Consider the following 288,358-nt stretch of genomic DNA (forward strand, 5'->3'; position numbering starts at 1 on the left):
TGACTCTCACAAACGTCTGAGCAAAAGAACACAGATATAGTCACAAAAAAGAAATTATTGTGTGAGTCCATTTACATAAACTTCAAAACCAGACAAAATTATCCTATGACTTCTAAGAAGCCAGAAAAGTAGTTCAAATTCTGAGAGGAGTGGCATGACTTAAAGTGGGCAAGAAAAAGACTCCCGGGCTCCTGATAATTGATCTGTTTCTTGATTTGGATGCTGGTTAACTGGGTAAATTCACTTTGTGAAAATTCATCAAGGTATATATTTATGATCAGTTCAGTTGTTGAGCATTGACCTATGAACCAGGAGGTCATGGTTTGATTCCAGGTCAGGGCACATGTTCGGGTTGCAGGTATAGTGAGGGGCGGGAGTGCAGGGGGTGCAGGAGTTAACCAGTCAATGATTCTTTCTCATCATTGATGTTTTCTCTTCTCTCTTCCCCTCTCTTCCTCTCTAAAATCAATAAAAATATAAATTAAAAGTAAAAACACTACCACCACCACCACCTTGCTTAACCCATATCTCCTTTGACTATTATCTATATACTAGAGGCCCAGTGCATGAAAATTCATGCACTGGAGGAGGCTCCCTCAGCCCAGCCTGCCCCCTCCCACAGTCTGGGAGCCCCTCAGAGGAGGGAGGCATCCCAGAAGTCAGGAGAAGACAAAGCCCCATCACACCTCTGCTGCTGCTACTGCCGGCTGTGCAAGCCTCAGCTGGCCCTGGTTACCTGAGCCTCAGGCAGCCCTGGGCAGCTGGAGATGCTGAGGGAACTGAGGGCTCTGGAGGCAGACACGTGGGGTGGCCAGGCCCACCTTGGGGCCCTTGCCATGCCTGCCGCCCTAGTGGGGTTGAGGAGACTGGGTGCCTTCTCTGAGGGCAGGGAAGTCAATTAGCATAGTCCCTCCTTATGGCTGTGGGCACTGCCATCTTTGTCAATTAGCATAAGGGTCAATTAGCATATTCCCTCTTTTTTATATAGGATTATAACGCTAGGGGCCTGGTGCATGAATTCATATACACATGGGGTCCCTCAGGATGGCCTGCAGGGATCGGGCTGAAACCTGCAGTTCAACACTGCCTGCAACTCCTGCCTTTCACTCCTGCTCATCCCAGCCCCACTGCACCTGCCATGAGCTCAAGCTCGCACTGCTGCAGCGGTGCTCACCAGCTGTGAGCCCTGTGTCTGATGCCCTCCCAAGGGGAGTGGCCTGATGGATTGAGCTGAAACCAGCTCTCTGACATCCTCCAAGGGGTCCCAGATTGTGAGAGGGTGCAAGCCAGGCTGAGAGACCCCACCAGTGCATGATCAGGGCCAGAGAAGGACCATGGGAAGGCCCAAGGGCTGTCTGGCCCTATCTCGTCCAGTCCTGATTGGCTGGATCCCAGCACAAACTAAACTACCAGTCAAAGCGTCTGCCCTCTGGTGGTCAGTGCACATCATAGCAACTGGTCAACCAGTTGACTGTCTGCCCCCTGGTGGTCAGTGCACATCATAGCAAGTGGTTGAATGGCCTTAGCATTTCATTAGTATATTATGCTTTGATTGGTTGAACAGTTGATCTGTCACCAGACGACTGGACACTTAGCATATTAGGCTTTTATTATATAGGATCAAAAATTTGTAATAATGAAAGTTTCAACCCCTGCCTTCCATTTTTTTTTCCCTTTATCCATTGCAATTTCATTTACTTCTCCACCATTCACCTGAATGTGTTTTGCCAAATTTCTAAAATAGCCTGTGTTGCTAATCTAATGAACCTTTAATTCTCCCCTTATTGATTTCCCAGAATTATTTGCTCCTCTTGAACATTCCTACCATTTGGAAAAGCTCTCTTCCTTAGGCATTTATGACCTACTGGCTTCTGATTTTCCACCTAACTTCTCTGGCACTCATTGTGAACTTCATTATTGCTATTCATGTTTAAAATGTTCCCTTGAGCCAGATGCATCTTTTGAAGTAGAGCTGTATATATAACTGCTGTGCATCATTTTCACTTCGATGTCTCACAAGTATTGAAGTCAACCAAGCTTAACATCTCCCTCCTTAATGTTGTTCATCTTCCATACTCCTTGTTTCAGTAAATAGCATTAGCTATTACCCAAGCCTGAAACCCATAATTTATAATTATTGGAATAAAATGCAGATGAATAGTTGTGGATGTGGCTTCAGCTTCTAGCATCATGGTGGGCTAGATATTGTGGGAAAACATGCTGCTGCAGAACAACTAGATCTTTAGTTAAAAAAAAAATTTTTTTAGCCTGGCTAGTGTTGCTCAGTGGTTGAGTCTTGGCCCATGAACCAGAACATCACAGTTTGATTCTTGATCAGGGCACATGTCTGGGTTGCAGGCTCAATCCCCAGTAGGGGGCATACTGGAGGCAGCTGATCAATATTTCTATCTCTGTGCCTCTCCCTTCCTCTCTCTAAAATCGATAAAAATATATATATTTTTTAACCATTTAAAATTTCTTTTTGGCTCTCAGGAATTAGAAAAATAATTTTTAAAAAAACCCTCTTTACACCAAATAAAGAGAACTAAATTTTGAGCAGAAACTAGAGCAAGGCTCTGTATGCAAACTGAAGAGATTGGATTGTGAAAACAGCAACAGCAGCTGTGTGAGGAGGTGAATGATATACTCCTGCATTTTGGGGACACCTTTAAAAGGGTTAAAGTGGCTGCAGGTTGCAAACACTCCTGGGCACATAGCAGAAGGAGATGTAAATCATCTTTGGAAGAAAGTGTACTCAATTTCAGCAATTAGAATTTCCACATACTATGATCAAGAAAATATGGATTTATAATCTGTGATCACCAAGTATACAAAGAGGTAAGCCACCATGAGTGAGAGAGGTAAAATATAACACAACTTATTTACATGTTGGGGTTATTAGATAGTGTACAGACTAACTAAGAAATGCTTGAAGAAATATGCCTGGTATGGCTCAGTGGTTGCATCGACCTATGAATCAGGAGGGTATATTGTGGGCTTGTAGGAGGAAGCCAATCAATGATTCTCTCTCATCATTGATGTTTCTATCACTCTCTTCCTCTCCTTTCCTCTCTGAAATCAATATATATATATATATATATATATATATATATATATATATATATATACACACACACACACACACACACACACACAGAGCAGTGTTTCCCAACCTTCTCTCATGATGAGAATCACCTGGTGGAGTTGTTAAAACACAGATTCCTGAATCCCAACTAAGAAGTGCTAAACTAGGATTTTTGAGAACATATAGGTAAAATTGCATACCTAACTTAGTGCTCTGTATATAACATCTGTCTTAGAGCACTAGTTAAGTATACAATTTTACCTATATGTTCCCAAAAATCCTAGTTTAGCACTTCTTAGTTGGGATTCAGGAATCTGTGTTTTAACAACTCCACCAGGTGATTCTCATCATGAGAGAAGGTTGGGAAACACTGCACTAGAGGCTGGTGTATGAAATTCATGCACGGATAGGTCCCTAGGCCTGGCCAGTAATCAGTGACGATCAGGGCCTTCTGGCTGCCGTCCAGGGCCTTCCTTCTCTGGCTCCCAGCTGCTGGTTGGGGCCTGCCTTCATTCTGCACCATCCCCTGGGGGTCAGCACATGTCATAGCAAGCAATCAAATGCTCTGTCTCCCGATTGAACTCTCAAGGGAACACTTTGCATATTAGCCTTTTATATATATATAGATATATTTTTAAAAAGAAATGTTTGAAGACATAAAGCACAGAACCACAAAAATGGCAAGCAATAAGAAACTATAATAATAAAAGTGTGATATGCTAATTAGACAGGACGTACTTCTGAATGTCCTTCTGGATAAAACTGGGACTGTGAGGGAAGCCTGGGTCCCAGGTGCCAGAGGGAAGCTGGTGCCAGCAGCCAGGAAAAGAAAGGCCTACTCTTGCATGAATTTTGTGCATCTGGCCTCTAGTCAGGAATAACAGGAAAGATCTGCATAACTATAAAATGGCAATTCTAAAAATAAAAATAGAAATAACAAAGAAAGGTAGGAGTTTAAAACAGATAAAATATAGTAAAAAATAAATGGGAACATTTGGCTGAAGTACTTACTCAGCATGTAGTACAGAGAGGCAAGCAAATGAAAAGTATGAAAGCAACCAAGAGATATGGAGAACAGAAGAAGAAACTGAAACATTTATTCTGAACCCTAAGAGAATAGAGAGAACTGAGGAAAAGAAGTAATTGAAGAGATAATGATAAAACATTTTCCAGAAGTAATCACAAATATAAATTTATTTTTCCAAATACAATAAAAGTAAACCAGGTATAGATACAACATAGTGAAACTGTAGATCAGCAAAGACACAAAGACTCCAAAAGAAGTCAGAGGAAAATAATAGATCATCCATAAAAGTACAAGATTTTTAAAGAAGGAAAATGATATAAAACATTTTCAGATAGACAAAAATAGAGTTTATCACCAAGAGACCAACAATAAATTAATTTATAAAGATTTACTTTAGGAAGCAGGAAAAGATCATAGAATAATGGTTTGTGATATGAGAAGGAATAATCTCTATATATAAAAGCCTAAGCAACTGGAATGACCGGTCACTATGACACACACTGACCACCAGGGGGCAGATGCTCAACACAGGAGCTGCCCCTGGTGGTCAATGTACTCCCACAGCCAACCTCCCCCAGCTAGCCAACCTCCCACAGTCCCTCCGCTGGCCCCCAGGCTGGGATGGCGAACCAGGGTTGAGTGGCAGCAGACATGGCCCCCTTTCCTAGCGGCCAACCTGATTGGCCTGCCACCTGCCCACCACAGTGGTAGTGCGGTGGCAGGGGAAGGAAGAGGAGGTGAGATGGGGAACCACGTGGTAGCAGAGCACTGACAAGGGCAGCAGCGGCAGCCAGTGTCCATTCCTTCCACACCCAGCCCGGCGACCTTTGCTTCCTCTCCGGCCCAACCCTAATCGCTGGCCAGGCCTAGGGACCCCACCCATGCATGAATTTTATGCACCAGGCCTCTAGTAAGTAAATAAAATAGCAAATGTATGTATATAAATACATATAAGCAAACGTGTGTGAAATAATAACCTGGAGCGAGGTGACAAGATTTAAAATGTTCTGAGGTTCTTGGATTATATGAAGTGAAAGTTTAAGATAAAGCTTTGTTTTATCAAATACGCATGGTAAAATTTCAAGGCTAACACTAAAAGAATAGATAATGAACATGCAAATTTCACATAAAGGAAAAATTAAAGAATAGATTACTTGTTAATGAAAGAGCTAAAATCCAGCTATATGAAGTTTACAACAGACATCTAAAAATCTAAGCACAAGGAAAGGGAGGAGAGGAAAGGGAGAGACAGAGAGAGAGAAAGAAAGAGAGGGGTTAGAGGGATAGTAGAGTGAAGACAGGGGAAAAGAAAGAGAAAAAATATATCAGATAAATATCAATAAAAAGAGAAATGGTAGTTACCTTAAATTTTCACAAGATAGATTTTAAAACAAAAAGCAGTATTGGTGATAAAGAGAGACACTAATTAACATATCAGAAAGAAAATAACTTTAACTTATATACCTAATTAATAGTCTCAAATTATAAAAAGGAAATATTCAGAGTTTCAAGTAAAATGGGCAAATCCAGAATTAAAGGTACTCTTTGTTCTTTACTGTAAAAAAAAAAAAGTGAATAAAAGTAAGTGAATACAAAAATGGCAATTAATATTTATCTATCAACAATTGAATTTAAAAAACAAAATAAATGAACAAGCAGAACAGAAACAGACTCACAGATACAGAGAACATTTTGATAGTTGCTAGATAGTAGGAGGGTTGGGGGATGGGTGAAAAAAGTGAAGGGATTAAAAAGTACAAGTAGGTGTTAACAGAATATTTATGGGAATGTACAACACAGGGAATCCTATATAATAAAAGGATAATATGCAAATTGACCCTAATGGTGGAATGACCAGGAACGACTGGTCACTATCACGCACCAGGGGCAGACACTCAACGCAGGAGGTGCCCCCTGGTGGTCAGTGCGCTTCCACAGGGGGAGCGCCACTCAGCTAGAAGCCAGCTCAGGGCTGGCCAACACAGCAGCAGTGAGGGAGCTTCTCCCACCTCCACAGCAATGCTAAGGATGTTCTTGCAGGGATCAGGCCCAAGCCATCAGTTGGACATACCCTGAGGGCTCCTGGGCTGCCAAAGGGATGTCTGATTGCCAGCTTAGACCCAATCCCCTGGGGAGAGGGCCTGAGCTGACAGGTGGATATCATATCCTCCAAGGGGTTCCAGACTGTGAGAGGGTGCAGGCTGGGCTGAGGGACACCCCCAAGTGCACACATTTTTGTGCACCAGGCCCCTAGTATAATCAATAATCTATACTAATAAAAGTGGACCAGACATCTTCTGGACATCCAACTTCCTTCCAAAGCCACAGTGGTGGGAGCTGAGGCAGAGGCAGTTAGGGGTGATCAGACCGGCAGGGGAGCAAGCAATTAAGGGCAAGATCAGGCTGACACGGGGGAGCAGTTAGGGGGCAATCAGACCAGCAAAGGAGGGCAGTTGGAGGCAATCAGGTCGGTGGAAGGGAGGGAGGGTAGGTGGGGGGGGGTAGTGATCAGGCCAGCAGGGGAGCGATTAGGGGTGGTGATCAGGCCAGCAGGGGAACGATTAGGGGTGATTAGGCAGGCAGAGGCAGGGGTGATCAGGCAAGCAGGTAGGCAAGCAGTTAGGAATCATTGGTCCCAGATTGTGAAAGAGATGTCAGACAGTCAGGCATCCCCTGAGGGGTCCCAGATTGGAGAGGGTGCAGGCCAAGCTGAGAGACATGCCCCCTCATGCATGAATTTTGTGCACCTGGCTGCTAGTCTTACCTAATAATAGACAAACATGTAAATTGACCATACCTCTGCTATGCCACCAACCAATCAGGAGTGATATGCAAATTAACCCAACAAAGATAGCGGTTAATTTTCATACAAAGACACTGAGTGACGGGGGGGCGGGGGGGATGCTTGCACCATTGCCATGGCGACAATGCAAGCATTGCCCCACTCCTTTGGACAGCATGGGAAGGCAGGGATGGAGTGGAAAGAGGTGGCTCCCAGAGTGGAAAGAGGCGGCTCCAGGGCCTGAGCAGAAAGGGGCTGGGCTGGAGTGGAAAGGGGGTGCCAGCAGCCAGAGAAAGGAAAGCCCATTCTAGCACGAATCTTCATGAATCTTCATGCATCGGGCTTCTAGTATTCTAATAACTATGTATGGTATCAGATGGGTCTGAGATGTACTGGGATGATCACTTAATAAGTTATGTAATGTTTAACCACTGGGGTATACACCTGAAATTAATATAATAATGTATGTCAACTGTAATTGAAAAAGAAGAAAAAGCCCTAGCCAGTTTGGCTCAATGGACATAGCGTTGGCCCCATGGACTGAAGGGTCCTGGGTTTGATTCTGGTCAAGGGCCCGTACCTTGGTTGCAAGCTCCATCTCTGGTAGGGACCATTGGGAGGCAATCAATCAGTGTTTCTCTTTCACATCAATGTCTGTCTCTCTTCCCCCTCCCTTCCACTCTCTCTAAAAACAATGGAAATATATCCTTGGGTGAAGATTAACAAAGAAAAAAAAAAGGAAAAATATGAGGCAATACATTCACAAAATAAAATTTATATTGCTTATGGGATTAATGGTAACTTTTCTCCATTTCTATACTTTTTCTTGATGTGAACATTTTTACAATAATTTTTTTTTTTTCAAAAATCAAGCATGGAGGTGAAAAGTGTCGTTAGTTGAGAGCTTAGTTAATTATGGATTTAATATATTTGGGGTAATTATCAATATATGCAATAGTTTAGTTCCTACCCCAATGTTTATCAGTTTGAATACATTTTAACAAGTTAACTTCTTATTTCTTTATATTTTACTAAAATGTCAATGATTTACTCTTGAACTTAAATGGCTCAAGCATCTTTGACTGATACATTATATACATTAAAGAATCTGATTAGCCACACATAGCTTTTGTTTTCACAAATAAGAATAAAATTTCACAAATAACAAATAAGATTAAAAATTTTTGAAGAGAATGCACAATAATGCAACCCAAGTTTAAATATGTTCCTAGCATATTACTGATTGTTAAAGGTTACATCATTCTGGTAACTGTATCTGCTCCACCAGCCATTGCTATTATCACTTTAAAAGAAGTGAGAAAGATGCTCCAACTGGTTTGGCTCAGTGGATAAAGCATTGGCTTGTAGACTGAAGGGTTCCAGGTTCAATTCTGGGGGCGTGCAGGAGGCAGCTGGTTGATGTTTCTCTCTCATGGATGTTTCTTACTCTATCCTCTCCCTTCCTCTCTGTAAAAAAATCAATATAAAATGTATTTTTTTTAAATAAAATAAATGAGAAAGACACAAATTGGTAATGCTTGCTTCTCATATTAATACTCCCTTGAACTTAATTTTTATTGCAATTCCTAAAACTTGGTGTTTTATCTCTACTTAAACCTTTTGAAACATGTTGTGATAATCAATAATTGTTTGAAATAAGAACAGATATTTGTATACAAATAGAAAATAAGGCAACATGTTAAGAAGTAGGTTCCAACGAATATAGGCACAGGATTACTTTATCAGAGACTGTTTGAATGTATCATCTAAAATATAAACTGTAAAACCTAGTTAGTTTACTATACAGAATATATTTTTCATAGTTGTTTAACTTTTACTATATATAGTTCTGGGAAAATAAAACACTATTGGAAAAGTAATACAGTAATTTTAGAATGTGATCTTACATTTTGGTGAAAAATGTAGAAAAATTATAGAAATTCTAAATTCTTACGGATCTTTTTCCCCAATAGATGTGTTTTATTTTATTTTTTAAAAATATATTCCATTGATTTTTTTACAGAGAAGAAGGGAGGATAGTATTAGAAACATGGATGAGAGACAAACATCGACCAGCTGCCTCTGCACACCCCCTTCTGGGGATGTGCCCGTAACAAGGTACATGCCTTGACCGGAATCAAACCTGGGACCCTTGAATCCGCAGGCCGAAGCTCTATCCACTGAGCCAAACCAGTTGGGGCACAATAGATGTGTTTTAGAATATTTGAGATTTGAACATCTAGAATATTCAGTTGGTCTAATTTATTTCTGTTTAAAGACAATAAAAGAACCAAAATGAAATTCAATTATTTCTCTTTGACATAACAAGATAATAGTCTGAGATTAATAAATAAAACTCAATTTATATATATATATATATATATATATATATATATATATATATACTTTTTTATATATATATATGTATATATATATATAAATTGATTTTTTACAGAGAGAAAGGGAGAGGGACAGAGAGCCAGAAACATTGATGAGAAACATCGACCAGCTGTCTCCTGCACCCCTCCCACTGGGGATGTGCCCATAACCAGGGTACATGCCCTTGACTGGAATCAAACCTAGGACCCTTCAATCTGTGCAGGATGATGCTCTATCCACTGAGCAAACCGGTTAGGGCTCAATATATATATATATATATATATATATATATATATATATATATATATATATATATATATTTTTTTTTTTTTTTTTAATGGTCTCTTATTATTTTAATCCTCAACTGAGATATTTTTCCCATTGACTTTTAGAGAGTAGAAGGGAGGGAGGAAGAGGAGAGAGCAACTTGCTCCTGAGAAAGACACATGTAGGGAGTTGGGGGATGGAGAGATGAACCTGCAATCCAAATACATGCTTCTGACAAGGTAACCCCAGATTCTTCAGTCCCCAGACCAATGCTATAAACACGGAGCATCCGGCCACGGCTCAATATATATATTTTAAACTATCATTTTATTATCTTCTTTCCTTTCATTATCAGTGTTTACTATTTAAATTTATTGAATTATAACACGAATACCAAAAACACAAACCATAACTGTACAGGTTGATCAAATCTCACAAAATGACAATATCCATGTCATCAGCACACTGTAACATAAACTTTTAAGGTAACAAATTGCTAAAATTGAAGGATTAAAGCCATCAATAACTACAAAAAGGTAAAAAGCAAAGAATGAGTAAGAAACTAAATCAGGTAGGAGGCACACTTGCAAAGATGAAAGTTTTGGGCACACTTTTTATACCAAATCATCTGAACATCCAGTGTGCCAATCTGACAGGTTCCTGATTTGGGGGTGAGGTGGGTCTATTGTGTGTCTCCGCTCCCCACCCCTCTAACCCCCCGCATTTCAAAGCATACAGCAGAAAAAAATGAGACTTCAGAATCATTAGATTGCTTAGCAACGTTTTTTCTTCTTTCCTGAGCTACCTCAGTGTAATCTGGTCACACATTGTGACTTTACCCCATAACTTTAAAATTGAAAATCAGCTTTTCGACGTTTTAAATGCTCTTCTTCCTTCTCTTGATAGGCAGATCACTGTTGTTCACTTAAAATTGAAACTGTAGGACATCGCTTCAATTCCTTGTCTAGATTCACAGGGGCTCTACCCACCTTGTAAATTTAAAAAGAAGAAAAAAATAGTCATTTTCAGGGTTGGGTCCCAAAATTGTTTTACCCTTCGAGAGAAAATATATATATTTTCGTGTTCGTTACTGTGTTCGTTCAGTGAGCCCTTCCTTGTTTTTGTTTTTTTTATTTTTTATTTTCAGCGATTTCTTCGACCCACCAATAACTTTCCCAATTAACAAAAAAATAGTTTACATAGGTCGCGATTTGTTCGGAATTTACAGGCAGTGTAGCCACACGTGATAAGCATTATTCAGGGGGAAGGGAGTTTTCCAGTCAAAGAATGCGCAGAATGCGAGGAACAATGAAAGATCCACCAAACCCAGGGACGTTCCCACCGGCCACCCACGCCGGCCCGGGCGGGAGTCCCCGCGGATGCTGAGGTGACCGTGGGCGACTGTCACCAGCCCCCCCTCCACACACACACACACACACACACACACACACACACACACACACACACCCCACACGCGGTAACCGCTCCGCATCCCGTCACCAGGACAACCTGCAACCCGACAACCTGCAACCCGACACCGAGGCTCAACACTCCACTTCCCGCACACCGGGCGCAGGAGGCGCATCACAGCGTGGCCGCGGGATTCCGTGGCGTCCCGGGCGCCGTCTCCTAGGCACCCAACGCGACGGGGAAGACGCCGTCTCGGCGGCCCGAGCCCGAGGCCGAGCCCCCAGCGCCGCGCTGCGCCGCGCCGGTTCCTCGCCACCGGCACGTGGCGGCCGTGATTGTCCCCGAGCGGTATCCCTCCGCGCCCCCGCCTCAGTCTCCCTCTCCCTTCGCGGGACCCTCCGATCGGGGCGTGGCGGAAGGATCGCACGCACGCGCGCACGTCCGTCCGTGGCCGCGGGGAAGGGGCGCGCCGCGGTGAGGACCAGCCGCCGCCTCGGGCCCAGCCGCTCAGCCTCCCGGCGCCGGTTAGTCACCCCGCGGTGCGGGCGGCACGGGCGGCGCGCTTCTCGCCCGGCCCCTCGCCGCCGTCCCCGCGACCTCCCACCGCAGTTCCCGGGGAGGGGGGCGGTCGGTGCCTGCGCAGAGCCGCCTCCTCCCGCCCCCGCCCCGCCTCCCCCTCCCCCCGCGCCCGCCGCCGCCGCCGCCGCCGCCGCCGCCGCCGCCGCTGCCGCTGCGCCTGCTGCTCCTCGCCGTCCCCGCTGCAGTGCGAAGGGATCGAAGATGGCCGGTTGGCAGAGCTACGTGGATAACCTGATGTGCGATGGCTGCTGCCAGGAGGCCGCCATTGTCGGCTACTGCGACGCCAAATACGTGTGGGCAGCCACGGCCGGGGGCGTCTTCCAGAGCATTACGGTGAGGACCGGCGGCGGCGCGGGTCCGCCCCGGACTGAGCGGGCGGGCGGCCGAGGGGGCGTGCAGGCCGCGCCGGCAGGTGTGGAGGCGCCGGCGCCCAGGAGCGGCCGCCGGGCTGGCGGAGGCCGAGGTCGGGGACTAGCGGGCTTCGGCGTCTGGCGGGGGCGGCGGCCCGGCTCCCGGCTTCCCGGCGCGGGTCCGGTGAAGCTGGGGGAGGGGCCGCACCAGCTGGGCCGGGAGGGGCGCCATCCCCCTTGTGCGCCCCCGGGAACCTGGGAGCGGGAGGCTGGCTCCCTGTGTCCCGGGTGGGAGCCGGGCCCGGCGGGGGCCCCCGGGCAGCCCCCTGGCTCCGCGGACCGCGCGCCCCGCGCCGCGGGATGTGGGAGGCTGCGGCTGCTGGGCCCCCGGGATCCTCGCGGCGACTTTGCGTAGGTTTGCGGGTGTCCAGGCCTCTGGGGTTGGGAGACATGTACACCGACGACGTAGGTGGATTCGTGAATCCCGACTTCAGCCCCGGCTCTATAGGATTTTTTTTTTTTTTTAATTCTCCAAGATGGCGAACTGCCATTGATTTCTCTCCTCCTATGGAGAGTCATCGATTTACCTTTATTCCCAATTATGCAACACAGCCCTAAAAAGGGGGATGCTTTAACGGGGTTTTCAGTAATCTGCCAACACCAAGGGGACACATCAGATCTCCTAGTCTCTTTCGTAATGGTAGTGAGGAACTAATGCAGATTTATGCTTCACGGTGCCTGGTTTTGTGACTTGATGGTTTTGACTTGGTTGACACATGTGTCGGGAATAACTGTCACTAAGCCTCCAGTGCTGCTTTTTTATTGTTTCGCCTCCTTCTGCACAAGGCTCTTTCTAAAATTGTGACTATCATATCAGTGAGACCATGCCCTTAGTTTCTTGGCCTCACTCTCCCTTCCCATCAAACGCTAAAATTCCTGCCCCCTGTTAAAGGTGCTAAGTAATTATTCTCATACTAGTTAACATGGTTTCAGACTTAATTGTGTAGAACTCAGTCCTTGATGCTAGTACTTTAAGTTCACCCATTGCAGCGAACTACAATTCTTACAGAGAATTGGCATCTGGTGATCAACTTTTTCTGCAGTCTTTTTGATTTTTTGTGTGAGTTACCGCTGCCTGACTGGGAAGATTGCAGGAGTGTGCTTGGAAATGGCTGGGGCCTGCTATGACTCTGCAGTTCTGATGGGGGCGACGCCTTCCTTATTCATGGAATGTTAGCGTGCACATTTCCTCCTTTCCGGTTCTAGTGACTACCTCAGTTTCTTTCCAAATCCCTCACCGTTTTCTGGGGAGGGGGGGGGGGGGGCGTGTGTGTGTGTGTGTGTCTGTGTGTGTGTGTGTGTGTGTGTTTACCATTGCTTACTGCTGTGCTACCGACAGAATCTATCTTTTTTTTTTTTTTGCATTTGCATTTGCATTTGCCGGAATAAAAACTGATTACTGAGCTGGGAGGGGAAGGGAAGTTAGAAAGAGTAGTAGCTAGAAAAATAGGAGGGAAATATGAATTTGGGAATGCACTGAGCTTCACTGTTTGAAGTTCGTACTTGTGGGAGATGTCAAGCTATTTGAAGTGAACAGATCTGCTATTAAGCATGGACTTTAGGTTTTATTTCAGGAAACTTTCAAGCAACCTTAAATTTGATGCAACATGACTGACGGTAATGTGACTGAGTATGATAGACAAGCTGTTGCTGAAAGTTTATAGGGTGAATCAAGATTCTTTTCATAGACTGGTCTTTAGTTAGTATACTACACTGTGAACTTGGAAAATCTAATATAAAACATGTAGTCATGTGGCATTAAACTATTCTTTAGAAAAGACTAAAACTTGATTTTATATTAGTGAAATGTGGATGTCTTGTACTGATAGTAAAAACTTGGCACACAGTCTTTCCTGTTATATTGAGGCCTGAAAAGAATTAACTAATTTCATGTGTGTTTTTTCTTTTTCTTTTTCTTTTTCTGTTTTTTTTTTTTTTTTTTTTTTTTTTTTTTTTTTTTTTGGGGGGGGGGGTGGGGAACAGCCAGTAGAAATAGATATGATTGTAGGAAAAGATCGGGAAGGTTTCTTTACCAACGGTTTGACTCTTGGTGCAAAGAAGTGCTCAGTGATCAGAGACAGTCTGTATGTGGATGGTGACTGCACAATGGACATCCGGACAAAGAGTCAAGGTGGGGAGCCAACATACAACGTTGCAGTGGGCAGAGCTGGCAGAGGTAAGCAAGGCACTCTTTTGTTAAAAGTTGCATGCCACATTAGAGTTTATTAAACAGTTTCTTTAATATTTGAATAAAAGAGTTAGTCCATAATGGCTATTAAGGTGGTTTTTGTGAACTGCTCAGCACTGAAGGGAGGCACTGCTTTAAATTTACTTACTTTACAGCAGCTGCACATACAGTCTAGCCTCTGAGATCCTGACTTTATTCTAAAATAAAATATTCATACCAACTCTCCAGTTTCATCTTAAGTAAACTGAAAATCCAAATTTGTCTCAAACTGCTTGACATGTTCATTGATAATCTGTAACCAGATTGCTAAACTGATTGGTTACTTTCGTCCCTTTGAGTCTTTGACCTTTGGATCACTTCCTTTTCTTTCTTGATCACATTTCAATCATTCATTGCTCAGCATAAAAATGAAAAATTAACATTGATTCATTTTTCTATTAAAAACATGGCAGGGAAGAAAGAAATAATTAAAATAAAGGTTTTGGATTAAGTTGTCCCTTTACTAAAATGTTTTCAAAGACTAAATGAGATTGTGATTTAAATAGGAGAAGTAGAAAATTATATTTTGTTTATATATTTGACCCAAAAATTCTGGTGTTTCCTGACTATTGTCAACACTGGAGAAAATAAGTCTGTCTACTTTTTCAAAACTTTTAAAATTGGGGTTTATTATGGCATCTGACTGATTTACAAGTGTATTTAAATGTATTGACCTGTGTAAATATTTTGTAAATAAAAAGGGCTTGTGTAGTCTCATACAGCAAACTTGGCACTTCTAAGTAACAAAGATCCACCGTGTGAAGGAACTTGAAACTCCTCTGAGCTGTAATTTACTGAAATGTTCCTACTCCCTGTGATCATCCTAACGGTTACTCTTATTCTGATGTGAGTTGATGTTTATGATTATTGCTCTATAAAAAAATTAGGTGATCCTAGCCAATTTGGCTCAGTTGGATAGAGTGTCGGCCTGCGGACTGAAGGTTCCCGGGTTCGATTCTAATGAAGGGCACATGCCTAGGTTGTAGGCTCAATCCCTAGTAGAGGGTGTGCAGGAGGAAGCCAATCAGTGATTCTTTCTCATCATTGATGTTTCTGTCTTTTCTCCCTTCCTCTCTGAAATAAGTCAATAAAAATATATAAAAAGGAAGAAAATTAGGTAACTGAAATAATAATATATAATATATATATTTTTTTTTCAGTTTTAGCTGAACTCAGATAACTTTTAAAAAGCATCAACCATGTGACATAAAACTGGAATGAGATTTTCATACCATATAGTACTGCTGACATCTAGTGGCTGTGATTGTAAAATCAGACATATATTTTGGGAATTAAAATCTTTGAACCTTATCATAGAAGAATCTGTTGTTGGAAATAGTAACCTATTTCAAGATTTTAGACTCAAAAACAAAGCTAGAACAGTGAGGATATCAGTAAGCATACACCTTAAATACCTTTAATTTTTCCTTTTCTGAATAGCACTGGAAATACTATTTAAAATTTGGTCTGGTTTTCCTCTGGAGGTAATAAACACATTTAACCTCACTGGTAAGACTTAATAGTTTGTACTTAAATTAAGCTTGTTAAATTGGGAAAATTTTGTAAAATAATCACCCAAATTTTTTTCCAATTTTTTTTTTTTTTTTTTTTTTTTGGAAGGCTAGTCTAATATATTTGTCATACTAACCAGCAGTTTTTTGCCTTGGAATGGAAGATAAATGATCACACTCCTTTTTTCCCTAGCTAGTGTGAAGTTATTTTTATAGAGCGCTGCAGCTGCATTGATTGGACTTCCAAAAAGCAGTTAATAGTTTTTAGCATATAACTAGTTTGAAAGTTCTCCTTTTTGGAGATCTAGTTGACTTCAGTGCTTGACAGTTCATGGAAAACTAACTTAATGTTAACTTATTAAGTAGGGTTCTGTCTGCTAAAACTTATGTGACTTTCTTGATTAACACTTCTTTTGAAACACTTTTCTTCTTTCTCTTTCAGTCTTGGTCTTTGTAATGGGAAAAGAAGGGGTCCATGGAGGCGGATTGAATAAGAAGGCATACTCAATGGCAAAATACTTGAGAGACTCTGGGTTCTAGCTGCTAGGCAGACTGTTAAGTATTAGGGGAAAATTGCTCTTAAACTTTCCTAGCTGTAAGCTCGAGTCTTAATTCTGGAAATTTTATTAGCAATGCAGGGTGATGGGGTATGAACCTTGGTCTCCTTTGTATCCCTCTGTTAGTGGGGAAAGGTATCTTTCTTTCTGCCCTCCCCCCTTAAATAATTCTGTTCACTTTGTTTTGTTTCCTTGTGTACTCCAGCATTGGTTATAGTCATGGGAAAGGAAGGTGTCCACGGAGGCACACTTAACAAGAAAGCATATGAACTCGCTTTATACCTGAGGCGGTCTGATGTGTAAGCAGCCTCTCCCCAACTACCTAGCAACTGTCTTCATCACCACCCCAATTATGGTTACAGTGCTGCCAGACTATATGGTAGCTAATTTTTATTTACCTATTTTTTAATGTCATGATTCCTATTTGCCCAATGGATTATTTGTATGTTAACCACTGTATGTAATCAACCCTTACCTGGCAACATAATTGCAGCACAACAATGATTTGCATGATACCTTGAAATTTGGGGGGAAGGGGCATGCCAAGTTGGGCATCACTTTGTTTTAGCAGTTAATGGAATATTGATTACTAAAATAAGTTAATATAAGCAAGGTGCCAGTGTACAATCTCTATTTTGATCAATGTCTTTTCAGCACTTTGAGCATTTACTTAGCTCATTTAGTCTTCCTTTTGTAGCGCATGGTTGGGAGGGAAAAGTGTGCATGCATCTTTCCTTCACTCGTCTTTTTTCACCCTCTCCCTTTGCACATAAGTTGTTTGGTTTGCTTCCATCTTATTTTATGCAGTGCCTGGTTTATTTAACCAATTAGTAATCCCGTTTGTTGATGAACTATTGAGAGCTGCAGTAGTTTGCTTTCAGTATTGTTGTTGCACCGGAGTAGACAAACTTTTTTCATAGTGTCTACAGGACATACTAAGAGTGCAACTGCAAAACAAGAGCAAAAGGCACTTCCTCCCATGACCTCACAATAAACATACTGATTGAATCCCCAGGGATATTCCATCATTGCAATAGCTCAGATTTTTGTTCTTATCTTTCTCTTTGCACACCAGCTCTACTCTTTAGTAAAATTGTAAAAGGCTGCCATTATGGACATTAGGTGTCCCAGCATAACCATCTGGAGTGTGTCCAGTTTGTTCTTCATAGGACCAATTTTTATTTGCAGCTTAAATTTTTATATGAAGTTGCATTATTGTGGACTTGGCTGTCTTGTGATGAATTTTTTTCAAATGTATTCTGTGCCATACTATTGTTAAAATGAACTGTTGCTATTGTGAGATGGATTTTAACTGACCTATAAAAGGTTTCTTTTGAATGGCACTACTTTAGGGACATTCTAGTATTTGCTTCCATTGTTTGGGCCTTGTGGATAATGTACAGATTTAAAAACAAATCTTGTTGCTGATTTGTCCATTTCTTTCCCTGCACTTTGTTACATCTGGGATACAGTCTAACTCATCTGATTTAATATGCATTTTAAAAAATGCCATAACTATTAAACACCTTGTTTACAGACAGATGAAATAAATTTATTCCAACCAAATACTCTAGACTCATGTTGTTTATATAAATTGTTGGCTTACTGTTACATTTGATTTTTGACACAATGGTAATATACCTGATAGGTCAAAAGATGCTATAAGCATATAATCTTTTTTAAAGATTCAGTTGATGGCCTATTCCACTTCCTGTAGTATTTATTATAAATAAAATAAAATGGGTACCAGGAATTTATTTTTAATGGTCTTTGACCTATTAAAACGGTTTTCGTTATCTCAGGCTCATCTTCAGGCTTATGAGAAAAAAAATAAATGTATCCACTAGAAATTAATACTTTTCTTTGGTTGATGGTCTCTAAATGGGAAATCTAGTGAGCAGTAAGGACCCTAGTACCAACAAGGGTTTCTGCATTGTGGATTCTTCTGTATTGTGAATTCTTCTGTGTTGAGCTGTTTTAAGACTTCTTTAGATTTGGAGGCAGTGTCGGTAGACTGCAGTGAGCCCAATGGATCTCTCACATAAGAGAAGACATTCCTTAGGCAGCTTATAAAATAATTGGGATGTTCTTGACATTTCTGGCTTTGGTTTGACATGTTCACTATAGCTATATAAGTCATGTTTAATCCCAGAGGTCAGAAGGTCTCTGAGATATATTGAAGTTTATTAAATATGTTAGTTTAATGCTATTTAGATAAATCATCACTATGAACTATCAAACAGAAGCTCAGAGCAGGTTCAAAAGTTGGTGAGTCTAAGTTAAGGTGACCAGACGTCTCGCTTTTTAACAATTTGTCCCGCGGCTTTTTAAAAAAGTCCTGATTTTTTTTGGAATCTTTCTTTCCAAAAATCGGGAGTTTTTTAGAACGCCGCGGGATGCTGGACAAATTGTTAAAAATCGGATGTCTGGTCGCCTTAGTCTAAGTGGAACTGGGAGATGGTTATAATGCAGATTTTGGGCTCTAGAGTTCTACTCTGTAGATGGAGATTATGCATAAACCCAAGAAGATCCTTTAGAACAATTGCCAGGTCAATCTGAATCACTTCAAGTGGCCTGTGTGCTACCTTTTGAGAAACAGTGGCTTAGTGAAGAAGAATTAATCTCTTTGCCTTATTTGAATATACTGTGTATAATTTAAGTTTTTTCTTTGAAGGGTTGTCAAGCAAGAGTTCTGAATTTGATTGTACACTCAGAGATTACAAGTTTAGAAGATAGGGATTTGGGCCTACTTTGGTAGTTGGGTGGGCATACCTTAGAAATTGTAAAACAAAAACAAAAACCTAAACTTCCTGACCCATTAAGATCTCTGTTAGGAACAAAAGGTGGGTCAAATGAAAATTTTGTGATTGGGTTGCAATGATTTGATATTTTATGGTAATATACATTCACATTTGAGTTGTAAAGAATTGGGGTGATTAGAAAGAGCAATTGTGAAACGCTTAATGAATGAACCTGTAAGTTAGGTGAGGGTGTGTGTGTTGGGGGGATGTGTAGGTGAGGAGAAGACAGTAGTGGGCATCTGTATCATTAAAAAAGTAAATAATGAAACTAAATATTGGCCTCCTATGCACAATTTCATTAGAAAAACACTTCTGAAAATGTGCATGTATCTTTGCTTTGTACTTAGTTGTAGAAATTTAACCTAAGGAAATGGAGCTATATAAATTGATATGCCAGAATATCCATCACATAGCATTACTTACTAGTGTAGTGCTAAACTTGGAAAGCTATACAATTTAACTTTCAGGGATATGGTCTATATAAATGACTGTCCAGAGGATAAGCCAGTCATTGAACAATGACACAAGAAAATGCTCACCAATGAATGTTAAGTAATAATGAGGATATAAACATGTTACAGTATAAGTACATACAGAATATAATATAGATTTATTTTACATAAGTATTTCTGAATATCAAATTTGTCTCGGGTATGTTTTCAGGTGAATATCCTTTTGTAATCAAAAAATTTTAAGAAGGTATTGAACAAAAATTGGATTTTTATTTAGTGTTCTATTTAAAAAAAATTGTGTATACTGTGAAGACATAATAAAAGATTTAAAGTGAATAGTAAAACTAGTAATTTAATTAAGACAATAGATTTTATAACCAAAAGTAAGTTTGGAGTATTTAAAAAAAGTAATTTTTAACTTAGAAAATCTCCTAACTTAAATTTAAAGGAACTAGGTCCTTTGATCTGGACTGTAGATTAAAAACTGAGAGAAAAAAGTATCTATAATAATACACATTACAGTGACTTAACTTTTCCCGTTTTTTTTTTAAAAAAAGTATTTAATAACTATAAAAGCTATTATTTATTGTGTGTTTATGTGCCAAAGACGGAATTCAATGTTTTATCCTTACACCCTACCTTCCGTTAAATGAAATTATTCAAATGACCAAATTCCAAAGCTCTGCTGTTCTAGTAAACTAATGTTCTATTTCTCATGCCTGTGTTTTATTATTTAAAAAGGAGGTAATTCTGCTGAAACTGGTTTGGTTCAATGGATAGAGTATCGGCTTGGGGACTGAAAGGTCCCGGGTTCGATTCCGGTCAAGGGCATGTACCTTGGTTGCGGGCATATCCCCAGTAAGGGGTGTGCAAGAGGCAGCTGATCAATGACTCTCATCGATGTTTCTAACTCTCTACCTCTCTCCCTTCCTCTCTGTACAAAATCAATGAAATATATTTTAAAAAATATATAAATAAAAAAATAAAAAGGAGGTAATTCAAGTTTTTCTTTGCATAAGCAGGAATATTTTTTTTAATTATAAGAACTTTTCTATTCAGAAAGTGAAATTCCCTCAAAAGTGTTATATTTCTTTTTAAATGTGTTATTTTTCTTTTTATAGCAAAGGCTCATGTACCTTGTATAGTTATTATTTTCTAATGTGCTTTTGTTCACTAACAATTTCCCATGTCCATGAAGATGTATCAGGATAATTCTTTAAAAAAAAAAAAAAAAAAGATAATTTATCCTTTTGAGGCTGTGTAGCAGTCTACTGTAAGGTTATACCATAATTACAACAGGGTACCAAAATGTCCAGTTGTTGGAATGATTTTGACAGCAGTTATTTTGGGGGGAATTACCTAACTGCTTTAGTTAGTTACCTTGTATAAAATTCTAAGGTGTGTTTATCAGATCTAAATTACCGTAATCATTATACCTTTATAGCACTGTATATAAAAATGAGGCTAATGTAGGTAATATTACAGTACACAAAGTTCTTAAAGTGGAAAATGTGTTTATTAACATTCAAACCCCCTTCATACAAGGCTATATAAAAGTTCTTAGCATTTTGATTATATATGTCTATGTTTTCTATGTAGTTACAATGAAGTATAATTTAGCTTTTCATAATAAATTGTTTACATTCATTATTCTGTTAAACATAAGCAATTATTTTCAAATCCAATACTTGATCAATTTCCTCTATACATAGCTTAGCAGGACTAATCAGCATAGATGCTCTTTATTGAGAGGTATATGATCTGCATGTTAACAGTTGCTGAAGTTTGGTATTTTTGTACATTTCTTTTTTGCTTCAATCACAACATAAAACCCTTAAGGATATGAAATTCTGTAAATTAAGTCCAGTGACGTATTACTTTAGCTGATGAATCAAATTTATATGTAACACTATATAGTATTAAAAACCTTAAAACTTGAAATCTGCACCAGTATAGACTGTTTCAGAATAAGACTACATGGGAAGAGAAAGGAAAAAATTAACTGAGTTTTTATATCAATGGGAGGAAAAATGCTAAATTGCCTTGTTGCCTCTCCCTAATGATGGCAATTGGGGGTAATACCAGAAAAAACATTCCGACTCAACAACTTTAGGTAGCTTTATGGAGATAGGAGCTGGCTTAGCTAATACTAAGTGGCCACAGCACTGACTTTGTGTGCAAAGCACAAAATTTGCATACTGTGATCTAGATCTTAATTGCAAACTATACTGAGAATTTTTTTTTTTCATGTTTTGGTTATATTTCATTCCAAAATACAAGTTGATTTGATGCTTGAGTTACAGTACCAGTCTGTTGTTACTTGTTAGTAAAACGAAGTATACTCCTGCAGATAAATACTAGATTAAAAAAAGAACAACTTTCAGTAAGATTAAACTGTAGAATACTAAAAAAATTAGTTATTGCTACAGAAATCTGTGAAGGGAGCAAAAAAATCAAATTATATACCTAAATAAACATTTCAAAGGGAAATAACCCAATCATCCTCTGATTGGGTCAAACTGTATTTGCTATGTTGTAATCCCGTTCATTAGACTGCAGCTGGACCACAACACTATGTTCGTTAATTTCATTTTCTGCATCACTACTATCAGTTTCTTCATTGTCATCTTCCTCATAGTCTGAAGATTCTGTTATGTTTTGATGTGAGCGGGATTCCGACAGAGCCCCAAATGACTGAGTGCTGACAGAAGCCAAAGGTCTGAGTAAAGGGGTATGCTCTGACACCTCGTTTTCTTCTTGACTGCTGTCTGTGTCAGAGTCTGAATCACCTTCAGAAGAAACGACTTTTTGCTTGCAGACTGGACAGGTTTTTTTGGTTTTAGTTAGCCAAGGGTCTACACACTTGCAATGATAAGCTGTTGAAATAAAATACACATCTTTAGCAAGTACACTGTGGTTGTGAACATTTTTAACTTTTTACCATGTTTATCCATGTTATTCTGATCTATATGCATCATGTAGGGACAAAAGAAGTAAAAGCTTGTAAATTTTTATAATGAGATATTACTGGGTAGTACAGGGCCTGGCTTATGGTGTGCTAATAACTATTTTTCTGCCTTCTAAATATTGAACCTAAATATAAATTTACTATGTCAATTCAAAGCAATATGTAATTATTCATACCATGGGAACAGGGAAGGATTCTGAGCTTATCTCCATCTTCATATTCATCCAAACAAATGGCACATACATCATATTCATCTCCTATGACAAAAAATAGTAAATAACACTTATTAAAAAATGTAGAGAAGTATTCTTAACTTTTTATGTTAGGTCTTCCTCAGTTATTTTTAAGTGATACCTTTGGTTTTCTGTCAAGTCAAGGACCTGCTTCAACTTCAGGAAACTGAAGTTTTAATGTAAATAATTAACCTTTTACCTAAAATAAGAAATTAAAAGATGTTACATTTGTTTACCTTGATTACCTTTGTAAAAGTTTTATAAAATAATTTCATTAGTGTTTTATATGACTGCAATTGCTAGTTCTGAAATATTTTATGCCACAAAATTTTGTGCTTTTAAGTAAAAGTGGAAACATTGGAACATAATTTAAAATAAATATATATAGTAGTGAATAAAAACACATTTGGAATGAGACACACATTGAGCTTCAAATCTTTGTTCCAACATTTGCCAGTTCTGTGTTGTGTAATAAGTTACTTAGCCTTTGACATCCAGTTCTTTTATCTGGGCAAAGATTCCATCTACCATGTAGGGTTGTGAGGATGAAATGAGATAATGCAATAAAAGGCCAGCACATAGGCATTCGCTAAGTGGTGTTTATCAATCACAGCCCTTTTAAATTTCTTATTGAACTTACCACCTTTAAATCATGAACATTTATTAATTCATAGCCTTTCTGGAATTTAAGTGTAGTAAGTTTTTAAGGGGCTGGAAGTCTTACATCATATGGCATATACAGTCTTGAATCAATAGTGGCTTTTGTGTAGTGACAGTACTTTCAACTCAGCATTTCCTATAAACGAATATGGTAAGTAAACACAAAATATTCAGGGGATATTTATTTACAACAGTTAAATTCAGTGTCCATCTCACATATATTAGGAAAAAAGTCTGTGTCTGGACAGCAGATCCGGATGAGCATGACACACAATTCCACTGACATCCTTCAGTCATTTAAAATGACACATTCAGCCCTAACCAGTTTGGCTCAGGTGACAGTGTCAGCCTGCAAACTAAAGGGTCCCAGGTTCGATTTTGGTCAAGGGCATGAACCTTGGTTGCGGGCACATCCCCAGTTGAGGGTGTGCAGGTGATCAACGTTGCTTTTTTTTCTTTTTCTTTTTGTATATTTTATTGATTTTTTTTTTTTTTTTTTTTTTTTTTTTACAGAGAAGAAGGGGGGGAGAGAGAAACATTGATGAGAAACATCGATCAGCTGCCTCCTGCACACTCCCTACTGGGTATGTGCCTGCAACCAAGGTATATGTCCTTGACCGGAATTTAACCTGGAACCCTTGAGTCCGCAGGCCGACACTCTTATCTATGATCAATGTTTCTAACTTTCTATCCCTCTCCTTTCCTCTCTGTAAAAATATCAATAAAATATATTTTTTAAAATAAATGACACATTCAGGAGGAGTCATAGACAGTTTCAATGAAAATTACTGATTTTTGTTCAGTATCAGATACATCCGATAACAAATACTAATACTAGTACAAGGTTCTTCTGTTAAAACCTATGTGTGGTTTTTGGTGAGACTGATTATACCCATCTCAAACTATTAAAAAATTAAAGGACTTTAATGTTTCTATATTTAATTATATAGTTGATCCATTTACATGGACTTCGAGGACATTTTTAATACATTAAACAATTCAGTTATGACTGATTTCTCATACAAATCAAGCTTTTAGACTTACAACTTTTGATAATGTCCATTGAAAAGAGATAGCTGATACAACTGAACAGGAACAGACTGATCTAAGGCTCTAAGACTTGCATTAAGGTAGGGAGATTAGCTTGCATTATCTAGGTGGGCCCAGTGTAATCACAGGGTCCCTAAAAGTGCAAGAGGGAAGCAGAAAAGGTCAGAATCAGAGAAATCTATGGATGAATGATTAGGAAGAATGCAGTGTTGTTGGCTTTGAAGATGGAGGGGAGGAGGGTCACAAAATAATATGATGGCCTCTACAAGCTGGAAAAGGCAGGGAAATTGATTCTCCCCTAGAGTCCCAGAAAAAAAATGTAACAACTATGCTAACACCTTGATTTTAGCCCAGAGAGACCTGTGTCGCACTTCTAACCTACAGACAATAAACCTGTGTTGTTTTAAGCCACTAAGTTTGTGGTAATTTGTTACTACAGCAATAGGAAAGGAATACAGGGACACAGTATTTTGGTTAGTCTTAAATGGAGTTGAGACTTTAGAGAGACTGAATCCTTGGAATTATTCCAAGTGATGGGTTTATAGTGCTCTCCCTTCCTAGCCATAGCACTATTTTGAAGATGACAGGTCAAGATTCAAAGGTGTCGTTTTTGGTCATGGACCAAAGTGAAGCCTAGTGCTCTGGAGAGAAATAACTCCGATGACCTTGGATGATGAAGTGGTAAAATACAAGTTACAATTCCTGGATTCCCATCCTGATCATGTTATGTATTTATGTATTCTTGTGCAAGATGCTTACCATCTATATATTTCAGCATTCTCAAAGAAAAACATTTTAACATATCTATGTTTTAGGACTGTTGTGGATTAAAAGTGATAATGCAAGTAGAGTACTTTACATAGTGTTTGTTGGTGCATATACAGCCTCTTAACCAATCTCCACCTGATGAAACTGGCCCAATGGACATGCTGGCATGACATGATACTCGGAAGGCTGTGGCTAGGAGGTTGCTCTCTAATAGCCCCAGCAGATGAACTGTATGTTTGCAAGGAATGAGCAGCATGGCCTTTGAACCCTGAACTGGTTTGTGGTATTAGGATAATTATGTGATTTAATTAAATATTCAATAGCCCTTGAACTGTGACTATAAATATGGTTTTATATGAAAACTAGGTTAATTGTATTAAGAATACTGTTAATACAGCTAAAATTTAATTGAATTAGGTATAGGTGAGAAATCTAAAAAAAAAAATGGACAAGCATCTATACTAATTAAAGAGTAATGTGCTAATTAGACCAGGAGACCTTCTAGATGTTCTTCTGAACAAAGCCACAAATGGAAAAGGAATGAAGATTGTTTCATTCCTATCTCCCATGGTTTCACATTTTTATAAACCTATCAGGGTGCTACAAATTAGCGGCTAAGTTCTACAACTTTATCTGTCAAACATTTCTAATATATACTGATGATGAAATGATAGTGTATACAAAGTAAGGAAACAAATGACTCCACTGAAAGAAAGAGCATAATATGTTGGCAACTTTTGAGTGTGTTGGTGGTAATTCATTAATTGAGAGTAAGAATAAAAATGATTGTCTTAGAGACCATAAATAAATCTATATAACAAACTTAAAATCCAAGCCCTAAACATTGACATCAGCATTGACCGAATTCCATTTTGGGTAATTTAAAAAAATAAATAACTTTTCCCTGTATTCAAAACAGTTGTTCTATATTAGTCTTTATTGGTTTTAACTTGGATGAATTATGCAGATAAACTATCCAAGAATTTACTGAATAGAGAACTAAACAGATTCAACTACTTGTCATTATCATGAAAAATCAAAGTTAAAGGAATTTTTAAGTGGTAAATACTATCAGGCCTCAAGTACTTACAAGTAAAAAGCGTTTTCTTGTATTAAGTCCTAAAGGTTTCATGTTCTTTTTCATTATTTCTTTTCAGGCCACTAGAATATTGGTGTACACTCTTCCACAGCCCACTTCAACAACTGCAGATTTATATGCATTCTTAATACTTGTGTGTTCTAATGTAGTAATTATTTTTCTTTTCCTTCATTTAAATGTGTTTAAACAAAAACCTTGAGCAGCCTCGGGTACACTTGGGGTTTAAAGTGGAGGCATCAGCAAAACCGGTTTGGCTCAGTGGATAGAGCGTTGGCCTGCGGACTGAAAGGTCCCAGGTTCGATTCCGGTCAAGGGCATGTACCTTGGTTACGGGCACATCCCTAGTATGGTGTGTGCAAGAAGCAGCTGATCAATGTTTCTATCTCATCGATGTTTCTAACTCTCTATCCCTATCTGTAAAAAATCAATAAAATATATTTTAAAAAATATTTAAAAAAAATAAAATGGAGGCATTAGGCCTACATTACTTTGGCATAAAGCAGAATTTCTTCTAGATGACTAGATTGGGGTGTCATTACAACTCTCAATAAAAAAATTGTGTGTGTGTTTATGTGTGATGGTTTGCACATGAACATAGAATTGGAGACCATTTAATATTTTTTAAGGTATTCCTTTGCCCGAACGTTACACTTGTTTTGTTTGTATGAATGTTTCTTGGAAACTAAAAATAATGTAATTATTCAAAAATAAATAAAGCTATATATATAGCTTTTAGAAAACAATCATACTATTATCACATGTAGCAAAACACTAATTTCATAATATCATCCAATACCCAAGACATATTCAAATTTCCTCAGTTTGTCTTAAACCTGTATTTTTAAAGATAAATTTCCTCTATTGTCTCAAACATGTCTTTTTACAGATGATTTATTCAAACTAGTATCCAGACATTGCATCTGATGTTTATAATGTTTGGGTGATGATTTGTAAATCTCTTAATTTAACAAGTCTTGCCCCCTTTGTATACTGTGAAAGAAACTGGATGACTTGTCCTGTAATGGTATTTACATTTTGGATGTGGTGATTGCACACATGATTGTTTTTTAAGATGGCTATGGCACTACATTAATCATTCCATATTCAGACCAAAACTTCTACTGGTTCAATAGTACCTTTAGGCAAATAGGGAAAAAGCAATATTTCTTCAAAGCACTTTATTGCTATCTGCCAAAAAATAATTATCACAAATACAAAAATTTCTGATGAAGAAGAATGGATGCTAACTTCCCAGAGTTATGCAAAGTACAATGTGTGATTGTATATTGCCACCTTAATTCAGAATCCCACAAGTAAGAAAAAGTAGGTGGGATTCCTTTTTGGTAAACTGAATTACTTCAGTCCTTAAACTGGAAAGGTATAAAGAACATCAGTTTTCAACATTATCATTATCCTCAGTGGTGAGCCTAACAGGCTTTTCATACCTTAAGACTAGCCCCAAGCATCTTGACTAAGGAAAACAAACAAAACAAAACGTTCAGGCAAAGGAATAACTTGTAAAAAAATTAAAATGGTCTCCAATTCTATGTTCATGTGCAAACCATTTTGATTTTATCCTTTCTATAGATATGATAAAAAGTTTGACTTTTTCAGACAGTACAACTATCAAAATGTGTTTATCTTGCCACTTTTAACAGGAAATCCATCCATTAATGATTGATTCTAAATTTCTCATATTTGGCATACAATGGAATAGTTACAGGTATGCTGAGGAGAAAGTTTTATTCTGTCGAATCATTTGTGAAAATTAAAAACTATTATCAATGGATACAAAGGAAAATATTTTAACAAAGGTTTGAACTCTGACAGCTAATGGTTTAAGTAATATTTTTAGGACCAGCATAACTGAACTTAAATGGTTTGTGATGTAACTACAATTTGGAGCAACAAGCAAATATCTGAGTTCTTACTAAGTGCCATGCTAAGTATGAATGTTTCTTGGAAACGAAAAATAATGTAATTATAAAAAAAAATCTTTTAAGATGTAGGCTAATAATAATTTTTAATATGTGAGACCTATCTCATTTTATGTAATAGGAATTCGCATAAAGATACAGGTTTCCTTTGATATATATTCACTATTGCATCCCCAATGTTTAGGTAGAACAGTATGTCTAGAACACAGCAAGTTCCCAATATCTATTTACTAATGCATGAACAGATATTTAAATCTGAAATTTACTGTATAAGCTAACATATAAGTTACTTAAGGATGGTATATTTAGAAAATATTTTTAAAGCAGTCTGTATAAATCAGTAATATTAATGAATAATTTTGTTCATACTAAAATACTAAATGAAGATCTTAGGCAAGGCAGGTGGATGTGATCAGACATAAAACTTTCTAAGGATTCTGGATTGACATGGCAATTTGTAAAGTAACAGGAATTCTCATATACCTCTTATGGGATGGTAAACTGATATAAACACTTTGGAGATCAACTTAGCACAGTGCAGTAAATTTGATGATACACATACTTTATGACTTACCCTGTTTCCCAAAAAATAAGACAGTGTCTTATATTAATTTTTTCTCTCAAAGTTGCGCTAGGTCTTATTTTCAGGGGATGTCGTCTTTCCATGCGCTAGGTCTTATTTTGGGAGGATGTCTTATTTTTGGGGAAACATGGTAGTAGTTTCGCTCCTAGGTAAACAAGTGATCTAGAGAAACACACACATATAACCAAGGTGGTATGAAGAAGTAATAGTAGAAGGGTGCGGGAAAAGGCAGACTTCAATCCTATACTCACAAGGAAAAAGCTGAAAAAACTGAAAATAGATCTACTGAAGGTATGAGTTCTCAGAGAAAACCGCTGACCCCCAAATTGGGCTAATTGGCTGATATAATCACAATTTACTGGAGCAAAAACCTCTCCAGGACCCAGCCCCAGGGTAGAAAACTATAAACTATACCTGATAAATAGCTGGAGCTAAGGTGGACATGTTTGAGAGTTAAAAACTTTATAGAGTTAAAAACTTTATAGGACATGTTTGAGAGTTAAAAACTTTATAAGCAGTGATTACAGCTTTAGTCTGCACATCCAAGAACCTCAGGTTCAATTCCAAGTCAAGGGCACGTACCTGGGTTGCAGGTTCCATCCCTGCTCCAGTTGGGATGTGTGCAGAAGGCAACCAACAATTGTGTGTCTCACATGGATGTTTCTCTCTCTCACTTTCTCTCCCTCCCTTTACTCTCCAAAGAAAAAAGAAAAAGTCAATGGGAAAAAATGTCCTCAGGTGAGGATTAACAACAAAAACACTCTACATGAGGTTTTCTCAGCTTGTTAAGAACTTAGAAAGTGGCCATTCTGTTTTAATGAATAAAAAGATTACAAACTGAAAAATCAACAATTCTTCCTAGATCCATCAGAGAAGTGAACTTACCTGGCAAACTATTGCTCTGGAAATTGGATTTACAAATAGGAAGAGAAGATCACAACTTATCAGAGCAGAAACTCCCTGAGTAGAAACTTGCATGGAACCCAGTACCAGAGTAGGAGAACCTGAATAATAGTGATGAACTGCCAATGGTTCAGTTTGTACAAGTCTGAGAGTTTAAAATTCCAGGGGAGCCTGGACATTTTTGTGAGTTGACCTTGTGGAGCTCTATCAGGTTCTTATAGTGAATACTGGAAAGAAAAAAATATCCCCTTGAGCCCAGCCAGTGTGGCTCAGTGGTTGAGCCCTGACATATGAAGTAGGAGGTCAGTTTGATTCCCAGTCAGCACACATGCCTGGGTTGCAGCCTCAATTCCAGTAGGGGACTTGAAGGAGACAGCTGGCCAGTGATTCTAACTCATCATTATGATGTTTCTATCTCTCTTGCCCTCTCTCTTCCTCTCTAAAATAAAATAATAAAAAAAAATATATATTTTAAAGTACAATGCTTAATTTTTAAATATATTTTATTGATTTTTTTTTTTTTTTACAGAGAGGAAGGGAGAGGGATAGAAAGTTAGAAACATCGACCAGCTGCCTCCTTCACACCCCCTATCAGAGATGTGCCTGCAACCAATGTACATGCCCTTGACCGGAACTGAACCCAGGGCCTTTCAGTCCACAGACTGACGCTCTATCCACTGAGCCAAACCGGTTTCAGCATCAGAAAATATTTTTTAAAATCCTTTGAGCAGAAACCGGTTTGGCTCAGTGGATAGAGCGTCGTCAGCTTGCAGACTGAAAGGTCCCATGTTTAATTCTGGTCAAGGGCATGTACCTTGGTTGCGGGTACATCCCCAGCAGGGAGTGTGCAAGAGGCAGTTGATCGATGATTCTCTCTCGTCAATGTTTCTAACTCTCTATCCCTCTCTCTTCCTCTCTGTAAAGAATCAATAAAATATATATGTATTTTAAAAACCCTTTGAGCTTCTGGTGGGGGGCAAAGGGAAAATGGCCATTTTGAAATAGACCAGAAAATTCTGTTGCCCTCAAGAGAAAACTAACCAGATAATAAACTACCAGGTTTTTGTTTTTAATCAGAGTCTGACACGGAAAAACTCAACTCTAGCCTTCCCACCCTCATTACCTTTACATCACACCACTAAACTATTTACTAGAGTCCCTTTCACTCAAAAGGCAAAAGAACCAATTTGAAGAGACATAGCAAACATCACAACTAAACTCAAGATATGGGAGGGATATAGGAATTATCAGACCATGCACACTTAACAAAACACTTAATAGAAATGAAGAAGCCTTTGATGGGGTCAGTAAACTGCACACTGCTGAAGAAAGGGTCTGGGCTTCAGAATATATCATTAAAAACCTATAAAACTGAACAGAAGACTAGAAAACAAATCAGAGAACTGGAGGACAACTTTAAAAAAATAGTGCAGCATATGCATAATGGAATACCAGAATGAGAAGGAGCAGAAGCAACATTTGAAGCAAGGATGGTTGAGAATTTCTTCATGTGAATGCAAAACAGCAAATAAATTCAGGAAGATCATACAAAAAAGATAAATGTCAAAAAACACTGCACTAGGCATATCATATTCAAAGTGCAAAAAAATCAGACAAGTAATCTTTAAGAGCCAGAGTTTTTTTAAATCTTACCTATACAGGACAGAAATAATTACCCCTAATTTTCCTCAGAAATCATTCAAGCAAGATTGTGAAGGGAAATAGACACTGAGTGGTCAGATTATTATCTCTGAACGCATAAAAACATGGCCACTCAGAGTGTGTATGTATTGTATTATATATATAATTTATATTAGAGGCCCAGTGCATGAATTCGTGCATGGGTTAGCCAGCCTGGCCAGGAGGGGACATGGGCAGTTGAGTGACCTGCCTGCTGGTCGAACTCCTGGTCAAGGGGACAATTTGCATTTAGCCTTTTATTATATAGGATATACACTGAGTGGCCAGATTATTTTGCATTCAGAGATCATAATAATATGGCCATTCAGTGTATAAGGTGTTAGGGGTGGAAACCACCTATCTAGAATTCTGTACCCTGCAAAACTGTCCTTCATAAGTGAAGAGTGATAAAAGATGGCGGCAGAGTAGGTGGATGTTACACTCACCTCTTCCCAGGACCAACCAAGGATTTACAGAAAAAGCCACATTAAGACTGGTAGGAAGAATGGTTATACAAAGGGGGCCGGCCCATGGACAACACCTGAGATTCAGGAGGGATATCTCAGTTGCAAAACACTGAGGAGTATGAGTTCCCAATCCCAAACTGGGCTCCCCAACCCAGAGAATCAGACTTGGGAAGAGGCACCCACATAACACCCACAGAAAATCTGGGGATTCTGTCCTCCATGGAGAAGGGACAATGCACAAAATCTCTTGCAGCCACTCACCCTGGGCTCTTGATGGAGGGAGGGTGAAGCAGAATAGAGACAAGTAAGGAGACACTTGGGTATGTGGCTCTGGGAAGAATACTGAAGGGACAGCTTCCAGGACTTATGTGCTGAGTCACTCTGCCACACTGCAGATGCCATCTTTTTTGGATGGATCATGCCCCTCCATATAGAATCAACATGGGGAATGCAATAGTCCCTACCTCCTGACTCCTGTTGTCCCTCCCACTCTGTAGGAGCCCTGTTGAAAAGTTACAGCTGCCTGGGTTGGGATGTAGAAGTCTGGGCAGACTCAGGAAATATCACAGAAACTACCGTACAATAAGCATATTGTATTGTATGGCTCTGGGGTAGGGTTATTCCTCCCATGTTCCCAGGGGCCTGACTGGAGTTTTTAGCAAATGGGAGATTTACTGTCCCCAAACTCCAAGGCTCCTGGCAACTCTATCCAACTCCTGGTGGCTCTGCTCTCAGGTCTGGGCAGAATCTGGGACAAACTGAGTTGTGTGGTTCTGGGGCTGGGGCCACATCCCACAACTTTCCCTAAGCCCGATTATAGAAACAAACACAAAAGGGCAGCCAAAATGGGAAGACAAAGAAACACGGCCCAAATGAAGGAACAGGAGAAATCTTTGAAAAAGATTTCCCCATCATGGGAGATCCACTAGCCTCATCATCTCGACTCCTGGTGGCTGTATCCTGCTGAAATCAATACCTGGCAGAATCTAAGACAAGAGTAGTGTGGCTCTAGAACAGGAGCTTTTTCTCTTACAAGCCCAAGTGGTGGAAGAACCCTCCCTTCACACGACCAAATCCTGGTCTGTTTATACCTGATAAACTCAGGCAGCTGGAGGTAGATCTTCAGGGTGCCTTGGGGCTTCTGCCGACATTTCCTGGGCCCAGTGATGGTAAAAGCCAGCCTTAGTGCACAGCTTGATTTTCGCCATGAAGACCTAGGTCTAGCAGAGACTATCACAAAATGTAGATCGCTTTATAGCTTCAAATAGGTTGCTAGGGCCAGTCACAGATAGTGTCTGATATTGACCAGCCCCAAAATCCCTACCAAGAGGCCCAAGACCAAAAACATAGAGTGGCCACCTTCAGACAATATCAGAGCAGGATCCGATTAGCTTCACCAGTGGCATATACACAGGGAGATCTGGGCACATATCAGACCCCCTGAGACACAGGTTAGCACCTGCACAACAGTTTGTACACTGTGTTCAGGATTGATCCTCACAGTCAGCCTGCCTGAGGGTCGACTCCATGCATGAATGGGCCAATAGTAATCAAGGCTTGATTACAAGAGGAGGGCCCACATAACCCACATCAGGGACATTCACGGAGCACCCAGCTCAGGTGATCAAGGAGACTGTACCACTGGGTCCCCTGGGATACCTACTACAGAAGGCCACCATACCAAAACTGGGAGTCAGCATATCTACCTAATATATACAAACAAACAAAAGGACAACCAAAATGGGGAGACAAAGAAACATGCCCAAATGAACAGGAGAAATCTTTTCAAAAGATCTACATGAAATGGAGGCAGGCAATTTACCAGATACTCTAAACTTCAAAACAATGGTTATAAGGATGCTCAAGGAGCTTAGAACTACAACAGCATGAAAAAGAACATAAAAGCCATAAAAAGAAACAGAAATTTAAAAAAAAATCTGAAATGAACACACTGAAGGAATAAATAGCAGTTCGGATGAAGCAGAAGATTGAATCATCAATACGAAAGACAAGGCAACAGAAAACACAAAATTAGATCAATAAAATGAAAAAAGAATTTTACAAAAATGAGGATAGTTTAAGGGACCTTTGAAACAACATGAAGAGTAACAATATACGCATCATAGGGGTAATAGAAGGAAAAGAGAAAGCAAAGGATCAAGGACCTATTTAAGAAATGAATGAAAACTTCCCTAATCTGGTAAAAGAAAAAACACACAAGTCCAGGAAGTGCAGAGTCCCAAACAAGATGAACCCAAAGAAGCCCATACCAAGACACATCATAATAATATGGCAAAGGTAAAATTCAAAGAGAGTATCTTAAAAACAGCAAGAGACAGCTGAAACCAGTTTGGCTCAGTGGTAGAGCATTGGGTCTGCGGACTGAAGGGTCCCAGGTTCGATTCCGGGCACATCCCCAGCAGGGGGTGTGCAAGAGGCAGCTGGTCGATGTTTCTCTCTCACTGACGTTTCTAGCTCTATCTCTCTCCCTTCCTCTCTGTAAAAAATCAATAAAATAAAATAAAAAATAAATTAAAAAACAAAAAACAAAAACACAGGTAGCTACTTACAAAGGAGCCCCCATTAGACTGTCTACTGATTTGTCAACAGAAACATTTCAGTCCAGAAGAGATGAATATGAAATACTCAAAATCATGAAAAGCAAGGACCTACAACCAAGACTACTTTAACCAGCAAGGCTATCATTTAAAATTGAAGGAAAAATAAAAAGCTTTTCAGACAAGTAAAAGCTTAATTAGTTTTAAAAGAAATGTTAAAGGGACTTCTTTAAAAAGAAGAAAAAGTAAACAGAAACATAGTTAAAAGAGTAAAATAGAAATAAATACATACCTAACAATAATTCTAAAGGTAAATGGTTAAAATGCTCCTATCAAAAGACATAGTGTAGCTGAATGGATAAGAAAAGAAGAAGTAGCCCTAACCGGTTTGGCTCAGTGGATAAAGCATCGGCCTGCGGACTCAAGGGTCCCAGGTTCAATTCTGGTCAAGGGGTCAAGGGCATGTACCTTGGTTGCAGCACATCCCCAATAGGAGGTGTGCAGGTGTGCAGGAGGCAGCTGATTGAGGTTTCTCTCTCATCAATGTTTCTACCTTTCTATCTCTTTCTCTTCCTCTCTGTAAAAAAATCAATAAAATGTTAAAAAGAAAGAAAGACAAGAAGTACATACTGGGTACCCCCCCAAAATGTATACACACTTTGTAGGTTCTATTACATTTTATTTTAAAATGAAATGTATTTTAATAAACACTGCCTTTATAATTATTTAAAGTATATGTGCATTTTTGGGACACGTTGTATATACTGTATAAAAGGACCCAACTCAGAATGAAAGATACACCAACTAAAAGTAAAGAGATGAAAAAAAAATTTCATGAAAATAGAAAGGAACAAAGAGCTGGGATAGCAATATTTACTTCTCACAAAACAGACTTTAAAACAAAGTCTATAGTGTAAGAGATAAAGAATGACACTACATAATGATAAAAGGAGCAATCCATCAGGAGGATGTAACCCTTGTAAACACAAACATTTATGCATACAACATAAGAGCATCTAAATAAAAAGCAAATCTTTTACATAAAGGGAGACAGACAGTAATAAAGTCATTTTAGCACCTCATAGTCATCAGTGGATAGACATTCTAGACTGAAAATCAACAAGGAGATGGTGGCCTTAAATGACTCACTAAATGAGATGAATTTAATTAACAACTTCAGAGCATCAGAATATACATGCTTTTCAAGAGCACATGGACCAAATTCTAGTATACAAAACAAGTCTCAATAAATTTAAGAAGACTGAGATCATATGAAACATTTTCTCTGACCATAATGGTATGAAACTAGAAATCAATCACAAGAAAGAAAAAAAAATGAAAAACACACAAAGTCATGGAGGATAAAAAACAGCTTACTAAACAAGAAATGGTTTAACAATGGTTTAACAATGAGGTCAAGGAAGAAATCAAAAGAAATCTTGAAACAAAAATGAGAAAGAAAAAAAACCCACTAATCTATGAGACACAATGAAAGCAGCACTAAGGAAAATTCATAGGATTACAGACCAACCTCAAGAAACCAAAAATCTCAAATAAGCTAAAGTTATATTTATAGGAGCTGAAAAAAAGAACAAAGTTCAAACTTAGTAAAAAAAAAAAAAAAAAAAAAAAAAAAAAAAATGGAAATAATAAAGATCAGAACAGAAATGAATGACACAGAAAACTATATATATAATAAGCCAGAGACCGTAACGTCCATAATGACTGGTCACTATGATGCCCACTGTGGACAGTGAACTGGCTGATCAGGGGTGGGGCTGGCTGGCCAACCTTCTGAGGCCCTCCCCCCAGCTAGCCATCTTCCCGATGGGCCCCCACCACCCTAATCAGCCCACAGCACCTCCCCCCTGCTGGCTCCACCTCTGATCAACCCCCCAACCCCAATGGGGGGGCGAGGTCAGCCCGCCCACCTCTTGCAGTTCTTCTCCCCACTTGGTCCCACCCCAGATTGGCCCCCCAACCCCAATCAAGGGCAGGATGCGATGGCCAATCATCCATAGCCCCTTTCCCCAGCTGGCCCGGGCCTGATCAGGCCCTGATTGTGGTGGGATGGCCGGCCAACCTCTAAGCTCTCTTCCTCCTGAAAGGCCCAGCCCCGGTCTGCCCTGATTGGGGCCAGACCGGCCGGTCCCCACCCATGCACAAATTCATGCACCTGGCTTCTAAAATTATATTTATTTACACACACACTAAAGACCTAGTGCACAAAATTCAAAATTCATGCATGCAGCCCAGCCTGCACCCTCTCTAACCTGGGAACCCTCAAGGGATGTCTGACTGCCTATCAGAATCCAGGACTGCTGGCTCTCAACCGCTCACCTGCCTGCCTGCAGATACCCCTAACTACTACTGCCTACCAGCATGATCACCCCCTAACCACTCCCCTGCAGACCTAGACTCCCCCCGCAAGTGCCCACCCCTGCAGGCCTGGTCACCCCTAACTGCGCTCCCCTCCTGGCCTGGTTGCCCCAACTGCCCTCCCTTGCAATCCTGGTCACTCCCAATTGCCCTCCCCTGCTGGCCTGATCACCCACATTGCCCTCCCCTACCGGCCATCTTGTGTCCACATGAGGGCAGCCATCTTGTGTGTTGTAGTGATGGTAAATTTGCATATTACTCTTTTATTCAATAGGATTCTCATATATACATACATATATATACATATATACTGTGTATGTGAGTGTGTGTATATGTGATACAAGAACTCTATGAAATCAAGAGCTAGTTCTTTGAGAAGAAAAAACAAAATTGACAAAATTTTAACCAGACTTATCGAGAAAAAAGACAGAGGACCCAAATAAATAAAAACAGAAATGAAAGAGGTAAAGTAGTAACAACTAACACCAAAGAAATACAAAGGACTGTAAGAACATATTATGAACAACTATATGCCAACAAGTTGGATAATCTGGACTAAAGGGATAAATTCCTAGAAACTTACAATCTTCCAAAATTGAATCAAGAAAAATCAGAAACCTGAATAGACATATAACAGCTAATGAAATTGAAGCAGAAATAAATTAACAAAAATCCTGGAGCATATGGATTCACAGGTGACTTTCCCCCCAAACATTCAAAGAACTAACATATATCCTCTTCCAAGAAATTCAAGAGGAAGGAAGACTCCCAAGCTCTTTTTACAAAGCCAGCATTATTACAAAACCAGATAAAGACACTACAAAGAAAGAAAATTATAGGACAATATCCCTGATGAACATAGATGCTAAAGCACTCAACAACATATTAACAAACTCAATGCAGCAATATATTTAAAAAAAAAAAAAGTCATACACTATGAGCAAGTAGGATTTATTCAGGGGATGCAAGTTTGGTACAAAATCATCAAATGAATAAGCAGGATACTTCACATAAACAATATGAAGGGTCAAAATCACACCATATCAATAGTTGCAGAAAAAGCATTTGATAAAATCTAGCACTCATTTATGATAAAAACTATTAAGCCAAGCATGTAAAACTTGAGACCCAGAGGCTGCATGCAGTCCACAATGAATATTTTTGCGGCTCAGCCAATACAACTCTATATAAGAAACATTTTTATAAAAATTTTACAACTTGATTTTTATAATAACCTGTTATACATAGTTATTAATCATGAATTACAATGTTTGCTTATTAATTTGTGCAGTTATTCAGTGTCTGGTAAGTTAATGTTCAAGAAAAAATATTAATTTTTATTAAAATATTATTTTATGTTAATAATTACTCATTTATTTCAGCCCTTTGTATTCAGCATGTCTCTTATCGAAATAAACCTACATTTCTATGAAAATGGAAGCTTTTGTTTTCTTGTGGCCCACATAAATTTAAATCTTGTTTATTTGGCCCATGTTAGCCTTTGAGTTTGATATGCTTGTTCTAAGCATAGTGGGAAGAGGGAGTATACCTCAATGTAAAAAAGTCCACATATGTCAAACCCATAGCCAACATTATATTCAATGGGCATTTCACTTAAGATCAGGAACAAGACAAGGGTGTTCACTTTCACCACTCTTGTTCAACCTAGTACTGGAAGTCCTAGCCACAGCAATCAGACATCCTATATAATAAAGAGGTAGTATGCAAATTGACCATCACTCCAACACATAAGATGGCTGCCCCCATGTGGTCAAATATGGCTGTCCCCATGTAGACACAAGATGGCCATAGATGGTCAGCAGGGGAGGGCAGTTGTGGGCAATCAAACTAGCAGGGGAGGGTAGTTGGGGGCAATCTGACCTGCATGGGAGGGCAGTTGGGGGTAACTTCGCCAGCAGGAAAAGGCAGTTAGGGGTGACCAGGCTGGCAAGGGAAGTAAGTTAGGGGTGACGAGGCCAGCAGGGGAGGGCAGTTAGGGGCGACCAGGGTTTCAAGGGAGGGTAGTTAGAGGTGACCAGGCTGGCAGGGAAGGGCAATTAGGGGCAATCGGTCTGGCAGGGGAGCAGTTAAGTGTCAGTTAGGCTGGCAGGAGAGTGGTTAGGGGGTGATCAGGCTGGCAGGCAGAAACAGGTTAGGGGAAATTGGCAGGCAGGCGAGTGGTTGGGAGTCAGCAGTATTGGATTGTGAAAAGGCTGTCCGAGATTGAAGAGGGTGCAGGGTGGGCTGAGGGACAACCCCCACTCCCCTCGTGCAGAGGGCCTCTAGTGAATAAATAAAAGACATCCCAGTTGGAAAGAGAGAAGTATAACTGTCATTATTTGCAGGTGACATGATACTATATAGAGAGAACTCTAAAGATTCCACCAAAAAATTACTAGAATTGATAAATTCAGTTAAGTAACAGGATACAAAATAAATAACCAGAAATCAGTTGCATTTTTATACACTAATAATCTAAGAAGGGAAACTAAGAAAACAATCCCATTTATAAATGAATGGAAAAAAACATATCTAGAAATAAATTTAACCAAGGATACAAGACCTGTATTCGGAAAATTATAAGACACTGAAGAAGATACAAATAAATGGATGCATATACCATGTTCATAGATAGAAAAAGTTAACATTAAAATTTCCATAATATCTGAAACAATCTATAGATTCAACACAATTCCTATCAAGATATCAATGGTGTATTACACAAAAGTAGAAGAAATATTTTAAAAATTTATATGGCCGAAACCAGTTTGGCTCAGTGGATACAGCATTGGCCTGCAGACTGAAGGGTCCCAGGGTCGATTCCAGTCAAGGGCATATGTCTTGGTTGCGGGCACATCCCCAGTAGGGGTGTGCAGGAGGCAGCTGGTCAGATGTTTCTCTCTCATCGATGTTTCTGGCTTTCTATCCCTCTCTCTTCCTCTCTGTAAAAACTCAATAAAATATATTTTATAAAAAATTAAATGGAACTACAAAAGATCCTGAATAGCAACAACCATCTTGAGAAAGAACAACAAAATTGGAAGAATCACACTGCCTGATATCAAACTATACTGCAAGGCCATAGTAATCAAAACAGAATGGTGCTGGCATAAAAACAGACATATACAGTTCACTGAAACAGAAAAGAGAGCCCAGAAATAAACCTATGCCTTTATGGTCAATACTATTAGACAAAAGAAAGAAAAACACACAATAGCATAAAGATGGTCTATTCAATAAATGGTGTTGGGAAAACTGGGTAGAAACGTAAAAAAAAAGTGAAACTAGACCACCTTCTTACACAATACACAAGAATAAACTAAAAATGTATTGAAAACTTAAATGTTAAACTCAAAACTATGTAACTCCCAGAAGAAACATAGGTAATAAAATCTTGGACATTTATCATAGCCATATTTTTTTTTCCTGATATATCTCCTTGGACAAGAGAAACAAAAGAAAAAATAAGCATATTGGACTACATCACACTATAAAGTTTTTGCACAGCAAAGGAAACCATCAATGAAGTGAAAAGACATTCCACTGAATCAGAGAATATATTAATCAATGATACAGCAAATAAGGGTTTAATATCCAAAATTTATAAAGAACTTATAAAACTCAACAATAGCCCAGCCAGCATGGCTCAGTGGTTTAACGTCAACCTCTGAACCAGGAGACTGTGGTTCAATTTTTGGTCAGGGCACATGCCCCAGTTAGGGGCTCCCAATGTGGGGCATGCAGGAGGATCAATTATCCCCTCTCATCTTCGATGTTTCTGTCTCTCCCTTCCTCTCTTGAAATGTATGTAAAAATATATAAAAACAAGCAAACTAGCTAAAAGCTCAATACCAAAAAAGGCACCAATCCAATTCTCCAAAATAGCTAAAGAACTTACACAATTTACCAGAAAGAAGATGATCCAATAAAAAAAAAAAAAAGGGCAGCCAGCACCGGTTTGGCTCACTGGATAGAGCATCGGCCTGCAGACTGAAAGGTCCCGGGTTCGATTCCGGTTGCGGGCACATCCCCAGTAGGGGGTGTGCAAGAGACAGCTGGTCGATGATTCTCTCTCATCGATGATTCTAACTCTCTATCCCTCTCTCTTCCTCTCTGTGAAAAATCAATAAAATATATTTTTTAAAAATGGGCAAAGGATCTAAATAGACACTTCTCCAAAGTGGGCATACAGATGGCTAAGAGACATGTGAAAAAATGTCCAAAATCACTGATCATCAGAGAAATAAAATTACAATGACAATGAGATATCACCTCACACCTGTCAGAATGTCTACCATCAACAAATCAACAAATGATAAGTGCTGGTAAGGATGTGGAGAAAAAGGAACCCTTGTGTACTGCTGGTGGGAATGCAGATTCGTGTAATTACTGTGGGAAGCAGTATGGACTTACCTCAAATTAAAAATTGAACTGCTTTATGACCCAATGATACCTTTCTGGGCACCCCTATGTTCACTACAGCATTATTCACAGCAGCCAAGATCTGTAAGCAATCCAAGTGCTTATCAATAGATGAGTGGATCAAAAAGCTGTAGTATGCCCAGCTGGTATAGTTTGAGCATCGACACATGAATCAGGAGATCAAGGTTAGATTCTTGGTCAGGGCATATGTCCAGGTTGCGGGCTTAATCCCCAGTGGGGGGCATGCAGAAGGCAGCCAATTAATGATTCTCTCTCATCACTGATGTTTCTATTCCCCCCCTTCTTCTCTAAAATTATATATCAAGCTGTGGCACATTTACACAATGTACTACTCAGCTGTACAAGGGGGGGGGGGGGGGGCAAGGAGAGACAGAGAGAGAGAGAGAGAGAGAGAGAGAGAGAGAGAGAGAGAGAGAGAGAGAGAATGAGAACATACCTTTGTGATAGTTGGAGGGACCTGAAGAGCATTATGCTAAGTGAAATAAGCCAGTCAGAGTAAGACAAGTATCATATTATTTCACACATACATGGAATCTAATGAAGAAAATAAACTAACAAAATAGAAATAGACTTATAGCATTGGTTCTCAACCATTCTATTGCCGCGACCCTTTAATACAGTTCCTCATGTTGTGGTGACCCCCAACCATAAAATTTATGGTTGTAAAACAATTTTATGGTTGGGGGTCACCACAACATGAGGAACTGTATTAAAGGGTTGCAGCATTAGAAAGGTTTAAAACCACTGACTTATAGATACACAGAATAGACTGATGGATTTCAGAGGGGAGTTGGGTTGAGAGGTTGAGTGAAAAAAGTGAAGGGAGAAAGGAAAAAAAAGAAAAACCTCATAGACTCAGACAACAATATGGTAATTATCAGAGGAAAAGGGGTAGTTAAAGAAGGAAAAGGGGGGAATAAATGATGATGGAAGAGAACTTTATCTGGAATGGTAAACACAAAATAGAATATACAGATGATGTGTTACAGAATTATGTACCTAAAACCTGTATAATTTTATTAACCGATATTAACCCAATAAATTCAATTAATTTTTTTTTAAATTGAAGGAGAGAAGTAATGTCAGCAAGATGGCAGAAATGGACACTCAAGTTTATCTCAATAGACTTAACAATAACAAACAGATGAAATATCTCTGTGAGAAATTTAAAAAGCAGTTAAAAAGTTCCTGCACTCCAGGCATGGGCGAAACCAACAGTATAAAAGCATGGTAAGAAAATTCATGACATGGTCCACTCCCTTACACCACAGGCCCTTTCCCCTGCCATGGTACTATCTTCTACCTGAGGATGACAAGGTACAGAATATATGTCTAAGATCAGAAGTTTATAGGAGCTGACCAAAAGAATGGTGCCTGTCTTGCTATATCTAAATATTGACAAGAATGGGATGCAAGGTTAGGGATCCCTGAAAACAAAGATAGCTGATCAACCATGCACTAAAATTTGTAGTACCATAGATACACTGGGTACTAAACAAGAGAGGCTGTAATATCATAATGGACACCAGAGCAAGCTCTGAATTCCTTCAGAAAGAAAATTACATCCAAAAGCCCAAAAAGAATGCATACCCAGAAAAGGCTTGGGAGATTTCCAAATCTCTTCCTATGCTGAGTCGAGAAAGTCCTACATGTTGGAAACCAAACTGCAAAGTCTTAGAGAGATGAATGATTCTTCAAATGCAAAATTCTAACAAGAAAAAAAATGAGATACATAAAAAAAAAAAAATAGGGGGGAGAATCCAAGATGGCTGCTCGGGTAGGCAACTAGCCGCAGCCGCACACAACAATTTCAATAAAATACAACTAAAATATAAAATGGACATTACCCAGAACTACAGGAAAGTCGACTGACTGGAAATCCTACAACAAGAAGCAAGGAGAAAACCAGAAGGAAGTGCGGAGGAGCTGTAAAAGCCTAAGGTACAGAGACACGCGGCGCGCGGAGAGGACAGAGCCGGAAAGGAGGAAGGCCGAGTGCCTGGCTGGCGTTCCCAAGCGGGAAGGAGAGAAAAGCTCCGACTGTGCTGGGCCCAGCTCCAACTGCTCTGAACCCCAATTCTAGGCCAGACCCTGGGGACCCAGGCTCACCCATAGGGAGCTGGGCTGTAAGGCAGAACACCAGGGAACGGCGAGAGGAGGTCCCGGAGGCGTACACAGTGCCTGCAGAGAAGGGCAGGCCGGCTGTGCCGCGGGATTGCCCTGACGGGAAGGAGACAGGGGCTCCAGACTGCTCTGAACGCCACCTCCAACTCCACTTCCAACTGAACTGAACCCCAATACCGGACTCATTGGGGGAGAGCATAGACAGTTTGGCAGGAGGCGAAAATCGAGGGCACTTTTCTCTCAGAGGCGCTTGCAACAAGTACTGAAGGACCCTGAGTCTCAGGAGTCGCATAGGGCGGGGCTGACGGAAGCCAAGGCTGTAGGCTCCACCCTGAAACCCCGCCCCATCAGCAAAGCTGCCTGTGAAAATGCCTAAACCAAATAGATCACAAACGAAAGAAATGGAGGACAAAAAGCGACTGGATATAGAGTTCAAAACCACACTTATAAGGTTTTTCAAGAGTCTCCTAGAAAAGGCCGATAAAATAAATGAGACCTATGAGGATATGAAAAGGGGTCAATAAGAAATGATAAGGGATCAACAAGAAATAAAGAATACATTGTCTGAAATAAAAAATATTTTACAGAGTCCTAAAAACAGAATAGAAGATCGTAAGAATCAAGTCAAAGATTTGGAACATAAAGAGCCAGAAGACACTCCTCTGCAGAAGCTAGAAGGCAAGAGAATCCAGAAAATTGAAGATGATGTAAGAAACCTCTGGGACAACTTCAAACGATCCAACATCAGAATTATGGGGGTCCCAGAAGATGAAAGAGAGCAAGATATCAAAAACATACTGAAAGAAATAGTGACAGAAAACTTCCCCCACCTGGTGAAAGAATTGGACTTACAAGTCCAGGAAGCACATAGAACTCCAAATAAAAGGAATCCAAAGAGGACCACACCAAGACAAATCATAATTAAGATTCCAAGAGCAAAAGACAAAGAGAGAATATTAAAAGCAGCAAGAGCTAAGCAGGTAGTTACCTATAAAGGAACACCTATATGATTGTCAGCTGATTTCTCAACAGAAACCATGCATGCCAGACGGGAATGGCAAGAAATATTCAAGGTGATGAATAGTAAGAACCTACAGCCAAAGATAATCTATCCAGCAAAGCTATCACTCAGATTCGAAGGTCAGATAAAGAGCTTCACTAATAAAAAAAAGCTAAAGGAGTTCATCACCACCAAACCAGAATTATATGAATTGCTGAAGGGGGTTCTTTCAGAAGAGAAAGTAAATAAAGATAAAAATTATGAACAACAAATACGTAACTATCAACAAGTGAATCTAAAGACCAAGGAAACTAAAAAAAAAAAAAAATCTGATGAACAATATTAACTGTTGAATATAATAGAATCAGAAGTATGGAAGGGGAGTGAACTGATGATTCTTGGGGAAAAGGGGAGAGGGAGATGTGGGAAGAGACTGAACATAAATTGTGCACCTATGGATGAGGACAATGGGGGGTGGGGAAAGGACAGAGGGTGGGGTGAGAAGGGGAGGAAAGGAACATTTGTAATAATCTGAACAATAAAAATTTATTAAAAAAAAAAATAGAATCGTGACCCACTTAGGGAACAAATTACACTCCAGAAACCAAACCTAAAGAAACAGAAATATGTGAATTGCCAAAATTAAAAAATACTTTCAAGAAAAGAGAATCCAAGATGGCTGTACAGGTAAACACCTAACTGCAGCCGCACACAAAATTTTCAATAAAATACAACTAAAATATAAAATGGACATTACTCAGAACTACAGGAAAGTCGACTGACTGGAAATTCTACAACAAGAAGGAAAGAGAAAACCAGAAGGAAAATCAGAGGAGCTGTAAAAGCGTAAGGTACAGAGACACGATGCGCGCGTGGAGGACGGAGCCGGAGAGGAGGGGGAGGCTGAATGCCTGGCTGGCGTTCCCTAGCGGGAAGGAGATAAAAGCTCCGGACTGTGCTGAACCCCAGTTCCAACTGCTCTGAACCCCACTTCTAGGCCATACCCCGGGGACCCAGGCTCCTACAGAGATAGACTGGGCTGTGAGGCAGAATAGCAGGGGAGCGGCAATAGGCAGAGCCCCCGGAGGCACGCACATTTCTCGTAGAGGACTAACTGTTGATTCTGCTGCTAGATTGCCCTAGCAGGAAGGAGACAAAAGCTCCGGACTGTGCTGAGCCCCAGTTCTAGGCCACACCCCGGGGACCCAGGCTCATACAGAGGGAGCTGGGCTGTATGGCGGAAACCCGGGGAAGCAGAGAAAGGAGGTCCCGGAGGCGCGCACATTGCGCACAGAGAACGGACGGTTGGCTGTGCTGCGGGATTGCCCTGGCGGGAAAGAGACAAGCTCCAGACTGCTCTGAACTGCACTTCCAACCCCATTTCCAACTGAACTGAACCCCAGTTCCGGGCTCATTGGGGGAGAGCCTAGACTGTTTGGTAGCAGGTGAAACTCGAGGGCACCTTTCTCTCAGAAGTGCTTGCAACGAGTACTGAAGGACCCTGAGGAATACTGAGACTCAGGAGCCTCATAGGGCATGGCTGACGGAAGCCAAGGCTGTAGGCTCCACCCTGAAACTCAGCCCCATCCAAGCTGAACACAGAGACTTTTAAGGCTACCAACTCAGGAAAGCTGAGAAAATGCCAAGAAAACGAAATAGATCACAAACGAAAGAAATGGACAAAAAGAGTCTAGATATAGAGTTCAAAACCACACTTATAAGGTTTTTAAGAATTTCTTAGAAAAGGTCGATAAGACCTATGAGGATATGAAAAGGGATCAACTAGAAATAATAAGGAATCAACAAGAAATAATAAGGGATCAACAAGAAATAAAGAATACATTGTCTGAAATAAAAAATATTTTACAGAGTCCTAAAAACAGAATGGAAGATTGCAAGAATCAAGTCAAAGATTTGGGACATAAAGAGCCAGAAGACACTCCTCCGCAGAAGGAAGAAGGCAAGAGAATCCAGAAAGTTGAAAACATGAGCAATATTGATAAACCATTAGGTATAATAACTACAAAACGAGAAGACTCATAGCTAAAATTATAAATGCAAAAGATATCACAACTGATGTCACAAAAATAAGGATTATATGAGATTTCTAAGGCCCGGCCTGTGTGGCTTAGTGTTTGAGTATTGACCTATGGTTCAATTTCTGGTCAGGGCAAGCGCCCAGGTTGTGGGCTCCCTTCCTCTCTGAAATCATTTTTTTTTTTATTAAAAAAAGAGACTTCTAGAAACAATTATATGCCAATCAATTAGATAACTGAGAAATATGGGTAAATCCCTAGAATCGTAAAAGCTACCAAGACTAAGTTATTAAGAAAAACTGAACAAACCTATAACTTGTGAAGAGACTGAAATAGCAATAAAAAAAACCTCCCAACAAAGAAAAATCCAGGCCAAATGGCTTAACTGGTAAATTATATCAAAATAGAGGCCCAGTGCATGAATTCATGCACAGGTGGGGTCAGGCTGGCCGGGCCCTGATCATGGCATTTCAGGGCTAGGCCTGTCAGGAGGAGGAGTCAGTGAGAGGTTGGCTGGCCGGCCCACCCTGATTGGCTTGATCAGGCTGGGCCCGCTGGCTCTGCCTCCGATTGGTGGTGGTGGTGGGGTTAGACTAGGGTGTGGAGGTGGCTATGAGGAAAGCAGAGGGCCAATTGGGTGGTGGGGGTGGGGTTATCATGGGGAGGGGCTTTGAGCAAATGGGGTGGAAGGCCAATCAGGGGCGGGCTTGGTAGGGGGGGCAGGGTGAAAGGCCAATGGGGTAGGGGGCCTATTGGAAGCCAGCAGCCAGGGGTAGTTGGCTGGCCAGGCCCAACCCTAATTGGTGTGGGGGGCCGATTGGAGGTGGGGCCAGCAAGGGGGTGAGGCAGTAGGTGGTTGGCCAGCTGGCCCTATTCCTAAATAAAATGAGGGGCCAATTGGGGGTGGAGCTGGCTGGGGGGAGGGGCTGCAGGAGGTTGGCTGGCCCCACCCTCTATCAAGGTGGGGGGGGGGGCTGACCAGGGGTTGGGCCAGCACAGGGGAGGGGCTTTGAGCCAATGGGGTGGAAGGCCGATCAGGGGCGGGGCTTGGTAGGGGGGGCAGGGTGAAAGGCCAATCAGGGAGAGGGGATGCTGAAGGTTGGCTGGCCAGCCCTGCCCCCTGTTAGGGCTAGGGGGGCAATTGGAGGCAGGACCGGCGAGGGTGAGGGGCTGTGGGCTGATCAAGGTAAGACAAGCTTATTGGGGGCGGGGCCAGCTAGGGGGAAGGGCCGTGAGTTGGCCAGCTGCCCCAACCTAGATCAGAGTGGGAGAGGCTGATCAGGTGCAGGGTTGGCCAGAGGGAGGAGCCACAGGAAGTTGGTTGGCTAGCTCCGCCCTTGATCAGGGTAGGAGAGGCTTAACAGGGGCGGGTCTGGCTGGGAGGAGGGACCATGGAAGGTTGGCCTGCCAGCCTCACTCCTGATTGGACCAGTTCACTGGCCGCAGTGGACATCATAGCAACCGATTGTTCTGGTCATTATGGCATTCCTGTTGCTGGCTTTTTATATATATTGACTAGAGGTCCAGTGCACCTTCTCCAATCTGGAATCCCTCAGGGGATGTCTGACTGCCAGCTTAGGCCCAATCCTGCAGGATACACCCCTGCCAGCCTGATCATCCCTACCTTGCCCCCCTGCCAGCCTGATTCCCCCAAATGCCCTCCCCTGCCAGCCAATTGCTTCCAACTGCCCTCCGTTGATGGCCTGATCGCCCCCAATTGTCCTCTGTTGCCGGCCTGATCTCCCCTTAACTGCTCTCCCCTGCCGGCTTGATCACATCCTAACTGCTTGCTCCCCTGCACCAGCCTGATCTCTCCCCTAACTGCTTGTTCCCCTGTACTGGCCTGGTCGCCCCCTAACTGCTTGCTCCCTTGCGGCAGCCTGATCTCGCCTGATTGTATCCCTAACTGCCTGTTCCCCCATGCCAGCCTGGTCACCCCCTAAATGCTTGCTCCCCTGTTGCCTGATAGCCCTCTGCCTCTGCCCCTGCCTCTGCCTCTGCCCCTGCCCCTGCCACAGTGGCTTTGTGCCGAGGAAGTGGGACATCCAGTAGATGTCCAGTCAGCCTGGTCTAAAAAGCATATTACCCTTTTATTAGTATAAATACTCAAAGAAGAATCAATACCACTGTGTCTGAAACTTTTCTAAAGAATCAAATAGGGCCCTAACCGGTTTGGCTCAGTGGATAGAGTGTCGGCCTGTGGACTGAAGGGTCCTAGGTTCGATTCCAGTCAAAGGCATGTACCTTGATTGCAGGCACGTCCCCAGTAGGGGGTGTGCAGGAGGCAACTGATCGATGTTTCTCCCTCATCAATGTTTCTAACTATCTATCTCTCTCCCTTCTTCTCTGTAAAAAATCAATAAAATATATATATATATATATATATAATCAAATAGGAAGAAATATACTCCCAAAGTCATTCAATGAAGCCAGCATTACCCTGACATCAAAAGAATGAGATTGGACCCATATATAAACATTAACTCAAAATAGATTAAATATCTAAAGGGGAACAGCTTTAGGTCACTGGATTGGCAGTGATATCTTGGATATGACACCAAAAGCATAGACAGCAAAATAAAGAGTAGGCAAAATAAAAACCTAACTATTATACCAAACTTCAAACTTCTGTATGTCAAGGGAAATAAGAGTGAAAAGGCAACCTATGAATGAAAGAAAATAACTGCAAATCTAATAAGGAATTAATATCCAAAATATATATATGGAATTTTACAACTCAACAATTAAAACCTAGGTAAAGAACTTGAATAGATGTTTCTCCAAAGAAAATATACAAAAGCACACAATATTCAGGCCCTAGCTGATATGGGTCAATGGATAGAGCATCGGCCTGAAGACTAAAGGGTCCTGGTTTGACTTCAGTCAAAGGCATGTACCTCAGTTGCATGCTTGATCCCAGTCCTGTTCTCACATCTATGTTTCTCTGTTTCTCCCCCTCCCTTCCACTCTCTAAAAAATAAAAAATAAATTAATGGAGCTAAGCTGGCATGGCACAGTGGTTGAATGTCAATCTATAAACCAGGAGATCACAATTTGATTCCCAGTCAGGGCATATGCCTGGGTTGTGGGGTCAATTCCCAATTTGTGGGGTTTTTATCTCTTTCTCCCTCTCACTTCCTCTGAAATCAGTGAAGAAAATATTTTAAAAAATCAATAGAAAAATATCCTTGGGTGAGGATTAACAAAAAAAAAAAAAAAAAAAGATACTCAATATCACTAATCATTAGGAAAATGTAAATATCCCCTCATATCAATCAGGATGGTTACTTTATAAAAGAACAGAAAATAAGTGTCAGCAGGAATTGAAGAAGTTGGAGCCCTCACACACAGTTGATGGAAATGTAAAATGGTGCAGTCATTATGGAAAACAGTAAATAAGTTTCTAAAATATTTAAGAATAGAATTATTAGATCATCTACCAATTTCACTTCTGGGTATATATTCAAATGAATTCAAAGCAGGGTTTTGAAGAGAAATTTAGAGACCCATATTCATAGTGGCATTATTCATAATAGCAAAAGGTGGAAGTAACTCAAATGTCCATCAAAAGACACATAATTAATGAAAACATAGTATATACACATAATGGAAAATTATACAACTTTTAAAAAGAAAATTCTGTTATATACTATAACATGAATGAACCTGAAGGAGATTATACTAAGCAAAATAAGCCAGTCACAAAAGGACAAATATTGTATGATTCCACACATATTAACACATTGTGGATGGATCACAAGAATTCTCACTTCATATTACACACTGTTTTATAAAGTATCATACTTTTAAAAGATATTAGCTTGTAAGAACATGTAATAAATAACTTCAAAATACAATGGATATTTAATTTGAAAGCGTGCCTTTAACATTTACATAAAACGTTTTTGTACTTGTTCAATAGAAACTTATCTGGCCACTGGGTAAAGCTAGCAATAAAACTACTGGTCTGCAATGTGTTAAATATCTAAAATATTCTAAAGTATAGAAATGTAAGACAGGAGAGAAAATGAAATAAAATGAAGTGTTCAATTGAAACCACAAAATGCAAAAAAGAATGGAAGACAAAAATAGGAACAACGGAGGAGGGTAGGTAGAAGGGTAGTTTATATGGACTGGCAGGAACAAGAGAATGGGGAGTTTTTGTTTATTGGGCACACATTTTTGTTTGGGAAGATGAAAAAGTTCTGGAGCTGGATGGTGGTGGTGATTGCAGAACATGTTAATGTACTTAATGTCACTGAACTGCATTTAAAAATGGTTAAAATGGTCAATTTTATGTTATGTATATTTTAACTAGAAAATCCTATCTAATAAAAGAGTACCGGTAATATGCAGATTGACCATCACTCCAACACACAAGATGGCTGCCCCCATGTGGTCAAAGATCCTGCCCCCCATGTGAACACAAGATGGCCAGCAGGGAAGGTCAGTTGAGAGGGACCAGGCATGCAAGCGAGGGCAGTTGGGGGCGATCAAGCCTGCAGGGGAGTAAAGTTGGGGGGGGGAAGACCACCCAGGCCTTCAGGAGAGAGCAGGTGGGGGGGGGGGGAGTGTGTGACCAGCCTGCAGGGGAGGGGAATTAGGGGTGACCAGGCCTGCAAGGGAGGGAAATTGAGGGCTGGCAGGAGAGCAGTTAGACATCAGTCAGGCTGGCTGGGGAGTGGTTAGGGGGTGATCAGCAGTTAGGGACAATCAGGAAGGCAGGCAGGCGAGCAACTGGGAGCTAGCAGTCCTGGCTTGTGAGAGGGATTTCCGACTGCCCATTTAGGCCCAATCCTGGTAGGATCTAGAGATTCTAGACAGCCTGGTAGGATCAGGCCTAAATGGGCAGTCGGATATTTCTTTGTCTATTCCCACAACCCCCACCCCAGAGTTGTGGTATGTGGTGAATAAGTTCTTTACTAACTTATAACTAATTAAAGTATCTGAAGGACACTTACCCCCATGCACACACCCCATGCATGAATTTCATGCACTGGGCCTCTAGTATATAATAATTGTGGGTATATGTTTGGAGGTGGGGTGGCCTTGACAAGTTGATTTTAAATTTTACATGGAAATGCCTAATTTGCGTGTCATCCTTGAGCAGCGGCCATGCTAATCTTCTCTATATCATTCCAATTTTAGTATATACTAGAGGCCCGGTGCACGAAATTCTTGCATGGGTGGGTGGGGGGCCTCAGCCCAGCCTGCACCCTCCCCAATCTGGGACCCCTTGAGGGATGTGAGACTGCCTACCAGGCTGTCTTGAATCTCTAGATCCTACCAGGATCAGGCGTAAACAGCAGTCAGACATCCCTTTCACAATCCAGAACATCCCTCTCACAATATCTGATGGTCTTAGGCTCAACCACTAGCAGAGTCGCCTAAGACCATTGGAAAACACAGATATTTACATTATGATTCTTAACAGTAGCAAAATTACAGTTATGAAGTAGCAAGGAAAATAATTTTATGGTTGGGGGTCACCACAACATGAGGAACTGTATTAAAGTGTCATGGCATTAGAAAGGTTGAGAACCACTGGGATTGCCCAATATATAATTGGTATTTTTTTGTCAATCTAATATTCATTTTCTTGGCAATCTCATCTGCTCTCATGATTTAAATACATCTTTATACCAATATTTTCAGTTCAGACACCTCTCTTAAACTCCAGGCTCATTTATAATGTCTAGTAGACATCTGAAATTCCATGTCCAAAATTATTTTGTACATTTTTCCCCAAAACCTGCTCCACCATTTATTAACCACCTTATTTCTCTATAAGGTAATTTTATCCTTCCTGATGCTGAGACCAAAAAATTTGGAGTCATCCTTGTTTCCTCTCCCAACATCAGTAAATCCATTGTACTCCATCTGCTAAATATAACCAGAATTTAAGATTTTTTCAGCTCCTCAACTGCTACCCATAGTTCAAGCCACATTCATATCTCACTTGGATTACTACAGGAGACTCCTATCTGGTCTCTCTGCTTATACCCTTGAACCCTTTACACACTATTCTTAACAAAGCAGCAGAAAGATCCTTTTAAGGTTTAATTTGGATCTCATTTTTCCTATTTGAAATTCTTCAGTGGTTACTCATCTTACTCAGAAGAAAAGCCAACTACTTCTGGTCTATGAACAACTTTTACTTCATCTTCATTGTGTGATAACAGTGCAGTGCGTTTTTATAAATGTCTCTTTCTTTTAACATATGCTTTTTCCTATGTTTTGTTGTTAAATTTTCTATTTTTCATAAAATAATAGTTGTTATAAGTGGGATGTTTTTAAAACATTTTATTAATTAAAACATAAAAACTGGTAGAACTAAGTTTCAATGACTTTTTCTCTGTTTCTCCTTTCTACTCTCTATACATTTTCTTTGCTGAATTAAAAAAACAGAACATTTGTACTGGTATATTAAATTGAAAAGTTTGGGAACTGCTAGCCAAAAGGATTTAACAAGCACATACCTGCACTGAAAGCCCACTAAAGCATAGGTAGGAGAAGCTACATTGGTTAGAGTATTAGACCCACACCCCTCTTCAGCTCTGCCGATACTTGGCTGTGTGACATTAGTTTTTTTGACCCTCCAGTTCTTCATCTATAATATCCATTATAGTATCCATTTCATAGAAATCTGAAAATTAAATGAGATGATACATTTAAAACATAATGACACCCAATAGCTACCTATGTATTTAGTTAATGCAGTGTTAATGCAATGGTGTATGGTCGGAGAGAAGTGGGAAGGAGGTCAGTGGGATCAGGCTACCATAGCAAAGAGAAGGATTTTATCCACTGATGTTTAGAACTACTAGCACATGATGATAAAAAAAAAAAAGCATTTGGTACGGTTCAGTATTGCTTTTAAGTTCTCTTCAATGAACCCTACTTGCCTTCATGAAGATGTACCACAGCAAAAAGAACATCTCCCACATCCACTCATTCATTATTAACTGAGAGTTAGGCACAGTGTATGGCAAAGACTCAAAAGGTAGTATTAAGAGTATGGTCACCATGTACTCTTAAATAAACTAAGGGTAATGATTTAGAAAATAAAAATATTCACCTTTTTTGAATTTATGTATAGGGAGTTTCTTAAGTTGATCTTTATGAAGTCTGTTTCTTCTAGCTCTATGTCTATCCTGGAAAAATTTTGTGATCTAAAAATAAAAGGGAAGATAAGGCATCAGATATTAAACATGCAAATAGAAAATGGCCATTAACATATCAAATATCTTTTTTTTAAATAAGTCTTTATTGCTCAGATTATTACAATAACAAATATCTTTTAAGTTTCTGATTAGCTGCTGAAAGTAAATTCAATTTACTTAAACCCTAATGGCAATATTAATTAAAGCATTAAACTGTATTAGTGATTAATTACCCCATTAAATTGTCCTTTGAATTTTTATTCATTGTCCTAAATTATCTTTAATTTTCTCTAACAAAAACATTATAAATAACATATGTTTTTTTGAAAACATACTAATGGTAAACTATAGGTTACAAAGAAGATCAAAAGAATGGGAGAGTTGAAATTCCTATAATTATAAACTAAAAAAAATTTCAAAAATACAGAACACCCCTATTACAAATATTCAGATATGCTAGATAACATACAAATATTTTTAACTGTAAATTAATATGTTTGCAAGAATAAAAATAAAAAAAAAACTCACAGGACTAGAACCAAATGCTAAAAGCAACATCCATAAAAGAAAATGTTGGCAAATTTAACTACATCAATGTGAAGGAATTCTATCCTCAACACTGTTAAAAGACAAAAGACAAGGCAGTCTAGGGGGGAATATTAGCAAACTGTATATCTGGTAAGGGATTTAAATCCAGAATATAAAAAGAACTAAAACTCAATAAGAAAACAAGCAACCCATTAGGGGAAAAAAATGAGCACAATATTTGAATAAACACTTCATCATAGAAGATTTAAAGATAGCATATAATCACTTAAAGAGATGCTCAACATGGGGGGGCCAATGATAAGATATGTTCACATATAATACCTTAATAAAAAAAAAGAAAAAAAAAGAGATGCTCAACAAATTACTCAATAGGAAACTAAATTCAAATCACAAATACCCTATGCACCTATTAGAATGACTAAAATTAGACTGACTAAACCAAGCATTGGCAATGAAGCAGAGAGACTTGCACTCTGGTACACAATGGTAGAACTGTAAAATGGTACCACCACATTGAACATAGTTTGGCTATTTTTCATAAATTTAAACAGACATTTACTATTTAACCCAATCATCCCACTCCTACTTATATACACACAAATAGCATATATCCACATGACAATTTGAATACAAAAGTCCATGTCCAAATGTTCATGTCAGCTTTATTTGTAAGAACCAAAAATTATGAACAACCCAAATATCCATCAATAGTAAATAGATAAACAAAATTGTAGTATATCCATACAATGAAAGAAAGTCAGCTATAAAAGAAATGAATAATCAATGTACTCAATAACATATGAATCTCACAATAATTCTGAAAGAATGCAGACACAAAAGATTAATAATTTATTATTCCATGTATATAAAATTATAGAAAATCTATAGTGACCAAAAGCAGATCTGTAGTTGTCTAAGGTTGGAGGTGAGTAGGACATGAAATTGAAAGATGTTACAGGGAGGGATTACAAAGGAACATGAGAAAACTTTTTGAACTGATCAATAAATTTTGCTAGTGGTGGTGGCTTCACAGATATACATATGTCAAAACTTGCCAAATCATAAATTTAAATATGTGAGGTTTATTATATGTCAATCATACATCAGTAATTGTTTTTTTAAAAAAAGTAACAGTGACTACTGTTAATGTAAGCTTTCAAACCAATATCAGAAACAGAGAGATGAGAGAGAGAATGAGAATAAATAAAGGTTGGTAACCCAAATTTACAGAGAAGAAAAAAAAAAAAAAAACAGAAGAAAAAGTAAACAATAGAAATTAGTCCAATAATATATAATATTAATATATGATTATATATTATTCATAAAAATGTAAATGGATAAGTTCACCAGTGTTTTAAAAGAGTGAATCATATTTAAAGAAAAAGTGACAACTATATACTATTAACTCATTAAGACAAAAATAAAGGTAGAGATTAAAGATGGCAGCAGAGTAAGTGAAGATAGCACAGATATGCTCTCTGGAACACACAGGAATGACAACTAAAATACAGAAAAACTTCCTGAATAATCAATGAAGACTCACAGGAGAAAAAACTGATACCTGAGAACCAAAAGTGGAGGTCACATAGAGACTGGTTGGAAGGGTGGAGGGGCAAAAAGTCTGGCTAGGCACCTACAGACAACAACTAAAGTCCCAGAGAGATATCTCAGCTATGAGGGCTTGCCACTGAGAACTCTGGGATATAATCCCCAAGCTGGGCCCCCAAGCAGAGAGTACCATAACTGAGAAGGGTACCCACATAACATCTGGTTATGAAAAGCAGTGGGTTGCTGTCTACCAAGGAATGACAGAGGAAAATTCAGATACCCTCTTAAAGGACCAATGCACTATGTTCCCTGTGGAGCCACTCACCTTGTGCTCTGGCAGAGGGAAATCGGAGTGGATTGAAGCAGTGTGAGCAGAAGCCAGGCACACCAGTTTCCTGAGCTAAGTCATTCCCTCATGCAGCCTGGGGAAATGACAGTTGACCCACCCTATTGTAAAACATTTTTCCCTGAAGCCAATTAAGAGACTAAAACTAACAATTAGCCTCCAGGAAGAAGCAACTGCCCCAGCCAGGTGGAAAGAAAACCTCCCACCACATCTGAGGATGATTGCCTGAGGGCAATTCAAGATGGAATCCTATCAGTTTGTAGGCGGAGTGGGTCTCTGGAGAATTTTATTCCTTGCCTGATCTAATTAGTCAGAAACAGCATTTTGACAATGTCCTGCACTAAAGATTGAGAGGCATCAGGAGCTACTTAATACACAGTCACAAACACAAACAGGCAGCCAAAATGAGGAGACAAAAAAACAACCCCCAAATGAAAGAACAAGAGAATTTGCTAGAAGAAGAGATAAATGAAGCTGAGATAAGAAATTTATTTGAAACGGAGTTCAGAGTAATGATGGTAAAGATGCTCAAAAGCATTTAAAAAAAAAGATATATTAACTATGAAAAAAGAAGAGTCAGAAATAAAGAATGACATAACACAAATAAAGAACACATTGGAGGTAATATACAACAGATTAGGGGAAGCTAAGGATCAAGTCAGTAAATTAGAAGACAAGGTTGAAAAAAAATCACTCAATCAGAGAACCAAAAATGAAAAACAATTAAAAAACAGAAGTTCAAACAAACAAACAACAAAAACAACAAAACAAAACAAAAACACAAACACAAAAAAAAACAGAAGGACAGCTTAAGGGACCTGTGGGACAATGTGAAAATATTAGAATAGCAAGTGTGCCAGAAGAGGGAGAAAGGGATAAAAGGCTAGAGAACGTGTTTGAAGAAATAATGGCAGAAAACTTCTCTACCCCAGAGAAGAAAAAAGTCACACAGTTCAGGAGGCACAGAGAACCCCTAGCAAGAAGAATGCAAGCAGACCCACACCCAGACACATCATAATTAAAATGCCAAAAGTTAAAGAATAAGAGAGGACCTTAAAGTTAGCAAGAGAAAAGCAAACTGTTACCCACAAAGGAGCTCCCATAAGGCCGACACCTGATTTCTCATCAGATACTCTACAGGCCAGAAAGGAATGGCATAAAGTACTCAGGTTATGGAAAGCAAGGATCTGAGACTAAGATTACTATATCAAGCAAGGCTATCATTCAAAATAGATGGTCAAATAAAGAGCTTTCCAGACAAAAAATAAAAAATAAAAAAAAATAAAAAAAGCTAAAGGAGTACATCACCAGCAAGTGAGTATTACAAGAAATGCTAAAGGGACTACTATAATTAGAAAAAAGAAAAAAAAAAGAGAGAGAGAAACCTAGACATACAGATTAAAATGCCAATAATACATAAGTACCTGTCAATAATAACCCTAAATGTAAATGGATTAATGCTCCAATCGAATGGCAAAGTAACTGAATGGATACAAAAACATGATCCAACTATATGCTGTCTACAAGAGACCCACCTCAGAACTAAAGATTCACACAAGATGAGAGTGAAGGGATGGGGGGAAATTTTCCATGCAAATGAAAAAGAAATAAAAGCTGGTGTAGCAATACTCATTTCTGACAAATAGACTTCAAAATGAAGGCCATCACAAGAGACAGGTCACTACATATTAATAAAGGAATCAATTCGACAAGAGGCTATAACTGTGGTAAACATAAATGCACCCAATATAGGTGCATCTAAATAAATAAACTTTTAGAGGACTTTAAGGAAGAGATAGACAACAATACAGTCATAGTAGGAGACTTTAACATCCTGCAGACTTCACTGGACAGATCTTCCAGACAAAAATTAACAAGGAAACAGTGACGCTAAAGGCCACACTAGATCAGATGGATTTAATTGACATTTATAGAACATTTTACCCCAAAGCAACAGAATATGCATTCTTCTCAAGTGCACAATGGATCATTCACAAAGATAGACTACATGTTAGGACACAAACAACTCTCTGTAAGTTCAAGAAGGTCGTTCAGCTTTCTGGTCTAATTAGCATATTATGCTTTTATTATTATAGATTCCACTATAATTAGCATATTATGCTTATTTATTATTATAGATTATATAGGATATCAATATTGTAAATAAATTTTGCCACTATATTTGATAGCAGACAAAAGATGTAATTTCTTAGAAATATAATTTAATATGAAGAAGGAGACAACCAGAAAATCAAGATGGTGGCCTAGGTAAGCACCTAAGCTGTCCCCTCCCACAACAATTTCAAAACAACAACTAAAAGACAGAACGGACATCATCCAAAACAACAGGAAAGTTGGCTGAGTGAGTGGAAAAATCTACAACTAGAAAGGAGAGAGGCTCAAGGATCAGGGGAGCTGCAAAGCGCTGAGGTAGGGAGACATGCACACAGAGAGGAAGGGCGGCTGAGTGCCTGGCTGACGGAAGCCCCCACCTGCACTGAACCCCAGTTCTGACTGCATTGAACCCCAACCCCGGCCAAAACCCCGTGGACCCAGGCTCATACGGGTAGAGTCTGGACTATAGAGAAAGGCACCCGGAGACTCAGAGACTGGGAGACTCGGGGGAGCCAGGAGCCGCAGTGGGCAGGGTCTAGAGGCGCTCATGCATGTGCGAGTTGAGTGTGCGCAGACAGGTCTGACTGCAGAAATTGCCGCAGCTTCTTCATAGCAGAGGGAGTCAGAAGCTCCTGACTGCACTGGGATTAAAAATATTAGACAGAGCCGAAACCGGTTTGGCTCAGTGGTAGAGCATCGGTCTGCGGACTGAAAGGTCCCAGGTTCGATTCTGGTCAAGGGCATGTACGTTGGCTGCGGGCACATCCCCGGGATGTGCAGGAGGTGGCTGGTCGAAGTTTCTCTTTCATTGAGACGTTTCTGGCTCTCTCTCTCCCTTCCTCTCTGTAAAAAATCAATAAAATATATTTTTTTAAAAAAATATTAGACAGAGACCCAACCCAATTCCTGGCAAGCCCCTGGGGTACCCATGCTCTTTTAGGGGGGATCTGGACTGTCAGGCGGAAACTCAGGGGAGCCGTGCAAGGCAGAGGTCTGAAGTGCACACACAAGGGCAGGACTGACTGGAAGCCAAGACTGTTGACTCAGCCCTGAGACTCCACCCCATCCAAGCTGAGCACAGAGGCTTTTGCAATTTTGCAAGTCTGGTCCTATAAGGCTATCTCCAGAACACTATAAGGCTGTCTCCAATACCGAAGATATCCTGGTGTAGACACAGCTGATACTCACATCCAATTGGCCAGGAGGTCAATTCCTCCCACTGATACCAACAATAAAGACTTAACTACAACAAGACTGTACACACAGCCCACAAAGGGGAGCACCAAGAGTGTCTACCTCAGGTAACTGGGGAGACTGACCCACCGGGCCATATAGGACACCAACATACAAAGCCACCCTACTGACTCAGGGAAGCAGTGAAAATGCCGAGACAAGGAAACAGATCACAAACGAAAGAAATGGAGGACAACAAAAGACTGGATATAGAGTTCAAAAGCATGGTTATAAGGTTTTCAAGAATTTCCTAGAAAAGGTCGATAAATTTAATGAGACCCTCGAGAATATGAAAAAGGACCAACTAAAAATTAAACATACACTGACAGAAATAAAAAATATTATACAGAGCCCTAAGAGCAGACTAGAGAAATGCAAGAATCAAGTCAAAGATTTGGAATACAAAGAAGCAAAGGACACTCCTCTGGAGAAGAAGAGAAGAAAATCCAAAAGGTTGAAGATAGTGTAAGGAGCCTCTGGGACAACTTCAAGTGTACCAACATCAGAATTATGGGGGTACCAGAAGAAGAGAGAGAGATACTGAAAACCTATTTGAAGAAATAATGTCAGAAAACTTCCCCCACCTGGTGAAAGAAATAGACTTATAAGTCTAGGAAGCACATAGAACCCTAAACAAAAGGAATCCAAAAAGCACCACACCGAGACACTTCATAATTAAAATGCCAAGGGCAAAATACAAAGAGAGAATCTTACAAGCAGCAAGAGAAAAACAGTGAGTTACCTATAAGGGAGCACTCATACAATTGTCAGCTGATTTTTCAACAGAAACTATGCAGGCCAGATTGGAGTGGCAAGAGATATTTAAAGTGATGAATAGCAAGAACCTACAACCAAGATTACTCTACCCAGCAAAGTTATCATTCAGAATTGAAGGGCAGAAAAAGAGCTTTACAGATAAGAAAAAGCTAAAGGAGTTCATCACCACTAGACCAGTATTATATAAAATGCTGAAAGGTATTCTTTAAGAAGAGGAAGAAGAAGAAAAAAAGATAAAAATTTTGATCAACAAATACATATATATATATCAACAAGTGAATCTAAAAATCAAGTGAACTAAAAATCTGAGGAACAGAATAAACTGGTGAATATAATAGAATCAGGGGCAAAGAAAAGGATAATTATCAGGGTATGGGGGGTACAGGAAGAGAATGGATTAAAATCATACACCTATGGATGAAGACAATGGGGGGGGTAAATAAGGGCAGAAAGTAGGGTGGGAACCAGGTGGAAGGGAGCTATGGGGGGGAGGGGGGGGGAGAAACAATTGTAATAATCTGAGCAGTAAAGATTTATTAAATTAAAAATAAAAAATAAGTAGACAACCATCTAAATGTCCAGGTAACTACGAAAAAGGTCAGAGTAGAGTCTAGATGATTTTATTGGCAACATTCACAAAAAAATCAAGTAACAGATCATTCCAATTTCAGAAAAATTTACTTTAGAAAATGGAAAATAAGAGAAAGCTTTAATTTTATAGGGTTAATTTTAAGTCCAGTTATTTTTATGTTATTTAAAACACAGTAAAATATACATAAAATTTACTATTCCATCCATTTTTAAGTGTACAGTTCTATGGCATTAAGTATACTTAAACTGTGCTACAATCACCACTATCCATCCATAAAACTATTTTCATCTTGCAAAACTAAAACTCTTATATCAATTAAACATTAATTCCCCATTCTCCCCTTCCTATAGCTCCCAGGAACTACCATTCTACTTTCGGTCTGTGAATCTGACTACCTAGGTACCATATATAGAATCATACAATATTTGTCCCCTTGTTACTGGCTTATACTCTTGGCATAATGACCTTTAGGTTCATCCATGTTGTAGCATGGGTCAGAATTTCCTTCCTTAAGAATGAATAATATTCCATTGTATGGACATACCACATTTTGTTTATTCACCCATTGATGAACACTCGGATTGCCTATTGAACATAGTTTCAACTCCTAACTTTGAATTCTTTTGGATATATTTCCAAAAGTGGAATTGCTGGATCATAAGATAATGTATATTTAAATTTTTGAAGAATTGCTGTAGTGGCTATTCAATTTAACATTCCTATCAACAGTACTCAAGGGATTGTCTAGTTCTGATGCCAAGATTCTTCTAGCTTGATAAAACTAAAACTTTATCTTACTAAGACATTCCCATGGCTAATGTTTTATTTAGGGTTTTTACATCTATGTACAAATGTAAAACTGACTAACCCATATTAGAAATGTGAATAATTGAAATGCAAAAACAAAATTTACATATCATGATCAAATTGTTTATCCCAAAAATACAGGATTTTTAAAATTTATAAAACACATTCATATAATCCAACTTAACACCTTGCTGACTGGCTATTTTAAGCCAGAACTCACCCATGCACCAGCTACTTTTCCATACTTGAATATTAAATGAAAGTATCTAAATAAACTTAAATGTACTTATTTTGTCACATCTTACATTTATATTACTATATGTCAAAATTAAACATATTGCATATATTTTAATATTTTTAATACTATATTCTTTTTAATATTTTTTAGTGTGATATATAACATGTATCTATATGCATTGATACTAAACAAGTTTGACATACACATCGTATTTTACTATTCTTTCCAATAACATACTTTACACACCCTAGTGGAATATTTTTACTATTGATTACTGTTTTTTTAAAAAACAAAAAACAAAAAACATGACTTTTTAATTTTCCTGATAATCTGGAGGGTAAATCTTTATTTGAAAATAGTCTAGAGTACTCTTTTTACAAATCTACATTGCTTTCACATCTTAAAATTACTTACATTAATGTAAGTGGAAAAAACAAATTAACTTGTGACCAGTCAGCAAGGTGTTAATAAAGAAAAAAAACCAATGATTATTACAACAGACAGGAGACATAATTCAGCACCCATTCATTATTTTCTTAAAAGGCAAATAAAATTTTGGTTTATTTCTAATCCTTACAATGCGTTTTTTTCATGTTTTGCCAGAAAATAAAATGCAATGTTAACAGAAGGTATAACAGTCATCCTTTTTTGTTCCTGAGTTTCAAGAGAAGGTTTCTAATAATTTACCATTTAGTGATGTTTATTTACAGTTTTTAATCAATAATCTTTATTAGTTTTAGATATGTACTTCTATTCCCAGTTTACCAAGAGTATTTTTTATCTGCTGTTGTTCTAACATTCTATACTTGTTTCTACACTGAAAACCTAACAGAATCAATAAACTCAAATTATCAGAATAGTAGAATTCAGTAAGTTTACAGATATAAAATTACTGTATTAAAATCAATAATGGCCATTGTCCAAATCACAGTTTCTAAGTAAAACTCTTCAATAAAAGAAACTAAGCCTCCTTGGATAAATGTCTGATTCTAGGGTTGGGATAAGAAAAAGGTAAGATGTGCCGAAACCGGTTTGGCTCAGTGGATACAGCATCGGCCTGTGAACTGAAAGGTCCCAGGTTCATTCCAGTCAAGGGCATATATACTTTGGTTGCGGGCACATCCCCAGTACGGGGGATGCAGGAGGCAACTGATCAGTGTTTCTAACTCACTATCCCTCTCCCTTCCTTTCTGTAAAAAATCAATAAAATATATTTTGTTTAAAAAAGAAAAAAAGGTAAGATGAGCCTTAAGCTTCTTATAGTATTAGACAGTAAAGAAACACATATATAATATATATAAAAGTATATATATACTATATATATAATATATATAAAAGTATATATATACTATATATATAATATATATAAAAGTATATATACTATATATATACTGTGTGTGTGTGTATATATATATATATATATATATATATATATATATATATATATATATATAAAAGGGGGGGTCAAATCAAAGGCACACAGAAGTAAGCCTAACACAGTTCCCAATGGCCAAAGCTCAAATAATTTACACAAAATAAATAATATAGTATTTTAATCAAAGTGTAAAATAAACATACATGAGTACTTATTAATGTAAATGAGTGAATAAATAAATAAATAACTCAAAAGAGACAGATCTTCCTTACAAAAGAATTCTAAATAATACTAGTACATGTAGATACACCCTATTATCCTCATAAAATGAAGCCTAATTCCTGCCCCTTTCCACCATTAGGGTTGGGGTACTCTTTGTGCCTCATTTCCAAAGGAAGAACAGAATAAAGAGAAAAATAATAACTTTATATTGGAGAAACCTAGGAAACATAAATAAAAATATTTCTATTATTTTTTTACAAAGTAGGTTGCAGGTATCAGTATACTTCCCCCAAATTACTTCACCATGATATCATCACTTAGAATTTAATTTTTCTAAAAAAATTCTCTTTTCTTTTGAGGTAAAATTTACATACAATGAAATGCACAAAATTTAACTGTATAATTTGGTGAATTAGGCATTAATACAACCCAAACTTCTCTCGAGAATCAGAACATGACTCACAGGCCAAAAAGTCCTTCATAGGTGTCCCAGTAAATCCCTCGCCCCTACCTAACCCTCCAGAAGCAATCACTGTTCTAATTTTTTCTACTCAAATTATCTTTCCTTTTCCAGAACAAGTTATACAAATAGACTCACAATATATACTTTTTAAAGCAAGGCTTCTATTACTCAATATAATGTTTTTTAGACCATCTATACTATTTTTTAAAAAGCACATAAGAAATAAATTTACCTACCATGAAAATGACAATCAAGATGAGACAGATGCCCACTATGATAAGGAAGGGAATTAGGTAGTATTCCAGAGGAAGACTAAATTCTGGAACTAAGATAATGTGGCCCCTGGAAAAAAAAGAGAATTAATACATTAGAAATATTAAGAGTTGCCAAATTATAATGTTAAAACCAAGGAAGGTATTTTTTTTAAAGCATTTGGATATTACAATTGCTGAACACATCTCATTTTCTAATATATAATTTCCAATAATTTAAGGAATGATTTTTTTCATTTTTAAATCTATTTCACACATTTGGTCAAAACAATGTCAATATAATTAAAAGAAGCTTTTAGACTGGGTAGGGGAAATCAGCCAATCAATATTTACTGTTTTCCATCCTAAAAACATGTTACTTACTGAATTTAGTATGAATATTTTACATGCAAAATCAGCATTAAAATAATGGTAATATCTCAGGTAGTATATTCCAAACAAACTACTGTCCTATGGAGAAACTGAAGCCATCAATGGTAAATATACACTCATTTCTCCCTATATGCTTTTGTGAATTTGTTACATCAGAGGCAAATGATACAACCCTGTACTCTACATTATCTGTGAGATATGGAATGGAAAACTGGTAAAGGAATTCAAAGGAGTTTTAGCTTCCTCTCTGTTCTCTATCTTCTTCACTGCATACATAACTGGAGGTGGGGAAGTGGGTGTAGGAAGAGACAACACAACTTCATGAATATGTATGTTGTCAGGGGAAAGGTGGAGAATGCACATAACTTATATCCCTTTTCACCCTTGTTATCAACATGTGGGTAGTTACTGTAATAATTACTATTATAAAAATTAGTAAGTACTCATGAAATAAAACTGATGAAAGTTGGCATACTATTTGTGTTGTGTGAGCAAATTTTGCACAACACCAAAATCCTGCTCTAGAAAATATCCTCAGTCTATGCACTTAATAGTAGTATGACTGATTTCTTCATTGTATTCCTGTGCTACTCGGATAACACGGTGCCAGCTACACTATTTTGTTACCTGCTGCTGGGTGATTTTTATAGGTAGTGAAGCCAGGTACTTCATAACTCAAGGTTTAAATGCAAAAGAAAAATTCTCAATTTGATTTAAAAAAAAAAATAAGATTCACTTTTCCCACCATATAGAGAGATGCTTAGGACACTCACATCCAAGACATTCTATCAAGCTTCACCAGAAATAAAAACAAACAGGAGATAATATCAGGAATTTCTCCCAATAATCTAAATATTCTCCAAAAACTACTAAGACTGCTAGAATAAAAATAACTTTTTATTTCAATCAATTCCAACAGAATCCGGATGACAAAATAATGATATGCATTTTTTATGTCTGTACATAAAATACTGACGTGACTGATGGGGTCAGCAGTGTAAAAAAGAGAAAAGCAGAGACTGAGCCGCTCTATTTGATACCATCTATTTCGCATGAGATCAGCTCTGTAAGTAGTGTCATTGTTCTTGGCAAAAGACCTGTGGAACCACCCAAGCCAAAGCTGAGATGTGGTGACAGCAGTGCCACTATTAGGTTCAAGAGCCTGTCCATGAGGTGATGATCCTGGGCATACCTCCCTACCCCCCACCCCCCACTACCACCACCACCAAGCTGCTATAAATTAACACCATTAGGGTCTAGAAACCAGACTACTGCATATCCTAAATTCAACCCATCACAGCATCTAAATATATCAGCAATAGCAAAGCTTACATTTCTTATATTCTGTTATTTCTTCTTTAATATTAATAATTACAGCCTAAATTAGATAAACATTGTTCTATGAGACAAGTCCCAGAGTTGCTCAGAAATGAATGGAACTGGTAGGTAACAAGAAGTAAGCTTGCCGAAACTGGTTTGGCTAAAAGGATAGAGCGTTGGCCTGCGGACTGAAAGGTCCCAGGTTCGATTCCGGTCAAGGGCATGTACCTTGGTTGCGGGCACATCCCCAGTATGGGGTGTGCAAGAGGCAGCTGATTGATGTCTCTCTCTCATCGATGTTTCTAACTCTCTATCACTCTCTTTCTGTAAAAAATGAATAAAACATATTTAAAAAAAAAAAAAAAGAAGAAGAAGAAGTAAGCTAAATGAACAAAAGCAGGAAGACCCAATGAACAAGAAATTCAGAAACTATACTGGAAAGTTCCCATGTGTGTAACCACAGAAACAAAATAGATCCCAGAATTTTCTAATGTTAACATTATAGGCCTGTGCTCTAAATCTAATGTTCTATAAACATGTCCTGTTAATGCTTGTCTGTTATATCGCAAAAAATTTTAGTTTACTATCAAGATATATTGTAAGAAGAGATTAAAAATGACAGTGAAGTAAGTGGATGCTACACTGACACACTTCCAGGACCAAATCAGAATTACAACAAAAATACAAAAAAAATCCTGAATAATCAACTGAAGACTAGCTGGAGAGAATATTGATAACCAAGGATGAAAAATGGAGATCACATAGAGACTGATAGGAAGGACAGAGGTGCAAAAGGGTGGCCAGGCTACCACAGACAGCAATTAAAGTTCAGGAGAGATATCTCAGCTGTGGGGGTTGGCCACTGAGAACTCTGGGATGTAATCCCCAAGTGTGGGGCCCCCAGCAGAGAGGGCCAGAACTGAGAAAGTGCTGACATAATTCTGGCTATGAAAAGCAGCAGGGTTGTTGCCTGACAGGGAGAAATGGCTGGAAGGCAGGCACCCTCTTAAAAGGCAACATACAAAATTCCATGTACAGCCATTCACCTTGTGCTCTAACAAAGGGAGGGCAGAATGGATACGGGCTGTGTGAGCAGAAGCCAGGGTTGGGGCTCTGGGGTTAGAGCTCAAAAGACAGACACCCCAGTTCCTGTGCTGAGACATTCCCTCATACTCTGAAGATCATCTTTCTGAGGCAGACATTTGCTATACAGGTGGTTTTAGCCTAGGACAGTGGTCAGCAAACTCATTAGTCACCAGAGCCAACTATCAGCAGTACACAATTGAAATTTCTTTTGAGAGCCAAATTTTTTAAACTTAAACTTCTTCTAACACCACTTCTTCAAATTGGACTTGCCCAGGCCATAGTATTTTGTGGGAGAGACAGACTCAAGGGGCCAAGGAGCTGCATGTGGCTCAGGAGCCGCAGTTTGCCGACCCTGGGCCTATGGGAAGAAAATTGACCCACCCTATTTAAAAATAAATTGCCCCACAATGTGTTAACAAAGCCCATTAAGAGACAAGAGATAACAATTAGCCTCTAGGCAGAAGAAACTGCCCCACCCTGTTTGAAAAAACGCTAGCCACACCTGTGGATGTGTGCTTCAGGGCAACTCAAGATGGAATCCAGTCTATAGACAGAGGCAGTTTCTGGAGGCTTTGATTTCTTGCCTGATCTAATTAGTCAGAAATAGAACTCTACCCAGCAAAGCTATCACTCAGAATCAAAGGCCAGATAAAGAGCTTCACAAATAAAAAAAAGCTAAAGGAGTTCATTACCACCAAACCAAAATTATATGAATTGCTGAAAGGGGTTCTTTAGGAAGAGGAAGAAGATATAGATAAAAATTATGATCAACAAATACGTAACTATCAACAAGTGAAACTAAAAGCCAAGGGGATTAAAAAACCTGATGAACAATATTAACTAGTGAAAATAATAGAATCAGAGGTATGGAAGGGGAGTGAACTGATGATTCTCAGGGAAAAGGGGAGTGGGGGGTGCGGGAAGAAATTGAACAAAAACTGTGCGCCTATGGATGAGGACAATGGGGGGTGGGGAAAGGGCAGAAGGTGGGGTGGGAACCTGGTGGAGGGGAGCAATGGAGGGGGAAAAAATGAGGAACATTTGTAATAATATAAATAAAGATTTATTAAAAAAAAAAAAAAGAAGAAGAAGAAGAAAAAAAGAAAAGAAAAGAAAGAGAGAAACAGAATTTGAGATTGCACTGCACTAAATAGTGAGAGGCATAGAAGATTGACCTGATAGTAACAAACCCAAACAGGCAGCCAAAATTAGGAAACAAACAAACAAACAAAAAAACTAATGAAAGAAAAAAGAATTCTCCAGAAAAAGAGATAAATGAAATGGAGATAAGAAATTTATCTGATATAAAATTCAGAATAATGTTAGTAAAGATGCCCAACAGCATGAGAAAAGATAATACCCTGTTTTCCCGAAAATAAGACAGTGTCTTATATTATTTTTTTCTCCCAAAGTTGTGCTAGGCCTTATTTTCAGGGGATGTCTTTTCTTTCCATGCGCTAGGTCTTATTTTCGGAGGATGTCTTATTTTCGGGGAAACCCGGTAGTAACTGTGAAAAAAGTACAGTCAGAAATAAAGGATGAAATAGCACTAATAAACACTCTGGAGGGAATACATAGAATATTAGAGGAAGTTGAGAATCAGATCAGTGAGTTAGAGGACAGAGTAGAAAAAAAAATCACTCAATCAGAGAATCAAAAAGAAAAAAAAAATTAAAAAACAGAAGGACAGCTTAAGGGAAATGTAACAATATTCACAAATTAGATGTGCCAAAAGAGGTAGAAAAAGAAAAAATGGATAGAGAATTTGTTTGAAGAAATAATGGTAGAAAACTTCCCTAACCCCATGGGAAAAAAAGGGGGAGGGGGGAGGGAGGAGGAGGAGGAGGAGGAGAAGGAGGAGGAGGAGGAGGAGAAGGAGGAGGAGGAAGAGGAGGAGGAGGAGATGATGAAGAAAAAAGGCATACAAGTTCAAAAGGCACAGTGAACCCCAAAAATTAAAGACAAAGAGAGTATCTTAAAGGCAGCAAGAGAAAAGCAAACCGTTATCTACAAAGACACTCCCAAAAGGCTGACAACTGACTTCTCATAAGAAACCCTACAGGTCAGAATGGAATGGCATGAAGTACTCAAGGTAATAGAAAGCAAGGATCTGAAACTAAGATTACTATATCCAACTAGGCTCTCATTCAGAATAGATAATGAAATAAAAAGGTTCTCACAAAAGAAAGAAAAAGGATAAAGGAGAACATCACCAGCAAGCCAGCAATACAAGAAATGCAAATGCTAAAGGGATGGCTATAATGAAAAAAAGAAACAAAGAGAAAAACATAGGCATATAGAATTAAAATGGCAATATATAAGTATCAATAATAATTATATTGTAAATGTAAATGGATTAAATGCTCCAATCAAAAGACATAGGGTAGCTGAATGGATACAAAGTCGACCCAACTATATGCTGTCTACAAGAAACCCGCCTCACAACTAAAGACTCATACAGGATGAGAGTGAAATACATGGGAAAAAAAAGTTTCCAAGCAAATGGAAAAGAAAGAGAAACTGGGGTAGCATACTCACATCGGACAAAATAGACTTCAAAATGAAGGTCATCAAAAGGGACAACAAAGGTCACTATATAATACTAAAGGAATAGATCCAACTAGAGGTAATAACCCTGGTAAAATATATGCACCCAATATAGGAGCACATAAATATATAAAAAGAAATTCTAGAGGACTTTAAGAGAGATCAACAACAATCCTTAACACCCTACAAACTTCACTGGAAAGATCTTACAGACAAAATATTAATAAGGAAACAGTAACTCTAAAGGACAAATGGATTTAACTGACATTTATAGAACATTTCACCCCAAAGTGCAGAATATACATTCTTCTCAAGTGCACAAAGATCATTCACAAAGATAGACCACATGTTAGGAACCAAAAAAGTCTCTGCAAGTACAAGAAAACTGAAATTGTTAAGCATCTTCTCAGATCACAGTGGAAAGAAATTGGAAATCAAATACAGTACAAACACCCCCAAAACATTCAAACACATGGAGGCAAATATAATGTTATTATAAAACTAGAGGCCCAATGCATGAAGATTCAGGCAAAAATGGGCCTTCCTTCCCCTGGATGCTGGCACCGCCTTCACTCTGGCTCAGAGCCATCTATCCACTCTGGCCCTGAGTTGCCTTTCTGCTCCAGCACGAAGCTGCCTTTCTACCTTCCCATGCTGCCCAGAGGCCTGGAGTGGCTGGGGTGGTGCAGAATGCCTGCATCATCGCCATCATCAACTATGAAGTTGTCCTACCTGCCCCTGGCCATTCGGCACCTGCGTATGCAAATTAACCCACCATCTTTGTTGGATTAATCTGCTTAATCACTCCTGATTGGCTGGTAGGCATTGCGAAGGTACGGTCAATTAGCATGTTACTGTCTTATTAGATAGATGAATGGGTAAACAATGAGATTAAGAAAGAAATCAAAAACTTCCTGGAAACCAATGAAAATGAACACACAACCTAAAACCTCTGGGACCCAAGAAAAGCAGTTCTGAGAGGGAAGTTCATAGCACTACAGGCCTACCTCAAAAAAAAAAAACAAGAAAATTTAATACAGTGTTTCCCTGAAAATAAAACATCCTCCGAAAATAAGACCTACTTACAGGTTTCCTTCTGAGTGAAATATTAGGTCTAGTAATAATTAATGTCGTTTTCTAATACTTTTTTTAAATCGAATTTATTTAAACAATACAACAAAATTTAATCAACAATATAGCTGCCGTTGTTTTCTACTACTTGTGTCCAACACTCAGTAAGCATTTTAATCCCTCTGTTGTAAAATTCTTGTGATTTTGATGCAAAAAATTCGGTCAATGCATTTTTGAGGCATTCTTCATTATTAAATTTTTTTCCAAGAAGAAAGTTTTGCAAAGAACAAAACAAATGGTAATCGGAAGGGGCAATATCAGGAGAATATGCAGGTTGAGGGAGAACTTCCCATTCCAACTGGCGCAGTTTTTCAGCAGTGATTCTTGCAGTATGCTGTCGTGCGTTATCGTGGTGAAGAATTACGCCCTTCCGATTAATCAGCGCGGGTTCTTTTTCTCTTAAAGCTTGGGCTAACCTTTCCAATTGGGCACTATACACTGCACTTGTAATGGTTTGGTTAGATGGTAAAAGTTCATAATGAAGAATTCCTTTAAAATTCCACCAAACACACAACATCACTTTTTTCGCATGCAAGTCAGGTTTTGGCGTGGGCTGCGGAGTCTCATTTTTGTCCAACCATTGAGGCCGCCTTTTCAAATTAACATACAGCACCCATTCTTCATCTCTGGTAACAATTTGCTCTAAAAACGGCAAACGGTTTTGACGAGAGAGGAGCGAACTGCAAATTGTGACTCTTGGATTACCGTTGTTGTCGGTCAACTCATGAGGAACCCATTTTCCAAACTTTTGGACTTTGCCAAGTGCACGCAATTGATTGGAAATTGTTTTTTGTGAACAATTTAAAGTTGTCACAAGCTCTTGTTGGGTAATTTGAGGATTTTGCACCAAAAGAGCTTGAAGAGCTTCTTGATCAAAATTGGACACAAGCCCTCGACCACTCTTGTCATCTAACGAAAAATTTCCCTCGCAAAATTTCTCAAACCAACGCTGGCATTTTCTGGCGCTAACTGCATCTTGACCAAGAGCACTACAGATGTTTTTTGCAGCCTCACTTGCTTTTCTTCCTAATTGGAACTCATAAAGCATGCAGTGCCGAATATGCTCTTCATCCGCCATCTTCTTAGCCCTAGTTTTGAAACAAAAACCAAACCAAACACAAACTTTTTCAAGCAAAACTTGTTAATTGCACATCACACGTTCTGTAGATACCACGTGTTTGAAGGTTATGTCAATACAAGTCAACGCCAAGCAAGATTTTAAACAAATGTTGAAAAACGACATTAATTATTACTAGACCCGATATAAGGCATCCCTCCGAAAATAAGGCCCCCGAGGCTCTGTCTCAGAATGAAAATTAATTAACCATAAATTGATCGCTAAGGCTATCCCGACTGGCTTCTAACAACCAGTGAAATTACACGGAGTCCTGACGTCACTGCTGTGTGGAGGCGGAGCAGAGTGAGTGGTGAGCTCGGGGCGGGAGAGAGGAGGAGACTTTCACAGATGCCTGCAGAAGAACAGGAGGATTAGAGCGGATGGGAAGCAGCAAAGGTGGTGAGTGCTGGTCTGTCTCTGGTGACACTACCTGATGCTCACAGCTGCCCTCATGATGACTAAAGGTTCTCAGTTAGTGGCAGACCCTGCTCCAGCCCAGATCCAGGCCCCAACAAGCCCAATGACAGTCCCCAGGCAGGCCCCAGGGGGTAAATGTCTGATAAAGGGGTTGGGAGGATGTCTGGTGAAGGTGTTCAGTGGCAAAGGGGTGGGGGCAGGGGGATCACTTAAAATGACACAGGAGGATCAGAGGGGGCAATCAAAATGACACAGGAGGATCAAAAGGGGTTACTAAAATGGTAATCCCCCCTCTGATTCTCCTGTGCCATTTTGATTCCCCCCTCTAATCCCCCCTGTGTCATTTTAAGTGATCCCCCTCCCCCCACCTTGATATCTAAATTCCTTTTTTATCCCTACAAATGAACGCAAAAAGAAAAAGCTACTCCATGGAGTACAAGAAAGGAGTCATGGAAGACTCTTGGGGCCAAAATCTTACTGCTTTCTGCAAAGAGAAGATGCTTAGTATCTGATTGGTCCAAAAATGGCGAGCAGAGTATGGTAACCTCACTGATCAAGTGGACAAGGGAAATGCTAAAAAGTGCAAGTGTGGATCAGGTCGGCAACCATTATTTTCCGAGCTGGTAGACCTGATCTGTGAATGGGTTGTTGACAGGAGAGCAAAGGCTTTGGTTGTGAATACGGCTCAGATTCAAGAATTTGCCCTTGCAATCGCCAAGACCGGTTTGGCTCAATGGATAGAGCGTCGGCTTGGGGACTGAAGGTCCCGGGTTCGATTCCGGTCAAGGGCATGTACCTTGGTTGCGGGCATATCCCCAGTGGGGGGTGTGCAAGAGGCAGCCGATCGATGACTCTCTCTCATCGATGTTTCTAACTCTCTATCTCTCTCCCTTCCTCTCTGTACAAAATCAATAAAATAAATTTAAAAAAAAAAAAAGGGAAAGATTTAAAAAAAAAAAAAAAAAAAAAAGAATTTGCCCTTGCAATGGCACCACAGTTTGACATAGCCCCCAAAGACTTCAAAGCATCACAACACTGGCTGGATAATTTTCTTCAGCAAAGTGAACTGTCTTGAAGATCTACCAGTACAGCCGAAACCGGTTTGGCTCAGTGGTAGAGTGTCGGTCCCAAGTTCGATTCCGGTCAGGGGCATATACATTGGTTGCAGGCACATCCCTGGTAGGGGGTGTGCAAGAGGCAGCTGGTCGATGTTTCTCTCTCATCGACGTTTCTAGCTCTCTATCTCTCTCCCTTCCTCTCTGTGAAAAATCAATAAAATATATATTTAAAAAAATAATAAAAAAGATGTACCAGTACAACATTGTTTAGGTTGGAGGATACTCAAGTTATTAAGCGAGCAGTTGCATTCAAGTCCTTTATTGATGATGCTGACTTCTCTAAATACAATCTTTCCAACATGATTGCTATGGATGAAACTGCAGTGTTTATGGGCCAATCATCTCAAACAACAATTGAACAGCGGGGTGCCTCCTTAGTGTATATTCCCTCCACTGCTTATGAAAGTGCATGTGTTTCCTGTATTTTGGCAATTCGTATGGATGGCACTAAAATCCCACCTTTAATCATTCTAAGGGCAAGAAGGAAAAGATTGAACGTGTTTTGGGCTTTTTTATTCTTGAAACTGAAAAAGCCTGGGCCACACAAGCAGTTATAAGGAAGTGGGTCAATTTAATGCTGCTGGTTGTTATGTGAGGGAGCCAAAGAGGTCTGCTAGTCTGGGATGCAGCCAGCACTCACCACACTAAAGACATGAAGACATTTCTTCACAAAAGAAAAATAGATCAGATAATGATTCCCGCAGGAATGACAGCCTATCTCCAGACTCTTGATATTGCAATAAGCAAGTGATTCAAAGACAATTTGCGCATGGAAATTAATGACTACATTGAAAATAGAATGGAGAGAAATCAGCGTGGAAACTTTGTGAAACCTAAACTGCAAGAAGTTGTGACTTGGGTGAAGAATTCATGGGAGAAAATCACTGACAGTTGCATTGCAAATGCACTGCGAGCAGGCTACCTTGACAAGAAGTACGCATTTAAAGACAGTGCTATTGCTAAACATGAGAGATTTGGTCCACTGATTTTGAAAGAAATGGAGTCACAAGAAATTCAACAGGAAATTCAGGAATTGGATTGTTATGATGATGTTCCAGAAGATGATGACATGATTGTCATTGAATAAATGAGTAAATTCTTGATACTGTAGGATTCACAGTTTGTCTGGTTTGTGTTGACAACTACTGTACTACTGTACCGCATACAGGTAATAAATTTCCTTTATTTTCATTTAACAATAAATGTGTACCGTATTCTTCTTCATGGAAAAATAAGACATACCCTGAAAATAAGACCTAGCGCATCTTTGGGAGCAAAAATTAATATAAGACACTGTCTTATTTTGGGGGAAACAGGGTAGTAAACTATTTAACCCTACAACTTAAAGAGAACAACAAGAAAAGCCCAGAGTCAGTAGAAGGAAGGATATAATAAAGAGCATAAATAAATGACACAGAGACTAAAAAGGAAAAAAAAAAAATCAATGAAACCAAGAGCTGATTCTTTGAAAAGATAAACCAGATTGATGAACTGTTAGCCAGACTAGTAAAGAAACAAAAAATACCCAAATAAATAAAATCAGAAACAAATGCAATAAAGTAACTACTGACACCACAGAAATACAGAGGATTTAATAAAATACTATGAACAACTATATACCCACAAACTGGACAATGTGAATCAAATGGACAAATTCCTAGGAAAATACAATTTTCAAAACTGAATCAAGAAGAAAACTTAAATAGGCCAATAACAACTGATGAAATTGAAACAGTAATAAAAGAACTCCCAACAAACAAAACCCAGGTCCAGGTGGCTTCACATGGGAGTTTTACCAAACATTCAAAGAAGTACTAACACCTATACTCCTCAAACTATATAAAAAGTTCTAGGAGGAAAGAATACTTCCAAGCTGTTTTTATGAGGCCAGCATTATCCTAACTCCAAAAACAAATAAAAACACTACAAAGAAAGAGACTTACAGGGCAATATCCCTGATAAACATAGACACTAAAATCCTTAACAAAATATTTGCAAATGAGATCAAACAATATATTAAAAAGATCATATCCCATGACCCTGTTGGATTTATTCCAGGAATGCAAGGCTGATACAATATTTGCAAATCAATAGATGTGATACATCACATAAACAAACTGCAAGACAAAAATCACATGATCATATCAATAGAAGCAGAAAAAGCATTCGACAAAATCCAACACCATTTTTGATAAAAATTTTCAGCAAAGTGGAACAGAGGGAGCATATCTCAACACGATATATATGACAGACAGCCAACATCATACTGAAAGAACAAAAACTACCATAATACCATTTCCCCAAAGAACAGGAACACAACAGAGATGTCCACTTCCCCCATCTTGTTCAACATAGTACTGGAAGTCCTAGCCAGAACGACCAGAGAAAAAGAAATAGAGGACATCAAAATTGGAAAGGAGGAAGTACAAGTCTCATTATTCACAGATGACATGATATTGTAAATAGAAAACCCTAAAGACTCCACCAAAAAAATTACTAGATTTAATTTGGCAATGTAGCAGGATACAAAATCAACACCCCAAAATCAATGTCTTTTTTATACAACAACTAAGGCCCAGTGCACAAATTTGTGCATGGGTGGGGTCCACTGGCCTGGCCCCAATCGAGGTGAATCAGGGCTGGGCCTGTCAGAAGGAGATGGCAAGTGGTTGGCTGGCCAGCACACCCTGATCAGGGCTGATCAGGGCCAAGCCAGTTGAGGGGAGGGGCCACAGCCGATTGGCCAGTGGGCCCTGTCCGCTGATTGGGGTTGAGGGGCCTACTGGGGGGAGGGGTCAGCCATGGGAAGGACCTATGTGTAGTGTGCCAGCCAGTGCCACCCCTGAATGGGGTAGGGGGTGCTGATCAGGGGCCAGCAGCCTGGGGGAGGGGCAGTGGTTGGCCTCTGGCCCTGCCAGCCCTGCCCCTAATCAGGGTTGGGAGACTGATCTGGGGTGGGGCCAGGCAGGGGAGGGCCTGCAGGCCAATCAACGTGGTGGGGGCCCATTTAGGGAGGGCCTGCTAGGGGAAAGGGCTTCAGGAGGATGGCTGCCAGCCCAACTCCTATTGGGGTGGGAGGGGCATTCATGGGCAGGGCCTGAAAGGGTGAGAGGCTGCAGGCCAACCAGGGTGGTGGGACCCATCGGGGGGCAGGTCCGGGGGGGGGGGGGGGCCTACAGAAGGTTGGCCGGCTGGCCCTATCCCCTATTGGGGTGGGGAGATCAGGGGTGGGCTGGTCAGGGGGAAGGGCTGCAAACCTATGGTGGTGGGTAAGGAGGTGGGGTGTTTGGCCGGCTGGCCCTGTCCTTGATCAGGGTGAGAGAATCCAGTAGTGGCCAGAACTTATTAAAAGATACTTTTGCGAACAGTAATTGGGAAGAATGGCTAAAGAGCAGGTTTGAGCAGAGGAATAAGTAAATTTGCAATGCTGGCCAGGGATCAGCCTCAGCTAACCACATAAAGAGCTCTTGGGTCAATGGGGAAAAAGGGAGACATATGTACCTGATTGGGCTGGTTCGCTGGCCACAGTGAGCATCATAGTGACCAGTTGTTACAGCGTTACAGTCACTGGTTTTTTTATATATGTAGATTAGAGGCCCAGTGCACAAAATTCGTGAACTAAAGGGTGGTCCCTCAGCCTGGTCTACCCCTTCTCACAGTCCAGGAGCCCTCAGGGGATGTCCTACTGATGGCATAGGCCACAGTCTGGCCTCCCTCTGTGGGAGGTGACCGGCTAATCAGGGGAAGGCACTGCCCCCATCACTCCCTCACTGTAGCTGCCTCTGGCTTCCCTTTGCTGGAGGCGACCCTGTGATTAGGGGAAGGCGATGCCCCCATATCACATTCTGCTGCTGCCACTGCCAGCCGCAAGGCTGCCTGAGCCTCACCCGGCTCTGCAGCTTGCCTGAACCTTGCCCGGCTCTCATTGCCTGAGCCTCAGCCCTCACAGTGGCCAGCCCTGGGCAAGCGTCAGCAGCCATCTCCCGTGAGTTTCCCTGTGCTTAACCAATCAGGTGCACTCATCTAGTGATGGGCAGACTGCATCTTCCAGGGTTCTCCTGGCTGCAGGGGAGAGTGCAGGTCTCCCTCCGGCCCTGGGTCACTAGGTCTGGCTGCTAGAGGAAATTCCCTACATTGGTTGCCCGGACACCTGGAAACCTCCACTGGTTCCCGACCCTGACCCAAGTGGCATTGAAGGCCTATGGAGGCAGCTTGTGAGTATTAGGAACCGCATTACCGGAGGCCAAGGTGGGGTGTGGCCAGGCTGGGAGCTCTTAGCTGTGGAGCTGGGACTTTCTCTCACCTGCCTTCACTGCTGGGCTGTCCCTCACTCACCTGCCTTCACTGCTGGGCTGTCCCTCACTCACCTGCCTTCATTGCTGGGCTGTCCCTCGCTCACCTGCCTTCGTTGCTTAGCTTTCCCTCACCCTCACTCACATGCCTTCGATACTGGGTTGTCCCTCACCCTCACTCAGCTGTCTTCGCTGCTGGGCTGTCCCTCGCCCTCACCTGCCTTTGCTGCTGGGCTGTCCCTCAGTCACCTGTCTTCGCTGCTGGGTTGTCCCTCACCCTATCTAGAGTACACCAGATGTCCAAGGCCACTCCGAGAATGGGAATCTTAAAGTATTCAAGGCTAAGATAGAATACGCAGGTGCAAGGACACAGTAATCTCAAGTTATACTGCACAAGCATGCCCTTCTATAACCCAAATGATTGATGTCACCATTTGGCAGAAAGCCTCTTTTGTCTAAGTAGCACTAAAGTACGTTACAGAGACTACTATAGTGAGTGAGCTTAGATGTGCCTACTATGAGAGGCTGTGGGTCCATAGGCAGCAAGCAGCTGCTCAGATAATGGCTGTAGGTAGAGAGGCTACTGCTATGTAGAAAAGATGTATTGTTAACTAGCCAGTGTAAGGCTGCAAACTGTATGGGACCTTACTTTGAAGAACTATTTGTCTAATGGCTCGTTTGTTAGCAATGCCTACATGGTCACTAGCTTCTACAATAAAGACTTTCTTATCTACCCACAATTTCTCATGGCTTCTCCATCTACCAGCCAGTGTCTAAGGAGGTCCAGCCCCAGGCAGAGGGACTTGGACCCAAAAAAATTGGCATATTAGGACAGGATCAGGAGCTGTGCTTCCAACAATGGCACAGCAAGCAGAGAATATAGGAGGAAATGATACAGTGAGCAGGGTTTAAGAAGGAAGGTGTTCTAACAATGGAACCAAAAAAGACACTGGATAGCTGCAGTAATCTTAGTTGGAGGAGTCATAATACCAGATATCAAGCTACATTACAAAGCCACTGTAATCAAAACAGCCTGTAACTAGCACAAGAACAGGCATATATATCAATGGAACAGAACATCCCAGAAAACAATCCAAACCGTTACACTCAATTAATATCTGACAAAGGAGGCACAGTAAAGCCATCCTTCCTAGTAACAGATTTCCAGGCAAGGACCTGTGATCAGCCCAACTGATGGGCACTCTTGGTATTGCAGATGACTACTTGCTTGAACTTGCCCCTTTCAAACAAAGCTCACAAACTCCTCACCAACAACCTACAATCCCTACTAGACAGGCCCACTACCCTGTTTCCCCGAAAATAAGACAGTGTCTTCTATTAATTTTTTCTCCCAAAGTTGCACTAGGTCTTATTTTCAGGGGATGTCTTATCTTTCCATGCGCTAGGTCTTATTTTCGGAGAAACACTGTACTCAGTTGTGTCTACACTTGTGGCACACCCTATTCTGCTGCCAGCACAGTGCTCCGTCTTGCTGAAGAATGCTGAGATGGCACAAAAGCAATTTAATTTTGCCAGCATTTACTGAATGTGCTGTCATAGTTCCTGATGCTAGGGGGAAAATTATGAAAATTTAGAGTCTATAAATATGAGAGAGAAGATGGAGAGTTTAGAGTCAAAAAGAACAGGGTCCTTTATTCTCACCCCAGATTTTCAAAAGAGAAAATAAGTCCATGAAGACAAAATGATTTCCTAAAAGCCATACCCCAACAATATCCCCAATACATCTTGCTACTCACTAGGATCAAAGGTAACTCTTTCCAGTGCCCACAATTACCAAAAGTTGTGTGTCATCCAATATATTATCTATCCTACTAAAAAGTTACTAGATGAGTTTAATTTTTTTAAAAAGACCAAAATAAACAAAGGACATCAATCTATAAAAATGTTCTCTATGAATAAAGAAATGTTAATTTAACAAATAAATTTTCTTATCATGATGATAACTAATCAAAAAGATAGATAATATATATTATTGGCAAAGGTTGAAGAAAACACTGGCTTTACTAAAATTTTGGTGGAAACATAACTGTTTCACACTTTTTGGAAGGCAATAAGATAATTATTAAGTTGTAATACTCCAGCAATTGCACTTGCAGGTGCTTTTGATGAATACACAGTTGAACAATTGCACATGATGTATGATGAAGGATGTTGTCATAGCACTCTTTAGAACAGACAAAATTGGCTGCCTAGCTGGTGTGGCTCACTGGTTGAGCATCAACCAATGAACTAGGAAGTCACAGGATCAGGAGCTGTGCTTCCAGGTCAGGGCACATGCCTAGGGTTGCAGGCTCCATCCCCAGTTGGGGGTGTGTAGCAGGCAGCCAATCAATGATTCTGTTTCTCCCTCTCCTGTCCTCTTTCTGAAATCAGTAAGGACATACTTTAAAAAAGACATGAAATTGAGTAACATCTGCACACAGGGGTAACAGTGGGGAAAGAAAATGAGAAAAGGATAGAAAACCTGTTTGAAGAAATAATAACAGAAAACTTAACTAACCTGGTGAAGAAAGAAAGCCACACAATTTCAGGAAGTGTAGAGGGTACCAGTAAAGATGAACCCAAAAAGACCACTTTGAGACACACCATAATTAAAATGGGAAACGATAACGACAGAGAAAAAATCTTAAGGGCAGCAAGAGAGAGGCAGTCAGTGACCTACAAGGGAGCTTCCATAAGGCCATTAGCTGATTTCTCAACAGAAACACTATAGGCCAGAAGGGAATGTCAAGAAATATTTAAAGCAATGAAAAGGGTCTAAAACCAAGACTACTCTATCCAGCAAGGCTATCATTCAAAATTGAAAGTAAAATATAAAGAGCTTCCAAGACAAAAAAGGCAAAAGGAGTTTATCACCACCAAACCTGCAATGCAAGAAATGTGAAAGGGACTGCAGTAAGAAGAAAGAGAGGAACATAGCCATAATGAATAAAATTGGCAATAAATAAGTACATATCAATAATAACCTTTAATGTAAAATTAATTATATGCTCCAATCAAAAGACATAGAGAGAGCTAAATGAATAAGAAAACATAACCCATAGATATATTATCTACAAGAGACCACCTCAGAACAAAATATTCACACGGGATGAAAATCAAGGGATAGAAATAACTTTTCCATGAGAATAAAAACAAAACAAAAAAGAAAAAAAGCAGGTGTGACAATATTTATATCTGACAAAACAGACTTCAAGGCAAAGGGCATAACAGGAGGTGAAGAAGGCTACTACATAATATTAAAGGGATAGATCCAAAAAGAAGATATAAACCTGGTAAATATTTATGCACCCAATATAGTAGCATATAAATTAAATAAAATAAAAAAACTTTTAGAGGGCTTTAAGGGAGGCATCAACAGCAATACAGTCATAGTAGGGGACTTTTAACACACCATGAACATCACTGGATAGTCAGTCTTTTTTTTTTAAATATTTTTAAAACATATTTTATTGATTTTTTACAGAGAGGAAGAGAGAGGGATAGAGAGGTAGAAACATCGATGAGACAGAATCATCTATCAGCTACCTCCTGCACACCCCATACTGGGGATGTGCCCGCAATCAAGGTACATGCCCTTGACCGGAATCGAACCTGGGACCTTTCAGTCCACAGGCCAAAGCTCTATCCACTGAGCCAAACCGGTTCCGGCAGGATAGTCAGTCTTACAGTAAAAACATCAACAAGGAAACAGTGACCTTCAATAACACATTAGATCAGATGAAGTGAATTCATATTTACAAAACATTTTACCCAAAGTTGCAGAAAATACATCCTTCCCAAGTACACATGGGATATTTACCAAGAAAGACCACATATTAGGACACAAACTAAGTCTCTACAAATTCAAGAAGATTGAAATCATATCAACCAACTTCTCGGATCACAATGACATGAAACTAGAAATTAACTACAATAAAAACATTAAAAACATTCAAACACATGGAAGCTAAATAGCATATTAAACAATGAATGGATGGGTTACTAATGACATCAAATAAGAACTTCCTGGAAACAAACAAAAATGAACTCAAAATCTATGGGACATAGCAAAAGCAGCCTGGAGAGAAAAATTCATAGCATTCAAGCCTACCTCAAGAAACAATAAAAAGCTCTAATAGGCCGAAACCGGTGTGGCTCAGTGGTAGAGCGTTGGTCTGGGGACTGAAAGGTCCCAGGTTCGATTCCGGTCAGGGGCATATACATTGGCTGCAGGCACATCCCCTGTAGGGGGTGTGCAAGAGGCAGCTGGTTGATGTTTCTCTCTCATTGACATTTCTAACTCTCTATCTCTCTCCCTTCCTCTCTGTAAAAAATCGATAAAATATATTTTTAATAAAAAGCTCTAACAGACTATCTAAACTTACAACTAAAAGAATTAGAAAGAAAACAACAAGAAAAGGCCAACATAAGTAGAAGGTGAGAAATAATAAAGAGCAGAGCATAAATGAGTGGCATAGACTTAAAAAAATACAAAACAAAACAAAAAAAATATATCAATGAAACCAACAGCTTGCTCTTTGAAAAGGTAAACAAGACTGATGAACCTTTAGCCAGACTCATCAAGAAACAAAGAGAGAGGGCTCAAATAAATAAAATCAGAAATGAAAGAGGCACAGTTACAACTAATACCAGAGAAAAACAAAATATTGTAAAAAGACACTAGTAACATCTATTTGCCAACAAATTGGACAACCTGGGGGGGGGAAAGGACAAATTTCTGGAAAGATACAGTCTTCCCAAAATCAATCAGGAGGAGAAAAACAAAAACAGAAAACCTGGATAGACCAATAAAATAATTAAATTGAAACAGTAATTAAAAACACTCCCTTGTAGCTCTGGTCCAGACAGCTTCACAGTGGAGTTTTACCAAACATTCAAAGAATTAACACCTACCCTCCTCAAACTATTTCATAACATTCAAGAGGAAGGAAGGAAGACTTCCAAGATCTTTTTACCAGGCCAACATTATCCTAATTCCAAAATTAGATAAGGACACTACAAAGAAAGTGAATTACAGGCCAATATCCCTGATGAACATAGATGCTAAAATCCTCAACAAAATATTACAAATTGAATCCAGCAATACATAAAAGAGATCATACCCAATGACAAAGTGGGATTTATTCCAGGGAAGCCAAGCTGGTATAATATCCATAAATCAATAAATGTGATACATCATATGAACAAAATGAAGGATAAAAATTACATGATCAATAGACACAGAAAAAGCATTAGAAAAATAACAGCCCACATTTTTTATAAAAACTCTCAGCAAAGTGAGAATAGAGGAAATATATCTCCATAGAATAAAGGCTATATTTAACAAACCTATAGTAAATATCATACTCAATGGGCAAAGACTAAAACCATTTCCCCATAAGAACAGGAAGACAGGAAAGTCCACTTTCAATGCTCTTATTCAACATGGAACTGGAAGCCCTAGCCATAGGAATGAGACAAGAAGAAAGAATAAAAGGTATTCAAATCATAAAGGAGGAAGTCAAACTCTCATTATTTACAGAATACATAATATTGTACAAAGAAAGATTCCACAAAAAGACTGCCATATTAAAATGAATTTGGCAAAGTGGCAAGATATAAAATTAACATTCAGAAATCTATGGCATTTTTATACACCAATAATAAACTTCCAGAAAGAGAAACTAAGAAAATAATCAAATTTATGTTGCTACAGCAAAAAAGGTACCTAGAAGTAAAATTATCCATGGAGGTTAGAGACCTGTACTCAAAAAAACTATAAAACATTGAAAAAGAAACAGAGGAAGATACAAGCAAGTAGAACCATAAATCATGTTCATCAATTGGAATAATTAACATCATTAAAAATGTCCATATTTCCCAAATAATTCTATAGATTCAATGCAATCTCTGTTAAAATTCTCAAAATGAAAAGAAAATCCACTATATGGCAACGATAAATCTGATAAGGGGTTAATTTCAAAAATACATATAAAGAATTCATACCACTTAACAAAAGGAAGACAAACAATCCAATTAAAAAATAGCAATGGATCTGAATAGACACTTCTCTAAAGAGGATATACAGATGACCAAGAGATATATATTAAAAAAAAAAAAAAGCTCACATCACTAATCATCAGAGATATGCAAATTAAAACTACAATGAGGTATCATCTCAAACAAGCCACAATGGCTATCATCAATAAATCAACAAATAGCAAATGATGGATAGGGTGTGGGGAAAAGGGAACCCTAGTATACTGCTGGTGAGAATGCAAACTGATACAGCCACTTGGGGAAACATTATGGAGTTTCCTTAAAAAATTAAAAGTGAGCCAAAACCGGTTTGGCTCAGTGGTAGAGCGTCGGTCTGCGGACTGAGGAGTCCCAGGTTCGATTCCGGTCAGGGGCATGTACGTTGGTTGCGGGCACATCCCCGGTGGGGGGTGTGCAAGAGGCAGCTGGTCGATGTTTCTCTCTCATCGACGTTTCTAGCTTTATATCTCTCTCCCTTCCTCTCTGTAAAAAATCAATAAAATATATATTTTTTTAAAAATTAAAAGTGAAGCTGTGTTTAACTCAGAAATCCCACTTCAGGGAGTGTATCCTAAGAATCCAGAAACACCAATCAGAAAGAAATATGCACCTCTATCTTCATAGCAGAGTTGCTTACAATAGCAAAGATCTGGAAACAACCTGAATGCCCATCAGTAGATGAAGTGGATATAAAAGCTGTGGTACATTTACAATACATAATGGAATGCTATACAGCAGTAGAAAAAAGAAAAAAAAAAGGATCTCTTACCCTTTGAGACAGCATGGATGAACAAGGAGACTGTCATGCTAAGCGAAATAAACCAGTCAAAGACAAATATCACATGATCTCACTTATATGTGGAATATAATGAGCAAAATAAACTGACAAAATAGGTCCAGAGATAAGAATGCATGGAACAGACTGTCAGATTTCATAAGGAGTGGAGGATGGAAGGCAGGAAGAGATTAACAAAAGAATTTACATGAATAGCTCATGGACACGGACAATAGTGTGGTGAAGGCCTAAGGTTGGGGAGGGGACCAAGTGGAGGGGAGAAAATGGAGGCAAATGGGGCATATCTGTAATACTGTCAATAATAAATGTAAATTAAAAAACAAACAAACAACATAATTTGACTTTACATCCTTATTATGATACACCTTAAGCACAGAAAGAACTTTTTTATAAATGTTAAAGTAGTGTTGGTATTGTTCTTCTGAGTCTGTTTGTGTGTATTATGTAATTTAAAGAGAATATAAATAACTATATTGGTGTCTTCAAGCACAGAAAAATAAAATGCAGATATAAGATCCAGAAAGTAAAGTAAAAATCCTATAGCCCTGAAATTAAATTGGAAATAACAGTATGCATTCATGATTTATTTTATCTTCAAAAACATAGATGGCCCTTTCCAGGTGGCTCAGTGGATTAGAGCGTCATCCAGTACACCAAAGGCTGTGAGTTCGATTCCCAGTCAAGTGTTATCACAGGGGTTTTGATGCCTGGTCTAGGTACATAGGGGAGGCAACCAATTTATATTTCTTTCTCTTTCTCTCTTCTCTTCTCTTCTCTTCTCTCTTCTCTTCTCTTCTCTTCTCTTCTCTTCTCTTCTCTTCTCTTCTCTTCTCTTCTCTTCTCTTCTTTCCCTCTCTCTCTCTCTCTCTTTCTCTCTCTCCAAAATCAATAAAAGATATATCCTTGGATGAGAGTTAAAAACAAAACAAATTAAAAAAACATATATATTCCCTAGCTCTGTCCACTGAAAATCTCTAGAAATAATGACAAATCAAGAAACAATGATAATTAAATTCCACATATAAAATGAGACCATGTGATATTTGTCTTATGGTATTTCTCTAAATACCATAACCAATTAAAAGCAACCAGACCTTAAAGAAATGACTGGCTCCAGGTTAGGGGAATGAAAAGAACAAGACAGACCTGGAAGATCTTATTATACACCAAAAACAAGGAGCAATCAAAAGCTCCTATATTACCATCAAAACAATCAGGATTAAAATTGAAGAAGGCTAAAATGGGTCACTATGAAATCAATCAAGATAATAATTATAATGGACTGAAGCATATGAAATAGGTTTTAACTCATAAGTTCACAATGATACTTTAAATATATATTAACCATCGTCTCTGGAAAATACCAACAAACCAAGTCATTCTGAAAAACAGTAAAGGAAAAAAATCAAGTGGTTATCCTATCTTTCCTAAACAGATTATACACCAAGGGAATCAAATATTTGATAATAGTTCTCTTTTTAAATTATTTATTGATATGTGAGAGAGAGAAACGTCCATTTGTTGTTCCACTTAAGTATCATTGGTTGATTCTTATATGTGCCCTGACTGGGGATCAAACTCACAAGCCTAGCATAGCAGGACAATGCTCTAACCAACTGAGTTCCCTAGAGGGGATGATATAAGTCCACTTAGGGAAGGATTTTAACTAATAAACAAAGAAAGAATTATAAAATTAAATTACTTGCACCACAAAGACAGAACCAATTTTGTGTCTCTTGGTGGAAATGATACCATACATAAAGTAGTCTTGCCTTACCAATTCTCCGAGTCCCCAAAAACCCTTGAATTGGAACAAATCTAGAGTCCTAATTAGCAGTTTATAGGAAAAATAAGTAAGAAAGAAATACTCAATAGGATACCCAAGATTAAATCAGAAAAGTCCAGACTACAGTAAAATTCACAGGGCAAAAAAAACAACAACAACGTAATACATAAGAACCAATGCAGTGGATGGACATTATTTGGAATATTAACAATATTTTTAAAAATAAGATTTCAAACAGCTGAGAAAATATAAAGAAAGAAATATGTTTTGATATTTATTATCATTTATTTTTTATAAAAGATATAATAATGATAATGTGGCTATATTTTTTATATAACCTTATCATCTAGTAATATATTCTGAGTTATTTATAGTTGAAATGGTATCTGGAACTTGCTTCAAAATAATCATTGTTTGGGAATCTGAGAGATGCAAATCAAAATGACAATAAGGTACCATCTCACACCTGTCAGAATGGCTATCATCAACAAATCAACAAATGACAAGTGCTGGAGAGATATAAAGAAAAAGGAACTCTCCTGCACTGCAGGTGGGAATGCAGACTGGTGCAGCCACTGTAAACAGTGTGGTTTTCTCAAAAAAACTAAAAATGGAACTCCCATTTGACCCAGTAATGCCACTTCTAGGAATATGTCCCAAAAAACTAGAAACACCAATCACAAAAGATATATGCAACCCTATGTTCATAGCAGCACAATTTACAATAGCTAAGATTTGAAAACAGCCTAAGTGCCCATCAGCAAATGAGTGGATTAAAAAACAGTGGTACATCTACACAATAGAATATTAAGCTGTTATATAAAGGAAGGAACTCCTACCATTTGCAACAGCATGGATGGATCTGGAGAGCATTATGCTGAGCAAAATAAGTCAGTCAGAGAAAGATAAATATCACATGATCTCACTCATTTGTGGAATATAATGAACAACATATGAACTGATGAATAAAAACAGATCCAGAGACAGAGAAGCATCAATCAGACCATCAAACCTCTGAGAGAAGGCAGGGGAGGGTGAGGGTAAGAGGGAGAGATCAAAGGACTTGTTTGCATGCATATAAGCATAAGCAATGAACACAGACACTAGTGGGGTGAGAGCATGAGTGGGAGGGGAGAACATTGGGAGATAAGAACTCATATGTAATACTATAGTCAATAAAGAAAATGATTTTTAAAAAATGTATACCTAAGGAGAAACCAAGATGGTGCCATAGGTAATCACCTATACTTGTGGCCTCTCAAAACCACATCAAAAACACAACTAAACGGTAGGACAACTACCACCGAGAACAGTGGGAAAGCTGGCTGAGAGGAAGTCCCACAACTAGAGAGGTGAAGAAAGTGCACTGAGACTTGTAAGAGGTACATAAGCACAGAAGGTGCTGGCACCTGGATGTGCTCTTCTTTAAACCAGGAGGGTGATACAAGCTACCAATTGCTGTGAACTCCAGTACCAGGTGAGACTCTGGGGTACCCAGACACATACGGGGAAAAACTGGACTGTCTGGCAATGGCGGCTTACTCTTAAAGGTGTTCGCAGCAATCATTGTTCCTGCACCAGGCACAGGACGTGGAGAACCAGGGACTTCTCAGGTTCAGGACAGCCATTGCTGTTTACTCCGCCCTGCTGATTCCCAGAGACCCTGCCTCACCCAATTTTCAACCCCACCCAAGTTGTGCGCATGGGCTTTTGGGCTTAAACTGCAGCTGGGTTAGAGAGCCCCAGAGATTCCAAAAGAAGGCCCACTGCCTGGCAGCAGCAGCAGTGGCCTTGCTTCACAGCTAGGCCTCTTCTGGGCACTTCCAAACCCCATACAAAGAGGAATCTGCAGATGTCTCTGTAGTTTCTGCTGGGTGGCCCCAGACAGTGGCTGACCTTGCACCTTCTTGGAGATCCAAGAGCCAGTATACCCAGTGGTCAGAGTGAGACCATACCAGATTACAAATCTTCACATCCATGAGAGAAACACTCAAGGGGCAGACTCAGTGAGCACCAAAGCCCTACTGAAGCAAGTCCTGCCCCATAAAGGTGTCTCCTGTGCAACAGGTCTTCCAGTATAGACACAGCTGGTCACCATAGTCACTGGCCAGGAGGTCAATTCCTCCCGATGATACCAATAGCAATCAAGGGTTAACTACAAGACTGTGCAAACCACCCACAAAGGGGTGCAACAAGAGCGTCCACCTCAGGTGACTGGGAAGGCTAAGACACTGGGCCCTATAGGACACCAACCACACAAGGCCACTCTAACAACACAAGGAGGTTTAGCAGCTACCCAGTACATAGAAACAAACAGAGAAGCAGTCAAAATGTGGAAACAAAGAAACAAGTCACAAATGAAAGAAATGGATGAAAGCAAAATACTGAATATAGAGTTCAAAACTACAGTTATAAGGTTACTCAAGAATCTTCTAGAAACCTCAGAGAAATTTAGTGAGATCCTCAAGAATACGAAAAAGGACCAATCAGAAATTAAGCATACACTGACTGAAATAAAGAATAATATACAGAGATCCAACAGCAAACTAGAGAATCCCAAGAATCAAGTCAAAGATTTAAAATATGAAGAAGCAAAAAACACCCAACCAGAAAAGAAATAAGAATCCAAATCTATGAAGATAGTGTAAGGAGCCTCTGGGACAACTTCAAGCATGCTAACATCTGAATTATGGGGGTGCCAGAAGAGAGAGAGAATGATATTGAAAACCTATTTGAAGAAATGACAGATAACTTCCCCTACCTGTTGAAAGAAATACTTACAAGTCTAGGAAGTGCAGAGAATCCCAAACAAGAGGAATCTAAAAAGGACCACACCCAGACACATCACAATTAAAATGACAAGGGTAAAAGACAAAGAGAAGATCCTAAAAGCAGCAAGAGAAAAACAATTGTAGAGGGTCCTCTGGGAATTAATGTCAGCTGAACTCAAGGCAGAACCACGCCCTGGGAACATGTTTCCCCAAAATGTGGGAGACTGTTATCAGTACTGATTTCTTATCTTTATCTATGTGCTTGCAATGAGGACCTTGACTTACCCAGGTCTTGATATGCTAAATCCTAGGAATAAGGGAATGAATAGGATCTGGACTCCTTTGATTCTAAGCTTTTCAGGGAAACCTCCTTTAATTCTAAGCTTTTGATTCTAACCAAAACTCCTTTGATTCTAAGCTTTTCAGGGAAACCTCCCTTTACCCTTTTGGAAATAAATAAATGCGCTGTGTTGACTGTGGTGGGCGTTGACTGTCTCTCCATCAGAGTGACAGCCCCCCACCCAGGTCCCACCTTGAATCTATTTCTGCCTTTTTATCTCTTTTTTTCTTTAATTTCTTAATCCCCAGCTCCTCCACTCAGAAACCTGTCGTTTTCCATGCGGGTCGCGGAAAACAGAGAAACAGCCCCCACAGTTAGTTACCTACAAGGGAGCACCCATACAACTGTCAGCTGATTTTTCAACAGAAACTATGCATGCCAGATGGGAGCGGCAAGAAATATACAAAGTGATGAATAGCAAGAACCTACAACCTAGCAAAGCTATCATTCAGAATTGAAGGTCAGATAAAGAGCTTCACAGACAAGAAAAAAAGGAGTTCATCACCACCAAACCAGAGCTATATGAAATGCTGAAGGGTACTCTCTAAGAAGAGGAAGAAAAAGGTAAAGATAAAAATTATGATCAACAAATACATATCTATCAATAAGTGAATCTAAAAATCAAGTGAATAAAAAATCTGAAGAACAGAATAAATTTGTGAATATAATAGAATCAGGGGCATAGAAAGGGAGTGGACAGACAATTCTCTGAGGGAAGGGGGTGTGGAGGGTGCGGAAAGAGACTGGACAAAAATCTTACACTTATGGATGAGGACAATGGTGGGGAGTAAGGGCATGGGGGGGGGGGAAACTACGTGGAAAGGAGCTATTGGGGGGAAAAGAGAAACTACTATAATAATCTGAACAATAAAGATTTATTAAAAAAAAATGTATACTAAAAAAATACCAACATGATATGGGGAAGAAACGAAGGTGAGCAGTCCAAATGAAATTGGCCATGAATTGATAATTTTTAAAATGTATGATAGAAAAAGGAACCCTCGTGCACTGCTGATGGGAATGCAGACTGGTGCAACCACTGTGGAGAACAGTGTGGAGTTTCCTCAAAAAACTGAAAATGGAACTCCCATTTGACCCAGTAATCCCACTCCTAGGAATACATCCCAAGAAACTAGAAACACCAATCAGAAAGGATATATGCACCCCTATGTTCATAGCAGCACAATCTACAATAGCCAGAATTTGGAAACAGCCTAGGTGCCCGTCAGCAGATGATTGGATCAAAAAACTTTGGTACATCTACAGACACAATGGAATACTATGCTGCCATAAAAAAGAAGGAATTCTCATCATTTGCAGCAACCAGGATGGAATTGGAGAATATCATGCTAAGTGAAATAAGCCAATCAATGAAAGAGAAACACCACATGACCTCACTCATTTATGGATAATAAAGAACATTATAAACTGATGAACCAAAAGATAGATATAGAGACAGTAAAGCAACAAGCAGACTGTCAAATTACAGTGGGGAGGGGAGGGAGATCTGGGGGAGATAATAGATCAACCGAAGGACTTGTATACATGCATATAAGTACAACCAATGGACATAAAACTCTGGGGAGGGAGGGTATGTATGGGAAGGAGGGAGGGGGGCAAAAAAAAATTAATAAAATATATTTAAAAAAATAAAATAAAATAAAATACAAGAGAGAAAAAAATAAAATAAAATGCATGATAAAATTATAGTCATCTATTTTTAAACATGTTTGAAAGCTATTGTAACAAAGTGGGTAAGTAGGTAGGTATGAAGTCACGCTGGGAAATGTATGGGGCAGATCTAATATGTTCAGGTCTTTAGTCCTTTGAACACAATTCTGAAACCTAAAAAAACTTTAAAAATAATGTCTGCAATTAATTTAATAGGCAATCTAAACTGAATTGACATAAGATACACATTCACTGCAAATATACGGGGTGGGCAAAAACAGGTTTACAATTGTGAATATGCAAAACACAGTTTATTCTAGTGTTATTAATTTATTCGTATTTTTCCATATGAAAAAACTGTAAACCTACTTTTATCCACCCCTTTATATAAATGTGATTATGGGATATTCCCTCAAATGTTATTTGGAATGTTACTTAACTGATTTAAAAAGTATCTATTGCCCTAACCGGTTTGGCTCAGTGGATAGAGTGTCGGCCTGCAGACTGAAAGGTCTCAGGTTCGATTCCAGTCAAGGGCATGTACTTTGGTTGCAGGCACATCCTCAGTGGGAGGTGTGCAAGAAGCAGCTGATCGATGTTTCTCTCTCATCGATATTTCTAACTCTCTATCCCTCCTCTCTTCCTTCCTCTCTGTAAAAAATCAAGAAAATATATATTTTTTAAAAAACAACAGTAGCTATTGTTAGAGAATAGCAACATAGGAAATTTCATTTAAATATACTTTATATTTCTGAATTGTTCCATAACTTAACAGCATGTATGTTTTAATTTTTAATTTAAAATTGAATTATTTTAGCCCTGGATGGTTAAAGCATCGGCCCGTGTCATGGGTTTGATTCCTGATTAAAAGCAAGGATCGATCTCTGGCTCCAGTTGGGGCATATGTGGGAGGCAACCAAGCAATGTGTCTCCACCAGATTGATGTCTCTCTGTCTATTTTCCTCACTCCCTCCCTTCCACTCTAGAAACCAGTAGAGCCCTAGCTGGTTTATCCTCAGTGGATAGAGCATAGGCTTGTAGAACAAAGGTTCAATTCCAGCCAAGGGCACATGACCAAGTTGCGGGCTCAATTACCAGTAGGGGACGTGCAGGAGGTAGCTGATCAATAATTCTCATCATTGATGTTTGTTTCTATCTCTCTCTCCTTCTCCCTTCCTCTCCGAAATAAAAATATATTAAAATTAGTTTTAAAAAATAGAAACCAGTAGAAAAATATACTCAGGTAAAGATTAACAACAAAAAAAAAGTATGATTTTATAACTAAAAACAAGACTCTAAAATACATATTAAAATATACAGATTTTTTCTAAATGGCACAGCAATATTGAGGTAAAAGCAAATATTAATTCTCCCCCTCCATTAACTACACAAGCTAGGCTGACACAATAGCATCTTTTTTTTTTTTTAATTATTTTTATTCATTTCAGAGAGGAAGGAAGAGGGAGAGATAGAAACATTAATAATAATAATAGGCTGCCTTCTGCATGCCCCCTACTATGGATTGAGCCCACAACCCAGGCATGTGTCCTGTCTGGGAATTAAACCATGACCTCCTGGTCTATAGGTCCATGCTCAACCACTGTGCCACACCACGCAGTCAATAGTATCTTGACTATTTTTAATACAATATCCAAAATTACATTCCCTAATTTAATAAAGACATTCAGAGAATAAGTAAACCGTATTTTAAATATCAAAACTAAATAAGGTAAATGGCCAAAGTAGTAAACAGAAAGTTGCTGTTATGCATTTTCAAACTCAAATATTCATGGATTTATTCCCCCTAAATAATTATAATTAAATTTCATTGTGCCAGTTTCCTCTTTTGGCAAATGGAGATAATAAGAGTTACAATAACCTCTAGAGTGTTTTTATGAGGATTAAATGGATAACAAATGTAAAAGTTTCATGAGTGCCTGGCACTTGCTAAATACTCAATAAATATTATTGCCTTTATTATTAATGTTGTTATTGTTCCTCTTAGAAGCTTACTCCGGCCCACTGCATTTGAGGATCTGTGTCAGGGAAGAAGCTCTGAAGTGTTAGCTATATTAGTTGAGAAAGCTATGCCTTAAGTGATTTGGGGAACTTCCACACAGACGTTTTTATTCCAAATTAAACTTTTCAAACTTTCAAACAAAGTTTTTATCTCCGAAAAAGTTACTTAATACACTGTGTTTTGGATTCTGTGTTTATAAAATAAAAAACTATAATAAAATACAAATATGTCTTAATGAAAACTGTCATATAAATGTTCATCACATTGTTTCTAAATACCAAGTTTCATTAAACCATAAAAACAGTTATATCTTTTTAGCAAACTAGTGCCTTAATCTCTCTAGCATGAAGGTATTTTCAATATGTAGCCATATAGAGGAAATAGTACAACTTATAAGTATTAAAATCATAATGACTTAGAGATAATTTAGCACAATAGAGCATTCTAAAATATAACTTTGATTACAGTTAATATTATCTAATATCTACATTATTATTTTTTATATCCATTACTTACCCTCTTTCAAATGTAAATTCATCTTTCAGGGAATTAGCTGATGATTCACCAATAAAGACAGATGGTATATCAATTTTCTTTAGCACACCGACTGTACAAAACAATAATAAAATTATTCTTAAAAGCTTATACTTAATGTACAATCAACCTAATTTTCTTCCAGCATATGCAACTGGAAACAATCAACTCAAATTATATATTGGTTGATTCTCCCAATAATAGATTTATACCATCATCAAAGTGGCTGAGAAATACTACATTTAAGTAATGAAAGCTAACATTTTGCTTATATGCATTATATACTATCTCAATAGTCCTGAAAATGAAATACAATTTTTTAAAATATATTTTATTGATTTTCTACAGAAAGGAAGGGAGAGGGATAGTCAGAAACATTGATAAGAGAGAATCATCTATCAGCTGCCTCTTGCACACCCCCTACTGGGGATGTCCCCGCAACCAAGGCAGATGCCCTTGACGGGAATCGAATCTGGGACCTTTCAGTCCGCAGGCGAATGCTCTATCCATTGAGCCAAACCGGTTTCGGCGAAATATAATTATTTTTAATATTTCCATTTGATTTATCTTTTATAGACATAATTAGCTATTAGAAAAGGAAGAACTTAAGTTTTCTTTCCACACTTAATTCCTGAATGAAAAAGTGAAAAAACTTTTTTACATACCATTCCCAGGAGAGGTGCAAGCCTAAGAATGTAAGAAAAGACCACTTCACACCAGTCTGAAAAAATGACAGCACAGCACACATACACTTTCCAAAGTGAAAGGATGGCAGGAATTGAGAAAGGCATAGGACAGGGAAGCTGGGTAAATTTCTACTTCCTCCAAATCCTAGACTTCATGGTAAATATTTGTGTTTTGGTTGCTGTCCTAAGAAATTTGACCCTATACCTATATTACAAAACTAAAATCAAATGCCAAAAGAAAAGAAATTACCCATTACTCAGGAAGAGAAATAACACAATCCCCTTAATGTTACCATAGAAAAAGCAGCCTTATTTGTACCTGTGAGTTAATTTAACAGATTTGGCTTTAGACAAAGCCCACTTGTTTTCTTTTGTAATATTTTTCCCAATAACTCTGTTCTATATTTCTTTAAAAAATTCATACTCATTATTTTTAAAGGCAGGGAGAACATAAGAAGAAAACAGAACACAGCCATAATCCTTTCCACTCAAAGACAAAGGTTTTATTTGATAAATCTTTGGGGGTTTTTTGTTTGTTTTGTTTTGTTTTGTTTATAGATTTTAGAGGGAGGGAGAGGGAATCATCAATGTGAAAAACATCGATTGGCTGCCTCTTGCATGTGCCCACTGAGGATCGAACCCACAACTTAGGTATGTGTCCTGATCAGGAATTGAACCCTTTGATGCATAGGATAACACTCCAACCAACTGAGCCACCCTACCAGGGCACTTTTCTTTTCACAAATACATGTAATTATGTAGCCACCACCACAATGAAAATATAGAATGTTCTATCACCCCTCCAAATAATTCCTTTGTGCCCCCAACCTCAGCAACCAATGCCTCCAACTTCAGCAACCACTAATGTGTTTTTCTTTAATTCTAATAAAGACATATTTTAATGTTTTAAACTCTCGGTATCTCTTGGTAGGACACATTTTTTACTTCCAGATTGGTTTAAGAAAATACAATCATTCATTCCCACTCATTTTCTCTCCTCTCTATTTTTCTCTTCTTTCTTTCCCTATCACACTTTCACTTACACACACACACACACACACACACACACACACACACACCATATAAGCCCCAGGAAGGCAGGAACCAATCTAGTAAGTAAAGAAATATTTAATCACTATTTTTACATCAATGGGAATAGAATTTTATTGTTACACCAACAGGATCATATAATAATGGGGCATAGTGTACGCTTTTCTTTCACTCAGTGATAAACTTCAGAGATCCTGTCATGTCAATGAAGATCTACCCCATTGTTTTAATAGCTGGAGAGGTACTGATATAATCATATACACTTTAATGAAAGTATTTTCTAGCTAGCTAAGAGATCTTCCTCTATCACACAGTTGACAATTTAATTTATTTGATAATTAAAACCTGAAATTATATATCCTTTGTAAAAGGAATGTTTTACTCTTTTATTAAGATACTCTGATACACTCAAAGAGAAACTTTTGGGTTGTAACTACTGGCTTATAATTATTGCAAGTAACATAACATCTTTGATTTATACCTAAAGAGATGTTAAAAGCTTCTCATTTTAGTTAGAAGATTAAGAAGAGGGACAATGATGTATGCAAATATGAAAAGCCATATTGGAGACTCTGCAACACTATCTACTAAAAACATGTTCTAGTTCACAAAATATTTTTAGAAACACTAAATTTTAATTCTGATCCACAAAATAATTCCATGAAGTACACACAGCCAAATAGTATTATTATGATATCATAGACAAATCATACTTTACATGGCCAGCCCTAACTCTCCAGATTCTCATATCCAATTGCCTATTTGATATGTTTACTTGATTGCATAACAGATGTTTCAAATTTATTATTTTCAATTGGTATTCTCATGTTTCTATTTTACTCCCAGTCTTTCTCATTTCCATAAATAGCAAACCCATTCACCTACTTTCTCAGAGTAAATATCTTGGGAGTCATCCTTGACTCTTCCCTTTCCTTTATTCCTTATAACAAAACGAGTCCATAATTCTATCACTTCTCTACACAATCACTGCCAACACTCCAGGTCATGATCACCTCTTCCTTGCTGCTGCAGCAACATTCTAACTCACATCTGCTGACACTCTTGCCCATCTTTTCCATGCAGTCTATTCCCAAAAAGAATCGCAACCAAAGTGATCATTTAAAAATATGGCAGGTCACCTCACATTTCTATATAAAACCCATATAAAACAAATTCCAAAGTCCTACAGGATCTGGCCACTGGCTCCTGCTCTAACCTCATCCCAGACCACTCTCTCTGACCCTTGCTCAATTCCAGCCACTGCCATACCTTGAAACACCAAATCTGCTCTATCTTCCAGCTTTCTGTTTGCTGTTCCCTTTCCTTGAAAAACTCCTCCCCAAGCACTCACTTTAGACTTGTGCTTAAATGTCAAAGCCTCATACATAGAAGTCTTCTCTGTCCTCCCTTCATCCCTGTCACTTTATATCCCTTTAGCCAAACATGTTTTTCTTCATAGTACCTGTTACTACTTGACATATAGCATATCTCTTTGTGTCCTCTCTCCCACCCTAGAATGTAATAATAATAGTAATAGTAGCAATAATAATAATAACAATAATACCTAAATAACCATTAAATTATTACTAAGAACCAGATAGTCTTTTAAATATTTTATGTCATAATTCATTAAATCCTCACAACAACCTAATGAGTTAATATTATTATTCCCATTTACAGATCAGAAAAGTGAGGCACAGATATGTTAGGTAACGTACCAATAGTCCAATCACACAAATAGTAAGTGGTAAAGCTGGAATTCAAACTCTGGCAGGCAATCCCCAGAAACCACACCCTTAACTACTGCATTCTGCTACTTCAAAGAAAGGTATGAGAGCAGAGCCTTAAACTGTGTTAACCCCTGCTGTAGTCATGGTACCTAAAACAGTGCTTGAATCAGTATATGCTGCCAAAAAAATATTTGCTGAAAGAAGAAAGCAATGAAAATAGAAGAAACAAACACAAGACATATTGATAACTTGTCCTGGTTACATAGTTAGGCATTTACACAACCTTGACTCAAACTTGAGGCTCTTGACTCCTAATGTAGGTTCTTCCCACTCTGCCATGGCATGGATTTTCTCATATTCCTGCCCTCATATAAGCTTTCCAATCTTGTCAGGTCAAATAAAATTTAAAAGTATTCATACTTTTATAGATGAAAATAAAGGACTTAATATGGTTAATTAACTTTCCTAAGGGTGCAGGTAAATAAAATCTCTTCATCAAGTCCTCTATTTCCCAAGCAGTGGTTGTCAAATTTTTGTAAAATGCTAGAGCCTCTTAAAGGTACTTCATGCATTCTATCACTATTATGATAATTTAATTAGCTAGAAGATTAAAATAATATTTTAAAAGATATGCCCAGCCAGTGTGGCTCAGTAGTTGAGCAGCAACCCATGAAAGAAGAGGTCACCAGATGAATCCTGGTCAGGGCACATCCCCAGGTTGCAAGCTCCATCCCTAGTAGGGACATGGAGAAGGCAGCCAATGAATGTTTTACCCTAATTGTTGTTCTCTCTGACCCTTTCCCTTTCTCTCTCTAAAAGTAATAAAAACATATTTTAAAAAATAATAATTTAAAATATGAAGAAATTAACTAAGGAACTCATTCCTAGATTGTTTCTTTTTTTTTTTTATATATTGTAAGTTTGCCTCAGATTATATTAGGAGTAAGAAGAAAAAGAGTTCTACTCAAACAACAAAAATACTATCTTATGTTATAAAAATATTTTTTTAGGTCAAGGAATTCAAAATATTTCCTATTGAATATTTAGTTATTTAAAATCCTAAATACATTCCAATAAAGTATGTCAGTCTACAGCAGTGTGTGTGTGTGTGTGTGTGTGGGGGGGGGGGGGGGGGGGAGTGCCTCCCCCACATCATCAAACAATTCAACTGAACTCAAGTCTGATGTTATATAGTCAGAGACAGCATCAAATTCTACAGGTTTAGTCTCACAAGACAAGACACCCACCTTTCAGAAGCCAACTGCAAATCCACATTATCACCTGTGCTTCTAACTGACTATAGACTACAAGTACCACCACCCCTTCCCCTTGAGTCCAGTTAATTTGCTATAGCAGATCACAAAACTCAGAGAAATAGTTTACTTTCTGAATTACCAGTTTATTATGAAAGACTATAACTCAGGAACAGACCAATAGAAGAGATATACATGGCAAGTATATGTTAAGGGGCACAGAACTTCCAGGCCCCTATCCAAGCACACAACTCTACCAGCACCTCTACCTATTCACCAACCCAAAGCTTTCCAAACCTGTCCTCTTGGTTTTTTTATGAAAGCTTTTGCTGGAAGCTATCCATTGTCAACAGGGGACTTGGAAGACTGATGGACCTTGAGCTTTAGCAAGGGCTAAAAGCTATGCACTGATTGTTCTATTGAAACAATGGTGGCTCAAACAATTTCCTGACCTAAAAATCTCAAAGTAAATCTTTACTAATATTTACTGACCTTTAAGATAGTCTGTCTGATACCAGATTGCCTGCCTGGCTAAGGGCAAGATGTGTATTCTAAAATTGAATAAAAGCTAACAGGGTTTGATCCACAATGAAGCCTTTCCACTAGAGAAGGGTTTTCTGCCTGGTCCCCCCCACTGCCTTCTGAATTCATATTTCTTGTCTAGTGTGTTCGTTTGTGTACAGCCCCTTTTCCAAATTCTGAACTCTACCCACAAAAGGATGCAACATTCACAGGCTTTATTACATAGGCAAGCTTGATAAAATAATTAGCCATTGACAATCCATTCAATCTTAAGCCCCTCTCCGCTCCTTGAAGGTCAGGAGAGGAACACTCTTCACACATGATTGGTACTCTTGGCAACCAGCCCCAATCCTAAGATGGGGTCCAATAATCATTTCATCAACATAACAAAAGACATCTTTTATCACTCTCACTAAATTAAATGGAAGTGCACAACTTTCTGATTGAAGCCAGTTGTTTCATTAAAATTGGCTCATTTTCCTTACAAGCTAATATTCATTACAGAGTAAGGGAGGATATTCCCATTTTAAATGAAAAGCTAGCACTGGCTGGTGTGGCTCAGATGGCTAAGTAAAATCTCATGTACTAAACGGTTGTCCCTTGTATTCCTGGTCAGGGCACATGCCCAGGTTGCTAGCTCTATCCCAGGTAGGAGGTATGCAGGAGGCTACCTATCAAGGTTTCATTCTCACATTGATATTTATCTTTCTCTCCTCTTCCTTCCCCTCTCTCTAAAAATCAATTAAAAATCTAAATAAATAAATAGCTATAGGCATGTCAATGTATGTTAAGTGGCTAATAACCAAAGTGTATTTAAGAAAGCACAAATATGTGGCTTTGAAATTCCACAAGAATACATTAGCCCCATAGCCTAAATTTGAATCTTGTGAATCTCTTAATAAATCAGAAAAAATTCTTTTATGGTATCCTTAACTCGGCATGCTTATCTCTACTTAAAGTTTTGGTTTTCCTTTTGTTTCTACCAACATATTAACATATCTTCTAAAATGAAATAAATTGGTTAAAAAAATAAACAAAACTGTTTGGAAAAGAATAAGTCAAGTCCATTTCTATTGTGAATAAAATTGTCCCAACAGTATTAAATATTGGGACTCACAATTGTGATAGAAAAGAAATTCTGCTTTAAAAAAAAAAAAATGAGAGAAGAATTTTGTTAAGTTTTACAAAAGATCTGTCAAACAGGAGAGAAGAAAAGTGATACCTGTACTTACTGTCGTTGGATCCCATGCTAATGAGCTCATCAGAATCAACATTGTGAACTATGGCTGCTTTGTATCCTGCTCTCTGTGCATTTAAAACCTGCAAGTCAGAAAACAGTAATGATATGAAGAAGAATGTGACAAAGCACTAAGTCCCTCAGCTTTGATAAACATAGTCAACAATTCTATACCATATTCTGGGGCTTCTTTTATCTTTAAAGATAAAAGCATGATATGCTAATTAGACTGGACAGCTGAATGATTCTGGACATCATTCTTGATGTCCTTCCGGATAAGCCATGACGGCAGGGGCCGAGGCAGAGGTAGTTAGGGGTGATCAGGCAGGCAGATAGAGTGGTTAGGGGCGATCAGGCAGGCAAGTAAAGTGGTTAGGGGCAACCAGGCAGGCATGCAGAGTGGTTAGGGGTGATCAGGCAGGCAGAGTGGTTAAGGGCAATTAGACAGGCAGGTGAGTGTTAAGGGGCAATCAGGCAGGCAGAATGGTTAGGGGCAATTAGGCAGGCAGGTGAGTGTTATGGGCAATCAGGCAGGCAGGTAAGTGATTAGGAGTTAGCAGTCCTGGATTGGGAGGGGGTACAGGCCAGGCTGAGGGACCCGCCTTCCCCGTACATGAATTTCATGCACCAGACTTCCAGTGTATTTATAACAGATCTCAAGTGTATTCTTGAAACACAAATAAATGTTCTACATTGATTATCAAGGACTTATTTAGATATCTTTTTCATTTCACTCAGGGTGTTAAGTAAAATAAGAAGCAAATAAAAGATAGGAATACAAGCTAAAATACTAAAATGATCCAAAGCAATAAACTCATCCAGCTCTAAAAAGATAAAGATTTACTGTGATCAAGCTGGGGTCATTGGCCCTTGGGAACTCAAACCTGCCGCCAACACTTTTAGTGGGATAAACTTGAGCAAATTATTTTTCTGCCTTATTTCTCAGTTTGCCCAATTTTAAAATGAGAATGACAATAATATTTTTCTTATGTAAAATATTAAAATGGTGAATAGAATAGTATGGCCAAGCCATACCATGAAGACAGAAGAGAATCAGTCTAGAGATTGACACTGACAACGCCTTGCCATACTAGAAGACAGGAGCTGTGCGTCGCTGAAGGATGCCCAGGACCAAACCAGAGAGGGTCGGACTACATCAACACCATTTGTCAACCAACCAGATCTGAAATACCATGGCTGACATGTACACATAAGGAACTGTTTGACATTGAAATTGGTACTCAAAAGAACTGTTGGCCCAGAAAGGAACTCACTACAGACTGATTCATTTTCCTCTCAGCATAACCATTATAGCTTGTCTCAGTTTCGGTCCTTAAAAGGAATTCCTTGTATCACATGATCTAACACATCTAAGGGAAATAATGAACAACATAAATTGATGAACAGAAACAGACCTGGAGACAGAGAAGCAGTGATCAAACTCAGTGGGAAGGTAGGGGAGGGTGGGGGCAAAGGGGAGAGATCAAACAAAGGACTTGTGTGCATGCATATAAACCTAACCAGTGGTCATGGACAACAGGGAGTGGGCATAAGTAGGGAGGAATTTGGGATGGGAATGGGGGAATGAAAACAATTATGTGATACCATAATCAATAAAGAAATTTTTAAAAAATAAAAAAAATTTAAAATTTTTAAAAAGAATACTATGGCTAACACATAGAAGTAAGTCATATAAAAGCTATTTTTATTAGCTTCATCATCAACCATGTTCTTTAAAATTCATTTCTAAAACTTTGAAAAAATTAAAAATAATCCAGCCTAAAGTTGCTTGCTTTGATTCTATCTAGCTATTTAATCTTTCCTAAAGCTAGTCTTTAAAAGAGAAACTTTTGCATTATAAGAATATCGCTAGATATGTGACAAAATTATCTTACCTGAAAGATCTAAAAAGTAACCAAACATATTACTATACTTCACTTAAAATAACATTGTCTTGAATATAATAAACCCAAACCTAAGCTACTTAGTATATAACCTTTGGACCATTGATTAAAAAAAAAAAAAAAGATAAAAATTGGGTATTCAATATACATAAACATATACACAAACAGAAATCATATATATATATAACATAAAATTTTAAAACTTTGAAAGCTATATATATATATATATATAGTCCTGTGTACTTAACATGGTAGGAAACTTTTAAAATATATCATCTTATGATCACTATATAGTGATTAGTCTCTCAAAATGTTTCTTTATAGTACTTAGGTCTACTATTGGTTCAGTTTTAGCTATCAGCATTATAATGATTCAAAACTCTACTGTAATTCGCGGAGGACGGTTTGGCTCAGTGGATAGAGGGTTGGCCTGCGGACTGAAAGGTCCCAGGTTCGATTCCGGTCAAGGGCATGTACCTTGGTTGCGGGCACATCCCCAGTAGGGGGTGTGCAGGAGGCAGCTGATCGATGATTCTCTCTCCTCGATGTTTCTGGCTCTCTATCCCTCTCTCTTCCTCTCTGTAAAAAATCAATAAAATATATTAAAAAAAAAAAAAAAAAAAAAACTCTACTGTAATTCAATAACAATAAAACCTGAATCAAATTCCAAAGAGTAAGGCAATGCTCAAAGAATCAGGTTCCCAAGAGTAAAGGAAAAGCCAGCCAAGTATAGACAGAATCTGGATTTTAATGCTAGGTAAGGAGTGAGGCTCATGGACTCAACCCCAATCAGGAAGGTTGGCTTTGCACAGGTAAAATTCTCTTCTACAATTATAATCCTTGACTTCTCTAAAACTACACATACAAATTGGGTTTCTGAAAGAGACAATAATGTGGATTAATCAGAATAAATTTATCCTATCACTGAGAAAAACTAAACTGTCAAAATAAGAGTTCCTAAAAAATTAATATTGTTCATTTTTACAGCTTCTATTACATCTATGAAATAGCCAGATGCAGAGTAGGAACTCATTAAATATTACTTGAATGAATAAATGTATAAAGTATGTGCTCAAAGGTCTAGCTAACATTATAATAATAGAGGTCTATGTACAAACACTGGAACAAGAATGGGCCTTCCTTCCCCTGGCTGCTGGCACTACCTATGCTTCAGCCAGAGCCGCCTTTCTACCTTCACTCTGGCCTGGAGCCACTTTTCCGCCTTCCCATGTTGCCCAGAGGCCCAGAGTGACAACAACGCAGTGAATACAGGACTTAAATATAAGACGGGAAACCATAAAAATACTGGAGCCATCCACAGGCAGCAAAATCTCAGACATATGCCAAAAGAACTTCTTCACTAATACTGGCCCTAGAGCAATGGAAACTAAAGAGAAAATAAACAAATGGGACTACATCAAAATAAAAAGCTTTTTTTACAGCAAAAGAAACCATCAACAAAACAAGAGAACATATTTGCAAATCTTATCACTGATAAAGGTTTAATCTCTAACATCTACAGACAATTTATACAACTTAATAAAAGGAAGATAAATGACCAAATTAAAAAATGGGCAATGGATCTAAATAGAATCTTCTCAAAAGACAGAAAGAAGGCCAAGAGGCACATGAAAACATGTTCAAAGTCACTAATTATCCAAGAGATGCAAATCAAAACAACAATGCGGTACCATCTCACACCTGTCTGAATGGCTATCATCAACAAATCAGCAAAGGACAAGTGCTGGCGAGGATGCGGAGAAAAAGGAACCCTCATGCACTGTGGTGGGAATGCAGACTGGTGCAACTACTATGGAGAACAGTATGGAGTTTCCTCAAAAAACTGAAAATGGAACTCCCATTTGACCCAGTAATCCCACTCCAAGGAATATATCCCAAGAAACTAGAAATACCAATCAGAAAGGATATATGCACCCCTATGTTCATAGCAGCACAATCTAGGATTTGGAAACAGCCTAGGTGCCCATCAGCAGATGATTGGATCAAAAAACTTTGGTACATCTAAACAATGGAACATTATGCTACCATAAAAAGAAGGAATAATTATCATTTGTAGCAACCTGGATGGAATTGGAGAACATCATGCTGAGTGAAATAAGCCAGTCAATGAAAGAAAAACACCACATGATCTCACTCATTTGTGGATAATAAAGAACATTATAAACTGATGAACAAAAAGATAGATACAGAAGACAGTAAAGAAACAGACTGTGAAATTACAGCAGGGAGGGTAGGGAGATATGGGGGGAGATAAGAGATCAACTGAAGGACTTGTATGCATGCATATAAGCAAAACCAATGGACGAAAAATTCTGGGGACAGAAGGCATGTATGGGAGTGGGGGAAGGGATTGGTAAGGTATGTACACATATAATACCTTAATAACTGCCCTTCCCTGCTGGCTTGGTCACCCCCAACTGCCCTCCCTGCAGGCCTGGTCACTCTGAACTGCCCTCCCCTGCTGGCCTAATCCCCAAAAACTGCCCTCTCTTGCTAGCCTGGTCACCCCCAACTTCCCTCCCCTGTAGGCCTCGTCTCCCCCCTCCCCACCCAACTGCCCTCCCCTGATGGCCATCTTGTGGTGGCCATCTTGTGTCCATATGGGGGTGGCCATCTTATGTGTTGGAGTGATGATCAATTTGCATAGTGCCTCTTTATTATATAGGATTGCTTTAATAAGTTTACTGTGGAGGTGTTATTTCTTTCATGAGTAGAGACAAAATTCAGGCATAGTCCAAAAACAGATTTGTAAAAACAGTATTAAAAGTATCATAAAACCACATCTCTAGAGTAGCACTAATGATAGTGAGGGAAGTTCTATGACAAACTGTATTTCACTATCTGAAATGCCAGCTTAATCCACTCTGGGGAGACAAATTTTGTTCAGGTAACAGAATCAGCTTTATTACACTGAGAAATCCCAATGACAACAGATACAGATATAGGTGTAGCAGAAGGGTAAAGACATAAAATTAAAGGTTAAGATTTCCATTCCTAGATTAGATCAAGCAAGATTCAACTATTCAACAATAGTTCAAAGACACAACAACCACGTGGAAATTCTTAGAACAATAGTAATTATTTATATCCTAGTCAATTTGTTTGCTTTCAATCTTACTAAAACTGTGAATCATGAAACCGATGGTGGCTTCCTCTTTGTACTGGCTGCTAAAAGGTTAGAATACATTCTGTAGCAAATGAATGGCTTACATAAACTTGCTCCTGTATTTTTGCCTTTACTATCTCATTTTCCTTTTGTCCTCACTTTTTTCATTTTTAAACCTGAATGAATTATGTAAACTTACTTAAATCCTTTCTGAAACAAGTGTGTACTTAAGATACTAATTAAGCAAACAGAAACAAAAAATTAAAAAGCAAACATTACCTTTATATCAAAATTACAATCAAGTCTTCTAATTAACACGATGAAAGTGCCAGATGAATTGTCTTTTAGAGGTGGAGGCACTATGGGTTCACAGGCATTCTCTGGTTTTGAGTTAATCAAAAAACCCTGAAAAAGAATTGGTAGTTAATTTTTTTCTCTGTTAAACAAACAAACAAACAAAAAATTCAACTTGTTTCTAAAAACATGTTTTGAATTTGTTTCATGTGTTTTGCATTATGCTAGATGAATTATCTGGCAATACAATAGTTCCTATCCCCCAACTGCTCATAATCCCAGAACTTTTAAGTAATGTTTGGTTTCATAAGCATTTAGATTTTTTAAGTAAATTCTGTTTTTGCTATTAATATTTTTTTAAATGTCACGAAAAAGCCCATTACCTCAAGACAAATATTTTTAGCATCTTGGTATATTTCAAAACAATTATTGGCATTTCTAAAACAAGCAAATACTTTTTTCAAATTAACTTTTTGTATAGTCTCAATCATTTATTGATTTATGTAAAATTAACTCAAATTTATTTTATGTTATCAAACAATGAAAATGCACAGAATTTCTAGAAATTTATGGAAACACTAGCCTCAATTAGCAGACATATGTAGAAAAATGGCCCCTGCTACATTTTTAATAGCAAGAACTTGAAAACATGCACATCAATAAGGCAGGCATTTAAAAATTATAATATATTCACACAACAAAAAATAATGAAGTCATTAAAAAGGATGAGGTAAATCTATATACATTAAATAGGAAAGACGTCCACAAGATAATTAACTTGAAAAGAAAATAGCAAGTTGCTTTCCCAGAACTACAAGAAGGTTTAACATCAGAAAATGTATTAAAAAGTAACATTGTTGCCGAAGCCGGTTTGGCTCAGTGGTAGAGCGTTGGTCTGTGGACTGAAAGGTCCCAAGTTCGATTTCGGTCAAGGGCATGTACATTGGTTGCGGGCACATCCCCGGTAGGAGGTGTGCAAGAGGCAGCAGGCCGATGTTTCTCTCTCATCGACGTTTCTAGCTCTCTATCTCTCTCCCTTCCTCTCTGTTAAAAATCAATAAAATATATTTTTTTTAAAAAGTAACATTGTTATAATAAATATGTTATTAATATTAAATGTTACATTATATGTATATTAATAAACGTTTGATACATAGAAATGTTATATTAATAGGTTAAAACAGAAAAACCAAATGTCTATGTCAATAGATATAAAACACTGAATAAATGCATAAAAATTATCAAATTCATTAAATCCACTTATAAAAAGAAATGAGGCAATTAAGCCTATAACACATTGCTTGAATTAAAATCTCTATGGTCTAGCAGTCACACCAACCATCCTATTCCACAGAATTTGGTAATTCCTCCTGCCTTGGTTAGCTTGTGCTAGGGAATGCTTTTGCACATTTCAGGAATAAAACGTAGCATACCTTTATTTACTCATGGAATAGTTGCCCTTCTTGATTCCATAAAGCACTTGGTTTTTGCTAGAATTGTGGTTATCATTCCAATGAATATTTAGTTCACTCATGTTAAATTTACATCCTTTTCTGCACCTTTATGCACACAAACTTTTTGCTATAATGCCAAATCACATAGTACATGCAGTTCTTTTCAAAATACTTGTAAAGCAATTAAAATGAATCTGTACTATTAAGACATATAACTAAACTAAAGTGAAGAACATGAGCAGCTACTGCCAAATTCCCTGGTGATGACAGGTCCATCATGACTGCCACCTGATGGATATTAATTGAAAGACTTCCCAATGTCAGAGATGTAAAACATGGGTAAGAAAATGTGGGGGTTTTTTAACCCTCCTCTAAGGATATGTTGGTTTTTATATTGTTTCAGAGGGAGAAAAGGAGGAAGAAAAGGGGAGGGTGGGAAGAGAGAGAGAGAGAGAGAGAGAGAGAGAGAGAGAGAGAGAGAGAGAGAGAGAGAGAAACACCCATGTGAGAAAGTTGCCTCCCACTGATGCCCTGACTGAGGATACAACCCGAAACCTAGGTATGTGTCCGGACCAGAAATCAAACCCATAACCTTTTGGTGTAAAAGGTCAACATTCCAACCAATTAAGCTATTGGGCCAGGGCTGAAATGCATCTTAGAATAAATTTATGATATGTACAGACAAAAAAAAAAAGGGGGGGGGGGGCGCGGGGGCGCTACAAGTGTAACTTTAATAAGGTCTTTGCTTTTGCCCAAGTGTGACTCAATGGTTAAGTGTACACCCATGTACCAGGAGGTCGCAGGTGTGATTCTGGTCAGGGCACATGCCCAGGTTGCAGGTTCAATTCCCAGTGGGGGGGGTGGGTGGAGGGGTGCAGAAGGCAGCCTATTAATGTTGATGCTTCGATGTTTCTATCTCTCCCTCTTCCTTCCTCTTCCTCAAATCTATAAAGATTTTTTTTTCTTAAAAAAAAGGTATTTGCTTTAAATCATTTCTATACTGTTGAATGTGTTATGACAAGCATGTATTATTTTTTAATTTTATTATTTTTTAATCCTCAAGAATATGTTTTTACTTATTTATTTATTTATTTATTTACTTGTTTATTTATTTTTGTTTTATAGAAAGAGAGGAAGGAAGAGAGAGAAACATCTATATTAAAGGGAAGCATCGATCAGCCACTTCATGTATGCACACTGGCCAGGGAACAAATCCACAACCTAGATATGTGCCCTGAGCAGGAATTGAACCCACAACCTTTTGGTGTATGGGATAGTGCTCCAACCAACTGAGCCACCCAGTCAGGGCAGCATGTATTATTTTCAAACCTAAAATTTATAAAAATACACATATGCTAAAAGTACAAAAAACTACTAGCATTAGTGAAAAATTGAATTCTTAAAAAACTCTTAAATTATTAAACATATCTTTCCTGATGATTGTGCTAAAAAAAAAAAAAGAATAACTTCCTAAAATAGTTCCTATTCTCCCCTCAGAGGTGAGTCACTTAAAACTAATGCAAATTTACTTTCTTTGATCCATGAAGTCTCTGAGGTAGGGTAATAATGAGTTCTGCCAATTAATTGGCAGAAGTTCTTTACTAGTAAATAGGAGTGGCCAAGAAAATGCTGCCTGAAGCCAGGTCCACATGTCTAGAGTCACCCTCTAGGGCCAATCCCTTTTAAAAGGATGCTTGCTCCACAATTAAGAACCCTCCTCATCTCTGTCTTCTGAAGGGGGTCCTTTATGCCAATACATAGGAAACCCAAGAAAACTACCAATGCCTAGGATACTCAGAAACTGGATGCCCGCTTTTCTTCTCTTTGCTATTGTAATTCTGTGATGATTAAACAAGATTCTGGACAAAAACAGTGCGTGTATAGTGGCACCTCAATTATCATCAAATGCATAATGCAGTAAATTTACAGTATATTAATATGTTGACTTTTATAAAGCTTTTATGACTATACATAAAGCAAAGTGCACAAAATATAATTTTTCAGCTTGATGCATTTTCTGACATACCTGTATCAGGACATAAAACATGAACAGCACTCCAGAAGTTCCCTTCATCCTCCCTGCCATTCATTCACTGCTCCCCAACCCAATCTCTCTCTCTCTCTCTCTCTCTTTCTCTCTCTCTCTCTCTCTTCCCCATCCCTCCTACTCTGTCTAAAATCAATGGGGAAATATTATTGGGTGGTGGCGTTTTTTTGTTTTGTTTTTTTTAAGTAAAAGCAGGGCCAGTAAGTGTTGCTCAGTGGTTGAGCGTCGACCTATGAACTAGGACACATGTGTCAAACACAAGGCCCGCGGGCCAAATCCAGCCCGCCAGGCCTTGCAATGTGGCCCACACCGCGCTGTCATCACTGCACTCCGCTGTCAGTTTATGACATTGTCAGTTTATGACTGTTCAGTAAACCATTCGGCCCGCGATTTAGGCTGGATTTTAGATTTTGGCCCCTTCTCTGATTGAGTTCGACACCCCTAAACTAGGAGATCACAGTTAGTTTCTGGGTCTCCGTGCATGCCCGGGTTGCAGGCTCAATCCCCATTAGAGGGTGTGCAGAAGGCAGCCAATTGATGATTCTCTCATCCTTGATGTTTCTACTTCCTCTCTGAAATCAATGAAAACATATTTAAAAAAAAAAAAAAAAAAAAAAGGAGGAAGAGAAGAAGTGATAAATTGGTGTTTCAGTGAATACCCGAAGTTATGAATTAATAACTTCAGTAACATCAAACAATTAACATTTGCTGAGCCATGGCACTCAGTACTGTGTCAAGCAGTATGCCCTTTAAATGTTCTAACTCAGTTCATCTTTGCAACCTTATGAGATAACTACTATTATTATTATCATCCCTATTTTATTTTATTTTATTTTATTTTATTTATTGTTCATCAGATTTTTTTAATTTCCTTGGTTTTTAGATTCACTTGTTGATAATTACGTATTTGTTGTTCATAATTTTTATCTTTGTTTACTTTCTCTTCTGAAAGAACCCCCTTCAGCAATTCATAAAATTCTGGTTTGGTGGTGATGAACTCCTTTAGCTTTTTTTTTATTAGTGAAGCTCTTTATCTGGCCTTCGATTCTGAGTGATAGCTTTGCTGGGTAGCTTATTTTTGGCTGTAGGTTCTTGCTATTCATCACCTTGAATATTTCTTGCCATTCCCTTCTGGCCTGCATGGTTTCTGTTGAGAAGTCAGCTGACAATCGTATAGGTGCTCCTTTATAAGTTACTACCTTCTTTGCTCTTGCTTCTTTTAATATTCTCTCTTTATCTTTTGCTCTTGGAATTTTAATAATGATGTGTCTCGGTGTGGTCCTCTTTGGATTCCTTTTGTTTGGAGTTAGTTCTGTGCGCTTCCTGGACTTGTAAGTCAAATTCTTTCCCCAGGTGGGGGAAGTTTTCTGTCACTATTTCTTTCAGTATGTTTTCGATATCTTGCTCTCTCTCCTCTTCTGGAACCCCCATAATTCTGATGTTGGTTCGCTTCAAGTTGTCCCAGAGGTTTCTTACATTATCTTCAATTTTCTGGATTCTCTTGCCTTCTAGCTTCTGTGGAGGAGTGTCTTCTGGCTCTTTATGTTCCAAATCTTTGACTTGATTCTTGCGATCTTCCCTTCTGTTTTTAGGACTCTGTAAAATATTTTTTATTTCAGACAATGTATTCTTTATTTCTTGTTGATCCCTTATCATTTCTTGTTGACTCCTTATTAATTCTAGTTGATCTCTTTTCATATCCTCATAGGCCTTATCCATCTTTTCTAGGAAATTCTTGAAAAACCTTATAAGCGTAGATTTGAACTCTATATCCAGACGCTTTTTGTCCTCCATTTCTTTTGTTTGTGATCTATTTTGTTGTCGCATTTCGCAGTTACAGATGGGACGGGGTTTCAGGGTGGAGCCTGCAGCTTTGGCTTCCGTCAGCCCCGCCCTATGCGGGTCCTTCAGTGCTCGCTGCCGGTGCCTCTGAGAGAAAGGTGCCCTCGATTTTCGCCTGCTGCCAAACAGTCTATGCTCTCCCCCAATGAGCCCGGTATTGGGGTTCAGTTCAGTTGGAAGTGGAGTTGGAGGTGGCGTTCACAGCAGTCTGGAGCCCCAGTCTCCTTCCCGTCAGGGCAATCCCGCGGCACAGCCGACCGTCCCTTCTCTGGGGGCAGTGTGCGCGCCTCCGGGACCTCCTTTCTCCGCTACCCCGGGGTTCCGACTTACAGCCCAGCTCCCTATGGCTGAGCCTGAGTCCCCGGGGTCTGGCCCAGAACTGGGGTTCAGAGCAGTTGGGGGCCCAGCACAGTCGGAGTTTTATCTCCTTTCCGCTAGGGAACGCCCGCCAGGCACTCGGCCTCCCTCCTCTCAGGCTCCGTCCTCTCCGCGTGCGCCGCGTGTCTCTGTACCTTAGGCTTTTACAGCTCCTCCGTGCTTCCTTCTGGTTTTCTCCTTGCTTCTTATTGTAGGATTTCCAGTCAGTCGACTTTCCTGTAGTTCTGGGTAATGTCCATTTTATATTTTAGTTGTATTTTATTAAAATTGTTGTGTGCGGCTGCGGCTAGTTGCCTACCCGAGCAGCCATCTTGGATTCTCCTCCCGGCGTCTATCATCCCTATTTTAAAGTTGAGAAATCATCTAAGTTTAAAAAAAAGTAACTTGCCCAAGGTTACATATAATGCAATCCCCAGAAATTTTGACTCCAGATGCTATGTTCTCAACCACTATGCTATATTGCCTCCACAAGATTTAATAAAAAAAATAAAAATAAAAAATAAAAAAAAGTGGATAAAGAGCAAAATGGACAAGAAGAGGAATGGACATTTACAACAATGAACAAGCAAAAATATTAGTCGAAAGGGAAATTAAGGCTGATTCCAAAATTTGATACAAATACTTCAAATGATGTGGATGTCAATCTTACACCCTGGGCAGGTGGGTAGCTCAGTTGTTAAAGCGTCATTCCATATACCAAAGTTATGGGTTTGATTCCTGCCCAATCAGGGCACATATCTTGGTTGTGGGTTTGATCCCTGGTTAGGTGTGTATGGGAGGCAACCAATTGATGTTTTACTCTCTCCCTCACCCTTCTTCTCTCTGTAAAATCAATAAAAACATATCCTCAGGTGAGGATTAAAAAAAAGGTATCAACCTTTCTGTCATAATTTTTACATTCAATCCAAGACCAAGAGTTATACTGGTCAATCAGATGTTATCAGCTATCCTTTTCCTACTGTGAGACAGATGATTTTATTTATTTTTTGAGTGTTTAATTCAAATCTACATTAGTTGTTTCTAAAATGTTGATCCACAGACCAACATTGTTACACGTGTGTACCAACAAAAACAAAATGCAGAGAATCACTGCCATCCCTATAAAAGGAATGGCTCCTTTTCTAACATTCTTTAAAAATATGCATTGTCCAGTCTTTGCACCTCACCAAAAGTGGCAATGTAATAAATACATTGGCTTAGTTCTCTTCCCTGTTCGGCAAGGTCCACCAACTACCTGTAATATGCCATCTTCCTTTTGGATTTCTCCAGGGCTTTGTCCATGGTTTTCTTGTTCTCCCTCAACTTCTGGGACAGTACCTCCTGCCCTTTAGTTTATGATTCAGTCCTATACCGGAGAAATGGAACAACTAGATGGGGCACTCGTCATTGTCATAGCTGATCATTTCTCCATAGGAGACAGGATTGCACAGAGAGTATGTGGGCTCGTTCAGGTTGATGGGAAGGTCTGCAGGGAATACTTCTCTCCCTGCTTTGGCCTTGAAGCATATCTTCTTCTTGGAGGCCTTTGCTTTCTTCTCCTTAGGTGATCCCAAGGTGATGTCGTCATGGCTGTGACTATTAGCTGCATTCTCCCAATTTTTGTTGTTGCACTGTCTCAGAGACCTCTTGTTATTGGGCTTTTATGCCTGTATGATTGTCTCATTCTTGGATTTATCCTGGACATCTTTGCCACTGTGGCTAGTGGTGTCATTGACTTCTTGGTGTTCCTCAAAGAGTTCCACGTAACTGTCCACCTGCCTGATCCTGTTCTCCACCAGCTCCACCATCTGACTCACAATATGGATCTTCTCGTCGCTTAGCTCCTGGCTCCAGATCAGGGGCTCTCTGCATTCTCTGGTTGCTCTCCACCTCCTGTTTAAACATCTCATAATACTCATCTAGTTCCTTCAGGATTTCTTGCTATTTAATGTTGATCTCCCACACCAGCAATACTCTTCTCTGCAGGTCGAAAGACAGAGACCCAATAGAGTCCAGGTAGCCCTCCACATAGTTCACCAGGTAGATCTGCTCCCGCTGGCCACTCTGTGTGGCTTTCTGCTTCCTCCAGCCCGCACCCCCTCGGAGCCCAGCCCTGCAATGTGCAAACCTCCCGCCCACCCACCAGTCCCCACTCCTGCCCACTCCACCCAGCTATGTCTGTGACCATGCAACCTGACACCTGTGCAGGTGGGCTGGGCCAGTGCTTCTTGCCTCAGGTGCTGGGTGGGCAGGCATGCAGATGCGCTCCCAGGCGCAGGGGCGAGGGCCAGGCCAAGCAAGAGCGCTGCCCACCAGCTGTACTTGTCCAACGTAGAAAAACCCCAGATGATTTTATTTATATCAATAACTTCCTAGAATGCTAAAAATATCTATTGCCTTTTCCTCTAATTTTTTATTAGATTATTCTTTAAAAATCTACCAGTAACTTTCATATACAGGATACATTTAATTCCTTTTTTACAAATAATTGGACATTATGCTCCTCTTATGCAGCAAAACATCCTTTAGCTATAATTCATAGCATAGTACATTCCTTTAACACTGCTCTGCATACACCAGCTGCATTTCATGAGGGCTCTGTTTAAGTATTAGAATGGATAAGACTGAGGCCCTACCCTAGTAATATCTGAAAAGAACTAACCACAAAAAATGGAAAAGGATCCCAAGTCAAATTTATAGAAAATATTCCTTTATTAACTTTTGGTCGAGAATATGTTTGTATATTTTCAGAAAACAACTCCAAGATCATGTGGGTTCCTGCAACAGAGAGGAATTGACAGGACTGCTCCAACCATGAAAACAGAAGAGAAGCAGTCCAGAGATGGATGATGCTGACGACGCCTTGCCATAATAGCAGTCAGCAGCTGTGCGTCACTGCAGGTTGCTCAGGACCAAACCAGAGAGGGTTGGACCTGCATTACCCCCGTTTGTCCACCATCCAGAACTGAAATATCATTGCTGACATGTACACATAAGGAACTGTTTGACACTGAAATTGGGTCTCAAAAGAACTCTTGGCCCAGAAAGAAACTCACTACTGATCATTTGCCTTTCAGCATAACCATTATAGCTTGTCTCATTTTCGGTTCTTATTAAGTATATTTCCAGTAGCACATGATCTCACTCATCTAGGGGAAATGATGAACAGCATAGATTGATGAACAAGAACAGATGCAGAGACAAGGAGGCATGGATCAGACTGTTGGACCTCAGGGGGAGAGTGGGGATAAAAGGGAGAGATCAACCAAAGGACTTGTGTGCATACATATGAGCTTAACCAGTAGTCAAGAACAACAGGGGGGTAGGGCATGAGTGGGAAGGGTGGAGGATGAGAATGGGGGGGATGAGGACAAATACGTGATACCTTACAAATACATCATACCTTAATCAATAAAGAAATTTTTTTTAAAAGAACTAACCCAAATAAAAGAAGAAAAAAAAACAATGAATAAGCAACATGTAGTACAACTGCATAGAACAGAGCAAATCTGCTCTACAAAAGGCAATAACAGAAAGAGCGGTGGTTCTGACACCTGACTGTATTTCAGTTGGGTGCCAAAAACTGACCATAATACTATAAATGACCTGACCAATATAACAATAGATATTGTTCGATTTTTTTTTTAAAGTTCAAGATCTAATTGGCTTTATTCAACAATTCATGAATCGGGCAGCACCTCACTTGGTAAATGGAAAGGTGCCCTAAGCTATCACTCTTTTAACATGTTCTAGACAATATATTTCTATTGATGCACTGTAAAACCAAATTAGGTTTTTGGCAAGTACATCAGTTATTTCAACAAATTTTTGACATGTTGCATCTAAGCTATATTTCTACTCTTTTCAGTACCTAACTATTAAGACTCAAGAGCAAACATTAGTAAATTAACCATTCCAAGCTTCATGCCATCTGCAAATCCCACAGCCATTCCTTCCAAGTCTTTCTGCAATCAAGAAATGTACTGAATGTGAGGGTTATAGATCAATTCAAGTTAAGCCCTTGCCCTGGTTGGTTTGGCTCAGTGAATAGAGTGTCTGCCCGCAGACTGAAGGGTCCCGGTTTTTATTCCAGTCAGGGGCACACGCCCGGGTGTGGGCTCCATCCCCAGTAGGAGGCATGAAGGAGGCAGCTGTTCAATGATTCTTTCATTATACAATAGATGTTTCTCTTTCCCTCTCCCTTCCTCTCTGAAATCAAAGTTAAGCCCTTGCCCTAGCCAATTTGGCTCAGTGGATAGAGCGTGAACACATGAACTGAAGGGTCATGGGTTCAATTCCCAGTCAAGGGCATGTACCTTGGTTGCAGGCTTGATCCCAAGCCCCGCATGGTGCATGGGGAAGGCAATCAATGTGTCTCTCAATGATGTTTCTCCCCCCTCCCTTCCACTCTCTAAAAATCAATGGAAAAATATTTCACAGATGATGATTAACAAACAAACAAAAAAGCTAAACCCTTGCTCTGGCCAGATGGCTCAGTTGGTTGGAATGTCATGCCATACACCAAAGGGTTTCGGATTTGATTCCCTATCAGGCCATATACCTAGGTTGTGGTTCGATCCCTGGTTGAGGCAAGAATAGCCAATGTTTCTCTCTCACATAGATCTGTATGTGTTTCTGTCTCTCTCTCTCTCTTCCTTCCTCCCTCCCTCCCTCCCTCCCTCCCTCCCCCCCTCTTTCATATCAATGAAAATATATCCTCCGATGAGAATTTAAAAAATAAAATAAAAGGTTAACTGGATCAAAAGAAAGGGTTTTCAAAAACCTCTTCACAAATTAGATATTATATTTATAATATTATTCAGAGCAGTAACTGAGTATCTTTCATCTAAAAATAACATCTCATCTTTTACATACTGTTAGAATTCTCCCCAATAATCTTTTCTGGTTATATTTTATCAGATTTTAAATTTATAACCTTTTTAGATTAAACATTTTATCAATGAGTTAGATTTTAGATTATAATAAAATCTGATTAAAAGATATCATAGATGCTCTGGCCAAGGTGAAATAGGTAAACACTGTGTTTGCTTCCTCCGATGACCACATCAAAATTACAAATAAATTGCCAAAACCGGTTTGGCTCAGTGGATAGAGCGTCGGCTTGGGGACTGAAGGGTCCCAGGTTCGATACCGGTCAAGGGCATGTACCTTGGTTGCGGGCATATTCCCAGTGGGGGGTGTGCAAGAGGCAGCTGATCGATGACTCTCTCTCATCGATGTTTCTAACTATCTCTCTCTCTTCCTCTCTGTACAAAATCAATAAAATATATATTTTTTTAAAAATTACAAATAAATTATAGAATAATCAACCTGAAAAACCATCTGAAGTTAGCTGGACAGAATTCCCATAACTAAGGACATAAAGAAGCCACATTTGGTAGGAGGGGCTGAGACCCACATCACATGTGATGGTTGAGAATCATCAGGAGGAATATCTCTTCTGCAGAGGTCCCACCTAAGGAGCAAGGGGTCCCAGGCCCACACTGGGCTCCCCAGCCCAGGGTTCTGGTGCCAGGAAGAGGAGCCTCTACAACATCTGGCTGGGGAAATCAACAGAGACTCTATCCAGATGAGACAGAGAGGGGTGCTGGAAACCCAGGCATCCCCTTAAAGGGCCTGTGTACAGTCTCAGTTTCCCATACTCACCCTAAGCTCCTTTGAAGGGGCAGTAGCTTGAAAGGTACCAGAAACATACATAGAGAAACTGACTTGTAAGGCTTTGGGTAAGGGTGGAGGGACAGCAGAGATTGTTCCTATGTTGGAACCACCCCCATCACAGCCTGAAGGTACAGGCGCTTCAGAGATCTTCAGACCCCAGGCAGGCAAGGATTGGCCTCAGAATGCCCTTTACTCCTGGCTGAAAGACTCCATCCAGTCACAGCAATGGTGCCAAACCTAAATATTCACTAACCTGGTGAACATTAACCTGGTTAACACCATTTGCCTTACTCTGAAACTCCCTGAGACCTTGCTCCACCCAAAGCTTTGACTATTCCTCAAAGGCAGCCATCTCACTAGTGCTTCAAACTGTCCTGGTAACTCTCAAAGGTCCAAAGGGTCTGGGAAAGTGGCTAATGGACACACCAAGTCCTGTGCCTCTTGCTGATTGGCCCCAAGCCTGCTCTGTAGAGTGATCAGCCTTGGTTCACCGTGTGGCCTCTGCCACATGCCTTTAGGCCCACCACAGGCAGCTACCAACTGTGGATCACTTTGTAGCTCCTACCAGGTGGCCCATGGCCAAGCACAGGCAGCAGCTGACCTTGTCCTGAACAGGAGCCCTACCCAAGAGTCCTCAAAACCAACATACCTGGTAGCCAGCTTCAGACCACACAAAGAACTACCCATTAAATCCACAAACAGCATACCCAAAGGGTGGTCTCAACAGGCACCAAAGCTTCTCTGGGGCAAATCCCACTCCATGCGGTCAGTCCCTACACAGCAAGCAGCTGGTCCACTATGATTATGGCTAATCCTTCCAGCCAGCCAGTCTGAGGCTCAACCCCCACCCAATGAACTGCAACCGGAGGGCACACACAATCCACATTCTTGGAGCACCCAGCTGAGATTATCAGAGAAAGACTGTGCCACTGGGCTCCACAACACACGTACTATATAAGGACACCCTGTGAAGATCTACCTAATACATAGAAACAAACACAGAGGGGCAGCCAAAATGAGAACACAAATAACACATCCCAAATGAAGTAAAAGGGAAAAACTCCAGAAAAAGAACTAAACCAAATGGAGGCATGCAATCTACCAGAAACGGAGTTCAATGAACTTGGGGAAGAACAGATAAAAAGTTTCTATGGGGTTGAACATTTCTTAGGTTGAGAGCAGCCTCCCTCATAGCTAGTATTTCACAAAATATGTGGCTAGTCACTACCTAGCCTGCAGCCGGTCAGCGAGAAAAATCCATGTGTTAGATTTGGTGAAATAGGCTAGCAAAGGACAGCTCCCTGATTAGCTGGGTAGTAGTAGAATATTCTGGGGTAATACCACAGACGCCTCCTGATCAGAAAAAAGGGGATCTCTGGAAGTCAGTGACTTAATCCTTACCAAGCCAGGTCAATATGTGATTCTGGGTTTTATTCTTGAAACAGTTTGGGAACTGCTTTTCCAGGCTATGATACTCTGAATGTCTCTATCCCTTTCTAGGTAAATTAGCTAAAAGGGATTCCATTATAAAAATTAAGAAACCTTTCATATACACAAATTATAACCAAGTATGAACTTTATGAGTTAATAAATTTATAAACTAAAAGCACTACATATTCAGAAAAAAAGATCTAAAGGCCTGTAATAGCAGTTAACATCCTAAAGTTTAACTCTAAAGAGAAAAGTGGGATTGGCATGTACAGGTAAACGAAGGGGTGAAGGAAGGCTTTCATTTTTCTTCTGTATACTTACTTCTTTTCTGTTTAAACATATTTTACAATGAGAAATAGTCATACAGTACTGGGAATTTAAAAAACATAATTTAAAATCATGTATGCAGCACATATACTAAAAGTAACTTTTTTTAAACTTTAAAAAATTAAAGCCCAGAGGTGCCTGTCAACCTAATTGAGAATAATAGTTTTACTGTACTTAACAAACTAAAAATATTCTGTGGTACATATATACACAATTTCATGTATTCTGACTTATATAACATAAAAACTTTATATTATCTTGGAATGGGTAATATGGGTAATACTTTCTAACTATGACCCAGAGGTAGAAAGAAAAAATAGCTATTTTTAACTAAAATAAAAATTTTAAACCTTAAATAAAGTTAAAAGACGAGAAAAAAAACTGGGGGAAATAATTTGAAGCATAATGGCAAATAATAGATTGATATTTCCTATATATAAAGAATTCTTACAAATCAGTAAGAATCAACATCTTAATTTAAAAATAGGCAAAGAGCATTAAAAGTCATCTCTCTCTCTCTCTCTCTCTCTCTCTCTCTCTCTCTCTTTTTCACACATACACACACACACACACACACACACACAGCAAAAAACATTAAAATGGTCAATCTCAGTTTTTTATCAATCAATAAATATTTGGTAATATCTAGTATTAAATATGGTATACAGAAAAGGACAGCCTGAGACACTAAATTTAGAAGGGCAACCTGGAATACCAAAGAAATTTTAAACATGTGTTCCATAAACAAAGCAATTCTACATTTGGAAAAGTATCTTAAGCAAATAAACAGATATATAAGGATAAAGACATTCAGGTACTATGAAAAATTAAACAAATAAATATTCAAAAATCCATAGTGTCTTATGATACTGCAAAACCACGCAGCCAGTACAAATAAAAATGTACCACCTCTGCCGAAACCAGTTTGGCTCTGAAAGGTCCCGGGTTCGATTCCGGTCAAGGGCATGTACCTTGGTTGCAGGCACATCCCCAGTTGGGGGTGTGCAAGAGGCAGCTGATCAATGACTCTCACATCCTTCTCTCTTCCTCTCTGTGAAAAATCAATAAAATATATTTTTTTAAAAATACCACCACTGTTAGCATGAAAAGATTTTCTAAATATATGATTAAGTGAAAAAGGCAGGCAACCAAGTAGTATTTTCTATTAGTGTTAAATACAGATTTACATAAGCATTTATATATATGCACACATATCTACAAATACACAACACGGCATATATTGTAGAAAACAGGTCTAAAATATTGCATACCAAAATGTATTACAGTGGCTAGTCCAGAATAATACAATCATAGGTGATTTTCACTTTCTTCTTCATACCTTTTGAATTGTCGAAAACCTGTACAAATGAATATGTATTGGTTTTCTGATGAGAAATAGTAATAAATATTTTCATTCTTGAAACAAAGAGCAATAAAATCACCTTATTAAATGCTTTGTCCTGTAATCATATATTACTATTTTCTTACCTTTAAACCTTCAGCTGGAAGTCTATAACCAAATCTTGCTGGAAGATCATCAAATGTCTGAGACACATTTTCAAAATTATACTAAATATAAAATTAGAAACAATCCAGTTACAACCAATTTAAACATAACATTAAAAACAAAAAGTTTATTAAATTATTTGAGTTGTCATTTCCATAATTCTGATTTATAATCAGTTTATTACAGAAAAATTTTATAAATGTGTATCCACTAAAATAGCAAGGAATACATACAATTTACAACATATACAGCTGCTTAAATTGAATTCTGATTTCATATAATAATTAAACAACAGCAAACTGCAGACTATTTTCTGAGTTTTTCCCAGGGACAATACCCAAGGCACGGGATTTTCTAGAAAGGTTTTTTCTCTGCAGGATTCCACTTTATTTTCTCTATATTATAGAGTCTGACTTAATAGAAGAGATTTACAGGATTTTTTGCCCTAGCTATGAAAAATGCATTTTCCCCAAAGCAAGGAGAAATATCAAATCCTACTTTTAAAGCATTGTCATTTTTTATATAATCTGCAAATTTTTATCTAGGTCTAAATAATGAAAGGATTAAACTGAATGAAGTACATATATATAGAAAACCTATTTTAACAGTTTTCTCCTATTGATTCCTATGCTAAAATATCAGTCCTCGCCAAAACTGGTTTGGCTCAGTGGATAGAGCATTGGCCTGCGGACTGAAAGATTCCAGGTTCGATTCCAGTCAAGGGCATGTGCCTTGGTTGCGGACACATCCCCAGTAGGGAGTGTGCAAGAGGCAGCTGATCGATGATTCTCTCTCATCGATGTTTCTAACTCTCTATCCCTCTCTTTTCCTCTCTGTAAAAAAATCAATAAAAATTTTAAAAATAAAATAAAATAAATAAATAAAAAATATATCAGTCCTCTACCAACACAGAACAAAACAAAAGAAATAGTAAATAAGTAACTTTAGAAACACAGACAAAACATGTACGTTGCATTAGAAATTCAGATAGTTGTCATAAACTGTAGGCAAAAAAAAATAGAAAAATAGAACATATTTGTTTGAATATAGATAAAAAGAATGAAACAAAGCAAGAGTATTACGTATAGATAGCCAAGGTTAGAAGGATCAAGCAAAACTTAAATATTCATAAACATGGATTAGATCGGACATCCAAGTTGATGGCTATATCATCCCTAAATCAAACACCTACTTGTGATCCCCATTTTAGCTTCATGTGTCATCTGCCAGAGACATGCAGATAAATAGCTCTTCAGGTTAACAGCAAGTTACAGCTGTGTTCATATGCAAATACCTCACATCTCTCCCATAAAGCAAGCAAAAGTTGGATCTAGACACCTTCCATCTGTCAAGTCCCCTTGCTAACCTCAGCTCATGCCCTGGTAACCACCCTGTCACCAGGGAAAGCTGATGAAGCAGAGAGAGACTGGACAAAATGATGACAGTAACATAGGACTTGGGCAGTGTATTCTTGCATTCCACTTGTACCCTATCCCAAGTGCCTCAGCATATCCATCTATTCCCTGTACTTCTCACTGTATGTTTGTAATTAATTCAATAAACTGTGATTAAGCACCTGAATTTAGTCTCTGCAACTATCCACTGTGTCACCTGGTGTTATACTTGTTATACATGTTTTGTCTGTGTTTCTAAAGTTACTTATTTACTATTATACTTGGAGGCCAGCGCTGCTTCTGAGTCATTTCTGACTGTAACACTAATTCACCTTTGCAGAGTGCACTAGGATTGAAACTGTGTTAGAGTCACAAAGTGCTGTTATATTCATCACCATATGCATCGTTTAACCTCCTAAGTAAAAGACCTTTCTTTAACTGATTAATTCAATTACAGTCAGCTCTGTGTTTAATTTGAGAAAGTCATTTAATTCTGCCAAGGCCAAAGACACTATTGTAAAATAAAGAACCTGATCTAGATCAACATAACTACACCAAAAATATAAATATATAAAAAAAATATAAATGTGTGCAAACAATATTTTTTAAAGGTACTTTTAAAATTAGGAAATGGAAAATCAACTATACTAAAGGTTTTTTTTTTTATCATTTCCTATTATTAAGGAATTTCACTTTTTTACTAGAAGTTCAGAAATAAAATATCTGCCTTGACCTAGATAGTACTTGTAATATTAGGACTTGGAATCAGTTTTGTTATTAAATGAGACCCGATTTTGAAATTAATTTGTGTTTTCTTAATAGCAAAACAAGGATTGTCTCACACTGCCTCATATAGTCTCACTAGAGGCCTAGTGCACAAAGTTCATACATGGGTTGGGTCCCTAGCAGCTGCCAGCTGCCAGCCAGGGGCCTTCCTTCATTTCACACTGCCCCCTGGTGGTCAGGAACGTTACAGTGAGCAATCAAACTCCTAATTGAACTCCTGAGGGGACACTTTGCATATTAGGCTTTAGATAGATAGATAGATAGATAATATAGAGGTTGTTTAAAGAACAGTTCTTATCATGAATAAGAGAAATGGAAACAGCTTTAGCACAAAGTGCTTTACATTTTTATACTGAAGGGTGACTGCTGCTCCTGAAATTAAAGCATGCTCACTATAAAGTGTTTTAATACTATATAATAAAGAGGGAATATGCTAATTCATAATCACACCCTCACAAAGATGGCGGCACCCACAGCCAATAAGGAGGGAATATGCTAATTGACTGCCATGCCTCAAAGATGGCGACGCCCATCGCCACAGATGGAAGCACCCTTTCTCCTCAGCCCTGCCAGGGCCACACAGGCACGCCACACTCCTGCCTCCGGAGTCCCCCAGTCCCCTTGCCCAGCTGACACCAGAGGTGCAGGCAAGCCTCAGATGGTGGCTACCCAGCCCAAGGTGCAGGTAACCAGGGCCAACCAAGGCTTGCACTGACAGCAGTGGCAGCAGCAGAGGTGTGATGGGGCATCATCTTCCCCTAATCGCGGGTTCGCTTCCCACCCCTAAGGGCTCCTGGACTGTGAGAGGGGGCAGGTTAGGCTGAGGGACCCCTCACTCCAGTGCATGAATTTTCTAACTAGAGGCCCAGTGAATTTTTATGCACTGGGCCTCTAGTTAGAAAATAAAGTCACTCCTCTCTGGAATTCCATCTGCAGTGATTACCACATATAACAGTTTTAATGCCCATATTTTGATAAGGTCTTTTCCTAAACCAATTCTCCTCTTTGACAGCAGCCTTAGTAAAAAATTTCATTTTCTTTAGAAAGTAACAATTATTGAGCATTTATGACATCATGCTTAACATTTAATATGTATTCAGTTATTTAATCCTTACAACAACCCTAAAGTCAGGCACTATTTTCATCCTCATTTTAGAGAGACCACAGATGTTGAAAATAACTTGCTCTAGTAAATTAGAGGAACCAGGATTCTAATATATGCAGTCTGGCCCCAGAACCCTGGCTCTTAACCCATTACCCTTCATTGTCTCACATACAGTCTCATTTTCATAAGAAGTAAAGTGAGACTTAAGAGACATTAAATTTAGCTCAGATTCTAACTCAACTGCTAGAGCAGTGTTTTTCAACCTTTTTTGGGCAAAGGCACACTTGTTTCATGAAAAAAATCACGAGGCACACCACCATTAGAAAATGTTAAAAAATTTAACTCTGTGCCTATAATGACTATATATAAAGTAATTCTCTTGAATAGGAATCAAATAAACACAAAGAAAGTATTTTATAATTACTTTATTATGAAATATTAAGTAAACAAAATAGTGAAAAATTATAAAATTCTTGTCTTGTCTGCACCTACGGCACACCAGGCAACATCTGTGCTAGAGTACCATGTTGTGTAATCCAATCCATTCATACCACTGGGTGGCTTCTCTCCTATTCTGCCCATTAGCCCTCACAACCACCCACCAATCAATGAATTCTGTCCCTGACAAATCCCTTCAACAGAATCAAAAAGAAGATTGAGAGTAAACCAAAATTGGGTTGTTTGACTTGCTCTAAAACAATATAAGATGGATACTACTTCTCAATAAAATCATGACCCTACTCAAAGCTAATGAGTCACTTGTAGCTTATGAGCCTCAGAACATTCAACATTGATCTTGTTATCTTTAAAGTGTCATGCCCCCGCCAATCCTAAGGTTCCATGTTTGTATATATAAATCTACATAATTAATAATTTCATACTTCCTTTGGATCAAAGGAAAAAGAAATTACATAAAAGATGAAAAGAGCCGAAACCGGTTTGGCTCAGAGGATAGAGCATCGGTCTGCGGACTGAAAGGTCCTGGGTTCGACTCCGGTCAAGGGCATGTACATTGGTTGCAGGCACACCTCCAGTAGGGGGTGTGCAAGAGGCAGCTGATTGATGATTCTCTCTAATTGATGTTTCCAACTCTCTATCCCTCTGTAAAAAATCAATAAAACATATTAAAAAACAAAACAAAACTATGATCTTAAAAAAAAGAGAGAAAGATGAAAAGAGAATGAATTGCTAACAGAAAAACAACAATCTAAAGTACCAAGGAATGAATACTACTAAAAGAAAACATAAAAGAACTAAATATCCAGTGAAAAGCTATTTATCAGTTCAAAGATTTACTGAATTCCTACTGTGTAACTTGCTCCAGGCACGAGACATAATGTTTAGTAAGACAGTCCTGATTCCAGGTACTCATGATCTAGGGAGCTTACTGAATAGCTAGCAACACACTACAATGGCATCTCCAATAGTCTCTTCTATTTTTGGCATTTGAATTCTCCCATTTAACTGTTAATATCCTGACAACAGTCCTGCTCTAGTAAGTTAGAGGCTACAAAGTTTCAATTATAGAAGGTGAATACACCCCAACAGAAATAGCTGCCACCACTGACCAAGCATAAGACTTGGCTTCGCTCTAGGCTACAAAGTTTCAATTATACAAGATAAATATATCCCAGATATCAGGGACTCCGCTGGGGGGGGAGGGGGGGGGGAGGGGAGCGGGGGGGCATGGCCGGCCTGCAAACCACCATAGGCCCCTCACCCAAGTCACCCCATGCCCCAAGGGAACCCCCACACTGATCCAGGACACCCTTTGGGGAAAACCAGGTGGCCTCCACACATGCACCAAATTTCTATCGGATAAAGAGTAATATGCAGATTGACCATCACTCCAACACACAAGATCAAGATAGGTGCCCCAATGTGGTCAAAGATCCTGCCCCTATGTGGACACAGATGGCCACCACAAGATGGCCAGCAGGGGAGGGCAGTTGGGGGGGACCAGGCCTGCAAGGGAGGGCAGTTGGGAGCAATCGAGCCTGCAAGGGAGGGCAATTAGGGGTGACCAGGCCGGCAGAGGAGGGAAGTTGGGGGCAAACAAGCTGACAGGGGAGCAGTTAACATCAATCAGGCTGGCATGGGAATGGTTAGAGGGTGATCATGCTGGAAGGCAGAAGCAGTTAGGGACAATCAGGAAGGCATGCAGGCGAGCAGTTGGGAGCCAGCAGTCCTGGATTGTGAGAGGGATGTCCCACTGCCCATTTAGGTCAAAGACCCTAGAGGGGTCCCAGATTGAAGAGGGTGCGGGCTGGGCTGAGGAACACACACACACACACACACACACACACACACACACACCCCGCCCCGTGCATGAATTTTGTGTACCAGACCACTAGTCCTATCTAATAGAAGAGTAATATGCATTAACCGTCACTCTGCTAGCTACACCCACAAACCACACCCACCAGTCAATCAGAGCAAGTATGTAAATTAACCCAACCAAGATGGCTGTGTCCATGGAAAGAGCAGGAAGAGGCTTGGGTTTCCCCGGCAATGGAGGAAGCCAAGCTTTGTGCACACCCTGGCGAGCCTACTAGGCCTCTGCTTAAGGGTACACAGTTTCAATTATAGAAGATAAATAAATTCCAACAGAAATGGCAGCAGCCACAGTGCGAGCAGGAGGCTTGAATCCGCTCCAATCTACAAAGTTTCTATTATAGAAGATAAATAAACCACAGATACCAGGGTCTCCACTTGGGTCGCTGAGGGGCATGGCCAGCCTGCAACCACCATAGGCCCCTCACCCAGACTGCCTCACATCCCAAGGGAACTCCCACCATGATCCCGGTCACCCTTCAGGGCAAACCAACTGGCCCCTATCCATGCATCAGGCCTCTATCCTATCTAATAAAAGAGTAATATGCAGATTAACCATCACTCCAACACACAAGATGGCTGCTCCCATGTTGTCAAAGATGGCTGCCCCTGTGTGGACACAAGATGGCCACCACAAGATGGCCAGCAGAAAAGGGAAGTTGGGAGGCACCAGGCCTGCAAGGGAGGGCAGTTGTGGGCAATCAGGCCAGCAGGGGAGGGCAGTTAGGGGTGACCAAACCGGCAGAGGAGAGATGTTGGAGGTAACCGGGCCTGCAGAGAAGGGCAGTTAGGAGTGACCAGACCTGCAGTGGATGGCGGTTAGGGGCAAACAGGCTGGCAGGGGAGCAGTTAATATCAATCAGGCTGGCAGGGGAGTGGCTAGGGGGTGATCAGGCTGGCAGGCAGAAGCGGTTAGGGGCAATCAGGAAGGCAGGCAGGTAAGCAGTTGAGAGCCAGCAGTCCTGAATTGTGAGAGGGATGTCCCGCTGCCCATTTAGATCTGACCACCCAAGGGGTCCCAGATTGGAGAGGGTGCAGGCTAGGCTGAGTAACACCCCCGCCCCGTGCATGAATTTCATGCGCTAGCCCTCTAGTTTCGAATAATTGTGTTATTACATCCAGTTCCTCAGTCTTTACAACACTCTCTCCTCCAGCTATCTCTGCACTCATGTCAGCCTTCCATCTTTTAGTGTCAGCACAAAGGCCAGATTTAAACAACTCCCATGCTGCTGCTGCTGCTCCTCCTCTTCCTCTTCCTCCTCCTCCTCCTCTTCTTTCTCTTCTTCCTTCCATGAGCAACTCCCATGTTCATAGTTCCTTCATCAGATAACATCATACATTTCTCAATTACTTGCCTAAAGCACGGGGAACACTGATGGCAAGAACTGATTGTTCTTCTCTACTTAATATTTTGTTTTATCTCTATTAAAAAAAATTGCTTTGGGCAGGCTCATACACTGCTCGAGGGAGTTAATGAAGGATGAAGAGAATGATAATTAGAAATGCAGGTAAAACAGATAAAACATTTACTGTGTGTCAGATACTGTTCTAAGAAGTTTATCTTAACTTAATCATCACTACACCTCAGCTTATAAATAAAACAACTGAGGCACTTACAGTGGCTAAGTAATTTGATCAAGATGACACAGCGGGATACATCTACACAATGGAATACTACCTTGCTGTAAAAAAGAAATAACTCTTAGCATTTGCAACAGCATGGAAGGACCTGGAGAGTATTATGCTAAGCAAAATAAGCCAGTCAGAGAATGATAAATATCACATGATCTCACTCATTTGTGGAATGAACAACATAAACAAAAATGTTTGATGAACAAAAATAGATATAGAGACAGAGAAGCATCAAACAGACTGCCAAACTTCAGAGGGAAGGCAGGGAGGAGGGGTGGTAAGAGATTAACCAAAGGACTTGTATGCATGCATATAAGCAAAACCAATGGACACAGACACTAAGGGAGTGAGGGCATGTGCCAGGGGGTGAGGGTGGCCAGGGAGAAGTCAATGGATGACCAGTTGGTGACTGCTGCTTTAAACGATAAAATTTTTTTTTAAAAATCACACAGCAATTCAGTTCCCAGAGCAGTCCACAGACAGTCATTTAACCCAACACAGCCGAACCATAGAGTAATTGAAATAAGACATTAAGAATATTCATCTTGGGTAAAAACTGCTGTTTGAATTTTAACCCCACTATTCTGACTTTGACCTTCACTTACTTGCTTAAACAATAGGGTAGTTACAGGAGATTGATTCCCACTGACTCAGTAGCTTCAGGGGTAGAAACTATAGATAACCTTTAGAGATTAACCTCTGAGTTCTGCTTCTATATTATTAGTAAGATAGGGCCATATTCCAATGTTCCCAGCCTTTAGAATTTAGAACAAAGGAAAATTTCTGTGGTTTGAACCTTTAAAAAACTTACACCTGGAACAGTGTGGTCCTGTGGACTCCACCTGCGCGTGGTACTCTCGTGGCTGTCCTGGCCAGTTTTTTAATAAATCCTTGCCTGATTTTTTAAATCAATCTTCAGCCTCCAGTGGTCTTATTTTGAACCCAGGGTTCGACCCCACAACATTTGGAGGCCCCAGCAAGATACCACAGAGAGAGAGAAAAAAAGAGAGAGAGAGAGAAAGAGAGAGAGAAAGAGAGAGAGAGAGAGAGAGAGAGAGAGAGAGAGAGAGAGAGAGAGAGAGGAGAGAGGTACCCCCCAGTAGGAACAGGAGGCTCTCCCTCACACGAGAGGAGAGAGGGGCCCCCCAGGAGGGGCAGGAGGCTCTCCCTCCGGCAGGAGGAGAGAGGGGCCCCCCAGGAGGGGCAGGAGGCTCTCCCTCCTTTCGGGGACCTTAGCTGGAGACAGAAGCTGCAAGGATTTATTGAAATTGGGAAGACCGGTCTCAGGAGGTAAGGCGCCCAGGTTTTGGTTGAAATCTCAAAAGGGTAAGAGTCCTTGGAGGGCTAGACACGGCTTAACCTCCAGGCTGGTTGCCTTGTGTTTTGCCGTGTTTGTGTCAGGCCTATTTGTTTTGTGTTTTGGTCTCCGTTAAAATGGGTCAAGATTCTTCTGTGTCTCCATGTTCCACTCTACAATGTTTTTTGAAAAATTTCCAGGATTTCAAGAGGGCGGACTACTATGGCTCTGATGTTAATGCTTTTGATTTACAGAAATTTTGTGAACGGGAAAGGCCTAACTTTGGGGTTGGCTGGCCATTGGAAGGTTCTTTTGATCTCCCATCTGCATATTGGGTTCACTATGTGGTCTATGGACAGCCTGGTCACCTCGATCAGATCCCGTATATCTAAGTTTGGGTTGATATTTTAGCTGAAAAACCCCGGTGGCTACGGGACTGCCTCCCAAGAGGAAAATTGAGACAGAGACAGAATATCCTATTGGCTGCCTCTAAGAAGGGGGAGCCACCCCAGGTCTTACAGGAGGAGGAGGAAGAGCTCCCTATTTCCAGGCACCTCCATGTGTACCCCCTGGCCTGGGACAAACCGCCCCAGCTGTGCAGGACCCCCAAGTGAGTCAGTCAGCGGCGTTGTCACCCAAGGTCCCAACAGCCAAGCCCCTCCAGGTTGGCTTACTCCCAGTTCTCGCCGCAGTCCGAGAGGCTGCAGCAGCTGCAGCTACTGTTGCTGCAGCAGCTGCAGCTACTGTTGCTGCAGCTTCTCCAGCCCCGGTTGCAGATTCCATTGTAGACACTGCAGCTCTGAAGCAGCTGCCAACACCTCCTCCGCCTGAAATCCTTTCTCCCCCTGCTCCCTTCATCCTCCCGCCTGATCCGTCCTACTCCCCTTCAAACCCCTTTGCCCCCCGCCCCCCAATACCAGGCATATGGGGAGAGTACCAGAGGGACAGACTCTCAGGCCATTCCCATCCTGCCCCTGAGACAGGCAGGGCCCCCAGGCACTGGACCGAATGGATAGCCATGCATGATATATATCCCGTTCTCCACCAGTGATCTCTACAACTGGAAGAGTCAGAACCCATCCTTTTCGCAGAATCCCCAGGGGCTGATCTCCCTACTGGAGTCTGTCTTTTTCACCCATCAACCTACTTGGGATGACTGCCAACACCTCTTACATACCCTTTTCACCTCAGAGGAGAGAGAGTGAAGACGGAGGGGAGAAAACTGGTCCTCGATCCCACAGGACAGCCTAGCGGGGACCCTGGGCAGGTAGAAGCGGTCTTTCCCAGCGCAAGGCCAGGTTAGGATTTTAATGTTCCCCAGGGAAGGGAGGCTTTAGACTCTGTTGAGGGGAATCTGGGCAGCAGCTTAGAAACCCACTAACCTTTCCAAGGTGTCAGAGACTATTCAGGAACCGAACGAGAGCCCTGCCTCTTTTCTGGAGCCGCTGTGTGAGGCTTATCGGATATATACGCCCATAGATCCAGACACTCCAGCAAACAGGTGGGCCATAAACATAGCATTTGTGTCCCAGTCAGCCCCAGACATTAGGAAAAAGCTACAGAAGTTAGAAGGCTTTGAGGGGAAGTCACTGTCTGAGCTGGTTGAAGTAGCCCAGAAAGCTTTCAATAACCGAGAAGACTCAACCGCTGACTTAAATAAAAGAATGGCCAAGGTCCTCCTGGCAATGACTGAGGGGAAAGGAACTAAGAAGGAAGGGCACCGTGGTGGACAAGCCCCTCTTCGAAATAGGATGAGCAGAGACCAGTGTGCCTTGTGCAAGGAAAGAGGGCACTGGAAAAACGAATGCCCGAAGAGAAGAGAAGGACGAGCTGCCCCGATCTTGGTGAAAGAGGTGGATTAGGGAAGTCAGGGCTCTGAAGCCCCCCTGGAGCCCCGGATAACCCTTACAGTAGGGGGGCAACCTATAGACTTCTCAGTAGACATTGGAGCCACCTTTTCAGTGCTTAAGTCGCCAGTTGGTCCCACAATTAAAGAACGGGTGCCAGTCCAGGGGGCAAATGGGAAGATCCGATCCTACCCATGGACACAGGGCAGAATCTCAAATTTGGGAACCGGACTGATTACACATTCCTTCCTGGTGATGCCAGAGTGCCCTTACCCCTTGCTGGGCCGAGACCTCCTAACGAAATTAAAGGCCACCATAACCTTCAAAGAAGGCCATCCTGAGGTAAGGCTGGGGACGGTGGGTGTGTTCCTACTAACACTGCCACAGGAGGAAGAATACCGGCTGTATGAGGAACCCAGCCAGCCACCCAGATCCTGGCTCCCGGTTCTATGGGAAGAGATACCGCAAGTGTGGGCCGAAGACAACCCTCCCAGGCTGGCTGTTCACCGACCACCTATAATCGTCCAACTTGTGAATAATGCAGAACCGATCCGGGTAAAGCAATATCCTATGAGCCAGAAGGCCTGGGTGGGAATAGCCAAGCACATCCGGAGGCTTCGGGAGGCAGGAATACTTGTTCCCTGCCAGTCCCCTTGGAACACTCCCTTGCTGCCAGTGCAGAAGCCCGGCACTGATGACTACCGGTCTGTATAAGATTTGAGGGAGGTGAACAAACGGGTAGAGACTATTCATCGAACTGTGCCCAACCCATACACCCTCCTGAGTCGCCTCCGGCCAGAATGCAGATACTACACTGTCCTAGACTTAAAGGATGCCTTTTTCAGCCTCCCCTTGGCCCCACAGAGCCGCTCTATCTTTTCCTTGAATGGACAGATCCCAAGGAAGGCAGTTCTGGCTAACTAACCTGGACCAGGCTCCCCCAGGGATTTAAGAACTCCCCAACTTTATTTGGAGAAGCCTTAAGCCAAGATCTTGTAGCCTACCGGTTGAGCCATTCCTGGGTGACCCTCCTCCAGTATGTAGACGACCTCCTAGTAGCAACAGAAAACTCAGAGGAGTGCCTTGAGACAACCAGGGACTTGCTGCAGGTACTGGCAGATTTAGGGTACTGGGTGTCAGCCAAGAAGGCCCAACTATGTGAAACCAAAGTAACTTACCTGGGATACCACATACAGGAGGGGGAAAGAACTTTATCTCTAAGCCGGATACAAGCAATTCTAACTATTCCCCCTCCCACCACCAAGAGACAGGTAGGGGAGTTCCTCGGAACCGTAGGATATTGCTGACTGCGGATATTAGGATTTGTTGAGATTGCTAAACCGCTCTATGCTTGTACAGGAGAAAAAAACCCTGATTTAGAATGGACACAGGAGGCTGAGGGGGCTTTTGAGAAACTAAAGCAGGCATTAGTCAGCGCCCCAGCTTTGGCCCTGCCAGACCTGGAGAAGCCCTTTCTCCTGTTTGCAGCTGAAGCAAATGGGGTGGCCAAAGGAGTGCTGACCCAAACCTTGGGACCCTGGAGGCGGCCCGTGGCCTACCTTTCCAAAAGATTGGACTCAGTAGCAGCAGGATGGCCAAGTTGCCTGCGAATGATAGCAGCCACAGCAGAACTGGTAAAGGAGGCCAAAAAGTTAACTCCTGGCCAAGACCTCCAAGTAGTAGCCCTACACGCGGTCGAGGCACTTCTACAGAGCCCTCCTGAGAGGTGGATGTCCAATGCTCATATCACGCAGTACCAAGTTCTCCTTTTAGACCCACCCCGAGTAAGTTTCTTGAAGACCGCAGCACTAAATCCTGCCACCCTTTTGCCTGATGGAGAAAGCAGCCCTCTACATGACCTTGAGGAGATTCTGACTACCTTGACTTCCCTCCGTTCCGACCTGATGGACATCCCTGTAGAAGACCCGGACAAGACACTCTATACTGATGGGAGCAGTTTCATAGAGGACGGGGTGCGCTATGCGGAAGCCGCCGTAGTCACAGAGGAGAAGGTTATCTGGGCTCAGGCCCTAGGAAACGGGACATCAGCTCAGAAGGCTGAGCTCATCGCCCTGACTCAGGCCCTATGATGGGGAAAAGGGAAGAAAATCAACATATACACTGACAGCAGGTACGCTTTCGCCACCGTCCATGTCCATGGGGCTCTGTACCAGGAACGGGGACTGCTTACATCCAGGGGAAAGGAGATCAAAAATGCCCGCGAAATCCTGGCCCTACTGGCAGCAATTTGGGGGCCAATGGAAGTCGCAGTAATACACTGCCGAGGACACCAGAAGGGGGATTCCCCCATAGTGAAGGGAAAAACGCCTTAGCCGACAGGGTGGCTAAGGAGTCGGCCAAAAGACCAGTAGGGCTTAAAGTCCTAGTGGCCCTACCGGACTGACGGCTCCCAGACTCACCTTCTTACACAGAACAGAAACTAAAACAAGCTCAGCTCCTTCGGGTCCAGAGAACTCAGGAAGGGTGGCTAGCATTGCCTGGGGGACGAATATTTCTCCCTGAAGCTCTAGGAAGAACCATCATTGAACAAACTCATAGAGGCACTCATTTAGGGGGAACTCAGCTGGCCGAGTTGATCCAGCGGGACTTCTATGTGCCCAGATTTCATGAAGCAGCAAAAAGCATCTTCCAGAGATGTAGAGCCTGTGCTCAGATTAACACAAGTAGGAGACCGGGTAAGGTTGAAGGAACCAGACTTCGAGGAAGCCATCCACGAGAGCACTGGGAGGTAGACTTCACAGAACTCCCATCTGGACCTGGTGGCTACCGGTACCTCCTAGTTTTCATCGACACCTTTTCAGGATGGGCAGAAGCATTCCCCACTAGAACCGAGACCGCTCAGACAGTAGTTAAGAAACTCCTCAGTGAAATTGTCCCCCGGTTTGGCCTACCGTTATACATGGGGTCTGACAATGGCCCTGCGTTCATCGCCAAAACCACCTAATTGGCAGCAAAAGCTCTACAGGTGAATTGGAAGCTCCACTGTGTATATAGACCACATAGTTCAGGTCAGGTAGAGAGGATGAATCGGACTCTTAAGGAAACACTGACCAAACTCAAACTAGAGACTGGCGAGAACTTGGTAACTCTACTCCCCTTTGCCCTACTCCGAGCCCACTGTACCCCATTTATAAAGGGTTTAACCCCTTTCGAGATTATGCTTGGTAGGCCACCACTACTTATTCCCCGATTGGGAGAGGAGGAGATGGCTTGCCTAGCTACTCATAATTTGCTTAAGTCCCTACAGGCACCCCACAAAGCTGCCACGTCAGCACGATAACTTGTAAAGGCAGCTTACGAAGAGACTGCAGGTGCTGGTGCTGCAGCAGGCAGAAAAGGCAACCTGTTTGCTCTGGGCGACTTGGTTTGGGTGAAGAGGCACCAGCCCGGAGGACTTGAGCCTCGGTGGGGTGGTCCCTACACCGTCATTCTGAGCACCCCCACTGCTGTAAAGGTAACCGAGAAGAAATATTGGATTCATCGGTCTCAAGTAAAATTAGCCCGGGAGGAACCGGGACCCAGGCAGTGGAAAGTTAAGCCAACCCATGATCCACTGAAGGTGAAATTGGTGCCAGCAGAATGAAGGGACTAGTGTTATTCATCTATGTGTTCAGCCTCGCAGTAAGTCAGCCCCAACGGGTACTGGTACCCCATTACCTGGGAAGCGACCTGCACCACCGACGGGACCGTATTGGCCCAAACAGAGGGAACAGGGCCCCCCACCCTAACTTTTGACCTGTGCCAACTCTTTCGGGAAACCTGGAATCACCCCAATCTCCCAGTATCCCGGCCTAAACGGTGGGTTTCGGGGGGTCACTCCGAACAACAGGCTTCCACCTCTTACGGGTGTGGAACCAGGGAAGCAGAACAACTAGGAAGACCCAACTCTACATCTGCCCCAGACGGCCTCGGATAGCCTTCCTCAAGTGTGGTGACCACGAGGACTTTTACTGCGGACAATGGGGTTGTGAGACCTATGCCCAAGGGTGGGCCCCCAAGACGCAGGATAGAGATGCTAGGTTTACCCGGACTCAGCCAGGAGACTGCCAGGTTGGGAGATGCAATCTCCTAATAATTCAACCCATCGATCACTGGTCCAGAGAATGGGCAGGGGGGGAAGACGTGGGGCCTGAGGTTATATGTTTCAGGGTACGACCCAGGAGTGTTGTTCACGGTCCAGCAGAAGGGGACACCCAGGCCACCCAAGCCCATTGGACCCTTGGCACCCCTTGCACCCACGACAAAGACTCCAACACCAGCCCCAGTGACATCGACAACAGACAGACCACCAAAGGAAGACCCCTGCTCCTGCTCCCAGACCGGAGGCAGATAAAGTAAGATCTCACTTCGACATTTTCTCCCCTTTGGACACCTCTTTTCATCTGTTGAATGCCAGTTCCCAAAACCTCACCGCTGACTGCTGGCTATGCTTGAACCCTGAGCCCCATACTACGTGGGAATTGGAGCCATGGCCGAAATTGGAGCAGACTCTGGATCAGTCTGGAACTTGTCCACAGAAAACAGGGAGACTGATCAGTTATGCCCGTGGGGACACGAAAAACAGGGAATAACTATCAGGGACATTTCAGGGGAAGGACTCTGTGTACATTCTTGGAAGTATGATCTCAAAACGTCCCCATATGCAGGAAAATTGTAACCAGACAATCCGTGTACCTGAGAATCCAGGTGAGGGAACCCCTTGGTACCTAGTCGCTCCAGAAGGAGCTTGGTGGGCATGCACCACCAGTGTCACCCCATGCATGGGGTCCTTAGGCCTGCAGGTAGGCAAGGAACCTGGATTGTGCATACTCGCCCATATCCTGCCCCAGGTGTACTACTATTCGGGAGAAGGGGGACGTGAGCACCTACTAATAGAGCCCTGGAGGGTCAAGAGAGCCCCAGTACTAATCCCTCTGCTGGTGGGTCTGGGGTTAGCAGGCTCCACTGCAGTAGGCACGGCAGCCCTAGTCTCGGGACAACAAAACTATAAGGAATTAGGTCAGCAAATAGACCAGGATTTAAGTACCCTAGAGAAATCTATAGGCAAATTAGAAGAATTTGTCGGGTCCCTGGCAGAAGTAGTTTTGCAGAAGAGAAGAGGCTTAGATCTGTTGTTCCTAAAGCAAGGGGGACTTTGCCTAGCTCTAGGAGAAACCTGCTGTTTCTATACTAATCATTCTGGGGTCATAAGGGAAAGCTTAAGTCAGTTGAGAAAGAGGCTAGCTGACAGAGAAGAAGCTTGGAAGACTGCAGGAAACTGGTATGAGAACTTGTACTCCTGGTCCCCTTGGCTCACCAGCCTACTGACTGCCATAGCAGGCCCACTATTACTATTACTTATAGGCTTAATCTTTGGGCCATGCCTCGTAAAATGCTTGGTTAATTTTGTACAAGACAGAATACAGGCAGTGAAACTAATGGTCTTGCATACTCAGTATTCTCAACTAGTAGATACTAGTAATGAATCTAAGGTTTAGATTCATTCCCAAAAGACCAGTAGGGTCTTTGGGAATGAAATAAGACATTAAGAATATTCATCTTGGGGCCAAAACTGGTTTGGCTCAGTGGATAGAGCGTTGGCCTGTGGACTGAAAGGTCCCAGGTTCAATTCCAGTAAAGGGCATGTACCTTGGTTGCTGATCAATGATTCTCTCTCATTGATGTTTCTAACTCTCTATCCCTCTCTCTTCCTCTCTATAAAAAAATAAATAAAATATATTTTTTAAAAAAAAATATTCATCTTGGGTAAAAACTGCTGTTTGAATTTTAACCCCACTATTCTGACTTTGACCTTCACTTACTTGCTTAAATAGGGTAGTTACAGGAGATTGATTCCCACTGACTCAGTAGCTTCAGGGGTAGAAACTTTTAGAGATTAACCTCTGAGTTCTGCTTCTGTATTATCAGTAAAATAGGGCCATATTCCAATGTTCCCAACCTTTAGAATTTAAAGGAAAATTCCTGTGGTTTAAACCTTTAAAAAATGGCTTACACCTGGAACTGTGTGGTCCTGTGGACTCCACCTGCCTGTGGTCCTGGCCAGTTTTTCAATAAATCCTTGCCTGCATTTTTTAATCAATCTTCAGCCTCCTGTGGTCTTATTTTGAACCCAGGGTTCGACCCCACAACAGTAATAATCCACTTCAGGTAAAAAGGAAACACAACAAGAAGTGGCAGATGTTAGAAAGAATAGAGAAAAGAGGAAGATGGGAAGGAGGGAGAGAGGGAATAAGGAAATGAAAGAACTCAAAGGAAAAAAGGTAGATAACAAGAACTTCACTCCTTGATCAGTCCATTCATACATCCTCTACCTCATTTCAAAAGTCATCCCCAAAATATTCCAAGCAAGCTGACACTGGTTTGGCTCAGTGGATAGAGCATCGGCCTCCAGACTGAAAGGTCCCGGGTTCAATCCCGGTCAAGGGCACATACCTTGGTTGCAGACACATCTCCAGTGGGGGGTGTGCAAGAGGCAGCTGGTCAATGTATCTCTCTCATCGACATTTCTAACTCTCTATCCCTCTCACTTCCTCTCTGTAAAAAAATCAATAAAATATATTTTTAAAAAATATATTCCAAACACTTTGGGGACTAATTTGGAAGAGAGATATGAAAAACAATGGACTCTTAATTCTGCTTACATTCCAACTTAAAAAAAAAAAAAAAAAATCCACTTTTCTAAAAAATAATCCAATCAGCCATTTCTCTACTGAAAAGGGAAATCTCCTAGGGATTAGAATTTCTATGCCTTCAAAAGCTAAGGTATAGAAACCAGTTTAGTTTTCTCCCAGGCTCTACACTGATCCTAGACTCTTCCATTAGTAATATAGTATGCAGACACATGGCTGAGGACCACATCAAGCTTTGATCAGTAACAATTCCAGCCCTTCTGTTTCTCACCTAATTTCACAAAGCAATTCCTACTGAAAAAAGTAAAATACAATAACCTTAGCACAGTACCTAACGAATAGAGGTGCATGGGTACACACATGCACACACACACACACACACATAGTTAATTCTTCTCTTCCTAGCTTCAGAAATGAGAAAGAGAAAATAGATACACTTCCCAGTTTAGAGGATAGTAACACACCTAGAAAGGACACTTAAGGTCTTGAGGAACAATGTTCTCTAAAATCTTTTCTAGCCATCATTACAGATAAGACCATTGTGCTTTTTTTCTGACTCATTAACATTAATTTTAGGGAGTTGATTCTGGAGAATCCAAGATGGCTGCGCAGGTAAATACCTAGCCGCATCAGCACACAACAATTTCAATAAAATACAACTAAAATATAAAATGGGCATTACCCAGAACTACAGGAAAGTCGACTGAATGGAAATTCTACAACGAGAAGCAAGGAGAAAACCAGAAGAGCAGAGGAGCTGTAAAAGTCTAAGGTACGGAGACACGCAGCACGCGGAGAGGACGGAGCAGGAAAGGAGGAGCGGCTGAGTGCCTGGCTGGCGTTCCCTAGCAGGAAGGAGATAAAAGCTCCAACTGTCCTGAACCCCAGGCCCGACAGCGCTGAACCCCAGTTCTAGGCCAGACCCTGGGGACCCAGGCTCATCCAGAGGGAGCTGGGCTGTTAGGCGGAATCCCAGGGGAGGCGCGCACATTGTGTGCAAAGAAGGGACTGTTGGCTGTGCCACGGGATTGCCCTGGCGGGAAGGAGACAGAGGCTCCAAACTGCTCTGAATGCCACCTCCAACTCTACTTCCAACTGAACTGAACCCCAGTTCCGGGCTCATTGGGGGAGAGCCTAGACTGTTTGGTAGCAGGCGAAAATCGAGGGCACCTTTCTCTCAAAGGTGCTTGCAGCAAGTACCAAAGGACCCTGGGGAATATTGAGACTCAAGAGCCGCATAGGGCTGTAGGCTCCACCCTGAAACCTCGCCCCATCCAAGCAGAACACAGAGACTTTTAAGGCTACCAACTCAGGAAAGCTGCGAAAATGCCAAGACAAGAAAATAGATCACAAGCAAAAGAAATGGAGGACAAAAAGCGACTGGATATAGAGTTCAAATCTACGCTTGTAAGGTTTTTCAAGAATTTCCTAGAAAAGATCGATAAGACCTATGAGGATATGAAAAGGGATCAACTAGAATTAATAAGGAATCAACAAGAAATAATAAGGGATCAACAAGAAATAAAGAATACATTGTCTGAAATAAAAAATATTATACAGAGTCCTAAAAACAGAATTGAAGATCGCAAGAATCAAGTCAAAGATTTGGAACATAAAGAGCCAGAAGACACTCCTCCGCAGAAGCTAGAAGGCAAGAGAATCCAGAAAATTGAAGATAATGTAAGAAACCTCTGGGACAACTTGAAGCGAACCAACATCAGAATTATGGGGGTCCCAGAAGATGAGAGAGAGCAAGATATCGAAAACATACTGAAAGAAATAGTGACAGAAAACTTCCCCCACCTGGTGAAAGAATTAGACTTACAAGACCAGGAAGCACACAGAACTCCTAACAAAAGGAATCCAAAGAAGACCACACCAAGACAAATCATAATTAACCCTTTGCACTCCGAACCATTCTGGACATTGGCTACCAGCTACTCTCGACACTACTTTGCGGCGGAAACGTGCATTTACAGACCCTCGTATTATTTAGTATAATTTTGGAACCAAGTAACGTATTATAATGATATTGGACTTATATGAATTGGGTGACATCGAGGAATGTATATTTGAAAAAAAAAAACAATATTTTATTGTTTATAATTTTGTACAGTATGATAAGTTTTGAAACACTCCCCAATATGCATTGCAGGCTGATTAGTGCATGTTTGACAGTAATAAGTGGTTTGACGCCTGTCTCAAAAAGTTGTGTTGAAATAACTCAATTCCCCGTAATCACTAATAAACTGCAATGTCCCCTGAGAGGGGACATCTGAGTGATATGCTAGAATTCCGATGTCCCCTGAGAGGGAACAGCGGAGTGCAAAAGGTTAAAATTCCAAGAGCAAAAGACAAAGAGATAATACTAAAAGCAGCAAGAGCAAAGCAGGTAGTTACCTATTATATAAAGGAGCACCTATATTATTGTCAGCTGATTTCTCATCAGAAACCATGCAGGCCAGACAGGAATGGCAAGAAATATTCAAGGTGATGAATAGTAAGAACCTACAGCCAAAAATACTCTACCCAGCAAAGCTATCACTCAGAATCAAAGGCCAGATAAAGAGCTTCACTAATAAAAAAAAGTTAAAGGAGTTCATTACCACCAAACCAGAATTATATGAATTGCTGAAGGGGGTTCTTTCGGAAGAGAAAAATAATAAAGATAAAAATTATGAACAACAAATACGTAACTATCAACAAGTGAATCTAAAAACCAAGGAAATTAAAAAAAAAAAAAAAAAAAAAAAACTGATGCCGAAACCGGTTTGGCTCAGTGGATAGAGCGTCGGTCTGCGGACTGAGAGGTCCCAGGTTCGATTCTGTTCAAGGGCATGTGCATTGGTTGCGGGCACATCCCCCATGGGGGATGTGCAGGAGGCAGCTGGTCAATGTTTCTCTCTCATTGACGTTTCTGGCTCTCTATCCCTCTCCTTTCCTCTCTGTGGAAAATCAATAAAATATATTTAAAAAACAAAAAAAAACAAAACACTGATGAACAATATTAACTATTGAATATAATAGAATCAGAGGTATGGAAGGGGAGTGAACTGACGATTCTTGGGGAAAAGGGGAGAGGGGGATGTGGGAAGAGACTGAACATAAACTGTGCACCTATGGATGAGGACAATGTGGGGTGGGGAAAGGGCAGAGGGTAGGGTGGGAACCTGGTGGAAGAGAGCAATGGAGGGGGGTGGGGGGGAAGAGGAACATTTGTAATAATATGAACAATAAAGATTTATTTTAAAAAATAAATAAATAAAATAAAAATTACTACCTGGAAAAAAAAGAAAGAAAAAAAAAAAACATTAATTTTAGCTTAATATTTTCTTTGTAAATCCTCACCAGAGGATTTTTTTTTTCCCCACTGATTTTCAGAGGGAGTGAAAGGGAGGAGGAGAGACAGAAACAATGTCAATGGATTGCCTCCCACACATGCACGTGGATTGAGCCTGCAACCTACGTATGTGCCCTTGACCAGAACTGAACTTGAGACCCTTCAGCCCACAGGCTGACACTCTAACCACTGAGCCAAATCATGTAGGGCAGTTTAATATTTTCTATGGACATCTTGTACAATTGTTAAAAATAACATTATTAAAGTCATTCATATATACTAATTATCAAGGAAAATGGTAAGATTCTAGAATTGCACAGCATATAGCTATATATACATATGCACTCTTGGGAGCACACACATCACAAGAACAACAACATCTATTAGGTATTTACTGTACATTAGATCTTACATTAGATATTCAGCAGTAAAAAAGATGAGTACGGCCCCCTACTTTCAAGTAACAACTATGTGTATGTGCCCATATATTTGTAGGTAAACAACTTATAAAATTCTACCATTTAGGGCTTTTAAAGCTTTTCTTTAAGATATGTTTTTAGGCATGAATAAATTTTACGATACTTACTGCTAAAATATCTGCTTCTACAGGCAGTAGGTTTAAAAATGCAAACAACTGCACAGTCAAGATGGTATAGATTTGTGTGGCCGACAGCATGAGCATCCCAATGGAGAGCAGCATCTCGCTGTCAAATCACCTGGAAGATAAGCAGGTAAGTAACAATGAGCTCTGGTGCTTTGTCCCTGAAAATAAATGACTTCCTATATTAATTCCTGATGTCCAAAAATATCTCTTTTAATTATGATCGTGAAAACATTAAAATTAAACATATTCAAAAGCATAGGGATTTACACAGATTTGAACATTTAAGTAACCACCCAAGGTTAGTCAAAACTTACATAACTCATGGTGATTAAGTTTTGTGTTTTAACCACAAAACAAACATCTTCCCATAGTTGTTGGTTTATAATACAACTTATCTACTAATTCAATTATGGAGAAACTAGATTTCAATCCAAATAATTATTTTTTTAAATATAGTTTATTGATGTTTTACAGAGAGGAACCACATGTGTCAAACACAAGGCCCGCGGGCCAAATCCAGCCCGCCAGGCCTTGCAATGTGGCCCGTACCGCGCTGTCATCACTGCACTCCGCTGTCAGTTTATGACATTGTCAGTTTATGACTGTTCAGTAAACCATTCGGCCCGCGATTTAGGCTGGATTTTAGATTTTGGCCCCTTCTCTGATTGAGTTCGACACCCCTATAGACAGTTAGAAACTTCCAAGAGAGAGAAACATCCATCAGCTGCCTCCTGCACACCCCTGACTGGGGATGTGCCCGCAACCAAGGTACATGCCCTTGACTGGAATCAAACCTGGAACCCTTCAGTCCACAGGCCGATGCTCTATCCACTGAGCCAAACCAGTTAGGGCAATCCAAATAATTATTTAAAAACTCACAAGCACCTTTGCTTTAAATTTTTTACAATTTTAAAGAATTTTTATAATTATTTAAATATAATTTATAAATTCACATGTAAGTTTACTTTTTATTTACTCTTGCATAGTGCCTATAGAGAATGTAAAAAGAAAACAAAACACTTAAAATACTTTTGTCCTTTCTCTCCTAATATATACATTTTTCTGTCTCTACATCCTAATAGCTCTATATCCTAATAGTGATAGTGCAGCTATCTCTTCCCAATCTCATGCAATTCTCCACGAGTCTTTACCTAGCTCACAGCAAAATGTTATGAAAGCTCTAAATGTTAACCAAGCTGAATTCAAAATTCTCATCAGTAAGCCTCAACCAACTATATAGCATATTTATAGGTAAGCATAAAGTTTGCCTTTATAAATAATTATTTCATTAAATGCCACCAACTCATGTAATACCAACTAGATGATGACTACTGTTGGTAAGGAGATTATACACGGACTCAAACTGGTTCTTTAACAAACACTGAAAGAGAAATATCTCTGAATAATTTCTGAACTACCACCTTACAAACCCATTAAAATCAGAGATGAAATAATGGTGAAAACCTATTAAATTTTAAGATTTGTACCACAGAGACAGAAAGCAGATTAGTGGTTGCCTGTAAGTGGGGTTAAGAATTAAGGAAGAGGATGGACAGATATAAACAGGGTTTCATGTCCCCTCCCCCTGGTCAGGATGGCCGGACCCCACCCATGCACAAATTCATACACCAGGCCTCAAATATATTTACTGAGTGGCCAGATTATTATGCATTCAGAGATCATAATAATCTGGCCACTCAGTGTATACTAAATCACTGCATTGTTCATTTTAAATGGGTAGATGTTATGGTAATATGCAAAATAACCATCACTCTGCTACTTCCACAAGTCACACCCACCAGCCAATCAGGAGTGAGTATGCAAATTAACCCAACCAAGATGTCTGCATCCATGGAAAGAGTAGGAGGGAGGCTTGGCTTTCCCCGGCAATGGAGGAAGCCAAGCTTTGTGCACACCCTGGTGAGCCTAGGCCTCTGCTTAAGGCTACACAGTTTCAATTATAGAAGATAAATAAATTCCAACAGAAATGGCTGCCACCATAGAGTGAGCAGAAGGCTTGGCTCTGCTCCAGGCTACAAAGTTTCAATTGTAGAAGATAAATAAAACCCAGATACCAGGGCCTCTGCTTGGGTCGCCGGGGGACTTGGCCGGCCTGCAAACCACCACAGTCCCCTCGCCCAGACTGCCCCACATCCCAAGGGAATCCCATCCTGATCCGAGACACCTTTCAGGGCAAATCAGCTGGCCCCACCTGTGCACCAGGCCTCTATCCTATCTAATAAAAGAGTAATATGTAGACTGATCATCACTTCAACACACAAGATGGCTGCCCCCATGTGGACACAAGATGGCCACCACAAGATGGCCAGCAGGGGAGGGCAGTTGGGAGACACCAGGCCTGCAAGGGAGGGCAGTTGGGAGTGATTGACCCTGAAGAAGAGGGCACTTAGCGGTGACCAGAACGACAGAGGAGGGAAGTTGGGGGCAAATGGGCTGGCAGGGGAGTAGTTAAACATAAATCAGGCCGGCATGGGAATGGTTAGGGGGTGATCAGGCTGGCAGGCAGAAGCAGTCAGGAAGGCAGGCAGGCAAGCAGTTGGGAGCCAGCAGTCCAGGATTGTGAGAGGGATGTCCGACTGCCCTGATCGGGCAGTCGGACATCCCTCAAGGAGTCCCATATTGGAGAGGGTGCAGGCTGGGCGAAGGGACACCCCCACCCCCTTGCACAAATTTCATGCACCAGGCCTCTAGTAGTTATATAAATATCTCAAAGCTCATCAAAGCATATTCTTTAAATATGTACAATTTATTGTATGTCAATTTTAAGTCTGCAAAGCTGTTTTTATTTTATTTTTTAAATAATAATTAAACTATGTTGGGAAAATAGTGCTGAGGGAGAGACCCCAAAAGGAATAACTTGGTAGAAAACCGCAAGGCTGGGATTTCTCACTGGAGAAGGTATAGTTGCAGCACACTTGATAATAGAGAATTTCACTGGGTTTTCCAAAACCAGAGCTGATCCACTGTAGCCAGAAAAAACAGGAAACAATTCTGGAATGCAGGCAGGCAGAGGTAATCTGGGCACTGCAGGCACAAGGCCTGAGGTAGGCAGTGTCCACTTCAGAAGGGCCTAACAAGGTGGTCACCAGGCCTGGGGCTACAAGATTACTGAAATCCTTTGTTCTCTGGGCACATGGCTAAGACAGAGCAACACCAGATCTTCCCACCCATATGTACTGTTGACAGACCATGCGGTAGGCGCAAGAAAATGAAAATCACAGCTCACATGACCTAAGAAAAAAAGAAAAAAAACACTTCCCCCAGTAAGTTTTCTCTAGAACTTAGTCCCCTCCAACACCTGATAAAGCTTAATTCATAATTAATATTATGCTCTTTGTAAAGGAAAAAATGCTTAAGAATACAGTCCATTATTGAAGAGCATCTATTGAAGAGAAAATTTGGAGCAGAAATATACTGATAACTGACACAGTAATCTTCCTGTTTTTAACAGTACTTAAATAAAACAGTGATTCTCTCATTTAACAGTAGGAAAAAGAAAGTGAATATATGGCCATTAGTGTGTATTAATGTGCAGAATCTGAAAAAGCACTCGTAGTCTCTCTGAAATATCATTTATCTTTATTTTTCTTTAATTTTTAAAAAATCTTTATTATTGATTCTCTCTCATCATTGATATTTCTATCACTCTCTCCCTCTCCTTTCCCTCTCTGAAATAAACAAAAATGTATTTAAAAAAAAAAAAAAAACAACCTTTATTGAGAGTATTACAGATGTCCCCTCTTTTTTCCTCCATGTACCCGGTTCCTAACCCACCCCAGACCTTCACCATTCTACTGTCTGTGTCCATTGATAATGCATATCCTATATAATAATCCTATATAATAAAAAGGTAATATGCAAATTGACCCTAACACCCTCACACAAGATGGCTGCCCCCATGTGATCAAAGATGACCACCCCTAAGTGGTCAAAGATGGCCACCACAAGATGGCCAGCAGGGGAGGTTATTTGTGGGTGTGATCAGGCCAGCAGGGGAAGGCAGTAAGGAGACCAGGATGGCAAGGAAGGGCAGTTGGGGGCAATCGGGCAAGCAGGGGAGCAGACAGGCGTTGATCGGGCTGGCAAGAGAGTGGTTAGGGGGTGATCAGGCTGGTAGGCAGGTGAGTGGTTGGGAGCCAGCAGTCCCGGATTGTGAGAGGGATGTCCAACTGCCGGGATCGGGCCTAAACCAGAAGTTGGACATCCTCCAAGAGTCCCAGATTGAAGAGAATGCAGGCTGGGCTGAGGGACACACCCCCAGTGCACAAATTTCGTGCACCAGGCCTCTAATAAGCATATAAGACTTTGGTTATTCTATTTCCACCCCACACTCCCTTGCTTCTGAGATTCATCAATCTGTTCCATGTTTCCATGCCTCTGATTCTATTTTATTCATCAGTGTATTTTGTTCATTAGATTTCTTGTTCATTTATTTTGATTTTTAGATTCAATTGTTGATAGATATGTATTACCATTTTACTGTTCATATTTTTTTTATCTTTCCTCCTCTCCCTCCCCTTTCTCCTCCCCCTCTTCTTCCTCCTCGATTTTGCAGACCTCTATTTAATGTACTTAGGATTTAAAGGACAAAATTTCTAGGCCATATCACCCTATCAATATTTTGCTTCTAATTAAATTAATTTTTGTTATTAATTCACTATTTTTTAAATATATTTTTATTGATTTCAGAGATAAAGGGAGAGGAACAGAGATGGAAACATAAATGACGAGAATCATTGATAAGCCCCACATTGCAGGTGGAGCCTGCAACCTGGGCATGTGTCCTGACTGGGAATTGAATCATGATCTCCTGGTTCATAGGTCGATGCTCAACCATTGAGCCAAACCAGCCAGGTTCACCATTACTTTAAAAAAAATTTTAGCAAGTAAGCCATACATTGGAAAGAAACACTGTAGTAATTTCGCCGATATAAATATTACATACCTACAACTATAGTCTACATATTTAACTCCCAGAGTCATCAGTATTAAATGTTTGGAGAATGACTAGCATGTGATCACACAACATAATGCATCATGCACAGCAACTGGTTCTGTCGCCATGTGGCATGACTTGCTGCAGCAGTTTTAATATGTGCAGGCCATGTGCATTTGTTTACTCAAGGTGAATGGTGGATGCATGCATTTACTCAACCTATTCGGTATAAATTTAAAATCACAGTAATACCTACAGAAAACATTTCTGTGAAATTAAACTTTTCATAGATACTTAATTTTAATTACACAAACATGTCTGCATAAGTAAAAACAGGTAAACTAACTTGTCAATTTTTTTACATACACATTCAGAAAACCTACTTTATTATATAACAATTTCAGCTTTAATGGATAGTCTCTTACCTGAATTAATCTGTTATCTCAAGGTTTTATTGTATTATGAATTTCAGATATAGAGCAGAGTGGTTAGATATTTTTATAATTTATTAATAATTGAACCCCCTAATAAGTCTAGTATCACCTGCCACTATACATAGTTATTACAACACTAGGGGTCCAGTGCAGTAATTCATGCACCTTTTAAGGGATGTGTGCCACGAGGCTGCGGTGGACACAGGGGAGGGTCTCAGATCATGCTCCATGCCCCCACCCGGCCCTTCCTGCCGTGGCCGTCGGTCCCCTATCTGCCAGCAGCCCCACTCCAGCCGCTGCTGCTCCCATGCACTGACAGTGCCAGCCCAGCTCACACCCACTGACAGCACAAAGCACTTGGGACCAGTATCAGCAGCAGTTGCTAGCAGTGGCTCCAGACTAGCTGTGGTTGCACAGTGGAACTGTGGAGCACGGGGGCAAAGAATTTTGAGCAACCACTAGAGACTAGCCCCAATTACACCGACCAGCACCACGCCTTGGTCTGGTACCCCTACTCACATACTCCACCATACCACCATAGCCAATGTCCGCCATGTTCCACACGCGACCCTGGTGGTCAGTGCACATCATAGCGACCAGTTGTTTGGTTGTTTGGTTGTTCCACCATTTGGTCTATTTGCATATTATATATATATATATATATATATATATATATATATATATATATATATATGTGTGTGTGTGTGTGTGTGTGTGTGTGTGTGTGTGTGTGTGTGTGTATGTATATGTATACACACACACACACACACACACACACACACACACACACACACACACACTAGAGGCTCAGTACAAAAAATTCGTGCATGGGGGTGGGTTCCTCAGCCTGGCCTGCACCCTCTCCAATCTGGGACCCCGTAGGCAGTTGGACATCCCTCTTGCAATCCGGACATCTGGCTTCTAACGACTCACCTACCTGACTGCCTAATCGCCCCTAACCCCTCTGTCTGCCTGCCTGATCGCCCCTAACCTCTCTGCCTGCAGGCTTGATTGCCCCTACCTTGACCCCTGCCTGCCTGGATCACCCCTAACCTCTCTACCTGCCTGCCTGATTGCCCCTAAATTCCCTCCCCTGCTGGCCTGATCTCACCCTGAACTGCCCTCCCTGCTGGCCTGATAGCCCCTAACTGCCTCTGCCTCAACACCCACCACCATGGCTTTGTACAGAAGGAAGTCGGACATCTGGAAGATGGCCGGTCGACACAGTGTAATTAGCATATTACCCTTTGATTGATATACATGGGTTATATAGGATAGGATTGCTTAAATGGGGGAGGGAACCTTTTTCAGCAGAAAATGCTCTTGGCAGACAAAAACACATAATCCCTATATCTGGACTGATAGCTAGCCATGTCACTATACTGCCAAAGAAGTCATTAAAAAATTGAATTGCTTTCTTACACCTTACACCAAACAGCTATTGCCCTTAAAATCCCTCCTCAACCACCACCTTAGGTTCTGCCATCACAGTTCACCCAGATTTGGTTCTTTTTGGTCAGTTTCTATTCCAGTCAGTGTCAAAAGCCTCATTTCCTAGGCAGCCATTGGCTCCTCGCAATTCATCCAGATTTGGTTCTGATTGGTCAGTTTCTATGCCAGTCAGGATCTCCAGGCCTGATCATAGAGGCAGGGTTAATGAGCAGCCACCCCAGGCTACTGGCGAGCAGGCTGAACTGCTGACCTCTGGGAGAGAGAGAGAGAGGCTTGGCTGCTGGCGAGACCGGGAGAGAGAAGCAGGGTCTAATCATCTTGCTTCTCTGTCCCTGCCTTGCCAGCAGCCTCTGCCACAGCTGATCAACCCCTCCTCTCTCTCCCAGAGGTTAGCAGTTTAGCCCGTTCACCATCTGCACACACAGCCTGGCATTCGGTCCAGACTGCTAGCCAACAGGCTGAACTGCTGACCTCTGGAAGAGAGAAGCAGGGTCTGATCATCCTGCTTCTCTATCTGGGCCTTGCCAGCAGCCCTTGCCACTGCTGATCAGCTCTGCCTCTCTCTCTTTCTCTCTCTGAGAGGTCAGCAGTTCAGCCACTCACCTGCTGCGTAGGTAGTCTGGCGTTTGGTCGAGCCTCCGGTCATTGTGGATGTTACAACCCTGGTTCTTTATATATAGAGATAGATTATTGACTATATTCCCTATGCTGAACTTTACAACTCTGTCACTCTCACTTTTTAAATAACTTGCCTAATGACACCTCTAAAATAGTGGAGTCAAGAGTCAAATACAATGTGTCATGAAATGCCAACCTTTCCAGACCATCTAATCATTATATAAATTGGCATTTCTTTAGTTACCTGTGATGTTGAAATTAATCATGTCTAATTCATAATAAAATTTTAAATATTTTAAAACTTCTTTCAAGGAGAACTAAGAAAGGAAAAATAAAGTATATTTATGATAATTTATACACTCAAGTCAGCTTCTATTCCAATCTTTATTTTAAAAATTTTATTGGAGTGACATTGGTCAACATGATCATATAGGTTTCAGGTGTGGGTTTCTATGTTACAAGATCTGTATATTGCACCATGTGCCCACCACCCAAAGTCAAATCTTCTCTTGTCAACCTATATTAGAATCCATCTGGCAACCACCACACTGCTGTTTGTGTTCACAAATTTCAGTTTTATCTCCCACATATGAGTGAAATCATATGGTTCTTAGCTTTTTCTGACTTATTTCACTTAGCATAATGTTCTCAAGATACATCCATGTTGTTAAAAATGGTCCAATCTTATTTTTATTATTCATAGATCTCTAAACAAAATTTTTTTTAAAAAATATATTTTATTGATTTTTTACAGAGAGGAAGGGAGAGAGATAGAGAGCTAGAAACATCAATGAGAGAGAAACATCAACCAGCTGCCTCTTGCACACCCCATACTGGGGATGTGCCCGCAACCAACATACATGCCCCTGACCAGAATCGAACCAGGGACCTTTCAGTCCACAGACCGATGCTCTATCACTGAGCCAAACTGGTTTTGGCTCTCTAAACAAAATTTTATATTAAACATGGTTTATGCCTAAAACTTTCTCTATAACATCAGAATTTAAGTCACAAATAATAATAATAGTAATTTTATAATATATTTGTATTGATTTCAGAGAGGAAAGGAAAGGGAGAGCTAGAAACATTAATGATAAGAGAGAACCATTGATTAGCTGCCTCCTGCACACCCCCTGCTGTGGATCGAGCCCGCATCCCAGGCATGTGCCCTATCCTGTGATTGAAGCTCAACCACAGAGCCACACTGGCTGGGCAATAATAACTTTTAAATGAATTATTATATTCAAACCTTTCTCAAGCTTAAAGAAAATAGTGTTCTATCTTTTTTTATAACTAGAGGCCCGGTGCACTGATTCATGCACCAGTGAGGTCCCTCAGCTTGGCCAGCAGGGATCAGGCTGAAACCAGCTCCAGCTCTCCAACATCCCCGAGGCATTCCAGATTGCAAGAAAACAGTTCGCAGGTGATGCACCCCAGAATCGAACTCCCTCCTCTCTGGTTTTGGGTGTGTCACCCAAGAACTGCTGTTGCCAAGTGACTGCAGCTCAGCAGCTCTTGCATTGAGCATCTGCCACCTGGTGGTCAGTACCCATCATAGCTACTGGCCACTCGGCCAGTCGCTTAGACACACACACACACACACACACACACACACACACACACACATATATATATATGGCAAAGTATATGTAACATAATACCAGTCAGGAACACAACAATTTAATTAAATATTCATCCAATGCCATGCTATAAGGACATTCCATACTACTCATATTAAGGATAATCATACATTAGAGATCAAAATTCTTTAGTGCTTCACTTTCCACTTTCTTATTCACCTATATAATCCAGCTCACATATGTAAGGAAGAAAATAAATGACTTAAATATCGATGTTATACACAAAATCAGTTGTTTCTATACACCAGCAATGAACAGTCTAAAACTAAAGTTTAAAAAACAATGTAATTTATAAAGATATCCTAAACAATAAAATATCCTGGGATCACTTAATCAAGAAGGTGAATGGGAATCCAAGATGGTGACAACATAGGAGAATGCTGAGCTGCCCACATCCTGAGCATATTGAAACATACATGAATACATAGAGAACAATTACTCTTGTGAGACAAGTGAAGTATGAATGAAAAACTTCTCAACAAGGAGGGCAGAGAGAGACTGAATAGAGAAGGCTGGTGAACTGTGTAATCTCTCCATGAACTATGGTAACTCTCCAGATTGGAGGTGCTATTGAGCACCACAGTTTATACCCCCCCCCATACACACACACACACACACACACACACACACACACACACACACATTACCACAGGGTAAGCAGAAGCACAACTTGAGTATTTTGGCCTGCTTAAAACATACCACAGCCCATACCCAGCCATACTGCCCCAGGTACTCCAAGCACAGGGAACACGAAGAATCAACAAGATATTACCACAAGCACCTGGCCTCCCTGCCCTCATCCCAACCAGCCTAGCCAGCCAGTGCCCCAGGTCCTATAAGCAACTGCCAGGCTCCAACTGACCTGCCAAAACTACCCAGCCTACACAGAGGTTGCTTTTACATAAGACTACTTGCTGTAAAGTAAACAAGAGGGAGATTATAAAAAAAAAAGGCTGGGGAACCATAAGAGCTGCAGGAATTCCCTGGAGTTTAAGACCAGTGAGAGTCATTACATACTGCTCTACTCACCTCCATTGGGTTGATGAGAACTTTATCCAGATGCTCTGTCCTAACTGCAAGCATTCCCATAAACTTCTACCAAGTTGATTTCAACTCCAAACAAAGACAGCAAGCAAGATCAACAGGGTACTACTATATATGCACCTGGCCTCCCCATTCAGGGCTACTCCAGCTTAATAGACTAGCACACCAGACACCATAGGCATCTGCTCAACTCTAACTAGCCTGACAAAACTACCCAGCATAGAGAAGCCACTTCCACACAGGGCCACATCTTCAAGAGAGAGATATTAGTCTAACTCATATACTAAATAACTATAGAAAGGGAAACAGAAATTTTCTCAAATCAAGGAACAAAAAAAAGTCCCCACCCCCTGCCCGAGGGGGGGAGGGAGGGGGGGAGAGACAAACAACAACAAGGAAATTGAGATAAATAATTTACCTGATAAAGAATTCAAACAGACTGAAAGGGGAAAATGACGGCATAGGTAAACACTTGTAGTATTGCCTCTCACAAACACATCAGAGCTGCAACTGGGGATCTTATCTGAGACCTGAAAAAACCACATCTGTGGAGACCACTGAGCAGCTGTGGGACCCCGATCGGTGTGGACACGCGGATTCCACAGAAAGGTTGGATTTTGCTGGGGATAACGTGGGGTGTCTGGGTCCCCGTAGCGGAGGCAGCAGCTGCAGAAGCTGTGGCAGCAGAAGCTGCATCACTGCGGCAGAGACAAAGGAGGCATGAACATACAATGGAGTCAAAATAGTCTCTTCAATAAATGGTGGTGGAAAAATTGGGCAGATACATGCAAAAAAAAAACAAAAAAAAAAAATGAAACTAGATCACCAACTTACACCATACACAAAAATAAACTCAAAATGCATAAAGAACTTAAACATAAGACGGGATACCATAAAAATATTAGAGGAATCCATAAGCAGCAAAATCTCAGACATATGCCGAAGGAACTTCTTCACTGATACTGCTCCCAGGTCGATGAAAACAAAAGAGATAATAAACAAATGGGACTATATCAAAATAAAAAACTTTTGCACAGCAAAGGAAACCATCAATAAAACAAGAGAGCCTACTGAATGGGAGAACATATTTGCCAATGATATCAACGATAAGGGTTTAATCTCCAACACTTACAGAGAACTCATACAACTTAACAAAAAGAAGATAAACAACCCAATCAAGAAATGGGCAAGTGGTCTATATAGACACTTTTCAAAAGAAGACAAAAGGCCAAGGGACATATGAAAACTTGCTCAAAGTCACTAATCATCAGAGAAATGCAAATCGATGGAACTGTTGTACATCTACACAATGGAATACTATGCTGCTGTAAAAAAGAAGGAATTATTACCATTTGCAACAACATGAATAGAACTGGAGAGCATTATGCTAAGTAAAATAAGCCAGTCAGAGAAAGATAAATATAACATGATCTCACTTACTTGTGGAATATAATGAACAACATATACTAGTACTGATGAACAAAAATAGAACCAGAGACAGAAGCATCGAACAGACTGTCCAACCTATGAGGAGAGGCAGGGGATGAGGGGGTAAGAGATCAACCAAAGGACCTGTATGCATGCATATGATCATAACAAATGAACATAAACAGTAAGGGGTATGTGCTGGGTGATGGGGGTGGCCAGGAAGAGGTCAATAGAGGGAAAAGGAGACTTGTGTAATACTTTAAACAATAAAAAATTTAACTTTTTTAAAAAGCTAAATAGAGGATTACCATATGACCAAGCAATTGCACTCCTAGTATTTACGCCAAAGAAATAAAAATAGGCATTCAGATGAATTCTTATACATGAATGTTCACAGCAACAATATTGACAATGTTCAAAGGGTAGAAAGAATTAAAATGTCCATCAACAGCCAAAACCGGTTTGGCTCAGTGGATAGAGCGTCGGCCTGCGGACCAAAGGGTCCGGGGTTCAATTCCAGTCAAGGGCATGTACCTTGGTTGCGGGCACATCCCCAGTAGGGGGTGTGCAGGAGGTAGCTAATCGATGTTTCTAACTCTCTATCCTAGGGGTGTCGAACTCAATCAGAGAAGGGGCCAAAATCTAAAATCCAGCCTAAATTGCGGGCCGAATGGTTTACTGAACAGTCATAAACTGACAATGTCATAAACTGACAGCGGAGTGCAGTGATGACAGCGCGGTGCGGGCCACATTGCAAGGCCTGGCGGGCTGGATTTGGCCCGCGGACCTTGTGTTTGACACATGTGCTCTATCCCTTTCTCTTCTTCTCTGTAAAAAATCAATAAAATATTAAATAAATAAATAAATAAATAAATAAATAAAATGTCCATCAGCAGATAAGTAGATGAAGTTAGTATATACCATACAATAATAATGGCTTAGCTGTAAAAAGCAAAGAAGTACTGATATAGACAATGTGGCTTGCAGCAATATGGAAGACCTTCAAAAAGAATATGCTAGTGGAAGCAGCAAATACAGAAGGTCATATATAATCCATTTATATGAGATTTCCAGAATCAATATGAGATGTCCATGAAATTCATAGTACTAGAAAGCAAACTGGTGGTTGCCAGGACTGGGGGCAGCAGGAAATGGAGAGTAACTGCTTAATGGGGATAGGGTTTTGTTTGGAGTGATAAAAATGTTTTGGAACTAGATAGTGGTTGTACAACACTGTGAATGAACTAAATGCCACTTAAATGCTAATTTTAAAAATCATTAATTTTATATTACATTCATTTCACCTCATGAAAATTTTAAAGCAATTAATTTTTATGATACATGTTGACAAATGTATAAATCACAATCACAGTTCTGTTCTGAAGGTCAAACATATAAATTACAAGTACCATTAATTACTGGCAAATAAAGCACTCTTCAACATTTGAATTTTATAACTAAGCAAAATAGAAATTCAACTCCAATTCTCTTTCATGACCTGAAATACTTAAAATTATTCACCAATCACAAAGTAAGGTTATTTCCCCCTGGAAATTCATTCCCTCTATAAAGTGTAACTGGATAGCAAGATCATTAAAAATTGAGCCTGAACCAGAGTCACATTCAATCAATTAAAATTCAACAAATTTCTAGCACCTTAGAAATGATTATAAATCAAATTCTTGTAGTTAACGAGAGCATATCTTTTTTTTTAATATATATTTTATTGATTTTTTACAGAGGAAGGGAAAGGGATAGAAAGCTAGAAACATCGATGAGAGAGAAACATCGCCCTGTTGCCTCCTGCACAACCCCCACCAGAGATGTGCCCGCAACCAATGTACATGCCCTTGACCAGAATCGAACCTGGGACCTTTCAGTCTGCAGGCCAACGCTCTATCCACTGAGCCAAACCAGTTTCGGCGAGAGCATATCTTTTATTTCAATGAGCAGAATATCCCAAAATTTCAGCTGTCTTTTCAATTTATGGCTATGAACATTGAAATGTTTGTGGGGTTTTTTCTTGATTTTTTTTTTAATTCTCACCCAAGGATATGTTTATTGATTTGAGAGAGAAAGGAAGGACACACACAGAGAGAAATAGCAATTTGAGAGAAAATAATCAGTTGCCTATTGTATGCACCCCGACTCAGGATCAAACTTGCAACCTTTCTGGAGTATGGAATACACTCCAACCAACAACAATGAAATGTTTTGTTTATTTTTGTTTTGTTTCATTTATTTTTTTGTGGGGAGGGGGAAGGGAACTTGTTTTTTTTAAATATATTTTTATTGATTTCAGAGGGGGACAGGGAGTAAGAGATAGAAACATGATAAAAGAGAATTATTGACTGCCTTCTGCATGCCCCCTACTGGTGAACAAGCCCACAACCTGGGTATGTACCCTGACCAGGAATCGAGCCATAACTTCCTGGTTCATGGCCTAACACTCAACCACTGAACCACACTGACTGGGATGCAATGTTTTAATGTCTAAATTTTTCAAGGTTACTCATACTCTAAAAATCACAAAATTGACATTGTTCCTCAAATTTCATTTCACAGTTAAAAGACTGATTTCCTCAAGTAGGACTACAATATTGAAATTACTAGAAATAACATAAGTATCTTCCTCATGGTCCCTTTCCTTAAGAGAAATATAAAGGTAGATATAAAAATGCCTGATCATGTTACTCTTTGCATAAAATTTCTTAACAGATAAAATAACTTTCAGAATAAAGCTCAAAACTAAATAGTGATTTAGCACAGAAAGTTCTTCATAAACTGGCTCTGCCTATGATGCTACAATAGCTTTATCTCTTGCTATTTCTTCTTTTGTCTCTGACCATATGAACTTTTTCTCTTCCTAGCCATTGTGCCAATTTAAACTAATTTAATTGTTCACCACTTCCATTATTCCTTAAACTCCTTGAAGTTAGAAACCAAAGCCTTTCAATCTAAGTATCTACTCAGCATCTAACACAATAATCGAATGTTGCTGTAAAATTAAAGTATGAAAATATGGATCCAGAGACAGAAGCATGGAACGGGCTGACCAATATCAGAGAGAAGTGGGAAGGAGAGGAGGGCGGAGGTTAACCAGGGAACTTATATGCATAGCCCATGGACACAGACAATAGTGTGCTAAGGCTTGAGGACTGGGAATGGTGGGTGTGTGGTGGAGGGAGTCAATGAGAAAAGATAAAAGGTGTTAACATCTGTAATACTTTTAACAATAAAGATAAAAATTTTAAAAAGATACATTATTAGTATATAAAATATTGCTTTTTTTACATAATGCAAAAGGGAAAACTATACACTAGGCTATAATTTGCTTTTTTTGAAATTACAATGTGGTCTTACTAGTAAATAACATCAAATAGATAACATTAATTTTGTAGGCATCTTTTTTTAAACATCGATTTGTTAAAAAGAGTATAAATTTAGTTTCTATTATTATTCAGTGAAAGCTCACGATAAGCTCTATTTTATCTACATAATAAAGTAACACATTTCTGCAATAGAGACTGTAAGAAATCCTAAAAGCAGATTTTCAATGTGATTTTTTTTCTTTAAGGTATTACATATATGTCTTATCCCCCTATTGCCTTCCCCCCACCCCCGCCCTGCTCGTGCCCTCACTCCCATAGTGTCTGTGTCCATTGGTTAGGCCTATCTACATGCACACAAGTCCTTTGGTTGACCTCTCCCCATCACCCTCACCCTCCCCTACCTTCCCTCTGAGGTTTGACGGTCTGATCAATGCTTCTTTCACTGACTGACTTATTTCGCTTAAAATAATGCTCTCCAGGTCCACCCATGCTGTTGCAAATGGTAGGTATTCCTTCTGTTTTACAGCAGCATAGTATTCCATTGTGTAGATATACCACTGTTTTCTAATCCAGTCATCTGCAATGGACAGGCTGTTTCCAAATCTTAACTATTGTAAATTGTACTACTATGAACATAAGGGTGCATATATCCTTTCTGATTGGTGTTCCTAGTTTCTTGGGATATAGTCCTAAAAGTGGGATCACTGGGTTAAATGGGAGTTACATTTTCAGTTTTTTGAGGAAACCCCATACTGTCCTCCACAGTGGCTGCACCAGTCTAAAAGGAGATTTTTTTTAACTAGAAAATTTCAACTACCTCATTTTATAAATAAGGAAATGAGCAAAGGTCAAGTTATTTATGCAAAGTCATCCTTAATGTTTATGTTTTCAACTACAATATAACTCTACTTCCATTTCAACCTCATAGGTAAGCTAGGCAATGCAATTCATAGCACCCTTTTCTTTTTCCCTACCTCCAATCTAGTGAGAGGGTACAGGTCCTTAATAACTTGCTACATTTAACTGATCCCTTTATCTTTAAGATCTGGCCCCCATCTTAACACACCTTCCTTCTCCCCATTAGTACCTACATTTGCTAATTATTAAATACATCTAAATCATTCCATTGGAAAGGGAAATTGGGAGACACACATAAGAATGACATTGTTCCTTCAAAGTACTCTACAAAATTAAGTACAATCTGGTATAGTACTTTTATTATCACCTGATTAAGATAGTATACACCCTATCCCCCAAGGAAAGAGTTTTTGGGAAAGTAGAAGAAATGGACCCAGGCTAAACTTCCAGAAACTAACTCCCCAAACTGCACTGAAGAACTGAGATGTCAAGAAGCTATTATCTTTGCCATAATGTAGAAGGCACAGAATCAGGAAGCACTTGCTACAACTGCTAACTCTATTATATGCTGCCTCTGCTGCAGTTTGTTCCAGCAAAAGGGATGTCCTGTGCCCAGTCTCTCCCCTACCTAATCCAGATCCAAATTAGTGTATAGTGTGAGAGGATCGGATGAGCAAAACCCAAATCACATTTAGAAAGGTGTCCGGGAAACCAAGATGGCAGCCTAGGTTAGCACCTAAACGGCTGCCTTGCAAAACAATTTCAAAACAACGACTAAAAGATAGAATGGACATCATCCAAAACCACAGAAAAGCTAGCTGAGTGGAAATTCTACAATTAGAAGGAAAGAGGAAAGCTCACGGATCAGAGGAGCCACAAAGCGCTGAGGTAGGGAGACGCGTGCGCAGAGAGGAAGGGCAGCCGAGTGCCTGGCTGGCAGGAGGGGAAAGGAAGCCCCCGACTGCACTAAACGCCAGTTCCGACTACATTGAACCCCAGCTCTGGCCGAAATCCCGTGGACCCAGGTTCGTACAGGTGGAGTCTGGACTGTAGAAAAAGGCACACAGAGACTCAGAGACTTGGGGGAGCCGCAGCAGGCAGGGTTCTGGAGGTGCGTGTACGCATAGGTCTGACTGTGGAGATTGCCGCAGGCTTTCCATAGCAAGAGTCGGAAGGTCTTCACTGCACTGAATCCCAGTTCGAACTGCACTGAAACCCAGTTCTGGGTGAGCCCCTGGGGCACCCACGCTCTTACAGGAGGGAATCTGGACTGTCAGGTGGAAACTCAGAGGATCCATGTAAGGCAGAGGTCTGGAGGCATGTGCGGGAAGCCAAATCTGTCTGCTCAGCCCTGAGACTCCGCACTACCCAAGCTGAGCAAAGAGACTGTTGCAATTTTGCAAGTCTGGTCCTACAAGGCCGTCTCCAATACAGATGGTGTCTCGGCTTAGACACAGCTGATACTCACATCCAATTGGCCAGGAGGTCAGTTCCTCCCAGTGATACCAACAACAATCAAGATTTAACTACAAGAAGGCTTTACACAAGTCCACAAAGGGGAGCACCAAGAGTGTCTACCTCAGGTAACGGGAGGCTGACCCTCCAGGCCATGTAGAAAATCTAGCACACAAAGCCACCCTACCAACTCAGGGAAGCAGCGAAAATGCCAAAACAAGGAAATATCTCAAAAGAAAAAAAAAAAAAATAGAGAACAAAAGACTGGATATAGAGTTCAAAACCACAGTTATAAGGTTTTTCAAGAATTTCCTAGAAAAGGACGATAAATTTAATGAGACCCTCGAGAATATGAAAAAGGACCAACTAAAAATTAAACATACACTGACTGAAATAAAAAAAATATTATACAGAGCCCCAACAGCAGACTAGAGGAACACAAGAATCAAGTCAAAGATTTGGAATACAAAGAGGCAAAGGACACTCCTCCGCAGAGGCGAGAAGAGAAGAGAATCCAAAAAATTGAAGATAGTGTAAGGAGCCTCTGGAACAACTTCAAGTGTACCAACATCAGAATTATGGGGGTGCCAAAAGAAGAGAAAGAGCAAGATACTGAAAGCCTATTTGAAGAAATAATGACTGAAAACTTCCCCCATCTGGTGAAAGAAATAGACTTCCCCCATCTGGTGAAAGAAATAGACAGAACCCCAAACAAAAGGAATCCAAAGAGGATCACACCAACACACATCATCATTAAATGCCAAGGGCAAAAGACAAAGAGAGAATCTTACAAGCAGCAAGAGAGAAACAGTGAGTTACCTAAGGGGAGCAGCCATACAATTATCAGCTGATTTCTCAACAGAAACTATGCAGACCAGAAGGGACTGGCAAGAAATATTCAAAATGGTGAATAGCAAAAACCTACAACCAAGATTACTGTATCCAGCAAAGTTTTTTTTAAATATATTTTATTGATTTTTTTACAGAGAGGAAGGGAGAGGGATAGACAGTTAGAAACATCGATGAGAGATAAACATCGATCAGCTGCCTCTTGCACACCCCCTACTGGGGATGTGCCCACAACCAAGGTACATGCCCTTGACCGGAATCGAACCCGGGACCCTTCAGTCCACAGGCTGATGCTCTATCCACTGAGCCAAACCAGTCTCGGCTGTATCCAGCAAAGTTATCATTCAGAATTGAAGGGCAGATAAAGAGCTTCACAGGTAAGAAAAAGCTCAAGGAGTTCATCACCACCAAACCAGTATTATATAAAATGCTGAAAGGTATTCTTTAAGAAGAGGAAGAAGAAAAAAGTAAAAGATAAAAATTATGATCAACAAATACATATATATCAACAAGTGAATCTAAAAATCAAGTGAATTAAAAATCTAATGTACAGAATTAACTGGTGAATATAAAAGAATCAGGGGCAGCCGAAACCGGTTTGGCTCAGTGGATAGAGCGTCAGCCTGCGGACTGAAAGGTCCCAGGTTTGATTCCGGTCAAGGGCATGTACCTTGGTTGTGGGCACATCCCCAGTAGGGGGTATGCAAGAGGCAACTGATCGATGATTCTCTCTCATTGATGTTTCTAACTCTCTATCTCTCTCCCTTCCTCTCTGTAAAAAATCAATAAAATGTATTTTTAAAAAATCAGGGGCAAAGAAAGGAAGTGGATTAATAATTATCAGGGGAAATGGGTGAGGGAGGTGCAAGAAGAGATTGGATTAAAATCGTACACGTATGGATGAGGACAATAGGGAGGTAAGGGCAGAGGGTGGGGTGAGAACCGGGTGGAAGGGAGCTATGGGGGGGAAAAGGAGAAACAATTGTAATAATCTGAACAATAAAGATTTATTAAATTTTTTAAAAAGGTGTCTGGGAAAAAAGATTAATATCCATAAAGAGGGGTTCTTTTCAACTAAGAATCTTGTACAAAATCCATACCCTGGCATTAAGAATCTACATAATCTGTAAATAGGTATCCTTACCAGCCTGTTCCTTAAACATACAACTTTGGCAAATGTTCTCTGCTTTCCTACCTCTGTACTTTTGACAGTTCAGTGTCCTTATGTGAAACTATCTTTGTCTCCCATCCTCCTCCAACTGCTAACAATATTTTGAATGTTCACATCCTCAAATAAAGAAAAATAACTGAGGCATAGCATTCACTGAACAGATATTCTGTCCACTGTTTACAAATTACCCTAGTTCCCACAAAAACTTAACAACTTAATATATTTTTTAAGGAAAAGTTGACTAAACTGAGGGCCAAAAGAGCTTACATAGTCATCCAAACCAGCAAGGAAATAATGCAAAATAACCCCATAATGTTCTGTATTTTTTAATAAAACAACACAAGTTGGAAGGCTTTACTGTCAGAATGCCTACATGCAAATTCTAGTAACTCCAGTAACAACCTGTGTAAACTCATCAAGTTATGTATTTGTGATGCCTTCGTTCCCCATATAAAAAAGGGGTAATAGTACTATCTACCACATTGATAGCAGTGAGAATTACATGAGATAATATAAAGTGCTTAGAATTGTATTTGGCCCATAGTAAACAATCAATGTTAGCTATTACTACTGTTTTTGCTATTTATATGCTATGATATGTAAACTCTGACTAAATCAATTATATGTTCTGTTTCCAAATCAACTTTTGCATAATGTGAAAGCTTAACACTGTATTTTTATATATGCTCAATAAATATTTGCAGAATACATTAATTTTTAAATAATTATTAACCTCCACATTGTACTAAAGGAAATTCAGTTTTCTCTTTTAAGAGAACTAACAATGCTTACCAACTTTCTTCCCTTTTTGTCTGTGAAACTAGAAACTACCATATGCAATGCCATATGGCAGTAATATGTCAAATGATGCAAAATACTATTTTAATTTAAACTCATCTTGCCTTCTGCTAAACATTAATTCCTAGATTTTAAAATGTCCAAAATCATACTTTTTACTTAAACACCAACTGTTTTGAGATCATACCAATATAAAGCAAGCATACCATGAAATTTGGCCAAGCCATTTCATTTCATTTTTCTATGGCAATAACTATAAAACATAAAATGCCTTCCTATCCAATGTAACTCGAAGACATAAATCTATCATACTCTTAGTCCTACTTTGCTAAAATTAGTACCTGAAAAACTTCTACTACATGTATGTTACTCTGATGCAGAAAAATATCAAAGGAAGGGAATTGAATGCTAGTAACAAAATGCTTGAGAGAAATGAGCTTTAAACAAGGATCAATGAGAATTTACTCCAAACTCTTCAAGTACTGAAACTGCACAAACCAAGATTCTGTCCACATGATTGTATTACACATAGAGACATCAAGCTGGTTGGCTTCAAATAAAAGCAGAAGTAAAAAATACATTAATAACACATTGTCATTTCTGACACAAAAATAACTGGGTTCTACCCAATTATTTTAAAAAATTGAGGCTTAATTATGTAACAATTTATTTCAATTAATTCATTATTTCAATTAATAAGAACATTAACATCTTCATATACACATATTTTAAAATAAACAAAAGCTTCATGAAATAAATACCTACTCTTTACTCCATAGGATGTCCTCTAATATTTCTCCATCTCTCTTTCTAATGTTAATGTCAATGCACTAAATTGATTACAAAATCCGTTAACATACTAAACTCTTTTGGCAGCACACCCAACCTGACTTATACTCTATCAAAACTGCAGATGTTCTCCTTGGAAAACAAAAGATCATTGTTGAAAGAAATGTCTTCATTTTCACTGTTCCTGCTGACAAACAACAGTCGGTCAGGTCTGGGGACACAGGAGGACTTGAGTGGCTGCCCACGGTGCTGAAACTGAGGGCAAAACGACAGTTTTGGAAATTTACTATTGCCAAATTAGACCAAAATTGAGGAGTTTACCACAAGCTGACAGAACACTCAGTGGCTGCCACCAAAGTTACCTGGTGGCCTGGGTGCTTGTGGGGTCGCCTGGCCTCGGTGTGGGCCGCTCCCTCTCCGCGCAGAGTCCCAGCGGGTCAGCAATAAGCTGTGGGGCCGAGCAGCTGATCTAGGAGGCAGGGACGGAGTCGGTCTCAGGCACAGTCACGTCCCACCTACAATCTGAGCTCCCATTGGGCGGGGGTTGGGGGCAGTGAAAAGGGAGGAGGGAAAAGGTTGGGAAGAGAGGAGATGACAGCTTCTTTTTTTCCAAGATTAGAGAGTCCCCGCAACTAAAGTCTAAAGCTCAGCCTGGGGACGTTGGGGCGGGAGAAGCCTTCCAAACATCTTCCCAAGCTCCTGTTCCTCGGCGAGAGATTGTGAGGAGCCAAACGGATAAACCAGCAACTTCATGTACAAACAAATTCTCGAGCGGGAGGTGGGGTGAGGGGTGGGGGGGTCTCGGCCTTCCCAAGGCAGAGCTTTTTTTCTTTTTAACCTTTTACGAAAAGTCTATTTTCCTCCGCGCCCAGCCTGGGGAGGAGCAGCGAAGACCTCGCAGCTCCAAGTCCGGGGAGGGGTGTGCTCCCGGCCCATGCCCGGCGCCCGGCCGCTCCGAGGCCGCGGGGTTCTTACCTGGAAGCTGGCCCCACCACACAGATAGGCTGGCAGGCCGCGGCTCCGCGGGAGAAGTGCTAACCTGATCCCATGACTGAGGATCCGCAGCAGCCCAGACCCCGGAGTGGCGGCGGGGACGACGGCAGGCGGCGAGGCGGAAGTCCCGCCCCGCGCTCCCACTGGCCGCACCCGAAGGCGGAAGTAAGCCAATGGGCCTGGCGCTGCTCGCTAAGGCTCCTGCGGACACCCTCTCCGTGTTTCCGCCTGCTCCGCCTGCCTCAGAGAAATGCCGGGTTGGTGGAGTCGAGTTCCTGGTGCGTGATCTGTCTTCCCCTGAGGACAGGGTGGGGCAGACTTCTGCTTTTGGCCGGGGAGGGAGCCGGCTGGCCGAGAGGATTGTGCCCCTGGGAGTGGAGGCCGTGGGGTTTTGAGGGGGCCTGACCGAGCGGCCGGGCCGGCGGCCGCGGCCTGAGGAGGCTGTTGGGCCGAAGCAGCCTGACACCCAGCCGGCCGGCTGCGCCTGGGCGGCCCTGGAGCTGGTACCGAGAAGTCTCTTCCTGCACCCACTGGCCCGACCGGCTGAATCGGCGAGGACGAGGCCTCATCCCCTCTGCACGCTGTCCGCCTGCTGAGAGCGGAGACTGCAGGGACCTAGGCCAGCGCCTCGGTCCGGGCGCAGTGTTTTGGGGTGCGAGCGCCCCCAGGGCTACATGCCCATCCTTGCCTGGCTGGGAGCAGCGCAGACATTAGCACTCGGGGCCTGACAGGCCAACTCCAGGACTCAGCAAAAGTCAAACCGTTTGATTAAGCCCTACATCAAGCTTTTAAAACCTTTGCCTCCTTTTGATGCATCAAAAATTCTCGTCCTCTACCTCGGTTCAGGTAAACCTCACGGGTCCCGGGCATTTCAGTCTCAAATGAAGCTTCTTTGAAATTGAACCAGATTGGATCATCCACACTGATTATCAGTTGCCAGTTCTTAGGGATTTTTACCTAAGGTTGTTGCAGAAGACCAAAAAAATACCAAGCACACTTCCTAGAGAAAGGGAGAAACACCGTTTATTAACACTAGTGGACTCCGGGAGTAATTTCCTAATCAGAGTAGAAACACGCAAAGGGCTTCACTTTTTATACCCTTTTGGGGTCTTTGTCTTGCAGGTATGGTTCTGCCCTTTTTCTTGGGCTTACAGGAAGGCCCCCAGGTGTTGGGGGTCCCCACTCCATATCCGATTATCTGTCCTAGGGCCAGCGATAACGACCCCCCACCCCCACCCCCACAGTGCATTGTTCACAGTTTTTATGGCCTGACAGGCCTTGCAAGACCAGGTTCCTCCCTCCTCATTCGCACCCCTCCCCCCTCAAACCCTTCCACCCACTCCACCCCCATCCCACAAGCTTCTTTTAGCCTTGTGATGCAATGACCACGGGATGTTATGGTGAACTGGGGTGAAGATCTCTCATAGCTACTTCCTGCTGGAAAGAGATGATGACCAAAAGGTTAGCATCCTGCTTTTTCCTCTCAGAGGGGTTTGTAGGAAGTTCTTCTGGTTTGTAGGGCCATCTGAAGTGTAAAGGCATTCCTGTCCAGTTTGCAAGCAGGCAGAGGTAAGCAGTGGTCCCACACACATAGAATGTTCCAGAAGGGGGCACCAGGGGTAGGTAGTGTTTTCAGCTTTGTGGTAGAGTTGCATAGTTCATCTGGGACATGACCTGTTGGATGTTGGCCCTGCGTACTGCTCAAACAAATAGGAGAAACATTAGTTAGCTGCACATTGGTGCCATGTCCTATTATTTTTTTTCCATCCAATACAACCCCTCCACCCCCACGTGCATTCGGTGGTAAGAGTTGTAACATGCCATAGGCAGATAAGTATAGCTAACAAAAATCTGGCTTGATTGAGTTTTCTCACAGACTTCCCAATCTAGCATATTTGGGTAGGGAGTTTCTAAGCAAGGTGCAAAAGATGGCATCACAAGATGTAATAACAACAATTTACGATAAGGCCTTTGTTTCCTTTCTGTGTGAGGAGTAGTAATTTTTTGGTGCTTCTGTGTCCCAGCAGAAACAGATGAGTTCTCCTCCTGGTACTGTTACGGAGTTCCAGAACAATCAAACAATGCAGGAGGAGAGTTTGGAGAGACTCACTTTATTCATTGCTCGATGGACTTAGAGAAAATGAATTCAAATTCAATATTAAGGAGCCAGCTCTCTATGCAATTAGTGGTTATCTCACTGCTGTCTTTGAAAACAAACGCAGCTAAATTTATGGGCATACCTAGTCTTGACCTGCAAGGTCAGACAGCTAATTTTATGATCCTCATTTTACAAGCAGGCTAAAGGAGCCTAGAAAGCAAACATTTTTAGAATAAGAGGCTATCTAAGAAAACAGCAGAAAATTCCAAACAGCAGTTTTTACAAAATAGGGTATTTCCTTCTCCTCCCCCCCCCTGCCCCCCCCCCCCCCTTTGTCCCACAAGCTTTTCAGCCTTCTGGTACAATAACCACGGGATGTTATGGTGAACAGGGGTGTCGAAACTCTTTTACTACTTCCTGTTGGAAAGGGTCGTGGTCCAAAGGGTTAACATCCTGTTTCTTCCTCTTGGAGAGGTTTGTAAGGAATTCTTCTGACACTATATCCCCCCACCGCCCCCCACTGTGGCCCAGGTCTTAGATAACTCCTCTTATTTTTAAAAAAATATATATTTTATTGATTTTTTACAGAGAGGAAGAGAGAGGGATAGAGAGTTAGAAACTGATGAGAGAGAATCATCACTCAGCTACCTCCTGCACACACCCCCCCCCCCACTGGGCATGTGCCCACAACCAAGGTACATGCCCTTGACTGGAATTGAACCTGGGACCTTTCAGTCCGCAGGCCTATGCTTTATCCACTGAGCCAAACCGGTTTCGGCAACTCCTCTTATTTTTGAAGCTCGATCAACTAGTTTCTTGGCCCCATTCCTTATAATACCAGACTGGTTAGCATAAAAACAGCATTCTTCCTCAAGTAACAGGCACAGCCCCCCTTTCTTCACTTTGAGAAGGTCTAATCCTCTTCGATTCTGGAGAGTAACAGCTGCCAGTGAGTGGTTAAGATTAAGAAAGGTCAGTAACAGTGAAAGAATTAGCCTTAGCTTCATCGTGTTCCTTTGCTGTGTAGGAAGCAGTAATTTTATGGTACCTCTGTGTTCTAGCAAGGGCAGAAGAGCTCTCCTCCTAGGACTAGCCTCGGGTTCTGGTGGTACTCATAAAAAGACAAAATGAGAATTACTAGAAAGAAAAAAATAATAATTATCCAGAGATACCAGAACATTTCCAATTAAAGAGAAGATAAAAAAATATTAGTGTAAGGAAGAATTCAGCAGGACATTTCTGAATCCCTTGGAGCAGGTTTATCAGCCAGGCCTGTTGTTTTCTTGAAGGTGATCCGCAGGGGGTGTTTCTGGTCAGAGGTCACCTTCCACTCAGGCTGGATGTCACTTGGCTGATGGGCTGCTTTCACCGATACACAAGATGGCTGCCCACATGTGGACACAAGATGGCTGCCACAAGATGGCCAGCAGGGGAGAGCTATTGGGAGGGACCAGGTCTGAAAGGGAGGGCAGTTTGTGGACAATCAGGCCTGCAGAGGAGGGCAATTTAGGGGACCCAGGCCTTCAGGGAAGGCAGTTGGGAGGGGGGGAACCAGGCCTGCAGGGGAGGGCAGTTTGGGGGACCCAGACCTACAGGGGAGGGCTGTTAGGTGTGACCAGGCTAGCAGGGGAGGGCAGTTAGGGTCAATGGGACTGGCAGGGGAGCAGTTAGGCATTAATCAGGCTGGCAGGGGAGTGGTTAGGGGGTGATCAGGCTGGCAGGCAGAAGCGGTTGGGGAAATCAAGAAAGCAGGCAGGGGAGTAAACGGGTAATCAGACATCCCTTGAGGGGTTCCAGATTGTAGAGGGTGCAGGCTGGGCTGAGGGACACACACCCCTGTGCACGAATTTCATGCACTGGGCTTCTATTGTAGTATAATAATTTCCTAACTGGGCAAGTCATGAGCAGTAGTCATGCCCAAGTATATAAATTCTTTAGTGAAAGTTATGTTCATTGTTTCTGTGCATCTCGGTTAACACACCTTTGAACTTTGAAATACCCCTGGAAGGTGTAACTTCCCTCCAGAGCACATAATTTTGTTAACTATACTGTTATCTAATCTCCACCCAGCTTTCTCCCACCTTCACTTACTCTTCTTTACTTCCCTCTATAACTTCAAATGTGTGAGAGAAACTGCAAAACTGTTTTTCTCAGAAGAATTTGAAATCTTGGTTCCCAGCAACTGTCATCAATGTGGCTCAAATAAACTCTTATAAAAGCTCTCTGTATGTTTGAATGTTTCTTACATCAACATAGATAAGGAATTGGCACATTTGAAAAAGCCCCAAGCAGAACTTTTAACAACTGCTTTAGGAAATTTCTAACCAAAGATTAAAACAGGCTCTCATTTCCTTATAAAATTCTAAGATAAAAAATAAGTTCATTTTGTAAGATACTGAAAGGTTCAGATACAAAAACTCAGGTATTGGTCAAAAGAGTTTTTCAAAAAAGTGTATTTTCCAGTTGAGAAAGTTCACACCAAAAAAAAGGGAGCTGTATAAAGTTAAATGCCTTTAAGAAATGACCTGGTCATTATTTCCCTTGAGATAAATTGTACCCCTCTCTTATAGCTAGCATTAATGGCCTGATGCACAAAATTCATGCATGGATGGGGGATGGGGTCTCTAAGCCCAGCCTGCACCCTCTCCAATTGGGGACCTCATTGGGATCAGGCCTAAAATGGCAGTCGGACATACCTCACAATCTGGGACCACTGTCTCCTAACTGCTCACTGACAGCCTGCCTGATTGCCCCTAACCACTCCCTTGCTGGCCTGATCGATGCCTAACTATTCCCCTACCAGCCTGATTGCCCCAAAATGCCCTCCCCCGCTGTGACCTGCCTCCTCCACCTGGACTGCCTCCTCTGTACAAGGCGGCAGAGATGCAAGGACCAGCCTCTTCCACACCGCGCAGATCCACGAAACCCCCAAAACTCACCGCACAGAGTGGCCACTGGGCCCTGCCTCCACTGTACATATGGTCATCTTGTGATGGCCATCCTTTGACAGTCATCTTGTGATGCCACCTAGGCTATTATTAGTTAAACTCATCAAATGTACAACAGCAAGAGTGTGCTCTAATGTAAACTATAGATTTAGGGAGATGATGTACTTTACATGTTCATATATAAATATGAGACAATATACTTTTTATAAATAAATCTTTATCGTTCATATTATTACAAATGTTCCTCATTTTTTCCCCCTCCATTGCTCCCCTCCATCAGGTTCCCACCCCATCCTCTCCCCTTTCTCCACCCCCCATTGTCCTCATCCATAGGTGCACAGTTTATATTCAGTCTCTTCCCGCACCCACACTCCCCTTTCCCCCTAGAATCATCAGTTCACTCCCCTTCCATACCTCTAATTCTATTATATTCACCAGTTAATATTGTTCATCAGATTTTTTTAATTCCCTTGGTTTTTAGATTCACTTGTTGATAGTTACATATTTGTTGTTCATAATTTTTATCTTTATTTTCTTTCTCTTCCTAAAGAACCCCCTTCAGCAATTCATATAATTCTGGTTTGGTGGTGATTAACTCCTTCAGCTTTTTTTTTATTAGTGAAGCTCTTTATCTGGCCTTCGATTCTGAGTGATAGCTTTGCTGGGTAGAGTATTTTTGGCTGTAGGTTCTTGCTATTCATCACCATGAATATTTCTTGCCATTCCCATCTGGCCTGCATGGTTTCTGTTGAGAAATCAGCTGACAATCATATGGGTGCTCCTTTTAGGTAACTACCTGCTTTTCTCTTGCTGCTTTTAATATTCTCTCTTGAGACAATATATTTTCTGCTCAATTTTGCTGTGAACCTAAAAGTTCTCTTTTAAAAAATAAAGTATATATTTTTAAAAAGATATAAAATGAAAAGCATTTTCCTCATCCTCAAGCCCTGGTTGCTCAGGGCTCTTCTCCACAGGCACAAATGTTTCTAGTTTCCTGAGTATGTTTCCAAGGAATGTGAAGTACACCCAACTATCTATACCATACATCAAACCTATAAATAAAATTGCTACCTGTTTTCCTCAAATGGCAATGTACTAAAAACTCTATTTGACACCTTATTTTTGTCATCTAAGAATATACCTTAGAGATTTTTCCATATTGGTACAGCAAGAATATTCTTTTTTATAGCTCTGCTAGAGGCTCAGTACGTGAAATTTGTGCATGGGGGTTGCCCTCAGCCTAGCCTACATCCTCTTGCAATCTGGAACTCCTTGGGGGCTGTCTCACTGCCAGTTTAGGCCCTATTCCACACTCACAATCCAGGACCACTGGCTCCTAACCCCTGTGCCTGCCTGCCTGATTACCCCTAACCACTTGCCTACCTGCCTAATTGCCCCTAACCACCTCTGCCTGTTTTCCTATTCACCCCTTTTTGCCTCCCTGCCTGATCGCCCCTAAACACTTCCCTGCATGCCTGATCACCCCTAACCACCTCTGTCAGCTTACCTGATCTCCCCTAACCACTCGCCTGCCTGCCTGATCTTCCCTGATCGACCCTAACCACCTCTGCCTTGGCCCCCGATGCCTTCATTAGGAAGGTCTCCTGTAAGAACGTCCAGAATGACATCCAGAAGGTCGTTTGGCTGTCCAGTCTCATTAGCATATTATGCTTTTATTGTTATAGATAGCATTGTAAGAATGAAAATTATTTATTTAATCAGCTTCCTATTAATGAACATGGAAGATATATCTTATCTTTTGTTGTTACAAATAACAAATAGGTACAATGAATATATTGGACCGATATTATTTTGAAAATAGACACATATTTGTAAAACTAAAGTTCTTTAAATGGAATTGGTAGATCAAAGAATATATGCATTTGTAATTTTAATATATATTACCAAATTTTCCTTTACATGGAACTGTACCAAAATATCTTCCTATGGTAAAGTATGACTAAGAGAGACTCGGCAAATATCTATAATAAAACTTTTGGATCTTTTTGAACTTCCTGATAGAAACCAGCATCATGCTATATAGTTTTAATTTACATTTCTTCTGAGTTAAACATATATAAATATTTGAATGCCACTTGTATTTTCTTTTCTGTGAGCTATCTGTTTACATCATTTGTTCATTTTTCTACTGAATTTTACTCATTTCCTTACTGATTTGTGGGTACTCTTAATATAATAAGGAAATTAACCCTTTTCTATAATATTTGTAAATATTATTCTCAGCTCATTTGTCTTGAATATAGATCAAATGGTTTTTGCCACTCAGATTTTCAAAAATACATTTGAATTCATTATTAATGTTTTCTTTTATGGATTCAGTGTTGTTGTTTTTTTTCATAGAAAGATCTTATCACTGAAGGTGATTAAAAATTCATAAAAATATAACACTGATTTGTCATAGTTCTAAGTTTTACATTTTATGTATTTATTTATTATTAATCCTCACCTGAGGATATTTTCCCATTGATTTTTTTTTGGTTTAGAAAGAGTGGAAGGGTAGGGGATAGAGAGAGAAAAAAAAAATCAATGTGAGAGAGAGATATCAATTGGTTGCCTCACACACACAGGGCCTGGATGGCGCCTGCAACCAAGGTAAGTGCCCTTGAATGGAATTGAAACTAGAACCCTTAAGTCTAAAGTCCAACACTCTACCCACTGAGCCAAACCGGCTAGGGCTATTTTATTTATTTTTAATTTCTCATGATTCAAGGTAAAAAAAATATAGGTGCACTTTTTTTTCCTTTTTTTTTTTTTAAGCTTATTTCTCTCACACCATCCCCACTGATGCAAGATGCCACTTTTATCACTTTTATTTTATACTAAATTCTTATGAGTCCAATTTCATGCTTTCTATTTCCCCATGAAATTTTCTCATTCGTCATGATCCAGTACCACACTTGGATCTGAGCTCCTCTGCTAGGGGCTGGACCTCCTTGGAGGCTAGGAATTAAAAGAAGACATGAGCATATATATCCAGGTAGGAGAGACTTTATTGCAGACCAAGCAGATACAGCAGCCATTGCTGACACAGCAGCCCCACAAGGTGGTCCCACAAAACAGCAGCAGCAAATAGAGAAGTAAGCCACCTGCTGGTCAGCAACATACTCTTATACTAGCTCAGATAAAAGAGACTTCTTGCCAAATAGTGACATCAGTGTTACATAAGATAAAGGTGCACCTTCTCAGTGTGTACAGAAAAACTGGTGTCATTGCCTTTGCACATGCTTATGACAAATGGGCCTTTAACATCCGGTGTACTCTGGTCAGGGTCCCCACACTTCACCCCTTACACCAAATGGTCTTTTAGAAGTATCCTGGCCCAGATGCTAGCTCCTTGAACACAGAATCCACAACAACAATATAAACTGTAGCATGTTATGACCAGTAATCCAGCCCAATCCTATATAACAAAAGGCCAGAGGCATCATGACCAAAGACCAGGCCACCATGGCCCCTTGCAGACTGGCCCCGCCCCCAAGCAAGTGGTTAGGGGCAATCAGGCAGGCAGGCAGGCAAGTGGTTAGGGGCAACCAGGTAGGCAGACAGCCCCTCAAAGGGCTGGCTCCAGGAGTAGGAGGGCTACCGAAGAGACCATGGCCATGCCTTTTGCCTCTCTGCTAAGGTGACAGGTGCTGGCAGCAACAAAGTTCTAGATGAATCTACTTTGGGTCACCACAGTTCATCTGTTGTTTTTATTTGCACATGCAGTATCTGAGGATACTTCTGCATACTCATCTAGCCCAATCTTCTAGTTTAGGTGGGTCTACCTCTAGGCAACATTTGCCTTTTAACAGGCCACACTTCCTGTCCCCACATGGGGTGATGTCCTATCATCCACTGTTGTTTGTGCCATTGTGGCAATCATAAAGGTAGGCCTGTAGACAGCTCAGCTGTATGTTTCCATAGCCAAAGGGCTACTTTGCCCAGTATCTGAATTGAACCACATAGTTCGTCAGTATTCAAACAGTCACAGCTGTCTATGTAGCAGGGTTCCCCCCTGCTAGACCTGTTCGTTTACCACCTGGCCTCTGGGAGGGGTGGTGTTCCCTCTTGGAATGGACTGGGAAGTAATTCTCCATAGGAGTTTCATCCCTTGACAAGGTCTCATAAATCACAGGTCCTAACATAGGGGTCCCCCACTTTGCTACAGTTGGGGTTTGCACCACTCCTGACCTGCATGTGGTTGCCAGGACCTAAGCCAATTGGCTATAGAATATGCTGTCTTTACAAGTACTTTATTTTGTGCTGTAATAGCTTCCCAGCCCTGCAAGGCAGTACACATGGCTGTCAAATTTCTCTCAACAAGAGAGTATCAGCTCTCAGTTTCCTTCCATACCTGGGACCAAAACCCTATAGGTACGTTTCTCCATCCACTTGGACAACTACCCTCTTGGCAGCTGGATACCCTTATTCACCCACTTGGGTGACTGCCTTCTTGGCAGCTAAAAAGGCTTCCTGCCTAAACCAGTTTGGCTTAGTGGATAGAGCATCGGTCTGCGGGTTGAAGGGTCCCAGGTTCGATTCTGGTCGGGGGCATGTACATTGGTTGTGGACACATCCCTGGTGTGGGGTGTGCAGGAGGCAGCTGGTCGATGTCTCTCTTTCTCATCAATGTTTCTAACTCCTCTCCCTTCCTCTCTGTAAAAAATCAATTAAAAATATATATATACATATATATATTATATTTTTTAAAAAAGGCTTCCTCTGTTTTGGGGGTCCAGCTGCAAGTCACCCCCTTCCAGAACAACTTATACAATGGCCGTAACAACTGTGCTAGGTGGGGAATGAACACTTGTCAGTACTTCAAAGACCAACATAGGTCTGCAACTGTGCCAGGTGGGTTAGGGATAAGCCTGCATTTTGTCAATGACTGCTTCACGTATCACCTTGGTCTTACTCAACCAGACAACTCCCAAGAACTTGACAGATAAGCCTGGTCCCTAGACCTTGCAGTCATTGGCTGCCTATCCCCATGAGTCCAAGGCCTGCTATCGACTACTGGCAGCTGCGTTCAAATCTGCAAGAGAATCAGAGGTTAGCACAACACCATCAACAAAATGGGACACCATAGGAGGCTTGTCCCAGGCAGCTAAATCCAGTGCCACCAAACTATGATAAATGGTAGGACCATGCAAACATCCTTGAGGGAAGATGACAAAAGTCCATTGTCAACACTCCCATGCAAAAGCAAAGTGTTCTTGATTCTCTGGGGCCATGTCCATGGAGAATAAGGCACCAGCAAAGTCTACCACATATTGGCATCAACCCAACACCAGTGCAAGATGATCCATGCGATCTGCTACAGTGGGCACCACAGAAGGTAGTGGAGGAGTCACTTCACTTAGTTCTCTGCAAACCATGGTCATCTGCCAGGTGCTGTCAGGCTTCTTTACCAGCCCACCCAAGAACTGTAGGGGCAACCACAAAAAACCTCACCCTCTCCAGGCAAAACACTGTCTGTCATGAGGGGGGCCATGAGGAGATTGGATCATGCCTGCCAGGGGGCCATGAGGAGATTGGATCTGTCCAATCTCCTCATGGCCCCCTGGCAGGCAACACTGCTGTACCAGGACTTTTCGGCAAGCTGGGCAACAGTACAGCCTCATGATGTGGGTGTCCCCCAGCAATGGGCTTCACATGTGCACCTGCAGGCAAAATTCACCTCAAAATTCAAATGTGGCTGCTAGTAGGTCCAGCCACATTTGCATACGGAGAACTTTCACCAGTTCAGTCTCCACTGCTTTCATGGATCCCGGCTGCTGCCTTAGGCATAGTCTTAGGTACAGTCACAGGTCTTGCTGCCCCATTCTTTCACAATACAATCTTCATGTCTCTCAAGCTGGCCACAGCCACAGCAACTTCTACAAAAGGGATCAGAATGGTCACCAGTAAGCCAAAGGTTGCCTGAGGGGCTATGATGAGAATCAAGTCTTTTCATATTCATTGCAAAACACTCATTACCAGAGGCTGCGAGGCTTGGGGGGTTGGCAGCCCTTGGGCTCTCATGCTGGAGACTTCACTGCTGTGCTCCATTGCCCTGGAGGCAGCTGTTGCTGGAGCCTGGCTCCTGGAGGCTGTTTTCCATTTCTGGTGGAGACAGCTATAAGTTATCTGAAACATCATCCCACAGTCTTAGGAGCCACATTGTAATTGGCTCCCATTGCCTCTTCCGGCTTTGTTTTCCTAAGTCTCTCAGTTCTTTCCAGCTGCCTTTCCCTGGTCTTTGGGGATCTGGTCCATCAGGGACAATGTCTTCTCTAACACCACTTGTGTCACCTCAACCTGTTCCCAATCCTCCCAGGGGTGGGGGTTCCAAGACATCAGGCCATCACTATTGGATATCATAGCCCAGTTGGAGGCTACATGACCTCCAGCTAGGCAGATGGAGCACTTACCCCCAAGATCCTGCCAACTATGCCAATTGTTGGGTCAGAACTCCTCTGCTAGGGGCTGGACTTATTTGGATGCTGGGAATTGGAAGAATACATGAGCATATGTATCCAGGTGGGAGAGACTTCATTGGAGACCAAACAGCTATTGCTCACAGAGCAGCCCCACAAGATGGTCCCACAAAACAGCAGCAGCAAACAAAGGAGCCAGCCACTCACTATTCAGCAGCACACTCTTATATTAGCTCAGACAAAAGAGGCTTCTTGCCAAAAAGTGACATCAGTGTTACATAAGATAAAGATGCCCCCTCTCAGTGTGTACAGGAAAACTGCCGTGTCATTGCCTTTGCTTATGACAAATGGGCCTTTAACCATTTAATATCTGGTGTGCTCTGGTTAGGGTCCCCACAACACTGCTTTAATTATTGTAGCCTTATAATGCATTTTAACATCTAGTAAGTGATTATCTTTTATTTCTCTTCTTTTTCAAAGTTTTCCAAACAAAGTTTACTTGTTTATTTTCTACATTAATTTAAGAACTGTTTTGCCTTGGTTGGAAAATCCTGTTGGTTAATACAGTACTGTATTGTATACTTAAAAGTTGCTAAGAGCAGCCGGGATCGGTTTGGCTCAATGGATAGAGCGTCGGCTTGGGGACTGAAGGGTCCCGGGTTTGATTCCAGTCAAGGGCATGTACCTTGGTTGCGGGCATATCTCCAGTAGGTGGTGTGCAAGACGCAGCTGATTGATGACTCTCTCTCTCATCGATGTTTCTAACTCTCTATCTCTCTCCCTTCCTCTCTGTATAAAATCAATAAAAAAATATATTTTAAAAAAATTAAAAAAAAAAAGTTGCTAGGAGCAGACTTTAAATGTTCTCACTGAAAAAGATGATGATTCTGTGATTATGGATTTATTAACTAATCTTATTGTTGTAATCATTTTGCAATATATATGTATATTAAACCACCATGTTGTATACCTTAAACTTACACAGTGGTATATATAAATTATATCTCAACACAACTGGAAAAATCATGTTTGTCTTTTTTTTTTTTTTAATATTTTTATTGATTTTTTACAGAGAGGAAGAGAGAGAGAGAGAGAGAGCTAGAAACGTCGATGAGAGAGAAACATCAACCAGCCACCTCCTGCACACCCCCCACCGGGGATGTGCCCGCAACCAACGTACATGCCCCTGACCAGAATCGAACCCGGGACCTTTCAGTCCGCAGACCGACGCTCTACCACTGAGCCAAACCGGTTTCGGCTCATGTTTGTCTTTTTATTGGGATAATATTTATTTATGTATAGATATTCTCTGCTTGCTGAAAATTAGGTTACACCATTTCACTCTTACAAAAGACCTACTTGTTTCTACTAACAAAAAAACAAAAAAAAATAATAAAAAAAAAAGATTCAGCTTCTTTAAAAAAGGGGACATCTATAATACTCTCAACAATCCTATTAATAAAAGCCTATATGATTGTCACGCCCTCATGCTGTGATTCCTTCATGCCGAAACAAGCAATCACAGGAGGCTGCATGAGCAGTGGGCATGCTCAGGTAGGTGGGAGCTTGACACTGTGTGTGCAACATGGAAGCGGGGCTTGAGGCTCCATGCAGCAAGGCTTAAGGGTCCTGCAACTCCACATGGCCAGGCCAGGCCAGGGGTCCCAGAGTTCTGTGTGGTGTGTAGGCAGGACCCTCCAGCTCTGGCCTACCTCTTTGGGACAATCCACCAAGAAGCCCTGGATGTGTGGGTAAGGCCTACCTCTTTGGGGCGATTGAATGCAGGGCTCCTGCACTGTGAGAGGGCACAGGCCGAGTGCACAAATTTTGTGCACTGGGCCTCTAGTAAATATTATAAAAGATTCAGCATTTTTTGCAACAAGATGAAGATATTCATTATCACCACAATTGTTGTTTTGTGTTGTTCTCAAGATACTAGCTAAAATGAGTCAATGAGAAAAATAAAAATTAGAAAATAGTAAGTAAAATTACCCCTATCATAGAACACATAATTGTAAACCAAGAAAATCATAATCAAAAATTCAAGTTTAATGGTATTACAAATAATGTAATAATTCAATTAGGTGGTTATGTTTGAAATTAAAACACAGAAATTAATAGCTTTCTAGAAATGCATGACAATATAGAAGACCTAATAATAGAAAATGCTCATTTATAAAATAAAATAAAAATAATTTGGAGGAGTAAACTTAGCAAGAAACAGATATGGGTAAAATAAATATAAAAATACAACCAAAAAACATAGAAGACTTGAACAGGTACATTAGCATGCCATTATTTCATAGGGAAGTTTTCAAACCATTAAAATAATATTTGTTTCCTAAGTTAATATAGGTTTCCCCTACTATCAGAAAGTAGAATGTTCCTATGAAACTTTTTAGAACCAATATCCTCACTTGAGGATATTTTTCCATTGATTTTTAAATTTTTTTTATTGATTTCAGAGAGAAAGGAAGAGGGAGAGATAGAAACATCAATGATGAGAGAGAATCATTAATTGGCTGCCTCCTGCATGACCCCTACTGGAGATCAAGCCCACACCTGGGGCATGTGCCCTGACCGGGAATCAAACCATGACCTCCTGGTTCATAGGTTGACACTCAACCAGTGAGCCATGCTCACCTGGCTTTCCATTGATATTTAGAGTGGAAGGGAGGGAGAGAAAGAAAAAAAACATACATCGACTGGTTGGCTCCCCAACGCACCCTGGCTGGGATGGGGGCTTAGCCTGCAACTGAGGTACATGCCCTTGACCAGAATCAAACCGGGAACCCTTTAGTCCATGGACCACCGCCCTTACTACTGAGCCAAACTAACTAGGGCAACAATTCCATTTTTAATTTTTTGAGGAAACTCCATACTGTTTTCCAAAGTGGCTGTAACAGTCTGAATTCCCATTAGCAATGTACTAGGGTTTCTTTTTTTCATATCCTCATCAGCACTTGTTTGTTCATTTGTTTTGATAACCATTCTGACAGGTATGAGGGGATACCTTCTTGTCATTTTAATCTGCATCTTTCTGATGATTGAGTTAGAACTCTTGATTTTAAGGAAAAGACACCAAATACAGAATGTTTAAATAAAATGAGGAGAATTTAGTATATATAGACAAGATGTCTCATAAAATTCAAGGGCAACAGAAATCATGGAAATGCTCTCCATCTTTCTGTGCCCTCTGTCTGATTCATTCTTTCTTCTTAGTCAACTTTCTCTGCTGACTCAGTCACATTGGAGGAATAATATGGTTCGCCCACAGTTATTAAGTTACATGTTAACATCCAACCACAAAGTCATATTTTCTTTCAGTCCAAAGAGAAAGTATTCTGATAGTTTTATTCTGGTTCATCTAACTGTGATGATGATAATAAGGTCACATTACAAATATGGCTTGGGGAGGGGCAGAAATGGGGAATAAGTGCAAATCTATCACAGTGCACAAACACACACACACACACACACACACACACACACACACAATATATATATATATATATATATATATTTGGCCAGTGATTGTAACGCCAGAACGACAGGAATGACAGGAAGGACCAATTGCCAAGATGCTCACTGTAGCTAGCGAGCCAGCCCAATCAGGGGTTGGGGCTGCCAGCCATCCTCTCTGGGACCCTACCCTTGGTTGACCAACTCTGATCAGACTCTCCCACCCCGCAGGAAGGTCCCGCGGGCCAAAAGCACCCCTCCACCTCCACCTTTCCCTCCTGCCAGCCCTGTCCTCGATCAGTTCACCCCACCGTGAACTGATCCTCATCCCACAGACCCTCATCCCAGCCCGCCTCACCCCTGATCCCACCCTCCACCCCAATAGGGGGCAGGGCCAGCCAGCCAACCTCCCACAGCCCCTCCTCCCTACTGGACCTGCACCCTATGGGCCCCCACCATCCTGATTGGCCCGCAGCCCCTCCTCCCGGCCGACCCTGCCCCTGATCCCCACCCCCAACCCCAATAGGGGGTGGGGCCGGCCAGCCAACCTCCTGCAGCCCTTCCCCCAGCCTGGCTCCACCCCAGATCAGTTCCCCCACTCTGATCAGGGGCCAGGCTGGCCAGCCAACTACCCATGGCCCTTCCCCCGATTGCTGGTCCCCAATCAGCCCCCCCTCCCCCATCCAAGGGCAGGGCTGGCTGGCCCACCACCCAAAGGCCCTCCCCATGGCCAGCCCTGCCCCAATCAGCCCCCAAATTCCAATCAAGGAAGGAATCACCCATGGTTCCTCACCCCAGCAAGCTGGCCCTAATCTGCCTGATCTGGGCAGGCTGGCCAGCCAACCTCCCGCCATATCCTCCAGAGCCCTGATGTAACCCAATTGGGGCCGGGCCAGCTGGACCCCACCCGTGCACAAATTCATGCACTTGGCCTCTAGTGTATAAATAAACATACAGTTCTTGGTTGTGATTTCTTAAAGCATATGAGCTTCTTTAACATCCTCTGCCTTGGGTTGGTTAGTTTCTCTGGAAGCAGAGCCTGGGAGGAACTGAGATGCATGTCAATCACTGAGGAAGTGTTCTTCAAGAAAAATTGTAAGGGAGCATTGAGAAGAAGAGAATGGTGAGGAAGGATACAACCTCAAGTAAAGTCCAGCTGTGGCCTGATCTAGAGATCTTTTGTAGAGTTTCCATCCCTTAGGATGAGAAGGTGGGCCTTTTGTAGCCTCTTCATAGTCAGTTATTGAGGGGAGTGCCTAGCTTTCCAGGCAAGGTAACTCCCATCAACTGAGGGCAATTCTTTGAAGAAATATGAGCCCTTAGAGTCAACAGTCATAACACCTGGGAAGTGTGGAGGGTGGTCAAACAGCTAAACAACATTAACTACCACCCTATATTAATATACGTTCTATTAAAATGTTGACAGCATAAGATTGCATTACATTGTAACACTTTAAAAATATGAGGCAAAAAGAGTTAGCTTTGCAATGAAATTCTTTGCCTTTATGTTTTCCATTTTCTTAGATTTCTTAAAGTTATAACTCAAGTTTGGAATCAAAACAGAATCAATCAACATGTTAACATTTACCGAGCACCTGTCATATCAGTCACATTGAGCTAAGTGCCATTAAGAATGAAAAGTAAAGCAAGATGAGGATTCTGTCCTAGATCAGGAGGAATTTCAGGAATTTCTTTACATATGTATAAGAAAAAATTATCAGACTTAATTACATTAAATTAGATATAACATACAGGGGATTTCAGAGGACAGTCTTAAAATTAAGTTTTAAGTAAAATGTTTACTCTACGAATTTGAGTATTGGTGCTGAATATGTTTGGTCATTTATTGAGTGAGGTTTGAAATATTTTCCACCAACAAGTTTTAGGAAGTTGAAAAATATAATGGCAAATTGTTCTAAATAACATAAAGGTGGGGCTAAAAGAAATACCAACTATATTTATTGTGCTGCTGCTGGGCAGAGATGAAAAGGGAAAGCCACAGAGTCCTTTGCCTACATATTCATCTCCCTGGTGCTAGTGGATATTCTATCCCGTGGCAGAATTAGAAATACTGCTGGGGAACAAGTATACAAAGTTGTTATGGAAACCAGAATGCTTCAGCTGAGAGTTATTTACGGAGAACTTTAAGGATTATCACTGTCAATAAAAGCAACTCTGCTTTGCTTTACTCTGTCCCAGTGCATCCAAATTAATACCTGTTTTGCAGGGACTTTCAATAAGCTGCCAGTGGATGGTGGTCACATTACAAAAGAGTGATTTATATTTGGCGTTTTATATTACGTGCTTGACTGTTGTTCACATTTGCCTCAACTATTGTCAAGTTTGCTAGTTTCCACCATATAGGAACAAGGTGGCTATTGACTTCTGCCATTGGCTGAGAAACGTTTCCCCAAACATAGCTGCTGTGTTGCCAATACTGTGATACTGTGGGACTTGTCTCTTCACATTCTCTCAGCTCACCTTTGAGTCTAAACTGTAATAGTAGCCTCTGCCCACCACTTTTGTCCTTAATTGAAAATTGGATTTTTTTCAGCTAACCAACAGGATATTTTTTTTTTAATTGTGGGGTTTGTTTTATGTGTGTGTGTTCTGTTTTTGCAGAAATGAGGATTTTCATAGCCTTTGAGGAATCTTTTGAACCATTTGAAGTTTCAGCAGATGAAACCGTTGAAGCTGTCAAGCAGATGATAAAGGTGTGTACGTACTTTGTAACTGAGCCACTAAGATGTATATTAACTTTAACTATGCAGTGAAGTTTAAACTGCACACAGGGCAGAGATTTTGCTACTGGATACATTTGCAGCAAACAGGGAACTAAAAATATTTCAAAATATCTTTGTTTGCTTACACAATCTATACTAATAAAAGGCTAATATGCTATTTAGACCACATAGACTGGACAACGTCTGGATATCCTCCTGGAGAATGCCACAGTGGCAGGGGCTGAGGCAGTTAGGGGTGATCAGGCGGGCAGGGGAGAGCGGTTAAAGGAGATCAGGCTGGCAGGCACAATGGTTAGGGACTGTCAGGCAGGTGACATCCTGCAGTCAGACATTCCCTAAGGGATCCCAGATTGGAAAGGGTGCAGGCCTGGCTGAAGGACGTGTGTCTCCCGCACAAATTTCATGCATTGGGCCTCTAGTCTATAATATTGTAGTAAAAGGGTAATATCCTAATTAGACCAGATGTCTTCTAGACATCTTTCTAGACAGAACTTCCCGATGAAGCCTGGGTGAAAGGAAAGCCAGCCCGGGTCCTGGGTCCTGGGTGCCTGCTGTTGGCCGGAGGAGGAAAGCCCAGGACCAGGGTGCTGGCAGCTGGGAGAAGGAAGGCATCTTAGAATAGGAAATAATTTGGGTGCAATATTTTTTTGTAAACTTATATTCACTCTAAAATGAGAAATTAAGATAAATATTTAAGTCTTGACCATTCAATGGCATTTAACTTGGATATGATCATTCCCATTTGCTAAGGAGCATATAGTGAATCAAGTTATTTAGTGGATTACTATGACCACTGCAAGCTAGATCTTTTAACACAGAGGCTCTTAAACTTTATGGGTTGTAGATCCCTTTGGCATCTGGCAAGCCTCTGGACTCCTCAGAATACCTTTAAATGCATAAAAAAATTAAAGTACATACAAAGAAAAAGTAATCATTATATTAAAATACAACTTGCAAACATTAAAAAACAAATTTGTGATATAGTGACATGTGGACTTCATTATAAACACATTAACAAATTCTAGCAGTATATCTAATAGCTATTGTAATTTCAAAGTAGTGATCAGCATATTTTGAAATATCTGCAGCAACTGTAAGGTAATATTAAAATATCAATGATTCCTATTGGTAACAGTCACATAGTATGTGTCCTACATGCATAATTTTTTTAAAATCTCAATTTCATTTAGAATTAATAAAAATAAATTATAGTTTTTCCCATATAAATTGTATCCATAAACTTTGGGGAGGTCTATAGACCCTGTCTAATACTTCTTTCCTCTGTACTAAACACTTTTATAATGCTTAGTGGAAAATGTGAACAAAAATAAATTACATTGTTGGTCCAGTAACATAAAGGTGTACTGTTTTCATAATATGCTATTGGGAGGGGCAGGGCATGTGCAGGACAAAGGGAAGTGAGGCTGGAGCTGCAGGCTCTTTGTCTGCCCACAGTGTCTCAGATTCATTCTTAAGGAACCGAGAACTTAATTTTCCAAAATGTCAAAAAGGCCATCTTGTGCCCCACCTCTCACCCCAATTCATGCAACACAAATGCCTAGCACACCAGGATTTGTGGGATACAATCCATACAGTCATCTCGCTTACAGCTGCATACTGGGAGGGAACCCAGGCGCCAACTGCTGGGTCATGAGAGAATCAACTATTACAGCATCCAGCAAATAACTGGAATTGACCAGAAATGCTTTCAGAGTTAGGACCTTGTGAATCACCAGCACAGACATTAAAAAAATTTTTTTAACCTGGCTTTTTGGCTATTTTAAACATTTGTTGTACCATCTCACACTGGGGGGCGGGGGAATATATATATATATATATATAATTAGTGAGATCTAGATATGTATATAGAATAAAAAAACTCATTCTTTTTGGTGGTTGGTAGAGATAAAACCTCGGGCACTTAATGCTTGTACAAGGTGTAGACAAACCTAGAATTTCTAATGGTTAAAATACCCTAGTCGAGATGAAGCATTATCTTTCATTTAAGGTAATTGTCATTAGGCTCAAGAACTCAAGTTTCTTAGTAAAAGCTGGGCTTACAGACCTGGATTTTGTTGACTGGCCTACCAGTTTGAATTGCTACACATAATTATTTGTCTTCTGGATTTAATAGTTGACTTTCTAACTGAGATTCATTTGTCTTCAGTTAAAAAGAGAAAAAGCCGAAAGCGGTTTGGCTCAGTGGATGGAGCTTCGGCCTGCGGACTGAAAGGTTCAATTCCAGTCAAGGGCATGTACCTTGGTTGCGGGCACATCCCCAGTGGGGGGTATGCAGGAGCAGCTGGTCGATGTTTCTCTCTCATCAATGTTTCTAACTCTCTATCTCTCTCTCTTCTCTGTAAAAAATCAATAAAATATATTTTTTTAAAAAGAGAGAGAAAAAGACTGTTGTGTCACATCAAAGAATTACAGAATAAAAGTTGGGTGAAATTAATTTGAAGTACCAGACTAGATTTCTACAGCTAAAAGTGTGCTTATAATCCTTAGGATATGGGATATGATTTCTGTAACTGAAAATGTTTCATTTAACTGATTAACCTAAGTAAAAACAAATGTAAAAGTATCGATAAAATAAATGATAAACCTAAGACAATAAAAATTGGGTGATATACTTTTTACTTTAGAACCATATTAAACTCCATTCAAGGAAGTTTAGGTACCAAAAAACAAATAGCTGCAAAAATGGTTTACCAAAAATAAATAAAATTAATCCAAAAGCCAAATACCTGCATACGTTGGAATATGATATTGGTGATAATTTATACAACCTGGAATAACTGTAAACTTCTCAGTACCTGGTTTTTGTTTGCTGTATTCAGAAATAATTCAATTACTGTGTCTTCAAAAAGCTCTCTCTGTTGTCAAGCTATAGCAGAAGGCTTGTAACTATCAAACTATCTTGCTTAGCTTGCTAGGTTTTGTCCATTTAAAATTTTCATTTTTTTCTGCATAATTTGCACTTCATTAGCAAATCAATGAACCAGGCACATTTCATGGTACCTGAAAGGAATTCTGACAAAGTGTGTGTAGTGTATGCATTTCACAATTTTTATGTGCATTGATACATGTTTTTTCCTGGCATATATGTGTTGTTTCATGAGTCTAATGGGTGGCAAAGTTATCAACTGGCAAAGAACATTTTAATTTAAACAAAGAACAGAATAAATTTTGGACCACTCATGTTTTTGTTTGTTTTTTTAAAAAAATATATTTTATTATTTTTTACAGAGAAGAAGAGAGAGGGATAGAGAGTTAGAAACATTGATGAGAGAGAATCATCGATCAGCTGCCTCTAGCACACCCACTACTGGGGATGTGCCCGAAACCAAGGTACACGCCCTTGACCGGAATCGAACTGGGAATCTTTCAGTCCGCAGGCTGACGCTCTATCCACTGAGACAAACCAGTTTCAGCTGGACCATTCATGTTAATGCAGAAAATTACTCATCCGCAATACACTAGAATTATTATATTTTAATTACTCTATACAGGCTAGCTCTTTATTATCTATGTTAATGGAATAGAAATTGTGGTAACTGTAATATTAGAAGCATTTGTATTTTGGTTTGTGTAAGCATTTTTTTCTTAACTTGGATGTACCTGTAAGAATTCTCTCTTAATAAAGTGAGATCATTTAATGGAGAAAAAAATGCTATTGATTTTTAAGGATTATTTCTACATTCCTCTCTCTGAAGATGAACAAGGCAGACAGTATCTGGAGCTGATGTATGCTGGAGCAGCCCTGAAGAACAGCTGGAGTCTTGCTGATGTTGGAATATCTTTTTTTTCAACTCTCAAGTGCTTTGTTAAGGTTTGATGATCAAAATAACATTTGTCCAAGATATCGATATCATTTTGAATAACATTGTGGATAATTCAATGAAAGTAATTTCACAGCTTAGGAAGAGGTTTTCTTTTCTTGCCTTCTTTCTTTTTCAATTTGTGCTGTAAGGCCCAATAGGTTATGAAAATTACAGAGTCCCCCTGTTTACTCCTTCTCTCCCCTCCCTCCCTCTCTAACTTGTTGCCTGCCCCAAGGAGTCACCACAGAGCAACCTACAAATCAATATTGGAAAAAGACCAAAGGGAGAATCTGAAATATTGATTCAGGTAGAGCACGTCCATGGGTCCACAATGGATTAGGATCACTCTAATGAGGAAAGGGAAGTACTTCTTAGCAACCACAAACATGAAGGGGCAGGTTCCATAATCAAATCCAGCAGAGCAGCCATTCATGAATTAGGTACATATACAATGGAGATAACGTTTTCCATTTATAGGGCCCTTAATCTGTGGTGCTTAATTTGGGGTCCTTGGATGGGCTTTAAGAACTTGACAAAACCCTAAAATTGCAATATATGCAAAACTATTTTACTTGGAGACTTTTTGGGTGAAGGACTTTTTAAAAATATATATTTTAAATTGATTTTTTACAGAGAGGAAGGGAGAGATTAGAGAGTTAGAAATATCAATCAGCTGCCTCCTGCACCTCCCCACCCCACCCCACTGGGGATGTGCCCACGACCAAAGTACATGCCCTTGACCGGAATTGAACCTGGGACCCCCCAGTCCGAAAGCTGATACTCTATCCACTGAGCCAAACCAGTTAGTGTGGGTGAAGGACTTTTAACTTTTAGCAATTTATTAAAAAAAACAGGTGGCCTACAGAGTTTATTTTATTTTATTTTATTTTTAATATATTTTTATTGATTCCAGAGAGGAAGGAAGAGGGAAAGATAGAAATGATGAGAGAGAATCATTGATTGGCTGCCTCCTGCATGCCCCCTACTGGGGACTGAGCAAGGAACTGGGCATGTGCTGAACTAGAATAAAACCATCATCTCCTGGTTCATAGGTTGATGCTCAACCACTGACCCACACCGACTGGGCCCTACAGACGTTAAGAGCTATTCTCTAGGGCAGAAGTATTATTCAGTACCAGCTGTTTTCCCCATATGAAAACATGAGCCCTAGTAGTAAAATGCATATTCTCTGCTACATGAGACACTAATTTTATCATATTTAACATTAAAAAATTTTATGGTAAACAAAGTTAACTCTTGTTTCCTGTTTAAATTCTTTCTTGTTTAAAGTTTTATCTATGTATCCTTTCCCCCTTGATCTCTCTCAGGCTGCTCCCATCCCCCAACAATGCCCTCACCCCCCAACTGTCTGTGTCCATTGGCCCACCATTACTTCTTTTTTTTCTTTACTTTATTGATTACATATGTGTCCTTATCTCCCCACTGCCCCCTACCTCAATCCCGCTCATGCCCTCACCCCCCTAGTGTCTGTGTCCATTGTTTATGCTTATATGTATGCACACAAGTCTCCCCCATCCCCCTCCACCTTCCCTGGCCTTCCCTCTGAGGGTTGACAGTCTGATCAATAAAGCTAACTCTTTGTTTTAACATTTTTACTGATTGACTAAGAGAGAAGACTATATAAAAGGAATATTCTAAAATATTATTATTAAGTAACTAGTGTCCCTGTGCATGAAATTCATGCATGGGGGGGAGGTGTCCCTCAGCATGGCCTGCACCCTCTCCAATCTGGAACCCCTTGGAGGATGTCTAACTATCAATTCAGTCCAGATCCCATTAATCTTACTTATCTTTTCAAAGAACCAACTCTTGGTTTCATTGATTTTTTTTTTTTTTTGTATTCTTTTTTTAGTCTATATGTCATTTATTTCTTCTGTAATCTTTTTTATTTCCTTCTCCTTACTCTGGGCATTTCTTGTTGTTCTCTTTCTAATTCTTTCAGGGTTAAATAGTTTATTATTAATTTTTTGTTTGTTACAAACAAACATATGATTCCTTTACATATGACTCCTTTTTCCCTAACCTTAACTCTCCCCCCACACCAAGCACTCTGACCCCACAGGACAAGCCACAATGACTGCAGGGTCTGTGTTCATTGGTTATGTTAATATGCATGAATACAAATCATTTGATTGATCTCTAACACCCCTTCTTCCTCTGCCTTGTCTCTGAGGTTGGATGGTGTGTTCAATGTTATCTTGTCTCTGGATATATTTCTGTTCTTCACTTTATGTTGTTCATTATATCCCACATATGAGTGAGAACATGTAATATTTATCTTTCTCTGACTGGCTCATTTCGATTAGCATAATGCTCTCCAGTTCTATCCAGTTGCAAATGGCAAAAGTTTCTTCATTTTTATAGGAACATAGTATTCCATTGTCTAGATATACCACAGTTTTCTAATCCACTCATCTGCTGATGGGTACTTAGGCTGTTTCAAAATCTTAGCTATTATAAATTGTGCTGTTATGAATATAGGGGTACATATATCCTTTCTGATTGTATTTCTGGTTTATTTATTTATTTATTTATTTATATTTATTTTTTTAAAATAAATTTTTATTGTTCATATTATTACAAGTGTTCCTTCCCCCCCCCTTCCGACCCCACCCTCTGCCCTTTCCCCACTCCCCATTGTCCTCATCCATAGGTGCACAGTGTATGTTCAGTCTCTTCCCACATTCCCCTCTCCCCTTTTCCCCAAGAACCATCAGTTCACTCCCCTTCCATACCTCTGATTCTATTATATTCAACAGTTAATATTGTTCATCAGATTTTTTTTTAATTTCCTTAGTTTTTAGATTCACTTGTTGATAGTTACGTATTTGTTGTTCATAATTTTTATCTTTATTTACTTTCTCTTCTGAAAGAACCCCCTTCAGCAATTCATATAATTCTGGTTTGGTGGTGATGAACTCCTTTAGCTTTTTTTTTTATTAGTGAAGCTCTTTATCTGACCTTCGATTCTGAGTGATAGCTTTGCTGGGTAGAGTATTTTTGGCTGTAGGTTCTTACTATTCATCACCTTGAATATTTCTTGCCATTCCCATCTGGCCTGCATGGTTTCTGTTGAGAAATCAGCTGACAATCGTATAGGTGCTCCTTTATAGGTAACCACCTGCTTAGCTCTTGCTGCTTTTAATATTCTCTCTTTGTCCTTTGCTCTTGGAATCTTAATTATGATTTGTCTTGGTGTGGTCCTCTTTGGATTCCTCTTATTTGGAGTTCTGTGTGCTTCCTGGACTTGTAAGTCCAATTCTTTCCCCAGGTGGGGGAAGTTTTCTGTCACTATTTCTTTCAGTATGTTTTTGATATCTTGCTCTCTCTCATCTTCTGGGACCCCCATGATTCTGATGTTGGATCGTTTGAAGTTGTCCCAGAGGTTTCTTACATTATCTTCAATTTTCTGGATTCTCTTGCCTTCTAGCTTCTGCAGAGGAGTGTCTTCTGGCTCTTTATGTTCCAAATCTTTGACTTGATTCTTACGATCTTCTATTCTATTTTTAGGACTCTGTAAAATATTTTTTATTTCAGACAATGTATTCTTTATTTCTTGTTGATCCCTTATCATTTCTTGTTGATCCCTTTTCATATCCTCATAGGTCTCATTTATTTTATCGGCCTTTTCTAGGAGTCTCTTGAAAAACCTTATAAGTGTGGTTTTGAACTCTATATCCAGTCGCTTTTTGTCCTCCATTTCTTTCGTTTGTGATCTATTTGGTTTAGGCATTTTCGCAGGCAGCTTTGCTGATGGGGCGGGGTTTCAGGGTGGAGCCTACAGCCTAGGCTTCCGTCAGCCCTGCCCTATGCGACTCCTGAGACTCAGGGTCCTTCAGTACTTGTTGCAAGCGCCTCTGAGAGAAAGGTGCCCTCGATTTTCGCCTGCTACCAAACAGTGTAAGCTCTCCCGCAATGGGCCCGAAACTGGGGTTCAGTTCAGTTGGAAGTGGAGTTGGAGATGGCGTTAAGAGCAGTCTGGAGCCTGTCTCCTTCCCGCCAGGGCAGTCCTATGGCACAGCCGGCTGTCCCTTCTCTGCGCGCTATGTGCGTGCCTCTGGGACCTCCTTTCGCCGCTTCCCCGGGTACCGCCTTACAGCCCAGCTCCCTCTGGGTGAGCCTGGGTCCCCAGGGTCTGGCCTAGAACGGGGGTTCAGAGCAGTTGGGGGCCCAGCACAGTCGGAGTGTTTATCTCCTTCCCGCTAGGGAACGCCAGCCAGGCACTCGGCCTCCCTCCTCTCCGGCTCCGTCCTCTCCGCGCGCCGCGTGTCTCCGTACCTTGGGCTTTTACAGCTCCTCCGCGCTTCCTTCTGGTTTTCTCCTTGCTTCTCGTTGTAGAATTTCCAGTCAGTTGACTTTCCTGTAGTTCTGGGTAATGTCCATTTTATATTTTAGTCGTATTTTATTGAAATTGTTGCGTGCGGCTGCGGCTAGGTGCCTACCCGAGCAGCCATCTTGGATTCTCCTCTGTATTTCTGGTTTATTGGGGTATAGTCCTAGAAGTGGGATTACTGAGTCAAATGGGAGCTCCATTTTTAATTTTTTGAGGAAACTCCATATTGTCTTTCACAGTGGCTGCAGCAGTCTGCATTTCCACCAGCAGTGCACGAGGGTTCTTTTTTATCCACATCCTCACAAGCACTTGCAGTTTGTTGATTTGTTGATGATAACCATTCTGTCAGGTATAAGATGGTACCTCATTGTTGTTTTGATTTGCATCTCTCAGATCATTAGTGACTCTGAGCATGTTTTCATGTGTCTCTTGGCTTTCTGAATGTCCTCTTTTGAAAAGTGTCTAGATCCTTTGCCCATTTTTTGATTGGGTTGTTCATCTTTCTTTTGTTAAGTAGTAAGAGTTCCCTGTAAATGCTGGAGATTAAATCCTTATCTGAAATAGCATTGGCAAATATGTTCTCCCATGCAGTAGGCTTTCTTGTTGTTTTGTTTATTTTTTGTTTGTTTTTTTGCTCTGCAGAAGCTTTTTGTGTGTTTGTTTGTTTGTTTAATATATTTAATTGAATTTTTAAATTTTTTTTTTTTTTTTTTTTTTTACAGAGGGGAAGAGAGAGGGACAGAGAATTAAAAACATCGATGAGAAAGAAACATTGATCAGCTGCCTTTTGTACACCCCTTACTGGGGTTGTGCCCGCAACCAAGGCACATGCCCTTGACCAGAATCAAACCTGGGACCTTTCAAGTCCACAGGCTGATGCTCTATCCACTGAGCCAAACTGCTTTCGGCTGCAGTAGCTTTTTATTTTGATGTAGGCCCATTTGTTTATTTTCTCCTTAGTTTCCATTGCCCTAGGAGCTGTATCAGTGCAGAAATTGCTTCGGCATATGTCTAAAATTTCTCTGCCTCTGGATTTCTCTAGTATTTTTATGGTTTCCCATGTTATGTTAAGTCCTGTATCCATTTTGAATTTATTTTTGTGTATGGTATAATTTGGTGATCTAGTTTCTTTTTTTTTTTTTCTTTTTTTTTTTTGCATGTATTTGTCCAATTTTCTTAGCACCATTTGGTGAAGAGACTGTCTTGACTCCATGGTATGTTCATGCCTCCTTTATCAAATATTAATTGAACATAGTGGTTTGAATCAATATCTGGGTTCTATATTCTATTCCATTGGTCTATATGTCTATTCTTGTGCCAGTACCAGGCTGTTTTGAGAACAGTGGCTTTGTAATAAAGGTTGAAATATGGTATTGTCATCCCTTAAAATTTCTTCATCCTCAGGATTGCTGCAGCTATTTGGAGTCTTTTTTTATTCCAGATAAATTTTTGGAGAGTTCTTTCTAGGTCAGTGAAATATGCCGTTGGTATTTTAATGGGGAGTGAATTGAATCTATAGATTGTTTTGGGTAGTATGGACATTTTATTTTCTTAATTTTTTATTTTTTATTAAGGTATTATATGTGTACATATCTTACCATTGCCCCTACTACTCCCATAGACGCCCTCACCCCCCAGAGATTTGCATCCATTGGTTATGCTTATATGCATGTATACAAGTCCTTCAGTTGATCTCTTATCTTCCCCATATCTCCCTAACCTTCCCACTGTAATTTGATAGTCGCTTTGTTGCTTTACTGTCTCTGTATCTAACTTTTTGTTCATCAGTTTATAATATTCTTTATTATCCACAAATGAGTGAGATCATGTGGTATTTTTTTTTCATTGACTGGCTTATTTCACTCAGCATAATGTTCTCCAATTCCATCCAGGTTGCTGCAAATGATAAAAATCCCTTCTTTTTTATGGCAGCATAGTATTCCATTGTGTAGATGTACCACAGTTTTCTGACCCAATCATCTGCTGACGGGCACCTAGGCTGTTTCCAAATCATATCTATTGTAAATTGTGCTGCTATGAACATAGGGGTACATATATCCTTTCTGATTGGTGTTTCTATATTCCTAGGAGTGGGATTACTGGGTCAAATGGAAGTTCCATTTTCAGTTTTCTGAGGAAACTCCATACTGTTTTCCACAGTGGTTGCACCAGTCTGCATTCCCACCAGTGTGAGGGTTCCTTTTTCTCTGCATCCTCACAAACACTTGTGATTTGTTGATTTGTTGATGATAGCCACTCTGACAGGTATGAGATGGTACTGTATTGTCATTTTGATTTGCATCTCTCAGATAATTAGTGACTTTGAGCATGTTTTCATATGTCTCTTGGCTTTCCTTTTGTCTTCTTTTGAAAAGATTCTATTTAGGTCAGTTGCCCATTTTGTTATTGGATCATTTATCTTCCTTTTATTAAGTTGTATAAGCTGCCTGTAGATGCTGGAGATTAAACTTTTATCAGTGATAACATTTGCAAATATGTTCTCCCATACAGTGGGCTTTCTTGTTGTTTTGTTGATGGTTTCTTTTGCTGTAAAAAAGCTTTTTATTTTGATGTAGTCCCATTTGTTTATTTTCTCTTTAGCTTCCATTGCTCGAGGGGCAGTATCAGTGAAGAAGTTCTTTTGGCATATGTCTGAGATTTTGCTGCCTGTGAATGCCTCTAGTATTTTTATGGTTTCCCATCTTATGTTTAAGTCCTGTATCCATTTTGAGTTTATTTTTGTGTATGGTGTAAGTTGGTGGTTCTGTCCAATTTTCCCAACACCATTTATTGAAGAGACTGTCTTGACTCCATTGTAAGTTCATGCCTCCGTTGTCAAATATTAATTGAGCATAGTGGTTTGGGTCAATATCCAGATTCTCTATTCTATTCCATTGATCTACATGTCTGTTCTTGTGCCATTACCATGCTGTTTTGAGAACAGTGGCTTTGTAATACACCTTGAAATCTGGTATTGAAATACCTCCTACTTTATTCTTTCTCAGGATTGTTGTGGCTATTTGGGGTCCTTTTTTTATTCCAGATGAATTTTTGGAGTGTTCTTTTTAGGTCTGTGAAATATGCCATTGGTATCTTAATGGGGATTGCATTGAATTTACAGATTTCTTTGGGTAGTATGGACATTTTAATGATATTGATTCTACCAATAAATGAACACAGTATATGCTTCCATTTGTTTATGTCTTCCTCTATCAATTTTTTCAGGGACCTGTAATTTTCTGAATACAGGTCCTTTACCTCCTTGTTTACATTTATTCCTAGTATCTTAATTTTTGTTTGTTTGTTTGTTTTAATGGTAAATGGGATTAGTTTTTTAAGAGTCTCTTTCTTTCTTTTTTTTTATAACTATATTTTATTGATTTTTTTACAGAGAGGAGGGGAGAGAGATAGAGCCAGAAACATCGATGAGAGAGAAACATCGATCAGCTGCCTCCTGCACATTCCTTACTGGGAATGTGCCCACAACCAAGGCACATGCCCTTGATCAGAATCAAACCTGGGACCCTTCAGTCCACGGGCCAACGCTCTATCCACTGAGCCAAACTGGTTTCGGCTAGAGTATCTTTCTATGAGTTCATTATTGGTGTATAAAAAAGCCATAGATTTCTGGGTGTTAATTTTGTATCCTGCTACATTGCTGAATTCATTTATTAAGTCTACTAGTTTTTTTTATGGAGTCTTTAGGGTTTTCTATGTACAATATCATGTCATCTGTGGATAATGACAGTTTTACTTCTTTTCCAATTTGTATGCTTTGTATTTCTTCTTCTTGTCTGATCATCATGGCTAGTACTTCCAGTACTATATTGAACAGGAGTGGTGAAAGTGGGCATCCCTGTCTTGTTCCTCTTCTTAGAGAAAATGGTTTTAGCTTTTTCCCTTTGAGTTGGCTATAGGTTTGTCATGTAAGTTTTTTATTATGTTGAGATATGATCCCTCTATTCCCTCCTTGCTAAGAATTTTTATCAAGAACGGTGTTGGATTTTGTGCATTGCTTTTTCTGCATCAATGGATATGATTATACGGTTTGTATCTCTCAGTTTGTTTATGTGGTGTAACACATTTATTGATCTGCAGATATTGTACCATCCCCAGAATAAATCCCACCTGGTCATGATGTCTGATCTTTCTAAAATAATTCTGGATTTGATTTGCTAGAATTTTGTTGGGAATTTTATTATCTATGTTCATGAGGGATATTGGCCTGTAATTTTTTTTTCTTTGTATTGTGTTTATGTAGTTTTGGGAGTAGGGTAATTCCTTTTGATTTAGGAAAGAGCTTGGAAGTGTTCCCTCCTCTTAAATTTTTTTGGGAATAGTCTGAGGAATATATCTTTGAATGTTTGATAAAACTCCCTTTGTAGCTATCTGGTGAAGGACTTTTGTTTGTTGGAAGTTTGTTAATGCTTCAATTTTCTCCATAGTTATCAGCCTATTCAGATTTTTTTATTCTTCCTGATTGAGTTTTGGAAGGTTGTATCTTCTTAGGAACATTTCTTCTAGGTTGAGCAGTTTGTTGGAATAGTTGCTCATAGTATTTTTAAATAATTCTTCATGTTTCTGTAGGGTCTGTTGTTATTTCACCTCTTTAATTTCTGATTTTGTTTACATAGGTCCTCTCTCTTTGCTTCTTGGTAAGTCTGGCTAGAGGTTCATCAATCTTGTTTATCCTTTCAAAGAACCATTTCTTGGTTTCATTGATTTTTTTTTTTAAATCTCTATATCATTTATTTCCACTCTGATATTTATTATCTCCTTCCTTCTGCTCACTCTGAGCTTTTCTTGTTGCTCTCTTTCTAATTCTTTAAATATTTCTAGTTTTTGAGGTAGGTCTGTAATGCTATGAACTTCCCTCTCAGGACTGCTTTCACTGTGTCCCATAGATTTTGGATTTTTGTGTTTTCATTGACATTTGTTGCCAGGATACTATTTACTTCTTCTTTGATCTTTTTGGTAACCCAGTCATTGTTTAATAGCATGCTATTCAGCTTCCAAGTGTTTGAATTTTTGTGATTATTTTTATTTTAGTTTATTTCCAATATTTTGCCATTGTGATCTGAGAAAAGGATTGATATGATTTTAATCTTCTTGAATTTGTATAGACTTTGTCTGTGTCCCAATATATGGTCTATCTTTGAAAATGTCTCATGTGCACTTGAGAAGAATGTATATTCGGTAGCTTTGTGGTGGGATGCTCTGAAGATGTCGATTAAATACTTCTGATCTAGTGAATCATTTAACATACTGTTTCTTTGCTTTTTTTTTTTTTAGAGGGTTTAACCAGGGATGTTAATTCAGTATTAAAGTTTCCTACTATGATTCTATTGCTGTCAATCTCAACCTTGATATCTTCCAGAATTTTTTTTTATGTCTTTGGGTGCTCCTGCTTTGGGTGCATATATGTTTACCAGAGTTATATCCTCTTGTATCAATTCCTTTGAAATTATGAAGTGGCCTTCCTTGTCTCTTGTTATGGCCCTCACTTTGAAGTAAAATTTTGCAGATATAAGTATTTCTACCCTAGCCTTTTTTTCATGTCCATTTGCCAGAAAGATATTTTTCCATCCCTTCATGACCAGTCTCTGTGAGTCCCTTGTTGTGAGGTATGTCTCCTATAGACAGCATATGTGTGTGTGTATATATATCATGTTTTCTTATCCAATCAGTCATTCTATGTTTTTTTGTCTTTTTTTTAAAATAAATCTTTATTGTTCATATTATTACAAAAGTTCCTAAATTTTCCCCTTCCATTACTCCCCTCCACCAGATTCCCACCCCATCCCCCACCCTTTCCCCAACCCCCATTGTCCTCATCCATAGGTACACAGTTTATATTCAGTCTCTTCCCGCACCCCCCACTCCTCTTTTCCCCAAGAATCGTTAGTCCACTCCCCTTCCATACCTCTATTATATTCAACAGTTAATATTGTACATCATGTTTTTTAATTCCCTTGGTTTTTAGATTCACTTGTTGATAGTTACATATTTGTTGTTCTTAATTTTTATCTTTATTTTCCTTCTCTTCCTAAAGAACCCCCTTTAGCAATTCATATAATTCTGGTTTGGTGGTGATGAACTCCTTTAGCTTTTTTTTATTTGTGAAGCTCTTTATCTGGCCTTCGATTCTGAGTGATAGCTTTGCTGAGTAGAGTATTTTTGGCAGTAGGTTCTTAATATTTCATCACCTTGAATATTTCTTGCCATTCCCTTCTGGCCTGCATAGTTTCTGTTAAGAAATCAGCTGACAATTGTATGGGTGCTCCTTTATAGGTAACTACCTGCTTTACTCTTGCTGCTTTTAATATTCTCTCTTTGTCTTTTGCTCTTGGAATTTTAATTATGATGTGCCTTGGTGTGGTCCTCTTTGGCTTCCTTTTGTTTGGGGTTCTGTGCACTTCCTGGACTTGTAAGTCTATTTCTTTCACCAGGTGGAGGAAGTTTTTTGTCACTATTTCTTTCAATATGTTTTCGGTATCTTGCTCTCTGTCATCTTCTGGGACACCCATAATTCTGATGTTGTTTCACTTGAAGTTGTCCCAGAGGTTTCTTACACTATTTTCAACTTTCTGGATTCTCTTGTCTTCTTGCTTCTGTGGAGGAGTGTCCTCTGGCCCTTTGAGTTCCAAATCTTTGACTTGATTATTGCAATCTTCCATTCTGTTTTTAGGACTCTGCATAATATTTTTTATTTCTGACAATGTATTTTTTTTTATTTTTAGTTGATCCCTTATCATAACCTCATAGGTCTCCTTTATTTTATCAGCCTTTTCTAGGAAATTCTTGAAAAACCTTATAACCGTGGTTTTGAACTCTTTATCCAGTCACTTTTTTCCTTCATTTCTTTCATTTGTGATCTGTTTCCTTGTCTCGGCATTTTCACAGCTTCTCCGAGTTGGTAGGGTGGCTTTGTGTGTTAGGGTGTCCTATATGGTTCAGTGGGTCAGCCTCCCAATTATCTGAGATGGACCCTCTTGGTGCACCCCTTTGTGGACTGTGTGTACAGCCTTTTGTAGTTAAGTCTTTTTTGTTTGTTTGTTTGTAGTTAAGTCTTAATTGTTGTTGGTATCACTGGGAGGAACTGACCTCCAGGCCAATTGGCTGTGCGGATCAGCTGTGTCTATGCCGGGAGACAGCTTTATTCAAAAGCCTCTGTGCTCAGCTTGGCTGGGGCAGAGTTTCAGGGTGGAGTGTACAGCCTTGGCTTCCTGTCAACCCCACCCTATGAGGTTTCTGAGTCTCAGTGTTCCTGTGTCCTTTGGTACTCAGTGCTTTGGTACTTGCTGCAAGCACCTCTGAGAGAAAGGTGCCCTCAAGTTTTGCCGACTACCAGACAGTCTAGTCTCTCCCCCAATGAACCCAGAACTGGGGTTCAGTGCAGTTGGAAGTGGGGTTGGCAGGGGGGTTCAGTGCAGTCTGGAGCTTTTGTCTCCTTCCTGCTAGGGTAGTCCAGTGGCACAGTCAACAGTTCATCCTCTGCGAAAAATGTGCGTGACTCTGGGGTTCTGCCTTTCACCACTCCCCTGAGTTTCCGCCTTACAGCTTAGAATCCCTCTGTGTGAGCCTGGGTCCCCAGGGTCTCTCCCAGAACTGGGGTTCATTGCAGTTGGAAATGGGTTTCAGCACAGTCCGGAGCTTTTATTTCCTTCCCACTAGGGAATGTCAACCAGGCAGTCAGCTCCCACTCCTCTCCGGCTCTGTACTCTCCCCACATACGCACTGTGTCTCCATACCTTAGGCTTTTACAGCTCCTCTAATTTTCCTTCTGGTTTTCTCTTTCCTTCTAATTGTAGAATTTCCAGTCAGTCAACTTTCCTGTAGTTCTAGATAATGTCCACTTTATATTTTAGTTGTATTTTTTTAAATTGTTGTGTGGCTGGAGTTAGGCATTTACATAAGCCACCATATTGGTTTCTCTCCCATTCTATGTTTTTTGATTGGAGCATTTAAGCCATTCGTGTTTAATGTTATTATTGACATAGTACTGGAAGTACTAGCCATTACAATTAGATAAGAAGAAGAAATAAAAGGCATCCAAATTGGAAAAGAAGAAGTAAAATTATCCTTATTTGCAGATGACATGATATTGTACATAAAAAAACCAAAGACTCCATCAAAAAACTAATAGACGTAAGAAATTAATTTGGCAATGTAGCAGGATACAAAATTAATGCCAAGAAATCTATGGCATTTCTATACACCAATAGTGAACTTACAGAAAGAGACTAAAAAAGCAATCCAATTTACCACCACACCAAAAAAATTAAGATACTTAGGAATAAACTTAACTAAGGAAATAAAAGACTATACACAGAAAACTACATGACACTAATGTTATTATTGATAGGTACTTGTTTGTAGCGATTTCAGTTCTTTATGTCTGTGCTCCTTTCTCCCTTCCTATTTCTTCTTTTTACTGCATTCTCTTTAGTATTTCTTGCATTGCTGGCTTTGTAGTGATAAATTCCCTTAGCTTATTTTGTCTGTGAAGCTCCTTACTTCCCCTTCAATTTTGATTGATAGCCTTGCTGGATAGAGTATTCTTGAATTCAGACCTTTGCTTTGCATCACTTTGTTTACTTCATTCAATTCCCTTCTGGCCTGATGTGTTTCTGTTGAGAAATTATTTGATAATCTGATGAGGGATCCTTTGTAGGTAACTCTCTGTCTCTGTCTTACAGCCTTTAAGATTCTCTCTTTTTCATTAATGTTTGCCATTATAATTATGATGTATTTTGGTGTGGGTCTTTTGGGGTTCATGTTGTTTGGGAACCTCTATACCTGTGTGACTTTTTTCTTCCCCATATCAGGGAAGTTTTCTGTCAATATTTCTTCAAATAGATTCTCTAATCTTTGCTGCTTTTCTTATCCTTCTGGCACCCCTATTATTTGTACGTTACTTCATTTCGTGATGTCCCAGAGCTCCCTTAGGCTCTCCTCCTGCTTTTTAATTTTTTTTTTTTCCTCCAATTGCTGTTCAGATTGGGTTTGTTTCTGTACCTTATCTTCTAACTCACTAATTCGGTCCCCCACTTCTCCTAGTCTACTGTTAAAACCTTCCATCATATTTTTTTTTATTTCTTTCTGATTTTTGCATAGGCTGTTGATTTTCTTGTCCATCCAGTTTATGCACTCTATGACCATTATGCTGAATTATTTTTCTGACATATTGCATGCCTCCATTTCATTTAGTTCCTTTCTTGGTGATTCCTCTTTTTCTTTCTTTTGTGGATTTTTTCATTGTCTCCCCATTCTACTGTGTTTCCCCAAAAATAAAACATCCTCTGAAAATAAGACCTACTTACAGGTTTCCTTCTGAGTGAAATATAATGCATCCCCATGAAAATAAGCCTCCCCCCGCCCCCAGGCTCTGTCTCAGAATGCTATTGCTAAACATGAGAGATTTGGTCCACTGATTCTGAAAGAAATGGAATCACAGGAAATTCACCAGGAAATTCAGGAATTGGATTGTTATGATGATGTTCCCGAAGATGATGACATGATTGTCATTGAATAAATGAGTAAATTCTTGATACTGTAGGATTCAGTTTTTCTGGTTTGTGTTGACAACTACCGTACTACCGTACCATATACAGGTAATAAATTTCCTTTATTTCCATTTAACTATAAATGTGTACCGTATTCTTTTTCATGGAAAAATAAGACGTCCCCTGAAAATAAGACCTAGCACATCTTTGGGAGCAAAAATTAATATAAGACACTGTCTTATTTTCAGGGAAACAGGGTAGCTATCACCAAAAGCTCCAAGTGCCAAGTTGTGAGGGCCAGTTCCACCTGAGATGGGAGTATCGCACCACCTGAGCACCACTTGAAGAGCTCAGACACTGAGACATGTGGCTGCCATGGGTCAGCAGGAGCTGTGTATGCCAAGAATCAATCACCAACACTCAGTGCAGCCTTGTGTCCCCACATGTGCTCTGAGAATCAGGGTCCCTGTATGTGTGCACTGAGAAACAGTCCCTGCATGTGTACACCTAAAATCCCTAATCATGCACCAGGAATCAGAGTCCCTGTGTGCACGTGCTGAGAATCAAGAGTCTGAGTTTCTGGTTCTCTATGTAGCCTTGCACTCTCAACAAGGATCAGTGTCCCTATGCATGTGTGTGCTGAGAATCAGAGTCACTGGCCCTTGGTGTATGCACGCTGAGAATCAGGGTTCCCGTGCATGTGTGTAATGAGTAGAGTCCCTGAGGGTGAGTGCCAAGAATCAGTCACTGATGCTTATTCCAAGAATCAGTTCATGCACATGCACCAATAATCAGAGTTCCCAACCTGCTAGGGGAGCCAAGTTGTACAGCTGCCCTGTGTTGGTGGGAGGCCTGCTTACACACCATGGATTGGGTAGGACCTATACTACTGCAGTAGGCCATCAGGGAGAAGCATGCATTCTGTGACTCACAGAAATCTGAGGCCAAGATGTCTGGAGTCTCAGTGACCACGGTCTGCAGCTGTGGTACCAGGTCTTTGTCCAGAGTGGATGTAGGGTCCCAGTTTGAGCCTGTGACCAGATTGGGTGGTAGTGAGACTAGGACCCTAGTCTCAAGCAGTTCTGTTCTTCAAGATAGCATGGTTTCTGTGCCAGCTCCAGCTGGCTGGCAGTGTTTGCAGGGGCAGCATAGTCTCACAGTCTAATATTGTCTGGTCCACCAGCCCCTCAATGTCCTGCAGGATCTAACTGTCCCTAGCTTACACACACACACACACACACCATGTCCACGCACTCCTTTTTTGCTCCCTCACTCTCTCACACTCTCTCTCTCCCTGCCATCTTGCCGGTCACCATCTTTCTAGTCTCAGATACATTTCTTATCTCCATTTCATTTATCTCTTCTTCTGGAGAATTCTCTTGTTCTTTCATTTCAGGGGTTATTATTATTATTATTATTATTATTATTATTTTGTCTCCACATTTTTGCTGCCAGTTTGGGTTTGTGTTTATATATTAGGTAGATCTGCTATACCTCTCAATCTCTAGTTATGGACAGTGTCAAATGCTGTTTCTGACTAATTATATCAGGCAAAGACTCAAAGTCTTCAGAGACCCACCTCTGCCTGCAGAGTGATTGGATTCAGTCTTTTTTAAAAAATACATTTTATTGATTTTTCACAGAGAGGAAAGGAAAGGGATAGAGAGCTAGAAACATCAATCAGAGAGATACATTGACCAACTGCCTCCTGCACAACCCTCATCAGGGATGTGCCCTCAATCAATGTACATGCCCTTGACCGGAATCTAACCTGGGACCTTTCAGTCCACAGACAGACGCTCCATCCACTGAGCCAAACTGGTTTCAGAATGGATTCAGTCTTAAGTAGCCCTGAGGCAATTCATCCACACATGTGATGGAGAGGTTTTGCAACATGGTGGGGCAATTGCTTATTCATGGAGACTAATTGTTATTCTCTCTCTCTCTCTCTCTCTCTCTCTCTCTCTCTCTCTCCCTCCCTCCCTCTCTTTCTTTTGGCAAGAATACCAGTAAGGTTTTTATTTTTACAACAAAATATTTTTTAATTTAAACATCTGATTTTGGAGCACATTAGTTTTTGCTTCACAGATATTAGCTACAAAGTTCAGATTATAATTTTTGGCCAAGTATCTGTTGCAAGCCTGAGATGATTGCTGGTTGAAAGATTGTTAACCAGTTGTTCTCAAGTTTTCTTCATAGATCACTTACTGTGTTTCCCCGAAAATTAGACATCCTCTGAAAATAAGACCTACTTACAGGTTTCCTTCTGAGTGAAATATAATGCATCCCCCCCTCCCCCCGAAAATAAGGCCCCTCCTAGGCTAAACATGAGAGATTTGGTCCACTGATTCTGAAAGAAATGGAGTCACAAGAAATTCACCAGGAAATTCAGGAATTGGATTGTTATGATGATGTTCCAGAAGATGATGACATGATTGTCATTGAATAAATGAGTAAGTTCTTGATACTGTAGGATGCACAGTTTGTCTGATTTGTGTTGACAACTACCATACTACCATACCATATACAGATAATAAATTTCCTTTATTTTCATTTAACAATAAATGTGTACCATATTCTTCTTCATGGAAAAATAAGACATACCCTGAAAATAAGACCTAGCGCATCTTTGGGAGCAAAAATTAATATAAGACACTGTCTTATTTTTGGGGAAACAGGGTATGTAGCTCATCTTCATAAAACCATGAAAATGTACTCTGAGCTTTCATCAAGTGTCTGTATAAGAAATATCTATACCTCTACTTCTTTTGGAAGATGATGAAAGAAGACTGGGACAGTGGGGATGGAGGTAACTGTTACTGAAAGACAGTATATTGTATGGAAAGAATGAGGGCTGTGGTACTAGAAAAGTTGCTAGCTTTGGTGGGGGATGTGGAAGTCTGCTTTTGGTTGTTCATGTGTTATTTTTTTAAAGATATTTGTTAGGTTCATATATACCTGGCACTGTGCTTGGTCTGAAGATACAGAAGTGAATAAGACTTATTCTCTGCTCTTATAAGAGAGATTCACTATTTAATAGGTAGATAGCATTGCGGGACCGGTTTGGCTCAGTGTATAGAGCGTCGGCCTGCGGACTGAAAGGTCCCGGGTTTGATTCCGGGCAAGGGCATGTACCTTGGTTGCGGGCACATCCCCAGTAGGGGGTGTGCAAGAGGCAGCTGATCGATGATTCTCTCTCATTGATGTTTCTAACTCTCTATCCCTCTCTCCTCCTCTCTGTGAAAAATTAATAAAATATATTTAAAAAATAATAATAATAGGTAGATAGCAATGTGACTCTATTGTTCCAAATTTTTGCTTTGTACCAAATTTTAGCCTTAGTTTTCTTAATTTAGACATCTCCCCTCCTACTCCTTTCTTTCTTTCTTTCTTTCTTTCTTTCTTTCTTTCTTTCTTTCTTTCTTTCTTTCTTTCTTTCTTTCAATATGTCAAGGAGCATAAACTGGTTTGGCTCAGTGGATGGAGCATTGGCCTGTGGACTGAAGGGTCCCAGGTTCGATTCCGGTCAAAGGCATGTACCTTGGTTGCGGGCATGTCCCTGGTAGGGGGTGTGCAAGAGGCAGCTGATCAATGACTCTCTCTCATCAACGCTTCCAACTCTCTATCCCTCTCTCTTCCTCTATGCAAAAAAAATCAATAAAATATATTTTAAAAATAAAAAATAAATAAATATGTCAGGGAGTTGAGAGAGAACAAAGGGAGATATCAAATAATTGATCTAGGTCATTAACTTACACCTTATGTTAACAAACTGGATATATTTCTTTACTCAGATCTGTTCTATACTATTCTTTATCTCTTAATGGACCGCAGAAACTCCACACCATGGGGCAATGTGTTTTCCAATAGGTTGTGTCAGCTTTTTCCCCCCATGAGTAAATCTGCCTGAATAGTAAAGTTCTGCTGAACAAAGTGTCTTCTACAATGTAAAGGAATGACTCAACACAGGAGACCGGGATGTCTGCCTTCTGAGCTCTAACCCTAGAGCACCCAAACCTAGCTTCTGCTCACAGAGCCCCAGTCCACTCTGCCCTACCTCTGCTGGACCACAAAATGAGTGGCTGCACCTTAAATTTTTGGCCTTGAAGAGGGTACCTGCATTTCTAGCCATCTCTCCCTGGCAGACAGCAACCCTGTTGCTTTTCACAGCCAGATGTTATGTGGGCACCTTTCTCAGTTCTGCTGCTGTGGACTTTGGGGCTCAGCTTGGGGACTAGACCCCGGAGTTATCAGTTTCAAGGCCCCCCTCTCCTCACCCCCACCCACACACAGCAGAGATATTTCTCCAGTACTTCAGCTGCTGTCTGTGGGAGTCCAGCAAGCCCCTCTGAACCTCACCAGTCTCTATGTGGTCTCCACTTTCCATTCTTAGTTATAAGGGTTTTCTCCAGCTAGTCTTCAGTTGAATTATTCATACTTTTTTTTTTTTTTTTTTTTTTTTTTTTTTTGTATTTTAGTTGTAGTTCCAGTTTTGTTCTGGGAGTGTTCTGTGTGGCATCCACTTACTCTGCCATTACTTTTAATCCTGTTCCAAGCACTTTATACTCAAGAAGCTTAGCTTGCTGGATAACTAAGCCTCAGTGATTTGAGTTACGAAAATGGACCCTAGATTAAAACATTGCAGCCTAAACTTTCATCAATATTACTCATCAAAGGCTCTTTCAAAGAGATTTTCATATTGATTATGTTATGGCAATGTGTTATCTGGGAAGTGGAGAATACATTTAATTCATTATAAGCCTGAAGTAAGGAGAGCCTGTGGAGAAACTAGAGATGAATTTTGATGGGAGAAAGGGGGAGGGAAACAGGAAGGGGTCCAGGAGGCCAGTGGCTGGCTGGGGCCACCTTGAGGAAACTGGAGGCTATTTTCTGCTTCTAGGTTTTGCTCAAGGACTCGCTTGGAGAGGAGGTGGGTTACCAGGGCACACTACATGTCAACTCTGTGCACTCCCATATGCCAGGCCAGCAACAGGGCACTGAAGAAAACCTGTGATTGACCTAAAGCCTCTAAAGAGGAAGTAAAGCCAGTTTCATTTATTTTTTTGTTAGAAAAGTGGAAATGTCAATAAATTTTCCCTCCCTACCACTTTTCCATTTTTCTCATTTCCTGTGATTTTAGTTTTGGTTCTGCTTGACTTAACTGTTGCTAACAGAAGAATTAATACTTTCCCCCAATTTTCATTCCTAACTCTATTTCTGATATTTCCATTCCACTTGCTTTCCTATTAAGATTACAAAGTAAAAGGGACAAAGAAAACTTTTTTCAGTCATATTTATTATTTCCTTTTTTAAATAACAAACATAAATGCACATGGTTATTTTTTTAAGGTCAAGTGGTACAGGCAATGAAGAGCATAAAATGATAAAGAAAACTCCCATTGCAACCTGAACTCAATTCCACTTCCCAGAGATAACATCAAAGAAAGCACTTTTTAAGTGAAGGTATAGAATCCATAGAATCCATAGCATCTCCAAATTAAAGTGCAGCATGATGGAGGAGTTGTTTTGAAACTAACCTCCTTAAGTTCAGTGTGGATATAAATGATCAACACTGCAGCTGGGCCTGTAGACTAAGAAGTAAAAGGATTTTAAAGGCCTGCATAGTCTCCTTTACTTTACTCAAAGCAGGAGCAAAGAGCAAGATTCAGACCAGATGTCAGGGGATGCAACTGACCTTTGCTTTCATCCTTAGCTGGAGGCACTTAAATCCACCCTTCAAAATATTTGTCTGTCCCAACCTCCAGATGGTGTTTCTTCCTAAGTTCTCTCTTTTCTCTCCCCATAGGAAGAAGATAAGCCCACTCTCTATGTGTTCAATGCTGTTACCCAAGAGAAAATGTTGATAATGGATAGCATTTCTCTTCTTAATAAAAAAGTATCTGAGCTGAGAACGCTGTTATCTTTGAGATGTGGCTTCCCTGTGAGTGTCTTCTGCCTCCGGACTCCAAGGGGACTAGAGATGTTCGACTGCAACACCCTCAGGGACTATCATACTGACATCGGTACTGCCCTCTACACTTGATACCAGCTACTATTCAGCACTATGGTTCTTTGATATCAGATTCTTAACAAATGGAGGAGTTTTTTCTAAACTAAAACTTCTGTAAGCACTGTGTGGTTATAATCTATCAAAACTCCTCTCTGGTATCAAGTTCTGTAGACTAAGACATAAAAAAGGTCTCACAGTCTTGTCTTGTTCTCTTTTAAATATGTTTGCAGCATATATAAAAGAAAGTTCAAGTAAATATTCTTTTTCCTCTTTTTAACACAGTGGTAGCATATGATACACACTATTCTGAGCCTTGCTTTATGCAATCTCATTTTTAAATGTTGGTTATATTAAACTTTAAACAGGGTGAAGCGACTACTATGCAGGCTGAACTGCCTCAATGAGCTGGCATTTATTCTTCACAGCAGATACAACCTCCCTTTTAATCCTGTACTGCTAGCCATACACCAGTAAAACTTCCAGGTTTGTTTAACCACATTGGAAAATGGTTCAAATCTTATAGAGATTCTTGCTTGAAACAAATGGATCTTTGCTGACAATTAGCACATTTTTAAGTGGCGCCATACTGTAACATTTGTTGCAATGGAATTTGAGTTCTTCCAACTTATAATAGCTCTTTGTGGACATTTTTGAGTTAAGCAGTTTGCTCTTTATAAATTTGCATTTATTGTTACTTCTATCATATTTCTTATTCTTACTTATTTCTTATTCATACTTATTCTTTTATGTTATTTTTTATTGAAGCTCTCAAAAGTTTAACATCAATATCATTCCTGTTTTTTTTCTTATTTATTATTGCTTTAATTTAGTATAGTGTTTATTTGACTTTTTCAAAATTTACAATTCAATTTACTCTGAATATCAGTAAATAAAATTTGCTTGCTGAAGTCTATTATTATCCAAAATGGAAACCTGTTTTTCCCAAGTTGACTCTTCACATTTCTAACCAAATTCACTTTTGGGTCAGAGCATGCTTTTTCATATCAACAATTTCTTTCTTTTTTTTTTTTAATAATTTTTTTATTTTTCAATTGCAGTTGACAAAGAATATTATATTAGTTTCAGGTGTACACCCCAGTGATTAGACATTATGTAACTTAGTAAGGGATCATCACAATAAATCTAGTATCCATCTGATACCATACATAGTTACTACAATATTATTGACTATATTCTCTATGCTATAATTTGTATCCTCATGACTGTTCTGTTACTATCAATTTGTCCATCCTAATACCTTCACCTTTTTCACCCATCTCCTCAAACCCCGCTCCCAAATGGAAATACCAAAATATTATCTGTATCTAAGAATCTGCTTCTGTTCTGCTTGTTTGTTTTTTAGATTCAATGGTTGATAGATATGCATTTATTAATATTTATTATTCATATTTTTAGTCCTTTTTCCTTCTTCTTCATAAACATTTTATGTATTACTGGTTTGGTGGTGATGAACTCTAGTTTTTTCTTGTCTGGGATGCTCTTTATAGGTTCTTTGATTCTAATGAATAGCTTTTCTGAGTAGACTAACCTTGGTCATAGGTCCTTGCTTTTCATCACTTTGAATATTTCTTTCTTTTTAAATGCTCTTATTGATTTCAGAAAGAATGGAAGGAAGAGGGAGATAGAGATAAAAATATCAAGATAAACATTAATTGACTTCTTCCTGCACACCATCTACTGTGGATTGAGCCCAAAACCTGTTCATGTGCCTGACTGGAAATTTGAACTAGCAACCTCTTGGTGCATGGGGTAATGCTCAATCCACTGAGCCACACCAGCCAAGCCATTAAATATTTATTGTCAATACTTTCTGGCCTGCAAAATATCTGTTGAGAAATAAGCTGATAGTCTTATGGGAGCCCTTGTCATCACTAACTGCTCTTTTCTTGCTGCTTTTAAGATTCTCTCACTTTAATCTTTGTCATTTTCATTATGAAGTGTCTTGGTGTGGACCTCTTTGGGTTCACCTTGTTTGGGACTCTCTGTACTTCCTGGACTTGTTTAGATCCTTCACCAAGTGAGGAAAGTTTTCCACCATCATTTTTTTCACATAGATTTTAAATTCCTTGTTTTCTCTCTTCTCCTTCTGACACCCTCATGGTGCGAATATTGGTACACTTGAAGCTGTCTCAGAGGCTCCTTTTATTATCCTCAGTGTTTTTTTTTTAATTCATTTTTCTTTTTGTTATTCTGATTGGGTGTTTTATTTCTTATCTTCCAAATCTCTGACCTGATCCTCTGCTTCATCTACTCCATTGTTGATTCCCTGTAATGTATTCTTCATTTCAGTTAATGTGTTCTTAATTTCTGACTGGTTCTTTTTCATGTTTTCTATTTCCATTTTTCTATTTCTGATGTCTTTGTTGAATTCTCATGAAGTTCATCTACTCTTCCCCCAAGTTCATTGAGCATCCTTATAAACAGTGGGTTTAAAAAAAAAATGCTTTAATTGATTTCATAGAGGAAGTGAGAAGAAGAGAGAGATAGGAACATCAATGCCAAGAGAGAATCATCGATTGGCTGCTTTCTGCGTGCCCACGCTGGGTATTGAGCCTTCAACCTGGAGATGTGCCCTGACCTGTATTAAAAATGTGACCTCCTGGTTCACAGATCAATGCTCAAACACTAAGCCATGCTGATTGGGATAAACTAGTATTTTGAACTCTGTGTCTAGTAGAATGCTTGTCTTCATTTTGTTTAGTTCTTTTCTGGAGTGTTGTTCTGTTCTTTCATTTAAGCCATGTTTCTTTATCTCCCTGCCCAATGACCAAAGGGAATGTGATGTCACAGCATCAAAAGAGGGTCATCTATTTAGGAGCAAGTGATAAATCCTCCAGGAGCAATGAACTTACATAACACAGAATGGCTCCTATTTTTTGAAGCACAAAACAAAAAGATCATTCAGATCCATCCACAGCCCACTCACAAGCTGAAAGCCCAAGAAGGAGCCCATTTGTCCTGCCATATTTTGTTTAGTTTCCTCTTCCAACAAAATAGCTTTAGTTTTACATGGTGAGATATATATCATCATGGAATCAGTTTTCACAGCACTGTTTTCAGATAACTGTTAAAAATACTTTAGTATCATATGCAATCACAGTGCAGGCCTCAGCTAAGAATAACATCTCTGTCAACTTACTCCAAGGTTACTTTTGCATCTAGTCCTATGCCTCTGTGGGGGAAGTTTTATAGATTGCCAAGCCACATGATGGACTGCACTGTAAACTACCTCTCTTGATCCACAGGCACAACGCTTCGCTTGGACGTCTGGGATGGATGGAAGGAATTTCTAATGGGTTGTCTCCTCGGACAAAAACTTAAAGTCCAACGCTATTTATCAAATGAAAAACCAGTACTTAAGTACGGAGATAAAGCAAATTAATTTAAGTAATTTTTAAAAGTAACCCTAAATTTCCATAGGACCTTGAGTCTGCAATTCACTCACTGGCTGGTGTGCTGCTCCATGCCAGTTCCACTCAGCATGTCTCAACCAGACCCCATTATGGAGATATTTGTAGAATGAGGCAGCAGGATGCCACCAGGTCTAACAGCCTTTGGGGAAGGATTGCACTGTGGGTACACATTCCTCAGGAAACACCATTTAAATGGGTGACCAGTTTGGTTTGGGTATCAGACTTTCAACATCTCTTTTTAAAGCCTTCACATTCAATTATTCTTTAAAAAATACAACACATTTGCTAATTGATTGGCTGAAACACTGGCTGCCTCCCATGTAATTTTTTAAGCTGTATTTAATACAACATTCATACTTTTATAGTACATGAAGTGGAGCTTGTGTGGCCTGACTGTGGAGGTGGGTATGCTCAGAAAAGTAAATGTATCTCTGCAGCTTCCCAAATGCTTCATTACCCTTTTGTTTTCAATTCAGTGGTATTGTAATATTTTAGAATAGTGCCCCCTCGTGGGTGATTTAATTATACTGTACAGAAGCCAACATACCCACCAGGAGCTCCAAGGTCTCTGTGAAGTGACAGATTGGAAAGCCACCATTTGCAATTCTACAAAATATCCAACTATTTTACATTAATTTTTTTCATGCTCTAAATCCAAAGAAATAATTGTGCTACATTGTTACACATAATGCATAATTGTGCTACTTTGTAGCAGACACTCTGTTATATTTATTACCTAACTTTATACTTAACAATTTTATGAGGTAGATACTATTTTATCTTCTTTTATAGAAGAGGAAATCTATAAAAAAAAAAAATGTGCCCATTGTCACACAACTAGCAAGGTCATGACTGGTTGTTGGATCCTGACAATTAAAATCTAATGCTCATGTGCTTAACCATCTCCATTTGACTTAATCCTATCTAATAAAAGAGTAATATGCAAATTGACCATCACTCCAAGGCACAAGATAGCTGCCCCCATGTGGTCAAGGATGGCTGCCCCCATGTGGACACAAGATGGCCACCACAAGATGGCCAGCAGGGGAAGGCAGTTGGGAGGGAACAGGCTGGCAAGGGAGGGCAGTTGGGGGAGACCAGGCTGGCAGGAGAGGGCAGTTCGGGAGTCAAGGCCTACAGGGGAGGGCAGTTGGGAGAGACCAGGTCAGCAGGGGAGGGCAGTTGGGGGGGAACCAGGCCTGTAGTGGAGGATAGTTACAGGGGATTCAGGCCTGCAGGAGAGGACAATTGGGGGGGGGGGCACCAGGATAGCAGGGGAAGGCAGTTGGGGGGGGGCAGGACAGCAGGGGAGGGCAGTTGTGGGTGATCAGGCCAGCAGGGTGGGCAGTTAGGGGTGACTGGGCCAGCAGAGGAGGGCAGTTTTTGGGGGGGCAAGCCTGCAAGGGAGGAATGTTGGGGGGACCCAAGTCTGCAGGGGAGGGCAGTTGTGGGGGGACCAGGCCTGCAGGGGAGGCAGTTAGGTGTGACCAGACTGGTAGGGGAGGGCAGTTAGGGGCAATCGGGCCAGCCAGGGAGCAGTTAGGCATCAATCAGGCTGGCAGGGAGTGGTTAGAGGTGATCAGGCTAGCAAGCAGAAGTGGTTAGGAAATCAGGCAGAAGCAGGTGAGCAGTTGAGAGCCAACAGTCCTGGATTGTGAGAGGGATGTCTGACTGGCGGTCAGACATTCCTCAAGGGGTCCCAGATTGAAGAAGGTGCAAGCTGGGCTGAGGGACACCACCTCCTCCCTCGTGCACAAATTTCGTGTACTGGGCCTCTAGTATTTAAATAAAATGTAAGAGTTTAGTGACTATACATTATCACATTGAAAAGCTCCTTTTATTCCTCTACCCAATTACCAAATATCTATTGAGCATTTGCTATGTATTGGTATAATGCAAGATCCTATGAATCTAGCAATTAACAAGACATAGTCCATGCTCTCAGCAAGCTTACAGTCCAGTAAGGGAAAGAATACCAGGAACCAATTCCTGAAGAAGCAGAACTGCAAAATGTTTAAGATTACCAACTGCAGTGCCCATCTGCTAAGTTCAAAGCCCCACTCCCTCAGTGTTCAGGTGTACAAACTTGGGCAAATTATTCCATCATCCTTTACCTCAGTGTCCTCTTGTATAACTTGGGAATGATAATAATATCTATCTTTTAGAACTGTTGTAGAGATTAAGGAATTAGAGAGCTTTCTGGAAGAAGGCAAGTAGGATACAAATGTTAAATACTGTTATCAGTCAATGTGAAAAGTGTTATGACATGGGGACCATACAAGATGATATGGGAATGTATAATATGATGAATTAACAGACTCAGGGGATCATCTTGAGAAAAAGAATTGAAATTGAGGCCTGAAGAGTTGGTACTCAGATAAGTGGTAGGGAGGGGGGAAAAAAGAAAAGAAAAGAAAAGAAAAAAACCATGTTCAAAGCAGATGGACCCACATGTACAAAGATTAGGGCAAGAGAATAAGATGTTCAAGGTACTGAAATGAGTTTCACATGATAGGTCAGAGTGAGAGGGAGCTAATGGCCAGAGGCTCAAAAGCTATGAAGAAGCCAGTTCATGTAGCACCCACAAAAATGTAAAGGAAGTGTTCTGAAGGTAGAGAAAGGCACGTTAGAAGGATGGATGGCTTCAGTGTGAGGAAGAGAGGAAGGCAGGAAGGCAGGGAGTCAGTCAAGAGATTATTATTGTTGCCGAAACCAGTTTGGCTCAGTGGATAGAGCATCGGCCTGCAGACTGAAAGGTCCCAGGTTCGATTCCAGTCAAGGGCATGTACCTTGGTTGTGGGCACATTCCCAGTGGGGGGTGTGCAAGAGTCAGCTGATCGATGTTTCTCTCTCATCGATGTTTTCTAACTCTCTATCTCTCTCCTTTCCTCTCTGTAAAAAAAAATCAATAAAATATATTTTTAAAAAAGAGAGAGAGATTATTATTGTTTAGGACTAAGAGGAAAGACTATAAAAATATACATTTAGGAGGCAGGATCAATAAACCTTGGTAATAAGAGTGCTTCCAGTTCCCACAATGTGGGTGATAAAGATGAAAACAGAGGCCAGTTAGTTCATCCAGGAGAGGCTTTGCTCCCAAATCAAGAAAAATGAGATGCTGATGTGCATTAATGAATTTCAAAAAAAATGGATGTGTGAACTAAAGTGCCAGTGCATTAACATGTGCTGTGCCAGCACAGACAAGGGTTTGGTAAGCCTGAGGAGAGTGGTGGTGAAGGATTGAAGAAAAGACAAAGAGAATAAGCTGGGTCTAGGTGGATTTCCTGTGCTTGACTAAGGCCACAGAGAAAGATCCAGAAGGCAAGCTGAGCCTTTATTTTATAGCCAGAGGTAAAGAAGGTAGTGGTCACCATAGTTACAATGTTCTTGTGAGTTTCACTTGTTTTGGCAGCACTTGCTGCACCTCCCACAGCCCATTAGCTACCCAGATAGGATGTAGGGAGTGTCATAAGGTCAAGCTTAATTATACTAAAATGGCTGTGCCCTCTAAGCTGGGACTTGTTTGTGGCTCTGCCACAGGTCAATCTGAGGCTTAATCCTATATCCACTCCTTACATTAACTTATAACTCTAATTAGTTATAATCTAACTTCCAGAGGCTTCTAGAGACTCATATGTGCTAGGCAAGCCACTTACCTCATACAAGAAAATTATATGGAAGTCACATACCACATCCAAAGGAAGTCACATGTGAGGAGCATGCAATCAGACATTGCAGAATTAGTTACACATCATGTATTTTGGATGGTATCAGGCTAGCTTGTCTCCATCTCTACAATGGGGTCAGATAGCCTTGCCTAAATGTATTCTGGACAATACCTCGTGGGACCCTGTCTCGGTTTTCCTCCCTAATTCTTCTTTCACTGAACAGCTTCCCCCCATCTTTTAACTTATGCCTTATAGAGTGTTGGAAGGATAGTAAAAAGGCCAGTGTAGCACCAGTTCAGTGAAGTAGAAGGGGACTGGTACAAAGTGGGGTAGGAAAAAGGAGCAGGGACCACATGATGAAGGGCTTTAGGTGAGGAGTTAGAACTTTAATTGTTAGAACAGAGGACAACCACCAATCCTACCTAATAAAAGAGTAATATGAAAATAACCATCACTTTGCTACATCCACAAACCACGCTCACCAGCCAATCAGAAGCAAATATGCAAATAAACCCAACCAAGATGGCTATGGCCACAGAGAGCAGGAGGGAGGCTTGGGTTTCCCTGGCAAGGGAGGAAGCCAAGATTTCCACCTGCCCTGGCCACCCAGGCCTCCGCTTAAGGCTACAAAATTTTATTATAGAAGATACGTAAGTCCCATCAGAAATGGCTGCCTCCACAGAGCAAGCAGAAGGCTTGGTTCCACTCCAGGCTACAAAAATTCAATAGTAGAAGATAAATAAACCCCAGATACCAGGGCCTCAGCTGGTATGTAACTGCCAGGGGACATGGCTGGCCTGCGAACCATCACAGGCCCCTCGCCCAGGCCACCCCCACCTCAAGGGAACCCCCACCCTGATCTGGGACACCCTTCAGGACAAACCAGCTGACCCCCACCCATGCACCAGGCCTCTATACTAACTTATAAAAGAGTAATATGCAGATTGACCATTACTCCAATACACAAGATGGCTGCCCCCATGTGGTCAAAGATCCTGCCCCCATGTGGACACAAGATGGCCAGCAGGGGAGGAGAGTTGGGAGGGACCAGGCCTGCAAGGGAGGGCAGTTGTGGGTGATTAGGCCAGCAAAGGAGGCAGTTGGGAGGAAGCAGGCCTGTAAGGGAGGGCAGTTGGGGGTGATCAAGCCTGCAGGGGAGGGTAGTTAGGGTGACCAAGCCGGCAGGGGAGGGAAGTTGGGGGTGACCAGGCCTGCAGGGGAGGACAGTTAGGGGCAAATAGGCTTGCAGGAGAGCAGTTAGGCATCAATCAGGTTGGCAGGAGAGTGGATAGGGGGTGATCAGGCTGGCAGGCAGAAGCGGTTAGGGCCAATCAGAAAGGCAAGCAGGTGAACAGTTGGGAGCCAACAGCCCTGGATTGTGAGAGGGATGTCCAACTGCCTGTTTATACGGGGTCCCAGATTGGAGAGGGTGCAGGCTGGTCTCAGGGACACCCTCCCCCACCCCCTGTGAATGAATTTCATGCACCAGGCCTCTAGTCTATAATAATAAAAGCATAATATGCTAATTCGACAGGACATCCTTCCAGACAAAGCCAGGGCTACAAGGGAAGCCTGGGTCCTGGGTGCCAGAGGGAAGCTGGTGTTGGCAGCTGGGGGAAGGAAGGCCTATCTTGCACAAATTTCATGCATTGGGCCTCTATTTAAGGAATAAAAAGTTAATTGAGAACAGTGTGAGGCAATGCCTGGAGAGGGATAAATGGAAGTGGGAGAGGAGATGATGGCATTGGGCATGGTGTTGGTAGGGCCCACCTAGTGGTGATCAGATAGCAGTAGTGTCTCAGAAGCCAAAAAGTAAAGAATGATAGAAAAGAGAGAATAAGCACACACAACTTTCAAATTTCTAAAATGTGTTGAATTTCTTTGGCTACTTTCCCAATTGATATGAAACTTTGTATTCTTCCTGAGCATTTAATTTTCACAAAAAGAAAGCTTCTCCAAGGAAAGTGGTTTGAACTATGTACATGTGCATAGTAGGATGATGTGTATAAGCAGAAACTCTACAGTTTAACTTGTATGTTACTGTATACCTTTCCTGAAAATTGTTTGCATAGAACAATTAGAATTGTTTTTGTAGAACCATTAGAAATGTTTTTGGAGAACAATTAGAATGTTAACTAGAATATTTCACGGGTATTTAGTGTAACTACATCTGTCTGTTTGTTGACTTACTAAACTCCCCCACTCCTACTTGTTCCATTCATTCAGGTATCAGAAAAGGGTGGCCCTGTACATTGCCGCCTTTTATGGCTACATTGAGCTCACTGAATGGGCCCTGAAGCAGGGTGTGCGGCCCAATGAGGCAGTTGGCGTCCACCCCTACCGAGCATGGTGCCACGAAGCTCTGCATGCAGATGTCTCTAAATGTCCTATTCATGCAGCTGCAGAAGCGGGCCAGCTGTTGATTCTGAAGGCCTTTGTCAACTACAGTGTGCTGTGCCTGGAATGCAAAAATGCAGCGGGTCAAATTCCCCTGACCATCGCATCCAAACACAAGCATAAAGACTGCGTATTATATTTATTTAGTAAAATGTGGTCCACAGTTTCTTTTCTGAAGATTTCAGTCCCCATGAGGATCTATATTAAAATAAAACAGTGGGTACTCAGAGCTCAGAGTCACAATCTTTACAAAAACCAGCTTTGTGGAGCAAGGGTCTTTGGGGCAAAAATTGGAGACCCCGTGATGGTGGATGGTTTCACCAAACCAAAGATGACCTCCAAGAGCTGGCACAAAGCTGGGAACAAGGACTCACAGAACACTATGTGCAAGCTACCACCTCTCAGGAAACAAATTACGAGCAGGAAACGCATCAATCCTTTGGCAATTTCACAGCAGGACACAAGAGAACAAACCCTCAAATGTCCTCAGCTGGTAGATACAAATACATTTCCTGAATTACAAAGACATCGACAACAAAATCGGAAAAATATGATTGCCACAGTTAGGAAAAAAGAAAAGCTCACAAAAAATACATATCTCCCCCCAATTTTCCTCCTTCCCGTTTCAAGCGTGGGCTATTCACACCCGTCTTTTCATTATGCAACATCCCGTACAGACTTTATACTCAGATCCTCCTTCAAATCTTTCTCTGAGCACAGTGGGAGAACTCTAAGGGAAAACGCCATCTACTGCTTAGCTGTGGCCAGGTAATGTTTCCTCTTTAAAAATACAAAGGTAAACTTTTAATTGGGTAGGACTAGGGGCAGGAATTGGTCTATGAAGTCTTATTATGCCATAGAGTTTATGCAGGATGTTCCAATGCACTTGGCTTCAGGGACCTCACCTTAGCCTCATGTCTAGGACAAAATGAACTTATTTTATTGGCCAGTCTAACCTGTGTAGTGCTTTACTCAATAAGCTTTCAGGAAGAAAAAAGACACAGTTAAAAGAGTTGCTTCAGCCGAAACCAGTTTGTCTCGGTAGATAGAGCATCGGCCTGCGGACTGAAAGGGCCTGGGTTTGATTCCGGTCAAGGGTATGTACCTTGGTTGCGGGCACATCCCCAGGAGGGGTTGTGCAAGAGGCAGTTGATTAATGTCTTTCTCTCATCGATGTTTCTAACTCTCTATCCCTCTCTCTTCCTCTCTATAAAAAAATCAATAAAATATATTAAAAAAAAAAAAAAAAAAGAGTTGCTTCAGCCTGGTCAGTGTGGTTCAGTAGTTGAGCCTTGACCTATGAACCAAAAAATCACTGGTCAGAGCACATGCCTGGGTCACAAGGGTATGTGTGGAAGGCAACTGATCAATGTTTCTCTCTCACTCTCCCCAGTCCTCTCTCTAAAATTAATTTTAAAAACTAATAAGAAATGTTCATTAGAATTAAATGGAGAAGAGGAAACTAAAATGTGGGAGGGAGACATCAAAAGTGTATTGGAAGATTGGCTGGTAATGATGAAAGTGAAAGGAAAAAAAAAAGAAACAATTTAATGACCAACCAAACCACAAAGACTTTATAAACACTTTTTTATATGACTTACTGGGCAACTGAAGGTGGGGGAATATCTATATTGGAAAGGGTGATAGAATTAGCATTAATGTTTAAGGGAAGTTTTTAAAAGTTATGCATTATTATATTTAAAGACATAACTAAGTGGAGTTGAATGGATTTTTCAGGCACATTCATTTCATAAGATAAAATTTTTATATAATGTTATCAGATTTCACAGAAAACACAACTCTGACCAAGTCTCAAGTCCCATTTATTAGTTACTAAGGGCTCAGAGCAAGGAACAGTGGGGCTTGAAGCTGTGGTGGGCACAGGGGCCCCTCCTGCCATAGCTCCCGGTCCCCTGTCTGCCAGCAGTCCCAGTGCCAGCTGCTCCCATGCACTGACGGCACCGGCCCCACTCACACCTGCTGATGGCGCGGAGTGATTTGGGACCAGTGCTAGCAGTGGGTGCAAGCTGTGGCCGCTGTCCCAATAGCCCCTCAGGAGCAGAGGGAGGTGGAGAAGCCCCCAGGGGCAATCAGTGCCGGCAGCCTCAGCTGGCACCGCTGATGGCACTGAGTGATCAGGGCTGGCACTGGGCACCGGCAGTGGATGCAAGTAGCGGCTTCAGCAACAGCAGCAGGCGTGAGTGCTGTGTGGGACTGCGGCACATGGGAGCAAAGAATTTTCAGTAACCATCAGAGGATTGCAGCAACCAGTGCTCCGCCTTGGTCTGGTGAGCCCCTGCTCACCTGCTCCACCATCCCACCACAGCCAATGCTGCCATGTTCCACACTCTGCCGCCTGCTACTGACACCCGCCATGTCCCATGCAAGCCCCCTGGTGGTGAGCACACATCATAGTTACTGGTTGTCGGATGTTCTGCAGTTTGGTTTATTTGGATATTAGGGTGATAGATAGATAGATAGATAGATAGGCGATAGCTAGATGAGGTGTTATTGGGTGCCAGTACTATAGCAGAAATACAGATTTGTGACTGTTTTTTTTTTTTTTTTTTTTCTTACCGAATTTATGAGAAGGAAAGAAAAAACAAAGCTAAATTGTTTTAGTTGCCCTTCTGTATTGTTTTTTTATTTCAGCTCTATTTTATTTAATGAGGTTATTGCCACCTAGTGGTGAGAGTGATCTGGATTATAACACAGGCACAACTCAGAACAATGAAGTTGATAGTACAGTAAAAAAAGAAACTGCTTAATATCTTCAATCCTTGTAATTTGCAAGTTGTCTCTGACTAGAATGTAGAAAAGAGATTATCTAAAAGTCTAGAAAAAGATTAGCAAATTATTAATTTAAAAAATTATATAGCCCATTTTAAAACCAGGCTATAAACATAAGAAAGGAAATACTTGTTAGTTTTATCAACAGATGCAGCTAAAAATGAGTTAATTGTTCAAGTATCCAATAAGTGATTACTATGGCCCAAGGCAATGTTATGCAGGATAAGAATGTGCAAACACATCTGTGTTTAAGATAGGCTTTGGGGGGAAGAAAGGCTACTCTATCACTTGTACCCCCACACTCCAGCCCTGATTTGTTTTTATTCATAGTGCTATGTCAGTCTGATATTTTAAAATTTGTATTGAATTTATTGTTGGTGACATTGGTTAACAAAATGATATAGGTTTCAGAGGTACAATTCTATAATACAGCATCTGTATTTTGTGTTCACCATCCCAAGCCAAATCTCTTTACATTACACTTTATCCCCCATTTACCATCTTCTGCCTCACCCTCCTCCCCTCTGGTAATTTTCTGTGTCTATCCTTCACCTTTTTCACACAGCCCCCCAAATCCCTCCTTTCTGACAGCTGACGGTCTATTCTATGTATCTATGAGTCTGTTTCTATTTTGTTTGTTCATTTGATTCCATATAAGTGAATCATATGGTAATATAGATAAATTCTATAGATTGCTTCAAGTAGTATAGATTGATTCTATAGATTGTTTTGGGTAGTATGTACATATTAATGATGTCAATTCTTCCTATCCATGAACACGGTGCATGCTTCCACTTATTTGTATCTTCTTCAATTTCTTTCTTCAGTGACTTATAAGTTTCCAACTACAAAATTTTTACCTCCTTGGTTAAATTTATTCCTTAGTATTCTTTTATGCAATTGTAAATGGGATTGTTTTCTCAGTTTCCCTTTCTGATAGATCATCATTGGTGCATAAAAATGCAACTGATTTCCAGATACTTATTTTATAAACCTCATTGAATTCCTTGATCAATTCTAGTAGATTTTTGGTGGCTTCTTTAGGACTCTCTATATGCAATGTCATGTCATCTACAAATAATGACAGTTTTACTTCCTCCTTTCCAATTTGGATTCCTTTTATTTCTTCTTCTCATCTGATTAGTGTTGCTGGGACTGCCAGTACTATCCTATATAATAAAAGAGAAACATGTAAATTGACTGTACCTCCATGTCGGCCAGCAGCCAATCAGGAGTGAGTATGCAAATTAACCCAACAAAGATGGCAGATTAATTTGCATACACAGGTGCCAAACAGAGAGCAGAGAGGTAGAGCCAGCAGAGAGTGGAGTGGCTTGTGGAACTTGGCTCCCCAAGCCACCAGATGGAGAGCACGAGGGAGAGCTGGTGGCTTGGAGGACTTGGCAGAGTGGGAGGCAGTGAGATGGAGACAGAGCAGGAAGGGAAAATCAAGAGTGTGGGGAGCACCAGAAATGCTGGGAATCGTAGTTCTGGTGGCAGACCGATCTCCTAGGTTGGCAAACTCATTAGTCAACAGAGTCAAATATCAACAGTACAATAATTGAAATTTCTTTTGAGAGCCAATTTTTTAAAACTTAGACTTCTTCTAATGCCACTTCTTCAAAATAGACTTGCCCAAGCCATGGTATTTTGTGGAAGAGCCACACTCAAGGGGCCAAAGAGCCGCATGTGGCTCCAAGCTGCAGTTTGCTGACCACAGTCCTAGACACTAGAGCGAAGTGAGCCTGGAGCAAGTTACTGTTGCAGTGGGGAATGGAGGAAAAGCAAATGTGAGAGACATAAGTAAAATGAGAGCACCTAGGAAAAATTAAAGGGAAGACATCCTAAAACTTCCAGGAAATCTCCACCAATGAAGCAAAGGGGGAAAAAAAGACCTCTATTATTCTGTGAGGAACAAACCAAACTGGGTTGGGGTCTCAGACAATTTGCTCATATGATTACAAAGACAGGCAGAAACTCCTGGATTGGAGAGGGCTCCCCTGAGAGCTCCAAGATTGGAGAGGGTGCAGGTCGGGCTGAGGGACACCATCACCCCCCCCCCCCCCGGCCATGTACAAATCTTTGTGAACTGGGCCTCTAGTGTTGTATAAGAGTAGTGAAAGCAGACATTCCTGTCTTGTTCCTGTTCTTATAGGAAATGGTTTTAGGTTTTTCCCATTGAGTATGACACTGACTATGGATTTATTATATATAGCCTTCATTATGTTGAGATATGATCCCTCTATTCCCACTTTACTGAGAGTTTTTATTATAAACTAGAGGCCCTGTGCACAAAATTCAAGCACAGGGGATCCCCTCAGCCCAGCCTACACACTCTCCAATCTGGGACCTCTTAGGGAATGTCCAACTGCCAATCTAGACCATCAATCAGAGATTTCTCTCACAATCCTGGACTGCCTCGTAATTGCTCACCTGCCTGCCTGCCTGGCCAGGTCACCCCCAACTGCCCCCTCCCTGCTGGCCTTGTCAGCCTGGCCACCTCCAACTACCTCCCTCTACCGGCCTGGTCACCCTCAACTGCCCCCCTGCTGGCCTGGAAGCCCCCAACTGTACTTCTCCTGCCAGCCTGGTCACTCCAACTTCCCCCTACCCTCCGACCTGGTCACATCATACTGCCCCCCATGCCTGCCTGATTACCCCTAACTGCCCCCCTTGCAAGCCTTGTCACCCCCAACAGCCTCCCTGCTGGCCTAGTCGCCCCTCACAGTCCCCCCGCCAGCCTGGTCATTCCACACAGCCTGCTTATTCAGTCCTTTGGTGGACCCTCACTAACCCCTCTGCTGACCTGCTTGCCCCATGCAGCCTGCTTGTTCAGTCATTTGGTTATCCCTCAGGCTGGCCCTGTGGCTAAGAAGCCAATATCTGAGGCTTGTCTGAGCCTCTGGCCTGCCCAAGGTGGCTGGGGGGCTGAGGGAACTGGGGAACTCCAGAGGCAGGTGCGTGGAGCAGTCGGGCCTGCCTGGGGGCGGGCCCGGCCATACCGGGAGCCTGCCCCCAGTGGGGCTGAGGGGACTGGGCACCACCATCTTGTGGCTATGGTGCTGCCTTCTTTGAGGGTGTGGCAGTCAATTAGCATATTTCCTCCTTTTTGGCTGTGGGCACTGCCATCTTTTGTGAGGGAGTGATGGTCAATTAGCATATTCCATCTTTATTAGATATGATGGGTGCTCAATTTTATCAAATGCTTTTTTTTGCATCTATTGATATTATCATATGATTTTTATCCTTCATTTTGTTTCTCTGGTGTATCACATTTATTGATTTGCAGATATTATAGCAACCTTGCATCCCTGAAATAAATCCCATTGGATCATGTTATGTTATATTTTTAGTATATTGTTGGATCTGATTGCTAATATTTGGTTGATGATTTTAGCAACTATGTTCATCAGGGATATGGGGCTATATTTTCTTTCTTTGTATTGTCTTTATCTAGTATTGGAATTAGAATAATGCCCGCCTCGTAAAATGAGCTTTGGAATCTTCTTCCTCTTGAATTATTTTGAATAGTTTTATAAGGTGTTAATTCTTCTTCAAATATTTGGGGGAAAAAATTACCTTTGAAGCCTTCTGGTACAGGACTTTTGTTTTTTGGGAGTGTTGTCACTACTGCTTCATTTTTCTTAGTTGCAATCAGTCTATTCATATTTTCTGATTCTTCCTGATTCAGTTTTAATAGATTATATGCTTCTAGGAATTTATCCATTTAGTCCAGATTGTCCAATTTGTTGGCATATAGTTGTTCCTAATGTTTTCTTACAATCTTTTGTATTTCTTTGCTGCCATTTCTTATTTCTCTTTCATTTCTGATTTTATTTATCTGGATCCTCTCAATTTTTTCTTGATGAGTCTGGCTTAAGATTTGCCAATCTTATCTTTTTAAGAACCAGATCTTGGTTTCATTAATCTTTTGTAGTTTCTTTTAGTCTTTATTTTATTTATTTCCACTCTGATCATTATTATTTTTTTCTTTTTATTCACTTTGTGCTTTGTCTTTTGTTCTTTTTCTAGTTCTTTTCAGTATAAAGTTAGCTTACTTGAAATGTTTTGTTTATTTGTTTCTTGAGTTAGGCCTGCTATGTTATAAATGCCCCTCTGGGTTGCACAGATTTCGGATCACTGAGTTCTCATTTTCATTTGTTTTAGGGTATCTTTTGATTTCTACCTTGATCTCATTGTTACCCATTCATTATTTAGTAATGTGTTATTTAGCCTTCTTTTTTGTGTGTGTTTTTCTATTTTGTTCTTATGATTAATTTCTAGTTTCATACCATTAGGGTTAGAGAAAATGCCTGATATGATTTCAATCTTATCAAATTTATTTTATTACTTTTTACATTTTTATTTTATTTTGTATCACCTTTTATGCATATATGTTTATCAGAGTTAGATCCTCTTGTTATATTGATCTCTTTAGTATTATGATGGGGTCTTCCTTATCTCTTGTTATGGCCTTTACTTTGAGGTCTATTTTTTCAGATATAAGTATTGCTACTCCAGCTTTTTTTTTCCCATTTGCCTGAAAGATATTTTTCCATCCCTTCACTTTCAGTCTGTGTGAATACCTTGTTGTGAGGTGGAACTTTTGTAGACAGCATATATATGGGACATGTTTTTGTTTTGTTTTTTTTACCCATTCAGCCACTGGATGTCTTTTGATTGGAGCATTTAGTCAATTTCTGTTTAAAGTTATTATTGAAAGGTACTTGTTGGTAATCATTTTTATTTTTTGTGCCTGTGTTCTTTCTTACCTTTTTGTTTCTTCTTTTTACACCAGTCCCTTTATCATTTCTTGCATTGATGGCTTGATAGTGATAAACTGCCTTAGCCTTTTTAAATGTCTTTTATTTAGGGTTCTTTATTCACAAATTTGAAGTAATGTGTAATGGCTCTTCCAAAACTGATTGTTTCCAATGTTATTATTCATATAAACTACATAGGATGAACCAAAAATCCCTATACTGTCATTTTCCAGACTGAAGCAAAGAAATTCTAGGTCTTATAGAGTAAAGCCAAAATGCAGCATTTGATAAAAAAAAAAAAAAAAAAAAAAAAAAAAAAAAAAAAAGTGGGACTTAACACTTAATCTTCACTTTACGAAATAACTGTTGATATTGATCAAGTGACAGTCATCATTTAAAAGCCTGAGCAAACTACTAAGGATCGATCATCAGAACAGAACTTTATCTGCAAAAAGAATTACATAATAACACCCTTCACCTGGCTTCCAACTGTAGGCTAAAGTTTAGCCTTTTTTTTTTTTTTTTTTTTTTTTTTTTTTTTTTTTTTGCGTGTGCAGCCTCTTATTTCCCCTTCAAATTTGAACGATAGCCCTGACCAGAATCAAACTGTGATCTCCTAGTTCATAGGTTGACACTCAATGACTGAGCCATGCTAGCTGGACTTATTGTTCATGTTTTAATCTTTTTTCTTTTACTTCTTATTCTTCTTAAAGAAGACCTGTATTTCATATAATACTGGTTTGGTGGTGATGAACTCCTTTAGCTTTTTCTTATTTGTGAAGCTCTTTATCTAACCTTCAATTATAAATAATAGCATTGCTGGGTAATCTTGGTTATAGTTCCTTGCTTTTCATCACTTTAAATATTTCTTGCCACTCCCTTCTGGCCTGCAAGGTTTCTGTTGATAAATCAGCTTACCATTGTATGGGTGCTCCCTTGTAGATAACTAACTGCTTTTCTCTTGCTTTTCAGATTCTCTATTTGTCTTTAACCTTTGGCATTTTAATTATGTTATGTCTTTGTGTGAGCCTCTTTGGGGTTCCTGTTGTTTCATACTCTCTGTTCTTCCTGTACTCTTAAGTCTATTTCTTTCACCAGGTAGGGGAAGTTTTCTGTCATTATTTCTTCAAATAGGTTTTCAATTTTTTGCTCCCTCTATTCTCCTTTTGGAACTCCTGTAATGTGAACGTTGGTATACTTATAGATGTCCCAGAGACTCCTTATACTCTTCATATTTTGGGATTCTTTGATCTTTTTGCTCTTCTGATTGGGTGTTTTTTGCTTCCTCATATTTCAAATCACTTGATTCTCAATGTCCTCTATTCTACAATTGAATCCCTGTAAGCTATTCTTTTTTTAATATATTTTTATTGATTTCAGAGAGGAAGGGAGAGGGAGAGAGTTCTCATCAACATCAATGATGAGAGAGAACAGTTGATTGGCTGCCTCCTGGACACCCTCTTCTGTGGATCGAGAATGCAACCTGAGAATGTGCCCTTGACTAGAATCAAACCCAGGACCTTCAGTTCACGCTCTATTTACTGAGCCAAACCAGCTAGGGCTACAAATTATTCTTCATTTCAGCTAGTGTATGCTTCAATTCTGACTGGTCTTTTTTTTATGTCATTGATGTTCTCTCTAAGTTTCTTGAAGATCTCATTAAATTTATTGAGAGTCCTTACAACCATTGTTTTGAACTCTGAATCTCATAGTTTGTTTGCTTCTATTTCATTTAGTTCTTTATTTGCAGATTTCTTCTGTTCTTTCATTTGTGACATGTTTAATTGTCTCTGCATTTTGGCTGTTTCCCTGTGTTTGTTTCTATGTATTAGTTAGAGCTTATATGTTTTCTAGAATTGGTAGAGAGGCCTCGTGTATTAGGTGTCATGTAGGGCTCAGTGGCAGCCTCGCCAGTCACCTGACTTGGGCACTCTAAGTGTGTCCTTGTGTGGGTTATGTGCACTGTCCTGTTGTAGTTGAGCCTTGCTTGCTGTTGGCATCACTGGATTGACCCCAGGCTAATGATTGGTTGCATGGACCAGTTGCAACTAGAGTGGAAGAGCTGCTGTGTAGGAAATGCCCCTATGGAGCAGGACGTGCTTAAGTGGGGCCTTAGTGGTGCTCACTGAGTCTGCCCCGTAATTGTGTCACTCATAGATGTAGTAATGTTATGATCCTGTATGGTCTAAAACTTACCACCAGGTGTAGTGGTTCTGGCGCCTCCCAGGAAGTAGAAAGTCAGCTACTGCCTATGTTCTGGGGCCACCTAGCACAAACTATAGAGTGATCTGCAGATGTCTGCTACTTGTTTGGGGAATGGAGGTGCCCAGGAAAGGCCAAGCTATGAGTCTTGGCAAGATGCTGCCAGTGTTGGGCCTGGAGATTCTTATTGAAAGGTATGGGCATGCTGAGGCAGCTGTTGCTTTTTTGAGGTATTTTAGAAAAGTCTGAAACCTGAGCTAAGACAAGCTGTTTATATGGAATGACCACCTCAAACAGCTTGGGTGGGGCTGAAAATTGGGTGGCATCTCAGGGAATCACCAGGACAGGTTGAACAGTATGATCCAAGTTGATGGAAATTCATATATGGCACCTGCCAGAATATTCTTCGGCAGGGGAAGTCTCAACATAGGAACAATGACCTCTGCCAGCACTTTTGTCTGGGAAAAAGCTGCCTGCCAGTTCTTACCCTGATGCCTGACAATTTAGCTCTTCCCATACTTCCCTGGATCTTTTCAAGCTACTGCCTTAGTGCTGAAGTTCAGAGAGCAAGAGTCTGAGTAAGTCTACTCTATGCAATGGTCCTTTAAGAGTATTCCAGCAGCCTCTGTGCCACTCATTCAGGCACCATCCCCACTGGTTTTTACAGCTAGAAGTTATGGGGGCTTCTCTTTCTGGCACTGGAACCCTGGCTGAGAGGTCTGGTGTGGGGCTTAGACCCCTTGCTCCTAACGTAGGCCTCACAGCCAAGATATCCCTCTGGATTAATAAAATGCCACTTATGGGTGTTGGACCAGCCCATTATGTGCCTCTACTCCTCCTACCAATCTCAATATAATTTCTTCTTTAATTCTCGAATTGTAGGACTTCCATTCTGGCTTTTCTGAGTGATGATTGTCCCATAGTTTGTTGTGTAGCTTGGTTCTTCCCATGCACACCCAGGTCCAGTAGAGGCAGCCATATATTGTAGATAGCTTTGTAGAACCAACATTTTGTAATTTTGATATGGTTGTGAGCAGAGGTGAGAACTGTATTTACCTACACTGCCATCTTCCTCCTCTCCCTAAAAATAGGTTCTTGATCTTTTGCTGTCTCTCTTTTCCTTCTGGTAGATGCTGGTACCCCTATAAGGTGGATGCTTCATGTTTTCAAAAATGTCTCTTAAGCTATCCTCATAATAAAGATTTCTTTTGCTGCTCTTATTGAATATTTTCTGCTACCTTGTCTTCCAAATTGCTTATTTAATCTTCTGCTCATCCAACATACTGTTTATTCCTTCTAGTTTACTCTTCACTTCAGATATTGTATTATCCATATTTGACTGATTCTTTTTTATGGTTTCTGAGTCCTTTTTTATGCTGTTATAATTCTCACTAAAGTTTTTCTAAATATATTTTTTTATTGATTTCAGAGAGGGAAGGAGATGATGAAATAGAAATATTGACGATGAAAATCACTGATCAGCTGCCTCCTGTACCAGGGATTGAGCCCACAACCCAGGCATGTTCCCCAACCAGAAATTGAATCGTGACCTCCTGGTTCATAGGTTGACAGTCAACCATTGAGCCACACTGGCCGGACCTCACTAAGTTTTTTTGGTATCCTTATAATCATTTTTTTTTACTCTATATCTGATAAATTGCTTGTCTCCATTTCATTTAGCTTTTTATTTTTTTTAAATATTTCTTCTGTTCTTTCATTTGGAACATATTTCTTTGTCTCCCCATTTTGGCTGCCTCTTTTTGTTTGTTTCCATGTATTAGGTAGTTCTACTATGACTTCCCAGTCTTGGTAAGGTGGCCTTATGTAGTAGTTGTTCTATAGGAACCAGTGGTGCAATCTCCTTGATCACCTTAACTAAATGCTCCAGAATGTTCCTTCTGTGGGTTATGTGAACCCTCCAGTTGTACTTTAGTTTGGATTGCTATTGGCTCATTCATGCATGAGGTTGACCTTCAAGCTGACTGACTGGGAGAATTAACTCCAATCCAAGTGCATGAGCTGTTGTACAGATGTTGACCACATGAAGTAGAATTCACCTTAGTGTTGTCTATTTCCTGACTCCCTTTGAATATGCCACTAGTAAAGGTAATTGGATTCTACTCTGATATTATCTGGACCTGGCCATTATGTGTGTTGCGTCTAGGGCTTCTTGGGGAAGACTCTGGTGCTGGCTAATGTCAGTCTGTGACTGGCCCTGGGCTACCTTTTTGGTTCTACAAAGCTATCTGTAGTTTGTGGTTGTCTCTATTGAGCCTGTGTGTGCATGGGAAGGACCAAGCTACACACCAAGGCTGGCTTTTACCCGTACTGGGCCTTAGGGAAGATCAGCAAAAGTCCAAGGCACTCTGAGATACACCTTGCCTGCCTCTGCCTGGTGGTTGCCTGTTAGGCTCATTCACTGAACAAGTTGCATGAGGTATATTCTTAGTGAGTCACCAGGTAGGGGCGAGTGATGTTCAGCAGATTGATAGAGGTTCAATATGTGCCAGTACTAGCTCTGAGGCCACTTAGCAAATGTCCCAGGGTAACTAACTGCTATCCACTTGGTGCTTGTACACTTCTATGGTGGGCAAGGATCTCAAGGAGTCATCAGTATGAGACCAGCAGAGTTTATCAGGCCCAAACAGATCAAGATTTGGCCCTGTGAAGGAAGGACTCTGCACCACATAGGCATGTGAGGGAAAAATGGCCCTTGTCCTAGAGCCACATAACCCAGTCTATCCTAGATTCTGACAAGATTCCAGTACAGCAGAGCCACCAGGAGTCAGTGGAATAAAACTTTCAAGGGCCTGAAGATTAGAGCTAGCAGATCTCACATGAGGGGAGACATCAGTCAAGCTCACTGGAAAGTTAAGGTAATGAGCCCAATCCAGAGCCACACAACTCAGTCACTGACAACCCTTGAGTCTTCTCAGACCTCTACACTCAGGCCCAGACAGCTGATTTTTCAACAGGATAGGGCTATATAGAGTTCAGAGTGTGGGGCCATTACATTCCCCTAGGCTGAAGCCATATGCAGGAATGTGCTCCACCCAAGAAAGATGGTGTCTGTGGTATGGGAGAATGACTCAGCACAGGTATCTTAGCAGCTGTTCCTTCAGCTCTCTCTCCAAAGCCACAAACCCCAGTTGTACTCTAGTTCACTCTGCTCCCTCCGACTCCTCCAGAGCTCAGGGTCAGTGACTATGAATGAGATTTTGTGTGTTGGCCCTTTAATGGGTTACCTGTATCTCTAACAGACTCCTGTCTATCCCTGGTGGACATCCTGATTTTCACCGCTGGATGTTATGTGGGTGACTTCCCAGCTTTTGTGCTCTGGGTTGGGGAGCTTGGCTTGGGTTGACACCCTACACTTTTTAGGAGAAACCTCCACAGCTAAAATATTTCTTCAGAAGCTCAGCCTCCACTGGTAAAAAGTGGGGCCAGTCCTTTTTGCATTTCTATCCTTGTTACCAGTTGCAATGTGTCTTCTTTTGTAAATCCTTGGTTATAAGACTTCCATTCAGCTTTTCTGTTGTTTCCTCAGGTTGATTGCTCTACATTTTAGTTGCAATTCCAGTTTGGTCCTGGGAAGAGTTGAGTGTAACATCCACCTATCTGCCATCATCTTGGATCTCTCACAGACTGATATTATACTAGCCCTTTATTTTGTATATTTGCCTCCTCACTAGAATGTACATTCCATGAGGGCTTTTTTTTCACTTTTTGTTTTTTTAGTACATGGAATACTGTTTGACATGTAATGTGTTCAATGAATCATTTCTGAGTAAATGCAGAAAAGCCAGAGTTCAAATGCAAGGTGAGCACTGAGCCTAGGAAGAACTAAGGCATACATGAAAAAGGTGAGAGGACTTCAAATCAAGTCAGGTGGTATATGGGGAATGGCTAAATGTGATTTCCTTAAGGCTAAGGACTTGATTTTATGAGCAACATTTATGGGTTAATCCCATTTAGAGGTCCCAAGGAGTCATCGCCATTGTGGTAAAGCATGTAGTTGATACAGAACATTAAAGAGAAAGCAGGACCTAGCCAATTTGACTCAGTGATAGAGCATCAACCTACAGACTGAAGGTCCTGGGTTTAATTCTAGTCACGGGCACATACCTGGGTTGTGGGCTCAATCCCAAGTAGGGGTTGTGCAAGAGGAAGCTAGTCAATAATTCTCTCTCATATAATCATATATATATATATATATATATATATATATATATATATATATACATATATACATATATATATACACATATACACATATATACATATATATATACACATATACACATATACACATATATACATATATATATATATGATGTTGATGATGAAGAATCAGGCAAATTTGGATATAATTCAAATGTTTGAAATAATAAGTTACTTTCATGATAGAGTGAAAGCCCTTTAAATTTACAGGACTTTGCCAGATAAAAATGGTGGTGGTATGGAAAAGAAGCCAAGCAAAGGTGGAAACATGGTCAAAGGTATTGACTGTTCTGTGAAGAAGCAAAAAAAATTTTTTTTCAAGAAAGTAAGTGGATTTACACAAGGCATTTTAAAGGATATGAGATAATGGCATGAGATGAAACTGGCAAGGTACATTATACCTATATTGAGAAGCATCATGTGTGTCCAAGTGGAGAGTTTGCTTCGTATTCCTTTTCCATGGGGTAGGAAGTAAGTAGGAGATCACAGAAGTTATTTTTTTTATTTTTTATTTTTTAATAAATATTTTATTGATTTTTTACAGAGAGGAAGGGAGAGAGATAGAGAGCTAGAAACGTCGATGAGAGAGAATCATCGACCAGCTGCCTCTTGCACACCCCTCACTGGGGATGCGCCCGCAACCAATGTACATGCCCCCGACCGGAATCGAACCCGGGACCTTTCAGTCCGCAGACCGACGCTCTACCACTGAGCCAAACCGGTTTCGGCCAGAAGTTATTTTTTATCAGGCAAGTGAGATAATCAGTTTTTGTTTATTTTTTAAGATAAATCTGGTAAGATATGTGGAAGACTTGCTAGAAAGAAGTAATTTTGCGGGTAAGAAGGGACTACAATAAAGTTAGGAGACTGCAATAATAGAAGCAAAAGGCAACAAAGACCTGGACTAAAACAGAAGTAGTTGGAAAATAGAAGAAAGGCAAAATGTGGCATATTTATAATGAATAAGCTGCAAAATTTGTTACTAACTGGATGTAGGAATGGACAGATAAGGAGGAATTGAATTTTGTTCATAGCTTTGGAGATGGTAGGGTAACAAAATAACCATGTAAGCAAGAATACTGAAGGGGAACAGATTTAGGAAGAAGATATAAGATATATAAGTTGGAAGCATTTGTGGGTGTCCAATTACCAAATGCTATGTATACTAATAATAGAGGGATATGCAAATTATCTGGGATGCTGTCACAGTAACAATAACAACCGAATAGCAGGCTATGTGGGGTGACAAGGCCAACAGAGGGGTTAATGAGGGACAACCAAACAACTGAACAGCAGGCTGCATGGGGCGACCAGGCCAGCAGCGGGGTTAGTAAGGGACAACCAAACGACTGAATAGAAGGTTGTGTGGGGTGACCAGGCAGGGAGGGGGAAATTGGGGGTGACCAGGCTGGTAGGGGGGCAGCTGGGGTTGACCAGGCTGGAAAGGGGGCGATTAGGAGTGACCAGGCTGGCAGGGGAGACAGTAAAGGACAACCAGGCCAGTGGATAGGTCAGTTGGGGTGACCAGGCTAGTGGGGGGAGCATTTGGGAGTGACCAGGCCAGTGGGGGGGCAGTTGGAGGTGACCAGGTCATCAGGGGGGCCAGAGGGACGTAGTTGGGGCTACCAGGCTGGCAGGGGAGACAGTAAAGGACTACCAAGCCAGTGGGGAGCAGTTGGGGGTGAACAGGCCAGTGAGGGGGCAATTGGGGATGACCAGGTCAGCAGGTAGAGGCAGTTAGGGGTGATTAGGCTGGCATGGGAGGGCATTTAGGGGAGATCAGGCAGCTAGGCAGGTGAGCAGTTAGGAGCCAGCAGTCTCAGATTGGGAGAGGAATGTTCAACTAAACTGGCAGTCGGACATCCCCCAAGGGGTCCTGGATTGGAGAGGGTGCAGGTTGGACTGAGGGGAAACCCTTCCCCCATGCATGAATTTTGCACACTGGGCCTCTAGTTTTTTACTAATTGGAGATATGTACTTTTAAGAAAGCCCAGGATTTAGAAGGCATGGGTGTGGGCAATTAATAAATGAGGCCTCCTATGTTGAAGGTGCAGAAAGAAAGAAAGGAAGACAAAAGATAGAATCTTGGAGGGCCCCAATGTTCAAGGGAATATAAAACCCTTCTGTAGTAAATCTTATTTGCATCCTACAAACTAGGAGCAATTACTTTCAAATTTACAAGAAAAGATTACACAGTAACTGGTATCCTCATAGCTATCATAAAATATTAACTTTCATTGCATTTCAGTTAAAGTCTATCAGAATATTTACTACCTTACCAGTGCAAACTGAGTGCTTGTCTTGGTGAGAAGAAGCAGAAGAGAGAATAGGTTAGGGAATATGTTATGTATAGGATACCTAGAGAACAGGTAGAAAAAGTTTCAACTTTTTGAGTGGCTTTTTATATGACATTGAGTAGCTTTCTGTTTCTAGTTGTGGGTTCTAAGTTTATGATACATATTGCCTTGAGAAATACCATTCCCATGGCTTCAGAATGAACTGGTTTTAGAAAGATTACTCTTTCCTGTTTTATATCTTAACTCATGTGATAAGATAAACTAGCCACAGCTACAAAAATCAACCTAAAGATTTCCATCATTTCTGCTATAAACGAGACAAGATTGGACCTCCTTATAAATTATGTCTTGGAGATCCAAGATGGTGCTGGAGTGGGTGGATATTACACTAACCTCCCACGAAACCAAACTGGAATTACAACTAAAATGTAGAGGAATCAACCTGAAAAACCAACTGAAGACTAGCTGGAGAAAAGTCTTATAACTAAAGAATTACAGAGGAAGCCACATCAAGACTGGCAGGAGGGCAGGGAATGAAAAGGGATGGCCCTGTTCCCATGGTGAAGACAGGAAAGGTGGCTGAGATTTCAGATTCCCCTGATAAGCATCGGATTTCGACCCCAAGCCAGGCTGGGTGAAAAAGGTGAAGAGATTAAACAAAGGAAAAACAAACAAACTCACAGACAGACGTCTAATGGTATGGTGATTACCAGAGGGAAAAAGGGTCGGGGAGGGAAAAGAGGGTAAGTGCGGGGGAGATAGGTGGTGATGGAAGGAGACTTGACCTGGGGTGGTGAACACATAATACAATGTACAGATGATGTATTATAGAATTGTATACCTGAAACCTATATAATTTTATTAACCAATATAACCCCAATAAATTCAATAAAAATTAAAAATTAAATAAAAGCTTGAACTTCATCAGTGAAATAAATAAATCAATCTTGTTTTCTTACAGTGCTTTTAAAGAGAAACGATGGCTTCAGCAGTTAGAAATAGCAAAAGTCTTAGCCAAAAAGAACATTTCTAACTTGACTACCCAAGAAAAAATGACAGCATGTGAAAATCCTCTGGAAACTGCACTTTGAAAAGTCATGCTAACCCTTGATTGGGTGAAGAATTGGTCAGATAGGATCTCCAGTTCTAATGTTAAAATTTCTAATAATTATAATGCTGTAATTCCTAATCACAGTTCCAATGCTATATATCTGTCAATAAGATATTTCATGTTAAGCACCATATTTTCTTGGACTTATCAAACTTAAGGCATTTGTTTTTGCATAGTCTGAGGAAGGAATTCATAAGAAACTGAGAATAGTAGTTGCCTCTGGGGAGGAACCTGGGAGGATTAGAAACAAGGACAGAAATAAGAATTTTTACTATTTCTCCCTCCACCCCCAGGATTTGTTTGAATGTTTTTGTTTTTTAAACCATATGAATGCAGTATATAGTGAAAAAATAAAATTTAAGAAATTCTACTTAGGGACAGTTCCAAGGAGAGTTACAATAAAAATACAATCTAGCCGAAGCTGGTTTGGCTCAGTGGATGGAACGTCGGTCTGCGGACTGAAGGGTCCCACGTTTGATTCTGATCAAGGGCATGTACATTGGTTGCGGGCACATCCCCAGTAGGGGGTGTGCAGGAGGCAGCTGGACGATGTTTCTCTCTCATCGATGTTTCTAGCTCTCTATCCCTCTCCCTTCCTCTCTGTAAAAAAACAATAAAATATATTTTAAAAAATACAATCTAAGTCTAGTACTGGTCTCAGACATCTTTTGAACATCTACTAAAATATTGCTTTCTATTAATTATCTTAACTGAGGTAAAGTTTACATCCACTAAGTCACACAGATCTTACATGTAAGACTCAATGACTTTAACAAATATACATATCTATGTAACCAGTATTCCAATCAAAAGGTAGAATAATCCCATTACGCCAAAGTTTCTTTAAGCTTCTTTCCAAATCTATCCCAACCCCCAATAGGCAACCACTATTCTGATTTCTATCTTCATAGCTGAACTTTCCCAATCAAATGAATCATATAGGTTCTCATTTGTGTGCCCAAGTTATTTTGCTCAATTTATTATTTTAAGATTCATTTACATTGTTGCATGTCTTATTATGGCATTCATTTTATTTTTATTGCTGAGTAGTATGCCATTCTATGGATAGATGCACTATGATTTATGGGCATTTGGGTTGCTTCAGGTTAGGGGACATTGCCAATAAAGCTGCTATGAACATTGTAAAATATCTTTTTCTGGATACATGTTTTCATTGCTTTTGGTCAAATACCTGGAGTGGAATTGTTGTATAATAGAGTAAGTATAAATTTAACATTAAAAGAAACTGTCTAACAGTTCTCCACAGTGGTTTTATAATTTTACACTTCCACTAACAATGTACAACTGCTCTGGTTGCTTCACATACTCGCCAAAATTTGGTGTCATCAGTGTTTTTGACTTTTAATTATTCTAGTGGGTTTGAAATGACATCTCTGGAAGATGGCAACAGCCAAGGCAGCTGGAGTTCCCTAGGAGAAAACAGTGAGAAGCCCAATGTTCTAGACATGACCTCCAAAGATTACCATTCTGACTCCTGCCCTCATTTTGGCATCCATGAGGGGATGCTAAAAGAGGAAATGTGCACCTCCATGTTTCACAACCAGCTCCTCTTCAAGACCAAGATGGTGCTGCACGGGGCTCAGGCATGGGATTCTCTATATGTTTTCTGAGAAGGTTAGGCCCGCAAGGTCATGGAAATTGATAATTCCAGTATGTATCTCTGATTATGCAGTGAAGATAATCAAAGCCAACAGGTTATATTGTGTGGTGACCATCGTCAAAGGAAAGGTAGAAAAGATGGAGCTTCCAGTGGAGAAGATTGACATAATCAATGAGTGGATGGGCTACTGTCTCTTCTATCAGTCAATGCGCAGCACTGTGGTCTATGCTCAAGATGTGGTGGCACCCAATGGCCTCATCTTCTCAGGCCCAGCCACGCTGAACATGACAGCCCTGGAGGACTGGTAATATAAAGACTACAAGATCCACTGATGGGAGAACGTGTATGACTTTGATATATCTTGCATGAAATACCTGGCCTTCAAGGAGCCCTTGATGAATGTGGTGGACCCCAAGCAGCGAGTCATCAACACCTTCTCATAAAGGAGATTGACATCTACACTGCAAAGGTGGAAGACTTCACCTTCACTCCTCCCTGGTGCCTACAAGTGAAGCAGCACAACTATATACATGACCTGGTGGCCTACATCAACATCGAGTTCACCCCCTGCCACAAGATGACTGGCTTCTCCCCCAGCCATGAGACATCATACATGCACTGGAAGCAGACAGTGTTCTACATGGAAGACTACCTAATGGTGAAGACAGGAGAGGAGATCTTTGGCACCACTAGCATGCGGCCCAATGCCAAGATAATCGCTACCTGAACTTCACCATTGACCCAGACTTCAAGAGCCAGATGTGTGGAACTGTCCTGCTCCACTGACTACAGAATGTGCTGAGACAATACCCTCTTTCTTCCACCTCAGCAGGGCCAGCCCTGCACAGGCCCAGATGCTGCAGCATTCTTGGGTGGTTTCAGGTCTCCCCTTCCTTGCCCCTCCTCAGAAGGGGGTTTTAGGGACCTGGGTCCAGGGTAGGAAGTTGGGGGAAGGGCACTTCATGACTGTGTTTTTATAACATTTTTATATGGTTATATCTATGCCAATAAATCCTCCACTGGAGGGGAAAAAAGAAAAAGAAATGACAACTATTGTTTTTTTGTTAATCTTCACACAAGGATATTTTTCCATTGATTTTTTTAAGAGAGAGTTGAAGGGAAGGAGGGATGGAAGGAAAGAGGAGGAAGGAGAGAGAGTGAGAGAAAGATAAATAACATCAATTGATTGCGCCCCACCCTGATTGGGTGGAATCCAACCTGTAACTCAGGCATACGCATCAAAAGGTACATGTCTCACACTCTAACCACTAGAAAACATCAGGCAGAGTTCATTGTGATTTTAATGTGCATTTCCCTTATGTCTAATGATATTGAATGTTTTTTCCAGAAGCTGCTCTAATTGGGTATTTTTTTCCATCTTGTCTTCTAGCTCACTGATGTGGTCCTCTGCTTCTTCTAGTCTACTCTTGATGTTTTCTATTGAGTTCTTCATAGTAGTGATGTCATTTTTCATTTCTTCTTGGTTCATCTTCATTTCCTCTTGGTTCTTCTTCAATTCCTCTTGGTTCTTCTTCAATTCCTCTTGGTTCTTCTTCAATTCCTCTTTGTTCTTCTTCATTTCCTCTTGTTTCTTATTCATATAATCAAATTTCTCTTCCATTCTTTTTAGCCATCCTATGATCATTACTTTGAATTCTTGCTCTGGTAGGTTGCTTGCCTCTAACTCGTTTACTTCCGTTTCTGGTGATGCCTGCTTTTCTTTCATGTGCGAGCTATTTCTTTGTCTCCCCATCGTCTCTCTTTTCAGGATGTCTGGTTATGTAGTGTTCCTTCTCCTTTCTGTGGGTGATTGAAGAACTCCCTTAAATCCATGTGTTTGTGCCAATTGGGGCGTCACAGCTGCTCGATGGACTCCTCCACTGTGGGTTTTCCAGGCCTCAGAGAAGATCCTCCTTTCCCTGTAAGATGGCACAGCCTTCCTTGAATGTTTTTTCATGTGTTTATTGGCCATTTGTATATCTTATTTTCTGAAGTGTAAATGGACACTTTTTAAAAACTTGAAGTATTGGATTGTACATCTTTGAACCATTTGTTTATTGGACATTTTTATATGTTCATGATACAAATTCATCATACATATGTGCTGCTAACTTTTTACCAATCTGTGGCTCAGTTTTTTATTTTATTAATGGTATCTGATGAATAAAAGTTTTTAATTTTGATGTAGTAGAATTTATCATCTTTTCATTTTATGATTCATGCTTGCTGAAAACTTTCTGCCTACTTCAAAATTATGAAGATATCATCATATGTTTTCTTCTAGAAGTTTCATAATTTTAGTTTTTATGTTAGGTCTATAATCTATCTCAAATTGTGTGTGTGTGTGTGTGTGTGTGTGTGTGATGTGAAATGAGGACCAGTACTCATTAACAGTTTTTCAAATTGTTCTAAAACTAGTTGTTGAACACCTTTCATTTCCTCCATTGAATTACCTTGGTACTTTTGTCAAAAATCAATTAATAATATATATATGGATAAATTTCTGGACTCTCTATTCTGTTCCATAGATCTATTTACAGATCCTTATACTAATACCACACTGTCTTAATTATTGTAGTTTTATAGTGGATCTTAAAATCACATAGTATAAATACTCCAACTTTGTTTTCTTTTGAGTTGTTTTAGCTTTTCTCAATCCTTTTTATTTCCATTTTTAAATAGTCGTATTCTCTATTTTTTTTTAAAAAAAGGGTGCTGGGATCCTGATTATACATAACTGACATCTTAATAATAATGAATCTTACAACAACCCATGATATATTTCTCTACTTATGCTTTATGTCCCCATTTAAGTCTTTCTTAATTTCTCTCATCATTTTTTTTTTTTTTTTTTTTTTTGGTGCAAAGGTCTTATAAAGCTGTTCTTAACTTTTTCTAAATATTTTGTGTTTTCTTCTATACACTAGGAAGATTTAAAAAACATATTCTCTTATAATAGTCTGAAGCACCTAAAAGTTAAAGCTCACTTTAAAAAAAATACCTTTGGGCCCTAGCTGGGTAACTCAGTTGTTTAGAGCATCATCCTGATACACCAAGGTGGGTTCAATCCCCAGTTAGGGCATATACAAGAATCAACCCACTGCAAAAGATGGTGGCTGGTAGGATGGAGGTGAGGGAGAGAAAGTGAGCGAGTGAGGATATGAAAGGAAAGTGTGTGGATGTGTGTGGTATGTGTGTGTATGAGGTAAGTAAGGGACAGTTAAATCTCGCAGGAACAGCAGGGTTTGTAAGACAGGCTCTCTTGGACAAGGAGAGACTACCACCACTGCGGGCACTCCCCAGACTGTGGGACCCCAGCACGGAGCCCAAGTCATCTTGAATGGGAGAATGGCCTTTTTTAGGAACTCATCAACACCACCAACCTGACAGGCCTTAGAACTGCCCTGCGACCCAGCAGCCATTCCAGCCAAATCCTGCTGCCCCACCCACAGACCAGCGAACCCTGGGACTTCTACCTCCAAAAGTACACCACTCGGCAGCAGTAAGTACAACCTCCACCTCCTCAGCAGCAGAACTTTGGACAAAGCATTCATGAGGCGCAGTCAGCCAGGGCACACCACTCCTTAGGCAGCACCTGGGAGCCACTGGGAACCCTCGCAGGTGTGATTTTATACAGAAAAGGGCATGTGGCACTGCAGTAGAAATTCTGAACTCCCTCTTCCTGAATAACTGCCCACAGACACCCCGGCTGTGCAACTTCAGTGCCAGGGACCCTCAGAGTGTGTCAGAGCTCTGTGCAGGCAAACTCACCATCACTACAGACAAAGGAAGGCACCCTGAGCCCATATATCCACAGGGTCTTATGGGGAGCTGCTTTGAGCCCCTTCTGGGTGTGATTTTGTACAGACAAGGACATGCTGCCCCACAGTAGAAATTCTGAACTCCCTTTTTCTGAGGGAGTTCATAATTCACCCCAGCTGCTCAACTACAGTGTCAGGACCCCTCACAGTGCATCAGAACTCAGCGCCAGCAAACACACCTCCACAGGTGCGAATTTCCAACAGGCAGGCACCCTGAGCCCATCTACCCACAGAGTGCTAGTGGGAATCACAGTGAGCTCTCTCTGGATGTGATCTTGGACAAACAGGTGAGCACTCCCTCCCATCTCACCCCCGGCAGTAGAAATTCTTAATTCACTCATCCTGGAGACCTGCCCACAAGCACCTCAATTACATGGCTTCAGTGCCAAGGTCCTTCAGAGAGCTTCAGTGTGCCTTGCAGGAAAACATACTGTGGGTGTCCCTGTGAGCCACCACTGGGAGTGAGTGCCTATCCACCACAGGTGCAGCAGCAAAACCTGAGTATGCCCACTCCACAACTACAGAACTCTGGACACCACAGTCATACCTTTCCAGAGTTCAGGCCCCTGAGCTCCATCATCCCAATAGATGGTTCCTGGGTGCCACAGTGAGTCCCCGCTGGGCATGCATGATTTCAACTAAGGGTTCAAGACATAAAAAATTGGGACACTCCCCTCCACAGCTGCTGACTTCTAGACACTGTAGTTATGCCTCTCAAGCTTGCAGGCCTACATAAAGGAAACCCAAATAACTCAAGTAGGGAGCTACACTAGATTAACAAGCCCAGGAGAATTGAGAGATTATACCAGTAGTACCATCCCCAAAAGAACCTGGGTAGCAAAGCAATTGGAACTACAATTAAAACATTACAGGAAAACATGTGAAGATAAAAAAGTAACCCCCAAAGGAAAGAAAAAGATAAATCACCAGAAAGGGAGTTAAATGAAATTGAGGCTAGAAGCTTAACAGAGAAAGAATTCAGAGTAATGGTTATAAGGATATTTAAAAGGCTGGATAACAAATACATGCAACTCAATGAGAATTATGAGGAGCTGAATAAGAATGTCACCAACATGAAAAAGAACCAAGAGGAGATGAAGGACGATATAGCTACAATAAAGAACAAAATGGAAGGCTTAAACAGTAGACTAGAAGAGGCTGAGGACCACATCAGCGAATTAGAAGACAAGGTAGGAAAAAACACACAAATATAACAGCAACTGGAAAGAAGACTTAAAAAAGCAAGAGGAGCCGAAACCTATTTTACTCAGTGAATAGAGCATCAGCCTGCAGATGGAAAGGTCCCAGGTTCAATTCTGGTCAAGGGCATGTACCTTGGTTGTGGGCAAATCCCCAGTAGGGGGTGTGGAAGAGGCAGCTGATCAATGATTCTCTCTCATTAATGTCTCTAACTCTCTATCCCTCTCTCTTCCTCTCTGTAAAAAGATCAATAAAATATATTTTAAAAAAGAAAAAAAAGCAAGAGGAGAGCCTAAGGGAGCTTTGGGACAACACAAAATGAAATAATATTTGCATGATCGGGGTGCCAGAAGAAGAAGAAGAGAAGCAAGGAATAGAAAACCTGTTTGAAGAAATAATGACAGAAAACTTCTCTGATATTGGCAAGAAAAAAATAATGCAAGTCCAAGAAGCACATAGAGTCCCAAACAAGATGAACCCTAAAAGACTGACACCAAGACTAAGGTGACCAGATGTCCCACTTTTGGTGGGACAGTCCGGATTTTTAACAATTTGTCCCGTGTCCTGAGGCGTTTTTTTAAAAAGTCCCAATTTTTGGAAAGAATCTTATTAATTGTTAAAAATCAGGACTGTCCTGACAAAAGCAGGACGTCTGGTCACCTTAACCAAGACACATCATAATTAAATTGGCAAACACCAATGACAAAGTAAGAATCTTAAAGACTGCCAGAGAGAGACCGAAAGTTACCTACAAGCGTTCTCCCATTATAATATCACTGGATTTCTCAACAGAAACACACCAAACCAGAAGGGAATTGAATGAAATATACAAAGTTATGCAAAGCAAAAATACTATACCTAGCAAGGCTATCATTCAAAATTGAAGATGGAATCAGGAGCTTCACAGACAAAGAAGGACTAAGAGAGTTTATCACTACCAAGCCAGAAATGCAAGAAATGCTAAAGGGAGTACTGTAAAAGGAAGAAACAGAAAGGCAAAAAGAAACACAAACATTAAGGAAAATATGACAAAAAAAAAACAAAAAACATGTACTTGTCTATAATAACATTAAACGTAAATAGGTTAAATGCACCAATCAAAAGACATAGGGTAACTGAATGGATAAGAACAAATGACCCATATATTTGATGTCTTCAAGAGACCCACCTCAGAACAAAGGATTCACACAGACTGAGAATCAAGGGATGGAAAAACATATTTCAGGCAAATGAAAATTAGAAAAAAGCTGGGGTTGCGATACTTAATATCTGATAAAATAGACCTCAAAGTAAAGACCATAATAAGAGATAAGGGAGGCTACTACATAATACTAAAAGGAGCAATTCAACAAGAAGATATAACTCTGGTAAACACATATGCACCCAAAACAGGAGCACCCAAATACATCAAAAAAAAAACTTCTGGAAGGTATCAAGGGAGAGATTGATAACAATACAGTCATAATAGGGGGCTTTAATACACCACTGATACCACTGGATAAAACAACTAAACAAAAAAAATCAGCAAAGAAACAGCAATCCTAAATGACTCACTAGATCAGATGGATTTAATTGACATCTTTAGAACATTCCACCTCAAAGCTACAGAATATACATTATTCTCCAGTGCACATGGAACATTTTTAAGGGTAGACCACATATTAGGACACAGGCAAAGTCTCTTCAAATTCAAGAAGATAGAAATCATATCAAGCATCTTCTCAGATTACAGTGGCATAAAAATCATTATTATAGTGGAAATAAACTACAATAAAAACAATCCCCAAATAATCAAACACTTGGAGACTAAATAGCATTCTATTAAACAATGACTGGATTACCAGATAGATGAAAGAAGAAATAAAAAACTTCATGGTAACAAATGACAATAAAAACACAACAATACAAAATCTATGGAACACAGCGAAAGCAGTCTTGAGAGGAAAGTTCATAGCTCTAAAGCCTACTGCAAAAAAAAACCAAAACAAAATAAAACAAAAAACAAGAAACAATGATAACAAGGGAGAGAAACATAGGTAAACGCCTAACTGCAGCCTCACACAACAGTTTCAAAAAAATACAACTAAAATATAAAGTGACCGAAACTGGTTTGGCTCAGTGGATAGAGCATCAGCCTGCGGACTGAAAGGTCCTCGATTCGATTCTGGTCAAGGGCAAGTACCTTGGTTTTGTGCACATCCCCAGAAGGGGTGTGCAAGAGGCAGCTGACCAATAAATTTCTCTCAGTGATGTTTCTAACTCTCTGTCCCTCTCTCTTCCTCTCTGTAAAAAATCAATAAAATATATTTAAATATATATAAAGTGGACATCATCCAGAACTATAGGAAAGTTGACTGACTGGAAATTCTACCACTAGAAGGAAAGAGAAAACCAGAAGGAAAATCAGAGGACCTGTAAAAGCCTAAGGTACAGAGACACAGTGCGCACGTGGGGAGAGGACGGAGCCAGAGAGGAGGGGCGGCCGAGTGCCTGGTTGGTGTTCCCTAGCGGGAAGGAGATAAAAGCTCCGTACTGTGCTGAGCCCCAGTTCCGACTGCACTGAACCCCAGTTCTGGGCGAGACCCTGGGGACCTAGGCTCACACAGAGGGATTCTAAGCTGTAAGGTGGAAACTCAGGGGAGCGGCGAAAGGCAGAGCCCCCGAGTTGTGCACATTGCACACAGAGGATGGACCGTTGACTGTGCCACTGGATTGCCCTAGCAGGAAGGAGACAAAAGCTTCAAACTGTGCTGAGCCCCAGTTCTGACTGCACTGAATCCCAGTTCTAGACCAGACCCTGGGGACCCAAGCTCATATGGGAATCTGGGCTGTAAGGCGGAAACTTAGGGGAGCGGCGAAAGACAGAGCCCCAGAGTCTCGCACGTTGCTCACGAAGGATGGACTGTTGACTGTGCGGCTGGATTGCCCTAGCGGGAAGGAGACAAAAGTTCCGGACTGAACTGAACCCCAGTTCCGGGATCATTGGGGGAGAGACTAGACCATCTGGTAGTGGGCGAAACTCGAGAGCACCTTTCTCTCAGAGGTGCTTGAAGCGAGTACCAAAGAACACTGAGGAACACTGAGACTCAGGAACCTCATAGGGTGGGGCTGACAGGAAGCCAAGGCTGTAGGCTCCACCCTGAAACTCTGCCCCATCTAAGCTGAGCACAGAGGCTTTTGAATAAGGCTGTCTCCCGGCATAGACACAGCTGATCCTCACAGCCAGTTGGCCTGGAGGTTAGTTCCTCCCAGTGATACCAACAACAATTAAGACTTAACTACAAAAGGCTGTACACACAGTCCACAAAGGGGTGCACCAAGAGTGTCTACCTCAGATAACTGGGAGGCTGACCCACGAAACCATATAGGACACCTTAGCACATAAAGCCACCCTACCAACTCAGGGAAGCTGTGAAAATACCGAGACAAGGAAACAGATCACAAACAAAAGAAATGGAGGACAAGAAGCGACTGGATGTAGAGTTCAAAACTATGCTTATAAGGTTTTTTAAGAATTTCCTAGAAAAAGCTGATAAAATAAATAAGACCTATTAGGATCCCGGGTTCGATTCCGGTCAAGGGCATGTACCTTGGTTGCGGCACATCCCCAGTAGGGGGTGAACAAGAGGCAGCTGATCGATGATTCTCTCTCATCAATGTTTCTCTCTATTCCTCTCTCTTTCTCTCTGTAAAAAAATCAATAAAATACTTTTTTTTAAATCTACAACCAAGCTTATTGTATGGAAGAAATTGAAGAAGTCATTAAAAAGATCCCAGCAAATAAAAGCCCAGGGCCAGCTGAAACCAGTTTGGCTCAGTGGATAGAGTGTGGGCCTGCAGACTGAAAGGTCCCAGGTTTGATTCCGGTCAAGGCCATGTACTTAGGTTGCGGGCACATCCCCAATAGGGGGTGTGCAAGAGGCAGCTGATCGATGATTCTCTCTCATTGATGTTTCTAACTCCCTATCACTCTCTCTTCCTCTCTGTAAAAAATCAATAAAATATATTTTAAAAAAAGCCTAGGCCCAAAGGTTACAAAGGGGAGTTTTACCAAACATTCAAGGAAGAACTAAAACCTATCCTCTTCAGACTATTTCAAAAAATTCAAGAGGAAGGAACACTTCCAATCCCATTTTATGAAACCAGCATCACCCTAATACCAAAATTAGATAAAAACAACATAATGAAAGAAAAATTCAGGCCAATATCCTTAACAAACATAGATGCCAAAATCCTCAACAAAATCTAGCAAATCAGCTCCAGAGTTACATCAGAAAGATCATATACCATGACCAAGTAGTATTTATTTGAACAATACAAGAAGGGTACAATATCCGCAAGTCAATAAACGTGATACATCACATAAAAGAATTGAGAGATAAAAACCACATAGTCATATCAATTGATGCAGAAAAAACATTTGACAAAATCCAACACACATTTTTTTTATGAAAACTCTCGGCAAGGTGGGAATAGAAGGGTAATACCTCAACATAATAAAAGCCATATATGACAAATCCATAGCGAACATCATACTCAATAGACAAAAACTATAACCATTTCCCATAAGAACAGGAACAAGTCAGGGATGTTCACTTTATCCACTCCTGTTTGACATAGTACTAGCCATTGGGATTAGACAAGAAGAAGAAATATAAGGCATCCAAATTAGAAAAAAAGAAGAAAAACTGTCCTTAATCACTGATGACATGATACTGTACATAGAAAACCCTAAAGACTTCATAAAAAATTATTAGACTTAATAAATGAATTCAGCAATGTAGCATGATACAAACCCAAACAGGAAGCCAAAATTGGGAGAGAGAGAAAAAACAACCCCCAAATGAAAGAACAAGGGAATTCTCCAGAAGAGGAGATAAATGAAATGGAGATAAGAAACTTATCTGATATCGAGTTCAGAATAATAATGGTAAAAATGCTCTACAGCATTAGAAAAGATATAGTAATCATAAAAAAAAACAACAGTTAGAAATAAAGAATGATATAGCACTAATAAAGGACACATTGGAAGGAACACACACCACATGAGGTGAAGTTAGAGATAGGATCAGTGAATTAAAAGGGTAAAAAAATCACTCAATCAGAGAAACAAACAAAACAAAAAACAATTAAAAAAACAAGAGGACAGCTTAAGGGAGCTGTGGGACAACATGAAATATAACAATATTCACATAAGATGTGTGCCAGAAGGGGAAAAGGGGGAAAAAGGATAGAGAATGTGTTTGAAGAAATAATGGCAGAAAACTTCCCTAACCTTGTTGAGGAAAAAGTCATACAAATTCAGGGCACAGAGAGTCCCACACAAGAAGAACTCAAACAGACCCACACTCAGACACATCATAATTAAAATGCCAAAAATTAAAGACAAAGAGAGAATCTTAAAGGCAACAAGAGAAAAGAAAATACCTACAAAGGAGCTCCCAATAGGCTATCAGCTGATTTCTAAACAGAAACTCTATAGGCCAGAAGGGAATGGCATGAAGTACTCAAGGTAATGGAAAACAAGGATCTGAAACCAAGATTACTATATCAAGCAAGGCTATCATTCAAAATATATGGTCAAATAAAGAGCTTTTAGAAACAAACAAACAAAAAAAAAGACTAAAGAAGTTCATCACCACTAAACTAGCACTGCAAGAAATGCTTAAGGGCCTGCTGAAATGACAAGAAGAAACACAGAGAGAAAGAAACCTAGGCATATAGAATTAAAATGGCAATAAATAAGTACCTATCAATAATAACCTTAAATATAAATGGATAAAATGCTCCAATAAAAAGACATATGCTGGCTGAATGGATAAAAAAACACAACCAATATATATGCTGTCTACAAGAGATCCACCTCATAACAAAAGACTCACACAGACTAAAAATGAAGGGTTGGGAAAGTTTTTTTCAGGCAAAAGGAAATCGAAAACCGGTCTCGGCAATAGTGGGGGATTTTAATACCCCACTGACATCACTAGAAAATCTTATAGACAAAAAAATCAACAAAGAAACAACAAGCCTAAATGATTCACTGGATCAGATGGAACTGATCTTCAGAACATTACATCCCAAAGCTACGGAATATACATTCTTCTCAAGTGCTCATGGGACATTTTTACAGATAGACCACATATTAGGACACAGGCAGAGTCTCTTCAAATTTAAGAAGATTAAAATTATATCAAGCATCTTCTAAGATCACAATGGCATAAAGTTAGAAATCAACTACAATAAAAAATCAGATAAAGACAATAAAAAAAATCAAACACATGGAGGCTAAATGGCATGCTATTAAACAATGATTGGGTTACCAAAAAGATTAAAGAAGCAATGTTAAAAATCCTGGAAACAAATGACAATGAAAACACAACATCCAAAGTCTATGGGACACAGTGAAAACAGTTCTAAGAGGGAAATTCATAAGATTACAGGCCTACCTCAAAAAAACAAGAAAAACTGGAAATAAATTATCTAACCTTACAACTTAAAGAACTAGAAAGAGAGTCGGGACTGGTTTGGCTCAATGGATAGAGCGTTGTCTTGGGGACTGAAGGGTCCCGGGTTCGATTCCGGTCAAGGGCATGTACCTTGGTTGCGGGCATATCCCCAGTAGGGGGTGTGCAAGAGGCAGCTGGTCGATAACAAAATTAAGGTACTTATGAATACACTTAACTAAGGAGACGAAAGACTTGTACTCTGAAAACTATAGGATGTTGAAAAAAGAGATAGAAGAAGATATAAACAAGTGGGAGAATATATTATGTTCATGAATTGGTAGAATCAGCATCATTAAAATGTCCATAGTATCAAAAGCAATCTATAGATTCAATGCAATCCCCACTAAAATACCAATGGCATATTTCATAAACCTGGAACAAGTCGAAACCGGTTTGGCTCAATGGATAGAGTGTCGGCTTGGAGACTGAAGGGTCCCGGGTTCGATTCTGGTCAAGGGCATGTACCTTGGTTGCGGGCATATCCCCAGTAGGGGGTATGCAAGATGCAGCTGATCAATGACTCTCTCTCATCGATGTTTCTAACTCTCTATCTCTCTCCCTTCCTCTCTGTAAAAAATCAATAAAATAAAAAATAAAAAAGAGCATAAACCTGGAACAAACTCTCCAAAAATGTATATGGAATAAAATAAAATAAAAAAAACCCTAAGTCCTAACCAAGTTGGCTCAGTGGATAGAGCATCAGCCTGTGGACTGCAGGATCCTGGGTTGGATTCCAGTCAAGGGCACAGGCTGGGTTGTGGGCTTGATCCCCAGTAGGGAGTGTGCAGAAAGCAGCTGATCAATGATTCTCTCAGATAATTAATATTTCTATCTCCCTCTCCCTTTCTCTCTAAAATAATAAAAATATACATTTTTTTAAAGTCCCCAAATAGTTGCAGCAATCCTGAGAAAAAAGAACAACATTAAGGGATCACAATACCAGACATAAAATTATATTACAATGCCACTCTTCTCAAAACAACATGGTACTGGCACAAGAACCAACACATAGACCAATGGAACAGAACCAAGAACCCAGAAATTGACCCAAACCATTATGCTCAATTAATATTTGACAAAGGAGGCAAGAGTACACAATGAAGTCAAGACAGTCTCTTCAATAAATGGTGTTGGGAAAATTGGACAGATACAAGCCAAAAAAAAAAAGTTGGTAGGAACTTGACTACCAACTCACTTCATTCACAAACATAAACTCAAAATGGATAAAAGACTTAATCATAAGACAGGAAACCATAAAAATCTTAGGAGATTACATAGGCAGAAAAATATCAGATACTAGAAGCCCAGTACACAAATTCAAGCATGGGTGGGGTCTGGCTGGCCCAGCCCCAATCGGGGCAGATTGGAGCTGGGTCTGTAAGGAGGAGGAGTTGTCAGGAGGTTGGCTGGCTTGCCCGCCCCCATTGGGGCCCAATCAGGGCTGGGCTGGCTGGGGTGATGGGCCCCAGGCAATTGGCCAACAGGCCCCATCCCTGATTGGGGTGAGAGGGCTGATTTGGGGTCAGTGGCCAGGGGAGGGGCTGTGGGAGACTGGCCAGCCAGCCCCACCCACGATTGGTGTGTGTAGGGGCAATCAGGGTCAGAGCTGGCTGGGGAGAGAGGCGGCAGGCTTATCAGGGGGGTGGGGGCTGATCTGGGTGTGGCCATCCAGGAGGAGGGGCTGTAGGAAGTTGGCCGGCCAGCCCCACCTCCTGATAGGTCTAGTTCGTTGGCCTCAGTGGGCGTCATAGCAACTGGTCATTATGGTTACTGGTTTTTATATATATAGATAGCTCATAGCAATATGTTTAGTAACACATCTCCTAGGACTATGGAAACAAAGGAAAAAATAAACAAATGGGATTACATCAAAATAAAAAACTTCTGCACAGCAAAAGAAATCATCAACAGAACAATAAGAAAACCCACTGTTTGGGAGAACATATTTGATAATGTGACATCTGATAAGGGTTTAATCTCCAAAATTTATAGGGAAAGAGGATATAGAAGGACAAAGAACAAATGAAAAAAAAAATGCTCAAACACTAATCATCCCAGAGATGCAAATCAAAACAACAATAAGGTACCATCTATCATCTGTCAGAATGGCTATCATCAACAAATCAACAAACTACAAGTGCTGGTGAGGATGTGGAGAAAACAACACGCTGTTGTCTGTCGTACACTGCTTGCAGGAATACAGACTGTTGTAGCCACTGTGGAAAACAACATGGAGTTTCCTCAAAAAATTAAAAATGGAACTCCTATTTGACCAAGTAATCCCAATTATATGGATATATCCCAAAGAATCAGAAACACCAATCAAAAAGAACATATGCATCCAAATGTTCACAGTAGCACAATTTACAATAGTGAAGATTTGGAAGCAGCCTAAGTGCCCATCAGCAGATGAGTGGATTAGAAAACTGTGGTACATCTACACAATGGAATACTATGCTGCTGTAAAAAAAAATAAAGAACTCTTACCATTCACAACAGCATGGATGGATATGGAGGGCATTATGCTAAGCAAAATCAGCCAGTCAGAAAAAGACAAGTATCACATGATCTCACTCATTTGTGGAATATAATCAACAACATAAACTGATATAACAAAAATAAATCCAGAGACAGAGAAGCATTAAAGAGACCGTCAAACCTCAGAGGGAAGGCAGAGGTGGTGGGGTGTAAGAGAGCAATCAAAGGACTTGTATGCATGTATATAAGCATAACCAATGGACACAGATATTAGGTGGGTAATGGCATGTGCTGGGGGGTGGGAGTGGTCAGGAAGAGGTCAATCGGGGGAAAAGGAGACATAAGGTAATACTTTAAATAATAAAGCATTTTTTTAAAAGCACATATATATTTAAGGTTGACATTGCTGAAGAAGATCATGCACAATTTTTAATGTTACTAGACAATGCAAAATTATTTTCTAAAAGAGAATAAAATTGTTTGCAATGTGAGTAGAATATAAGAAATCCTATCAATCCTATCTTTTCTAAGTACTTGATTTTGTTGCAATTTTATATAGTTGACAAATTGGCCCACGAAAATTGTACCTTGTAAATTGTAGTTTGCTTTTCTGACAAATTTATTAGGTTGAGAAGATTTTTGTTTATTGATATTTTACTTTGAGAATGCTAAAAGGGGCTGATTCCAATGTAACCATGATATTTAGGGGATAGTGATCTGAATCCATGTCAGCAAGCTCAGTGTACATTCTTGATAACCTATAATTAAGTCACTACCTCCTTCCCAAATACCTGTCTTGTAAAACCTGTTACTATGAACAGTGCACTGCCCTGGAGGGAGGGTTATTAATGCTGGTGCCAGGCCAGACCATTAGATATGGCCTGGAGACCTCCAACACCTGGGGGCCTTCTTGCAAGTCCTGTGAAAAGGACCGGAAGCATAATCCATATTTGTAGAACAAAGACCACAGTGACATATAAAGGAAAGCCCCATGCATGTTTCTTCACTCAGATTTGGAAGGTTGTTCCCTGAGTCCACCAGTGTATTAAACAGTGTCTCTCCTCTTCTTTAAGGCTGCACTTGGTTTGTCTTTGGTCTTCTGCAACAATTTCAATTTTGTTAGTATCTATTCATGTCTTTGCCCATTTTGCTTTTGGGTTGTTTTTCTCTTCTAAGTTGATTTGCAGTTCCTATATAATATATTCTGCTTTCTAATCCAGTATCAGTTATTTGTGTTGTAATATCTTCTCCCAATTTGCAATTTATATTTTTACTTTAAAAAATAATGCCTTTTAATTAATTTTATTTTTTTTAAAGAAAAAAACTTTTAATTTTCATTTTTGCCTAGGAGATTCATACTATGGAAAGTTATCTTAATCCCTAGATGCTATAAGATAAATAAGAACTCTCTCTCTGTACATTTCTCCCAACCAAACACAAAGAGGGTGAGATTTGGACAGTCATATTCCTACCAATGAGCAATTGTATACTCTTATATTTGAACCACAGCAGTGAAAGGGACAGCTGGGAAAGGAATTGAATTTTCACACCATATTCAATAAAAATAAATTGCTCTGAGCTCTAAAAGATAAATCTTCTTTATCCTAATTTATAATCACTCACAGAACTTGTTACAAACCTTTAGCTTTCATCCTCCTGTGTAGAATGATGGGCTTTGGAACAAGTGGTCAAGAGATCTGATCCTCTCCTTCCCGCTGTCACTAGCTTAATATGTAATTTGGGAGCTTTGAGTCTTCATCTGTAAGAACAAGTTAAGGGCTATTGAACATCTATCTATCTATATAAAAGCCTAAGTGACCGTTATGACCAGTCAACTAATCGACCAGTCGACAGGTTGCTATGACACTCACTGACCACCAGGGGACAGATGCTCAACACAGGAGCTGTCCCCTGGTGGTCAGTGCCCTTCCATAGCCAACCTCCCATGGCCAGCCAACCCCCTGGCCCCTCCCCCTGGCCAGCAGGCCCCAATGGCCCTGATCAGCACCTATAGCAGGTCAAGTGGAGGGACCCCACCCATGCATGAATTCATACACTGGTTCTCTAGTATTAAATAAGAGAAATAAGGTAACATATACAAAAGCTCTGTGCAAACTAATCCTATATAATAAAAGGCTAATATGCAAATAGACGAAACAGTGGAACAATTGAACAACCAGTCGCTATGACATGCACTGACCATTAGGGGGCACGTTCAGAACATGGTAGGTATCGTCTGGGGCAGTATGGTGAAGCAGGGCACCGGTTGCTGTCATCAGGGCAAGCCTCTGGTGGTTACTGAAAATTCTTTGCTAATCTGTACCTTCTTACTTTGTAAAAGAAATGTATAATATATTTGTAATAAAAAATTACAAATATATTATACATTTCCTTACCTTTAATAGGAACAATAATAGTAAGAACAGTTCCTGATGCAGTGCTTAATAACTGATAGCTATTGATATAAATGTAAACTCTGCGGGGGCGGGGGGACGTTCGTATTTTAAACACCTTTTTGTCTCCCATATATCCTAAAACTTGCCCCCAGCCTGCTGCATATTTGATATTTGCGATCAGAAGAATCCGCTAACCCCCGCGCCGCTGCACGCACCACCCCCATGGGCTCCCTGGGGCCGGGAACCAACCCAGCCCAGAACCCAAAGCTCGGCCGCTGAGGCGTCGGACCTCCTTCGCTGTAGGACGCGGACCGGAAGTGGCGAAGGCGGGGTCTGTGCTGAGGGGAAGGTGGCGGCCCAGCGAAGATGCTGCTGGACCTGTCCGAGGAGCACAAGGAGCACCTGGCTTTTCTGCCGCGAGTGAACAGCTCGGGTCCGGGCGCGGCAGCAGCGGGTGGCGCTGGGTGGTCCGGGAGGGAAGCCGCGGGAGCGCCCGCTGCTCACGGCCTCCTGGCTTTCGTTGCAGTGGTCGCCGAGTTTGGGCGGATTGCGGTGGAGTTCCTGAGGCGAGGCGCGAACCCCAAGATCTACGAGGGCGCCGCCAGTAAGAGGAAAGGGGCGCGGCCCTGCATGCTGTGCTAGCCATTGTCTGTAACCCTGAGAAAGGGGTCATTGCGACTCCGAGGGTCCAGGGCCCTTGTGGTAGAGTGAAACCGAGAGGGCCTTTCAGTCCGGGCGCAGGTCCTGCCGGCTTCCTAAGAAGCTGTGAGGTTTTTAGAGCTTCTATTAGTCGGCTTCCTCGAGTGTATAATAGACATACTACCGACTGCGAGAAATACTATAAGGCTTACGCTCTCCGAAGTGTGTGGACTAGCCCGATGAGCCGTATCGCAAATGTTTGGTTGTTATTACTTGTTCACACATCTTCTTTTAGTGAAGCATTGTTTTTTCCCGCTGCACGAGGGGCGGGTTCTCAGATTAAGTCGGTCCCCGTTGCGTTCCCCGTTCCCCTTCCGCAGGCCTGAGCGGGGGTCTGCATTGGTGGGAAAGGTTACAGCTCGCACTACTGAAGGCATTGGGCTGGGAGTGGAGGTGGTGTGCAGGCTATTACCAACTCATTATTTTTATTTTATTTATTTATTTTTATTTTTTTAAATAAATCTTTATTGTTCATATTATTACAAATGTTCCTCTCCCCCCTCCCCCAATTGCTCTCCTGCACCAGGTTCCCACCCCTTTTCCCAACCCCATTGTCCTCATTCATAGGTGCACAGTTTATGTTCAATCCAACTCATTATTTTTAATTGCAGTATTTGAAAAAAAAAAAAAAAAGGAATAATGGGCAATATTTAGTTCACTCAGAATAGTTCTGATCTCCTTTCTGTTATCCAGATAAAGCTGAAGCAACAATTTGTTCATTTGAATAAAAGGATAAAAACCACACAATAATTTATTTGCTCATTTTTCCGTTTTTCTCAGGAAAACTCAATGTGAGTAGTGACACTGTCCAGCATGGTGTGGAAGGATTAATATACCTGCTCACTGAAAGCTCAAAGCTCATGGTAAGGGCTTCTATGGACTGTCTTGCATTTCCCAAACTTTAAGGTCATGCATATTCTACATCATAGTGCTGGCAAGTACCTGCTTATTTCAGTAATGTTATTCATGGCTTATTTTTTATTTGATGAAGCCAGGCCTAAACAATGTGACTAACAGTCTGCTGTCATGAATACCTCCACCTATAATAATAAAAGTATAATATGCTAATTAAACTGGACCTTCCAGGCGAAGCCAGGGCTGAAAGGGAAGTCCGGGTCCCAGGTGCTTGCCTGCTGCCAGTGGGAAGCTGGCAACCGGGGAAAGGAAGACCTACTCTTGCATGAATTTCATGCATCGGGCCTCTAGTGTTAGTATAAATTAGAATTGCCATTAATTCTGCATGTTATTGAAGAGAAGGGAGAATATGATTTACTTTTTTGCATATTAGCAGCATCTGGCATGATGAAGAACAGGAGAGAAAACAGGGCATTTTAATAATTCTATATACTTTCATAAAGTACTTTTATGTCTCCGAAACTCAGATTTTAAAATAGTGACAAAGGTTGCCTTTAACTAAGGAGTGTTGTTTCTTTTCCAGACAGAATTTGGGAATTTACTAAAAGAATTCGGGGATTTCATATTCTTTTGTTTATATCAACTGTTTTAGCATTTTCTAGATAAAGATCAATTTTGATGTTCTATTAAATTCAATCACTTTAGATTTCTGAACTGGATTTCCAAGACTCTGTTTTTGTTTTGGGATTCTCGGAAGAATTGAACAAATTGTTGCTTCAGCTTTATCTGGATAACAGAAAGGAGATCAGAACTATTCTGAGTGAACTGGCACCAGACCTCCCCAGTTACCACAGCCTTGAATGGCGACTAGATGTACAGGTATGGCTTATTATTATTAATCTGAATTAGATACAAGATTAATTTTAGGTTTATGTCTTTAAGCCTTTTCTTTACCACCTTAACCAAACTCTGGTTTGAAACTTGAGAGGTTTTATTTGTTTGTCTTTTAGGTAACATTTTCTAAAATATATCTTTATTATTGAAAATATTACAGGTGTACTCTTGTTCCTCCCCATCCCCTTTGACCCTCTCCCCCAGTCCCAACCCCCTCCCCAGGCTTTATATGCATATACGTATGCATAACCCATGGACACAGACAATTGTTTGGTGAAGGCCTGAAACTTTAGTTTTTTAATGTTCATTTTTCAGGCCATTTCACAAATAGTTCATTTTCTTATATTTTTAATGTGTCAAATCAGTTTAATTGCAAAGTTTGTAAGAAATGGGTTATTTTGGAAAATGAGATGATTATGCATATTTTCTTTAGTGATGCTTAGATTTTTTAAAACTTTTTTGTTTAAATAAATACACATATAGAAAAGTGCACAGGTCAGTGAATGTACAGTTCAGTGAGTTATCTTATGGTGAAAACATCCATGAAACCAACACTTACCCATAACCAGCATCCCAGAAGTGCTTTCCCCACCTCCTGCTAACTGCTTCCCCTTTTCTCTTTTCCTGATTTCTAGTATATAGATTACTTTTGCTGCTCTTTAACTTTTTATATATGGAATGACTCAGCAGTGTTCTTTTGTGTCTGGCTCTGGCTTTTGTACATATTATATTTGTGAGATTCAGTTGTTTTTAAAGCCATAAAGATAACCAAAAGGGAGTTTTCAGACTATTGCTCGTAACCCTTAAGCAGTGACAGATTAAGACAATGTTTGTTGATTGTCATCCATTTGCTTTGCTAAATGCTTTGGTAAACAAAAGTGTAAGATGCTTTCTCAGCTGGAAAAGATATTGTCATTTAGGAATATTAGATGTTCTTCAAAAAACTAATAATTAAAGATAGTTATTGAAATATTAGAGGCCTGGTGCTCAGATTCATACACCATTGGGGTCCCTCAGCCTGGCCTGCGCTGCGAGGATTGGGCCAAAACTAGCTCTCCAACATCACCCAAGGGGTCCTAAATTGCTAGGGACCTCACTGGTGCACGATTGGGACTGGAGAGGGGCTGCAAGAGGGCTCCAGGGTGTGTCCAGCCAGTCTTGCCCAGTCCCTATTGGGGTGATTGGGGCAGGCCAGCCAGGGAGGGACCAGGGGAGGGCTCCAGGGCATGTCTGGCTCATCTCTCCCAGTCCCGATTGGCCAGACCCCAGCAGCAAGCTAACAAACCTCTGGTGGTCAGTGCGCATCATAGTGACTGGTCAAACAGGAGGGGCTCATATTAGGCTTTTATTATATAGTACTATGGGCTCAGTGCATGAATTTGTACACCTTAAAAGGAACTATGGGCCACAAGGCTGTGGTGGGCTTAGGAGCGGGTCTTGGCCCATCCTCCACACCCCAGCCTGGCCCCTCCCATCATAGCCCCCAGTCCCCTGTCTGATGGCAGCCCCATTCCCACCACCACCACTCATACCTGCTAACAGCACGGGATGATTGGAGCCAGCACCAGCAGTGGGTGTGAGTGGCGGCTGCTGCTCCGATCGCCCCTCAGGAGCAGGGGGAGGTGGAGAAGCCCTCAGGGGTGATCAGGGCCGGCAGCAGGCACTGGTAGCAGGTGCAAGTACCTGGCAGACCTCAGCATGTGGGAGCAAAGAATTTTCAGTAACCACCAGAGGCTTGCCCCAATGACAGTGACCAGCGCCCCACCTTGGTCTGATGCCCCCACTCACCTGCTCCACCATCCCGCCACAGCCGATGCCCGCCATATTCCATGCTCTGCCTCCTGCTGCCAACACCTGCATTCATCTGCATGCATCCCCTGGTGGTCTGCGCACATTATAGCAACCAGTTGTTCAGTTGTCCGCCATTCTGTCTATTTGCATATTAGGGCTTCATATATATAGATAGGTGGTTTTGGAGGAGGGAAAATAATAGAATTGTGTAAATCAAGATACACTTGAGTATTTCTAAAAAAGCTATAGTTCAGGTAGTTCTTAAGGTATACAGGAATGATCCAGAAAAGTTTCAACAAAGGGGGGTGAAATCTCAGAAGGATAAATGAATAGAAAAAAAACAGGATAAATATTCTTGACAGAGAAAACAGTGTAAGCTGTAAAGGCCCACATGCATATGGGAATGAGCATGTTGAATATGTCACCGGTCGCCAACCTTTCAGACCTCTGTTGACCACCTGTTGGTGACTGCTGGAATATGTGGTTTAGAAAAAAATAGAAAAAAAAACAGGATAAATATTCTTGACAGAGAAAACAGGAAAAAAATAGAAAAAATAGAAAAAAAAATAGAAAAAAAACAGGATAAATATTCTTGACAGATAAAAACAGGAAAAAAATAGAAAAAAAATAGAAAAAAAAACAGGATAAATATTCTTGACAGATAAAAACAGGAAAAAAATAGAAAAAAAAACAGGATAAATATTCTTGACAGAGAAAACAGTGTAAGCTGTAAAGGCCCACATGCATATGGGAATGAGCATGTTGAATATGTCACCGGTCGCCAACCTTTCAGACCTCCGTGGACCACCTGTTGGTGACTGCTGGAATATGTGGTTTTTAGCACACTAGCCTAGCCAAACTGAACTGCATATTAGAATGACCTGGGAGCTTTAAAAAATTCTGTGCTCCATTCCACACTCCGCTCCCCTAGAGATTCTGACTTATTGTTAAGGGATTTGGCCAGGGCATCCATATATTTTTTTTTTTTTAATGTCTTTATTGACTTTAGAGAGAGATGAAGGGAAAGGGAAAGAAAGAGAAAGAAACATCAACATGAGAGAGAAATGTCAATTGGTAGCTCCTGCACACACTCTGACTAAGGACGTAACCTGAAACCTGGGCATGTGCCCTAATGGGGAATCAGAATCAAACTGGTGACCTTTCAGTACATGGGATGATGCTTAACCAACTGAACCATAATGGCCAGGGTTTAGGATTTTTTTTGAAAAGCTCTCCATTTAGGCAGGTAATTCTAATATGCAAAAAAGTTTGTAAACCACTGTTATAGTGGATTCATACTGACTTGAATAGGTGGTTCAAATAGATTATAGAAATTCTGCTAGAGGAGTTTAGCAATTATAATTTAGTTTGATGAACACTTGAATAGATATTAACACAGGATATGGCATAAACCAGATTATAAAGTCCATGAGGGCAGGTACTGTGTCTTGTTAACAACTGTGTCCCCAGCACAGTGCCTGGCACATAACAGGAATTCCCTGCTAAAAATAAAAACAGTTGGGAGGGTGGCTAGTGGTGGTAAGCACCTTCTTAAAGAAATGATTTATCAAATATTTCTTATATACCTATCATGGGCTGTGGATACAGCAAAGGACAAGGTACAGGTTAAGCAGCAAGACCTGCAGAGCTCTTGTGGAGGAGATCATTGGTGAAGCTTTTATATTTAGGTCCTTTCATAATTACCAGGTGGAGGAGAAGTAGGGGAGGTCATGAGGTTCACCGGTAATTTGTCTTATACATTTTTACCTCTCTTATGTGGGAATATCTTCTGAATCTTGGGATCCAGTAGCCCTTAGAATTTTTTTTTGCTTTATTGATTTTGTTTTTCATTATAAAAACATTTTAGAAATTAGAAGAACAAGCAATTGAATTTTCTAAAATTAAACTCAAGAGAGCTCACTTATCCACTGAAATTAGTTTTAATAGCTGGGTTACTGTACGAATTAATACAATTTAAAGTTAAGGGGGTACTGAATGAATATTGCCTCATTGTGAAATGAATTTAAGTGCTAAAAAAAAACTACTCAGAGAACTAATTAATTCTGGGGGTAAAATGTATTTAAGTGCTAAAAAAGCTACTCAGAAAACTAATTGATTCTGTGTACACATTGGTTGATATTATTACAAGGGATTTTAACTGGAGTGGATTTTTTTGTTATGGGAGGAAGACTTATCAAATGAAAACTAGCGAAAAGGCTAGGGAACTAGTAACAATAGAGAACCTTTCATTTTTGAGTAACTGATTTGTCTTATAGAGATTGGTAGTGAACCACCTAATTATTGTGCAGTTGCTTATGGGAAATAAATTAATCAGTTGAATTTAAAAAAAAACCCACACTTCCTATGCTTCATAAATTACAAACATAATTAATACCTTTATTAATACCATCAGTAAATTGGATGCATCTGGCATTGGTGGAGGAGGATGCTATCTTAGCACTACAGTATTTAAAGTTACTGTTGTTATTTTTACAGGGAGAAAGCAGAATTTCATCCCCATTAAAAATAAGTTTATATCAAGAATTTTGTTGGATAGATACTGTTCTTTATCCTGTGGTAGTACTACTGAGTGTCATTTAGTTTCTTTCTGAGAAAGAATTAGGTGTAGTTTTATCTTACTAGGTTTCGTTAGGTATCCTATATAATAAAACAGGTGGCATCATGCCCTTATGCAATGTTGTCACAAGATGGCCGGCACAAGATGACCAGCAGGGGAGAGCAGTTGGGGGTGATCGGGCCTGCAGGGGAGGACCGTTGAGGGCAAAAAGGCTGGCAGAGGAGGGCAGTTGGGGCAACCGGGCTTGAAGGGGAGGAAAGTTGGGGGCAACTGGGTCTGCAGGGGAGGGCAGTTGGTCATGGTCTGGCAGTAGAGGGCAATTGAGGGTCCTTAGGCCGGCAGTGGAGGGCAGTTGAGGGCCATCAGGCCAGCAGGGGAGGGCAATTAGAATCCATCTGGCCAGTAGGGGAGGGCAATTGGGATCCATTGGGCCGGCTGGGGAAGGCAGTGGGAGCCATCAAGTCTGCAGGGGATGGCAGTTGACCATCAGGCCAGCAGTGGAGGGCAGTTGAGGGTCATCAGGCTGGCAGTGGAAGGCAGTTTGGGGCCATCAGGCCAGCAGGGGAGGGCAATTTGGATCCATCGGGCCAGTAAGGGAGGGCAGTTGGGAACAATCAGGCCAGCAGGGGAGAGCCATTAGGGGCAATCGGGCTGGCAGGGGAGAGCATTTGGGGGTGATTGAGCCACCAAGGGAGCAGTTAGACATCAATAAGGCTGGCAGGGAGCAGTTAGAAGCTAACAGTTCCAACTGCTGGTTTAGACTCAAACCCTAAACTGGTGGCTGGACATCCCCCCAAGGAGTCCCAGATTGGAGAGGGTGCAGGCCAGGCTGAGGAACTTCCACCCCTGTGCATGAATTTTGTGCACCGGCTGTCTAGTATTATGTAACCCTTATCTAGAAAATTTAAAAATTATATAGATAATGGTATCTTATAAGTACATATAGCTATCCTGTTTCCCTAACCAGTTTGACTCAGTGGATAGAGCATCGGCCTGAGGACCGGGGTTCCGGGTTTGATTCTCGTCAAGGACACATGCCCAGTTTGTGGGCTCAGTCCCTGATAGGGGGCTTGCAGAAGGCAGCCAATCAATGATTCTTTCTCATCATTGATGTTTCTGTCTCTCTCTCCCTCACCCTTTGTCTCTGAAATCAATAAAAATGTATTTTTTAAAAAGTAGATATCATGTTATCTAAAAGTGAGAGGATAGATTGAGTGACCTTAAGTCTTTCAACAAAAAATTCCTGGCTTGCCAAAGCCGGTTTGGCTCAGTGATAGAGCGTCGGTCTGCGGACTGAAAGGTCCCACGTTCGATTTTGGTCAAGGGCATGTACATTGGTTGCAGGCACATCCCCGGTAGGGGGTGTGCAAGAGGCAGCTGGTCGATGTTTCTCTCTCATCGACGATTCTAGATCTCTATCTCTCTTCCTCTCTGTAAAAAATCAATAAAATATATTTAAAAAAAAAATTCCTGGCTTAATTACACCTAGGTACATTTGGTCCCCATCTGACAGTGCAGATATAGAGGAAAAAGAAATATAAATAATGCATAGCTGAATGAATAAGTATTTCCAGTAATCATATTTATTCTTCTCAACTAAAGAAATAATCTTTAAGAGATAATTTGCCTTATAAGTACCTGTTTTATAGGTGGAGACTAACCAAAGGAATTAATTTATTGTTTCCAAATTATTTTGAGACATTAAATTTCAGCTTTGGATCAGTATTCTTGGGTGTTTTTTGAGGTACAAATGATCCAGAATTAATTGGAAGAAGTTATTTGTCAGAATATTCTGTTGTAAAGAAGAAACCAAGATGGCGACCTAGGTAAGCACCTAAGCTGCCCCCTCACACAACAATCTAAAAACAACAACTAAAAGACAGAACGGACATCATCCAAAACCACAGGAAAGCTGGCTGAGTGGGAAATCTATAATTAGAAGTAGAGAGGCTCACAGATCAGATCGGGAGCTGCAAAGTGCTGAGGTAGGGAGACGCAGAGAGGAAGGGCGGCCGAGTGCCTGGCTGGCGGGAGGGGAAAGGAAGCACCAGATTTCACTGAACCCCAACCCCTGCCAAAACCCCATGGACCCAGGCTCATACAGGTGGAGTCTTGACTGTAGAGAAACTCATCCAGAGACTCACAGACTGGGAGACTTGGGGGAGCCGGGAGCAGCAGCGGGCAGGGTCTAGAGGTGTGCATGTGAGTGAGTGTGCACAGAGAGGTCTGACTGCGGGGATTGCTGTGGCTTCTCCATAGCAAAAGGAGTTGGAAGCTCCTGACTGCACTGAATCTTAGGTCCAACTGCATTGGGATTAAAAATATTATACAGAGACCCAACCCAGTTCCGGGCAAGCCCCTGGGGCACCCAAGCTCTTACAAGGGGAATCTGGACTGTCAGGGAGAAACTCAGGGGATCCATGTAAGGCAGAGATCTGAGGTGTGTGCACAAGGGCAGGACTGACGGGAAGCCAAGACTGTCAGCTCAGCCTTGAGACTCTGCCCCATACAAGCTGAGCACAGAGGTATTTGCAATTTTGCAGTCTGATCCTATAAGACTGTCTCTAATACAAAAGGTACCCTGGCATAGACACAGCTGGTACTCACATCCAATTGGCCAGGATGTCAATTCCTCCCAGTGATACCAACAACAATCAGGACTTAACTACAACAAGGCTGTACACGCAGTCCACAAAGGGGAACACCAAGAGTGTCTACCTCAGGTAATTGGGGAGGCTGACCCACTGGCCAATATAGGAAACCAAGCACACAAAGCCATCCTACCAACTCAGGGAAGCAGCAAAAATGAAAAGACAAGGAAACAGATTTCAAACAAAAGAAATGGAGGAGAACAAACTACTAGATATAGAGTTCAAAATCACGGTTATAAGGTTTTTCAAGAATTTCCTAGAAAAGGCCGATAACTTTAATGAGACCCTTGAAGATATGAAAAAAGACCAACTAGAAATGAAACATACACTGACTGAAATAAAAAATATTATACAGAGACCCAACAGCAGACTAGAGGAACACAAGAATCAAGTCAAAGATTTGGAATACAAAGAGGCAAAGGACAGTCTTATGGAGAAGCAAGAAGAGAATCCAGAAAGTTGAAGATAGTGTAAGGAGCCTCAGGGACAACTTCAAGTGTACCAACATCATAATTATTGGGGTGCCAGAAGAAGAGAGAGTGCAAGATACTGAAAACCTATTTGAAGAAATAATGTCAGAAAACTTCCCCCACCTGGTGAAAGAAATAGACTTGCAAGTCCAGGAAGCACAAAGAACCCCAAACAAAAGGAATCCAAAGAGGACCACACCAAGACACATCATAATTTAAATGCCAAGGGCAAAAGACAAAGAGAGAATCTTACAAGAAGCAATAAAAAGACAGTTAGTTGCCTATAAGAGAGCACCCATAAGATTATCGGCTGTTTTCTCAACAGAAACTATGCAAGCCAGATGGGAGTGGCAAGAAATATTCGAAGTGATGAACAGCAAGAACTACAACCAAGATTACTCTACCCAGCAAAGTTATCATTCAGAATTGAAGGTCGGATAAAGAGTTTCACAGATAAGAAAAAGCTAAAGGAGTTCATCACCACTAAACCCGTATTATATGAAATGCTGAAAGGTATTCTTTAAGAAGAGGAAGAAGAAAAAAGTAAAGATAAAAAATATGATCAACAAATATATACATATATATCAACAAGTTAACCTAAAAAATCAAGTGAATTAAAAATCTGAGGAACAGAATAAACTGGTGAATATAATAGAATCAGGGGCAAAGAAAGGGAGTGGATTGATAATTATCAGAGGGAAAGTGGTGTGGAAGGTGCAGGAAGAGACTGGATTAAACCCGTACAACTGTGGATGAGGACAATAGGGGGGGGAGGTAAGGGCAGAGGGTGGAGTGGGAACCGGGTGGAAGGGAGCTATGGGCCGGGGGGGGGAGGGGGGGGACAATTGTAACAATCTGAGCAATAAAGATTTATTAAATTAAAAAATAATAATAATAAAATTTGGCTTATATATATAAAAAATAATATTCTTTTGTGGTATTAACCTGAAATCTTAGGTTTAGATTTGTCACTCACTTGGAAATCTCTTCAGTTTGGCTTCTTGTCCTTTTGACATTACTCCAGTAGTTTTAGATAACAATCTTGCTTTCTTGTGTAACAAGATGTTTCAGGTTCATCTTGTATTATACAATTTCTGTCCCAGACTTCAATCGAATCAGCTATTCAAGGAGGTCCCAGTTTACTTTAATGGAAAATCATCTGTAGAGAACACATTCTGGTATTGAGTTAAATGCCATAATTTCCAAGTTGGTCATTGTTTCTAGTAGTTTTTTTATCCTTTAATAATATATCACTAGTACTTTTTTTATTTTATTTTTTTAAAAATATATTTTATTGATTTTTTTTTACAGAGAGGAAGAGAAAGGGATAGTTAGAAACATCGATGAGAGAGAATCATCGATCAGCTGCCTCTTGCACACCCCCTACTGGGGATGTGCCCACAACCAAGGTACATGCCCTTGACCGGAATCGAACCCGGGACCTTTCAGTCCGCAGTCCGACGCTCTATCCATTGAGCCAAACCGGTTTCTGCTAGTACTTTTATTTTTAATCCTCACCTGAGGATATGTTTTTATTGATTTTAGAGAGAGGAAGGGAGAAAGAGGGAAGCATTGTTGTAAGAGAGAGAAACATCGATTGGTTTGCCTCCCATACACACCCTGACCAGGATTGACCCCAAAACCTAGTTATGTGCCCTGATCAGGAATCAAACCCACAACCTTTTGATGTATGGGATAATGTGCTAACCTACCAAGCCACCTGACCAGGACAATAGTGCTTATTTTTTTAAACTTTGGAATAGATCATACAAACGAAAGATTATTGATATTCAGTTTTAAGAAGAATAATAAAACAAGTACCTACCCAATTGCCAAGCTAAAGAACTAGAACAAAACCAGTACTTTTGAATCTCCTTCCTGGAGGCAATGACCATCCTGAATTTTCTGTTAATTTTTGTTTATATTTTTTTACTCACTTGCAGTGGATTAGAGTTTCCATTCCCTTCACCTGCAGCGCTCCATATGGAAAGCTTTTTAATCATGCTAGTGAATCATGCATGATTCACTATGGTTTTATTGGCCATTTTCTTGATTCTAATAAAGTTGAGCATACTTTCCTGTTTATCTGTTTGTATTATTCTTTTGTTAAGTGCTTATTTTCAGTCTTCTGTATGTTCTTCTTTTGGTTTTATGTTTGTTCCTTATAAATCAGAGCAGTTATTCATGCATTCTGGATACTAATATTTTTTTTTTGCTTTTATGTGTTACAAAATACACTGTTTGTGGCTTGTTTTTCCACCATCTTATGTATCCTTTGAAGAAAATGTAATAATTTTAAAATAGTTAAATTTGTCACTTTTTCTTTATGGTTTGTGCTTTTTATATCATGTTTAAGAAATTTTCCCACACTGTAATGTTGCATGTATGTTCTGATTTCTTTTTTTTCCCCCAAAAAAAGTTTTAAAGTTTACTTTTTATTTTGAGGTCTATGCTTTATCTGAAGTTTTATTTTTGTACATGATATAAGTAATTTATAAATGTAATATATTCAGCTTGATTATTAAATAGATATTATGCTCTTATTCCATTTAAAATTAAGCTTGCAAGCAGAAGCCTCAGGCAACAGATAAAACCATTGGTGACTATAAAGCTACACCTTAATCAGAATGGAGATCGCAACACCAAAGTTCTGCAGACAGATCCAGCTACGCTGTTGCACTTGGTTCAGCAACTGGAACAAGCATTGGAGGAGATGAAAACAAATCATTGTAGGAGAGTTGTGCGCAGTATCAAGTAGTCCCGGTTTTAAGGTTTATTTCCTTTTTAATTGCTTGTGAATTAATGATATGCAGCAGTTACTTTTAAAAACTAATTTTTAGTTAATTGATAGTCATAACTACATATAGATTCTATGAAAGTTTTTTTTTCCTATGACAAGATATGAAGTCATGTTCAAAAGCTAACATAAAATTTCTTTCCTGGTGCTAAATGTGGTCAGCATCTTGATAAATTAGGATGTGTTTTATATTTTAAACGTGTAAATAGGATTGAATCTATATTGTTCATATTATCTGTATATATGAATGATTGTACTTTTCTTAGTACTTCTTTTGACTACTTAACTCTATTATTTTCCTCCTTATTGACCAAAATTTGAAAATAAAATTATCAGTATTACTATTACTATTCATAATGTTTCTAGACAGTTCAGTGTTTTTGAACTTTAAAAGCAACTCATGCCGAAACCGGTTTGGCTCAGTGGATAGAGCATCAGCCTGCAGACTGAAGGGTCCCAGGTTCGATTCGGTCAAGGGCATGTACATTGGTTGTGGGCATATCCCCAGTAAGGGTTGTGCAGAGGCAGCTGCTCGATGTTTCTCTCATCATCAATGTTTCTAGCTCTCTGTCCCTTTCCCTTCCTCTCTGTAAAAAAATCAAGTATTTTTTTTAAAAAAATTAAAAAAGAAATAAAAGCAACTCATGGATGTTAATAGCCACAGAATAATTGGAAATAAATTTTAAAAATACTCTATAGCTTAGGCAGTTCATGCTTTTTTTTTTTTTTTTTGCATGTTGCTTAAGTTTGAGTTATCATGGCTAATTAGTTTAAGTATGTAGTAATCAAATCTGTGCAATCATATATTACATTTTATCAAAGACTACTTTTTCCTGAGTACCCAAAATATTAGAGACATGCTGTCATTTACATTTATAAACAATGTGTGCAGGAGTAGTATTCTTAATTATCTAGCTAAAATTTACAGTCACTTTTTATATTCTTGTTTAAATAAAGTATAAAGAAGGCAAAGGAAGACCATGTTTCCTACATTCCAGGCTTTCTTCCTTACAAACTTGATTTTTATTTTGTTTTGTGTTTTAGTAGGTACCATAAGCTGTGTGGCCTGCAAAATTCAGATGCTGGTGTGTCAGGTCAACTTGATAGAGACTTAAGGAAAAAAGAAGACTTACAGAGAAAAATCACATGGAAGTGGGATTCAGTCTTAAGTATTTGTCCAGGGCTTTATTCTGAGAGTGTCATCCCCAAGGAACAACGCAGGAAGGCCTAAGAACCATGAGATTTAAGCTGCACTCTAGGCTCTGCCAACACTTTGCCTCCTGAGAATGAAAGATTTTTAGATCAGAGTGACATCATATTTCTTTCTTTCATGAGAGAGCCTATTAGGAAACAGACCATTGAAAGAAAAGCACAGTAGAAATTGCCACCCATCAGCTCTTGCAGGCATGTGGGTTAGCCCTTTCCTAGAAGTATATTTCTGCAGTTATGAAATAACTAGATCAGATACTAGCAAACCATAATCAAATAATTTTTAATTATAATGATAACATGAGTAATGAAGATTTCATATTTACCTCACAAACTAAAACTACATGAAATAGCATATGTCATCAGGTTATAGAGCAATATGTCTGCCAAGTTTAGATGATATAAATAGCTCTGCGATTAAAAAGAAAAAGCTCTGTGAGGCGGCTTCTTTGTCCATATTTGGTGGAAGATAAGCAGGACTGACCACAGCCAAGACTGAAATAATAGCTCTGTGTCCCTTCAGGGCAGCCTTTCTTCCACCTCATATCCACTGTTCCTAACGCCAATCTAAACAAGAAAGCATGTGTTACTCTTCCATTTGTATCAAACTTTCCTGGCCTCCTCTCTATTTTCCATTATTCTTTCTGATGTTCTGTCTTCTTTACCTTGGGGGCCAGAGTGAGTTGGGAGCAGTCTCCTAACATCTTTTTGAACCAGGGGCTCACATTTTAGTATAGCCCATCTATAAGCCTCTTCCTTTTCTTGTTTAAACACTCCATACCCTATGGGCAACTCTGCCTTGTTGGTTTTATGCCATTTGATTTTGGGCTTTTTTTTTTTTTTTTTTTTTTTTTTTTTTTTTTTTTTGGTAGCTTATATATGAACGTATTTTCTACAAATGCATTCACTGTTCTCTCTGTGATCAAACTTTCTCACTCTGAGTAATGTATCTTTCCATCTATAACTCTCTAAATTCTTATTAAAACACTAGGGGCACGAATTCATGCATCTTGAAAGGAATTGTGGACCTCGAGGCTGTGGTAGGGAACGGGCGGGTTTCAGCACATCCTCTGTGTTCCTGTTCGGCCCCTTCTGCCATGGTCTCCAGCCCCTCTGCTGGCAGCCCCACTCCTGCCGCTGCTGCTCCCATGCACTGTTGGCACCGGTCCTGCTTGTACCCACTTATCGTACAGAGTGATTGGGGCCGGTGCCAGTAGCAGGTGTGAGCAGAGGCTGCTGCCTCAATCTCCCCTCAGGAGCAGGGGAAGGTGTAGAAGCCCTCAGGGGCAATCAGGGTTGGCAGCCACCACTTGCACCTGCTGACAGCGCCAAGCGATTGGTAATGGCACTGGGCACTGGCAGTGGATGTGAGTGGTGACTCCAGTGCTGGCAGCAGGTGCAAGCACAGGGCGAGTTCACAGCTCGGAGCAAAAAATTTTCAGTAACCACCAGAGGCTCAACCCGATGACAGCAATGGGCACCCTGCCTTGGTCTGGCCTCTACTTACCTACTCCACCATCCCACTGCAGCTGACACCTGCCATGTTCCATATGTGCCCCCTGATGGTCAGCACACGTTATAGTGACAGGTTATTCCGTTGTTCTGCTGTTCGGTCTATTTGCATATTAGGGTTTTATATAGAAATTTTGGATTATTGTGCTGACTTTTCAGGATTGGCTGATGCTTGTTTAGACTTCAGTGTCATATCCTTCATTAAACCCAAGACAAAGCTGTGAGAAGGAAATAAATATGTGTCACATAGTCTGTATATACTTTACCCTCTGGAAGTCTCCTTTGTGTTTCACAAGATTTCAATTAGCTTGCTATTGATATGTCCACACTTATACAAATCTAAAGCAGCAGATTGGAAAGGTGATGGGGAAGTGGTAAGGAGAAAATATATCTTCTCTGAAATCTGAAAAATAACTTGATGGTAAGGAAAGTTTGAAAAATCATTAAGTGTGTGTGTGTGTCAAGGATGCATATATGGGGCCCTTAAAATTCATAGCAATATGTGAGCTTTGAGGCTATAATGCCAAAAAAAAAAAAGTTAACAGGTCAGCCTTTGGAGCTGGACAAAAGGATTTGAATTTAGGCTCTGTGGCTTATGGTCCTTGATAAATTCCCTGAGTCATGTTTTCTTCATTTCTAAAATAGGAATAACAATACCTACTTTATTGGCTGAAGTGAGACCATATTTTAGAATGTTTATCATAATACCAGGCTTTAGAAAATACTTGTGTAGACTGAGATCTCATTTTTTCATGGCCTTGAATTATATCTTACTATATTCACTGAGACATAATTCAAGAAATAGAAAATGTTACCTAATAATTTCTAGATAGTAGGATTATGGCCATTTGTTTTTCTCCTTCTAGAACGAGTTTGTAACTTATAATATTAAAAAAAACTACTTTGAGCCCTAGCTAGTTTGGCTCAGTTGGCCTGCGGACTGAAGGTTCCTAGGTTTGATTTTGGTCAACAGCACATATCTCGATCCCTGGTGCCCATAGTGTGTAGGAGACAACTGATGTGCCTCTCTCAAATCAATGTTTCTCTCTCTCTGTCTTTCCACCTCTCTTTTACTTTCTCTAAAAATCAATGGAAAAATATTCTTGGGTAAGGATTAACAAAAAACAACTTTAAAATTTGAAGTAAGGAGAAAAAAAAGATCAAGGAATTTAAGTACATTTTAAAATAATATTTCATCCAAATTCTAATTCTTGGAATGATATACACATAGTTCTCCAGAAAATTCAACTATTCAAAAGTAGTCATTCCCAAAGAACTCAGGTGGACAGGCTGAGGGTTTTACACAGAAACTTGGTCAGGAGTTCCTTTTTTCTACCTTTTTTCTCTCCCTACTAGTGAAAAAGGCAGGAGAAGCTCAAGATATTATCAATATCTAAGCCAACTCTTTTTTCAGATAATATTACATCTAACTGAAGAATTATCTGTGCTGTTTTTAATCTCAAAAGGCAACACATTTGTAGTTTTTATAGCCCTTATGGTTAGAAAGTTCTGCCAACTGCTATATTAAAGTATTCCTGCTATAGTTTATGTAACTCACATCTGTGCTTATTTTTAAGTACATATATATATATATATATATATATATATATATATATATATATATATATTGATTAAGTCCCTCCTTAGTTTACCTTCCACAGTTTCCATAATCCTAGGTTATTCTCTCTTTTCCTTTATGTCACAAACAGTAGAAAATATTTTGATGAAAAGGATATCATAAAACACTTAGCCCTAATTTAAATATATTCACTTTTAAACCATTGTGACTGTTCAAACTTGAAAACTTATTTTTAAAAACAAGTAAGCCTAACTCCATCATTAATGTGGTTAGTTCAGTGAGCTTTATGATGTTTTAATTATAAAAGCAGAATTATCCCTTTATTTCCCATATTTGCAAAACAGTATACTATGGAGTTGAAAAAAAAATAACATACTTTATTTCAATAAAGTACATATATGATCCCTGAATAGTAATGGCTCTTTGTTTTATGGTTATATAACTCCACTGCTCTGCCCAGGAACTCAAATGATTAATTATGCTTGATAGCCATGAGTCCATAGTAGGGAAGTATATTTTTCCTTAGTGGGGGAAGTTCTATTTCCTTAATGGGCTTAATCTGAAAAAGAGCTTGAGGAATAAAAAAATCTGCATTAATGTATTCTGAATGTGGCTTATGCTCAGGTTGTTGCTATTTTAAACACAAGCAACTTTACATGAGTTCTTAAAATAATTATATTGTAAACTAGAGGCCCAGTGCATAAAATTCGTGCACTGGGCCTCTAGTGCACTGGGCCTTGCAGCTACCAGCCAGGACCTTCCTCGTTCCATGCTGCCTCCTGGTGGTCAGCGCACATCATAGCAAGCAGCCAAACTCCCAATTAGTCGAACTCCCAAGGGGACACTTTGCATTTTTAGCTTTTATATATAGAGAGATTGTCTATTATCATTAGGGATAGTACTAATTATGTGGCCATCAGAGTTGAAGGCCATGCTCTTTTACTGTGCTTGAGCCCAATTTGATGCTTTTAATTAACTTATTTTTTTAAATATATTTTTATTGATTTCAGAGAGAGAAAGAGAGATAGAAACATCAATGATGAAAGAAAATCATTGATCGGCTGCCTCCTGCATGCCCCACACTGGAGATCGGATCAAAACCTTCATGTGCCCTGCCCTGTCCAGGAATCAAACCTCGACCTGCTAGTTCATCAGTCAAAGCTCAACTGCTGAGCCACATTGCTGGCCAGGCTAAATTGATGTATTTTATTTTTAGGTTTTGTTATTTTATTTTTTAAAATAACTCTTTATTGTTGAAAGTATTACATATGTCCCCCTTTGCCCCCATTGACCTCCTCCAGCCAGCCCCTCCACTCACCCTATTGTCTGTGGCCATGGGTTATAAATTGATGCTTTTTAGAAATATATACATTTTGTTGATTTTTTTACAGAGGAAGGGAGAGGGAAAGAAAGTTAGAAACAACGATGAGAGAGAAACATCAATCAGCTGCTTCCTGCACACCCCCTACTGGGAATGTGCCCACAACCAAGGTACATGCCCTTGACCGGAATCGAACCCGGGACTCCTGAATCCGCAGGCTGACACTCTATCCACTGAGCCAAACTGGCCAGGGCTAAATTGATGCTTTTTAATTGCAAAGATTTTAATTTTAATTTTCTTTTGCAATTGTATCTTTTCTTACAAAACAGTCTGCCAACAACCAGCTAAATAGAGGCAACAGAGAAAAAAGATTTTTGCCCTTTCTCACAAACCACGAAGTCTTTTACCTCTTTTATTCTTATTTTTTTTATTCTTTACTCCCTTATATTGAACTATAATTCACCAGTTTGTGTATGGCATTTTGTTGATCAGAAAAACAAAGCAAATATAAAGCCTTTCTTAGCTCTTTTAGGTAATGGTAGTACTGACTCAGTTTTGTTAAATATTTATTAAGTGTTTAGAGTGATCCATGTTGTGTGTCGAACAAAGGGTAAAGTCCTAATCTCAATTTAGAATGCTCCCATGCTTTTCATCCTATTCATCCTTGAAAATAGTTTAATCCATAAACTCATTGGGCTGCAGAAAAGAGTCTCCTAAGGGAGCTATTTTGAAAGAGGGATGTTCTGTGCTGCTGTCTACTGGAACCTCTTTTCCTTGAAACTCCACCTTCTTTTAGAAGGCAAAAACATGATTAATTAGATAGAGCTGTAGAAATGTGCAGAGGAAAGGGGAGACCAATACATAATATTGAGGAATACCTGGACATGGTTACAATGCCAGAAATTATCCTTCCTCCATTCCCATTGAAGTGGGGTTCCCTGAGGTAATCAGAGGTGTGATGGGAAAAGCAAATTGAGTTCTTTTTTTACCTGCATGCCAATGTTGCGATTGTCATAAATCCAATGAGAAGTGGATGCCTGTGGTTTTGAAGGAATGTGCTTAGTTCACAGAATGAAAAGGCTTCTCAGTTAACTCAAAGACTAAAAACACACAGATTAAAATTCAGAGAATGAGGAAAAGAAAATCCAGGGAAGTCTTTGAGTTTCATTGGGGCAAATATAGATGGTTAGGATATGATTTTCTGGCATGGTCTGCAAACCATGCTTTTATTCCAAATAAATAAAAAGTTCTTAAAAAGCTCTACTCAGTTTAAGTGCTGCAACATCATAAAATTGCTTGGTTTGCAGCTGAGACTGTTGCACAGTTCACAGACTAAGAACTAAGAACTAAGAATGGCTGCAGACAATTTTTTTTTTTTAGTACTTAAAGGTCAAAAATGATTTGTCTCATGATATAAGCAATGTAATTAAAACCTTTTTTAAATGTTTATTGGGAATTTTTTAAAATTTATCTTTATTGCTGAAACCGGTTTGGCTCAGTGGATAGAGAGTCGGTCTGCGGACTGAAAAGTCCCAGGTTTTATTACAGATGTCTCCCTTATTGACCCCCAAGTTTTTTGGGTTTTTTTTTTTTTGCTTTTCTTTGTTTTCTTCCTCTCTTTGTCTTTGCCTTGACATGAATATAAAATTCCATGCCTTTCTTAGGCCCTTACGGCAATTTATTTTCATGCCAAACCTCTCATTAAGCCTCTTCCTTTCCTTAAAAATTTTATTTTTGAGAAATGATTCACATAAATTTTATCTTTTCAAAGTGTACAATTCAGTTGTTTTTATTTAATTATTTATTTATTAAAATATATTTTATTGATTTTTAAAAATATATATTTTATTGATTTTTTACAGAGAAGAAGAAAGAGGGAGAGTTAGAAACATCGACGAAAGAAACATCAATCAGCTGCCTCTTGCACACCCCCCCCACTGGGGATGTGCCCGCAACCAAGGTACATGTCCTTGACTGGAATCGAACCTGGGACCTTTCGGTCCACAGATGATGCTCTATCCACTGAGCCAAACCGGTTTCGGCTATTTTATTGATTTTTTACAGAGAGGAAGGGAGAGAGATAGAGAGCTAGAAACGTCGATGAGAGAGAAACATCGACCAACTGCCCCCTGCACACCTCCTACTAGGGATGTGCCCGCAACCAAGGTACATGCCCCTGACCGGAATCGAACCCAGGACCTTTCGGTCCGCAGACCGACACTCCACCACTGAGCCAAACCGGTTTCGACTCAGTTGGTTTTAGTATGTTCACAAAATTGTACAATAATCACCACTATCTCATTACAGAACATTTTCATCACTTCAAAAAGAAACCAAATATATTAACAGTCAATCCCCACTTCCCCTCTCACTAGTCCAAGCATGTCAGAGTTGTGGCCCGTGGGCCCTGTGCAGCCCACAACAAATATTTTTGTGGCCCAACCAATATGATAGTATGTAAGAAACGTTTTAATAAAAATTTTGTAACTTAATTTTTACAATATCCTGTTATACATAACTAGTGGATCGGTGCATGAAATTAGTGCACATTAAAAGGGAATTAATTAGAGGAAATATTTTAATATTGTTATTTGCCCTTTCTCTATAATAGAAGTGTCAGAGTTGAAAGAAAATTAGTAAAATGTATTTGAAACTTTCCCTCCTGTCAGAGTCTTGGACATGCTGAGGGACCTAGAGTCAAGTCCCTGTCCACTACCCGCACATGGTTCGAAAACACAGGAGACCCAGACCTGGCTGGCCCCATCCCCGTCAAGCCCCACCATGCAGGGGTGAGGTCTCCCTACAACACCAGGTGGAGAAGGTGGACACGCATGGTCCCCCATCAAGCCCTGCCTGGCAAGGGGTGTGACCTGAGGTCCCTCACCCCAGCCAGGCGCCATGCAGTCTCGGGTCCCTGCTTTTCGGTTGTGACATTACGGTGTCTCAGCTAATTTGCATATTCCTCTATTATACAGATAGACTAGCGGCCCATTGCATGAAGATTCGTGCAATAGGCCTTCCTTCCCCTGGCTGCTGGCACCGGATTTCCTCCGGCACCTGGGACCCACGCCTTCACTCTGGCCACTGCCTTCCGTCTTCACTTCAGCCAGAGTCTTCTGGATATTTCATATAAGTAGAATTATACCATATGTGGCTTTTTGTGTCAGGCTTCTTTCAATTAGCATCATGTTTTTAAGGTTCATGTTGGAGCATGTGTCAGTACTTCTTACCTTTTTATGGCTGAGTACTAGTAATATTCCATTGTGTGGACACTCCTTTGCTTTTTACAGTTTTCCTGCTCTTGCAATGAAAATAATCTTATATTTTATTTTACAATGTTTATAAAAGAACCTCTGGCAGGTTTAATAATATATTTTCTATAATTATTTTCCCAGATAACAAGTTAGAAAAGTGTGAGGGTGATTTCCTCGCTCCAGCTGGAGCCGTCAATCTTCTTTGTTCCAGCCGGAGCACCGCTCCTGAGGCTCTTTCCACCCTCTGCCCTCCTCCTCATAGCAGGCATCCTGCCTCGCCTGGCCAGTCTGCACCTATATATGCAAATTAACCCACCATCTATGTTGGGTTAATTTGCATGCTCACCCTCATTGGCTGTGGGTGTCGTGGAGGTATGGTCAATTTGCATATTTGTGTTTTATTAGTGTAGGCTAGAGGTCTGGTGTACAAAATTTGTGCATGGAGGGGTATGTCCCTCAGCCTAGCCTGCATCCTCTCCAATCTGGAACCCCTTGAGGGATGTCTGACTGCCCATTTAGGCCAGATCCCAGTGGGATTGAACCTAAATGGGCAGTAGGATATTCCTCTCACAATCCAGGACTGCTGGCTCCCAACAGCTTGCCTGCCTGCCTGCTTGATTGCCCCTAAGCACACTGCTGCCAGCATGATAGACTTATAACTGGTCCCCTCTTGGCTCGATTGCCCCTTACTGCCCTCCCCTGCCAACCAGGTCACCCCTCACTGCCTTCCCTTGCTAGCCTGGTTGCCCCCAACTGCCCTCCCCTGCAGGCCTGGTTGCCCCAACTGCCCTCCCCTGCTGGCCCAGCTATCCTTAATTTCCCTGCCTTGCCAACCTGATTGCCCCCAACTGCCCTTCCCTGCCAGTGTGATTGCCCCCAACTGACTTCCCCTGCAGGCCTTGTCCTTCCCAACTGCCTTATCCTATAGTCCAGGAACATTCCCCCCCACCCCCACCCCCCCACCACGCATCTTTCCTCCCCTGCAGGCCTTGTCTCTCCCAACTGCCCTCCCCTACAGACCTGCCCCCCCCCCCCCAGCTGCCCTCCCCTGCAGACCTGGTTGCCCCCAACTGCCCTCCCCTGCAGGCCTGTTTCCTCCCAACTGCCCTCCCCTGCTGGCCTGATCACCCACAACTGCTAGCCATCCTGTGTATTAGAGTGACGATCAATTTGCATATTACCTCTTTATTATATAGGATTATTAATCACGAACTACAACGTTTGCTAATGACTGATTACTACTAATATAATTGTATTGCATTCATTTCCCTCACATGCCTTACGCTCAAGTGCGCCATTTCTCTCCACTAATATTAGCAGCTAATATTTTAATAATTTATTTTAATAATGATTGCCACATTATTGGTCTTGTACTGACTTGTTTGGTGTATGCAACAGGAAATGTTTTGCTTTTGGAGAACAAGAAGAATAGGTTTATTTGCATTACACTTTTTAATTTGTGCAGTTATTTGGTGTCTGATAAGTTAATGTTCAAGAAAAAATATTAATTTTTATTAAAATGTTCTATTATTTTATATTAATGATTATTCATTTACTTTAACCCTTTGTATTCAGCATGCCTCTATCAAAATAAACCTAAGTTTTTATGAAAATTGAAGCTTTTGTTTTTTTGCAACCCATATAAACTTAAACCTTATTTATTTGGCCCATGTCAGCCTTCAAGTTTTACATGCTTGCTCTAGTCACTGGCAATCACTAGTCTTTCTGTGGATTTATCTCTTCTAAATATTTCATATAAGTAGAATTATACAATATGTGGCTTTTTGTGTCAGGCTTCTTTCACTTAGCATTATGTTTTCAATATGTTTTTCAAGGTTCATGTTGGAGCATATGTCAGTACTTCTTACCTTTTTATGGCTGAGTACTAGTAATATTCCATTGTATGGACACTTCTTTGCTTTTGTTTTTTAAATATATTTTATTGATATTTTACAGAGAGGAAGGGAGAGGAATAGAGAGTTAGAAACATCGATGAGAGAGAATCATCGATCAGCTGCCTCTTGCACAACCCCCACTGGGGATGCGCCCGCAACCAAGGTACATGCCCTTGACCGGAATCGAACCTGGGACTTTTCAGTCCACAGGCCAACGCTCTATCTACTGAGCCAAACTGGTTTCAGTGACTCTTCTTTACTTTTTACAGTATTCCTACTCTTGCAATGAAATTAATTTTTATATTTTATTTTACAGTGTTTATAAAAGAACCTCTGACAGATTTAGTAGTGTATTTTCTATAATGATGGCTTTCTAAAATTATCTTCCCAGATACAAGTTAGAAAAGTGTGAGGGTGATTTCTTCCTAAGCCAATTATTAGTAGAGTTATTCTCCATTGTTTTATTGTTAGTCTTATTCAGGAAGTTAGACTAATTAGGGAACTAATCAGCTAAACTGTTGAAGAGACACTTAACTGAAATCAACTCCAAAAAATACTATATTGGTATTATTTTTATTTTTATTTAAAAGATTTCCTACTAAAATGAGAAGTGTTCTGTGAGCATTTTATAGATTTAGAGAAGATGGGAAAGCAACTAAGGATTTATGCTTTCCTATATTCATTTTGTGTATTTTTCATTTAGATAAAACTGCACATGGAGTTGGGGGACAAGAAGAAATAAACCAAAGAACTTACATACTTATATGCACAGCTCATGGACATGGGCAATAGGGTAATGGAGGGTGGGTATGGGTTGGGAGGAAAGGGGTAAGGGGATGATATCTATAACACTATCAACAACAAAAAATATACAATATCAAACATTGTATAAAATTTGCCTGTAGTAGAATAGAAAAAATGCATTTCCTTTAGTTTAAGTTCACTCCTCAGGATATTGTAAACTAATTTTGAAATAGTGTCCTGAGGTGTCTCTGGGATCCCAGTATTCAGGTGACGTAGCTGCTACAGCCCCTGCTCTGGGATTCCTAGGATAGAGGAAATGAGAGTTAAGCAACACTGATTCAGTCAATGCATGATTACTCACAAGCTGGATACAGCAAATAAGGAGTTCTGCATACACAAGAGGCAATGATAAGCTCTTGAAGCATATAGGAAGGCACTTTTTTCCTTTATTGTTTTTGCTGTTTTGGTAATTACACTCCCATTTATGTTTGGGGAGTAATCTCTTCCCAATTAAATAGAGTTTTGTGGTACTGTCAGACTAGAGTCCATGCCTTCCACCGAATGGTGGAGCTTTTTGGGACTTTGAAATCTGAGGAATCAGAGAGAGTGGTATGGCAGCTGCAAGATACTTGCTGACCTGTTACATGGCCTCCTGGAGACATTCCTGTTCTTGTCCTGTAAGAAGAGTCTCACTCTTGTTTCAAGAGCTGCCCCTTGATTCTGGAGAGTACCTGATACATGTCTAATCAATTCCCCTGCTCACCCTCACCTTCCCTCCCCATTGGCCTGCTTGCCCCCAACTGCCCCCCTGCTGGCCCGTTCACTCCAAACTATCCCCTATTATCCTGATTACCTCCAACTGACCCCCACTGACTACCTGTTCACCCCCAACTGGCCCTCTTGCTGGTCTGCTTACCCCCAACAGCCCCACCCCCCACCAGCCTGATCACCCACAACTGCCCTTCCCCTTTTGGCCTCAACTGCCTCTACCTCAGCCCCACCACCATGGCTTTGTCCAGAAGAATTTCCTGAAGGTCTCCTGGAAGGTCTCCCAGTTTAATTAGCATATTACCCTGTTTTAGGATAGATGGAGGCCTGGTTCATGGGTGGAGGCCGGCTGGTTTTCCCTGAAGGGTGTCCCGGATCAGGGTGGGGATTCCCTTGGGGCATGGGGCAGCCTGGATGAGGGGCCTGTGGTGGTTTGCAGGCCGGCCATGCCCCCAAGGGGTGAGGGTCCCCACTGGGGGACATGGCCAGCCTGAGTGAGGGGCTGAGGGCTGTTTTCAAGCTGGCCATGGTCCATTCAGGGTGGGGGGTCCTGTTGGGGTGCCTGGCCAGCCTGGGTAAGGTGCTAATGGCTGTTTGCAGGCTGGCCTCGCATCCTGGCTCTATTTATTTTTTTTTTCAGCACCTCCTTGCCTGGAGGCCAGAGTTGGCTGGAAACAGGTATCTGGGATTTATTTATCTTCTATAATTGAAACTTTGTAGCCTTGAGTAGAGGCCAGGGCGGGTAGGAAGCTGGGCTTCCTCCATCACCAGGGGCAACCCAAATCTCCTGCTAGCTTCAGTTCCATGGCCGCTGCCATCTTTGTTGGATTAATTTGCGTACTCACTCCTGATTGGCTGGTGGGCATGGTGGAGTGACAGTCAATTTGCATGTTTCTCTTATTAGTGTAGATTAATAAACTAATGAGTAAATGAGTGAGTGAATAGTACATACAGTAAGCTCTCTGGAAATTTAGCATAGGGAAACAGCACTTTAGCGTGAAGTGGTCAGAAAAAATTTCTGAGTTGTTGAAAGGAGGGAATGATTTGAGCAGATAGATGGGAAAGATGGGCATTCTAAGAAGGAGATGAATATGAAGGCACAGAAGTGGGAAATCAGAGACTGTACCTTTGTCACCTTTGCTGTGGTATGGGTTGTGGCTGCTGTCTTTTGTGGCTCCTATGCAGAATGACCCACTGTCACTGCAACCATAGATCTTGTTCTCTCTTCAGGTTCCACTTCCCTTTTGCCTTTTTTAGTGGAGGTGGGTGTCCTCTGGAGCTTTGGGTATTTCAGTAATGGAAGAGGAGGTGTCAGTGTCATTTACCCATTGTGCCTTTCAAGCTTTCCCTTTTCATTCTTGTTTCAAAGCCCAACTCATTACAATGTATGCTGTTCATTAATAGCTGCCTTTCATGTACTTCCTGGATTCTTCTTCTTTTCTATCCTCTATTTATTCAACAAGTATTTATTGAGCACCTACTATATCCCAGGGTCTGTTTTAGGTACTGAGAATACAATGGTAACAAGAGAAAAATCACTGCCCTCATTGAGTTTACATTCTAATGGTAGGATCTATACTAATAAGAGAGAAATATGGTAATTGACACTCATAGCCAATCAGGAGGGAATATGCAAATTAGCAGTACAAAGATGGCAGCAGCCATGGAACCAGCCAGAGCAAGCAGGAAGCTTGGGTCGCCCCTAGTGATGGAGGAATCCAAGCCCCCACCCCCCTGGACTGGCTGCCAAAGGAGGAGCTTGTGGGTGTGGCGGCCATGGAGCAGGCTTTGGTCACCAGGGTCAATCCAAGCTTCTTGCCCTTGGTGGCCAGCTGCTAAAGGAGGGGCCTGTGGGTGGCAGCTACTGAGCTGGCCTGAGTGCGTGAGAGGCTTGGGTCATCCAGGCTGGCCACCAAGGGAGGGGCCTGTAAACAGCTCTCAGCCCCTCACTCAGGCTGGTCACACTATAATCAGGGTGAGGGTCCCTGTTGGGGGATGTGAGCAGACTGAAATGGCCCTCAGCCCCGCACCCAGGCTGGCCATGCCCCCATAGAGTGAGGGTCCCTGCTAGGGGTCTTGGCCGGCCTATAAACATCCATAAGCCACTCATCCAGGCTGGCCAGGCACCCCAGCGGGGACCCCCACCCTGAAGGGGGTGTGGTCAGCCTGAAAACGGCCCTCAACCCCTTACTCAGGCTGACCATACCCCCAGGATGTGAGGGTTCCCACTGGGGTGTGTGGCTGGCCTGAAAACAGCCATCAGCCCCTCACCCAGGACGGCACCATCCCCAGTGGGGACCACCACCCCAATTGGGGCATGGCTGGCCTGCAAACCACCACAGGCCCCTCACCCAGGCCACCCTTCCTCCCCAAAAGAACCCTCCACCCTGATCAGGGAAAACCAGCTGGCCCCCACCCATACACCAGGCCTCTGTCTTTACTAATAAAAGGGTAATAAACTATTATAATTAGACTGGGAGACCTTCCAGACATTCTTCTGGACAAAGCCATGGTGGTGGGGCCAAGGTAGAGGCAGTTAGGGGCCAAGAGGGGAAAGCAGTTGTGGGTGATCAGGCCAGTGGGGGTCAGTTGGGGGCAATCAGGCTAGCAGAGGGGGTGAGCAGGCTGGCAGGTGAGATAGTTGGAGATGAGCAGGCCAGCGGGAGGGTATAGTTGCGGGTAAGCAGTCAGGCAGGCAGGTGATCGGTTAAGAGCCAGCAGTCCTGGATTGCAAGAGGGACTGTGGGATCGGGCCTAAACTGGCAGTTGGACATCCCCCCAGGGGTCCTAGATTGGCGAGGTTGCAAGCCAGGTTGAGGGACACCCCCCTCTTCCCCACGAATTTAATGCACTGGGCCACTAGTAGATAATAAAAGAACCCTAACTGGTTTGACTTAGTGAATAGATTGTTGGCCTGCGAACTGAAGGGTCCCAAGACCGATTCCGGTTAAGGACACATTCTGGAATTGTGGACCCAATCACCAGTTGGGAGCATGCAGGAGGCACCAATCAATGGTTCTCTCTCATCATTAATGTTTCTACCCCTCTCTCTCCTTTCCTCTCTGAAATCAATAAAAATATTTTAATAAATGTTTTCTATAGGTAAGTGGCTTGTTCTCCACCTTTTTCGTTTGGTTCTGCTGACACTGCCCAGCTCTCGTCAGCCTCCGGCCCGCTCTCTCCTTGAGACCGAGCACCATGCCTTCAATTAAATTGCAGAGTTCTGATGGAGAGATATTTGAAATTGATGTTGGAATTGCCAAACAATCTATGACTATCAAGACTATGTTAGAAGATTTGGGAATGGATGATGAAGGCGATGATGACCCAGTTCCTCTACCAAATGTTAATGCAGCAATACTAAAAAAGGTCATTCAGTGGTGCACCCACCACAAGGATGACCCTCCTCCTCCTAAGGATGATGAGAACAAAGAAAATCGAACAGATGATATTCCTGTTTGGGACCAATAATTCCTCAAAGTTGACCAAGGATCACTATTTGAACTAATTCTGGCTGCAAACTATTTAGACATCTTGATATTACATGCAAGACTGTTGCCAATATGATCAAGGGGAAAACCCCTGAAGAGATTTGCAAGACCTTTAATATAAAAAATGACTTTACTGAAGAAGAGGAAGCCCAGGTATGCAAAGAGAACCAGTGGTGTGAAGAGAAGTGCAAAGTTGTGCCTGACACTGTAACACTGTAAGGATTGTTCCAAATACTAGTTGCACTGCTCTGTTTATAATTGTTAATATTAGGCCAACAGTAGACAAATGCAGCAGCAAATCAATTGCATTAGCAGAATATTGTCTTCATTGCATGTGTAGTTTGGGTACAGACTCCAAACCTATGGCTGAGTTCCTTCCAGTATGATCAAAAGTATCTTTTTTCTTTGTTATGAATAAAACTGAATTGTGGCTTCTCTATAGAAAGTGGCAATTTGGGATCTCCCTCTTTTTGCAAAGCAATTTCTGCCTAGTTTATTGTCTAGTTAACTCTAGTGACTTTTTAAAAGTTGGCATTGTAAATAAAACAACTTGCAAAAGTTTTCTGAAATAGAAAAAAATGCTTACTATAATTTTGGGTTGTGCTAAGTGTTCTGAAGAAAAGTAAAAACAGATTAGGGCTTAAAGTGCGAGGTCAGAGTCAAGAGCTGCCATTTGAGGTAGACTGGTCAGAGAAAACTGAAGAGGTGCTGCTGGAGTAGAAATCTAAATGGAATGAAGGAGTGAACTATGGAATATTTGGAAGTGTACTCCAGACTGAAGAACAGGTATATAAAATGCCCTGAGGTAAGTATGAGGAGGTTAGTGTGGCTGGAGTTAAATGGGGATAGAAGTGATCAGAGAATGGGCAGCCACAATATTCTGAAAGGCCTTTTAGCTTCCAGTTGTTCTCCCACATGTTCTTCCATCAAATTGGGTATGTGAATGATCCATTCAACAGTTTGGCTTCATTTCCTGAATCTCATTTCCTAAGATCTTCCCAGTTTCTTTCAGCCTCTTGTTCCCATGGGTACATTCTGGATACTGTACCCACCTGAACTGGTCTATTTTTGAAGTCACAATTGTAGACATCCTATCCTCTGAAATTGATCCAGCTCATTGGTCATTTACTTCTAACAGTCAAGTTGTTGATCTTCAAATAGGCCTTTAATTCTCTTACCCTACTTTCTATTTGACAGCCTTTGCCTATCTGTATTTCCCTCCCTATCCAGGTTGGATTCAAAATCCATCACTTCAAACAACCCATCTCTGCCAATTTTCTAAATACTTTTCATTTAACCTATATTGCCCACCATAGGTGAATTCGACTACCCATCTTTTTTCTTGATAGTTCATGGGGTGCTGAAACCTATAGGAGAAAATATGCAGAATCACAGAGATTATCAAGTTTATATCTTCGGAGAAACCAAGATGGCGGCATAGGGTAGACACCCGAATGCAGCCTACCACAACAAATTTGAATTTAGAACTGGAAAACAGGTGAAGCATTGCCCTGAAGCGCCAGATGGCTGGCTAAGAGGAGGCTCTACCATCTGGGAAGGAGAGAGAAGGCACACTGAACCTCAGGAACTATGAAGGTACAGAGAACTGTGTGCGCAAAAAGGTAGCCGCCCGACTTCGCTGCTGGCTTGCTTGTGGAGCACGGAGAGGGAGTGCCGAGTTTGCTGCTGGCTTACTCCCTGTGCACAGAGAGGGAAGACAGCTAACGTGCGGCTAGCTTTCTTGTTCGGGAGGAAAACAGAACCACCCTATTGCTCTGATAGACAGCCCCAGACAGGGAGAGGCCAGACTGTCAGGCAGTGGGCAGAGATCTCTGGAGGTGTGTGAAGCCAGTGGCTATTACTGCGGGACTCAGAAACCAGACCCTCGTAAGGAGGGCCTGAATAAAGCTTGTCTGCACCACCCCGAGACTCTGCCCCATCCAAGCGGAGCACAGAAGCCCTTCCAGTGGCTAGCTTTCCAAAGCTTGTCTGCACCTATACCAAAGAGGTGCGTGCGCCTGCAACCAATTGTGCGGGATTCAACAAAGCTTGGCTGTGCCACCCCAAGACTCTGTCCTATTCAAGCAGAATACAGAAACCGTCCTAGCTGAGACACTTCTGAGCCTCATAGCCAATTGGCTTGGAGATCAACGCTTCCCAGGGATACAAACAACAAGCAAGACTTAACAACAAGACTGCACACACAGCCCACAAAGGGCTAGACCAAGAGTGTCCACCTCAGGTAACTGGGAGGCTGACTCACTGAACCATATAGGACACCTTAGCACACAAAGCCACTCTACCAACTCAGGGAAGCTGTGAAAATGCCGAGACAAGGAAACAGATCACAAACAAAAGAAATGGAGGACAAGAAGCTACTGGATATAGAGTTCAAAACCACGCTTATAAGGTTTTTCAAGAATTTCCTAGAAAAGGGCGATAAAATGTTCCTAGGAGTGGGATTACTGGGTCAAATGGGAGTTCCATTTTCAGTTTTTTGAGGAAGCTCCATACTGTTCTCCACAGTGGTTGCACCAGTCTACATTCCCACCAGCAGTGCACGAGGGTTCCTTTTTCTCCGCAACCTCACCAACACTTGTCGTTTGTTGATTTGTTGATGTTGGCCATTCTGACAGGTGTGAGATGGTACCGCATTGTTGTTTTGATTTGCATCTCTTGGATAATTAGTGACTTTGAGCATGTTTTCATGTGCCTCTTGGCCTTTCTTCTGTTTTCTTTTGAGAAGATTCTATTTAGGTCCATTGCCCATTTTTTAATTGGATCATTCATCTTCTTTTTATTTAGTTGTATAAGCTGTCTGTAGATGTTGGAGATTAAACCTTTATCAGTGGTAACATTTGCAAATATGTTCTCCCATACAGTGGGCTTTCTTGTTGTTTTGTTGATGGTTTCTTTTGCTGTAAAAAAGCTTTTTATTTTGATGTAGTCCCATTTGTTTATTTTCTCTTTAGCTTCCATTGTCCTAGGGGCAGTATCAGTGAAGAAGTTCTTTTTTGCATATGTCTGAGATTTTGCTGCCTGTGGATGCCTCTATATCTTTATGGTTTCCCATCTGATGTTTAAGTCCTGTATCCATTTTGAGTTTATTTTTGTGTATGGTGTAAGTTGGTGATCTAGTTTCATTCTTTTGCATGTATCTGTCCAATTTTCCCAACACCATTTATTGAAGAGACTGTCTTGACTCCATTGTATTTTCTTGCCTCCTTTGTCAAATATTAACTGAGCATAGTGATTTGGGTTGATATCTGGGCTCTCAATTCTATTCCATTGATCTATATGTCTGTTCTTGTGCCAGTACCAGGCTGTTTTGAGAACAGTGGCTTTGTAATACAGCTTGAAATCTGGTATTGAGATCCCTCCTACTTTACTCTTCTTTCTCGGGATTGCTGTGGCTATTCAGGGTCTTTTATTGTTCCAAATTAACTTTTGGAGAGTTTTTTCTAGGTCAGTGAAATATGCCATTGGTATTTAATGGAGAGTGCATTGAACCTATAGATTGCTTTGGGTAGTATGGACATTTTGATGATGTTGATTCTCTCAATCCATGAACATGGTATGTTCTTCCATCTGTTTACATCTTCCTCTATCTCTTTTTTCAGTGTTGTGTAGTTTTCTGCGTATAGGTCTTTTACCTCCTTAGTTAAGTTTATTCCAAGATATCTTAATTTTTTTGGTGCGACAGTAAATGGGATTGGCTTTTTAGTCTCTGTTTCTGCAAGTTCACTATTGGTGTATAGAAATGCCATAGATTTCTTGGCGTTAATTTTGTATCCTGCTACATTGCCAAATTCATTTATTAAGTCTATTAGTTTTTTGATGGAGTCTTTTGGGTTTTTATGTACAATATCATGTCATCTGCAAATAAGGATAACTTTACTTCTTCTATTCCAATTTGGATGCCTTTTATTTCCTCTTCTTGTCTAATTGCAATAGCTAGTACTTCCAGTACTATGTCAAACAGGAGTGGTGAGAGTGGGTACCCTGTCTTGTTCCTGTTCTTAGAGGGAATGATTTTAGTTTTTGCCCATTGAGTATGATGTTGGCTGTGGGTTTATCATATGTAGCTTTTATTATGTTGTGGTATGATCCTTTTACTCCCATGTTGTTGAGAGTTTTTATCAGGAAAGGGTGTTGGATTTTATCAAATGCTTTTTCTGCATCAATTGATATGACCATATGATTTTTATCTTTCAATTTGTTTATGTGATGTATCACGTTTATTGATTTGCAGATATTGTACCATCCTTGCATTCCCGGAATAAATCCTACTTGGTCATGGTGTATGATCTTTGTGATGTTCTGCTGGAGCCGATTTGCTAGAATTTTGTTGAGGATTTTGGCATCTAAGTTCATGAGGGATATTGAAGGCCGATAAAATAAAGGAGACCTATGAGGATATGAAAAGGAATCAACTAGAAATAAAGAACATATTTTCTGAAATAAAATAAATATTATACAGAGTCCTAAAAACAGAATGGAAGATCGCAAGAATCAAGTCAAAGATTTGGAACAAAAAGAGCCAGAGGACACTTCTCCGCAGAAGCAAGAAGACAAGAGAATCCAGAAAGTTGAAGATAATGTAAGAAACCTCTGGGACAACTTTAAGTGAACCAACATCAGAATTATGGGCATCCCAGAAGATGACAGAGAGCAAGATACCAAAAACTTATTGAAAGAAATAGTGACAGAAAACTTCCCCCACCTGGGAAAAGAAATAGACTTACAAGTCCAGGAAGTGCACAGAACCCAAACAAAAGGAACCCAAAGAGGACCACACCAAGACACCTCATAATTAAAATTCCAAGAGCAAAAGACAAAGAGAGAATATTAAAAGCAGTAAGAGAAAAGCAGGTAGTTACCTATAAAGGAGCACCCATACGATTGTCAGCTGATTTCTCAACAGAAATCATGCAGGCCAGATGGGAATGGCAAGAAATATTCAAGGTGATGAATAGCAAGAACCTACAGTCAAAAATACTCTACCCAGCAAAGCTATCAGAATCAAAGGCCATATAAAGAGCTTCACAAATAAAAATAAAAGCTAAAGGAGTTCATCACCCCAAACCAGAATTATATGAATTGCTGAAAGGAGTTCTTTAGGAAGAGGAAGAAGATATAGATAAAAATTATGATCAACAAATACGTAACTATCAACAAGTGAAACTAAAAGCCAAGGGAATTAAAAAACCTAATGAACAATATTAAGTAGTGAATATAATAGAATCAAAGGTGTGGAAAAAGAGTGGACTGACGATTTTTTGGGAAAAGGGGAGTGGAGGGTGCGGGACGAGCCTGAACACAAACTGTGCACCTATGGATGAGGACAATGGGGAGTGGGGAAAGGGCAGAGGGTGGAGTGGGAACCTGGTGGAGGGGAGCATTGGAGGGGGAAAAAATGAGGAACATTTGTAATAATCTGAACAATAAAGATTTATTAAAAGTAAAAAAATAAGCCGGAAAAAAAATTAGAAAAATAAACTAAAAAAAAAAAAAAAAAGTTTATATCTTCAATCCCCACCCTGTCTACTTCCCTTCCTTTTCCGCCATCCCGCTTGCTTGCTTCTCCGCAACTTCGCTCCCTTCTGCAGCACTTGGCTTCTTTCTACACTGTCTTGATATGCAAAATAACTGCAATCTTGGTTGGGTTAATTTGAATACTTGCCCTGATTGGCTGGTGGGTGTGGCTTGGGCATAGTGAAGGTGTGGTCAATTTGCATATTACTCTTTTATTATGTAGGATAAATACTATATTATAAAGTACATGATATTTTATAAGTAACAAACACATTTCTACATCAATTTTCATAGTGACTAATCATAAATTAAATACGATTATATTCATCACAAAATTATTTAGTGAGAAAGAACTTAACAGAAAATTTGATTTGCATCCTGTGAATGTAAGTTGCTGCATGTATGGGTTTTGCTTAGTGCCTCAGTGAACAATGTCTTATTGCCCCATTTTGAAAAACAAAAGGTCTAGACCCTCCAGAGAGTCTAATTTGTGGATTTCCACCCTCCAAACAGTGTCACCAGCCAAGAAGATTCTATGGAACTTTGCTTTGTAAAATTTTCATTATGAAAGAAATATGGTTTAAATCCCCCCCCAAAATATATTATTGAATTATAACACTGAGTATGCCATTTCTAATGACATGGTAAAAAAACAAAACAAAACAAAAACAAACAAACAAAAAAACACAACATAGAAAAATTCCTCTAAAAGCTTCCTCCCTCTGTCCATCCCCCTGGTGATGCTAAATCTCCCCAGTTGAAAACTCACTGTCCTAGAGTTGCTTTTACCAAATGCCCCTCTGATTATAATTTGGCTTTGCATTAAAAGTTTCCCATATGCAGAAATTTGCTAACCATCATACATGAATTTGGGATCTGCTTGTAATTAAGTCCCCATTGCAAGTTTATTATTGTATTCACCAGCCCTTGGAGGCTCATTGTGTGCTAACATTTCAGATTATGAGTTTATAAAACTGAAGACCACATTCCAGAACAAGGCCCCTGCCATAAAATTTACTAAGAGCAGAGATGTTATCCTGTCCTGGTGGTCAGAAAGTCATTCTTCAAGCCACCCTGATCAGACACCATTCCATTCAAATTGCACCGGTAAAATTCTTTTGAAAAGTGGAATAAAATAACACAGGTAGAATTTTTTTTCCCATTTAGAAATGCAGTGCCTTAATCCTCTGTCTATATACCTAGCAAGATGGCATATCTTAAATATAGTGAAAGGAGAACAAGACCCCCAGGCACCATCATCCTAGGGCTGAATATGAGAAGTTCCCTTCAAGAGAGTTCTTGTAAGGAAGAACTCAGCAGCCAGAATTTACATTGAGTAAATATGTGGAGGGAAGGAAGAAGCTTATTTTCAAGAGGTGGAGACTGATTTCATCTCCAGGGCTGCAGATCCCGTTATTCTGGAAAACACAGAGAGATCTTCCAGTGATGAAACATCTTGGGCAAACCCTCTACAGAGATGTTCTTTCCATAATGAGGAGAACAATGTTACTCATTTTATTAACAGTGAAAAAATCTTGGAGAGATTCATAAATGCTTTTAAAAATGTTTAAATATTCAGTTACTATAGTCCATTTTCCAAATGTAATATTTATGTCTTTTGTGCAAACTGAAAATATTCTCCATCACTAACCCCACCCCACAACTAGTCAGTGAATTAACACGTTTCACATTTACAAATTGTTCACGTTGGACTTGTCAGCCTGTTTTTCACCTCTTGAGCACCAGAGGGCAGACACTTAAGGCTCATTTATCTGGGACAAAAATTCTTTCATCTCCCACATCAAAGTTTTCTCTGGATTTGCTCCAACACCTTGAAGAAGGTTAAAGGAACAATTCAGCTTTGCCCTTTCTGATAATTAATGTTTTCCCTGATGGCTCACCACACCCATCAGAGACAGAAAGTAATGATTACACAGAAGTCTGCTACCCTTTATCAGTCTGTGCAATTCAAGGAATTGTCCTTGTAAAGTCTTTGTAAACAATTAGTTCATAATCTATTTTTGTTCTTGTTTTTAGGCTGAAGATTATCTAAAATTCTAATCCTTATTGTAGCTTTCAAAGCTTATAAAGTGAGATAGTAGAAGTGAAACTGCCTTCTAAGGAGAAAGAAGCACTATATAATTGCAAAGTAGAGTTACCTGTAGGAGATCGATAAATGAGACCAGGCCATTTGCATGATGTTCAATAAAGTAATCAATAAATGGCCGACAATGATTGCTAGGGACAGATTTTTTTTTTTTTAAAGAGTAACATTTTTTTTTAAAAAAAGAGTAAAAATCTATGGGACACAGCAAAAGCAGTTTTGAGAGGGAAGTTCATATCCCTACAAGCCTATTGCAAAAAACTAGAAAAAATAGTAACAAATAATCTAACTCTACAACTCAAAGAGTTAGAAAAAGAGCAACAAGATAAGCCCAGTGTAAACAGAAGGAAGGAAATAACAAAAATCAGAGCACAGATAAATGACATAGAGACCAAAGAAACAATACATAAGATCAAAAAAACCAAGAGCTGGTTCTTTGAAAGGATAAACAAGATAGATGGACCTCTAGCCAGGCTAAGCAAAAAACAAAGAGAGAGGACCCAAATAAACAAAATCAGAAAGGAAAGAGGTGAAATAACAACAGACCCCGCCGAAATACAAAGGATTGTTACAAAATACTACGAACAACTCTATTCCAACAAACTGAACAACCTGGAGGAAATGGACATATTCCTAGAAAAATACAAACTTCCAAAACTCAATCAGGAAGAATCTAAAAATCTCAATAGAGCAGTGACTTGGGAAGAAATTGAAACAGTCATCAAAAAGCTTCTAGCAAACAAAAGCCCAGGGCCAGATGGCTTCACAGGAGAGTTTTACCAAACATTCAAGGAAGAACTAAAACCTATGCTCCTCAGACTATTCCAAAAAATTCAAGAGGAAGGAACACTTCCAAACTCCTTCTATGAAGCCAGCATCACCCTAATACCAAAACCAGATAAAGAAAACTCAATGAAAGAGAATTACAGGCCAATATCCCTCATGAACATAGATGCCAAAATCCTCAACAAAATTCTAGCAAATCGGCTCCAGCAGAACATCACAAAGATCATACACCATGACCAAGTAGGATTTATTCCAGGAATGCAAAGTTGGTACAATATCCGCAAATCAATAAACGTGATACATCACATGAACAAGTTGAAAGATAAAAATCATATAGTCATATCAATTGATGCAGAAAAAGCATTTGATAAAATCCAGCACCCTTTCCTGATAAAAACTCTCAACAAGGTGGGAGTACAAGGATCATACCTCAACATAATAAAAGCTATATATGATAAACCCACAGCCAACATCATACTCAATGGGCAAAAACTAAAACCATTCCCTCTAAGAACAGGAAAAAGACAGGGATGCCCACTATCGCCACTCCTCTTTGACATAGTACTGGAAGTACTAGCCATTGCAATTAGACAAGAGGAGGAAATAAAAGGCATCCAAATTGGAAAAGAAGAAGTAAAGTTATCCTTATTTGCAGACGACATGATATTGTATATAAAAAACCCAAAAGACTCCATTAAAAAACGAATTGGCTTAATAAATGAATTTGGCAATGTAGCAGGATACAAAATTAACACCAAGAAATCTATGGCATTTCTATACACCAACAGCGAATTTATAGAAACTGAGACTAAAAAAGCAATTCCATTTACCATTACACCAAAAAAATTAAGATACCTAGGAATAAACTTAACTAAAGAAGTAAAGGACCTATACGCGGAAAACTACACGACACTGAAAAAAGAGATAGAGGAAGATGTAAACAGATGGAAGAACATACCATGTTCATGGATTGGTAGAATCAACATCATCAAAATGTCCATACTTCCTAAAGCAATCTATAGGTTCAATGCACTCCCCATTAAAATACCAATGGCGTATTTCACTGACCTAGAAAGAACTCTCCAAAAGTTAATTTGGAACAATAAAAGACCCTGAATAGCCACAGCAATCCTGAGAAAGAAGAGTAAAGTAGGAGGGATCTCAATACCAGATTTCAAACTGTATTACAAAGCCACTGTTCTCAAAACAGCCTGGTACTGGCACAAAAACAGACATATAGACCAATGGAATCGAATCGAGAACCCAGATATCAACCCAAATCACTATGCTCAATTAATATTTGACAAAGGAGGCACAAATATACAATGGAGTCAAGACAGTCTCTTCAATAAATGGTGTTGGGAAAATTGGACAGATACATGCAAAAGAATGAAACTAGATCAACAACTTATACCATACACAAAAATAAACTAAAAATGGATACAGGACTTTAACATAAGACGGAAAACCATAAAGATATAGAGGCATCCACAGGCAGCAAAATCTCAGACATATGCAAAAAAGAACTTCTTCACTGATACTGCCCCTAGGGCAATGGAAGCTAAAGAGAAAATAAACAAATGGGACTACATCAAAATAAAAAGCTTTTTTACAGCAAAAGAAACCATCAACAAAACAACAAGAAAGCCCACTGTGTGGGAGAACATATTTGCAAATGTTACCACTGATAAAGGTTTAATCTCCAACATCTACAAACAGCTTATACAACTAAATAAAGGGAAGATGAATGATCCAATTAAAAAATGGGCAATGGACCTAAATAGAATATTTTCAAAACAAGACAGAAGGAAGGCCAAAAGGCACATGAAAACATGCTCAAAGTCACTAATTATCAGAGAGATGCAAATGAAAACAACAATGCGGTACCATCTCACACCTGTCAGAATGGCCAACATCAACAAATCAGCAAATTACAAGTGTTGGCGAGGTTGTGGAGAAAAAGGAACCCTCGTGCACTACTGGTGGGAATGCAGACTGGTGCAACCACTGTGGAGAACAGTGTGGAGTTTCCTCAAAAAACTGAAAATGGAACTCCCATTTGACCCAGTAATCCCACTCCTAGGAATATATCCCAAGAAACTAGAAACACCAATCAGAAAGGATATATGCACCCCTATGTTCATAGCAGCACAATCTACAATAGCTAGAATCTGGAAACAGCCTAGGTGCCCATCAGCAGATGATTGGATCAAAAAACTTTGGTACATCTACACTATGGAATACTATGCTGCCATAAAAAAGAAGGAATTCTCATCATTTGCAGCAACCTGGATAGAACTAGAGAACATTATGCTGAGTGAAATAAGCCAGTCAATGAAAGAGAAATACCACATGGCCTCACTCATTTATGGATATTAAAAAAACATCATAAACTGACAAACCAAAAGATAGATCTAAAGACAGTAAAGCAACAAGTAGACTGTAAAATTACAGCGGGGAGAT

General features: G+C 40.5%; 4 protein-coding genes and 3 pseudogenes across 18 annotated transcripts; 5 read left to right on the forward strand and 2 right to left on the reverse strand.

Moving 5' to 3' along the window:
- Positions 1-11,126: 11,126 nt before the first annotated feature.
- PFN2 (profilin 2) lies at positions 11,127-17,800 on the forward strand. Of its 2 annotated transcripts, none has more exons than XM_084876006.1 (3): positions 11,127-11,862; positions 13,923-14,115; positions 16,120-17,800. In XM_084876006.1, the coding sequence occupies exons 1-3, from the start codon at positions 11,731-11,733 to the stop codon at positions 16,215-16,217; spliced, it is 423 nt and encodes a 140-aa protein (XP_084732132.1). In that variant the 5' UTR covers positions 11,127-11,730; the 3' UTR covers positions 16,218-17,800. The 2 variants fall into 2 exon arrangements, with proteins under 2 accessions (XP_084732132.1, XP_084732133.1); XM_084876007.1 differs by having other exon boundaries at positions 11,129-11,862; positions 16,440-17,800.
- A 3,181-nt stretch (positions 17,801-20,981) lies between these two features.
- Positions 20,982-163,909, reverse strand: RNF13 (ring finger protein 13). 8 transcript variants are annotated; one of them, XM_084875962.1, is made up of 11 exons: positions 162,672-162,826; positions 162,059-162,165; positions 140,854-140,983; positions 119,864-119,944; positions 105,224-105,349; positions 99,909-99,996; positions 93,418-93,508; positions 64,040-64,145; positions 53,454-53,547; positions 22,632-22,712; positions 20,982-22,363 (listed from the first exon to the last, which is right to left on the reverse strand). In XM_084875962.1, exons 3-11 carry the CDS (start codon positions 140,965-140,967, stop codon positions 22,002-22,004), a joined length of 1,143 nt encoding a protein of 380 aa, XP_084732088.1. In that variant the 5' UTR covers positions 140,968-140,983; positions 162,059-162,165; positions 162,672-162,826; the 3' UTR covers positions 20,982-22,001. The 8 variants fall into 8 exon arrangements, 7 of the variants coding, with proteins under 7 accessions (XP_084732088.1, XP_084732091.1, XP_084732090.1 ...); XM_084875965.1 differs by having other exon boundaries at positions 99,899-99,996; positions 162,672-162,824; XR_014794330.1 differs by lacking the exon at positions 162,059-162,165 and adding an exon at positions 49,273-49,345 and having other exon boundaries at positions 22,295-22,363; positions 162,672-162,823.
- On the reverse strand, positions 111,788-112,993 carry LOC311618377 (inhibitor of growth protein 1-like; annotated as a pseudogene). Its single transcript has one exon. The product of its transcript is annotated as an inhibitor of growth protein 1-like (transcript).
- ANKUB1 (ankyrin repeat and ubiquitin domain containing 1) lies at positions 162,871-230,920 on the forward strand (the record flags this gene model as incomplete). Its single annotated transcript, XM_084875946.1, has 7 exons — positions 162,871-162,967; positions 180,242-180,333; positions 184,052-184,195; positions 203,854-204,070; positions 207,324-207,438; positions 213,386-214,324; positions 230,791-230,920. Exons 1-7 carry the CDS (start codon positions 162,940-162,942, stop codon positions 230,918-230,920), a joined length of 1,665 nt encoding a protein of 554 aa, XP_084732072.1. The 5' UTR covers positions 162,871-162,939.
- Positions 230,921-232,325: 1,405 nt separating this feature from the next.
- On the forward strand, positions 232,326-233,363 carry LOC311615346 (protein arginine N-methyltransferase 1-like; annotated as a pseudogene). Its single transcript has one exon. The product of its transcript is annotated as a protein arginine N-methyltransferase 1-like (transcript).
- Positions 233,364-249,260: 15,897 nt separating this feature from the next.
- On the forward strand, positions 249,261-265,782 carry COMMD2 (COMM domain containing 2). Of its 4 annotated transcripts, none has more exons than XM_084876005.1 (6): positions 249,261-249,395; positions 249,489-249,566; positions 250,442-250,524; positions 251,222-251,395; positions 261,461-261,671; positions 265,285-265,782. In XM_084876005.1, the coding sequence occupies exons 1-5, from the start codon at positions 249,329-249,331 to the stop codon at positions 261,656-261,658; spliced, it is 600 nt and encodes a 199-aa protein (XP_084732131.1). In that variant the 5' UTR covers positions 249,261-249,328; the 3' UTR covers positions 261,659-261,671; positions 265,285-265,782. The 4 variants fall into 4 exon arrangements, with proteins under 4 accessions (XP_084732131.1, XP_084732129.1, XP_084732130.1 ...); XM_084876003.1 differs by lacking the exon at positions 265,285-265,782 and adding an exon at positions 262,742-264,678; XM_084876004.1 differs by lacking the exon at positions 265,285-265,782 and adding an exon at positions 262,745-264,678.
- Positions 265,783-276,531: 10,749 nt separating this feature from the next.
- LOC311618448 (S-phase kinase-associated protein 1-like) lies at positions 276,532-277,915 on the forward strand (annotated as a pseudogene). The gene has a single exon. The product of its transcript is annotated as an S-phase kinase-associated protein 1-like (transcript).
- Positions 277,916-288,358: the final 10,443 nt, after the last annotated feature.

Source organism: Pipistrellus hanaki (assembly GCF_964339955.1).
Source record: "Pipistrellus hanaki genome assembly, chromosome: 2".
Lineage (NCBI taxonomy): Eukaryota > Metazoa > Chordata > Mammalia > Chiroptera > Vespertilionidae > Pipistrellus > Pipistrellus hanaki.

Excerpts from the sequence above, each read along its gene's own strand:
- PFN2 (XM_084876006.1), top strand. The coding sequence starts at position 11,731 with ATGGCCGGTTGGCAGAGCTACGTGGATAACCTGATGTGCGATGGCTGC. Across the intron at positions 11,863-13,922 it reads GCGTCTTCCAGAGCATTACG|CCAGTAGAAATAGATATGAT; the intron begins GTGAGGACCGGC and ends GGTGGGGAACAG. Across the intron at positions 14,116-16,119 it reads AGTGGGCAGAGCTGGCAGAG|TCTTGGTCTTTGTAATGGGA; the intron begins GTAAGCAAGGCA and ends TTTCTCTTTCAG.
- RNF13 (XM_084875962.1), bottom strand. The coding sequence starts at position 140,967 with ATGCTGCTCTCCATTGGGATGCTCATGCTGTCGGCCACACAAATCTAT. Across the intron at positions 119,945-140,853 it reads TAGAAGCAGATATTTTAGCA|TATAATTTTGAAAATGTGTC; the intron begins GTAAGTATCGTA and ends TTTTATATTTAG. Across the intron at positions 64,146-93,417 it reads GAATTTACATTTGAAAGAGG|GGGCCACATTATCTTAGTTC; the intron begins GTAAGTAATGGA and ends TTTTTTTTCCAG.
- COMMD2 (XM_084876005.1), top strand. The coding sequence starts at position 249,329 with ATGCTGCTGGACCTGTCCGAGGAGCACAAGGAGCACCTGGCTTTTCTG. Across the intron at positions 249,396-249,488 it reads GCCGCGAGTGAACAGCTCGG|TGGTCGCCGAGTTTGGGCGG; the intron begins GTCCGGGCGCGG and ends CTTTCGTTGCAG. Across the intron at positions 250,525-251,221 it reads CTGAAAGCTCAAAGCTCATG|ATTTCTGAACTGGATTTCCA; the intron begins GTAAGGGCTTCT and ends CAATCACTTTAG.